This window comes from Lathamus discolor, chromosome Z (assembly GCF_037157495.1).
Source record: "Lathamus discolor isolate bLatDis1 chromosome Z, bLatDis1.hap1, whole genome shotgun sequence".
Lineage (NCBI taxonomy): Eukaryota > Metazoa > Chordata > Aves > Psittaciformes > Psittacidae > Lathamus > Lathamus discolor.
In genome coordinates this window covers 88,385,252-88,615,438 of record NC_088909.1, presented here as the reverse complement: position 1 = coordinate 88,615,438, position 230,187 = coordinate 88,385,252, and the positions used below count along the sequence as shown (strand labels likewise).

General features: G+C 39.1%; 7 protein-coding genes across 14 annotated transcripts; 4 read left to right on the top strand and 3 right to left on the bottom strand.

Annotated features, from left to right (window-relative positions):
- Positions 1–25,044: 25,044 nt before the first annotated feature.
- Positions 25,045–51,007, bottom strand: CENPK (centromere protein K). Of its 4 annotated transcripts, none has more exons than XM_065662155.1 (10): positions 50,605–51,007; positions 43,968–44,069; positions 41,876–41,932; positions 39,895–39,967; positions 35,236–35,282; positions 33,709–33,791; positions 33,490–33,588; positions 33,080–33,224; positions 29,777–29,830; positions 25,045–25,408 (listed from the first exon to the last, which is right to left on the bottom strand). In XM_065662155.1, the coding sequence occupies exons 1-10, from the start codon at positions 50,629–50,631 to the stop codon at positions 25,250–25,252; spliced, it is 846 nt and encodes a 281-aa protein (XP_065518227.1). In that variant the 5' UTR covers positions 50,632–51,007; the 3' UTR covers positions 25,045–25,249. The 4 variants fall into 4 exon arrangements, with proteins under 4 accessions (XP_065518227.1, XP_065518228.1, XP_065518229.1 ...); XM_065662156.1 differs by lacking the exon at positions 50,605–51,007 and adding an exon at positions 47,273–50,579; XM_065662157.1 differs by lacking the exon at positions 50,605–51,007 and adding an exon at positions 46,978–47,043.
- Positions 51,008–54,373: 3,366 nt separating this feature from the next.
- PPWD1 (peptidylprolyl isomerase domain and WD repeat containing 1) lies at positions 54,374–64,331 on the top strand. Its single transcript, XM_065662631.1, has 11 exons — positions 54,374–54,575; positions 55,635–55,737; positions 56,234–56,334; positions 57,172–57,292; positions 58,370–58,817; positions 59,371–59,561; positions 60,028–60,217; positions 60,550–60,731; positions 61,891–61,972; positions 62,547–62,729; positions 63,819–64,331. The coding sequence occupies exons 1-11, from the start codon at positions 54,413–54,415 to the stop codon at positions 63,960–63,962; spliced, it is 1,908 nt and encodes a 635-aa protein (XP_065518703.1). The 5' UTR covers positions 54,374–54,412; the 3' UTR covers positions 63,963–64,331.
- Positions 64,332–66,287: 1,956 nt separating this feature from the next.
- On the bottom strand, positions 66,288–95,588 carry TRIM23 (tripartite motif containing 23). The gene is made up of 11 exons (XM_065663129.1): positions 95,361–95,588; positions 94,139–94,301; positions 85,352–85,473; positions 84,184–84,462; positions 79,944–80,126; positions 78,724–78,939; positions 77,506–77,640; positions 70,344–70,473; positions 70,116–70,226; positions 68,594–68,718; positions 66,288–68,250 (listed from the first exon to the last, which is right to left on the bottom strand). The coding sequence occupies exons 1-11, from the start codon at positions 95,460–95,462 to the stop codon at positions 68,071–68,073; spliced, it is 1,746 nt and encodes a 581-aa protein (XP_065519201.1). The 5' UTR covers positions 95,463–95,588; the 3' UTR covers positions 66,288–68,070.
- A 110-nt stretch (positions 95,589–95,698) lies between these two features.
- Positions 95,699–131,494, top strand: TRAPPC13 (trafficking protein particle complex subunit 13). Of its 4 annotated transcripts, none has more exons than XM_065663131.1 (13): positions 95,699–95,788; positions 102,103–102,171; positions 103,712–103,811; positions 104,353–104,437; positions 111,542–111,669; positions 111,805–111,877; positions 116,914–116,958; positions 120,426–120,443; positions 122,663–122,796; positions 123,959–124,157; positions 127,155–127,255; positions 128,152–128,299; positions 128,397–131,494. In XM_065663131.1, exons 1-13 carry the CDS (start codon positions 95,743–95,745, stop codon positions 128,499–128,501), a joined length of 1,251 nt encoding a protein of 416 aa, XP_065519203.1. In that variant the 5' UTR covers positions 95,699–95,742; the 3' UTR covers positions 128,502–131,494. The 4 variants fall into 4 exon arrangements, with proteins under 4 accessions (XP_065519203.1, XP_065519202.1, XP_065519205.1 ...); XM_065663130.1 differs by having other exon boundaries at positions 128,149–128,299; XM_065663133.1 differs by lacking the exon at positions 120,426–120,443.
- SHLD3 (shieldin complex subunit 3) lies at positions 95,713–99,712 on the top strand. Its single transcript, XM_065663137.1, has 2 exons — positions 95,713–95,788; positions 98,657–99,712. The coding sequence occupies exon 2, from the start codon at positions 98,792–98,794 to the stop codon at positions 99,539–99,541; it is 750 nt and encodes a 249-aa protein (XP_065519209.1). The 5' UTR covers positions 95,713–95,788; positions 98,657–98,791; the 3' UTR covers positions 99,542–99,712.
- SGTB (small glutamine rich tetratricopeptide repeat co-chaperone beta) lies at positions 129,826–157,212 on the bottom strand. The gene is made up of 11 exons (XM_065663134.1): positions 156,770–157,212; positions 155,502–155,628; positions 149,921–150,024; positions 149,099–149,168; positions 142,066–142,165; positions 139,764–139,868; positions 136,971–137,109; positions 136,821–136,883; positions 134,804–134,841; positions 134,495–134,578; positions 129,826–133,242 (listed from the first exon to the last, which is right to left on the bottom strand). The coding sequence occupies exons 2-11, from the start codon at positions 155,599–155,601 to the stop codon at positions 133,131–133,133; spliced, it is 915 nt and encodes a 304-aa protein (XP_065519206.1). The 5' UTR covers positions 155,602–155,628; positions 156,770–157,212; the 3' UTR covers positions 129,826–133,130.
- NLN (neurolysin) lies at positions 156,920–192,841 on the top strand. 2 transcript variants are annotated; one of them, XM_065663127.1, is made up of 13 exons: positions 156,920–157,084; positions 168,124–168,380; positions 170,352–170,500; positions 175,685–175,792; positions 177,252–177,354; positions 178,092–178,252; positions 179,654–179,789; positions 181,980–182,346; positions 183,504–183,705; positions 186,315–186,501; positions 187,818–187,946; positions 188,803–188,939; positions 192,320–192,841. In XM_065663127.1, the coding sequence occupies exons 1-13, from the start codon at positions 157,053–157,055 to the stop codon at positions 192,452–192,454; spliced, it is 2,103 nt and encodes a 700-aa protein (XP_065519199.1). In that variant the 5' UTR covers positions 156,920–157,052; the 3' UTR covers positions 192,455–192,841. The 2 variants fall into 2 exon arrangements, with proteins under 2 accessions (XP_065519199.1, XP_065519200.1); XM_065663128.1 differs by lacking the exon at positions 156,920–157,084 and adding an exon at positions 158,371–158,464.
- Positions 192,842–230,187: the final 37,346 nt, after the last annotated feature.

The window sequence follows — 230,187 nt, the reverse complement described above, 5'->3', positions numbered from 1 at the left end:
TACCGAGGGCGCCATCCTGCGTCGAACCTTCCTTTTCCTCGCCCTGTACCTGCCTGCTTAGGCAGCTGTTGCTGTGATGGGTACGGCTGGGTTATTAAAACAGGTGTCTCTGACGTTGAAATGGGTATTTTTGCTAATATTCCAAAGTTCATGTTTCTGCAGCAAATTAATACATAAGATGATCACTTGGATAAATCACGCTCACCTCGGAAGCCCTGCAGCAGGATGCAGCTAGGTGTACCTTAACCACATCACCTGTCTCCACTGACAGGCATAGTGACAGGTTCTGCTTTGCCTTCTCTGCAAATGGAGCCGTACACATGGAGAACAGGGAGAGTCTGTTCTTTTGAAAGGACGGATTGTGAAGAAAGAGTTTTTTACCCATTCTTCATTAGAACCAAAAATAACCTTTTGAACAGACAGACATGTATCATGGCCAATTGCCTCATGCTTATGGTATCCTCATGGGATTTGGGAGACCTGCTTTCAAATCAGACCCTTCCCGGCTCAGACTCGGGAATGCTCACGTCGCTGTCTGACGGCTAGGCTGAGGACTATTCTGGTGTGGAAGACTGGCCTCTCCATGGCTGGAGCTGCTCCACTGTGTATAACTGATTAAATACTCATCAAGCTAAAAAGAAAGACAGCTTATCACTGTCTGGTTAGGGCCCTCACATGGGTTCAACACCCCTGCTCTAAATCAAGAAAAGCAAAGCAAAGATACATGGACCCTGCAAAACCCAGCTGCTTGCTCAGACCAACAAGTTATTTATTCCCTGTCCCAGACAACCACATTTTCTTGCCTACAGCCACTAGTGTATATATACCAGTCAAAACTGGTATATACCAGGAAAAGCTTTGGCTGCAGTAAAAAAATTCCAACCATCTGTGATTAGAATTTCTGACAGAATTCACAGTACAGTCTGACTTACCTGTTTTGCTTTATTGCATAAAATAATTTTTCAGAGTGAAACCTTATTCAGACAAAACTAGTGCTCTTATTTGATTATTTTATTTTTGTTTCATCAGCCCAAATAGTATCTATATACTTTTTTTATGATCTTTTTTTTTTTTAGAAAAGAAACATGCATAGGAACTAGTATACAGATTGTTAGCACAAATTTTTCTTCACTGCGAGTAGAAGGCTTTGTAGCAAGAACAGGAATTCTACTGTGAATTCTGGTAATATGTATAAACCATTTGGGCAAATGTGTCTCAGAAGCTCTGGACAGGATTACACGTTTGTTGAGCACAGAATATATTACCCTATGTCTTAAACAGTTTGTTAGATTTTGCTGGCCGTGGAAGTAGTTAGCTACAGTGCTCTTGACTTTAGGCCTTTAAACCCTTTAGTATGTCAGTCAACAACTGATAAGATTGGCAAGCATAATTTTTTTATTTAAATAAATATTTATATTAAATTTCAATTTAACATTGCTAGGTATATCAGAGGTATTTGGAGTGGTCCAAGGAATCTTGCTTTTGGGTGAAACAAATATAGAAGAGAAAGCTACAAGTCTTTGGTGAGCAGTGCATTTATGTAAGATGAGGGCGTTGTTACTTGTACATTTGGATGGACATGCTTGAAAGTGTGGGGCTTTTTATCCAAGGTGTTACTGAAGACCTGAGGATAATAACCTATCATCTTCAGAAATATACTAGCAGTGTTTGGGGAGATAATAACTATTAAGTATATATATATCTAAAGTTTTAAATTACATAAATATACTTGCTAGAATACTTCAGTTGACCATGTAGTTGAAAAAAAAAAACCAAACAAACCAATAGAACCTTGCATTTATACGTGCTATAGGTTCAGTGCTTTATCTGTGCATGTAGGGAGAAAAATTCCTGATGTGCATATGGGCTTCATTTTTAGTCCTCCAAACTAAAAGGTTCTAGTGGTGCTTGAATGTAATAGTGTTGTTGAGATGCAGTATCTGGATCACTGACTTTTCCTTACAGATATCCTGAATTCAGATGGCTTCTAAATCTCATCTTCCCTACAGGGAGAGATTTAAAAACATCTCTAGAAATTACCCTGAGCCATGTACTCAGCCTAATACCAACTACTTGCTGTCACGAGTAGAATCTATTGTGCCAGGCACATTGTATTTCAGAGAAAGAATGCATATGAAGGTGTACTTTCAATTGGAAAAGGCACCCCTTTTGAGTTGTCATTGATGGCCCTCTACAACAAAGCCCACATCCATGCATTTAGCTTCAAGTATGGCTTTGAGGCTACTTCTGCCCAGCAATGTGGGTATTGCCAAGAATGCCTTCATTTAAATATGAAGAACCTTAGCCAAGTCAGGATGGTAGATCATCCTTTCCTAGGATGCTCCCTGTAACCAGCTGTGTTATGCTGATGCAGGGGTTATTGTCACCCAAGCCTCATTGTTTCTGCAATACCCTGTGAACTTGCCCAACCCAATTATTTTAGTATAAGATTTGGAAATAAAACTGGAAAACTTCATGTAAGCTTGGCCCAACATATCCTGGCCAGATTCCTTTCTGGTGGAACACAGATGAGGCAGGGCAGAGAGAAGACCAGAGAATGTGAATGTGGTGAGAATAACACTGAAAACATGTTAGGGGTGAAATTAAGTATCTCTCTAGTACACCTGAAATGAGGAATCTTAGACTACTCAAGATGATTAGGAGATCCCTATGGCAGAACAGATGTTGGTCTCAAATTTTGCAGGCAAATAAGATGGAACTGATCCTATACTCATTAAGATTAAAATAGAAAGTATAGTAAAAACAATACAGTTCCATACAAGAATAGGAATACTAGTAAGCAGAAAAAAAGAGATAACTCAGATAAGGGAGTTGTTTTGTTTCGAAGGCAGAATATTTTTTCTGCTTTTTCTGTTTCCAGCTTTCCAAGTCAAGAGGTAGATACCAAGAAAGAAGATTAGGTCAGTAAGCATAACAGCTTGTTTAAAGGGAGCATTTTCCATTGTATGTATTATAGTTTTTCTGTGTGTTCTTGTTTTGTTGTTTTCCTATTTGAGGAGATAGTTATTCATAAGACCTGAACAATCTGTAAGACTTACGGAGAACAAAGCTGAGACAAATTGTACTGTATGTGGAAAATGTGTACGGAAAATCTCTATGGAAAAAATTGGCAAATGGTATTCCTCAAAAGATTAGTGTACACAGAAACATATGAAAGCTATGCAGAAAATCTTAGCAAATACAGAAGAATTCAGTTATTTTGATTTTAGAATGAAAAATCTGGAATTAAGTCACAAGAAGACTTGGCTATTGCCATGCAGAGCACTGCAGTGTTTTGCAGTCTGGCACTTAGCTCTAGGAATGGAACTGCTAGGGCAGAATTAGGCAGCTCGGTCTCAGGTGCCTGGGTGACTTGTTTAGTTTCTGAATTGAAGGAGAATTGCAGTTGTACTGACAAGCATTAGAGACTGTTCATTTGCATCTGCTCAGCTATGTGGTGATTCCCCTTTTCTTGGTATGCTTTATATAAAAGCATGAACACATACACTAATGTCAGAGATTATAAAATTGGATCGTGAAATGAGCACAGATTTATTTTGAATGGAAAGAATTGGACTTTCCATATTCCTGGACTGTATATCTGGAAAAGATTTATTAAAGACTCTAGAGCATACAGTGCATACTGCTTTGGACACAGATTACAACTTTGTGTAATTTAGATGGTTTTCTGGCATTCTTACTACCACACTGTGTTGCAACAGCTTATAAATAGAACTATAATAAAAGCTGTTAAGCCACTGGTTTGAAGAAGAGTTGGGGGAAAGAAAAGATACAAAACCAACAAAAAACCCCAAACAGATCACAATGCTCACCTCTGCCCTGTGAAGTTTTGCCTATCCTTCCAAAGTGTAAATGTTTATTATGAATTGCAGTAAGGTGTTATGTGAATGTGGTTAGTACATACATTCCTTCCCTCTTATCTCACAAGTTGCCTAATTGTTAATTTTCTTACAGGATTATCACAGCACTAACAGCTCCTGGTTTAGGGAAGACAATGTTCTGCTTTGAAGGGGTTTATTAAGGCCGCTTTAAAAAGTCCAACGTTTCCCTTTTCCACTTACAGTCCTAAGACTGTCTGGTTTTGCGTGAAGATGTTTGTTAAGCAGTAAGGGCTCTGACCATCATACATGTCTGTCACCTGGAACTTGTTATACATCAGAGAGATGAAAGGGGAGCTGCTGTGTCTGCTTGGCCTATTCTTCACCCAGTTAACCCTAGTTACTCTCTTGTGGCATCCCTTGGAGAAAAAAATACAGGGCCAGATGAATCTTTTGGTATGACCCAGCATGTGTTTTTATGTTAAGAGCAGTCTTCAACTTCTGTTCAAGTTGTAAGGGGCTTAACTTACAAGCACTTCACACTTCACACTGATTTCCACTGTAATCCACTGGCAATCACAGGCATCTAGGGAAGTCAACAACACTGCTGGATTTCACACTGAGGCAGCTTAGGAGCATCCATATATTGCATTTAGGTGTTCTGCTGTGAGACCAGTGGTCCCCCATGAAAGAACAGAAATAAAAAATCCCAAAAAAGAAGTACTGTTCCCCTAGTAATGACTGCACCTATTTCTCAAGTGAGCCTTTTAAAGCCCTCTGCCACTTACACAAAGCCGGAACAGGAGCAAGTACCATGACAGTTGAAATTTATATAACCTTTCTCAGGACTTAATCCTATGAATCTTCTATTATTCCACTAAATATTCTTGAAGCACATTCAGTCTTGCATATATTTCTGTTTGTTACATTAAAAGGATACCTTTAAAGTCTAAAGATAAAACTAAAATAAAAGACTTTCAATCAAAGACCAAAGGTCACAACACAGCAGCCTTATAGCAGCCTGCCCGTACCTAAAGGGGGCCTACAAGAAATCTGGAGAAGGGCTTTGTACAATGACACATAGTGATAGGAAAAGGGGAAATGGCTTTGAAGTGAAAGAAGGTAGATTCAGACTAGCTACTAGGAAGAAGTTCCTAACAGCTAATTCCTAATAACTAATAGCAGAGGGCTTGCAACACAATGATCTTTAAGGTCCCTTCCAACCTAAACTGTTCTATGAGTCTATAAGTTTTCCAACATCAAAAATGTCTTTTTCACATTTTGCTGAAACTCGGCTGTGCATTAAAATCACAAACAACTTTTTGTTTCTAAGGAGTCAGAACATTACATTTCTTAGTTATGGACTTATATTCTGGCCACAATCTGTGAACTGAAATATGAACTGGGTTTAGCATACTTCTGTTCCTGCTATAGCCATTAAGTAATTATTTGCATCAACATGCAAGTTATACTGGAAAAGGATAAGACTCAGTTTTTCTCAAAAACTTGCAGGATGCTTAATACTATGGTTCAACAGACTTGTGCAGTATATGCTAGCAGTTTTTCATTCTGACATGAAATAAGCGTAAAACCATCCAGGGATATGAAGGTGATGGTGTGTTGCTATTCGCAGATGTTTGAGGGCAACTTGTTCCTGTGTTTGTACTTACATGATGAGCCAAGATCAAAAGAGGCCTTATCCTTTGTATGGTCATTGCTGGAAACTCTGCTATGATTCAAGCTGATTCTAGCAGCAATCTTCTGAACTTCTGAAAGTCTAGCTTCAAATAAATAACCTTAGTTTTCTGGTGGATTGTTTCGTTGGTTTGCTTGGTTGGTTGGCTTTTTAACCCACCCACTCTCTGTATTCCCACCATGCCTGAAACTCAGTTAGTGGTAATAACTTTTCTATATAGTTTTTGTAAACTGTGTAATTAGTAACATACCAAGAGATTTGTCAGCCAAAATAAAAGTATTCAAAGCAAGTGGAGTAACAGCTAAGGAAATCTACATGCTTGCAGCAAGTGCTGGACATTTTTTTTGCTCATTGCATCCACAGTTCCAGCCATCTAGAAATCTACACAATTTCATCCACAGATGAGGTTATCTGGCAATAAATAAAGTCCTATATAAATTATTGCATGAACAGAGCTGTCCCAGTACTGCCAGTCTGTATAGTTTGGCTAACAGTAAGTACCTACAGCCATCTTAATTTAACAGTATATTTACAAGGGCAATCAGGTACACAAAAAGTACAAACACAGATGGACCGTATCCCACCTGCAAATATGTACCTACAGTGATTTTTTTCTGCTGTCTTTAAAAGAAGGACTTAAAGGTTTGCTTGCCAGTTAATGCTCATCCTGAGGACTGCAGAAGTTGAAAGCTTAGTTTTGCATTTTACCAGATATGGTTGGTATTTGCTAAGAGATCAAATGGGACTACAAAGGACCTAGTGATATTAAACATTAATTATTTAATAATGTAAGGATTTGCGTTACTCATATAATTTAAATTTGTGTCACATCACACCTTCAGTTCATCTGGTAAAAATTTTAAATAAGGCTGATGATGTACGTTTTAATAATTATAAAAATCAGGTATTCTAAAGCTACTTCCTCCACTGCAAGACCGCTTATTCCCCTAGCATAGGCTTATAGCTCTTCTAAAGTATAATTAGTATTGTGCACCACCTGTGGGCATAGCCTGTCATTTCTGTTCAAAGTCTAAACATGGAACACTTTTATTTCTCATTTTCTAATAGCTGTCCCCAGGCCATTCTCTTTCTCTGTCCCCATATACAATGTCTGACTTTCAGAGGTGAGAAACAAACTGAGATTCTCTCTTGAATAGGCCTGGGGAGAGTGCAGGGGTAACCTTTGCTCTTGTTCTGCCCCAGATTCTCGGCTTTGCACATGAATGGATACTCTTCTATTGGGGTCTTTCTTTTGAGGGATGAAACAAAATAACCGCAAAAGAATACCAGGGAGTTCACTTCGTTCACTGTCTCTGCAAAATTTCTTTCTGAGACTCCATGGAAAAAAGATATTCAGAAGTTTGAAATGCCGGATACAAAACTTTCAGAATAGACAGGGCAACCCAGCATTCCTTGGGCTCTGGTCTGCAGTAAAACTACACACAAATCTCCGAACAGCAGCCAAAGATGGACAAAGAAGGACAGAGACCAGGTGGGTTTGTTTTTTTTGTTGTTTTGGTTGGTTGTTTCTTGTGGGTTTTTTAAATTTTATTTCTAGTTCAGAAATCTGGAGAATTTGATGAAATACGATGTGCAGAAAAATTTTTTAATCCTGAGAACTGAACTCTGAGTGACAAAATACCCTATTTTCTATAAAGTATGATTAGATATTATGATGGCATTTCTCAAAAAACCCAAAAAACCCTCATTGTGCTTGTCCTATTAAACCTGACATATGTTGTAGTAAATGTGCCTGGGTGAACACATTGCTGCCGAAGTGTTTTCTGCTCCTTACTAACATCTAGGCCTTTAAGCATCTCAGAAGTTTTTCTAGTTGTTTCACATATGTCTTTTACATGGAATACAAGAATGAATCTTGCATATCTCAATATGAAATAGCTGTTGGAAAAGATGATCATCACTACTTTTCCTGTTTTTTCAGTTATGAAGCACTGAAGTATGCAGTATTCACTTACTGAACTTTACAGTGTTATCATGTGAGACAATGGCACCATGATCAACAATAATGAATGCTGTGGTTTCTCCATCAACAACAAACTACCATCAGCATTGGGATCAGCTATGTGTCAGGGCTCTTCTAATTCTATCTCTGTCTCTGATCCTGTTGAGAGAGAACATGAATTCTCCCCCTGACCGCTCAGGTGCACAATGAATATTAACAGTAAGTATGTGCAATCTTAATGGTGTGTGCAATCCAGTGGTCATTACCTCTTAGCTTATTAAAAAGCTTCTCACAAATGAGAAACAGTTTGCTGTAGATTAGTTGGCACAGTCAAATTTGGGGCGTAGTGCCTTCAGTGTACAATAAAAAATTTAAACAATTTTTTTCAGGCCTGTTTATCTAGATCTGTATATATAATTGTTTCATAAGACAGCATGTATGTATAAAAATATACATATAAGCATATACTGGTATTGAGAGGGTGGACAGGGCTACTATTTAATACTTTATAATTTCTGTAAAATAATGCTTTGCTATTAAAAAAACAAAATTGATCCTATCTTAATGGTTAGAGTATTGTGTTTAAAGCCAGATCCTTAGCTTTTTCTCATCTTTCGTTTTCAATAGGCATTTTCTGAAACATTCAGATGATTTGATAGTAGTAAAAGTATAAGCACTGTAGATTCACAGTTAAGAAGTTCTTATAGATGAGAATGAGGAAAAGGCTCTACTATTGCTGGTTATCTGGTTGAGATTCAGCTTTTCAGACAGGTGTACAGGCCCTCACAGCAAGTAGTTCTGCTTTTGAGGCTGAATTAAAATGGTCTAGGTCATAGAATCATAGAATGGTTTGGGTTGGAAAGAAACTTAAAGATCATCTATTTCCACCTCCCCTGCCATGGGCACGGACACCTTGTACTAGACCAGGTTGCTCAGAACAACATCCAACCTGGCCTTGAACTCTGACAGACACAACTTCTGTAAGCAACCTGTTCCAATGTCTCACCACCCACGTGGTAAAGAACTTCTTCCTAGTATCTAATCTAAATCTCCCCTCTTTCATCTTAAATTTATTCCCCCTTGTCCCATCTGTACATGCCCTTGTAAAAAGTTCCTTTCCAGATTTCTTGTAGGCACTCTTTAGATACTGGAAGCTGCTCTAATATCTCCCTTTAGCCTTTTCTTCTCCGTGCTGAACAGGATCACCCAAATGATTTCTTTTAACTCAAAATCAACTTGGACTAATTAACTGTATAAGTTAGAAGGTAATTTGCATGATTAACAAACACTGCTTTTTACCCCTTTAGTAAAAATAAAAGGAAATAAATGGAAACTCCTTTTAAAATACGGATTATGTTGGATATACTTCTTATCCATCTTTCTTCCTATTATTTTACTAAAATAAACGTACTTAACTATTTTTTTATAATACTGGTAACAAGATCAGAATCTCCCTACAAATATTACAGCTACATTGGAGTAGGTAGTTCGTATTTCCCAACTTCACACTTGGTCATCAGGAAATCATCCCGCATCAGGCAGCATAATACTTTAAACCCCTGAGCTATAGAGTCATAGTCTGGCCAGCTGGAATCAAAATAGGTTTCCCCTTACCCATTGCCAATGTGCTGGACTCAACCAATTCCCTGAAGAAAAATGACTATATACTTGGCACACAGCAGCTACTAAATTTAAATTCCTCCTGCCCCTATATACTAAGCTTTCTATCTGGTTCAGCACTGAACTCCTATGATTTGGCCAGCTTGGATTCAGAAAGGGATCTTAGCCATCAATACATTTACTGAAAATGATGCTTTGCTTTCCTTTCCTTTATAATACTAAAAGGAAGTTCAAGTGAGATGGAAAAAGTGACAGATACAGCCAACCTAACATGTCATCAACAATCATTTTGGCTCCGTTACCTGTGCCACTCCACATCTGATTGCGCTGCTTCCTTTCTCTCATGAATTACTCTCATCTGTAGCAATGTGCATGTTTAACCAGCAAAGCTGAACTGAACACAGGTATTTTAGGAATGAAATAGAAAAATAGTCTGAACAGTCACTTTCACTTAATGAAAACAGATTTTAATTAGGGCTCTCAACTGTTCCTGCGACTACATAATATTCATCCAGCATTGTATGGAAAAATCATTGTGCCCTTCTCTTGTGATTGTTTTAAGTGCCACTGAAATGAACAGACATTGGCTGTGTGACTTGGCAGACTTTCATTTAACCCACGTTTATGAGTTCTCTACTGTCCATTTATTGTACTATTGTATTAACTGCAGAATTAGTATCTTTATCTCAAATTAGATTATGTTGCAAACTAGCCTTATGTGTTGTAAACCTGATACTTACAGGAGATTAATACTGGATAGGAGATAAATAAGTATCTATAGCTTTGGCTTAAGAGATCAGTACTAAAATGCAACTATTACAGAAGCAGAAGCATGATTCTCTGGTTCTGTAAACAATTAACTCAAGGTAATTTTTGTTTGAGATAGGATTGGCTTCTTTACTTTTACTGATCTAATTTTGATACATAGAGCCCTGTAACTGTCTCCAGTTGCGTTATTCCTACTAATTCTTTTTATGTTCAAGCAAGGTGGAATGACCCACTAAAACATCTTATAGACAGCCTCAGTATGTATACTAACATTGAGACGAATGTATGCATATGTACGAGTGTATGACTTAACAGCATAAGAAAATTGTTGTCCAATGTTCATAATCTTTATGCATATAACTGAAATTAAATAGATGATCAAGAAGGGGGTTTTTATGCTGTTTTTAGACCAAGAACTTGGGATTTTTTCTGTGTGACATTCATATTCTAATGTCTTATACATATTAAATCAGAGTCAATACACATCACAAATTTTCTTGAATATTCTTTAATTTCTTCTTGCTAATGGTTGAGCAGAAAAGAACTTTACCTAAACCAAACGTTTTTCAATTTGCACTGCCTTCACCGCTCTTTCATTCATCTCCCATTTGTGTTTGAGGCCCTAAAGACTCCTCAGATTTGTGCTTATCCACCTGTGATTAGTCTCTCTCTCACAATGGTCACAGTTTTCATCCCCTTTCTTTGGGTTCAAGAGTTTAGGAATAGTGACACTGAAGTTGAGAAGGAAGTGGTTTACCCTCTTGAACAAATTCATGCATGTTCCCATTTAACAATGAGACAAAATATAATCTTCTGTTAAACTGTACATCCAGAGCACTTAGCTGACATGTGAGAGACCCAGTTTCATGACCCTGCTTCAAACAAGTCAATATTATTTAGAGTAACTGGAATTGATTTAACATGAAACTGAGGAGAGGTCTACTGCTTGACTGGCAAATTGATTTGTTGTCCTGGCATTTAATAACATAAATCAAGGTTCTCACCTTTGGTATCCCCTAAGGTTTTACACATCCTACCTAGGAACCCTTATTGATAGACAGGGGGAATCATTCTCTCTCTGTAGTCTATGACCTGGATTTTAACTTCCATAAAAATTAAAAAAAAAAAAAAAGAAGAAAAAAAGAAAAAAATCCTTATTGGTTCCACCTACAGTTGCTTATAACTATTACAAGGAGAGAAAAGAGTCAGTTAAATGGCACACCTGACTCTGAAAGATTTCCAGCTATTCCATCTCTACATTTACAGAAACTTGTTCTTAATTCAACTTTTTGAAAAGTTGCTCTTTTCCACTTTCTTACTTTTCACAAAGTTGAAGAGAGGGAGTACAATTTGGACTATGCTCCTATAAATTGATCTGCCAGGACTGAAGAATGCCAGCAAGCAGCAAGCAAAGTACAAAAACTTTGTAAAGTAAAGATGTTCCCTTTCAAACTCTTACTGGTAACAGTTATTTTAAAAATAAGTAAGGATCGATAACAGTAAGAAGTAAACAGCAAACAGAAATATAGTATCTAGCATGTGCTTGATTTTGATCCATAATTTCCGCGTATACAAAGTGCAATGGAAGCTGTAGACATTCAACATGCTTAAAAGTCTGGTCACTTTGGCTAGAGACTACATACAGAACTAAGTGCGCAGCACTAACTTATAAATACTGTTTGTTAACCTCCTTCAACAAAATGTTACTTGGTTTTGCAACTGCAATTCTTTTTTCCACCTTCCCAGTTTTGTGTGTGGTAGTTTGCCTCATACCAAAATCTGTCGCTGAGGAAATTATGTCCTTTTCTGGCAGAAATAAATACTTACACTCTGGGAACGAAGAACTTGAAGGCCCAATAAACATTGTGACCTGGATCCCTGTGGCCTGTTTGCATGATCTTTTATTGAAATACTTCTGTTATCAGTGGCCTGGCATCAAGCAGTAGACTAGTAGGAAGGAAAGCATAACAGTGTCTGAAGCCACCTAGAAGAGAGGCCCACAGCTTTCCTCTGCGGGAATAATTTTTGTAGTATTTTAGCATTTTCCAGCCAGACCTGGCATGCAGGTTTACTCTCATTTTCAGACTTCCCCCATAGCGTCAAGATTCCTGACACTGTGATTACCAGGGTCAGTTGTCCCTCACATTTTATCATGTTGATACAGGAACCCAAGGCAGACTTTTGTGTAATACTAAACATCTTTTCTTCAGAGAAGGCTGTGCCACAAAGAAAGCAACTGGATAGAGCCTCGGAGCCAAAGATAGGTCTGTTTTGCTTTACAACAGGGTTAAGGAACACTCCTTTGTGAATACAGCTAGACCTAGAAGGTACTGATTTTGGAAGGAGAAATGGGAGGAAAAATGAAATAGAAAACATAAAAGAGAAAGTCAGTAACAAAATAAGAAGACAGAAAACTTAAAATGTATATGAAGGAGGATGGAAAAATACATAGACACAGAACAACTCAATAAAATCTATTGTACTATCTTTTTTAATAGTATGAAGTGGTATGAACATGATAGAAGTACTTTTCCAAAATAAAATGCGAATTCTTACTCGAGAATTACTCTATGTGCATCACATCAGCTGAGATTTTAATATCATAGCATGCAACTTAACAACTTTTGTTTATTTTACTTTAGGCTACTAAAGGATACATAAGTGCTTAGTATATTGAGTAGTGCATAAAAATAGTAGCATGCTATTTGTACTTCATTATGTACTACTATGCCAAAATGGGAAAACAGCTTTCTAGAACTGATAACATCTTGTCTTCTCCTTTAATTATAAAATATTTTGAAAGAAATACTGATTAGAAACAAACAAAAAAAAATTATCTTAATATCTAGCTGCCATATAGGGTATTAAAGCATTACTTACTGCTTAAATTTAGTTGAAATATACTGTCAACAAACAGTGAAATTTTGAACAGTATTACTGTTGTCAGTAATTTTATGCAAACCATTTCCTTAACCATCCAAAAAGTAGGCATAGATCCTTGAAATAAAACATTTTCATGGGAAAATATCACACTAATTAACACACTGAAAATACTCCATTTGGTCTGATTCAGACTGATTTGTTGGCTGTGGACAATTGTGTACTTTGCTACTAATTTGCTGAATATCGATATCTGATAATGTTTTTTCACATAAGCCTGATCCCTCCCATACATATGCATGTTTATTGGAAAACCCTATACTAATGTTACTGCAATACTATTTTCTTCTTAAATTGAGTTCTGAACTGCATCAGATTAGATTTTTGAAAATGAAACACATCAACTTCAGTTTGATTATTTCAGTCTCTAATTTTCTCTAGGTACTCCTGCTTTTTAAAATCAGCACTGGGTTCATGTCCTCGCAGAATTATGTGCACATTCACTACCTTCTAGATTGCATTTTTGAATAATAGCAGCTTGAAAACAGCCTTGCTAAAATGTTGTAAAGATAACTTTGCTCAAAAGTCGTGATAACGCTTCTTTGTGAACACCAGTGCTGTGGCAATCTAGTGGGACAGTTTCATCCCTGGTGCAGCTCCATGGACAATCTTAACTCTAGAGGAAAAGAACTGCAGGAATTAATTTGACTAAAATAACTCTTTTTGATATAAGGTGAAAGTTTACGTCCAACTCCTGGTGGTTATATAGAGAGTTAGCCGATTTGTTTCTGGATGTTTCTGGCATGATATAGGAGATCTCTCATTTTAAGTACTATTCCTATCATACATCCTACTGGGCCTCTCTCTATCCTCTCCCAATTTCATTCGGTTTACATGACTCTTGGCTCTCTAAAAAGTGTTGCTTCTCTTACAGTAATTCACAGTTGATGTAGAGATGTAGTATTTCACAAAATTTGTATCTGTGTTACATTATAAAATTTGAATGCTTTTGCAGCTACAGTTTTCTTGATGTAGAACAGTCACTGTTTGACTAACTCAGTCAAGACACAGTTGTTATTTGCAACTTCAGTGTTCCTGGACTGTAACCCATATGTGAGAGCTTGCTTTCTGAGTTAATCATCTCATAGTTAGCAGCCCGGAGACTCACAAATGTTACTGAAATTCAGCTTTGCTGTTACTGCCCACATCAGCCCTAGCTGTAGGAGGAAATTTACTTTTGAATTTGTGTGTTTTTCTTAGCAGAATTCTGCTGAGATCCTCACATATGCAGTTACGGTACTATTTTTATACCTTTGCCAGTTCTCCAATATTTCATCTTCCTAAATAATAGACTATGTTCAATGTTGCCAGGTTTCCATCATGTACAAGGGACTTTCATCAGATTACACTATTTTTGTCAAGCTTGTATACAGTTAAAGAATGTATTGACAACGCAGCCTTAGCCTTCATATACAAAGAGCATAAAAACTAAATTCCTGTTTGCAGCCAGGGGTTGTCCTGCAAATTTAGAACTATCTGGGAACTACTTGATAAACTCTGGTTGAATTTCTAATTTGCAGAACAGGCAGGAGCATTATTCTGAACAGACTGACTAACTTTAAATTCAGTTCAGTTGAACAGTTTCACCTTTCCATGATGAAACACAGATCTGCTCCCTTTATATTAAGAAACTTGGTTCACATTGACCTCAGCTCTTGGATTCTTCTCATAAATACAACAAATTAATTACCTAACTTTCCAGGGTTGCAGTTCAGTGTTGCAGGACTATAACCAATACATTCCTGGATCTAATTAAGATACAACTTTCAGTGCAGTGACTTTCACAAAGCAAAACCCTCGAACAGTGAAAGAGACGCAAGTCCAAAAAGGAATGATACTGAAATACCAACATGCTGCAAATTCAAACAAAAACCTGCATCAGGTTGTGCATACACAGTACTGTTGTAAGCTAACACTTGTTCTTTGGCAGCATTTATTAATATAAATCAATAATTTAACCATTTAAAGCTTTAAAGTCAGTCAAGTAGACATAAAATTAAGCAGTTCTGTTAAATAAAATAAAAAAAAGTACTAAAGATGAACTATTATTAGAGATACTGATTTTAAGTGCTGTAATTTGTTCTGTGGGTACTTTAATGTTCTGGCAAAGATGTCTCTAGATCATGACACCAAGAATAATGACTTGCCTTGTCACCAATCAAAATCCACCAATTTTCTATTAAATGGGGAAGAAAAAAAAAAAAGGCACTTTATAATCTTAAGGAAATTTGAGCAACTGATTTTCACAGAAATGATTTATTATAAATAGTAAAGGACTGGTTATTTACCAAGTAAATGGCAACATTAATCTAGTTTAATTCTATGAATTCTTATGATTCTATGATTCTAATTTGTATTTTAAGTCTTTCTGCCTTAAGCAGTGTCCAGCAACTCATTAAATGCAACCTAAATTACAATTAGAATAGGAATACCACCAAAATTACATTTGTCTTGGCTAACTATAATTTATAAGCTCATTTGGAAGCACCTGCAAGCAGCATTTGTTGCCAAATAGAGAAGGCAAGATTATGTTTCGTTTGACACGATAAATTTCCTAAAGTACAGAATTCAAAACGTTTGCAGAACAAAGAACTGCTTGTAACCACGGCTGATTATAATTACGAGTAGTTCGGCACTGCTGAGGTACCTTGGAGTACTCATTGTTTAACCTGGAAACAATCTGAACTAAAGCATACTGTTAGTATTGCCTGAGAATATGCATGAAATAGAGAGTCTCCCTTGGTTTAATCACTAGAATTTCACTTTTGGGAATAAGTGAAAGTATTGTGATCAGAAAGTTGTTATGCTAAAACAATTTGAAGCAAAATAAATAAATAAGCAAATAAAATAAAACCCAACAACATCAACAAAAAAAAAAACCCACCCCTAAATCAAAACACCTTATGGTAGACTAAATCCAGCAAACCAAACCAAAACACTGAAAAAAAAAGCAGTTTCTCTCAAAACTCATGAAAGATGAATTTCAGATTTTAAGTTAACAGACGCAACATGGTGATACCTTCCCACACTGTTTTATACACTGGTTATTGAACTTTTTTTTTCTAATAGCTTCAAGTACATTGTAAAATACAGCAAATCTAGTGTCATTTTAATGCAAAATACTAAAGCATATTCAAGGTTTCAAGACAGACTTTTTCCCAAGGTTATATGCCTGTAACTAACCATAGCAGCCTTCATTATCATCACCCAATCTCTCTCAAAACCACAAAGAAATAGCGCATGTGTTTTTCTGCCAAAACTTTACATCCATAAACTCTCATTACACCAGCCATTCAAAACCACAGCTCTTTGATCTGCAGCAAAATCCAGGTAAACACAACAGTTAATTTTAATGCCATCTTCAAAACTTGTAGAACTATTTGCAGAAGTGTTCAGTTAATTTGCTAGGAAAAGGCAGTAATTTTTTACCAGTCTCAGTCTTTTGCAGAGTTGAGTTTGTGACAGCAGCTGTGGTCTGCTCTTCCTTGTAACCTTCTAATACTGCCTGTGACAAGGTGTTCATGTTGCTAGGTCAATTTGCTCACACTACGACGTTTGCTGTACCTATGTATTCTGAAAACTGAGAAGTCTCAGGGCTCTGTACTGTATGCACAGCCCAGAAGTATCACTACTGCCATTTTCCCTCTTCACATATGTGCTAGTTTGGATCCTGTTGTATCTGAATGGCAAGTATCTCTCCATCAGATTGAGATTTTCTACTGAGTCAGTCACAGCTGAAAGCACCATTCTCCCAGGTTTGACCTGATTCCGCAGGTTATAGTTTATCCATGAATTATGCCATGTATGGTGACAGGCTTGCAACTGACACCTTTTTCTTGACTGTATTAAAGCCACCAGCTCAGTACTGGGGGAATATGATGGAAAAGCCTCCTGCTTATCTGATGTGCAGTAGAGTCAGAACTGTGAGGGGCTTTAAGCTGCACCAGTACTCCACAGATATGGGCCTAATCAAATAAACCCAGCCAAGTACAGTATTACTTTATTTAGTAACAGTCGAAGTCAAAGAAATCTGTCTTTACTGATAGTTGCTGTCATGGCATTTATTTTAATCACCCCTGGTTATTATAGAAAGGCCAAAGACTAATTGAGGTTTACCAAGAAGCCTGATTGACATTGCTCAAGATTGTCATGTTATGATTAGCCAATTGTCTATATAGGAATTGACAGACAAGGTTTTAATAAGATCTTGGAGTCCAAGGGCAGTTTTGCTTTTTAGTAAGATTGGCTCAGCTATGAATCTTAGGTAAGCTCCTCAAAGCTCATATAGACAGCAATATGACGTAAACAATCTCTAAAACATGACTCTGAAGTGATAGAATGGAGTAATGACATTCAGAAGCCATAGTACCATAGGGAATGTTCAGTTTCTTCTGATCTAGCATATTATGAAGTTTCCTCTTCTTCAGAAAAAGGAAGTCAGAATGTGAGCTTACGCTTCTGCCTGATCTCTTCTACAACTCCAAAGCACATCAAAGCAACCACTTCTTTTCAGAAAGATTACTGAAGAGTGAGGTGCAAAAATTGCCATGCAAGCATAAAAGGATGTATTTGCCATTGCTGACAATGTCTGCAGTTCAAGTGTCAGCTGTAGACTCTGATCATGTCCAGTGGAACTTGAGTTCCCAGAACTCAAATCCAGGATGGTTATGTGATTCATGCTCAGGTCATGAAACTGAAGACTAGGCTGTCAGTTCTTTGAAGAACAGACAGATGAGATTCTGCCATCAGCTAGAACCACAGACACCTTTAAATAGGTGTCTGAATTGTGACTCCTGCAGCCACGGGTGAAGCATGCTAAAAGCACTTTCATTACACAAACAATCCACGTGAAAACTAAAGAGGTGATGATTATGATATGAATAACCTGGGTACATTCTTTTGGATCACTGTTGCATTAATTTTAAGCTCTAAATTATTTGTAACAGCTGCTTTTAAAGGATCTGGAGGTTACCAGCGGCCTGACAAACTGTATTTCCTAAAATGACGGGAAGGAATTAATTTTCTCCTGCATTTCTCTCCCACAAGAAATTCCTCTAAAACCAACAAAAACTCTCTGAATAATTATCACCTGTAGGTGGTGGGAAACACGTTTTGTTTGTTTGGGTGGTTGGATTTTTGTGCGAGGGTTGGTTTGAAGTGTCGTCCCCCCCCCGCCCCAGGTTGTGTGTCAGAGCTTCAGTTCAGGACTTTTTAAAAGCAAAACCTCAAGGATGTCAACAGTTACAGCAATCCACAGTTTGCCATCACTCATGTCCTGGGCCTCATTATAGGATGCTTTCTGGATTTTAGCTTTTTGATTACTACTGCTATATCTGATTTGTCAAGATGGACAAATTTTCAAAGGCATACTCAGTACCAGGAAGAACTTTCTTGTCTAGGCTGACATGGTTTCAGCAGTGACCATTTTTGCTATTATCCCAGCCTTTTGTTATTGTTCCACAATGTTTTTATGAATTGGCTTTGCTTGACTCTTCATTAGAAGTTGGATGCATTTGTACTGGTTTATAAATACAGCACTGAGCATTTGAAACTGAGTATGTCATCACTTGGTTACAGAGCTGATGCTGATGAAATAAATGTCAGTCATAGACTCCAAAGCGCAGCTAATTATAAACGTGCTGGTATCAACAGTCACAATACTTTTTATAATTCTTCCATTTGGAATTACAGATGTCTTATTTTGAAGTAAGGGTAACTATTAAAGCTGAAGGCTTTGGCTGAAGGACTGTAACAGATAAGAATAACTCAAGTTACGTATCTGAGTATTCAGGTGTGGGACGAAAGACAGCCTGAGCAGTGGCTGTAGCATTTTTCAGGAATGTGTACTCTTTTGGGGCAGAAGATTTACTTGTTGATTAATAATGTGAAACCATTATGACAGACTAATTATTTCCATCATTATCAACAGCCAAAGGCAGGAGTGAGGGGAATATCTGTGTCTCTGCCTGGGTGGTCTCTCACTTATTTAGAATCATAGAATCATAGAATAGTTTGGGTTGGAAAGGACCTTAAGATCATCTAGTTCCAACCCCCCTGCCATGGACAGGGACACCTCACACTAAACCATCCCACACAAGGCTCTGTCCAGCTTGGCCTTGAACACCTCCAGGGACAGAGCACTCACAGCCTCCCTGGGCAACCCATTCCAGTGCCTCACCACCCTAACAGGAAAGAACTTCCTCCTTATATCCAGTCTAAACTTCCCCTGTTTAAGTTTTAACCCATTACCCCTTGTCCTGTCACTACAGTCCCTGATGAAGAGTCCCTCCCCAGCATCCCTATAGGCCCCCTTCAGGTACTGGAAGGCTGCTATGAGGTCTCCATGCAGCCTTCTCTTCTCCAGGCTGAACAGCCCCAACTTCCTCAGCCTATCTTCATATGGGAGGTGCTCCAGTCCCCTGATCATCCTCATGGCCCTCCTCTGGACTTGTTCCAGCAGTTCCATGTCCTTTTTATGTTCAGGACACCAGAACTGCACACAATACTCCAGGTGAGGTCTCACAAGAGCAGAGTAGAGGGGCAGGATCACCTCCTTCGACCTGCTGGTCACGCTCCTTTTGATGCAGCCCAGAATACGGTTGGCTTTCTGGGCTGCGAGCGCACACTGCAGCCGGCTCATGTTAAGTTTCTCATCTACCAACACCCCCAAGTCCTTCCCTGCAGGGCTGCTCTGAATCTCTTCTCTGCCCAACCTACAGGTTAGGAGAGCAAGGCTATATCATACCCAGAAATGTTTTTGAAAGAAACATTACTTTTTTCATTCAAAGACAGGATTTGAGCTTACACTGATCCAGACTGCTACTTCCTGCCATGAGCAATGAGTGTGAAAGTTTCAATGCCTCCTGACCTTTCCCTTGCACTAATGTACAAGGTATGCACACATAGCCCTAAGAAAAAGCTATTGAAGAGTTCATGAACTTGTGTACTTGAAGTACAAGCTATGTACAATGGAATCTACACCAAACCACATCCAAAATAGAATTTTTTTTCCACGAAACATACTCAAGTGACAGATTTAATACTCAGTATTAGATTTAAAACCCCTGTACATGTCTTCTCCTTTCTACTGATGTTTCTCATCATCAAGACAATTTATCCTAAATAGCAAGAAATGAGAAAAGAAGCCTGGATAACACTGAGTAGGGAGAAGCACGGTACACAGTGTTTGCTATCAGTGGTATAAGGCAGGAACAAATGAACAAAACATGCCCTAAAGCAGATTTAAGTAGATCTCTATAGTGCAAGGTGTCCAATGTAATTCATCTATGTGAAAATATGTCCTAACAGAGAATGTCTGCTGATATCATCCAGAACAAGCCCATATCATGTCTGGTAAAAGCTGGGTATTCTAATTTGCCCTGTTACAGGACATTTTGGATATTAAAAGAAGTACTTGGAATCAAAAAGTGAATATACAGGAATTTCACTTAACGACTTCACACTGGTGGGTATGAAATGACTCTGCTCTCTTCCTGGTCCATGCAGCTGAAATGGTACACAGGCTCATTTTGAAAATAACACACTGGATGCTAAGCACCTGCTAAGTTGTTCTAGTGCCGTAGTTTTATCATGAGCAGAAAGCTCACCTCTTCTTCTGATCCTTTGTGGCTTTTTCACGATTAAGTGTTTCACAACTATGTCTTAATGTACCTTGTGTAATGTAGCAAATGTGCTTTATGTACTTATCTAAAGAAAGTAAATGCAGGTTGTTCATTTTTGGCCCTTGCCTTGGGACCTGTGAGGTGACAGAAGGGGCCACTCAGTTGAAAGTAGTCCTGTCGGTATCTCTTCTCCAAGAAAGGTTGTAACTATCCATGCCTACACTATCCACTACAGAGTGACTGTGGGACAGATCAGATTTTCATCTTACTCAGACTGGTAGCTCTGAGTGTTATTTCCCATATGTTTTTAGTGTTATCTTTGTAGAGCTAAAATTTGATATTAAGCTAAACAAATCCTTATTTCATAGGATGCACTAGGTAGAGTGCCGATATTAGCTTTTATGGATGTGTTAATTCCGATTAAACAACTCTCATTTAGACGTGTACGGAGAAAAACATGACTCTGTCTTTAGACGTACTGCCCAACCTCCCTAATTGTTGAGAACTTACTCCCTTTACTTGCCAGGATTTTTCTAGGAGCTACAGCTTCCAGTTAGCTCTATTTCAGTCTGAACCAGTTTCCCTTAAAAACTGATAAGGCACTTTAGGCCCTGAGAGAAAATTTATTTCCTCTTCCTACAGCTTTCTTTTGCTGTGGTGTGTGGCTTAACTGAGCAGAAGGAAAAAGCTCTACATTCAAGTTTGGGCTCCTGAGCATGTCCCAGGCCTAAGCCAAAAGGCTTCAGGGAATGCAATAGGATACTGTGGAGCTGCAGGAAGGTATCAAGGACATCTATGTGTATCTCCTCAGGGTCCAGTGATTAGCAGGATAGGGTTTTCTGACTGTCAGTTTTCTCTAATAACAACTTGTGAATCTAAATTCTGCAAACCTGCACTGTTTTTAAATTTCTGCTTAACCTTTACAACACATTTTATGGTGGTGAATCTGATAATTTAGTATAAAGCTTTATATGAAGTGTTTTCTTTTAAATCTATTCTGATAATTTACTTGGATGAGATTTGATTATGTGTTACGAAAATTAATATTGCATCTTCTGTAGAGCACCCATTTATAGACTATCCTAACTTTTTCTCAGTGATTTGGGTTTTTTTGGGGGGGATGGTGGTGTAGGTTGTTGGAGGTTTTTTTCATTATAGAACTAGAAAAACTACTTAATGTTAACATTTTTTCTTCAACTTAACAATGTCACCACAGAAGGAGGCATCCAGTGTCAGTGAAGTATTTGAGCTTCATAATATTAATAGTAAGGTGAAAGGATTGCAGTATACAAAGTATTTATGAACAAATGAAGGAAAAATCTAACGGGACAATGGTAGAGAGGAAAGCCAAGAAACTTAACTTATTTGAATAGTTAAAAATACTGTAAGGTAAATGTGCATAGATTAGTCAAACCTTAGAGCTAGACTTTGAATAACAGGGCACTTGAGCAAGCAATATGAAATGAAAGGTCAATGTTCATGCACAACAGCACACACTGGGACCTGTACTTACACCTAATAACCAATTATGTGGGTAAAATGAACATCATTCACTCAAACCCACACAAAACTTAATGATTTTATTTTTCTTGGCTAAAAAGACAATTATGTTAGAACTTATATTAGTTTGGTTCTGTCTTCTTCCCCCATGCAACCTTGTATCATCTCATAAAATCATCATGTGAAACACTTTGTTGAGTCCAGTTCAGGACTTCCATCGTAATTTTTAGTAGCTGTAAGACTTAACTGCAAAAAATAGCCCAATTTCAGTCATCACACTTAGTTTCTTCATCTAAGAAGCTGAGGACAACTTCCTAGTACAGGAGATGGAGGGCCTAACCAGAGGAGAGGCACTGCTGGACCTGTTGCTCACTAATGAAGAACTTACTGGAGAAGTCAAGATTGGAGGTAGCCTGGGCTGCAGTGATCGTGTCTGGTGAATTTCTCTGTCTTGATGGGTACAGCATGAGCAAAAACTAGAGTAAGGAGCTCAGAAAAACAACCCTTTGGCTGTTTAGAGCACTAGAGCACTAGGTTTGAGACCATCTAAGGAACCTGAATGTGCTTAAGTTCATGGCACCTGTTGAGATACGTATTTGATTTGCTTCGTGAGGTTTTGGTAGCTGCCAGAAGCTTCCCCTCTATCTGACAGAGCCAAAGCTAGCCAGCTCCAGGATGAACTCACTGCTCACCAAGGCTGAGCCCGTCAGCAGTGGTGGTAGGTGCCTCTGAGATAACACAGTTAAGGAGGGAGCAAGGAGCTGCTGCAGAGCAGCAGGCAAAATCAGGAGTGAGAATATGTGATAGAAACAGCTCTGCAGACACCAAGGCCAGTGCAGAAGGAGAGGAGGTGCCCCAGTGCTGGAGCAGAGATTTCACCTGCAGCCCATGGTGAGGCAGGCTGTACCCCTGCAGCCCATGGAGGAGCAGATCTCCACCTGCAGCCCATGCAGGACCCCATGCCTGAGCAGGGGGATGCCTGAAGGAGGCTGTGAACCTGTGGGAAGCCTGTGCTGGAGCAGGCTCCTGGCAGGAGCTGTGGCCCCTTGGAGAGAGGAGCCCACACTGGAGCAGTCTGCTCCTGAAGGACTGCAACCATGGAAGAGACCCCACACTGGAGCAGGGGAAGTGTCAGAAGTCCTCCTCTGAGGAGGAAGGGGCAGCAGAGACAACGTGTGATGAACTGACCACAACCCCCATTCCCTTTTCCCCTGCTTGGTGGGAGGAGGTTGAGAAATTGGGAGTGAAGTTGAACCCAGGAAGAAGGGAGGTGTGGGGAGAAGGTATTTTAAGATTTGATTTTATTTCTCATTTCCTATTCTGATTTCATTAGCAATAAACTACTTTCTTTAGACCAAGTTTGCCCATAATGGTAATTAACAAATGATCTCTCCCTGCCCTTACCTACATCCACAATCCTTTTGTATTTTCTCTCCCTTGTTCAGCTGAGGAGGGGGAGTGACAGAGCAGCATTGGTGGGCACCTGGAATCCAGCCAGGGTCAGCCCACCACAGATGCATCTGTAGGTCCTGAGGAAACTGGCAGGTGAAGTGGCTCAGCCACTGTCCATTGTATTTCTGAAGTTGTGGCAGTCCAGTGAAGATCCCCATGACTGGAAAGGGGAAACATAATCCCCATTTCTAAAAGGAAAAATAGGAAAACCCAGGAACTACAGACCAGTCAGTCTCACCTGAGTGCCTGGCAGCATCATGGAGTAGATCCTTCTGGAAACTATGCTAAGGCACATGGAAAACAAGGTGACTGCTGACAGGCAACATGGCTTCATAGAGGGCAAATCCTGCCTGACCAATTTGGTGGACTTCTATGATGGGGACACAGCACTGGCCTATACGGGAAGAGCAACCAACATATTCTACCTGGACTTGTGCGAAGTGTTCAACACTGTCCTGCATGACATCCTTGTCTCTAAATTGGAGAGACATCAATTTGATGGATGGACCACTCAAAGAACTGGGTGGATGGCTGCACGCAAAGAGCTCTGGTCAACGGCTCAATGTCCAACAGGCGACCAGTGACAAGTGGTGTCCCGCAGGGGTTGGTGTTGGGATGGATCCTGTTCAACATCTTTGTCAGTGACATGGACAGTGGGATTGACTGCACCCTCAGCAAGTTTGCCAATGACACTAAGCTGTGTAGTGCAGTTGATACACTGGAGGGAAGGGATGCCATCCAGAGGGACCTTGACACACTTGAGAGGTGGCCAATGCCAGCCTCATGAAGTTCAACCAAGCCAAGTGCAAGGTCCTACACCTGGGTCAGGGCAATCCCAGACACAATACAGGCTGGGCAGAAAGTAACTCAAGAGCAGCCCCGCAAAGGACTTCAGGGTGTTGACAAGAAGCTCAGCATGAGCCCGCAGTTTGTGCCTGCAGCCCAGAAAGCAAACCGTGTGCTGGGCTGCACCAAAAGGACCGTGATCAGCAGGTCAAGGGAGGTTATTCTTCCCCTCTACTCTGCTCTCGTGAGGCCCCAGCCTGCAGTAATGGGTCCAGCTCTGGGGCCCCAACACAAGAAGGACATGGATCTGCTTGAGGAGGTCCACAAAAACAATCAGGGATGCAGCACCACCTGTATGAGGAAAGGCTGAGATAGTTGGGATTGTTCAGCCTGGAGAAGGCTCCAGACTTCTCTAATATATAAAGAATCTATAGCAGCTTGCCAGTACTGTAAAGGGGACCTACAGGAAATACGGGGAGGAACTCTTTATCAGATAGTGCACTGATAGGACAATGGTGACAGTTTTAAACTGGAGGAGAGTAGATTTAAATTAGGTATTAGGAAGAAAGTCCTTACTGCGATGGTGGAGAGGCATTGGAACAGGTTGCCCAGAGAAGCTGTGGCTGCCCCATCCTTGGCAGTGTTCAGGGTCAGGATGGATGGGGCTTGGAGCAATCTGGTCTAGCGGAAGGTGTCCCTGACTGTGGCGGGGTGGGGTGGTGGGGTGGGTGGGGTGTGTGAAATTGGATGGTCTTTAATAGCCCTTCCACTGGAAACCAGTCTATGATTTTATTAAACCCTTTCTTTTTCCATTAACTGAAAAATCACTGAAGTTACTACATCAATAAACAAATCTGATTAATAAAAAGCATATTTTATTCTCCAAGGTTATAATTATTAATTCAAATCAGTAAAATTTTGTCCAATGAGAGCTATAGAAAAGCAGGTTAGGATTGATTCATAAGGTAACTGTTACTGATATGAAAAAAATTCATCATAGAACATGAGTATGTCAGCCTCCAAGTAAAAGCAGTTTCATTTAGAAATAAAGACTTAGGTCACACTAGCCATGAAAGGTTTCTAAACGCATTCTGTCTGGATTTACTGGATGTCTCTGAGCAATTCCATGTCGCAGCAGCAGCTCAAGATAAGGTGGCCAAAATGAGTCATCGATTTGTACATAGGGATCATGTGGTGTGCTCACTGATTTGTCTACAAGAATCTGGAAGAGCAAAATAATAAGACTTAAGAAATGAACAGAAGAGCTATATTTTTATCTCCTTTAACTGAATTTATACAAGTTATTGTAATAAGATACTTACATAGGCAACTTAAGAAATACAAGACTGCAGTATTCTCCTTTACACAGACCAAATTTTCCACTGTCAACAATTATCAGAGGGTAATTTACGGAGGTATAAGTGTAAATGCCTAAAAATTCTGAACATGAAGGTGGTAAATCCTCACATAATTAATCCTTATATCAGTGTCCATTAATTTAAGATTAAAAGCATTAAATAAGAGGGAAAACTAGATTTCACCACTTGCCTCAAAACCATAATGACTTCCTGTCAATAAATGGTATTTTCTCCATGATCCTTTCATATGTTAGCAGAGAAAAATGTTGTACAATTTTTCTAAATTTCACTACAAAGATAAAAGTCATTTTAGACTGGGAAAAATTCTTTTTCCTGTATTTTGTGCCCTTCTGTGTGTAGTGTTAGAAAGAAATATGTCTGCAGTTGTGAAAAGTTAAACATCATAGTACTATCTTAACTTCTTCATATTTGCACATTAAATCTTCCTCATCATTTCATAATGGATTATCCAAATTCATAATATCCTACTTGTTAGGGCAGGACAAGCACTTTACAATTCACCTCCTCCTGACCCCTCTTTACTCCATTGTTCCTATCTAAATATAGCATGAGTTAATGAAGTTAAAAACAAAGAAGAGTTTTGACATTTTTTTTGGTTCCTAGAGACCACGTTTATGCCCTCATAATATTGCTCATGGGGAATATTGCACACATTAGATTGAATAACCTTACCCATCCCAGTGCTCTCTCTATTCATCCCATTAATTTAATCTTTCTACTCAGAGCTTCTAAATGTTATAGCTTTCCCAATTTCAGTATGTACAAAATATTCAGTCTGCCTCTATGGCTAAAGAAAAGCTCACTATCGGACTTAACTTTTTTTTCACCCATTACTATTAAACAAGAAAAATACTGTTCTTCTTTCTCAGAAGATTCTAAAGAATTGTACAGTTCATATCTTTCCTATTTATCTGTCCTGATTCTGAGTATTTACTCCGAAGGCATTATTTTAGATTAATTATCAGAAAAGACATCTGGTATTCCAAAACAGCCTTTATGGCCATAACTTGACATATGTTTGTATTGCGAACTGTTTTTCAAATCTTAAAACTAGTTCACTGAATTCTCAACCAGAAAGGAATACTCCTCAAACTGTTTAAAAGAACAGCTCATTACTGGAATAAAAAGTAGTGTAATAGAAATTCTGACGTTTGCATAGGAAAAGAGGTTACTGCTTGCTTACTACGTACACTAACTTAATGAAGTAGGTACTTATATACCTAAATAATATAAACGCATATACCTAGCTTGTCAAAACAAATTTATTAAAAATATGCACTTTTATTATTTAACACATGGAGATTGAGGAGACATGGTTAGGAACACATGCACTGATTAGAACGCTGTAAATGAATTATGGTTGTACAACAGCAAATCCTAAATCTGTAATTATAATACAAGGTGAATTTGTATTTGTCTCTTTAAGAAAACATTATCTATTTCTAACATGACACTTTTGAAATTTAACAGGGACTTGAAGCTAAAACCAAGTTGCTCAACAGAAAAAAAGAACAACCTCCCATAAAACAAAGATAAGGGACATTGATAGATTACACCAAGACAGTTAAAATTAAAATATGTCAGAAGTTTTGGAACTATGTTTTTCCAAATGTAAATCCGACATTACTTGGGTGTGCTCACATTTTGAGGAGATTAACAATATCAGAAAAATATGAAGGGCAATTTTAAAGCATTAGAAGAGCTTTAAATTTTCAATTCCATAGGGAATGTGGCTATTTTAAATTCTGTTTTCAAACTCTACCTAATTTGGAATTAACAGACATGCTGAGATACTTGAAACATGTAAAACTATTTTGATGATGTAAGTCCAAAGTCAGGGCTTTAAAGTAAAACAATGTCATAGTGACCAGATCATAGCATCTTAATACCAGAACACTGTTATTAATCAAGTTTTCCATTGGGCTGGCGGAAGGGAGAAACCAAAACAATTTCCCCCAGGGAGGTCTTACATATAGGTGCTTACAACTGCCTGAAGAATTAGGATGGGGGAGGAATAGGAAAATTCACTTCAAATGACACACTTAAACCAAGAAGGAACAAGGTTAGTGAAATGATTATTAATGCTCCTTCAAACTTACGCTTTGGAGTTCAAATTAATTTTAACGAATTTGCAATGTGATTAAAATGTGCGATGTGATTAAAAATACTAAGCAATTCTGGCATACATGTATGCCAGCATATATGGCATATATGTAAGGCATATATATAAAATCTATTAGAAATGGATGAATCTGATTGATTTCCTCATTTAAGAAGATAATTCAGTTAATACACACAATCACACATTAAACAGTCCTTTTATAACTATTATCCGATGACTAGAAAAAGGGAAATATAATCCCCATTTTTAAAAACAGGAAAGTGGAAGACCCAGGGAAACTACAGAGCAGTCAAGTCTTGCCTTATTGCTTCACAAGATCATGGAGCAGATTCTCCTAGAAACCATGCTAGGACACATGAAAAACAACAAAATGACTGGCGACAGCCAACTTGGCTTCATGAAGGGCAAATCATGCCTGACCGATTTGGTGGACCTCTATGATGGGAACACAGCATTGGTCTATATGGGAAAAGCAACTGATACAGACTTGCGCAAGGCACTTAACACTGTCCCGCACGACATCCTTGTCTCTAAACGAGGATGTCTCTACGTCTATGGTGAGACATAAATTTGATGGATGGATCATTTGGGGGATAAAGAATTGGCTTGACGCCCACATGCAGAGAGTTGTGGTCAATGGCTAAATGTCCAGCTGGAGACCAGTAATGAGTGGTGTCCCTCAGGGGTCGGTGTTGGGATGAATCCGTCTTTGTCAGTGACATGGACAGTAGGATTGAGTGCACCCTCAGCAAGTTTTCCCATGACACCAAGCTGTGTGGTTCAGCTGATACGCTGGAGGAAAGGGATTACATCCAGAGGGACCTTGCACACCATGACATGCTTGAGAGGTGGCCAATGCCAACCTCATATAGTCCAACAAAGCAAAGTGCAAGGTCCTGCAACTGGGTCAGGGCAATCCCAGGCACAGCTACAGGCTGGCAGAGAAGAGATTCAGAGCAGCCCTGTGGAGAAAGACTTCGGGATATTGGTTGATGAGAAAATGAACATGAGCCGGCTGCAGTGTGTGCTTGCAGCCCAGAAAGCCAACCGTATCCTGGGCTGCATCAAAAGGAGCGTGACCAACAGGTCGAAGGAGGTGATCCTGCCCCTCTGCTCTGCTCTTGTGAGACCTCACTTGGAGTATTGTGTGCAGTTCTGGTGTCCTCAACATAAAAAGGACATGGAACTGTTGGAACAAGTCCAGAGGAGGGCCACGAGGATGATCAGGGGACTGGAGCACCTCCCATACGAAGACAGAGTGAGAAAGTTGGGGCTGTTCAGCCTGGAGGAGAGAAGGCTGCATGGAGACCTCATAGCAGCCTTCCAGTGTCTGAATGGGGCCCACAAGGATGCTGGAGAGGGATTCTTCACTAGGGACTGTAGTGGGTAATGGGCAAATGGGCTAAACGTAAATGTAAAGGGTAATGGGCTTATACTAAAACAGGGTAAGTTCAGGTTAGATATAAGGCAGTTCTTTACTGTGAGGGTGGTCAGGCACTGGAACAGGTTGCCCAGAGAAGTTGTGGATACCCCATCTTTGGCAATGTTCAAGGCCAAGTGGACAGGGCCTTGTGTAATCTGGTCTAATGGGAGATGTCCCTGCCCATGGCATGGTAGGTTGAAACTACATGATCTTTAAGGTCCTTCAAAACCCTAAACATTTTGTGATTTTTTTTTCTGAAAAATGATTTTTTCCATACACCTTTTACAGAAACAGCACAAAATATATAATGAAACCCAACAAGTCAGTTTAGTTGTTAAGCATAGCACTTTCCCCCTAATATGAGCCAGTAGGGCTCATAAAACTCCTTGAAATAATTACTATAAAATTAAGAAATGAGAGATAATCATACTCTGTATTAAACTGAAGATTTAGTTACTTAAACTATTACTGCACATTTTTTTTAAATGGGAGTTTAATTTGATAGGAATTAAAACAGAAATCTGATATAACATTCTTAAACATTCTACTTTTCAATTAAATATCTTAACTGTATGTCATATGATGTTATTTATTTTATGAATGTATTATGGTTAGCTCTGAGTACTGGAAAATCCCCCGAATCTCTATATAACAAAGCCATCTCACCTCTAATATATCTTGCAGTGATTTCAGTTCTACAACTGGCTCTTCTTGAGAATTCTGCAACGATAACCACCCCCCAGATGAATTAACAAAACCCAAACCTAAAGTCAGGAAAAATGTTAACTGGCAAATAACAATAATCACACAAGTATTTGATTGCATAGTACACAACAGATGAAGAATTTTACTTAGGTTTAGTCGTGACAGAAATAACAAGGTAGTATTTAAATCTACCAGTTCAATGTAATACACTTTAAATATAATAAATTTTGAATTAATTATAAAAGAGATTAACCTTAAATGATCAGTGTATATCCATCTGGGTTTATATTTAAATAAAACCATATTCATAATGTAGTACTGTGCAAAACACATTCATATGACCTGTTAGGAAAAAATGGCTTTTTGTGAACTTTAGGAAAATGTTTGTAATACACATTTTGATACAGCTCAAGACTTCACTTTATAGTGCCTAAATATATTTCATGATTTGCTTATGAATGTCTGTTTAGTCTGATTTCAATTTTTGGGGAAAAAAAAGTCTGTAATAAAATATCATTAGAAAATTACTTGTTTTAATAGCAAGCAAATCAATCCATTTCCCTATGAACTGATACGGATTCCTTAGGCAGCAGCACCAACAAAACTGCTCGTGCTGCTGCACGGTGAACCTGATTCTTTTATTTTACTATTGTGTCCTTCCCCACCCCCATCCACGTCACATTCAACAAAATAAATGAGATAATACAGCACTGGCAGGGCAGGGCTGCTCACTCAGCTGTGACAGACTGATCTGAAATCAGACTCCACTGTCCATTGTCTCAAAGATTGCTACTGAGAAGCTGAGATGGGATTCCTCGGCCCATTGTCTGAGAAACTGGTGTGAGGAGCTGAAATGCGACTTCACTGATCATTGTCTCAGAGATGGGTGGGAGGAGCTGAGATAAGACTCCAGTGTCCATTGCCTGAGAGAAGGGTGTGAGGAACTGAAATGGGACTCCATCATCCATTGCCTCAGAGATGGGTGGGAAGAGCAAAGAGTCTTCTGTCCATTACCTTGAGGTCTGGTGTGTGAGGAATTGCTGCCCATTATCCCAAGAATTGCTGCAGACACCAGTGTGTGTGCAGACATGTGCAGTTGAAAAGCTGGCTGCAAGGCCAACAAAACTGGTCCACCAGGAACATGTAATATGTGACATTAAGAACAGAGGTACTGCCTCCAACCCATAAAAGGCGGAAAAGGTAATCACAAAAAAAAAAAAAAAATCCTAAAAAACATCACCATAAGGGCAAATCCACCTTCACCTTCAAATCACACCTTCAGAAGGACTCCTCCAGAAGGACACTCCACGAGGACACCCACTCAACAGCTACCTCCAACAACTATTACAGACTCTTGGGGACACTCTGCTCAGATATTGACTACGAACCCTGGAACACTCGCACCACCTCCGATACCGACTACGGACCCTGGAGGACTCCCACCAGTTCCTATACTGACTACAGACCCTGGAGGACTCCCACCACGTCTAACAATGCAAAGGATGTCCAGGACACAGCTGGATCCACAGTGGTGACTTCCTCTCTCTCTCTGCACCCCAAATTCTTCCTTCAATTCTATCTTTTTTCCAAATATTTTAAGCAGGAAGCTCAGCATTTATTTAACTTAAAAGGCACCTTTTCCATTCCAAGGAGATTCTTGACATATTCTTCTTGACATAAAGAATATTTGTTAATATATGACTTTTCATACATCTTAACTAAAAAAATAAAAACAAAAGTCTTTTTATCTGAGATTTAAAATGCAAGATAATTCTTACTGCAACCACTACCTACAGTAAAAGCGCTGGGCCACAACAACAGAAGCTAACCTGGGGTGCTGTGATTCAATCTTCCTTCCCACTCCCAAACCTAGATGCAGGGTGCCTGGTGAAAGGAAGGTGGAACCAGAACAGCAGTATAAGCAAAATATAATACTCTGTTTCAAAGTGATTTTAAACGACTGAAAATGGACATCATGCCTTGAAGGCTCCATGTGGTATTTTTTATGCAATATATATACTTCAGTGCAAATCTAAAATTTAATTTAACAGTGACAGCAAAAAAAAAGCTCAGGGTTCATCAGCTGAGATTAACAGGAAGAAAAAAAACCACAGGAGTGTAATTAGCTGCTTTTGTGATGACTGTAAGCTAGCAGGGTTTTTTTTAATATAATATTGGTTTTCACCAGGTTCCAAAAAAGATGACTCCAAGTGGAAGCAAATACAGAAAATTGGTCTTACTAAGATAACCCAAGGGAAAAAATAAAAAAATTAACTTACAGAAGAAGAATAAAAGAGCTTTTCTAGTTCAATTCACAAAACAAAGAAGCAGGGTGTACAAGACTGCTGTCTGTAAATATACAGCAGGAGTAAACACAAGAAAGAGCTATTCTAAGCACAATACTGCATCAGAATATATGGATCTGTGTTAGACATTAATAAATTTAGACTGGAAGTTAGGAGACAGTTTCTAAGGTACTAGAATAAACCCCCTGTGGAAGCAGCAGCAATAAAAATAATTAATTTTAAAATAGATCACAATTATATTAAAGAAATTATATTATGTGGTTGTCTGAAATAGTTGGAAAGTGGACTGAAGAAAAGCTTTCTATTTCTGTATTACACATGTCTGAAAATCAAAAATCAACCCCTGCTTTTTTCCTAGCTTTTTTTGTAGCTAATCTTTCAAATAGTAATGGTAAAGGTCTATTTTTACTGCAGACTTTAAATTTATTATGCAAAATACTCCCTATTTTCCCTAAAGTTCTAAGGTAATTTTTGGTCCAGTTTGCCTGAACAGAAACTGGCAGTTAACATTCCAAATTGCACTGTAATTATAAACACTTGTCCTTATTATTGTTCCAAAAACATTGTTAGACAATTAAAATCTACTTTGCCAATGAAAACATAAATCCACTTGCCTAGTCTAGTAAAATAAAATGGAACAATTTGGAGTGAACCCCTCACCAATTCCAATTTTGGCATAGCTTGCAGTTCAGTAAGAAATATAATATATTGCTACGCATCAAACTGGGTAAAGGATATATGCATTAAAAGGAAAATACTCAGCTGGGAACAGCCTTAAATAATATAAACCAACCTGAAGAATATCAAACCTAGAAAACATAAAATATCAAACCTAAAGGATCAGCTGTAAGAACTATACTTACTTCAAAATATAACTGCAGATTCTATGCTAGTGACTTAAAAAAGATCTTGCATCTAATTGAACATTCAAAATTTAATAGTTTTAAGAAAATCTTACCGTCTTTTCAGCACTTCCACCTTTCTCTGGAGGAGGAAAATGTTCTTCCAGGAATTCCTCCAGAGCAGTCAGTAATTTTTTCTTATATGCCTTTAGCTGCAAGATTTTCTTTTTCTGTTCATGAAATGCTCTCGTATCCATACGACTAATAGAAACATAGCAGTAGAATATGAAATTTAATAAATAAGAAGTTTTTAACTAAAAAAATCCCTTGCTTTCTATTGTTATAAGTTCAATACTTTGAATCACAGGATATAAGCAGATAATAGCAACATTTTCTGTGTTTCAAATATGGATTACTGAGTTATTTTTGATCTATTTAACAAAAGAAGGAGAATATTTAAGTGCATTTGCTCATTTGCTCTTGTTGATATTTAAATTTTTCAATATAAAAAAAAATGTTGAAATACCTTTTATTGGAAACTTGTTCAACTTGGTTTTTTGTCTCTTCTTGAGTTCTACTAAGAGTATCTATTAACTGCTTCTGTTCTTCGTACCACTGCTGTTCTCTTTGAAACATGAAAAGTAGGAAATGTTACAGCAAATAAAACAGTTTCCCTGGACAGTCAAAAAAGGTAATGCGTCATAACAAAGCTTACAGCATTCATAAGTTCAAATTACTGTATTACCTTTTCAGGTCTTCTTCCAGGTTTTTATTCTTTATCTGAACTGCTGACAGCACATTTTCAAGATCATCCTTTACTTTCTGCAACTATAAAAAAGGACAAGTAAACCTACGGTTTGCAGGTAGCCCAGTCTGTAAGATTTTTTCCTAGGTAAACTTACTTCCGTAAACCTTCTAGAGAGCCAAAATTATCTGTAATTTCTGAAATACAGCTATAGAGTGACACACTACTTTTAAATCCAGTTGAGCTATTTAAAATTATACTGCCACCAGCTGCTCATTTGTGTCTTGAAGCTCTGACCTGAAGCAGATTATGGAGCACACACATGAACTGTTCAGCTGATGAAAGACTGAGGAGAAAACATCTGCAGTACCAGGGCTGCATTGTCTCAATCAGCGAAGCTGTTTACAAGTATAAATCCATGCTAATTGCACCAACATAAATAGCACTCAAAAAACAAAGATACTGCAAAGACTAACTGCATCCATGAATTAAATGGTCCTCAGTGATACGGACATTCCTGGGAGATGCAAAAGGGAGAAATAGAACTACTTCAGCCTGAAGCTATATGCACTGCTAAAGATAGGGAAGAGCAGACTCACAGTGGACTGAGTTTTTCATTAGTGCGTTACATTCTACAAAGCAGTATTTCTAATAGTTTATGTGTTTTGTTTCAGTTTGTTTAATATATGATTTGGGTATACTCTGCCTCCTTCCACAGGAGGAACTTTTATATTTATCTCAAAGAAATAAAAATTTTGAGAATATTCTACAGAAGCAAATATGCTCCATCTATGCAACATCTGAAAAAAAAAAAAATCAGAATCCTAAATATAGCATAAAATGTGATATTAAATCCAATATTCCATAGCAATACAATCAAATGAAAGTGTGTAACCAAAGAACTAGTTAATAATGACTCTGAACTGTGGTTGAGTTTCCTTTTATGACTGACACCAGAGAAATGAAAGCAGCTAGGAAGAAGAAAACCAAAAAGTATCAGTGTGGGGTTTGGTTTTTTTCCTTGTGGGGGAGGGGATTTTTTTTGTTGTTGTTTTTTGTGGGGTTTTTTTGTTTGTTTGGGTTTTTTCTAAGCCATAACCACATCAATATTGTCAGGTCATGCTGCATACCGATGTGCAGTCAATACACGGTAATGATACCCCTAAGACACTCTTGATTTGCTCTTTCTTCCAAGGCTGGAAGAACTCAATAAGTTATTCGCAAATTAATGCCACAGAAATCTAAATCTAAGAATACTGACTTCTGTGTAATACATAATGTTACATTATTTTATATCAAGTATGAAATGCAATACATAAAAACCTTTCGTTAAAAATATTCACTACAACTAGGGAATTTTTGTAGTCATAATACAGGGGAGAAAAACATTGTCACAACGCCTAAAGAAACATACACTGTATCTTAGCAGTAGTGCACCACAGGAATACTTACGGGAAAATGCAGCAACTGTACATAACTTTTTCCAAAGAAAAAAGTCACTATGTTTTGACAAACAAAAAGGCTTACCTCTTTTTTTCCTAATGACAACAGTATATCTGGATTGGTAGAAAACACTGAAAAAGAAAATGATTATTTTTTTTATTTTTTGCATTAGATGATACAGACTTGAAAAGCAGTCTGGCTGCAGAAAACCTTGTGTAGCTCCTAAAGAACTAGTTTGGCTGTAAACATCAGTTTAACAACATTTTGTGCTGTTCTGCTGGGCTAACCTACTGTCACTTTTCAGCAAGTTAAATTAGACTGAAAAAAGTGTACTGTTAATGCTTCCACATTATTTTTTATACCTGAACTAGCTCAGGTATATAGGTACATAATATTGAATGTGAACTACAGTCATACTTCAAGGTAAGTATGCCTTTTTCAGTGGAAGGGATTCTATCAACATTACCAATGTGGGCAATTAAATCCTTCCAGTCTTACAATTACTTGTTAAACAGCTTCCCGAAGGCTTTACAGTCCTGATCAAGCACATCAGATTTAAAGAACTTAACACGAATTTCACCATTGATACTGGTAAAACAAACAGCTATATGTAGAAAAATGAAAGCCTCAGAAAGGCCAATATCCCAACTCTAACCCTGAGCAACAGCAGTATTTAATGGAAAGTACTGCACTATTGAAGGATGTGGCACTGTTTCCTCAGAATACTTCTGAAAAACAGTGATTTATGGCTCTTGAATTTTCTGAATACTGAATTGACAGCCTTCAATGGACTTCAATCAATTCTCAGTTCCATGCCAACTTGCAGCATCTGCATAATCATAGGACTTTTAAAAAAGTAAAGCATTTGAATCTCTTAACAGTAGAAACAAAAGCTACTGTAACAGATTTAAATCTTAATATGCCAGTAATAATTTTTGTCCAGCCTTGGGCTCCAAATCTCTCATCTTAAAAATAATTACTCCAATCAAAGCTTTTCCTTTAACAAAAAGGAAAACCTTTAATCCTCCCATATAATCATAGAATAGTTAGGGTTGGAAAGGACCTTAAGGTCATCAATTTCCAACCCTCTGCCATGGGGGACACCTCACACTAAACCATGTCACCCAAGGCTCTGTCCAGCCTGGCCTTGAACACCTCCAGGGATGGAGCACTCACGATTCCCTTGGGCAACCCATTCCAGTGCCTCAACACCCTTACAGTAAAGAACTTCTGCCTTATAGCCAACCTAAACTTCCCCTGTTTAAGTTTTAACTCATTACCCCTTGTCCTATCACTACAGTACCTAATGAAGAGTCCCTCCCCAGCATCCCTATAGGCCCCTTTCAGGTACTGGAAGCATGGCTTCATGTAATTAAGCTTCATTAAGCTCCATGCAGCCTTTTCTTCTCCAGGCTGAACAGCCCCAACTTTCTCAGCCTGTCTTCATACGGGAGGTGCTCCAGTCCCCTGATCATCCTCGTGGCCTCCTCTGGACTTGTTCCAACAGTTCCATGTCCTTTTTATGTTGAGGACACCAGAACTGCACACAATACTCCAGGTGAGGTCTCACAAGAGCAGAGTAGAGGGGCAGGATCACCTCCTTCAACCTGCTGGTCACGCTCCTTTTGAAGCATTAAACATCTACCAAATACAATACAGTTGATTTCGTAAGTGTATAGAAGCACATTTTCGGGCAATTTTATAGCTTTTATCTCCACAAACTTTGAGAAGACTTAGGTCAGTAGTTTTAAAAGCAGTGTTTGTTCCTACATGAAAATCAGAACTACTGAATGTCACAATAAAACCCCTTTTACCTGGAGAATTACTGTCACTATATCTTGACACAAAAATTTGAGCACAGTGGTCCCAAATTAAGCTTGTTTAAGAGCTGTTGGAGGTAATGTTTTGTGCTATTATTAGGGCAAGATTTCTTTAATGAAATGAATACCCTACATACCTACACACACATGATAAAATTCACTGGCATATTTGAAGGAAGCCATATAACTCCCCCTGGCTCCAGTTATAGTGAGCCCTCACTACATGGAATTATCAATTTCTACTATTGGTTTCTAACCCTTCTTTTAAAACTTTAAAAAAACCCCACTATTTTTAGATACCTAATCCCAAGTATATGCTTCCCATTCAATATTCATATTGTTTAAGTATCACAACAGAAGGCCATATCTTCCTAGGAAAGAAATTGGTAACCCTAACTTAGTGAAGGAACAGTACAGATCTAAGACACTGGGACAATGTATTTATGGCAGAAAGAACACTGGTTGCTTTATCTATTATCAGCTAAAGCTTTTTCAGTTATGAATCACTATATTTGCAAAAATTAAATGTCAAAAAGAATTGCCTAATGATACACAGTACAATTATTAAGCAAAACACTACCAGATGCTACGAACGTAAAAGCAACTACTATGCACATTTATACAAAAACTCCCATTAAAATAAAAGGAATTTGGCATAACACTAACATTTTGCAGAGACAAAGAGAGATTATGCAGACACAACTGTTTTATATAGTTTAAAATATGGTTGATTCCACTTCCTTATTTTGCAGAGGTACAACTTAAAGTCTATTTTTATAAGCCAAATGCTTGTTAAAAAGTTTTAATTCAGCTGATTTTGCAGCTCTAGAACTACATAAATAGTACCAGAAATTTAGAAAGAGACTAAAGTAAAAGCTTTGAGCAAAAAATTTGCATTGTGGATTCAAGTCTGTGTGCCAATACTGTGCCCAAAGAAATGTAGAACTGCCAAATTATAACCTCTGAAAATAAGATTTAGAATTGGAATGCTGTCAAGCCTTCATTTACAAGAAATGACCTGGCCATTACTAAAAGCAGAAACCAAATCAGACAACCTGCCATTCATGCTTTATTAGTAAATTATATGAAATTAGTATTTCTGCTATTCCTAGTTGAAAACACTGAATTTATCTAAATAAGTAATTCTTCCTTCAAAACAAAGAGTAGAAAGAAGCCAAGGTGGACAGAGAAGATGTAAATATAGAGTCTCCTCATTTACACACAAGCATTGAAACTCTATTTGAATTCGTAGCAGCAACTTCTTTTTTCTCCCATCAGAAAGTTAGCCAAAAAGGCAAAGCTTTGGCTGCAAAATATTATTTGCATTATAATGTGCATACATCATTTCTCTAGGACAAAATTAAGATTTCTAATAATAAATCTTATCACCTGGGAACAAGTAATGATTGAGCAAAGCAAGTCAGCAAACCAATAAAAACAGGTCAAACCCCAATAATATTTTTAAGCAAATAGCTTAAAATTTAAATTTATTACATATTTAAATAAGAAAAACTAACATCTCCAGGTATTCTACCCAGATAAAAAACTGTGCTTCCAATTAGTTTGCTTTAAACCAGCAGCTTATTCAAGAGCAGCAGCCAAGAACCAGTATTTCCCAAATTCAATGTCATACGTTTGGTCTACTGACCTTCAAAAGAAGCTGGAGACATTACTTTAATGGTCATCTGAAAATGCATTCTAATTTGGACAAATAACAAAGATACTGGAAATCATTATCTGCTGTCTAAAACACATTCCTGTCATTTTCTAAACACTAAAAAAACCAATCATCTTCTGTCATAAAAAATAGTCAAATGAGTCAATGTGTTCACTTAAAAATTAACTAGTACGTTATACTAATAAGATGAGTTGAAAGATGCTAACAAGTCCTTGACAGGAGACATAAGACTGAGTGCTACTAGAATACCAATGATAGTCTAGTGTGAACTGTTTCTGAAGTCTCCAAATGGGACATCTCAAAAAACAGACTACTTCACTCACACTCAGATGTTGAATGGTTTTGTTTTCAGCGTCTGGCCACATTAGCCTTGCAACAGAATGAAATCAGTCAGCACTGATGCTTATGCACAAAAAATATTTTGAAGAACTGAGGAATTTTTATCTTTTGACTGATAATGCCTAACAAACTTAAGAGCTACTACTTGTCTCAGTGATTTTTCCTTGTCAGGATCAATAAGTGATCTAGATTCTTATGTTAAAATAAACTGAAATGTCTTTTACCATCTTTTCTTGAGTCGAAATCTCTGACCTTTGTTAAATCCAAGATAACACATTTTGTTACTATGTCATGGCCTTACCACTAAAGGCTTACTTCAAAGTTTCAGCTAGTACATCATAATAAGACACACTTTTTTTAAGTATTAAAACAAAAATAAAAAATGCGTTATGGTTAAAAATATGTACGGGCAAATTATTGTTAGTTTATTAGCAATACTTGCAAAGATAAAAAATTTGTCCACTTCTTAAAAGACAGAATGAACAATTATTTGCCAAAGTAGTTCTCGCCTAAAACAAAAATACAAATGAAAGAAAGAGAATCAAAGAAAGGAGAAACCTGCTGGAGGGTAACAGCATAACGGACTTCTATGATTTTGTTAGGAGGTCTAGCAGTTATTTTTTCCATTTAACTGACTGATGAATGATGATATGAATCATGTATTTATTTGTCCAGAAACATGAGATTAAGTTATAGTAGAATTCAAAGTGAATTCTAAGTTCACTTAGAACTGAAGCGCAAATCAAGTATAAAAATAAAACATATATGCTCCTGTGGGAAGAATTTAAGTAGTTATAGTATGAAAATACAATCAACAGATATTCAATACACAGTTTAAGATGCCTAAATGAAAGAGACTTCTCAGATGTTTATACGAGTATACCTTACGTGGAAGCTCTTACTTACTTTCAGGACTTCTTTTTTGCCACTGATTATATTCTGCTGTCAAAGCTTTCATGTGCATGATAGACAAGGAAAACTGTATAAGAAGAAAAGAAGCACCTCTTGAAGTATGCTGAGTTACATTGGAGTAAAATGAGATAAAACAGTGTAGAAATTCCATTATTAAGTTTATACAACAGCTGATGTCAAACAAGCACCCCCAGATCCCTGGAGCTGCTCTCCAGCTACTACTCTCTGAGTTTATACTTGTGCCTGGCGTTACTCTGTCCCATGTGCAGATCTGACATTTATTCATTAAATGCCATGCCACTGATGATTGCCCAATGATGCAATCTATCTAGATCTCTCTGCAAAGCCTCTTGCCCTTGAAAGAGTCAACAGCATTTCCCTGTTTGGTCTTGTCAGCAAACTTTCTAATGGTGCATTAAACTCTGGCATCCAGACTGCTGATAAACATATTGAACAGAAGAACTGAACCCTGAGGAGCACCGGTGGTGTCTGGTTGCCAACCAGACATATCCCCATTCAATACAATCATTTGAACCCTGCCCTTCAGTTGGTTCTTTGTCCAGTGCACATTGTACCTGTTCATCCCACAGCTGGGACAATTGTTCAGAAAGATGTTGTGATGGATATTATCAAAGGCCTTACTAAAATCCAGAAAAACTACAATTACCACCTTCCCTTTGCCCACCAGACGGATGAGCTTGTCCTGGAAAGATATCAAATTAGTTAAACAGGACTTTTCCCTCTGTGAACCCATGTTGACTGTGCCTGATGATTGCATTCTTCTTTAATTGCCTTTCAATAGCACCCAGTGTGATCTTCTCCATAATTTCTCCAGGTACTGAATTCAGACTAACAGATCTGTAGGTTTCTGGGTTCAATACAAGTACTTATGTTGGCAAGTACTGCAGTAAGATTCAATAAAAGTTGCTGACAAAGAATATAACATGACCTTTTCCTCTCCTCCCTATTTTCTATCATGACACATAATTTTAATTTCATCTTTATTTTTGCAACTCCATTTAATCATCATCTTACGAAAAAGCCTATGAAGAAAAACTGCTCAAGAAAAGCCTCTCAGAAGTTTAAGTGTTAATTACAAGGGTATGATATCGGTATATTTTACCTGAAATAATAAAGAAAATAATTGTATTTTATGTATTTAAATATGAAGCTTCATTTATTTATTCTGATTAAATAGTTTAGAACATAGTTTATTACAAACAAGAGATTAATATTAGTAATTACATAATAATTACAGATCTGAACATATTCAACGGATAGCGGAACAGTTCTTTTTGTTAATTATTCAGTCAAGTGTATAGAATTTGATTCTGAATTCTCTTATTGAAATCATTAAGATGGGATTTATAAGACCTGCATATTTCATACTTTCCAAATTTGGAGTCCTCATATAAATTCTGGTTTAAAGGTTCCTATTTAGAATTTAAAAATAACTAAACTGTGAGCCAGCATTGCCTTTTTGCACACTCACCAAAATCTGTGAGCTACTGGACCTCATGTTCATGCTTTTAGCATCACACAGTTTGTTTCCAGTTCAAGTACATCAGTTTCCTAATGATATCCACAAGCGGAGAACAACTACAATTTGCAAATACGGAGTTCCAAAGTAAAACTAAAGGGATGCATATAGAGTTTAACAAATTAGATATGCAATGATTAGGAAATAGTAGTCCAAATGGGTATTGAAGTTACACAGCCCTCCATTTTGCTGCCTGTGTTAGTAATTTATCAGTTGTGTGTCAGGACTGCACACAACCTTTTTGCTATGCATAAATGCAACTTTTCAATATTTGCTAGACACATACTTCAGAATACAGTTTCAAAGTTAGTAACAATAAAGTTGTCATCTTTAGAGAGTAAGTGAAAACACTTTAATTTCCTTCTTTAGGATATTCATCACATCTTTACAGAAAACTAAGTATTTTGTGAAGCATATAAAAAAATACTGTCTTACCTTGGCATTTGATTTTGGCAGTGTTTCTGCTTCTAGAAGCTTTAGCTTGCTCTGACACTTGGCAGAAAAAAAGAACAAAAAACAATGTTTACTTACTCTTCCCTTTTGTAAGAAAGGGACATGATGCTTACATATTACAAAGTTTGTCTAATAATGGAATAAAAGTTTTGAGATGGCTCCCACATCCCCCAGAGCCTGACCCAGAACAGCAAAGGAAGAAATATTTTGAAATCAAACCACAGCAAAAGAGTAGAATTTCAATTAATTTAAAATTAATATTTTAGCAGCTAACAGAAGATGTATTATTTGAGGAAAAAGGCAAGTTGCATGGGAAAAGATGATATGGGGAAAGACACTGAACAGAAGAACTAGGAAAACAGGGTAAAGAACAAGGCTGAATAGAGAAGCTGCCAAGAAATTGACACGTTTCCTGCTACTATCCTGACTCTCCAAGCAAAGAAATTATATTAGGGTACACATTTTTAGTTTTAACTCATTTAGGACAACATACTATACATTTCAAATATGATTTTCAGAAGTTTACTAGATCAGTTCTCATGACTGCATTGGGATGTGTACCAAGTCTGGAAATTCAGACCACCTCAGATATCCAAGGCTTTGGCAGGAGACACCTGCTAACCTCCTTGTTTTATAGCTGTCAGCAAACAAACCTGCCCCATGAAAGGGCAGGATGTATTCCACCCAGCAGTAAAACTGCTGAGCAGTACTGTAGAAACCTTGCTGTTAAGAAAGAAAACACAATATATAGGATTTCTCCAATAAAAACTGCTAATGTTGACAAAATCATTGGGACATTACATTGTAAACCATATAACCTATGAGCTAATTCAATTGCTATTAATTTTTTTAAACTTTTTGGTAAAAATGCATGCATCCAGGAAGCAGCTAACACAAAGCAATAAAAAACCTGGTTTCCTCAGCTTGCTAAAATAGCATTTATTAGCACTTCCTGTATTATTTTGGGGATGCCGAGAATGAGAAACAAGATAGCAAAGAATTTCAACTGAATGCAGAAGTACTCAAATATTCTAACTTCCCTTCTAATCTGAAAATTTTGACTAAAGTTCACATCCTCTGAAGTGGTGTCAAACAGAACTTCTGTTGATACTTTCTTACAGTACTTCATAAACCTAGACACTGGATTCCCTGCCACTTTTTCAAAATTAAGACAAGTTTACATGTAAAAACAAATTTAAAAAATGGTATTAGTCTTTAGATCTATTTCTGTAAAATCATATTTTTACAAAATCTGTAAAAAGAAACCCCTGCACTGTGGGTTGTCTATAGTTTGTTCTATTGTAAATTTGGAAGTATTTTTATTTCAGTTTTAGATAATTTTATTGCTTTGAGTCTACAATTCAGAACTTGCACAAAAATCATATAAAAAACACATAAAATTGTGTGAAACAATTAAGACTCTCAAAATACAAATTTATAACTTGAGTCTTCATCAGACTCAGCAGAATCTTACAGGATGCACAGCATTCCCTCAGACCTGTTTAAAGTTTATCTTTCCTGGGATTCCTGTAAATAAAAATAACTAGCCTTACAGCATTTTATTAACATAGTGAACCATATATCGAGTGAGATAAATTTTATTCTTGAGGATGTGAGCTTGCATGAGCATATGCTAACAACACAATCCTTCAAAGCCTTTTTATCATCCCTTTCTCTCTCTCCCTTAAGATCCAAATAACTTGTGAACAGCTGTTCAATCCCATCTTGCATGAGGAGAAAGAGAGAAGGATCACAAGTCTCAGTGTGCTGGTAGTACCAGAAATAGTACGTTGTTTAATTTTTCCTAGTTTTAACATATACTCCCACTCTAACTAAATCAAAGTATCAGCACACTCAGCATTCTTCATCCCTGCCAGTACTTCTGCCTTTGGCCTGTCTGAAAATCTTTTCTTCTCCCTGCACGCCCACCCACCTCCTCCTCACCCCCTTCTTCTTTATTAGTTTTGTTTCTTTGCAGGGGTGAGGTAAAGACACAGTGAAGGATAGGGAGATGAACATAAAATGCTGAGAAAGGTTTACAAACAATCTAGTCTATCAGTTGTGATTTGCATACCTCTTCCATCTGCTCCCAAACACTCTCACATTCATCCAAGATTTCTTCCTTGGCATTTGTATAACAAACTGAGTCACCAGGGATTTCTTGTAAACCTTCGGCCTAATTGACAAGCAAACAGAACAATTATCATGTGGCTCTACAATAATTATTAACAGGTTACTGAACCATATGTATTTGACCTGAAATAACAGGTAACAGAGCAATCCCTCTGGATACAAAACTTTCAGTTAACTCCTATGTATTTCTAGATAGCACCCAATCATTCAGTAAACCTAGCTAACTATATTACTACAGTAAAATCTGAAGGTCCTAACCATGATTTTAAAACTGAATCACAAAGACCTAAATATTCAAAATTGCTTTCATTATCTGTAATGGTAGTTTTTATTTTCTGATGACTTTAATAAAGAAACAATAAGAGAATCTCACATCTATAAAGCCATGGTTTTCTTTCATAAATCTGCAAAGTTCTTAAACATAGTTATTTCTGCTCTGTCTTCCAGTAAATGCCCTAATCTAGTTCTCCTTATGACAACTTGAATTCAGAGTGCTTTTGACAAACAAAAGTGAAGTGTCCTGCAGGTTACTCAAAAAAACCCAAACAAAAGAACCTGAAAAATATGCAGGCAATCAATGAAAGAGGGCACAAGGATAACCAAGAGAAAAAAATCAACCTAAGTTAAATTAGAAAGTTTGCGAAACTGTTGGGTCAGATAGAAACATATACAAATTCAGGAATTTAATCCTAGTTCAATCTATAAAGAGATACAAGAATGAAAACAGCAATTAAGAGGGAAAACCAAGAAAGGTGAAAATGAACAGCAATCTCCTAAATGTACAAGATGCAGGAAGCCTTTAAAGATACTTAAATGGTTTGCTAAAACCACCCAATACTTTGAGATTAGAAAGAGACATCATAAAAGATCAATATCTACAGAAGAAATAAACATCTCCGCCTTCTTAATGATGCACAAATTCCTGACTCAACCTTCGGTAATTTTCAGGAAAAAAAGCAGCAAATTATGTTGAAAATCCAAATAATTTAAAATTTGTGAAATATTCAACTAGTACCTCCAAAGTTCCAATATGCCACAGCAGAATGGCTAAGAAAAAAATCAGAATGTCTCACTGAACACTGGAAGCATTCTAGAGAAATGAAAAGGAGCAATACCTAGCCTTCCTGGCAAGTTTGCTGCATCAATAATTAAAAACAGAGCACTAGAAAATCTGGATTGCCATGATCTGATAAGGTCTAACAAGCAGAGATTTTGCAAAGAAAAGTCATTATCATCTTAAGTCTTGGAATGTCTCCATACCATCACAAAGAACTAGTTCACATTATTTATTAAGACTTCTGAAATGCCTCCAGTAAAGTTCCCCACAGGGGGCTAATAAAGAAACTAAGCTGTCATGAGATGCAAGATACTTTTCTTCTCAGACCAAATACTACCAAGGAGACAAACAAATAAATAATAATCCCTGAAAAGTTGATTTTCAGCACAGCAAAAAGGCTCAGCAGCAGAGCCAAGAAGGCGTGAATTAAAAAAAAAAAAAAAAAAAAGGAGAGAAAAAAAAAAGGAGAGGAAAAAAATGGTGGGGGGAAAGGGGAGGGAAAGAGGGTGGTAAAGGGGGGGAATGAGAAGAGGGGAGAGGAAAGAGAAGAACGAGAGGAATGAGAGGAAAGAGGGGAGAGGAACGAGAGCTAAAATGGGAGGTGAAAAAAAGGAGAGGGGGAAAAAAGGACAGGGGAAATAAAGCAGAGGGGAAAAAAGGAGAGGGGGAAAAAAAAGGAGAGGGGGGAAAAAGGAGAGGAGAAAAAAGGAGAGGGAAAAAAAAGCAGAGGGAAAAAAACGGAGAGGGAAAAAAGGTGAGGGGAAAAAAAGAGGAAAAATAATACAGGAAGAAAAGGCAGTAAAAGTGAGAAAAAAGAGGAAAAAAGGGGCAAAAAAAGAAAAAAAGTGGCAGGGGGAAGGTAAAACCCTTGGAAATTTGAAAGGTGCCTTGGGGTGGAGTATAAGAGTCCTAATGCCATGTTTCCCTGCAAAAATGTAATCCAGCAATATGAAAGCCTTGTATGAAATAAGTCTGTGAGTACACAGACAAAACCCCACCCCCAAATGTTTAAATAATCAGAATGATTTTATTATTGCATATATATTAGCAGGAGACACAACCTGCCTGTATGGCACAAGCCAGTCTGACTCGTGGTCACCAAAACTGTGCCGTTAATTACCCTAATAAAGTACATACAACCAAGTGTCACATTCAGATATTTTTCTTTGTAGCTTGCAGTTTTCCCTACTTCTGTATGGTAAAATTAAGTTTTGACTTGTACACTACAACAGAAAACTGACGTGCTTTTTCTTTTGCATGTCATTACTATTTGCGCCATCCAGTTCCAAGATGTTATTCCCTCTTACTTACTTTAGAGCTATGCAATTAGGCAAAAAAGTTCACGCCGGGCCAAGTGTGTATTGTAGGCTCTCTACCAGCCAAGTGAATAGACAAGCCTTATAAAAAACGTTATGATAATAAACACAAAACTACATGAAGAAATTCAGAGATGGGAAAGTAACAGAAGCCCTAAGAAAACCGATAGGAAGAACAGTTACAAACAATAAGCCCACAAACAAACCGACACAGAACTCCACAAAGCCGGAAGCTCACTTCAGGAAGAAGGGTAAAAACAATACAACCACCACCACAAGAAGAGGTCAGGCCGGGAGCTCCCATTCTCCCCGGCACAAACCACAGAGCTACACCGGCGTCAGAAAGACCCGAAAAGGGCGGTCACCGCCCGCAGGCCTAGGCTGAGCGCAGGCCTTTCCCCACCGCCCCACGGCCGGAACGGCTGAGACAGGTCGCCTCCCTCCCGCGGCGATGCGGCCGCTCTGCCTCCACGGAGCTGCTCCGCCCGGCCCCCGAAGCCAGGGGAGCCGAGCCGCGAGGCAGCCGGCATCCCGCGGGGGAGAGACGCAAACCGCAGCCGTCCACCTCCGCCCGTTACCATAACGGCTGGGCTCCGCTCGACCCTCCTCGCGCACTTCTCTGCGCGCGCTGCGAGCTCATTGGCTACGCCCCGTGCCGTCACTCTTAAGGCGCCCGTCACGGGCTGCGATGGGGACTGCGAGTGTCGAGGGGAGGTGACGTTCAGTAACATGGTGTTTCGGAGTTCGGGGATTCCGGGTTGAGAGAAACGCAGCACAATAAAGAATCATAGCTAGTTTATTAATACAGGCAAAATATAGAGGTAACAAAAGATACAGTAAAGGATCTCTCTGATGTCTGGTTATCTCACCAACCCCAAAGAGCATGTGATGACGGTCAGGAAACCAGCTCCAAGCAACATCACCGCAGTGCGAGGTGGCAGGCTCAACCTCAGCCGACGTCCCCGCGGAGGCAGCATTGACCTGGGTGGTATGAGGTTCTGCCTATCCGCACAGCATGAGGCTTTTACACTGATTCAGAGAAAACTCCAGGAACAAACTCGCCAACAGTTCCAAGCTGACAAGCAGTATTCTTTATTGCGGCGCTGGGAAACACGGGGGATCGCTCCTCCTAACGTGTGTCCCCATACTGCTACACAGGCGATCCTTATATGGTCACTGAGCATACATACATAGTTTCCCACATGCATATAAAAATGTGATGGTGGTCTTTGAGGGTCGTTTACTTCTCCCAGCAATCTTCATAACTTCTGGTGGTCTTCGAAGCACTAGCTTAATTAACATTACAGACATAGCAATCGTTCTGTCCTACTTACCAGACAGTTTAACTGCTCCCACCCTGGCCATCTGCTAGTCCAGGATACTCCCCAGGAGACATTTACACCAGCTTAACGGGTTCGTTAAAACCAAAAACATAGCAATTATCCTGTCCTTCTACTTATCAGTTAGTTTAACTGTGCCCATCCCGGACACCTGCTAGTCCCAGATACTCCCCATCCCCAGGTCCGGTTTTCCTATTCTGCTTTTCTTATACTTTCTGTACTAACGTCCTAAGGACCTACAGCTATGTCAACTACCTTCAAGCACTGCAGTTATTTTCCATTACAAAGCCACCAACCTTACATTACTTAGGACTGATTATATTTTGTACTTTTGTGCCTCCTGGTCTCACTACTAACAAAAATACACACCCATTCTGGTGTAGGGGGCCAGCCTACATCAGAAGAAGTGGCCAGCAATATCTAGAAAAGTCTCCAAGGGTCGGGACTTTTCCGGGGAGTTCTAAAGTGGAACTTTTCCCAGTAGGAACCAATACTGGACTTTCAGGGGAGCAGCCAAAGCGGGACCTTCCGGGGAGGAGCTACCACGGACAAACAGTACTTCTCTATTTTTGTGAGTTCCGCCACAAATTATTACCTAGTGTCACTGACACATGTCACCCCGTGGTCCGTAGTTGGAACACACAAGTATTTTACCATCCATACTACAGTTTTATATAATATACTGTCTATAAGGGAATGAATTAGTGCTAAAAGACAAGGAACACAACATACGTAAAAACTCAATACCTATTACCACTTAATAATACAACAGTTTTTCTCAGCTAGTCCCACACTCCATGTCCATCCCCGAAAGGGTTTCCACTTGATGTTTTCTACCAGCTGGCTAGCAAGGATCTTAAACTTCTCTATTTATGCATGTATTGAACTGGACTGGTCACTTAAATTCAGGCACCATAACCTGCCAAAAGTCTTCACACCCATGCTTATGTAGTAAAAGCAAAACCATCAATCGCTATCCTATTTTGTTTTGCACAATCAAGGTGGCAAGCACTTTGGCTTTGGTTCTTTGCAAATTGGTAACAAGTCTCTAGATGACATGGAGGAAAAGCAAAGCAAAGTGGTGATGTCCAGGCTCCAAAAACAAGGTTTTATCAATGCATTGGCCAGATATACTGGGAGTCTTGGGAACCTGGAGATAGATGCTGTTACTTCCAAAGACACAGTCCTTGGCTTTCTTTATCCCCTTATCTGCTTAAGGAATCTTAAATCACACAAGAGCAGCTTCTTGACATCAGCCTTTGAAAACAGAAGATTCAAATACAATAGTTACTTATTATATTGTTATTACTTATAATAGTTACTTATGCTAATGATGAAACCTGCTTTAGATGACCCTACTTGACCCAGGGATTTGGACTAGATCATCTCATCAGGCAACTTGGCCTGCCCTTCCCTCCTGGATGGCCCTCTTATAACAGAGGCCATCCCTCACATCAAGGTCTGGCATGGCACGTGTCCCCACCACTCAGCACCTGCTGGGTTGCAGCCAGCAGTGGAGCTAAATGTTCTTGGTGGCAAACGCAGAGGCTAACCCAGTCTTGCCCTTGACTACGGTAGGAGGCATTCGGCCAGCCTCAGTCCTTGCACCTCATTGTCAGTGCAGAGTATCACCTGCATCACCCAGTAACAAGTCACTAGTATGTCAAACCACACACACACATTTACATTAGCAGTACAACTACTACAGGGTGCAGCAGCACTTTGAAGATGCTGCTGGCAGTGGGGGACCAGCCAAAGAAAATTTCCCACCAGTGGGGTTCTCCCACCCTCTTAACTGGTTCCATTCCCTGCTTTATAACACTACCATCATTATTAGAATCTTTCTAGCTTCTGCCTTAGCATTTTCTAGCAGCTGCTGTGAATTTGCATGTTCTAAACATCTCTTTTACAAGTGACAAATCCATACAAGGTGTAGTTTCTTATTAGCAACTGGCTAGGAAATACAGGTGGTTTATACACAAAATCACAGCCTCTAATAATAGCTACACTGCAAGCACATATATTCAAGTTAATACTTTTCAGCTGCCCCCAAGTGATGTTTTACAAATCATTCCTTTTTCTCTTCTTCTGACACATTCTGCTCAGCATCTTCTAGGTCAGCTCCTGCAGCTGAGGCATTGGGATCTTTAACTTGTCTATCCAGCTCACGGTATGGCTTGACAAACTTTGTAGGCAGCCACTGCAGACCTGTAGGTAGGAGGACACAAACATACCCCCTCCCCCAGGTTATCTGTTCCACTGGCCCTACCGATTTCTGCAAGCCCAAAGGATCACAATACCACATTCACCTTTAAGCCACATGGATTTACACACTTGGCAAATGAGGACTGAGCTGTTGACTGACAGTCAGGGCAAGACCTGAAAAAATCTGCTTTGCTTGAGAAGAAGACAGGTTAAACTGCCTCCTTAAAGCAGCAGCATTCTGACGAAAAAAAGGAATGTGAAGCAGCTGCAGAGTTAAAGGGCCAGACAGGTTGGAATGCAACCCAATATGACCAATAAAAACAGAATAATTAGTGCAGCAGCCAACACAGAAGGCCTACGAGCCTCTGCTCTGACATCTTGACAGTAGATGAAGAGGAACTTTGGTGCTGCTGGAGGGTGGAGGTGGCTGGCACTTTATGTTCACTGATGTACATGCAGAATTAAAAGCAGTACTTACTAACCCCTATGGCTCAGACCACATTGTCACATTATAAGGGGGGTTTCCTTGAACCCTTTATATTTGACCGGCCTGTCACTGTCCCAGGAAGAATGAGACCCTTGTGTCCAACCAGCCTGTCTGCATCCTATTGTGGGAGCCCTACTGGACAGCCCACTGTATCAGAGGGTGATTTAACTAACCTGTTCAGGGATCCATGCTGACAGCATCAGTGAATCAAATCCCTTATGTGCTGATAGCACACTGGCTGCAAAACAAGCTTGAAGCAATACACAAGAAAATGAAAGGGTTAATATCAATAAAACAACAGGATGAAACACTCTTTAGACTTCCTGTAGCTGTGGGTGACCATCTGAAGAAAGTGTCCCACTATTGATGTTCTCTGTCTTTCTTCACTCTTTCCAGAATTTGGTGTATCTTTTCCGCTTCATGATGGATAGTAATCAGTCTTTCATCCATTTTCTTGAGCTTGCTTCAACAGTCATTTCAGATATTCATGTTGTAGCAAGTTTCTTGTCAAGTTGAGATTCATTCCAATGGGGTAGGCAGCAAATCTTGAATCAGCATGTAATTAGACTGTAACAATTGGTCAGTCATAATAGGAGCTGAATAATTAGAATTACATCCCATGTGCCCCAACCAACTTGTCAATGTCTGTAAATTTTCCTCTGACTGGGGCTAACACAGCCCTGCAATCCCCACACCTGCACCCTCATATGCTAGCTGAAATAAAAGTGCACGAGCAGCACCGTGACCATCAATCTGCGTTTGTATAGCATTGTCCAGTAGGTCTATAAAAGACACAGGGTTCCTGAGAGCTCCCTGCCCCGGCGAACATCCGTGAAAGCAGTCTCCCCACCCATCCAGGCACTTGCCTCCAGGCCTGAACAGTCACACGGGCAGTCCACTGAATACCAAGGGTTTAGATCTGAGCTATGGAGCCAGACAGAAACCACATCAACCATAGTGACTGTCTTCAGTCACTATAAATTCCATTCTATAAACAACCATTCCTCAGGCTGTTTCCCAGCCCAAACTTGCACCCCTGCACACAAATGGTCCCTGGCCTGCTCCAGACCCAGGTGCACTATCAGCTATTACTCTTCTTCTGTAGTTATCCACATTGCAAGTACAGGACAGCTTGCAGTTCCCACATCTCCCCCTTTCCCACTCTCCTCTGATTCTGAGCTGCTTTGTCCAAACCCCGTACAGGTAAATCTCTTGACTCGCTTAGCTTTTCAATTACTTGTTCAATAGGGTTTCCTTGTTCTGATAGTAGTATGAGGTTTTCTTTTTTTTTTTTTTCCTTCTTTTTTCTTCTTCCCATCCACCCGATCTAGCAATACAGTATCTGCTCCTTCCTCCGTGAGGCAAACTGGCCAGTTCAGGGGTTTCTCCCTTGGCCTCTGCTTGTATTTATCCAATAAGTTACTAATCTACTCAGGACCATAGCCTGGCAATTCATCTGTTCTTACTTGTCTGTTTGCCCTGGTAATCATCTTACATTTAAAGATAGGAGCTGCACAGGCTCCTTCCTTTTTCTCATCTGTCTCCTCTTTGGTATTTAATTCTGACTCACTGGTATCCCAAATATCTCCATTCCATGTCTCTGGCTCCCAGTCTGGTTGGGTTATTGCTGCCCGCTCCTGCGGTCCCGCATCAACGCTGCACAGGCCGCACGGCATACGATGCTGCTAATTTCTCTAGTGTTTTTTTCCTGCCACCCTGATGCTGCTTGGGTGGCGGCTAATAAGGCTTGTGGTTGCACTACCCGTCTCGCTTTTTCAGTTAGCACTTCTTGTTTCAACTGATCTATCTGTTCCTCCTAGTCCTGGATTCACCCCCAGGTTAATTTAAACACATCAAGCAGGGCTCCTCCCATTTTGCAGGTGCTCTTTAGGCTTTGCGCTTTCTCTACAAACTGCCCCCAGTACTTCAATAGATCGAAAGGGCATTTTTCACTCCATGGCTCCAGCCACACCTGAATACAGGTTTCCCACCCATCCCACGAAGTACTCCACAGCTCTGGTGTCCATCCTGGCCATTCCCCACCGGTGGAGAACTGGGACCAAAGCAGAGGGCATCTTTCCCTTGAACATGATTACCTAACCCTATCAAATAACTACAGGGGCCTCACTGCCTTCTCTTCCTTTTTTTTAGTCACTCACCCTGCTCTGCGGCAGCTACAAACACCTGCCTGCCCGGCAGCAGCTACAAGTGCCTGCCTGCAACTGCACTCCTGCTTTAATCCTTTCTTGCCCAGAATGTTAATCTGCTACCTACTAAAAACTTCAACACAAGACCAACAACAAAAATATACAGAATACCGTCTCTTGGTGCAGCTACACACTCCACTGACCAAGCCCTGCCCTCAACACACACACAAACGATCTCACAAGCACACTCCGCACAACTACAATACTTGAAACACACAAAATCCAGACAATCATTACCCGTTACACGGCCACATGTACAGAACGTGGCACAATCAGGTAGATTTGCCCCCTGCCCCACGTACAGAACGTGAAGCAATCCTATACCTGTGCACTCCCACTACACGTACAGAACGTGAAGCAATGCTATACCTGTGCATCCCCACTACACGGCCCCACGTACAAAACGTGAAGCAATCCTACACCTGTGCACCCTCACTACATGGCCCCATGTACAGAACGTGAAGCAATCCTACACCTGTGCACTCCCACTACACAGCCCCACGTACAGAGTGTGAAGCAATCCTACACCTGTGCACCCCCACTACACAGCTCCATGTACAGAGTGCGAAGCAATCCTACACCTGTGCACCCCCACTACACAACCCCACGTACAAAACGTGAAGCAATCCCATACCTGTGCATCCCCACTACATGGCCCCATGTAAAGAATGTGAAGCAATACTATACCTGTGCACCCCCACTATACAGCCCCACGTACAAAACATGAAGCAATCCTATACCTGTGCATCCCCACTACATGGCCCCATGTAAAGAATGTGAAGCAATACTATACCTGTGCACCCCCACTATACAGCCCCACGTACAGAATGTAAAGCAATCCTACACCTGTGCACCCCCACTACACGGCTCCATGTACAGAGCATGAAGCAATCCTACACCTGTGCACCCCCACTACACGGCCCCACGTACAGAACACGAAGCAATCCGGTAGCTGTGCCCCCGGCGCCACGTACAGAACGGGGCGCAATTCGGTATCTGTGCTCTCCCACTACACCGCCCCACGTACCAAACGTGCCGCAATCCGATACTTCTGCAACCCCACTACACGGCCCCACGTACAGAACCCGGCGTAATCCGGTAGTTGTGCACCCCCACTTCGTAGTTATACGTGGCATAACCTAGTAGCAGTGCACTCCACTACTCGGCCCCACTAATCCTTGTTATGCCCAACTATTCCTCTCACGCTCTCTCAGACCCGGAATCCCAGCCTCGTCGCCGTTTATGTTCCGGAGTTCGGGGATTCCAGATTGAGAGAAACGCAACACAATAAAGAATCATAGCTAGTTTATTAATACATGCAAAATATAAAGGTAACAAAAGATACAGTAAAGGATCTCTCTGATGTCTGGTTATCTCACCAACCCCAAAGAGCATGTGATGATGGTCAGGAAACCAGCTCCAAGCAACATCACCGCAGTGCGAGGTGGCAGGCTCAACCTCAGCCGACGTCTCGGCAGAGGCACCACTGACCCGACTAGTACAACCCTCTACCTCTCCGCATCGCCTGAGGCTCGGACTTTTATACTAACAAAAATACGCACTCACTCTGATATAGGAAGACAGCCTACATCGAAAGAACCACCCACCTACCCCTGCACCGGTCTCCAAGAGTAGGGGCTCTTCCGGGGAGGAGCCAAAGCATTAACTTCCGGGGAGGAGCCAAAGCATTAACTTCCGGGGAGGGGCGACCACGGGGGAGTCGGAGGTTTTTGTGTGTTCCGCCACGGATCGCTGTCTTCTGTCGCTGACACTCATGGCTTCGTCCGACTTGGAGCGCAAACGAAAGGAGCCTGAGCTCGACGCAAAGGTCGGTAGCGAGGAAGCGGCGGCGGCGGCGGCGGCAGACGAGGAGGATGAGGAGGAAGGCTGGGTTGGGCCGCACCCGGGGGAAGCCGCGCAGACGAAAAGGAGGAAAGGTAACAAGAGGAGGGGAGGCTTCACCCGCCTGCCTCTTCCTTGGAGGGCGGCCGGGGAGGCGGCCGTGGCACTGCCTGGGCCCGGTCCGCAGCACGCAGATCGGTCGTCTTCAGGCCCCAGCGGGAGCGGTCCCAGCCTCTGGCGACTGGTGGTTGGGTTTCTGTCGGGGGATGCGCTGGGTGGACGGGGTAATCCCGTGGCCTGAAACCGTGTCTCGTACATAAAACGATCAGGCCGTGGGGGACTCTTCGGGTGCAGAATTACTGGCTGGGGACGCTGTGTTTCTGTGTTCTTTGGAGCACACACCCTCAGGCTAAGAGTTCCTGCTTGCAACGCCAGTACTGCTGAAGCTATGCTGCTGTCAGCTGAGCGGTTAACTCTTTTCTGGGTCATTGCCCTAAGCTGAGGGAGTAGGAAAAGCCTAGGTACTGGTTTGCCAGCAATTCACAGCTCTCTGCGTATCACTGTAAAGGAAATTTGAGTTTAACGATGCTCAGCAGATGCAAACATACTGGTTCAGCAACAAATGCCGTTGTGCAGGTATTAATGGTTAGAATGTAAAAATCAGAGTCAGAAGCAGAAAACGAGGTCGTTTTAGGTGGGCCAGTTAAACGGTTAAGTAAGTAGGTGCTGCGACTTAGAATTTAGGCTACGATACCTTTGTGGAATCTTGAATCTCTTAAAAAATCACAGGGGTACATTTGGGTTTGGAAAAATGAGGTGTGGATGGCCATCTGTGAGTAACTTAAAAATTGATGTTATATTCAGTGATTTTCCGTGACACCAAAATTTTTTCTTTTCTTTTGTATATGTTCAGACAAGGTAATAGTTGCTTTAAATGAGGGTGTCTGTTTGGATTGAAGTAGAGTTTGAGTACTTTTAGTCTGCCAAGTATCAACAAGTTCAAGTACAAAGCCACAGTGTAAACCCCTTTTATTATGGCATATTCTTGATTAAGATGGGAGTAAGCAACGCAAGGTGAAAAGCGGGGGAAAAGACAAGCTACATATAACTTTATAAATAAAATAAATATTAATTTTTCTTTTTATTCTGTTTAGTTCTTGAGTTTGAACACGTTTATCTTGCAAATCTGCCGTGTGCTTCAATGTATGAACGCAGCTACATGCACAGAGATGTCATCACACACGTTGCATGTACTAAGTAAGTAGTCCTTTTTTTTTTCCCAGTGTATCTCATTGTCATAGATGTATTTTTGTATATGCTAGGAGATTTTCATTATAGAATTTTAATAATGGAAATTTTCTGTGTCCAGAGGGGCTATTTTAAGGTGTTTGTTGTTGGTTTTTTTGAAACTTAAGTTCAAAAGAAAGGGCTTACTGAAAAGCAAGATAAAAATTGTTTAAACAGACTAAAAGAGGCTCTTAAAATCCTTATTGCAATATGCAGTATATAAAGGAATAAGAGTAACCTGCATCTGAGCAAAACATGATTCAGCAGAACTGCACAGATTGAGGAGATAGCTTTCGTCCCTTTTATACACACACACACACATTAGTTAATAGTAATTACTGTGAAACGAGGCGTAAAATAGGAGTAAAATTTACGTAGTTAAAAAGGATAATATTCTATATTTCTTAAGGCTGTTGACTTTTCAGAGATCAGTAATTTTGGTTGTTACTTTCTTTTGTAATTGTAGGACAGATTTTATTATAACAGCCAGTCATGATGGACATGTGAAATTCTGGAAAAAAATAGAAGAAGGAATTGAGTTTGTTAAACACTTTCGGAGTCACCTGGGTAAGCTGCTTTTTGTTCTTTAAAGGACCTTACTTTCCCTGCACCCTTGCTCTTAGTATGAAGAAGGAGTGTAAATAAAGAGGTGAGGAGTTCTGGGATTCATTTACTGCAGTCAGTGCTAAACATTAGATAGGCTAGGCAGGAAATGAGGTTATCATTGCTATTAGATATGATAGCCTGATGGGGAAAAAAACCCAGTTACAGTAAGAAAAATATCCACTAATAGGTAATGAAAGTACCATTTCTTTTTAGAGTTATAAAAAAAATGGTAGGTTCTTGATCTTAAGTATTAGCTTCTCACTGCATACAGAAACAAAATGTGAGAACAAAGTCTACCAAGCAGAAATAAGTATTGTGTAAAACTTGTGGAAAGTTCAATTGCAGAGTGAATTTGAATATTAGGTGTGTAATAGTCTATAGAATTCTGCTGCTTTTTATCTTTTGAGAGATGCAAGCTGAAGAACACATAATTTTTTAACATACTTTGTTTTCAGGTTTTTTTTTTAAAGTTAACATCTTAGATGAAAATGGTTGCCTTTATAAGCTTTCATTTTTGTATATGATAAGTAGTTCATTATCATGTATCTGATTCTAAACAGTGATAGGATACAATGTGTTGTAATTTTGAGGTTTGGCTTTTTTTTGGTTTTTTGTCTACTGCTTTTTATTATTAAAGTCAGGTAGCTATTTAATAAAAAAAGGTGGAGAAACAGCCACCAAACAGGCTTAAACCTCTAGTTTTTTGTGTGTGTGGTTTGTTTTTCTTTTTGCTGTGGAATATTGAAATGAAGAATGTTCCTTTCCTGTGTGTTAATAGTATGTTAACTTTTTAAATAGGTGTTATTGAGAGTATTGCTGTTAGTTCAGAGGGGGCATTATTCTGTTCAGTTGGAGATGACAAAGCAATGAAGGTGTTTGATGTGGTCAACTTTGATATGATCAACATGCTGAAACTTAGGTAAGTGACTACTTAGTTCTTGAAAATGTTTTATTGATATTATAAATGGGAGTTATTATAAATGGGAGTAGGTCAGTAATTTGGCCAATTGTTGCCCATATCTTGGCCATTTCCTTATCTCTGTAGTTGCTAACAGGTCTAACTTCCTTGAAGTTAACTCATTTACAACCCTATTCTTCAATCAACCCCATTGTTCAACAGCGTCCTGCAGCTCAGCTCCTGCTGCAGGAGGACCTCCACCAGGGTGCACAGAGTGCATCCCTGCTCATTGTGCACCCTCCCCTCACCAGACCAGTGCAGGCACCCTCTACACTCCGAGCTCTGCACTGCAGCCTCCCCTCTCATCGGCTCTGGCTGGGTGCCTACGCTGGCCACTGCCGGAGCAGCCAGAGCAGAGCTCCCAGACAGGGCACTGGTCGTAAGGCCAGCGCTCACCATCCCGCCCGCACTGCCTCGACGCAATCTCTTCGCCGCCTTCCCTGGGGCAGGTTTTTAACTACTCGGGGCTGGTGCCGCTGCTCCTGGCTCCGCCCCCTGTGAGTTCCTGCTCGCATCAGCGGAGCTGCCGGCTCCTGGGCAGGTCCTGTCGAAGACTTGAGGCTCCTTCGGTGGCTCTTGATGCTCTGAGTTGAGGCCCCTGGATGCTGAGCTTTCCCCTGCTCAGGTGTTGAAGGCGTCCTCTCTCGAGCTACTCACCTCAGCAACTGAAGTCATAAAAGTTACTGAGTCATACAAGTTGGGTACTAGTCATTAATGCCACTTGTGCTATCTAGCTGGATTTCCATCCTTATTCTTGTTTTATACCCACCTTCTCCCTTCACATTCTGTCATATCCTCTTTATAAAATGAAATGTGCACAACAGTAATGGGCTGAGCCATCCACTGAATTGTGTTTTTTGGAAAAGCTGCATTGTAACACTTGAGTTTTGGGAAGACAAATATTAGCAAGACTAGTAAATACAGTTCAAAATTTTCTTCTGATTATTTGATTTCAAGTTTATAGCGTATATGGATTTTTATCTAAATAACACCATTCCTTATTAGTTTTGTGTTTTCTCCTTCCACTCTTCATTGCAGCTACCACCCTGGTCAATGTGAATGGGTATATTGCCCTGGAGATGCCATATCTTCTGTTGCAACATCTGAGAAGACCACAGGAAAAATATTCATATATGATGGACGAGGAAATAACCAGCCACTTCATGTTTTTGATAAACTCCATACATCTCCTCTTACTCAGATACGGTTGAACCCCGTTTACAAAGTAGTAGTGTCTTCTGACAAGTCTGGAATGATTGAATACTGGACTGGTACTCCTCATGACTACAGGTTTCCCAAGAATGTGAACTGGGAGTATAAAACAGATACTGATCTATATGAATTTGCCAAATGCAAGGCTTACCCATCCAGTATAAGTTTTTCACCTGATGGCAAGAAAATGGCCACTCTTGGGTCTGACAGAAAAGTGAGAATTTTCCGGTTTCTGACAGGGAAGCTCATGAGAGTCTTCGATGAATCTCTGAGTGTGAGTTTGGTTTTGCTTCTTTTCTTTCGAGGTGTTTTCTCTACTTGAATTTATTTACTAGCACATTCACTTAAGTTGTCTGTTTCTGAAGCTGAGCTTCCTTGCTATATTTTTCTTGCAGAAAAGGTTTTCCATGTTCTCTTCCTTGCCTCTTTTATTGCTTTGCCCCAAAATTAATTCTTACTGATTTATGTTAGTTATATAATGAAACAGGTGTTGATTTTCTCTGTGCTTTCATACTGCTAGATTACTTTTACTAGAAAGCAATTGTGGAAAATTCCGATTTCAGATAACATCATAATAATGAATTTTTCATTTTCTAAGAAATTTGTTAGCTACACAATTTTCTTTCTTTGCTTAAGCCTAGTACTACAACATGCCTATTGGGTCATTAAAATAGAGTATTACTTGTATTTATGTTAATTCCTCAGTTAACTTGAGTGGAATCAGTTGAATTCCATGTTTTCTTAGGGTGTGATCAGTGTTTTGCTGGATCAAAGGTTTAAAATACATTTAAAAAGTAGTGGGTATTTTTTCCCCTTTTTTTCCATAGATGTTTACGGAACTTCAGCAGATGAGACAGCAACTTCCAGACATGGAGTTTGGCCGACGAATGGCAGTTGAGCGTGAGCTAGAGAAAGTGGATGCAGTAAGATTAGTTAATATAATTTTTGATGAAACTGGACACTTCGTTCTCTATGGAACAATGTTGGGCATTAAGGTCATAAATGTAGAGACTAACAGGTAAGCTCCAGTGAGACATTGAGATAAATATGTTTGTATGTTTCAATATTCAGTCAAACTTGGTATGCTGTGTGGGTCTCCGGTGGTTGTCTCTGTTTTATTTAGGCTCTTTACATTAGACTGTAGATAATACACTGCCATGCTTCATAATGAATTGTCACAGTTTAAAGCTTAGTAAAATGAAGAGAAAATATGGCAAGCGTATTTATATTAAAAACATAATCAATTAATCTCTGGCTAAATGGATGTGGTAATATAAAGTAAATATGGATCATGCCATTGGGATTTTATCACGTAAGGAAGCTGACTAGTAAATTAGGTAGCAAGTTGGAATAGAGAAGCATCAGAAAAACAGTAAAATATTTTGAGAGGGGTTTGGAATTTTGAGTCTTGCAGCCAAAAAGGAGAATTTCTCTGACTGTGAGCAGCTAACAGTAGTGACACCTGTTACCGTCTTGTACTTCAGGTGTATTCGTATCTTGGGAAAGCAAGAGAACATCAGAATGATGCAACTAGCATTGTTCCAAGGAGTGGCAAGGAAACATCACGCTGCAATCACTATAGAGATGAAGGCATCTGAAAATCCTGTGCTCCAGAATAACCAGACAGATCCGACAGTAATCTGCACAGCTTTTAAAAAAAATAGGTTTTACATGGTATGTGTGGTTTCTATTTAAATAACTTAAATAGATGCTTAAATATGGCGGGCTTTCTGTTGAAAAGGGGAGGAAGTTTAAAGATAAGAGATTAGAAAGAGTTACTTGGATTTGCATGTAGTTATACTGAAATTTGTGACTGTGGAAATGCTGGAAACGCACAACACTGAAATGCAAGGATAGACTGTCTAAGAATTTTCTTCCTACATTTCAAATATGCCTGCGTGTTTAACAGGTTGAATAATTGCATTAATGTCTTGGGTGCAGAGTGCTGCTTAAGATAAGGGGGAAAAGGAGAAAACCAAACAATTAACCTTCTGTTCATTTTTCAGTTTACTAAACGTGAACCAGAAGATACAAAGAGTGCAGAGTCTGACAGAGATGTGTTTAATGAGAAACCTTCTAAAGAAGAGGTTATGGCAGCCACTCAGGCAGAAGGTCCCAAAAGAGTTTCAGACAGTGCCATTATACACACAAGCATGGGGGATATTCATGTCAAGCTTTTTCCTGTTGAGTACGTATTTGGTTTTATGTATGTATTTGGTAATTTTTCTGTTACTTCATATTTTTCTTCCTTCTGTGTTTTTTGGTGGCAGTATTCAAAACTTATATTTCAAGCTAGGAGTAATTACTTTCTTCCCCTTTTTCTACTGTCCTTATTTCCTCCCAGCTGATCTTTGAATTTAGTATCTCTTTTAAGATTAATGTGATTAAAAATGAGAAGAAGAGCATGTTGCTTTTATGCCCTTTAAATCTTTGGCCATGTGCTTGTGGAATGAAGTTGTGAATAACTGTACTGCTCAGGAGAAACTGGGGCCATAATCTTGTCTGTTCCATCAGTTATGTCACTGGGGCTTTGTTCACAAGATAGTTTAGAGTATCACTAAGCATAAGCTAATGTGCCTGTTACAGCTAGAGTAACTCCATAGCTATGGACCCAACTTGGCTATTTTCTCATTTGCTGGGAAGCATGTGTGACTGTGTAAAACTGACAGTGTAGATTTACCCTGGCTGCTAACATTTTATAAAACCACTGGAATTGCTATTGCAAAGAATTTTTATTCTGGTAGCCAATCTCTTGAAAGGAAAAAAAATCGAGTCAAAGGTGAAGGGGTTGGTTGGTTGAGGGTTTGGATTTTTTTTTTCCCTCCTGAGTCCATCAGTAGTACTCCACCTCTTCATCCTGCTTCCAAACAATGTTTGGAAGTATCCTCTTCTGAAGCAGAAGAGAACTGACTCAACTGACTAAAAGTTCTATAATACTAGAAAATTTATTTTTCGATTTAAGTTTTTGTATGCAACACTGGACACCTTACATGTATAGCTGAATAGAATTATAAAGGTAAAAGTGAACAATTTTATGCTTACAGAGCATTCATTGCTTAATTGATTTTTGTAATTTAACTATGTAAGTAGAAAGCTGGGAAGGAACATCTCATCAGTGGTGTCTTGAATTTTGTACTTGCAATTTTGTACTGAGGTGTTTTTTGCTTCCAGCTCTGGGTTTTAGGAGGTGGGAATTTGTTTCCTTATCTGATGAAAGTTGTTCTTTCTGCAGACTGCTAAAACACTGCTCAGTGTAAAAGAATCTTAAGCTCAGCTGAAATCTTGATGACCTTGCCACAGTAGTTTTATATTTACCATAGCCTGTATTTTCTGTTACATGATTTTAGATGCCCCAAAACAGTGGAAAACTTCTGTGTGCACAGCAGAAATGGTTATTACAACGGGCACATATTTCACCGTATCATCAAGGTAATGTGTAAAAAAAAAAAAAAAAAAAAAAAAACCCAAATAGTTGTTGTTGTTGTTGTTGTAGATAATGTACCTTTGTGGTCAGTCCCCTCTGGTAACCCCTTCATTTCCCTTTTGCAGAAAGGTAACTCTGAAGACATTCCAGAAATCCTTTAGTCTTTATCACTCACTAAAGTTGCTTAATAGTTGTTCTGTAACTGGCAAGGTGGAAGAAAAATGACAATTGAAAGACAATTCAGAAATCCTGCTTAAGACTTTGTTTCATGTCAGAGGCATTTCTTGTAAGGCTTATTACTTCTGTTGCACCAGAATCAAGCTGATACAGCCTAAATGTTTGCAGAAGGCGCAGGTAGTCAGATTTCTGTTCCTTCAAAGGAACAGCGAGTAAGCTTGTTTTTTCACAGGTACTCAACTGTCATGTCAGAACCCCTGAATGCTTTGTCCCTTATCCACAGCAACTTAACACTTAGGTTGTTTTGAAAAGATTGAAGTTTAAAAACCAGTGTCACCTGGTGTAAACCACTTTTTTTATTTATTTTATGTGATGAGGTATTAATATGTCATTTCTTTGCAGGGGTTCATGATTCAGACTGGTGACCCGACTGGTACAGGAATGGGAGGTGAAAGTATTTGGGGAGGAGAATTTGAAGATGAATTTCATTCAACTTTACGACATGACAGGCCATACACACTCAGCATGGCTAATGCAGGACCAAATACCAATGGATCCCAGTTTTTTATAACAGTAGTGCCAACGGTAAGTAGTATTAAAAGCTCAGTTGAAGGCCTGAGAAGCTAACTAGATAGCTAGCTTCTATCTACATACATTCTATCTACATACATTCAGTTGTAGAATGTATTTTTTTCTGATGGAAATAGGCACACACTATTACTATCAAAATAATACTTCATTATTTTGCAGATAAATCCTGCACACAACAATGTATACTATGTAGGCTTCACCGAAATAGTCCTTTAAGATAGTTTTTGACAGTTGTTATCAAAATGCCTTTTGCCTTTAAGTAAGGGTGATACCAAATTCTTAGTAAATCAGGCCTGTTTGCAATTCAATACTACTAGAGTATTTAATATAAAATGATGTAAATCTAGCTATTACTTAAGATTGTTTGATTTTATTAATTTTTTTATATGGTGCCAGGATGACTGTAATATTGCCTTATTGTAGCCATAAAAGAAGCTAATATTCAGATTTGAAGATTTCCTTTGTGTGTACAGTTTCAGTGCCAAAATCCAGAAATTTTGGTATGTGAATCATACAGATACAAAACAAATCCTTAAACATGACACTTAAAGAAACTGCAGTCTTAGAATACTTATTTCAAAATCATGGGTCTCTTTTTAAAGAGCACCCTTCTACCAGAGTTTTGAGGCTTATTAAGTTATATCAGTGCCTATATTCACATTGCTAATTGGGCAAACTCTGTGAACATGATTTCGAATTAAGTAGTATTCTGGACTGGCAGTTACAATTCATCTGTGAAAATACCATGAAATAGACTATAGAGAACCGGCATTTCTCTGAACTGAGGATACACTTTAAACTAAATTATGAAATCCTTCTGCATTGCTAGAACTCCACCTCTGTAGTACTTTAAGAAAACCATTGAAAAGGTGAGCTTAAATGCATATAAATATGTATTAGATGAACTCTGGTATTTACTTACATGGTAATATTTACATAGTGTTAAGTTTCATAATCTAAACATATAAAATGTATCTATGTACACTTATTGTAGGTCAGTCTCTTTCTGGTTTGGTGGCTAACCTACGTGCTGCATTGTATTTTAACATGTTTTTTCTTTTTCCTCCTTGTGCCTTCAAACAGCCATGGCTAGACAACAAGCACAGTGTGTTTGGACGGGTGACTAAAGGAATGGAAGTTGTTCAGAGAATCTCAAATGTAAAAGTCAATCCTAAAACGGACAAACCGTATGAAGATATCAGCATCATTAATATCACAGTGAAGTGAGACCCAAAACAGGAACTAGAAAGAAGAAAAACATTTTTGTTAATTTCTAGATGTAAATGCCATGACAGAACAATCATAGAATCATAGAATGGTTAGGGTTGGAAGGGACCTCAAGATCATCTAGTTCCAACCCCCCTGCCATGGACAGGGACAGCTCTCACTAAACTATCCAACACAAGGCTTCATCCAACCTGGCCTTGAACGCTGCCAGAAATGGAGCACCCACGACCTCCCTGGGCAATCGATTCCGTCCTTTCCAACCCTAAGGTCATCTCATTGGTTTTACTATTTTTAATGTACCTAAAGTGCCCTAAATCTGTATTTCTGGTAATTTTGTATTTTAAAGTAAAAACAGCTGCATGTTTCTTATGAAGTCTGCTGTTTTCCTTTTATCTCTTCTATGCAAAACTGAAGAATAACACACCATGCCTCATATAAAATAGGATCAGGGTATAGTTTGTGATTTTTTTTTTTTTTTTTAATGTTTATTTGCATTTTTCAAATCTAAATAATCCTTTTCACGGCATTGAAATCTTTGACAAAGGAAAAGGTCATAAATCCCAAGCTCTTCAGTCAATGTACATGCACCTCAGATTAAGTTATGATACAGCTTGTTATAACAAGGTATATAATCTACCTTTGTCCTTTAAGAATGGATGTGTATGTCTTCTGTGGACAAGAGCAAGGATCAGCCTCAGAATGCCGTGCAATGTGTTCGGCATTGCCAGTATTACTTTCTTTCAGTGTGTGCTTTTTCATTATTTTAGTCTAGGGTGTCTGTTTCTGGCTTCATTTTTACCCAGTCCTGCAAATATTATTACTTCTACTAAAATGCTTAATTTAAAATGGTGATAATTTCAAACTTCCGTCAGGTGTTTCTGATACAGTCCTCAATGAAAGCTCAGACACTTTCTCAAGCTGTTGTGAATCTGTGGCTATATTCTGTCCTGTTACTGTATTGGATAGCTAAATCTACTCTAAATACAGTAACTTCAGCTTTAGTTGTTGAGGTTCGCATAACACCACTGCACTCAGGATTTTACAGTTCTGGTAACTGTTGATGAAGTGATGGATATTGATCAAATTCAGTCCCTCAGAAGCTGCTTCGACTAGGAAGTTTATCTTCACTGAGATCATGAGGGATCAGTAAGAAAATGCTACATTTAAGTTAAATAGAGCACACCTTTATTATGAAATGACCTTAACAAAAAAAAAAAAAAAACAAACAAAACCCAAAGCAAGCTTATTGAAATTTGTTCTCAAAATTGTAGACACTTTTATTGAATAGAATTGGTTTTCTGGGCAACTCAAATTGCAGCAGCTCATGAATTGTTTCTGATGGAAGATGCCTTTCTCTTAAGAACTTTTTACATAACACCTACACTACCAGTTCAGAGTAAGAACTCAGAATAAAACCCACATGTACCACATAGTTCACAATAAATAGCATAGAGTTAAGACCATGTCAAAAGAGAAAACATTATTTTTCATTTAGCCTAGACATACTGGGTTTGAGCTGAGATTCTTTAAAGAAAGCCACAACACAGTCACTGGATGTTGTATTTATTCAGTTTCACAATTAAGTCAAAATCCTATGAAAAAGTTACTCAGTCTTTTCAAATAACCCTCATAGTTAGTAATGCTTCAAGTGAGTTCTAGTTGAGGAAATACTCCAGTTACATACCACGTAAGTCAGTACACTAAACCTAAAGTTCAGTAAAACTAGTGAAACAAGCTTAAATTTATAACTGAAGCAGTTTATATGTAGTATTAATGTATAATACAAATAAACCTCCTAGTGTACCTTACACTGAAGAGTTCACAGACAGATGCAACAATTTCACAGTTACTTCAAGTCATCTTAAATAAATTCCATTTAAGAACACTTTTATGGTAGCATTCCATGTGTCACAAGCAATCCTTTGAACTCAAAAGTACTAGTGAGAGTTTCTCCTCTGCCCTCAAATGTAATGTTGCAAAAAATCCAAACTAGTCACTCTGAACCTTTTGAAGTAGAACTATACTGAGAGGCATGTGTAACTGCAGCATAAGCCAGCTCAAATAAAATTACAGAATCAGGATTTTTCTAAAGAATGCATGTCTTCTCTGTTGAAAATATTCCAGGAAAAGGTATCTACCATGCTTAGCAGAACTTGCCCGTATTTTAAACAAAAGCTGTGAGGGGACAGTCAGCACCACGTAGGTCAGGGTCTGCTTGCAGTACAGCCTAAGCAGACACTCAGGTCAGAGCAGCCAACTGTCTGTTGTGCAAGAAGTTACAGGCTTGGAAGCATCAACAATTTTTAGTTCATTTGGTGCAAAAAAAAAAAACCACCTTTCACTCCTCTGTAAACCTTTTCCAAACTGATAAGGTTGTCTGAAGAAAGAGTGAATACCCCTTCTCAGTACCTACATACATATGTAGGCATTGAAGCTCATTTCTCAGACATTTACTTGTAAAGCTTAGTGTTCTTCCAACTACTATTCAAGTCTTTAGACTTGCTGAACCATTACATTTAAGAAACAAGATAAAACTGCAAATAAGTGTCATTTTGAGGAAGTAGGTAACTGTTTCACCTTGAAGAGAAGCGCAAATGTACTAAATTATTTGTTCATGCAGGTAACGGGATACGTTTTTGCCTGGTGAGGTTCAGAGCACTCACAGGTAAACACATGCTTTCCACTGTGGTAAAATGCCTCCCCCTATCTAGGAAATAACACTGCTCACTTCCACTGTGTGGTTCTCATGATTCACCCCTACTCCAGTAACAGGTGATGATACACCATTTTGATCTATTGGCCATATTCACTGTAGCTTCTCCTGCAACATGAAGAGGTCCATGGCCTGGCATCTTCAATTGGCGATGGCTGTGTACTTAAAGAGGAGGGCAGAAGATACTGGCGCACATACCAGACAGGTAAAAGTGGTAGCAGAGTTGCATGTGCAGCAGGAAAAAAAAGTCATCACTAAGTCATTGCAACCTTCTCCAAACAGTGCTACACCCATATTTTATGGGTTTGTGAATGAGTAATCCTTGAAAATAGAGGCATTGGTGACAGTTCCATGTAGAAGACACAGTAAGAACTGAAAATCTGATTATGAAAGGTTTATATCACATTTTACCATCTGCTCTTCTAAGTGAGAGTTACAAGTACTCTATACTGCTTTCACATTATTTCACATTTTAAGGCCACTGCCTTAATCTGGAAGCATGACTTCTACATAACAGTACATAGCTGGATTGACATTACACCACACTACTTCTTTGAGAAGTTTGTCTGGCTTTTTTTAACTAGACTTCTTGAGGAGCAAGCTTAATCTCTAAAAGCAGATTATGTCCTCAAGCATGCACAAAACACTTTCACCTCAATGTCACTATAATCTGTTCATAAATAATTCAGTATGTGTACAATTAACCAAAAACCCCGCACAACCCCTACCCCCGGCAACTAGAAAACTCGTTGCTAAACAAAGCCACAGCCCCTTCACCCTGCAATACTGTTCTCCATTTGCAAGTTACTTTGCTCTGTTATGCTGTCTTCCAGTAACAAATGGTGAAGGTATGAAATAAGGGGAAGACATCCGCTTTTTGTGGTGCATTTGCCTATAATTTTCAATGCCACTTTTAGACAAATGCATTCTTTATATATTAAAGAGTAGCACCATTTATTTCTGACTAACAGACAGAGCTGGCTATTCTAATAACTTAAGATGGATTTTGGAATAGCTTCCTGGTAAGTGTTTCTACCTCTTAAAATTTTTCTGACATCAATTAAGCACTGTAACATTGTTATAATTATTAGATGAACTCCAATGATATTTTATCAGGGAATAATTTTAAGTTAAACAACCTAGTTTCACAAAGGCAGAATTTGAAGGCACCATTGTAACCAGCCCATTCCATTATTTATAAATATATCAAGTTTCAAAAATACTGTAATGGCACACGTTTAATGAACCAATTATTCAATCTTGGATAAAGGTTTATATTTTTTCTATAACCACCAAGTTAAATAAGGTCCCCTCTTCAGGCAGCAGACCTGGCTATAACATCCTAAATCGTGCAAACAAAACAAACCACAACTTTAAATTGCAGCTGCTGTAAAATTAAGCCACATCAAGGACACCAGCGGCCACTAACTGCCTTGAAAGCCAGTCCAGTCCCTCATAAAGTCCTGTACCACTTCGGGCATCACAACCCTGAATATACCAGCTACGGCCACAGCAGAGTTTGTGGAGACTGAGCAGCTCTGTGATTTCTTCCACTGAAAGTGCACCTGCTACATCCTGCAACAGAATCAGATACAAATAATTCTTCTGTGTTGCGTTTGAAGCATTTTGTTCAAAGAAATTATGGCTTAGCCAGAAGCTACAGATCATATAAAAACTTTCGAAACGCAAAAGCCAAATCAAAGAGTTATGCATTTACTACCTCTTACCAAAAACCAAAAAAACTTACTGAATCTACTAAGCACCCTAGCATAATTTATTTTACCAGTGTTAAGGAAAACATGTGTTTTATGCTTTCCACAATACCATTCCCTAACCATAGCATAGGGTTCAGAAAGTGGAATTTGATACAGAAACTGAGGAAAAGAATAACAGAGAAAAGAAAAAAAATTGCTCGTACCTGTTTATTAGCAAAGATCAAGAGCAAAGCATCCCGCAATTCCTTCTCTGTTAACAATTTTGCAAGTTCACTGTGTGCTTCACTGACTCTGTCTCTGTGACTGCTATCAACAACAAACACCACCGCTATGGAAGAAAGAGAGAAAACTTTTACATACATTCAAATATAAACTCTGTAAAATTACTTTCAACTTACACAATTATTTTTTCTATTTCTCTGAAATTCCTTGGCAGAACACAACCGCAATTTCAAATCCAGGAGGACCAACAAATGTCTCACATACCTCTATACCTTTGACAAAACCCTAGAATTCATCCTAAAACTTGGAAAAAAAGTCTCAAGTTTTTTGCTTAGTCTAGCATAAAGGCTGTGATATTTTAACTACTTAGGTCTAAAACCAGATTTACTATGTCTGGATTGAGCATCTCAGTTTAAACCATTTCTTGATGCATTTATACTCAACTCCCACATGACTGTTCCAGTTTCCATCAACCAGCTGTAAAATTTACAGATTCAGCTAAATAGCACAGCTTCCTTCAGTTACTGACTGCACAATCCAGACAAGACTGCCATGGACCCAACACAGCAGCAGCAGATTTTACTATCCACTACAGACAGTGACCAAGACGCCAGAAAGACTGGAGTCAGGGAGGCAAAAGCTAGAGCATAGAATTTAAAGTCACATCTTTTTGCAACAAAAAAATCATCAACACCAAAACAAAACAAAGCTTATTGCAGGTATGCATCAGGTTAACTGCCTGGATTTCTCTCCAACATACTATTCTTCCAAACAGACATGATTCCATGCTATTGCCATTCACACAGTCGTTTTAAGAGGACACAGGAATCCCGAAATGCAATTTTTACAAGTTTGAAAAGGTGAACAATTTAAAATGTTAAAGTTTGCAATGAAGGCTGAAATAATGCATGAAATGGAGCACATAAATTGATATTTGTCATTCCCAGGTACTTCAGATAATTCTGAATGAATTGATGAAGAGGAATCCTCTTCTAAATCAGAACACAACTATGCAGGATTTACAGGACAGCACAAATTTCTAAGTTGGCACTATTCAGATCAGTGTTTTCAAAATCTGTAATTTAGGCTATGATGAGATATTACACTGCAATACCAAGTCAGAAGTTATAACTTTGTAGATTTTTTTTTTTTTTAAGTTGCTTACTAGAGGCTCCTAAAGGCCAAGCATTTTCATTTCAAGTGCAATATAAACTTCACACCTGGCAAGTACTACTTCTCACTATGCAAACTTGGGAACACTGCACCTTGCCTGTTGTCAGCTAGAATCAGTTTAATAGAGATTCTAATTTTGTTTGGCTCCATGAACTGTCTGATGGATTTATGGAGCATGCACCTTTATCATGCAGCAAACTCTCTAAAGAGAGTACTTTGCATTAGGTGAACAATTTTCTACAGTTATAAATTATTTCTATTAATAATCTTTGTGGCTCTGAAATACAAGCTAGAAGACAAAATACATTTTAAAAGTTGCATTAGTCTTACCTTGCGTATTAAGATAATAATGTTTCCACAATGGTCTCAATTTGTGTTTCCCTCCTACATCCCAAATAGTAAACTTCAAATTCTTGTATTCTACTGTTTCAACATTAAAACCTACAATAAAAATATTGAAGTTTTACAGTCTTGTTTTGCATGAATATAAAATGCGCAAATTCTACAGGTAAGTCAAACATTCAGAAAAATAATTACATTTAAATTGTTGCTACTAACCTATTGTTGGAATTGGCTGCATGAATTCATCTTGCTTCAACTTAAACAAGATAGTTGTTTTGCCAGCTCCATCTAATCCCAGAGTTACAACCCGAATTTCCATTTTTGGTCCAATATGTACCCTGTTGTCCTGGAGGAAACAGCATACACAAAACAAGAGCAAGTTTAGCAAACTTGACTTAGACAACACTTATGCTTAAGTGTTATCTTAATATATAAAATAAATATATATATAAAATACTGACTTGTTTTGTCACTACTTTTGAACCCATTTGATTCTATGATTCTATTTGTAAAGTGATTAAGTGGATGGATTTCAAAAATCCATGAGGAGCTGTTTGTAGCAATTAGAATTCTCTGACTGGAGAACTATGTTGGTTTTGTAGCTTTTCCACTACATTTCATTATGCCTCTTCACCTCAAGCCACTTCCATTTCATTACTACATTACAACAGCAGCATTAAACAGTAATCTGAAATACTGAAGAAAAACAAACAAACAAAACAAAACCCCAAGTCTGGCTTGGAGGCAAGGAAAGAGCATCAATTTCCTTCCTGTAGTTTAGACCAAGCTATTGTGGATATTGAATGAGCCAATGCTAACAATATAGTCAAGCTGTATTACTAATACAAAGCAGAAAGCTGTAAATTATAAAATAAACAACATAGGCTAAGATTACTATTCATCCCTAAAGTACTTAGAAATGCTACCTTGATGACATACCAGAGTTTCCATCATAAGTACATGAGGAATTAGAGATGTGTGCACCTCTACGAGGATATCATACAACAGGTATCACAGAAACATGGTGGGATGGCTACTATGACTGGAGTGTTGGAATGGAAGGCTACCTGCTCTTTAGAAAAGACAGGCCCGGCAGACGGGGAGGGGGAGTTGCTATTTATGTTAAGGATAGCCTGAAGTCTATGGAACTCTGGGGACAGCTGAGCAGTTAACAGAGAATTTGTGGGTCAGGGTTAAAGGGAGAACAGTGATGGGAGACATAACTGTGGGAATCTGTTACAGACTGCCTGATCAAGGAGAACCTGTGGATGAAGCACTCTACAGACAGATAGGAACCGCCTCACATTAGCAGGCCCTTGTTCTCATGAGGGACTTCAACCACCCTGACATATGTTGGAGGGATGGTACGGCCTGGCACAAGCAATCCAGGAGGTTCCTCGATTGTGTGGAAAACAACTTCCTCCTGCAAGTAAAAGAGGAGCCGACAAGGAGAGGTGCCATGTTTGGCCTTGTGCTCACCAACAGGGAAGGGCTTGTTGAGAATGTGGTGCTCCAGGGCAACCTTGGTTGCAGCGATCACGAGATGGTCAAATTTGAGATCCCCAGGACAGTGAGAAGAGCGTGCAGCAAGCTCACTGCCCTGGACTTCAAAAGAGCAGACTTCGGCCTCTTCAGGAGCCTGCTTAGTAAGGTTCCATGGGATATAGCCCTGGAGGGCAGAGGGGCCCAAGACTCTTGGTTGATATTCAAGGATCACCCACTACAAGCTCAGGAGTGTTGCATCCAACCTAGAAGGAAGTGCAGCAGGAGGGCCAGGAGACTTCCTTGCATGGATAAGGAGCTACTGAGGAAAGAGTGAGGAAAAAAAGAGGCTTATAGAAGGTGGAAGCAAGGACAGGTGGCCTGGGAAGAATACAGGAATGTTGTCCGGGAAGCTAGGGACCAGTTAGAATTAAACTTGGCTAGGGATGTGAAAGATAACAGGAAGGGATTCTATAGGTACACTGCGAATAAAAGATTAAGGACAATGTCGGCACTCTTCAGAAGCTATCAGGAGAAGTGGCTACCCTGGATTTGGAGAAGGCTGAGGTTCTGAATGACTTCTTTGTCTCAGCCCTCACTGGCAAATGCTCTGATCCCACCACTCAAGTCTTGGAAGGCAGACGCAGGGAATGTGAGAACGAACATCTGTAAATCGATGGGTCCGGATGGAATGCACCCACGGGTGCTGAGGGAGCTGGCGGAGGTCATTGCTAGGCCACTTTCCATCATCTTTGGTAAGTCGTGGGAAACGGGCGAGGTGCCTGAGGATTGGCGGATGGCAAAGGTCACACCAATCTATAAGAAGGGCAAGAAGGAGGACCCGGGTAATTATAGACCGGTCAGCCTTACCTCCATCCCTGGAAAGGTGATGGAACAACTTATTCTTGACTCCATCACTAGGCGTATCAAGGATGAGGGGGTCATTAAGAACAGCCAACATGGTTTTATGAGGGGGAAGTAAGTCATGTATGACCAACCTTATAGCCTTCTATGAGGAAGTGACTAGGTGGAGGGATGATGGTAGAGCGGTAGATGTAGTTTTTCTTGATTTCAGTAAGGCATTTGATACTGTCTCCCACAGCATCCTCATAGATAAGCTAAAGAAGTGTGGGCTTGACGATCAAGTAGTGAGGTGGATCGAGAACTGGTTGAAAGGAAGAAGGCAGAGAGTTGTGGTCAATGGCGCAGAATCTAGCTGGAGGTCTGTGACTAGTGGAGTTCCTCAGGGGTCGGTGCTGGGACCGGTGCTGTTTAATATTTTCATCAATGACCTGGATGAGGGAACTGAGTGCACCCTCAGCAAGTTTGCTGATGACACAAAACTGGGAGGAGTGGCTGACACACCAGAGGACTGTGCTGCCATTCAGCGAGACCTGGACAGGCTGGAGAGTTGGGCGGGGAGAAACTTGATGAAATTTAACAAGGGCAAGTGTAGAGTCTTGCATCTGGGGAAGAACAACCCCATGTACCAGTACAGGTTGGGGGTTGACCTGCTGGAAAGTAGTGAAGGGGAAAGGGACCTGGGGGTCCTGGTGGATAGGAGGATGACCATGAGCCAGCAATGTGCTCTTGTGGCCAAGAAGGCAAATGGCATCTTAGGGTGCATTAGAAAGGGAGTGGTTAGTAGGTCAAGAGAGGTTCTCCTCCCCCTCTACTCAGCCTTGGTGAGGCCGCATCTGGAATATTGCGTCCAGTTCTGGGCCCCTCTGTTCAAGAAGGACAGGGAATTGCTTGAAGGAGTCCAGCGCAGAGCCACAAAGATGATTAAGGGAGTGGAACATCTCCCTTATGAGGAGAGGCTGAGGGAGCTGGGTCTCTTTAGCTTGCAAAAGAGGAGACTGAGGGGTGACCTCATCAATGTTTACAAATATGTAAAGGGTAGGTGTCAGGATGATGGAGCTAGGCTTTTTTCAGTGATATCCAGTGATAGGACAAGGGGCAATGGGTGTAAACTGGAACATAGGAAGTTCCACGTTAACATCAGGAAGAACTTCTTTACTGTAAGAGTGACAGAGCACTGGAACAGGTTGCCCAGGGGGGTTGTGGAGTCTCCTACACTGGAGATATTCAAGGCCCGCCTGGACAAGTTCCTGTGTGATGTACTGTAGGTTACCCTGCTCTTGCAGGGGGGTTGCACTAGATGATCTTTTTAGGTCCCTTCCAACCCTTGGGATTCTGTGATTCTGTGAAGACCTTAGGCCCACTGTAGGTTCGAGAGCATCTTAAGAACATGAACGTGCACAGGTCCATGGGACCTGATGAAATCCATCTGCGGGTCCTGAAGGAGCTGGCAAATGAAGTTGCTAAACCACTGGCCATCGTATTTGAAAAGTCATGGCAGTCAGACGAAGTTCCCAACAACTGGAAAAAGGGAAATATAACCCCCATTTTCAAGAAGGGGAAAATAGACGACCTGGGGAACTACAGACCGGTCAGTCTCACCTCTGTGCCTGGCAAAATCTTGGAGCACATTCTCCTGCAAGGCATGCTAGGGGACATGAAAAACAACAAGGTGCTTGGTGACAGCCAGCATGGCTTCACTAAGGGGAAATCCTGCCTGACCAATTTGGCGGCCTTCTATGATGGGGCTACAGAACTGATGGACAGGGGTAGAGCAGCTGATGTCATCTACCTGGACTTGTGCAAAGCATTTGACACTGTCCCACAAAACATCCTTCTCTCTAAATTGGAGAGATATCAATTTGATGGATAGACCACTCAGTGGACTAAGAACTGGCTGGATGGCCGCACACAAAGAGTTGTGGTCAATGGCTCAATGTCCAGCTGGAGACCAGTAACGAGTGGTGTCCCTCAGGAATCGGTGTTGGGACCGGTCTTGTTTAACATCTTCATCGCTGACATGGACAGTGGGATTGAGTGCGCCCTCAGCAAGTTTGCCGATGACACCAAGCTGTGTGGTTTGGTTGATATGCTGGAGGGAAGGGATGCCATCCAGAGGAACCTTGACACACTTGTAAGGTGGGCTGATACCAACCTTATGAAGTTCGACCATGCCAAGTGCAAGGTCCTACACCTGGGTTGGAGCAATCCCAGGCACAGCTACAGATTGGGCAAAGAAGAGATTCAGAGCAGCCCTGAGGAGAAGGACTTGGGGGTGTTGGTAGATGAGAAAATAAACATGAGCCGGCTTCAGTGTGCGCTTGCATCCCAGAAAGCCAACTGTATCCTGGGCTGCATCAAAAGGAGCGTGACCAGCAGGTCGAAGGAGGTGATCCTGCCCCTCTACTCTGCTCTTGTGAGACCTCACTTGGAGTATTGTGTGCAGTTCTGGTGTCCTCAACATAAAAAGGACATGGAACTGTTGGAACAAGTCCAGAGGAGGCCACGAGAATGATCAGGGGACTGGAGCACCTCCCGTATGAAGACAGGCTGAGAAAGTTGGGGGTCTTCAGCCTGGAGAAGAGAAGGCTGCGTGGAGACCTCATAGCAGCCTTCCAGTATCTGAAGGGGGCCTATAGGGATGCTGGGGAGGGACTCTTCATTAGGGACTGTAACGATAGGATAAGGGGTAACGGGTTAAAACTTAAACAGGGGAAGTTTAGATTGGATATACAGAAGAAGTTTTTTACTGTAAGGATGGTGAGGCACTGGAATGGGTTGCCCAGGGAGGTTGTGAGTGCTTCATCCATGGCAGTGTTCAAGCCCAGGTTGGACAGAGCCTTGGGTGACATGGTTTAGTGTGAGGTGTCCCTGCCCATGGCAGGGGGGCTGGAACTTCATGATCTTAAGGTCCTTTCCAACCCTAACTACTCTAGGATTTTAACTATGTGGCAATAGATTATTCTTGCAAAATCCAGACATTAAAAACATCTGGGATAAAAATGATTACATACTAACAGATTTCTTAAAAAATACTTGGCATCTTGTCCTGGAATTCTCCAAATCCTTCATTCAGAGCCTTATATGTGGCATTTCCCTTCATGGCTTAAGAGGAGGAAACAGCACTATCCATGTTATTCATGTCAGCAGTGAAACAAAAAATATGAATAAAACCTACTCACTTTCAACGGTGAAAAGTCCCTCCCTTCCTTAAATCTCCACAACCTTTGCTGGATATGGAAAGTCCCTCTAATCTGGTTCTGTTTGAAATGCTTTTTTAATTTTAGACTGGATGCAGCCTTCAGCTCATGAGCCATCCCAAGACTGACCTTTACAGTGATGCAGTAACAGTTTACAGTGCTTGATCTTAAGATTTTATTTATGTCTGAAATCTGTTGCCAGACACAGGCCTTTCAGGTGTAAGGCTCACAAGTCACAACAGCAGCCATCCGCACAGCAGTATTCAAAAAAACCCAAAATCATTGTGTAGAAAGAGTTTAAAATTATCAGAAGTGAGAAAACATAAAAACTAAGATACTGAAGTAATTATTTTCACTTTATTTTTTAATGGGTGCTGCTGTTCTTGTGAAAAATGACATTTGCTTTGACACCTTTGAAATTCAAAATCTAGGCTTCAGAAGATTTCAGAAAAATACCAATTTGTCACAGGATAAAATCAATGGAAGCCTCATTTCTTTCTAAAGAAAGGTGATGTGTAGTGACATACTAAAGACTTCTGGGTTCCCCAAGGCATGACCTATTTCAGATCTCCTATTACAGCTTAGCTGGCTGCAAGAATTCTCTTTCCAAATGATCAAAAATTTTCAATCAGAATTTTCTGAGTCACGTTAACAGTTCCTAAATGCCAAACCTGACATTCAAAACGCCTCTCTAACTCAGCCTTCTGAGATGAAGGCATCAATCAGCTCTGAATACACAGAATGTGATTTACCATCTGTGAAATGTGAATGCTGCTTCATTCGTGGAACAATGGGTGCTTGCAGGAGAAGTCTTCCTGACCCTACTAACTCTGGTCTCTGCTGAGTAGGGAAGGGAGGGGCAGTAGTGAGAATGTTGCATTTATTAATCTGACAGAACAGTTATTATGCGGAAATTCAAATATACAAGAATTATTTGGAAGAAATTGCATTTCTGACATCAAGAATGACTGGGACAGAATCCCCATGGAAGCACTTATTTCCTTATACTAAAAGCTTCAAAAGCAACAGTTAAATCCTCAGTTTCACTCAGGAATAATAGATCCTATTCCTCTTTCACCCATTCAGAACCCAAAACCCCTACATAAATTATAGTATTTCTTGTTCTTTAGAGTTTCAAACTTATTTACTCTCCCACATGAAAGGTATCACCATTATCAAACTCCAAAAAATTTCATCCCTTTCAAAGAATGGGTAGCATTCAAACGACATTAAAGGAACAACAAAAACCCCCAGAACTTAGATGTACTGTGTCTAAGCTACCAGTGAATAGCAACTATAAGCCAAATGAAAAGTTAACAAATTGAAAGAAATACATCAATTTTTAGTACTATAAACCAAAAGTTATAATAGCATTATTGCATTTAAAAATGGGTGTGTAATTTTCAGGAACTAAAATAATAAACATTGTAGAAGTTATGTTGTCCTCAAGAACAAGCCAAAAATGCACAGAAAAACAAGGGTAGATTCCTGCTCTAAGTTAGATGCATGGCAAATCACAAATGTTTTCAAAGAAAAGTGTTTCCAGAATGCACTATCTTACATATTTAAAAGAAAGCAGCTAATGTTCAAAGCTACTGATGTAATCAAACAAATGTTTCTCACACTAATTGTAATGGCACAATGGTTTTGTTGCTCAAATACCAGATCGCATTCATCATGTGATAAGATGCTGTGGGTCAAACTGATACCTAACTGCTTAAATTAGCTACAACAAATATAGCATCATAATGAACATGTATTATTCCTGTTTTCTTTTTAATTACATTTGGGACTTCATTAAGTGGATAGCTGTCTTTTCACAAGACTAAGAATACCTTTGTAAAAGTGACAGGTATGCTAGCGTCCAGCTGTATGTGATCCGCAAGTTCCGTAAACTGCTGCTGCTGTTTCTGTAAGGTCTCTAGCAATCTTGTAATTTCTTGTTTGGCCAATACTACTCTGCAGTCATCCTAAACAGACAAAGAAAGCAAAAGCGTATCTTTCCTGTAGTAACTTACTTAGAATAACCAAACACAATGTAAATATGACAACTAGAAATAAAGCATTTTAAGTATAAATACTCTAGTTAAAAACCCACATTTACAAAACAGTTATTTAAAACTTCAATAAAAACATGAAGGCCTTGTTGTTCTTCCTTAATAGTAATAAACACTAAATAGCTCTGCAGTCTTAAACTTTCTTTGACCCTTCTTATTCCTGTAGGAATAAGAATATAAATTATAAGAGGCACTAAGATATATATATGGAATATTTATCATTCATATATCACTCCAACAGCTGGAATAGAGCAGCTGTTTTGCAACATACAGCAACACACTTAGCTCAGAAAGATTAATATCCATCCACTAATGATGAGAACATTGCATAGTTAAAAGTACATCTGACTAAGCAACCAGACAATAGCTCTAAACAAAATTTAAAAAAGTATCAATAACACATTAATTATTTCTTACACTCAGTTTACTGTTTGCTACATATACTATTTACTTCTTGCTATTTACTTCTGTCCACTAACAGAAGTGAACAATGGACCAACCAGATGTTCTTATACAGCCAGCTTCTTACACACATTTAAGATTTTGAATTACTGGTGTTAAAACTGCTATGGAAAATTATTTAGTCCTAAAACATTTTTTCTTACCAGCCAAGTATGACAGCTACCTTCAAACACCTATGTTGGTATTTGCAACTATAAAATGCTTCTCATAAGTCTTGTAGGGTTTTTTTATTCAAGTTTTATCTCTCCTTCCCACTAACCTCACAAAGAACCAGAGATTACTCCAGAGAAGAGAATCATGCCACAGCATGACTTCCAGCAACTGGAGAATTTAATGTTTTGTACCTATTATAATTGTCTAACACTCCCTTGAAAGGAATACTTCAACCTCATGTTATATGGTTATTGTTTTAACATCGTAAAGGAAATAAAAATGCAGCATACCATCTAACCCTTCCATCTGTAACCTAGACTTAATTTTAAGTTTCACATATCTTGCCATATGTTACAGCTCACTTGTTAACAGCCAACCCACCTGTTGTAAAGTCTTTTCACAATGGAGGCAAGCTGTTGAAACCTGTGACAAGAGGATGGTCATGTCTTCTTGCTGTTGCCTAAGCCAAATCAACTTCTCTCTCACGTGAGCATCAACAACACTAAGAGCCATCTCTTCCTGACGACAAAGGGTTTCATGAAGATCAGAAAAATAGGCTCGGACACATGAGCGTGCGTTCTCTGCAGTCCCTGGAACCTACAGTGGTGCAGTCAGGACATCCAGAGGATTAAGAACACCGGTTGATTCCAGAATTACATTTTTCGTTCTATTTCAGTTTCTAACTTATATTCACATCTGCTTGGCTACATCATAGTTCAAGTCTCAGTTATACAGAAAGTCTTATACACCCTAAGGCAAAGATTGTCCAAAAAGTTACTACAATAATCAAGCAGCTTATTTATATGTATACACATGCAAATGTGTGTGTAGGATACACATTTACGAATGAAGATACTTATGAAGGTACGTATGAAGACAGGCTGAAAAAGTTGGGGCTGTTCAGCCTGGAGAAGAGAAGGCTGCATGGAGACCTCATAGCAGCCTTCCAGTATCTGAAGGGGGCTATAGGGATGCTGGAGTTGGACTATTCATTAGGGACTGTAGTGATAGGTCAAGGGGTAATGGGTTCAAACTTCAACAGGGGAAGTTTAGATTGGATATAAGGAAGAAATTCTTTACTGTAAGGGTGGTGAGGCACTGGAATGGGTTGCCCAGTGAAGTGAATGCTCCATCCCTGGTGGTGTTAAAGGCCAGGTTGGACAGAGCAGTGGGTGGCATGGTTTAGTGTGAGGTAACCCTGCCCATGGCATGGGGGTTGGAACTAGATGATCTTAAGGTCCTTTCCAATCCTAACTATTCTATGATTCTATGATACACACCTTACTAAAATTGATCAGGGAAGAAAGCCTCACAGCACCTGAGAATAGATGCAATCTGTCACAGTACTTCAATAATGTACTAGCAGTTATAGAGCTTTCCCTATTGCCTCCCTATTTTCATGTAGCGTAAATACATTTTAATGGACTACAACTTCCCCTCCATCTGCTGGCTTAAGCCTCAATACCAACCTCGTACAGATAAGAACTTAATGTTTTGTCTTATAAAAAACTATGTTTAATTTTCAACGAAATTCCTTATCTTGATTATTACAAAAAGCAAGTATTCTGCGAATGCAGGGAGGGAAAAAAAAGAAAGCATACGTGTTCAGTATGGGCCATTCCAACTCCATCTTCAACTATTTGTTCTCCTCCTTCTATATGCTGAACAATTCCAACTAATTTTCTGGAATAATCAGAGATTTCTTCTGTGAACGTTCTTATACAGTGAGCCATGTCTAAAATGGATGCACGAATCTGGTTTGCTTCTGGTTCCAAAACAGAATGCTATTGATTAAAAAGCAATATATCAAAGTTCAGTCATAAATACCTTCCTTAATGATATTTGCTATTTTATTACACCTATGTGTGTGGGAGTATGAATAGGAGTGTGTGTGTGTGTATACATATATATATGTGTGTGTGTACACTTATATATATATATATGTATATATGTATATAGGAAAGGCAAGTAAGAAGTTAAAACCATCTTGCAATTTAAAATGCAATCAGGAGTTACAAATTATGCTGCAGCTAAGGCATCTACCAATCACACTGGTATTGATTTTGCCTGTTTACCATAATCATCATAAAAAAAAGAAGGGTGGTTACAATGCACCATGCTGGGTAAACCTAGCTTTTGCATGATGAAAACAACTTTGGGAACTAGTGACTCAATGCTGTGAGTTCAGAATAGCAGCAGGTAAAGTGACTCTCCATCTTAATATATAAATAACTTCTTCTAGTCTTAGAAATAACGTTTTTTTTATCTTGCAATTTTACCATGGCAGTTATATGAAATGAAGGGAAAAGAACAGTATGAAGTTACTTCTATAAAAATACATCAAGAATCTACCCTTCTTTCTTGTTATTCTTTTGTACTTTAATTGAATAAATAATTTTTTTAAATAATTTTTTTGAATAAATAAGTTTTTCAGGTTGGCAGTGACGAAATTATTACGAGGAACGTAAAGGCAATGAAGAGAGACTACAGGGCCCTGGGACGGCTGGTTAAAGGGTCTGGAGCGCAAGTGGTGTTTGCCTCCATACCTGTTGCAAGCGAGGGTGAAGGGATATATAAGAAGACTCTGCAGGTTAATGTATGGCTACGTGACTGGTGCCAAAGGCAGGGGTTTGGGTTTTTCAGTCACGGGCTGCTGTATGGGACACCTGGTTTGCTGGTGACAGGCGGGATACACCAGTCCCAGAGAAAAAAAAGGGTTTTGGGGCAGGAGTTAGCAGGGCTTATTGACAGGGCTTTAAACTAGTTATGAAGGGGGGAGGGGATTTAACTGGGCCTGTTGGGGACAAGCCCAAGAGGAACATGCTAGGGATTGAAGGATGGCGGGCTAAGGAGGACTATCAGTCTCTTGTTTCACTTGTGGGAAAGGATAGCTCTTTAGACCCTGTCCCGCAGGGGAAAAAGGGTACTAGGACTGGCTCCCTGAAATGCCTGTACACCAATGCACGCAGCATGGGGAATAAACAGGAGGAGTTAGAAGTCTGTGTGCGGGCTAAAGGTTATGATCTGGTGGCGATTACAGAGACATGGTGGGACAGTTCACATGACTGGAATGTGGTCATGGATGGCTATGTCCTTTTTAGGAAAGATAGGTCAGCAAAGCGAGGTGGTGGAGTTGCTCTTTACGTGAGAGAGCAACTAGAATGTATTGAGTTCTGTCCGGGGTCGGATGAGGAGCAAGTGGAATGTCTGTGGGTACGAATCAAGGGGCTGACTGGCACGGGTGATACAGTTGTGGGGGTCTATTACAGACCTCCTGATCAGGACGAAGGAGTTGATGAGGCTTTCTACAGGCAACTGGAAGTAGCCTCGCGACTACATGCCTTAGTCGTCGTGGGGGACTTTAATTACCCCGATATTTCCTGGAAGACTCACACAGCCAGTCATTCACAGTCTAGGAGGTTCCTCGAGTGCATTGATGATAATTTCTTAATGCAAATGGTGGACGTACCAACTAGGGGAGCAGCGCTGCTAGATTTAGTACTCGCCAACAAGGAGGGTTTGGTCGAAGTGGTGACGGTCAATGGCAGCCTTGGCTGCAGTGACCATGAGATGGTGGAGTTTAGGATCCTGTGTGGGAGGAATAGAATACCTAGCAAAGCCACAGTTCTGGATTTCCGAAGGGCCAACTTTGGCCTCTTCAGTCAACTGCTAAGGGAAGTCTCATGGGAAAGTGTACTAGGCGGTAAAGGGGCTCAAGATAGTTGGTTAGCATTCAAGGACCGCTTCTTCCAAGCTCAGGATCGGAGCGTCCCAATGAGTAGGAAGTCAAGTAAGGGATCTAGGAGACCGGCGTGGTTAAACAAGGAGCTGGTGGGCAAACTCAAGTGGAAAAGGAGAATCTATGGATTATGGAAGGAGGGGCTGGCCGCTTGGGAGGAATATAGGACAGTTGTTAGAGGATGTAGGGAGGCAATTAGGACAGCTAAGGCCTCCTTGGAACTCAATCTTGCTAGTCGGGTTAAAGACAATAGAAAGGGCTTCTTCAAATACATAGCAAATAAAACTAACACAAGAGGCAATATAGGCCCACTGCTGAACGAAGTGGGTACCCTGGAGACAGAGGATATAAAGAAGGCAGAGGTGCTGAATGCCTTCTTTGCCTCTGTCTTTACTCCTGCAGACTCTCCCCGAGGGCCCCGGATTTCTATAGCCCCAGAAGGAGTCAGGACAAAGGAGGAGTTTGCTTTGGTAGATGAGGATTGGGTTAGGGATCAGCTATGCAAACTGGACATCTGTAAATCGATGGGTCCGGATGGAATGCACCCACGGGTGCTGAGGGAGCTGGCGGAGGTCATTGCTAGGCCACTTTCCATCATCTTTGGTAAGTCGTGGGAAATGGGCGAGGTGCCTGAGGATTGGCGGATGGCAAAGGTCACACCAGTCTATAAGAAGGGCAAGAAGGAGGACCCGGGTAATTATAGACCGGTCAGCCTTACCTCCATCCCTGGAAAGATGATGGAACAACTTATTCTTGACTCCATCACTAGGCATATCAAGGATGAGGGGGTCATTAAGAACAGCCAACATGGTTTTATGAGGGGGAAGTCATGTATGACCAACCTTATAGCCTTCTATGAGGAAGTGACTAGGTGGAGGGATGATGGTAGAGCGGTAGATGTAGTTTTTCTTGATTTCAGTAAGGCATTTGATACTGTCTCCCACAGCATCCTCATAGATAAGCTAAGGAAGTGTGGGCTTGACGATCAAGTAGTGAGGTGGATCGAGAACTGGTTGAAAGGAAGAAGGCAGAGAGTTGTGGTCAATGGCGCAGAATCTAGCTGGAGGTCTGTGACTAGTGGAGTTCCTCAGGGGTCGGTGCTGGGACCGGTGCTGTTTAATATTTTCATCAATGACCTGGATGAGGGAACTGAGTGCACCCTCAGCAAGTTTGCTGATGACACAAAACTGGGAGGAGTGGCTGACACACCAGAGGACTGTGCTGCCATTCAGCGAGACCTGGACAGGCTGGAGAGTTGGGCGGGGAGAAACTTGATGAAATTTAACAAGGGCAAGTGTAGAGTCTTGCATCTGGGGAAGAACAACCCCATGTACCAGTACAGGTTGGGGGTTGACCTGCTGGAAAGTAGTGAAGGGGAAAGGGACCTGGGGGTCCTGGTGGATAGGAGGATGACCATGAGCCAGCAATGTGCTCTTGTGGCCAAGAAGGCAAATGGCATCTTAGGGTGCATTAGAAAGGGAGTGGTTAGTAGGTCAAGAGAGGTTCTCCTCCCCCTCTACTCAGCCTTGGTGAGGCCGCATCTGGAATATTGCGTCCAGTTCTGGGCCCCTCTGTTCAAGAAGGACAGGGAATTGCTTGAAGGAGTCCAGCGCAGAGCCACAAAGATGATTAAGGGAGTGGAACATCTCCCTTATGAGGAGAGGCTGAGGGAGCTGGGTCTCTTTAGCTTGCAAAAGAGGAGACTGAGGGGTGACCTCATCAATGTTTACAAATATGTAAAGGGTAGGTGTCAGGATGATGGAGCTAGGCTTTTTTCAGTGATATCCAGTGATAGGACAAGGGGCAATGGGTGTAAACTGGAACATAGGAAGTTCCACGTTAACATCAGGAAGAACTTCTTTACTGTAAGAGTGACAGAGCACTGGAACAGGTTGCCCAGGGGGGTTGTGGAGTCTCCTACACTGGAGATATTCAAGGCCCGCCTGGACAAGTTCCTGTGTGATGTACTGTAGGTTACCCTGCTCTTGCAGGGGGGTTGCACTAGATGATCTTTTTAGGTCCCTTCCAACCCTTGGGATTCTGTGATTCTGTGATTCTGTGTAATTATGCAAGCACAACCAGAAACAGGTTATTAGCAGTACCTTATGACCTTGATGCTTCCCATATTCTTTGCAGACACAACACATAAGAGGACTCGCCTGGCAGCCCTCTTCTAAGCAAACGAACTCAATAGCATGCACTTGGTGTTGGGAGCACATGGTCTTCTCATGAGGCTTATCAGCAAGAGGAACACGCCTGTGTTTTGCTAGTGTCTTTGTAGAATGAGTGAGCTGGGAGCAGTCTGCGCACAGGTGAGTGGCACAAACTGTGCAATACACAGATGCAACATGGGCTTCATCTTCATCACAACGAATGATACTCTAACAAAAACAGATAAAAAGGAAAAAGACAAAACTGAAGTTGTTACCATTTAATCCCAACAACTGAGGAAAATTAGACGACTAGCCAGCAATACTAACCTGAAAACAGACTTTAAAAGTTACACACTAATAAATATTTGGACTACTTTGAAAACTTGACTTTAAGTTCTTAATATATTAAAAAAAAAAAAAAAGAAGTCAGTTTTCTTTACAGTCAACTCTGATAAATTATTATAGAATTATATAGTGATTTTATAAATCCAAACTTCAGTGAAAGAGCTGTAAAGGTTTGGAGTATGAAATAATTCAGGCTCTAGTCATTTCCTCCAAAGAAATCATTACAGAACAAGGCATTAAAATTACAGGCAGAAAAAACCACCAGTGAACAAATAGGCACTTAGGACAAGACAGTTACCTCTTCCTAAAATGGCACTGCATGATACATTTTGCATAACAGTTGTTAACACCGAAATAGTTAAAGCAGCTAGTTTTGATAATGAAGTACTATCACATGATATAGTGATATCAAATGACTATAAAAGCCACCTACTCTAGAAGTGGAAGTCTTTAAGAAGAGTTTCTAATAAGTTTCAGAAAACTGTCCTTAAATCACTGTAACTAAAATATCCAAATGAACAACCTTTTCTAGAAATCTTAAAAGCCTAAAAAAGGGGGAAAAGAGTACGCATGTTTGGCAATACCTTTTTCTTTTCTGCTTTAGTCATTACAAAGTGGCATTTAATTATGAAGCAATTAACTGAAGCCTTAATACTAGATACTGAAAGAAAACAGCATTATTAGTGAAATTATATTTGGCAAAAAACAGATTTTCATTTTTTTCTATCTAGAACGCAAATATAACAAACTTTTGCTTTTTAAAGTTCAGTACCTCTCCTGACAGACCAACAGCTTCTTCTGTTGTCCCACACTGTCCAGCAGGTCCGTTCTGCAACCGTTCCAAGAGTTCCAACAAAGCAAAATTTTTTTTCAAGCCCCAGACACCAGAATCTCCTGTTTTTGAGGAAGAATGAAGGGGAAGAGAGGAACAAAACCATCAAGCAAATACCATCATGAGAAATTCCACAAACCACAGTTGAGATTCTGACAAACATTAAGAGGATATTAACTACAGAGATAGACAACCACTAATTTTTCTGTGTAAGCTCACATTACCTTTCCATCCTCTTCCTTCCATCATGGAACTATTTAATACATCTGCAGATTTTCCCTATTTAAAAGATGCCAAGACTACTAAAAATTTACAGAAACTTAGTAAAAACACTTGTAAAATAATTTGCAATAGCTAACAACTAAAGACTACAAGAAGCACAAAAACTCTCATGTGTATCATAGAAATTAATATTTTGCATAACTACAAACAGCCAAGATTTCTACTGTACAAATGGACACTTTGAAGACTTCATATGGACAAACTCCATATTCCCTGAATCACAAGATGCAATGCCTATTGCAGATCTCAGCAAAAACCTGAATGAGAGTTAAAAATAATATTCAGAAAGACCCACATAAAATACTGTGAGTGTCCTGGTTTCAGTTGTTATTTTTTATTTCCTAGCAGCTGGCGCAGTGCTGTGTTTTGGCTTTAGTCTGAGAACCATGTTGCTAACACTGATCTTTTAGCTGTTGATCAGCAGCAGTTACCTTGATCAAGGACTTTTCAGTCTCTGCCAGTAAGGAGGGGCACAAGAAAGCAGAGGGAGCAGAGACAGGACACCTGACCCAAATTATCCAAAGGGGTATTCCATACCACAGCACGTCATGCCCAGTATACAAACTGGGGATAGTCATCCGGAAGAGCAGATCACTGCACAGGTTGGGCTGGGTATCTGTCGGCAGGTGGTGAACAATTGTACTGAGCACTCTTAAGAGACATCTCTTACATAGTGATCTACATCTAACACAGAAAACATGAAGCAACTTCCTCTCAGCAGAATTGTTATATATAAAAGAAAAACTCTGCTGTATTTTAGTAGTATGTTATCAGACATTGCTCAAAAGGGATACTTGCCATTTTCAATGACTGAATACACATACTCTGACATACTCCTCAAAATACAGCATCTAGAAAGTTATATTTGATTGACTGCAATAGGCTGATTACCATTGCTGAATCATAACTACATACTTTTGGAAATCAGAATGACCAATTACAGCTAGATTATTTGAGAATAGAGAGGTGCTTTAATGTAGCTTATTATGAAATTCACTATGAATTTCCAGAATGGGTGTCAGTTCTCTGTGTAGGTTTAAGTTGTTTTTTTTTTCCTCATTTAAAATTGGAGGCAGACCAACTTTTGAAGTTGCCTGCTGCCCAGACTAAAACCTTATTACTGTACAGTTTAGAATCAGTTTAACTCCTAATTGACACTAACAGGGCTGTTCATATATCAATATATGTCGATCCAGGTAGAGGGTGTAATTGCTAACAATTCCTAATTTGGAAGGGACAAGTAAGGAAAAGCAAGTGCTCTTACTCCAGCCTCAATGCTATAATGAGCTCTTCTGCTGTTATCACAGGGATTTTATCCACCAAAACTGGTACAACACCGATATGTAAACCAATCCAAATGTTAAAATCTCCAAATACCCTATTTTCCTAATAAACATCTCAGAGTTAACTGATCAATGCTATGACTGTGTAAGATTATTTTACCAGCTCTTGAAACAACGTATCTAAGAACAAAGACAAACTCAAGAAATTACTTAATTATACCCAACATTACTGCTGAATACTAACAGAGCATTTCTTTGGTGCAGTGAAGAAGGTAAGATGTGGACATTAGTTTCACCCTTTGCCCTTACCTCTTTGACAGATATTCACGTAAATGTACAGAAGCTACTAATTTTAGGAAAAGAAAAGGGGTGGTGGTGGTGTTGCTAGCTTTGAGTATAATGATTAAAGGCACAAACCCAGTAGTGTTTTCACAGTGCAAATGACACCTTGTATTTAAACAGAATCTGTAGCACCTGAAATTGACTCATCATTTAGGACAGAATTTTTGAACTGTGTTTGAAAGACAAAGGTTGCTGCAGTTACTTTTTAGAGCGTGGGACACCAATACTATCTGTATAAAACTCCATGTGCATGCTGCTTTTGTAATTCAGTTTTTGTTTTATACTTCATGCAAACATACCCATCTAAGAAAATGATGTAAACTTATCAAATTCCTTCTATTCACTTTAAAAAATAATACATACTACAGCTCCTCTCTAAATTCAAGTATCTGATTTCCTCAATTTATGCTTTGCTTCAAACATGATCCGGATAACATGATTTCAGAGTAGAATGCCAGATCTGGAAATACGGCATTTTACTCTGTCTCTCATAATCCAGATGGAAAGACCAGCACAAAAGCAACTGCAGCCTGAGGCTGGTTCCAGATGCCTGAAAACTCCTGATATTTTCAGTTTACATATCTGGTGTCTGACAGCAGTCGGCACCTGACATGAATTCAGAGAAACTGTATCCCACACATTTTCCCAAAGAGAAAGCCCAGGTTACTTGAGTTGTCTGGTTCTCCTGTCATTTCATAAATCCTGAACTATGCTGCCCTGTAGTGGTCTAGTAGGTGTATACCCCTGCATCCTTCTGGAGCTCATATGTCATCGTACTGATCCTATACAGACATTAAGTATTCCTTTTTCAATACAGAGACTTACGAAACACTTAACAGATTTTGGTGCATAATGTTCCAAATGAACACACAGACACCAATTATTATGGACAGCAGGCAGTTACAAGAACCACTAGAACAAAGTACTCATCCCAAACGCTCATGTTTCACTGGTCCTCAGCTTGGTACACATAGCCAGAGAATTAGTGTTTTCATGATTCTAAGAATATGGATCTTCAGCTCCTGCAGGAGGCTGGCTTTGTAATACACAAGGAGTATATGCTGCTATAAAGGCTCTTTGTAAAATTACACAAGCACCATTCAAATATAGTCAGAGCATAAAAGGCAATGCTGGTATGAGGCTACGTTTTGGACTTGTGACCAAACATTTAACTGTTGCTGAACAGCACTTACACAGTATCAAGGCCTTGCTCTGTTTCTCATGCTGCCCCACCAGCAAGCAGGTTGGGGGTGCACAAGAGGCTGGGAGGGGACACAGCCAGGAAAGCTGACCCCAGCTGATCACAGGGATATTCCACACCATAGGGCATCATGCCCAGCATATGAAACTGGGAGAAGCAGGAAGAGGGAATGTTCAGTTATAGTGCCTGTCCTCTCAAGTAACCATTACATGTGACGGAGCTTTGCTGTCCTGGAAATGGCTGAACACCTGCCTGCCGATGGGCAGTGATGAATGAATTTGCTTTGCTTGCATACATAGCTTTTGTTTTAACTACTAAATTGTCTTTACTTCAACCCACTTCTGCCCTTCTGATTCTCTTCCCTGTCCCACTGCAGGGGAGTGAGTGGATGTGTGGGGTTGAGCTGTCCACCAAGATTAAAATACAACATTCTCTTTTACTTCAAGAGCTATGAAACAAGAAAAATGAGACAGGCTTTTATCTTAAGACTTCAAAACTTGTTTGAAGTACATGCAAGTGCTTTTATTACCTGACAACATTTCTCCTGCAGTACTTACTCAGAGTAGAGCTGCATTACACAGCTAGGCACAATTACGTGAAAGACCAGAATGCTCACCTGCCAACCATTTTCCATCAAGGGGAGCAGAACGAGCAGTTTCATGAGATGCATGCCACATCAGGCCAAAGTGAAGGCAACAATGCTACAGTACCTCTGAAGAGGGATGTGAACAGGAACCAACATATCCACACTGTATAGTTTACTGGTTTGTGTAGCTTCCATATTTGCTACATTAAACTTTCTTTCCCAGGCATTTTTCCTCATAAGTTTAAACCATCAACCATAATATTTTCAGTGGCTAAACTCAAAATAGAAGCTATGTACCTCACAGGCAGAGTTCAGAGAACAGATAAATGGGTGAATACTGGTTTTCTATAGCTATAAATGGGAGCATATATAAGCTATTCTCCCCTTCAACACCCTCCACTAGTATGAGACAACATTGACTATCTGTTTAAAAAATGCTTACCAGGAAACCTATACATTTCAGCAAATCTGGAAAAGGGCCTATCAGGATGTTGATCAGTAACTTTAAAGTTAGGCATAAAGCAAAGGCATGTGAGTGCACTCTGCAGTCATCAGTTCCACAGTGGAAGCCTTCTCTGGGACAGGTAGTATTACCAACACCCAATCTAAGCTCAGTGCACCCCATAAAACAAATTGTGAACTAAATAAAGTAGTATTTTAACTTTTGTTTGTCAGAGATCTTGAAGGAATTTACAGAAGTTATGTTCTGTTTCTCCACAAGTACAGTTAGCACCAGCACAGTCATCTGCCTTGATATATTCTGACTTCAGAGTTTAGTTATTTTTTTGCTCTGGCACTCTTAGCAGGATCACAGTGTTTTTCATAACACAGACCAAAGAAGAGTTACCTCTTATTACAAGCTGAAGAAATACAGAGTGCAATATCAACTTTTAGAACGTAAATTATGTCAAACCAGTTTGTAACCAAGTCTGGATATGTTGACACTGTATCTAGACAAATTTCTGGACACTAACTCCCAGAAAGCAAAGCACAGAAAAGTGGCTAAACGGTTTGCCCCTACAGTGTTTAGAACAGCACCGTCTATAGCACAACCTTAAGTTACTGCAGTGCATAAAATATTCACATTAACAACTCACCAATATAATAACTGCTGATACTAATGTGGACCTCCTATCTCCAGATTAGCTACTAATCCAGATAGCCATTAATAGCACAGCATATAAGGATGTACATGCACTAAAAGGATAAACCTACTTATGAAACAGATTATAACAAACTAGTATTTAAGTAAACATTGTCTTAGCCTTTAAGCAGTTTGAGAGAGGAAGACTACATTCATTCAGGATACTTTCTTACAAAACTGTTTTCTGTCACAGGTTTTAATATATTTATTGAAAGAAAAAAAAACTAAGAAGTACTCTGCTCAGTTTCTTCAATTTGCATTCTTATATCTGATTATGTTAGTTCTGTTCCATGTCCAACACAAAGAAAAAGCCAAGCCAGAAGTCAAAGCAGAACTAATTTACTGAAATGTTGTGAACAGAAAAGATACCTTTGTAGCTATTCTGTGCTTATTTTTCCAGTTCATAAAGCTGACAGGAGAAACAAAGTTACGCTGCTTTTACATTCTTTAACTGTTTATTATATATGTTGAGATTTGCCAATACATACCATACATTGTCAGTCCCCTGTCAGTCTTGGACACAAACAGAAAGAATAGGCAACACTTACTTATCAGCTATTAATCTACTAGAACAGAACTCATAACCATATAAAACATATATTATCAGAAAGTCATGTCCCATTTTACTGGGATCTACCATAAAGTTTATGTAGTTGAGAAAAAGCAACTTTGTTTCTTTTTACACTAAACCTACTATAAAATTACTATGCACTTGACATATCTGTTTCAGCACATCTCATCAAGTGTTCATTTTATATTTCAAAAACCAAAAACATGAGTTGTGCAAATACATCTACTTTCCTGGACTTTAGCTCAAATTCTGCTTTGGTCACTAGACTCTTTTTAAAAAAAGAGTGCAGTGATCTCATCCTTGTGCCTACAAGGGATGTTTGTGCCCATTACAAAACAACTACACAATCTGGCTGTTTCTCCTCAAAAGAAGAATAAGACATGAATAGCAGGAAGTGTGTCAGCCAGGAATGACATAGTGACAGTGGAAATATTAAGACCCAACTGCAGCCAATGAAAGAAAAGTCATTTTCAAAAGTATAAAGTTTGTCTGCAAAAGGATTATAAATAATACAAGAAATAAAGCAGCAACTTCTGTTTAAATGTCTGAACAAAACTGAGAGAATGTTATAGCCGCATTTTTTGAACAGTATTTTTAAGCTTTATCTTAGCACTCAAACACGAGAAGAATACATAAATGTAAACAAGACCAGTGGGATAGGTTCCACGAAAGATGCTAACATCTGCATACATCAGTTCAATGAGTTCTAATGACAAAATTGTTTCAGACCTGTAACGTGAAGATGGTAGGGAGAGTTCACCTAAGCTGTAAACTGTTAAAGCCTTCAATAGCAGAGCTGTGAGCTAACATCAAAAGCCACAGTCTCCAAAGCTGTTGCACAGCACATCCTTCCCAACATTTCCCTGGCTCACATATTTTAAAAGAAACCAATCCACTAATGCAATGAGGGAAGAAAGGAGAATGCACTTTGCAAGACATAATCCATCTCTTCTCCCAAATCCAGGTATTTTAAGGAAAAGGCTTTAAAAGCAGTCTCTTCTACAAAGACCTACAATCTACAATATATATGGCTTCAAATTCTGGGTTAAGGAATGTTAACACAGCTGATGACAACCACTAGCCAGGTCATGTACCTTCAACATGTACATGCTTATTTCAAATTCTCCACTAGAAGACTAATCACAGGCACCTTCATTAAAGAACTTTCAAAAAAACCCAAATATCTATGTTTAGTCCACTCTGCAAAGTAATATGGCTTTAGTAGGCTTTAGTTCTATGAGTTCATAAGTAAATATTTCCTCTCATAGCAAGATTTTATGAACCATTATTTTGCTAAGCATGACAACATGTTATGGTATCAGTTTTCACTTGAAGATTCCTTAATTCCAGAAACCCTGACTGACAAAGTACTTCTAACCCTGCTTTCCTGTACAGTTATGCATATATAATAAAAGAGACAGGCCAGTAAACTTAAACCAAGCGTTCACTTCAGACGGGAATACAGCCATACTTATATAGTTCCCAGAGTATTACTTTCAAAAAGTTTCCAAGATTCACTGGGAAAACTTGGATGACTATAGGATAAAATGATCTACTAATAAGACCAAAGGAAAACAAGCAAGTCTATCTGCTGAACTGTACAGGTTAAATGGCCAAATAAAAGCATCCTTAAAATCCACAGTTAGTGATTAAGGAACTCTGTTCAATACAGGTAGCTTTATGTCCTAATTACACAACATTTCCTTCAACAGAACTTTCTCTTGGCAGAGATCTCATAATCTAGATTTAGATACTGAACAGCTTCCTGAGACTACTTTATTAAATGGCAGAATGACAATTGCAGAAGTGGGTGAAAATGGAGCTTGCTTTCTCCCCTCAGGTGGAGGGAAGGGAAGCATGAGAAGTTCCCCATGCCCAGACTTATGTCTCCCTCCCAGCTCCACTCCTGAGCTCCCAGAAACCTAAATACAAGTGCAACAGACTTAACTGGGTAATTAGAGTTCTCTAATCACCCAGTAAATACTCAATGTTTTTATAAAGCTTCATTTTTGTTAAACCTGAAACCCACATAAAATTATAACAGGATACTTTCAGATGCCGGGGAAAAAATGCACAACAAAAACTTAGACGTGACAAGTTCCCATTTGTAATAAAATTGCTACTTTAACTTTACAAGATAGAAGTAGTGGTCTTGAACAGAAATGTCTCACAACAGCAGGACTGAGTCTTCTGCTCTAACATTCTTCCCCTTAAAAGCAAATTTCAAAGAAATCTTGTGCAGCTGTACAATCATAGACGTAAAATAAAACAAATTGTGACTCTTTTAACCACATCTTCTAGACTGGCAATCATTCATGACGCATATACTTACGACCTCCCTCCCTGCTGAAAATAAACTCCTCTTTCATACGAGATTGATATTTCTTTTCCCGACTCCTATTTCCATGAAAGCATCCCACACAGGGCTGAATACTTCTCCTAGTTTGGTCTACAATGTACCAGATTATCCTACTGCAAAGTAAATTCCTACTCAAGTGAATTTGTTATTTAAACAATTCTTCATGGATTACTAGATTAGAGATCTTGCTGTCCAACTTCCAACAGCTTCCAACTTCCCCTCCTTCCAACAGCTTTTTTCCCTGTGATACCCAAAACTGCTGGAGCCAGTTCTATTAACAAATTCTTCTTGGTTCAAATTCTTCTGATTACTTGTCTTCTCTGTAACCCCACGTTGAATAGCCAATTCGTATTTTGAAGGAACTGTAAGCACATTATCTTTTGGATAAAATAAACTTCCATCATTGGGAAAAAGCTGTATCTTATTTTTTCAAATACTGTCTGCAGACACTCTTACAATAGGGGAATTCCTGCTGACAGCCTGCCCCTGTCAGTTACTGAATACATAGAATTACTTGACATTTTAAAAAAACATGTTTGTTATCACTTCTTCATGAACCTAGACAAATCTGTTTGTCAAAGAAACTACCTATTTAATTTCATAGTCTATTTAGTGTTTAGAACAACAGGAAACTAACATCCGTTCAGGAACCCTTAGACACTAATGTAAAACAGAGTAGTCCCTTTGTAAATACAGATGTACAAAAAGACTTTGAGGTTTAAAGCTTGCAAGACCAGGTTCAAAAAGATAAAGATAAAATCTTGACTTTCTTTTTTTAAGATATCTATTTTATTACTGCTTAACAGTGCTATGAGCTTCTCTGAATAAAAAGGAACACGGCACATTTATTACTTAGTAATGTTATCACTAAGTGGAGCACTAAGAATCTATATATAGCTTTATCTTCCAGATATCCTTGGCTGATAGGGTTTAAGAACTTTAGACGTACATTTTCTTACCTAGTTCAGTAACTTGTCGATCAAATGGACAACGAACTGCTCTGCCATGAAGGGGAAGCCGGGTAAGACAGTCATGGCAGACAGTATGGCCACACAAAAGCAGCCGGGGAACTTTGTCACCTTGCAAAGAAAATACATCTTCACAGACCCCGCACTCAAGAACCTACAATTTAAAGAGAGACCTTATTTGCTTCTGAGCTGATGAAAAAGCAAAACGTAATACAGTAAAAGCCATATGACACAGCTTATTTTACAGAAGTTCCTGCAACCACATCAAGTAGGCAGAGTCATTAATTTTGCTTTGTACACACAAATAATGATCATAAGAATTATATTTAAAAGATAAACACATATGAACAGAAGATTTTAACTCTTCAGCATCCCACCTGATCACCACTAGTTCTTGCCCACTCCATTTAATGCACTGCCAAAAGAAAAGGCCACGGCTCAAGCAGCACAACTAAGTAAGTAGAAACATTCTCACAGGAAAAGGAAATGGAGGGCAAGACCCTGCCAAAGCAGACTATCAGCCGGTGGAGAAAGTTTCCATTCATAGCTGATGCACATAAAATGTCAGTCATACCAAGTTAGCCACTTATGAAGCTACAATTGCGCAGCATCGAGGTAGCAGGAACAAACAGCAGGGGGCCGGAACATCTTAAACCACTAATAAAAAGCAAAATTAATCGTCATTTAGAAAAAAAAAAAACCAAACCCAAAAAACCCAACAACCAAACAAAACAAAAAATAAAAAAACCCACCAACAAAACACAGCAAAACCAAAACCAAAGAAAAACCACCACCAAAAAAACAACCAAACAAAAACCCAAAAAACCCTAAGCCCCCCGAAAAAACTATAATCCGTGGGACAACAGCTCACCACCTTCGGCAGCCCAGGCATCACATCTCCGAAACTGCTCCCCACTGAGGCAGTCACCCTTCCCTCACACTGAGGCCTCTAGCCTTGCAGCCCGCTCCGAGACACCCGACGGCAGCACGGCTCTGCGCCAGCGGGGCGGGGAAAGGGCCTCCAAAGCGGCCTCTCTGCTCGGCCCGGCCCAAATCGAGCCCTGCCGCTTCAGGGGACGCCTCCTGCCCCGGAGACCCCACACCACCCTTTACCCAGCTGGGCCAGGGACAGCGCAACCCCAGACACTACAGCCTGTCCTGCCGAGCAGGCGGCTAAGCCAAACGACGTAAAGGGCCGAGCCACCCTTCTCACCTTCACTGCGGCACCAACCGCGCCACGACCGCTGCTCCCAGATCCCCGGCTGCCGTCCGGGCCAGTACCAGCCACGATCCTATTTGCACTCAGGGCTGCCATCTTGGAGACGGGCAGAACAGAGCGGCCCCCAGAAGGAAGAGGCCGGCTAACCCAGCGCGGGTTAGCGACCGCCGTCCCTACCCTGCCAGGGCCTTCTGGGGGCTGTAGTTTCGTGCTGCTGCGGCTGCGTCGAGTTGCATTATGGGACAGCTGTGCTCGGCTTCGGCGGTGTTCACAGCGCCGCGGCCCTGAGGGAGGGCTCTCCTCGGCTCTTTCGGCCGAGCGTTTCTGTTTTCCGCCAGCGGCAGCGTTTTAGCCCGTCGGGGTGAAGGCTGGCACCATGGACGTTAACCAGCCCAAGCAGGAGCATTTGCTGGCTCTGAAAGGTACTGCAGCGCGGCCCACCGAAGCCGACCCGCGCTTCCGTGGCCGCAGCCCTGCCCTCGCCCCACTCCCTGCTCTGGGGCAGGCTCTAAGGAGCGAGGCGAGGCGGCCGGGCTCTGCTCGGGGGGCAGCAGGGAGGCGTGGGCTGTGGTCATAAAACACGCCGTCCGCTTTGGGGGGAGGGCCCGGTTCTTTTCCTTGTAGAAGAAGGCCAAGGGGGGATCGGGCCGGCAGGAGGGCGCAGGGGGGGAAGTGGCCCAGGGTAAAAAAGAGGCGGAGGAGGTGCGGTGGAGAGCTATTGTGCGTGTGCACCTTGCGTGTCGGGGTCATCGAGGTCGTGTGGTGTATTTTACACGAAGCTTTCATGGGTTACAGAGGAAAAAAATACAAAAATCATAGAATGGTTTGGGTGGGAAAGGACCTTAAGATCATCCAGTTCCAACCCCCCTGCCATGGGCAGGCCCATCTTCCACTGGACCAGGTCGCTCCAAGCCCCGTCCAGCCTGGCCTTGGACATTACCAGGGATGGGGCAGCCACAGCTCCTCGGGGCAACCTGTGCCAGCACCTCAGCACCCTCACAGTAAAATACTGTTTTAATTTCCAGTTCCCTGCTGTCACTTTTGCTTGTTTGGTGTTGTCCCCTCATCCCCCTAATGGTTTTGCTGCTTTAATCTCATGCTTATTGCACCGCTTCTGGGCTTGCATCCTTCATTCAGGAATCACAGATAGCAGAAATAAAAACATGTCTCTCACATACTTTGCAGAATTAATACAGAAATCAAGAGAGCCCTGTAAACAATTTGTTAATTTTTGCTGGCATTTGGGCACCAGTGAGTCAGCAATAGAAATTCTGAGGAGTCTGAATCTACTTTAACTTCATTTCAATCATCAGACATAGTATTTACTTTCGTTTTTTCTAACTATTCCTACATATAAATAGATGCTGCTTGTTAAGTAGGAGTAATAAATAGTTGGTTAAAATCCCAATTCTGTGAGCATTCTAAATCAGTGTGGCTGCTTGGATGAAGTAGTGCAGCTGTGTACATCATTTCAGAGCTCATCTTACTCCCATTTACGAGTTTTGCAGTACTCCTGGAGAGAGGCTTTTAATGGTGTCTGCATGTCACTGTAAGATAATAACCATAGAATCATAGAATAGTTAGGATTGGAAAGGACCTTATGATCGTCTAGTTCCAACACCCCTGCCATGGGCAGGGACACCTCACACTAAACCATGTCACCCAAGGCTGTGTCCAAACTGGCCTTGAACATCGCCAGGGATGGAGCATTCACAACTTCCTTGGGCAACCCATTTTAGTGACTCACCACCCTTACATTAAAGAACTTCTTCCTTACATCCAATCCAAACTTCCCCTGTGTAAGTTTTAACCCATTACCCCATGTCCTATCATTACAGTCCCTAATGAAGAGTCCCCCCCAGCATCCTTATAGGCCCCCTTCAGATACTGGAAGGCTGCTATGAGGTCTCCATGCAGCCTTCTCTTCTCCAGGCTGAACAGCCCCAACTTTCTCAGCTTGTCTTCGTAGGGGAGGTGCTCCAGTCTTCTGATCATCCTCGTGGCCCTCCTCTGGACTTGTTCCAACAGTTCCATGTCCTTTTTATGTTGAGGACACCAGAACTGCACACAATACTCCAAGTGAGGTCCCACGAGAGCAGAGTAGAGGGGCAGGATCACCTCCTAATTCAAAGATTGACAAAGCCTTTTTTGAATATATGTACACACACACACACTGAAGCCAAAAACCTGAGAATGTCATCAGCTGACATTACAAACACATTTCAGTAGTAATTAATTCAAAGCAAAAAGTTTTATGACAGATAATTTTGCCTTTGTTAGAAACCAGTGTAATCTTTGGCTTAGATGAAAATTGGTGCAGACTTAAGACTGATTTTGCAAAAGCAGTGAGAAAGCTATCAAAATGATTGCAAACTTGTTGGGCGGGACAAAGATGGGAGAGCAAGAGAGTGCATATTAAGTTCTACAGTATCATTTGTAGGTCCATGTCTTGTCCCCCTGTCCCTCCTCCACACACCCCTGGAACTTAATATAATATTTGTATGAAAGAAAGCAAGGATGTATGAAAGTATAAAGTCTTTAAGGGCTTATTATTATTCCAAAAGTCTGATAGATTTAGGAGTATCAGGTCCTTAAGTTAAGGACTAAAAGTGTGGTTGCATGTATTGCTCACAAGCCCTGAGACTAAAATTTAATGTGTAGTTCTGATATGAAATGGAAGCAGGCAACTTTAATTTGCCTAAAGAACTTCCTTTTTAACTGGTTACTGTAAAAATTGATGTATCAATCAGGACTATTTCAGGAAGGGTTTTTGTAGCACATTCTAGTTGCTTTATATGCCGTGGTTTAGATGTTGAAGTGTAGGAGGGGAGGAAAGCACATAGAAAAAAAAAAAAAGGTAAATTTAAGAAAATAGGCACCAGTAATTCTGTGTCTTTTAATATACATCACAGTAATACAGGAAAAGTAATGGCAGATGGATAGCAAGAATGAGATATTGACAGTAAAAGAATACTCTTGGGAAGGTCAGTGTTGAGTAAACTCTGTGCATACAGGTAATGTTCAGCATACTGAAGTTATATGGTAGTGGTGGTGTACAGTTGCTAATGTTCAGCCTGGATAAAGTAGAATATTCTGATGCATATCTTGCTTATTTTTACAACATAACTTTGGTTTTTTGGTGGTGTGGTTTTTTGGTTTGGGTTTTGTTTTTTCTTGTTTGGTTGGTTGGTTTGTTTGGGTTTGGTTTTTTTTTTTTTTTTGTAAAATATCCTAGCAGTATTTTTCTTAATATGGTAGTATCTTATTTTTTTATAACACTTTTGCTTTAGGTCCTGTTTTCCACTGATCTTTACAGCACGGGGCAAGCAAGTGCTTTTAAATAAGATGTTTCAGTCTAGATTTGAGAATCCTAATCAAGAAACCGTTCCCTTTCTTAAGAATAACTGGATTCCTCCTGTACAAGCATGGAAGTGGTCTTGCATTATCGACCATATCAGAGAGATCTAGTAAAACTGCAGAACTTTGCAGAAGCAGCAGTGAAGGAGTTTCCCATTCGTCGGTTACCAAGATTTACACCCTGGTTTCCAAATGATTTATACAGACTTCCCCTCAAACCAAAAAAGCAGCCACCTGTTATTTCTTGTGAGGAAGCAGAAGAATTAAAACAGCTTTCTACACCTTCAGAATACGTTACAGGAGCTCCTGATTGTGACTGCACAAAAATCCTCCTTGAGTTTCAGTCTGACGTGAAACACAGGCAGACTTTAATCCAAGCACAAACTGTTCACAGACTAATTAACTTGGGGAATCAAGGAGACCCACCACCTAACGGAAGACAAAAATTGAAAAGGTCTTGGAGTGTCTCTCTCCCTAGCCCTAAGCTTAAAGAAAAGATCCTTCCTTTATCTCAAGAACTGCAAAATAATTTAGAAAGACTAAAACTGCATGCATTTTACAGAGCTAAGTGGGTAATTGAAGAGTCTATTTGTAATAATCAGAATATGGAGGACATCTGGGTAAAGCTGAATAGGCTTATCAAGCAGAATGAATTGCCATCTTGCAACGCTACTATCCAAAGATCTGTGGGACAGATATGGATTTTCTGTGATATATTATACTGTGAATATATTAGAAATATTCTTAGGGAAAAGCTAAGCCTTACTGATAAGATGAATTTACTTGTACATAAATTTGGAATTATATTTAGTTTGTAATTGTAAGGTGGAGATAAAATTGCTATCTGAAGTGCTGGAGTTTTTAAGCAGCTTAAGTTATACAAGTTTTTGAACAGCTGATGAATTAATGAACAGAAAACTGCTTAATATTACTTTGCTACATTTTTTTTAGCTGTAATAATTATTTATTAAGATGAGTAAGTTTCTGCTTGGCTTTTATAGCTTTTCTCTACATTGGTGATCTAAAGGACAAAAAATAAAATAAAAATTCCAGACTGTTATGGCAAGCTGTGTCAGATAATTTCAGTCAAGCAAAGTACATCCTCACTGTGCTTCTTGGAAGTTAGGAGAGGGAAGAATAATTTTGAGTGAGTTGCTATAATCGCTGTAAGGATCTGTAATTATTTTTGACACTGGGACTTTCAAGATCTGATTATTTCCTGAAAGTAGTGTATGTGGGTTCTTCAATGAAGGCATAGTCTTCACATGAAATCAGACTTGTTTCTATTCATGTATAAGCTGCCTTAGTAACAACTTAGCACTTGCTTCATAACATGAAGTAACACGACTTTGGTCGTGGTAATAAAATTCTGCCCCTCCCTTTCCCTGGATGTTTCTGGTCTTTTGTCTGTAATTATACTGGGGATCAAGAAAGCACTGACTTCCAGCTACAGGTCAGGAAATTAAGAAATGGGACACTTCCATCTGTGAAAACCTGTTTATTGTCCTTGTGGAAGATAAAGGCCTCTGAGGCTTTAAATGCATTTTATGTTAATGAAAGGCAGAATTCAGCATGACTTTTTTCACCTGAAAGAATAAGTTTATTCTTTGAAATATTTTATGAAATAAATTTATTTCAAGGCAACACTGTCCCTGCCCAGTTGCAGGGTCAGTAAAGCAGTTAAACTGCGATCAGTGTAACTGCAAGAGTATGTATTTCCATTAGGCACCCCTACTAATTCCAGATAATTTTGCTGTAGCTGGAGGTCAAGGTCTGTGGCATCTGGAAGAGGAGGAAAATAAATGAATGGTATTTGTAAACTGTTATCATTAACACTGGTGGAATAAAAGTGTATGTAAGCATAACATCCATGTGTGTAAAAACTAAATAAAATCCCCCTCGACTTTTACTTACCTTTTTCTTTTAATGACATTGTTATGTTGGAATAATTATTATAGGCATTACATATCTTCGGGTAGTTTAAAATTAAGGATGTTGCTCAGTGTGGATCATTGACATGTATTTGTAAACTGCGACTGAACAGTAAGGCGGTCTTATATTGACATTTGGGTGTTTGTGACATTTGGTATTACCACTTAGCAAAATTGATGTAAAGTGCTGTCTAGAGTAACTTCAGGTCATTATTACTTTTGAAGCTTGTATAGCCAAGTCATTTCACTGAAATTATTCTTCTGATCTTAACACTTCCACTAATAGTAGAAGAACAGACATGAGAGGTTGTCCTACAAAGAATATTTTCTAATATTAATTTAGTAGTTCTGTATGATCATATACATATCTTAATTTGTGCTTCGACTTCATTCTATGATATATTTATGTATCATCTTATATGTGACTAAACTTGATCTCTTACTGTTCCTTTAGAAACAGGCAGCAAATACTAGTTTATATGGGCTACTGTAAATTTGAATAAAATTAGGTAACTAATTATACTGACAGAAGACCTAAATATCTTACTAAACAGAAGTACAGGTTGGTGTGACTGTTAACTGGTAGCTGTCAGGTTTCTGCTGCTTTGGGTTGGCTTGTATGTGAATAAAAATTATAGAATCATAGAATCAGCTAGGTTGGAAAAGACCTTTAAGATCATCAAGTCTGACCATTACCTCCAGACTGCCAAGACCACCACTAGACTGTATCACTGAGGGCCTCATCTACACAGTGTTTGAACACCAGTGACAGTGACTCCCCCGCTGCCCTGGGCAGCCTGTTCCAATGCCTGACCACCCTCTCTGTGAGGAAACATTTTCTAATACCCAGTCTAAACCTTCCCAGGCACGCCTTGAGGCCCTTACCTCTTGTCCTGTCACTTGTTACTTATGAAAAGAGACTGATCCTCACGTTGCAACAGTCTCCTGTCAGGTAGTTGGAAGGAGAGCAGTAAGGTCCCCCCTGAACTTTCTGTTCTCCAGGCTATAGAACTCTAGTTCCCTCAGCTGCTCTTCATCAGACTTACGCTCCAGACACTTCACCAGCTTCCTTGCCCTTTTCTGGATGTGCGTCAGCACCTCAATGTCTCTCTTGTAGTGAAGGGCCCAGAACTGAACACGGGATTCAAGGTGCACATTCTTGTGAACCAGTACAGCCCACTACATCCAAATGCATATCAAAATAATTAAATCAGAGGAATAAAGCAAGAGGGAGCAATGGCGTCACCAGAGCTCTTGGCTGTCAGAGTGGCATGGAATGTGTTATATTGAAAAAGACCAGGTGATCCCAAAAGGTGTTACCCTTTATCAGACTAAGATTTGGTGGTTGTGGGTTTTTTTGGTGGAGAGAAAGACAAAATTGTACTTTGAAAATAAAATTTAAAAATACTTTTTTTATTGACTTGTGGTTTATTTCTTTATTTTTGCAGTGATGAGGCTAACCAAACCTACTTTATTCACTAATATTCCAGTGACTTGTGAAGAGAGAGATTTGCCAGGTATGTCTTTTGTACTGACTGATTATTATGTGCGTATTAGCAAGTTTATGCAAGGTGAGCATCTGAGACTTAGATATCAGAGGAGTCTTATAACTCCCATAGACAGTAATCCAAAACAGCAATATGTTTGGTAATGGCTATAGGAAGATACCAAAGTGCACTCACTCTACAACACTTCACTTGCAGCTTTGAAAGCTTGGTGATGTTGCAAACATTATCTCAAAGTCTGAGTAATTTAACACATAAGATAGAAGGTGCTTGTGAATGAAAAATGTGTAATTGTAGGGAAGTTTGGTGTGACTGTCATCTTTCTCTGGAGAAAATGCCTCGGTAATTAGAATCAACACAGGAATGTTCAATTGAAAATTACTTTTCAAGAATCACTGCTTTTGAATTGTGTTATGCTTGGCGTACAGTCATAAATTGGAAATCCCTGGGTTGTCCCCCAGTTGCTATCTAGAAGTCATGTATAAGAAAGAGGCAAATAAAAGAGTCAAGAAAAGGAGATTGTTTGGAAATGCAAAGCAAGTAGGGGAAGAAAGTAAGTGGGGTTGTTCAGTCTGTTATATAATGTGCTTTGCTCAGCAGAATTTAGAATCATAGAATAGTTAGGGTTGGAAAGGATCTTAAGATCAGCAAGTTCCACCACCCCTGCCATGGGCAGGGACACCTCACACTAAACCATGTCACCCAAGGCTGTGTCCAACCTGGTCTTGAACACCGCCAGGGATGGAGCATTCATAACTTCCTTGGGCAACCCATTCCAGTGCCTCACCACCCTTACAGTAAAAAACTTCTTCTGTATATCCAATCTAAACTTCCCCTGTTTAAGTTTTAACCCATTACCACTTTGTCCTATCACTACAGTCCCTAATGAAGAGTCCCGCCCCAGCATTGTTACAGGCCCCCTTCAGATACTGGAAGGCTGCTATGAGGTCTCCACGCAGCCTTCTCTTCTCCAGGCTGAACAGCCCCAACTTCCTCAGCCTGTCTTCATATGGGAGGTGCTCCAGCCCCCTGATCATCCTCGTGGCCCTCCTCTGGACTTGTTCCAACAGTTCCATGTCCTTTTTATGCTGAGGACACCAGAACTGTACTCAGTACTCCCATGTGAGGTTTCACAAGAGCAGAGTAGAGGGGCAGGATCACCTCCTTCGACCTGCTGGTCACGCTTCTTTTGATGCAGCCCAGGATACGGTTGGCTTTCTGGGCTGCGAGCACGCACTGCCAGCTCGTATTCATTTTCTCATTGAACAACACCCTTAAAGTCTTCCCTTAAAGTTTAATGTTAATTTGAGATTAGCCTTTGGGATTGTGCCATTCAGTAGATAAACTGAATGATTTGTTGGACAGAAGTGCCTGAAAGTAAGTTATAATTTCTAGGTTGGCCTGTAGATACGTATTTCTTCCCTAAACAAGTTGGTTGTAAAAGGAGTATGTCTGAAATAAATGGCAATGTGATTAAATGTCATAACTTAAATGTAAACAAAGGTTTAGATTTAGCAAATGTTTAGATAGTAGCGATTTCGTATTTCTACAGGTAACCTCTTTAACCAGCTCATGAAAGATGATCCTTCTACTGTAAAGGGAGCAGAAACTTTGATGCTAGGAGAAATGCTGACTTTGCCTCAAAATTTTGGGTAAGAATGAATTATTGTAACTATAACATGTAAGATTTAGGATTAATTTAATGATAATATTTTTATTACTTTTCTTTCTCTTTGAACATCGTTGTTATGCAATGAGATGTTCAATCATTTAAAAAAAAATCTATGGCTTGATTTACAATGTAATGTAATACATAAGGGTGTGCTGCCTGATGTTTCTTGTCCATAGCCTGACTCTGAATGTAATAAGGATTGAAAATTTAAAGAAATTTGCAGCTGTAGGTGAATTATTAATGTAATACACTAGTATAAACCACATCCGACACTGAGAGTTTTCTACAGTGAATTTTGTGGGTACTGTAAGCTATCTTATTGTTCTAAGATTTTTATCTAGAAAAAAAATCTCTATTTGTTCTTTTCTGAAGCTGCTTGTCTTAGAAGGATGACTTTTAGAAGTATGGCAAATATATGTGCGTATGTGTGTGTGTGTATTTTCATTAGAACTTACAGAGGTTTGAAATATTCTGTATTTTTTAAAATAACTGTTACTGCACTTTTTTTTTTTGTAACACAGAAATATATTTCTGGGAGAGACATTTTCCAGTTACATTAGTGTACACAATGATAGCAGTCAAGTTGTCAAGGACATACTGGTAAAGGTATGTGAAGATAAATCTACTTACTAGATACATAAAAAAAATGAAGTATGTTGAGTATGTTTCCTAACAATATCTTGTGTCGTTAATGTAGATATATGGACTTCAGGAAATATCTTTTTCCAATCCAGAAAACATACGTGGAAATTGGAAAAAATAAAACAAAAATAGAAATTATAGTAGAAATCTTTAAAGATTAAAATTAGAATTCAAAACTAGGATTAGAATCATAGAAGAGAATCATAGAATAGAAACATAGAATAGTTAGGGTTGGAAAGGACCTCAAGATCATCAAGTTCCAACCCCCCTGCTATGGGCAGGGACACCTCACACTAAACCATGTCACCTAAGGCTGTGTCCAACCTGGTCTTGAACACCGCCAGGGATGGAGCATTCATAACTTCCTTGGGCAACCCATTCCAGTGCCTTACCACCCTTACAGTAAAAAACTTCTGTATATCCAATCTAAACTTCCCCCGTTTAAGTTTTAACCCATTACCCCTTTGTCCTATCACTACAGTCCCTAATGAAGAGTCCCGCCCCAGCATTGTTACAGGCCCCCTTCAGATACTGGAAGGCTGCTATGAGGTCTCCACGCAGCCTTCTCTTCTCCAGGCTGAACAGCCCCAACTTCCTCAGCCTGTCTTCATATGGGAGGTGCTCCAGCCCCCTGATCATCCTCGTGGCCCTCCTCTGGACTTGTTCCAGCAGTTCCATGTCCTTTTTATGTTGAGGACACCAGAACTGCACACAATACTCCAGGTGAGGTCTCACAAGAGCAGAGTAGAGGGGCAGGATCACCTCCTTCGACCTGCTGGTCACGCTCCTTTTGATGCAGCCCAGGATACGGTTGGCTTTCTGGGCTGTGAGCACACACTGCCGGCTTGTGTTCATTTTCTCATCAACCAGCACCCCCAAGTCCTTCTCCGCAGGGCTGCTGTGAATCTCTTCTCTGCCCAACCTGTAGCTGTGCCTGGGATTGCTCCGACCCAGGTGTAGGACCTTGCACTTGGCATGGTCGAACTTCATAAGGTTGGCATCAGCCCACCTCACAAGCGTGTCAAGGTCCCTCTGGATGGCATTCATTCCCTCCAGCCTATCAACCGGACCACACAGCTTGGTGTCATCGGCAAACTTGCTGAGGGCGCACTCAATCCCACTGTCCATGTCAGCGATGAAGATGTTAAACAAGACCGGTCCCAACATCGATCCCTGAGGGACACCACTCGTTACTGGTCTCCAGCCACACATTGAGCCATTGACTCTTTGCTTGCGGCCATCCAGCCAGTTCTTTATCCACCAAGTGGTCCATCCATCAAATTAATATCTCTCCAATTTAGAGACAAGGATGTTGTGCGGGACAGTGTCAAATGCTTTGCACAAGTCCAGGTAGATGACATCAACTGCTCTACCCCTGTCCGTCAGTTCTGTAGCCCCATCATAGGAGTCCACCAAATTGGTCAGGCAGGATTTCCCCTTAGTGAAGCCATGCTGGCTGTCACCAAGCACCTTGTTGTTTTTCATGTGCCTTAGCATGCCTTCCATGAGAATCTGCTCCAAGATTTTACCAGGCACAGAGGTGAGACTGACTGGTCTGTAATTCCCCGGGTCTTCCATTTTCCCCTTCTTGAAAATGGGGGTTATATTTCCCTTTTTCCAGTCGTCGGGAATCTCACCTGACTGCCACGATTGTATTAAAAAAAAAATTGATATATTATTGTAATTGTTTAAGCCCAGCTGGTAGCTCAGAGCCATGCAGTTGCTCGCTCACTCCCCTCCCCCATCCTCCCCCCACTTCCGGAGGGATGGGGAGGAGAATTGAAAGAATGTAACTCCCACGGGATGAGAACAGTCCAGTAACTAAGGTATAGCACCAATCACTGCTGCTGCCACCAATAATAATGATAAGGTAAATAACAAGGGAAGAGAATACAACTGCTCACCACCCGCTGACTGATACCCAGCCTGACCCAAGCAGTGATCTAGCCCTTCTGGGTAACCGCCCCTGTTTATATGCTGGGCACAACATGCTGTGGTATGGAATACCTCTTTGGTCAGTTTGGGTCAGGTGTCCTGTCTCTGCTTCCTCCTGGCTTCCCCTCCTCCCTGCCAGCGCATGAGACGCAGAAAGTCCTTGGTCAGAGTAAACATTACTGAGCAGCAACTAAAAACATCCCTGTTATCAGCACTGTTCCCAGGCTGAAAGTCAAAACCACAGCACTGCACCAGCTACTAAGAAGGAGAAAAATGACTGCTACTGCTGAACCCAGGACAGTATCCACCCCTTGTTCCATACCATTCATGTCATGCTCAGATCCCACATTTTTCAATATACCATCATTCTTGTCTCATATATATATGTATATATGTATATATATATGCATCCACACACACAGAGAGATATCATTTCTTAGTGCATGGACCAATCCCTATAAAACTGCTGAGTTCATCCGGTCCATGTTGTTGGGCTCCATCTCTTGTAACAGTCATTCAGAGCAGGAGAGACGGTGTGCAGTGTTGGATTGTTGCCTGCTGATGAACCACGGAACTTGTCCGGTCACTGCTGAGCTCGTCTGGTTTCGTCAAAGTTCATTCTTTGTTGGCATGATGGTCAGAGGAAAGTCACGGCCAGTCGCTGGTGACCTGAGGACATCTGGCTGGTGGGCTATAAAAGTGCTACATAGCAGGCAACAGCATATAACTGAGTTCATTGGCTGTTTTCCCCTAAAATCACATCCACTTGAGGTACACATCGGAATTCCTTATCTTCCCGTATTACCCACCAAGTATATCTGGGTCTCTGAGCAAAAGCAATCCCACAAGTGGGTTTGCCTTTACCTGAAGCAGAAGTAACCCAGACTGTCTTCCCCAGCAAATTCTTTATGTGCACCACAGGAATTTTCTCCCCCTCTACAGTATGTGAAAGTTCAGACTGGGCTGGGCCAGCTCTGTGGGCAGATCCTCTGGTGTTGACCAGCCAGGTGGCCTTTGGTAAATGTGTATCCCAATGTTGGAAAGTCCCACCACCCATTGCTCTCAGTGTAGTTTTTAACAGCCCATTGTACCATTCGATTTTCCCAGAGGCTGGTGCATGGTAGGGGATGTGATATACCCACTCAGTGCCATGCTGTTTGGCGTAAGTGTCTATAAGGCTGTTCCGGAAATGAGTCCCATTGTCTGACTCAGTTCTCTGAGTTGTTCTGGTGTTCCTCAGTGGCCTGACTCTTGGGTACATGTGCATCTACATGGCGTACCTTCACCACCAGGTTCTGCACCCGGGCAGCAATATCTTGCCACAGTGCAGCAGCCCAGATGGGTTTACCTCTGCATTGCCAGTTGCTCTGCTTCCATTGCTGCAACCACCCCCACAGGGCATTTGCCACCATCCACGAGTCAGTATAGAGAGAAAGTACTGGCCACTTTTCTCGTTCAGCAATGTCCAGGGCCAGCTGGATGGCTTTCACCTTTGCAAGCTGACTGGATTCACCCTCTCCTTCAGCAGTTTCTGCAACTTGTCGTCAAGGACTCCATACGGCTGCCTTCCGTCTCTGATGCTTTCCCACAATACGGCAGGACCCATCAGTAAACAAGGCATATTGCTTTTCACTTTCTGACAGTTTATTATATGGTGGGGCCTCTTCAGCATGCATCACCTCCTCCTCTGGTGACATTCCAAAATCTTTGTCTTCTGCCCAGTCCATGATGACTTCTAGAATGCCTGAACAACTGGGATTTCCTATTCCAGCTCATGTAATTAGTGCAGCCACTTACTCCATGTAGCATCAGTTGCATAACGTGTAGAGGAGACCCTGCCTTTGAACATACAGCCCAGCACGGACAACTGGGGTGCCAGGAGGAGCTGTGCTTCAGTGCCAATCACTCCTGAAGCAGCTCGAACCCCTTCACAGGCTGTCAGTATCTCTTGTCATGGTTGGTGAAGCCACTGTGCTTGGGGTTTGAGTAGCACCAGCAGCTGCGCTATCTGTTGCTGTTGGGGTTTGGGTAGCTGCTGTACTTGTTGCTGGGGTTGGTGTAGTTGCTGTGCTTGAAATTGGATTAACTGCGTTGTCTGTTGTAGTCAGCATTTGAGCAGCTGCTGTACTTGTCACTGCAGTTGGTGTGGTTGCTGTACTTTTCACTGGGGATGGTGTAGTTGCTGTACGTGTCACTGCGGTTGGTGTAGCTGCTGTACTTGTCACTGGGGTTGGTGTAGTTGCTGTGCTTGGAGTAGCTGCATTGTCTGTTGCTTTGCCATCAGCCGCAGAGATTTTTTTTTCGCTTTTAAGCTGCTGGTTAGTGTTGAAAAGGGCTCTGTAAGCATAGGCCGAGCCCCAGCATGTTGCCGTGATTTGCCCCTCTCTGCTATGACCAGGATGACAACACACCTCTTTTCTTTAGGGAAAACAGCTGTGGGAGACATTACCGTGGGGATCTGTTACAGGCCGCCTGATCAAGGAGAAGCTGTGGATGAAGCACTCTACAGACAGATAGGAAAAGCCTCGTGCTCGCAGGCCCTTGTTCTCATGGGGGACTTCAACCACCCTGACATAGGTTGGAACGATGGCACTGCACGTCACAGGCAGTCCAGGAGGTTCCTCGATTGTGTGGAAGACAACTTCCTTCTGCAAGTAAAAGAGGAGCTGACAAGGAGAGGTGCCATGCTTGGCCTTGTGCTCACCAACAGGGAAGGGGTTGTTGAGAATGTGGTACTGCAGGGCAGCGTTGGATGCAGCGATCACGAGATGGTCGAATTTGAGATCCCCAGGAGAGTGAGAAGAGCGTGCAGCAAGCTCACTGCCCTGGACTTCAAAAGAGCAGACTTTGGCCTCTCCAGGAGCCTGCTTAGTAAGGTTCCATGGGATATAGCCCTGGAGGGCAGAGGGGCCCAAGACTCTTGGTTAATATTCAAGGATCACCTGCTACAAGCTCAGGAGTGTTGCATCCCAACTAGAAGGAAGTGCGGCAGGAGGGCCAGGAGACCTCCTTGGATGGATAAGGAGCTGCTGGGGAAAATTCAAAGGAAAAAAGAGGCTTATAAAAAATGGAAGCAAGGACAGGCGGCCTGGGTAGAGTACAGGGATGTTGTCCGGGAAGCTAGGGACCAGGTTAGGAAGGCTAAGGCCCAGTTAGAATTAAACCTAGCCAGGGATGTTAAGGATAACAGGAAGGGATTCTACAGGTACGTAGCAAACAAAACCAGACTAGGGACAACATAGGCCCCCTGAGGAAGCTTTTGGGAGAACTGGCTACACAGGATTTGGAGAAGGCTGTTGTTCTGAATGACTTCTTTGCCTCGGTCTTCACTGGCAAAGGCTCTGACTGCACCACCCAGGTCTTGGAAGGCAGATGCAGGGACTGTGAGAATGAAGAGCTTGGGCCCACTGTAGGAGAGGATCTGATTTGAGACTATCTTAAAAATCTGAATGCGCACAAGTCCGTGGGACCTGATGAAATCCATCCATGGGTCCTGAAGGAGCTGGCGAATGAGGTTGCTAAGCCACTGGCCATCGTATTTGAAAAATCATGGCAGTCAGGTGAAGTTCCCAATGACTGGAAAAAGGGAAATATAACCCCCATTTTCAAGAAGGGGAAAATGGAAGACCCGGGGAATTACAGACCAGCCAGTCTCACCTCTGTGCCTGGTAAAATCTTGGAGCACATTCTCCTGGACGGCATGCTAAGGCACATGAAAAACAACAAGGTGCTTGGTGACAGCCAGCATGGCTTCACTAAGGGGAAATCCTGCCTGACCAATTTGGTGGCCTTCTATGATGGGGCTACAAAACTGATGGACACGTGTAAAGCAGTTGATGTCATCTACCTGGACTTGTGCAAAGCGTTTGACACTGTTCCACACAACATCCTTCTCTCTAAATTGGAGAGATATCAATTTGATGGATGGACCACTCGGTGGATAAAGAACTGGCAGGATGGCAGAACACAAAGAGTTGTGGTCAATGGCTCGATGTCCGGCTGGAGACCAGTAACGAGTGGTGTCCCTCAGGGATTGGTGTTGGGACCGGTCTTGTTTAACATCTTCGTCGCTGACATGGACAGTGGGATTGAGTGTGCCCTCAGCAAGTTTGCCGATGACACCAAGCTGTGTGGTCCGGTTGATATGCTGGAGGGAAGGAATGCCATCCAGAGGGACCTTGACACGCTTGTAAGGTGGGCTGATACCAACCTTATGAAGTTCAACCACGACAAGTGCAAGGTCCTACACTTGGGTTGGAGCAATCCCAGGCACAGCTACAGATTGGGCAAAGAAGAGATTCACAGCGGCCCTGCGGAGAAGGACTTGGGGGTGCTGGTAGATGAAAAAATGAACATGAGCCGGCAGTGTGCGCTCGCAGCCCAGAAAGCCAACCGCATCCTGGGCTGCATCAAAAGGAGCGTGACCAGTGTGAGACCTCACCTGGAGTATTGTCTGCAGTTCTGGTGTCCTCAACATAAGAAGGACATGGAATTGCTGGAACAAGTCCAGAGGAGGGCCACAGGGATGATCAGGAGACTGGAGCACCTCCCGTGCCCCACGTTGGGTGCCACAAAGAACTGTCGTGGTTTAAGCCCAGCCAGTAACTCAGAACCACATCGCTACTTGCTTGCTCCCCTGATGCTACTGCTACTACTGCTACGATGACTTCTACTGCTGAACCCAGGACAATTACAAAGCTTCTCTGGAGAATTGGTGTAATAAAACTTCCACAACCAAAAAAAAAGTTGTATTTGCTTACTTGGACTTACAATGAGGTCATCAAAGCAGGTTGTCTGTAAAGCATGCTTTGACTTATATTTTACTTTGTGCTGAACAAATAATACTTTGAGAATATAAATTCGAGAAGTCATTTTGGAACTCAATGTAAAAGTAAATAGAGATTTTATAAGATGCATGTTAAAGGATTGGACTGTTTATGTATATGTATTTTAGAACTTGTCTTTAGCTTTGACAAATAAATAACATCATCATAACTTATCTATATTATGTATATAAAGCATGTAGGGTATAAAATGCTCAGTGAAACTTAGTACTTGATCACGTAAGTTATTCTTCTTTAAATTGCTTAATGAGATGCAGTTCTAACCAGTGCTTTGGTTTTCTGTCCCCAGGCTGATCTTCAGACAAGTTCTCAGCGCTTGAACCTTTCAGCTTCTAGTGCTGCAGTGGCAGAACTTAAACCTGACTGTTGCATTGATGATGTGATCCATCATGAAGTAAAGGAAATAGGAACACACATGTAAGGTTTTAAATTTTTCTACGATTAAATGAACTTAAATGAAACTGCAGCACATGCATGCTATTCTGTTGCTGCTTTGATACAGGCACAAAATTTAAGTAATTCAAATTACTTCTTAAAAATTGTTTCTTTCAGCCTAGTTTGTGCAGTAAGTTACACTACGCAGACAGGAGAGAAGATGTACTTCAGAAAGTTCTTCAAATTTCAGGTATTGCACAAAGTATTCTACTCTACTTTTTAGTAAGTGAGTGAATCTGGAAAACCCTTTTTAAAATATTTGATACTTCAAAGCACTTTTACTTACTAAAAATCTGTTTTGACTTTTAAAAGTAAACCTGTAACTGTTGCTGTAAATTTCACATGAACTGGTAGTTTCTAATTGCTGTATAGTTAAACATATGAGAAATATAAAAAGTATTACATATTATGATTTTTATTGATTTAATGAGAAAGAAAACTCTACTCTGAAAAAAAACCAAACACAACTTTTTATAGCAGCCAGCATCCTGATTATTTTTAAATGGAACAAGAGAACAAGTATTGTTTGCTCCTTGACACATTTTAACCTTTGAGGTTAGATGGTGAAATTCTGGATTTTCTTCTAGTGTGTGTAGCATTTCATACATTGGAATTTAGTGGCTGGGTGTTTAAGGGAAACTAAGAAAAGACATCTAATGTGTTACATCTGACTAATAAGTAATTGGTAGAGTTGAAACATTTTGTTCCACTTCACAAACTTCAAGACTTGAAATTAGAGTAACTGAAAAAGGCAGGAAATTGTTGTTGTCTGTAGACTAGTTCTGGCAGGAAAGTCCATTTGATTTGTGTATTTAATGGGTGTTTATTTTTTAGAGAAATATGCTGAGATTTGGATAGTTGTGGGCTCTTTCCCCTAGAATGAAGGATTCAGTGACATGCTTTACTGAATACATTTTTAGATACTGTCATGTCTGGCAATGCAGGAGCATTATGTAACTGGGACCTGTATCTTTTGCATGTTGCAGGTGATTTACTTTTGCTCTTTTATGGTATTCTACAGTACTCTATATACTTCAGACTTCAGTCTTTAGAAGGCCAAATTGCCATGCCCTGCAAAAGACACCTGACTGCTGTTATTACTTGTGGGCCTTGAAATGGCAGGTATTGATTAGTCAAAGGTGTTTGCAAACAATTCTAGGGAAAATAATTTCATATCAATTTTTGCGTTGCACTCTTCTCTGAACTCAGAAACTCTTCAGTGTTTCTTCATCTTTAAGGAAGCTGAGTTTCATCTTTGTGTGTTTTGTCTTGCCCTTTGTGTAAAATGGTTTCCCTTTCCATTTTTCCATTTTTTTGTCCCCAGGATCTCAGTATTCTGCACCTCTGTCCCCTCTAGGCTTCCTCTAATCACTAATGTACCCACACACATTTCCAGTTCACATCTCCTTTCCCATCCCTAACTTCGTTATTGCCAGAGCCTTGTTCAACATGTCAGTTTGTCTCCTTTAGATTTGATATGGAAGCTTATTTGTGCACATTTTTCAGGGGTCTACATGCATATTGTAATTCCTGGGTTTTAGCTTAATCCAGCACAGGCAACTTTTATGTCAAAATAGATAAGGCCAGTTATCTGTCACATTTGAAGCTCTTCCTTCAAAGAAGGAAGCATGAAAGCTTCTCAAAAAGTACACATACATTTTAACACATTTTATAAATACTTTCTGATTCATTATGAGAAAAACACTACACTGAGCAATTTTAGTTGTGGTTTGGTTGGTTGGTTAGTTGGTTTGGTTTTTTGTTTGCTTTTTTTCTATATGACATGGGGACAAGAAAATTGGAGAACAAACCGCAAGAAATGTTACAGAAAACTGAACAAGGTTTTTACAATGTGAAATTGTGTGCCTGGCAAAATCTTGGAGCAGATTCTCATGGAAGGCATGCTAAGGCACATGAAAAACAACAAGGTGCTTGGTGACAGCCAGCAGGGCTTCACTAAGGGGAAATCCTGCCTGACCAATTTGGTGGCCTTCTATGATGGGGCTACAGAACAGATGGACAGGGGTAGAGCAGCTGATGTCACCTACCTGGACTTGTGCAAAGCGTTCAATACTGTCCTGCATGACATCCTTGTCTCTAGACTGGAGAGACATCAATTTGATGGATGGACCACTCGGTGGATAAAGAACTGGCTGGATGGCCGCACACAAAGAGTCAATGGCTCAATGTCTGGCTGGAGACCAGTAATAAGTGGTGTCCCTCAGGGATCGGTGTTGGGACCGGTCTTGTTTAACATCCTCGTTGCTGACATGGACAGTGGGGTTGAGTGCGCCCTCAGCAAGTTTGCCAATGATACCAAGCTGTGTGGTCCGGTTGATATGCTGGAGGGAAGGAATGCCATCCAGAGGGACCTTGACACTCTTGTGAGGTGGGCTGATGCCAACCTTATGAAGTTCAACCATGCCAAGTACAAGGTCCTACACCTGGGTCAGAGCAATCCCAGGCACAGCTACAGGTTGGGCAGAGAAGAGATTCAGAGCAGCCCTGCGGAGAAGGACCTTGGTATGCTGTTCAATGAGAAAATGAACATGAGCCAGCTGCAGTGTGCAACCAATATCCTGGGCTGCATCAAAAGGAGCGTGACCAGCAGCTTGAAGGATGTGATCCTGCCCCTGTTCTCTGCTCTTGTGAGACCTCACCTGGAGCATTGTGTGCAGTTCTGGTGTCCATATAAAGGACATGGAACTGTTGGAACAAGTCCAGAGGGGGGCTGTGAAGATGATCAGGGGACTGGACCACCTCCCCTATGAAGACAGGCTGAGGAAGTTGGGGCTGTTCAGCCTGGAGAAGAGAAGGCTGCATGGAGACCTCATAGCAGCCTTCCAGTATCTGAAGGGGGCCTATAGGGATGCTGGGGAGGGACTCTTCGTCAGGGACTGTAGTGACAGGACAAGGGGTAACGGGTTAAAACTTAAACAGGGGAAGTTTAGATTGGATATTAGGAGGAAGTTCTTTACTGTAAGGATGGTGAGGCACTGGAATGGATTGCCCAAGGAAGCTGTGAATCCTCCATCCCTGGCAGTGTTCAAGGCCAGGTTGGACGAAGCCTCGGCTAGGATGGTTTAGTGTGAGGTGTCCCTGCCCATGGCAGGGGGGTCTGAACTAGATGGTCTTGAGGTCCTTTCCACCCCTAACTGTTCTTGATTCTATGAATTGCTGTCTGCTAGTGTCTGAGGTGCCACCATCTGCTTTATAACCAAAAAAAAACCCCACCATCTTATCTTTGATAGATTCTTAACTTTTTCACTCATATTTTCTGGGATATTTTAAGTTGAACTGGTGTTACAGTTAAACAGCTTCTTTTGCAACCATTATATGTAGTTTCGTGCTGATGTAGACTGTCTTTTTGTTCCAAACCTTCTTGAGTAATTAACATCCTTATGCTTATATGAAAAGAAATTATTCTTTCTAGAGTTTGGTTATTGTTTGGATTTGAGGAGAGGATGTGTGTGAACCTCACAATAATTATTTGATTTTCACTGGAATGCCTCTTGAAATTTACTGGAATGAATGGAAAGGTTTTCTTTATCAAAGAGAAAAAAAATCAGCCCTTAGGGAAATTAATAAAAAGCTCACTGAAGCAAAATATTTGGTGGGTGTCCTGGGTTGAGCAGCAGCAGTCATTTTTCTCCTTAGGAGCTAGTACAGTGCTGTGTTTTGATCTTTTGGCCTTGGAACAGTGGTGATAACGCCGATGTTTTCAGTTGCTGCTCGAATGTTTGGTGTGGCCAAGGACTTTCTGAGCCTCATGCTCTGCCAGGGAGGAGGGGAGGCCGGGAGGAAGCAGAGACAGGATATCTGACCCAAACTAGCGAAAGAGGTATTCCATACCACAGCACGTCATGCCCAGGAGGTAACTTAGAGTGACCCGGAAGGGGTAGAGGGACTGCAGGGTTGGAGGAGGTATCGGTCGGTGCTTGGCTGGGGGGAGTGGGGTGAGTTATTGGTCGGCTGGTGTTGAGGTGTTGTATTCTTTCCTCTTGTTATTTCCTTTAGCACTATTATTATTGGTGGTAGCAGTAGTGATTTGTGTTATACCTTAGTTACTAAACTGTTCTTATCTCAACCTGTGGGAGTTGCATTCTTTTTGATTCTCCTCTCCGTCCCTCCAGAAGCAGGGGGAGGGCAAGAAGGGGGGGGAGTGAGTAAAAGAGGTTTGTGGTTGGGTTTAAACCACGACAGTGGGAAAGAACACTTCACCAACAAAAACCTAAATTAAAATTTTGACTTCTTCTCTTTACAGAGAGAGATGGTTATGATTACTTGGAAGAGTTGAACGTTACACCTGTTATAATGCAAAAATCTCTATGAAGAGTACTTTTTAATCTTGAATTCTTCAGGGCTAAAAAAATTGTTCACAACTTGAAACTTTTTAGGGGTGTCTCAGGATGCACTGCACTTACGTGCAAACAAAAGAAAAATTTCCCTGAATAAAGGGAAATAAATGTCTTCAGCAAGATACTTGAAATTTGCTTTGTTATAAGTATTATTGAAGATTATTTCTTTCTGTTACATCAACATATGTTTGTTTCATATTTGAATATGTTAACTGTAATGGCTTTATGTACAAAATTCAAGCACTCAAGAGCCAATGCTTTATTATCACCTTCCATATCATCAAATTGTTTTCTTTTGCTGATTTATTCTCATGTGATTGAAGTGGTTTATTGGCTTTTTTATTGCTTGTAACAGTTGTGTTTTCTAGAAGAAAGTGAAGCCTAATAATGGTTTGTTGCTTAAGCTGATCATATGAATAGTTATCTGTTTTTAGAGGAGTTCTCAGCAACTTTTGCGGCAAAACACTGAAGGACTTGCAAATTGTTCCTGCTCACTCTTGAACACAAGTGCAGACCACTTCAGGATACAAGACGGATGTAGTGTTGCCTTAAAGACATAGATCTATTTAGTGCGCTGAATCTGTCTAGTTTTGAATGAGGCCAGTGCTTAGGTGGAGGAGTGTTTGTTTTCAATCTGAGAAAACTGCTTAGCAGCAAAGCAATCAAGTGTGCAAATAAGAAGCAGCAAGTCTATATGCTGAACTGTGAGGTTTTAGCTGATTGTATCACATATTTCTTTATACACCTGTTTTATGTAAGGTCAAAAAGAAAAATAACACTTTAGTAAAGATCTTGGCAGTTATAAACAGTTACGCTGAAGTTGTCTGAAAAACCAATTGTCAATCTGTCTTTTTTCCGTTTCATACAGGTTCTTAAACCACTAGATGTGAAAACCAAATTCTACAATGCTGAGGTGAGAGCTGTGTGTATCTGGGTTTGTTTTGGTGTGCTGGGTTTATTACTTCACATTAGGTGGTTAGATTAAATTCAGAGAGCTTCTGAAGTACACCTGAGAAAGATAATCAGTTTTAAAGGGAAAAAAAATTAGGTGGTGGGTTTATAGCATTTAGTTTAGAACAAATTCACTTTTGATGAAGGGGGGAAAGAGATGGTAACTACAGCAGACATGTCACACCTTCATGTAATTACCAATTTTGCATATTTTCCGCTTTCCCATAAACTCAAATACTTTCAGTTATTGCTCATATATTTAGGCTGATAGAGTACTTACTGTAAGGGTGGTTAATTTTTTGTAAAGGAGATAATAATCTACCAGGTTAGGGAAGCAGAAAGTATCGAACAGAAGGGTCTTACTTACATTGGGAAAATGTTACTTTTTAGGCTTGTGGCAGTTACATACAGTGCTTCAAAACTAAATGATATTATATGTGCCTTGTGTATTTATTTGTGCATACTTAGATGTTTGGCTGTTTATGAAAAGAATTTCAACTGAAGGTGGCACAGATAGTAGAAAGTCTTAGAAATTACATGCAGCATTCATTTTATTTGTAGACATACATTCCTTGTCAGTGCAAGTGTTTTATATAGGTTTGTTGTATAAACTTCCACAATATCTCATGACACAAGAAGTTAGGACATTGGTTTCCATCATTATCTCATAACATAAGAAGTTATGACATTTGTTTCTATTATTATTACTTACCTTCTTTGTGATGGTGAGCGAGTAGCTTAATTTTGTAAGCACAGTAGTCTGTATTATTTGCACAAAGTTCAGACTGGTATTTGCAGAGTACATTGAGAGCTTCCATTATGAGTATTAAACTTCTTCCATAATCCCTGAAACGTAGTCAGCTATTACAGTAGTCATTTGGTTGAAAACCTTCATTAGTATTTTTAAACAGTTTGGAATACCTTAAAAGGTAAAGTGAAGCTGTAGGTGTTTTATGTTGCAGTAGACAGGATCAAAAACAATAAAGTGTCAGTGAGAGGAGAAGGAAAATGCATGGTATTTTGGCAATTTGAAAAAGAACTTTGTTAAGCTAAGTAGAAAATATCTTGCTTTCCTGTTTGTTCTTAACTCAGCAGATAGATGTGCTATGAATTTGCATGTAGAAAAGAGAGAGTTGCCAAATTATTCTAGTTATCTCCATCACAGCCACACTTGGGGTTCGTCATACAAGAGTATGGCTTTAGAGATGTGTCAGGTATATTTCTTTCCTTCCCTGACATCAATATTGATAAAGAAAACAGTGGGGAAAAAATAACCAATAAGAATTTCTGCTGTCGAAATAAGGATTCCATATACAAAGATTTATCTTGTTCAGAATTGTGCAGGAAATTTTCCATAAAATTTTTCTGTGTGCTGTGAATGAATAGCATGTGAATTATGAGACATTTAATATATAGCCTGTAATTTATTTAGAGGGAGGCTAAATCAAGGCATAGGTCATAAGTGATGTAAATATCATAGTTCTGAGGAAAAGAGAAAAACATTTTCCTAAAAATGTCTTGGTACATGTGTCTAGGCCACAGGCTTCAATTCTGAAGTTGACCAGGCGTGAGGTATCCAAGTAGGGTTGGAACATAAGCACATACCTCTGGTCAAGTGCTTTCTAGAACTAGTATTATCCATAAATGGGAATGTCTGGAAATGTCTCCTACTGTGATTTAAGAACAAAAATAATTCTAAGAAACTAAGTAATTCCTCTGGGAACAAACAAAATTATTTCAGATAGAAAATATGTGGTAGGGGAAAGAGGAACAGATAAATTAAATGTTGCTGTCTTTCCATACTTCATGTATAAATTTTGTTTTGTGCTGAAACACTTTGTAATGAATGGGAATAATGGAAATAAAGCCTTTTTAAGGTAAATCATGGTCAGAAGGTCTGATATAGTTAAAAATATCCTTGCCTTACAAAATTATTTTACTGACTGGCCTTGATAAGGGACTTAATAAAATTAATTTTCAATTAGCCACTGATTCCTCATAATAAAGATCTATGAGAAGCTTTGGTGTCTGTATTTGTGGGGTTTTTTTGTTTGTTTTATATGATCCCCTCACCCTCTGTGTAAATGTTTTTAAAGGCTGCCTTGATGCCTTTGTTCTTCCTGTTCAGGAATTTATGCAACTCCCATTATCATAGCATCTATACAACTGATTCTTTTTTTTTTTTTTTTTTTTTAAGATTTTGGATTATATTACCTGATCAACTTTCATTTGCCTAGCACACTGATGTAGTACTATTCATATTTGATTTCTTAAAATATATAAAGTTCTTCTATGTGTTGTGGCCACAGAAGTCAAATACAATTAGAAAAAAACAGAAATAAGTGTTTAGATGCTGTATGTGATATTATATTGCTGTCAAAGCACCAAGAACTTCATCCTGAATAGTAACAAAGATTGTTATCCTTGGGAGAAGGGAAAAAAAATGAAATTAGTAGGTGTCAGTTATTAGTTAACTAAAGCTCTTCAAAGCTTGACTAACCAGTTAAACTGTTACCACTAATATTAGAGATGTGATGCTACCTGTTCATAAAGTCTGTAACTAAAATTATTTTCTGCTGGAAATTATAATCCATAATTTCACTTTTTCTAAGACAAGGAATGACACTGAACCTTGATTTTCTTGCTTGTTGCTTGTATTGCAGTAGCATCCAAATCAAGTTGATCACTGAAATCTGTGCACAGAACACATGCCCTGTTGTCTCAACCTGCTGCAATCCTGAGAATGAATTACCTGCCCTGGTCTATATAAAATCTCTCACTGATTTTTGGTGTGCCTTGGAAAAGATTCTGTTCCTGCAAACATACATAGAGAGACAAATACACAGACACTTAGGAAAACAAATGGTGCAATTAAACTCGGGGTTTTTTTAATGACTGATTCAAAAAATAGTTTTTCCTGATGATGTTATGCCAGATTTTATTACAAGATGCAGTATTGTAGCTTTGCTAGAAAACATTACCACATTATTTTTATTTTGAGACCTTATACATGTGGATACTTCAAATTATCTGTAAAATCATAAGGACTGTTTTTCTATTTCATGTGCAACCATTGCATGGATTTAAGTTCAGGACAAACTTTAAACTTGCTTAAAAACTAACTCTTGTTTTGGGGTCAGTTTGTTCTACCATATCTTATCTGTGACTTGTGTGCCTTAGGCTCTACTTTGGATTGGTTCTGAAGCAAAGCTAGTAAACCATGTAACCATACTAGCTATAACTTATTAGAGACGTAGTTGTCATCCTTGTTTGCATCCATTTTTATTTACGTTTCTGTCTTACTAATGCTATCTTATTTAGATGGTGCAAAAAAATGCAGAAATGCATTTTGTTTGAAAGTTAGCCTCCTTTTTCTTTAACATTTAACCCTAATTTCTCTAATGTGTTCTTTTTTTATTTTCCCATTAGAGTGACCTCAGTTCTGTGGTAATTTTTATTTTTTTTTTATAAATATGTATGCTTTTTTAATTGCCTATCTGTCTCTGTGCTTGTTGACATTCTTTTAAAAACATAATGGAAAAGCAATGTCTGTTCTGCATATCATGAACTCATGTTTTCTCATCTTTATGTGTGCAGCTAATCATTTAAATGGTTAGCTCTTTCTTTAATACCCATTGTTGAAACCTAAAGTTGATTATTACAGACTCTTGTTTATGGGGGTCCTCCTGTAAAACATCTTACCAAAATTCGTCTAGAAGCATTGTTTGAAAATGGGAGTTAATCCCTTCTAAAATTTTCCTGCATTCGACCCAGAGAAATGTAGGGTTTACTACAGCATGGCTTATGTAAGTTGTGACAGAACTTGTCACATGTAGTTGCTGGAGAACAGTGGGTTTGAGGAGAGAGCAGCAGTTGGATGTTTTTCCTTCCTTTTGCTAGCTGGAAACTGCACTTTCCAACTTTTAACTGCATGTGACAGCTGATGAGTTAGTATGGTACTTCTGCAATCTGATTTCACTTGAAGGTGTGCCTTGTATGTAAATCAGCTGCATTCATCTGAAGTACTTATTTGGTTTTAAAATATAATACTAAACCAATTTAGAAATAACAAAATAGTAACTTGCTTTTTCATTATGCTGCTTGATTTTTCTTATTCCCTTTCAAATTAGCTTTTTCTAAATTTCTGCCTATGGTTGCTGCATTGAAAACTAAATTTGGGTAAATGGACACTTTGAGCAATGGATTTATGGGATATAAATCATATCAATTTATGTGACAGTCAGGTGCTAGTAGCAATGATTACTGAGAGCCATATATTAGTTGGAGTTATTTTCAGCTCCTTCTTCAGGCTTGAGGTTTGTCTGTAACCCATGGAGCTGGCACAGTTTGCATTACTATATATAAACATATATATAGCTATATATATATATGTTATCATCTGGTTTGTGTTTAACATGTTTATAAGGCACAACAAATACTTCCAGTACCCTTCTGTATTTCTCATAAAGCAATGCCTTTTGAGCCTAAAAATATTTTTACTATTTTGACCCACTTTTACTTTGTAATTCACAAGCAGGACTCCATTTGTATAGTGAAATAATTTATTCATAATGATTAAAAAGAAACTGTAAACTTCCTTCTACCTTCCCCATAAAAATACTTTTTTTTCTATCATAATAAAATACTTCTTCATACTGAATTTATAGAATAGAATATTTCAGTTGGAAGGTTTCTACAACAATCATCTAGCCAAACTGCCTGAATCGGTAACTCTTGTAAATCAGATTTGGTACACGTACACCCTTTTTTTTAAATTGGCACTTTTTTCGGTTTTATTTTTCACTTTCATGGTCTCATATCTGTAACAGACTGAGCTTTCCATAATTACTCTGTCCTGAGATTTTAGAGCTGCAAAGTGACATCACTCATCTGCAATTCCACAGAAGCAGTGGTGCAAAACCACTTTAGTTCTGTGTTTTTTCAGCTTCTGGAGTTTAACAGTCTGTGGCTTTTATTCATGTACTAGAATTGGTCCTCATACATGCCATCTTCAGGCATTAGTTTCATTTAACAGACATGTCCATAACAGACACAGGCCGTTTTAAAGGTAAATCACCGGTTAAATTGTTGAATATATACAATATTGGTAACCATTGGCATGATGCAGCTGAGTGAGAGATGAGGCTGGTTTTTGCTTTTTATCCAGTACATCAATGTTTTGCAATAATCATAAAATCTCAAAGCATGCACCTGAACTATTTTACTTCAGTTAAAGAAAAACAGTCTTAATTTAATTTTTTTTCATACAGCTTAACGCACTAGTAATCTGGCTTGGCATGTTGTTGTGCACTATAATTCCTTACCACTCTTATTTTTCTCTTTTTTATAATTTGGATTAAAATTTGGGTTGCTATTGAGTTTTGGTGAAAGTCTTGGGAAATGGTGATCTGATGCATTACAAATAAGCAATAGCTAGAACATAGTGAAATTATCCCACATCCATTGTTTGGCGAGATACCTGTTGACTAACACTTTTGCTCCTGTTGTTACTGGGATTAAGGTGTTTTCTTGCGTTAATTAATTTGATTTGCAGGCATGAACTAAACACATGTGACTTTATTATTATTTTTTTAACAAAAGGACTGTCTACTCTTTTAATAACACTAATCAGATTTTCATGAACTTGCACTTTTGTTTTTTTCCAGACAGATGAAGTGTTTCTGGAAGCTCAGATTCAGAATATCACTACCTCTCCAATGTTTATGGAGAAGGTTTCTTTAGAACCATCTATGATGTACAATGTTGCAGAACTGAACACAGTTAACACAGCAGGGGAAAGGTATGTTCAGATTCAGGATATTTTGATTTTGAAACTCTTTGTATTATGGTTTCCTGAAATGCAAGCATTAGAGTTGGTGAGTTGTCTGAAATGAAAGGACTGTACCACTTTGCTTGATTAAAAAATCTTGATTCCTGTTATGTACCAACTAGAAAAGCCGTTACAGTTTTCTTTTATAGAAACTATTCTTAAAACTTTGTAATTCTATCTAGTAGAGAAATCCTCAGCTTAATCCTCTAATGCAAATTACCCTCAAATAATTTGTAACATGGATGACATGGTAACATGAAAACATACTACTTCAGTATCTCCTATATAAAATTTAGCCCACATCTGGTTCTGATTTGATCTGTGTGTACATATTTAGGTTTATAGGACCATCTGACTTGTCACTGGTTCCTTCTAGTAGGCTGATAACTGTTTTCAACTGTTCTAATCAAGATCTAGCAAGGCAGCAGTCAAGATGAATCAGTGAATGCCTTCATAGGATCTTAAGATATAAAACAATTGTCATTTAGTATCAGTAAAATACCAGATACCAGAAGAATTGTCTACTGTGTTCAATAAACCGTTGTGGATACAAAAGCTTGTGATGTCTGGGTAGAAGTTAACTGTTGCAGTTGCTTTTGGAGTGTTTGGAGCAGGTGGTATTCGGATGCTTCTGCAGTGGGGGCTGAAGTGAAAATTCTCTCTTCTCTTTGTCTGTTGAAGGGTTCCCCTGCAGCGTACTAGAGCATTGTCCTTACAAGTGTACACAGCTGCTGTCATGGTTCTTGTCCTGAATGGGAATCTTAGACTCAGGACCCTGAGATTTACTGGGAGGGAACCAAAGAGCAGAAGGAAAATTACCAGAGTTGTGCTTAAATGCTAAGATACCCAAGACACCAGATAATTTAACAAAATGGATTTCCATTTCCTTTCTCTCTGGCTCAAATGAATAGTTTTGGTTTTTTTTTTTTCCACCTTGATCCTTGATGCTATGTAAGTTACAGAATTGTTTTCTGTTGTGGAAAAAAAATATTCTGTGTTTTGACATGAATAAAATATAGACACACACACAAAGTAAGACTGGTGAGGGATGGAGTAAAAAGGTTGGTTTCCTAAGTCTTCTTCAAAATAACTTTTAATTAAGAACTTGTTTTGCGTTTTTTTCCCCTTTTAGTGAGTCTACTTTTGGCTCAAGAACTTATTTACAACCTATGGATACACGTCAATACTTATACTGCCTAAAACCAAAGCAAGAATTTGCAGAGAAGGCTGGAGTAATAAAAGGTGTAACAGTGATTGGTAAACTAGACATTGTGTGGAAAACTAATCTGGGTGAACGAGGAAGGCTGCAAACTAGCCAGCTCCAAAGAATGGTATGTTTAACTTCAGCACCAGTTTAACTTAGCACGGCAACTTACTTTCTGGACCTCATACTGAATTCACATGTTTCTATATGTATTTGAGAATGTTATTTAATATATTTGGCCAGTGAAGTGTGGAAAAAACAGTATTCTGAGGGACTGTAGCAGAACAAAAGTATTCTTGGTCATGTGAATGGCAACATAATACTGCCTTTTTCACAGCACTGAACAACATAACTTAATGGATTTAATTGCCGGAATCAAGTAACTTAAGTAGCAAAATACATTGGGTAGAGTAAAATTAACTTCTTGGCAACAAACTGACAAAAGAACTCCTTTAAGAATGCCACCTGTTGACACAGAAATCTGCTTGCTAATTCATACAGACATTTTCATTTTGATTAACAGTTTTTGTCTACAGGATAATACTACGTACCTTTCATGTCCACAGTTTTGATTGAATCTGTTCTATTCTGATTTAGATTTTTTTAATGAATTTTAAGTCATAATTACTAAGTCATAATTACTAGCTTGCTTAAGTCAGCTGCCCAGTCTGCCTACTCTAATACGTAAACCTGAATTGCATCTTTTGAATTGAGGATGGTGTAATACAGGAGAGAAGTAAAAAAACTTTGACAACCGAATCTTAGTCTAAGTTTATAAAGCTTGTGACTGGGTTTCTGCCTCTGCTCTGTCTTTCTCCCTGCCCTATAGTCTAGTAAATTAAGCAATTCTATATGGAAATCACTATGGCTTGGAACTAGGCAAGCAAATTTGGATCGTAGAAATTCATGGCTAAGTTGCTAAAAGTTCTCTTTGTTTTTAATTGAGGTGTTAAGTATTTGTATAAGTTCATCAAATTAGAAACTGCCCTTTTTCCTAAGCTTAGTTACTCCTGTTAATTTGAAACTTGTTACTTGTTTTTAAACTAACAAACTATCTTATTTTCAACTGATCTTTCTTATCGCTTCTCTTCAAAGACAGATTTGTCCCTACCTCCTCTCTCTAAATCAGTATTCTCTCATTTGGCATCCCTTCTTGTTGAACCTTTGAGAATCAGACTTGAAACATTGGTGATTTCACACACTTTCACATTCCAGGATTAGTTTTAGTCATCCATCATTGTTTTGTGCTAGTGATTAGTAGAGAAACATGAGCTATTTTGTGAATTTTGAGCAACATTTGTTTTTGGAAAAGCAGCAAACAGGTTTGGGTTTTTCTTCCCCTTTGAGCTGCAGTGCAATGCCCTTTCATCTTCTTAAGTGCTGTCAGATTATTTCATTTCCAGGCTCCTTTCACCTTCCATCATTTTCCTTCTAATCAATTTACTAGTCTTATAACCATTGTTTCCCCCATAGGTCTAGAATTTTACCTGTACTGTGCCCCTCTGTCATTGTTTGGTTCAGATCAGTAATGCACTTTTGAAACAAGTAACCTGGATAATTTCCTACCATAATCTGGGGGGTTTTGTGGAGTGGTCTTGGAATTCACAACTGCCATTCTTTTGGGGGGCAATGTTACATGGGGTAGATGCAAGTCCACAGCGTGCCAAGGGTGGTTCACCTGCCCATAGGCATTCAGTCCAGGACTAGACTACTACTAGTCCAAGTAATGTTAACATTATTCTTGAGTAGCACAAGCAAGGAATTGTCTAGCTGATTCCATACTGTGAGCAATCTTCTTTTTTGATGAAAACTATGTTCCTCCTTTTGGGGTTACTGTATGGCTTTTACCTCTAGCCATCAGTTCTTGCAGCTATCTCGTTAAGGCCAACAGAGACGTACTGGTTTTAGGCCTTCTCATCTGCTCTGATCCTTGTCTTGATTTGGTGAATTGCTGCTAATCTTACTCTATAAAATATTGCTTTTATTGCTGGTTGGTTTTGTTGGGGGTTTTTGTTTGTTTTGTTTGGGGTTTTTTTCTTACTATGTCTCTTAAAAGAAGACCCTAACCTCCTCATGGAAAACTACGCATTGTTTAGGGAACTAAGTATATGTTTTCAAATAGATTTCTTCCTGTCACCTAACACAGCTGAAAATGTGTGCCTTTTTCCAGTGCTGGCTAATTACTTTTCCTTCTTGAAAGGTTCCAAACTTACGCCGATTGACTGGTCTGAAGTCTCCATCAGTTAAACATGCCTTTGATCACACTAACGTGCAATTTAATACGCTTTCTAAAATGTCATCTGTATTCAGTCTGTAATGAACTGTGTATGACTATAGCCTGTACCCAGCCTGTCAGTCACTGGCTTTATGGATTTCTTTGGGTATATCTTTTAATCAAGCTGTAAATGTAACTTTTAGTACAGCACCCCTGTCACATATGTCACAACTATGACTTGTCAGGCAGGGCAAATTTTTCCCTTTTTTTCTTACCACCTGTCATTGTGGGGATTGAAAATCTAGGTTTTTAGCTGCATGTTACAATCTTGAATCAGCCATGGTTAGTAGTAACTAGGATATCACATACATGTTAGTTGAACAAATGAAATGTGTTTGGCTGTTCACAGAATTGGGTAGTTGACCACTGTTCATATCATGCATTTCTAATTGCTGGCAGTTAATTTTTTTGCCAGAGGTTTGCTGGACTGAAATGACAAGGGGAATGAACAATCTTTTCTTTCTTAGGATGCGGAACAGTGGTGGGTTTATGCAGGAAAACTATACTTACGTTGTCCTTAGTATATTTGTTACCTGCCTACAGGACTTAGAATGAAGCTGATCTGAAACTGTATATGGGTATTCAAATTTTAAGGATGTGAACTATCTGAAAAACTTACTTAGTAATAAAGATCATCCTTGTCTAATTAATAGTTAAATCTATCAGGAACGCAATCATTGGTAGTGAAGCAGTGCTGTGTTCTGGGTAAAAATCAAAAGCACAAGGAGCCAGTCTTCTTTCTTCACATTCCTCTATTCCAATCTTGTTGCAGTAAATGAAAACTTAAGTAATAAAACCTTCAACTTAACTATACAGCATCTGAGAATATACACTCTTGTATCTTCTCAGGCTCCTGGCTATGGCGATGTAAGGCTTTCTCTGGAGACAATACCAGACACTGTAAATTTGGAAGAACCTTTTGACATTACATGTAAAGTAACAAATTGCAGGTAATGATGTTGTGTGATTCTTGTGCTTTTTCCTGAGTGGGTAAGTTGTCACTGTCTTCGTTTCATCTTTCCGTATTTTCTCCTGCAACAACTCAGACCTGGACTTTACTATGAGTTACAGCAAAGGAAACTACTCGAAAGACATTTTTTGTATTACAATGATTTTCAAAAATCCAAAGAAACAAACAAAGTAACACCCTTCCCATTATGATCCATTAATACTATTTGAACTAGATTGCCAAAGATTTCTAGTAGGGTAACATGGAACTGGCTGCAGTATTATTTAAGATTGTACCTCATACTTAAATAACAAATCATCTTGGTTCTTATTAGGTAACCTAAGAATAAAATGAGTGCTTACATAGGATTTTTTTTAGTTACAAGTAATTTTATCAGAATAAATAATGCCATTTCTATCCAGTCTGATTTTATGGCTAGTTTTGCATCACTGCTCGAACGCTTGTTGGACATTGTCATTGTAGTCTTTTGTATGCCTCTATTCATAATTTGACTTGATCTGTGTTTACACTAGGCTCTACAGTAGCCCTTTATAGAAGGGATACAAGAGTGACATATACATAAAATAATTCTAAATAGAAGTTGAAGCCAGGGACTAAAGCATGTATCTATTCTGCAGATACTTCTCATGAAAACCTTGTCCTCCATCCAAAATGTGAGCAGTATTATGCTATCCAGTATTGCTAAATCTATAGCCGGACACTTGTGTTAGACAAAGCTACATGTAACTGCACTACTGCACATCAGAATAAATTCTTGCTTGATGCCTTATGATTATTTACAAATTCTTGATTAATAGTAACCTGAATAATAATCAACTTTTTTTAGAAACAGGCCCACAGGTTTATTTTATTTTATTTTATGATTTCCTCTAGCAGTGAAAGGACTATGGATCTGGTTTTAGAAATGTGCAATACAAATTCCATCCACTGGTGTGGAGTTTCAGGAAGGCAACTTGGAAAGCTGCACCCAAGCTCATCCCTCCATCTTGCACTTACATTGTTGTCTTCAGTGCAGGGATTGCAAGTAAGTCTTTATAGCATAGTTTTGTTATAAAATAGCTGGTTTATAAGCTTCGTAATTCTTTCTAATAACAACTCTTTTAAATATTTTCCTTTTCTAGAGTGTCTCGGGCTTAAGACTTACAGACACATTTTTGAAGAGAACATACGAGTACGATGATATTGCACAAGTCTGTGTAGTTTCTTCAGAAGTCAAACAAAGCTGAAGAAAAAAATTCTTACAGCTGAAGGGCTTTCTTTTTATCTTGATGTTTTAGCATCTGAATCAAATTAAAATATGTAAAAGCAAAACCAAATCCCTATATATATCTAAATTTTACTATTGCTTATTTTATTTCTCTGAGCTTTTTCTGAACATTCTTACATCTTTCAAAAACATGCATATGCATTCTGTCTACAGAAAATAAAGCCTTTGAATCAATTGTAGCTCTAGCAGATTATATTGCATTAACATCATCTCTGGTCAGGGGGTGAGATTGATATGAAACAGTATCACTTTGTACTTATTTTTGTTGTTTTAATTATTTTTAAACTATTTAAACAGGTTATAAATTGTGATTCTGACAAAACTGCTTCAGTTTTAAGGAACTGGCCTTTTACAGAGAAATTTCTGGAATCCACCCCCCTAAAAAGAAACACTTTTGTGTACTTGGCAGAGCAGTGTATTTGCATGGTACATGCATAACCATAAGAACTAGAGATCAATAAAGGCATGAGATGAGGGAGTGCAGCTGGTACTGCTGAAGCACTAGCAGCTAGAAAGTAGAGTATCAGCCAAAGGATGTGCTGGTTGTGGCTTGGTCTTTGGAAAGGAGCAACAACACAGCAAACCTTGTGCAGAGTTGTGTGTCATACAGGGCATGGCATGAACAAGCATGCTGCTTCACAATTAATAGAGAACTGAAATCAAGCAGAACTTGGGGCATTTTATATTGTTTAACTGAGGTGGTGCAAATTATTCTGCCCACCCCACAGGCATTTAAGTGGATTTTAAAGAAAATTAGGATAAAAAACCCTGCATGGCTGCCCTGGATGAAGTTCTCCAAAGCGTATGCAGGAAGGAACTCAGGACCTGGTTAAGCACTGAATTGTATTTTTCCTTGTCTTTGTTTTGACAAATGATGGAAGCATTTTTGGCTGAAATATATAAGGTCACCTAAAGGCAGCCATTTACAGAAAATGGTGACTGGCTTTACCAGTTAACTAGTGTTAAAAGATTCTACCCAGTGGCTTGTCATGTTTCTTGGCAACCACATTGGCACATAGCAACCTTACTTTTGACTTATTTCACTTAATTTTATACACAGGAAAGCCTTAAGTATAGAATTAAATTTTAAAACATTGGATAAATTTAGGATCAGCTTACTAAATCGAGAGAATGAGTCAATACTGGAAAGAAAATAAATTAAAACTAGATCCTGCACATCCAAAATATGTGTTTATGTTTGCTGCCCCCCAGTTTATTAAAGAATGCAATTTACCTGTTACTCTTCAGTACATCAACAAATTAGAACAGTAAAACCACAACTATCCAGACAAAAAAAAGTAACTTTATTTGTAATCTATTTTCAAGTTAAACTGACACAAGTTAAAGGAGATGTAACCATATGGTAACAAGAGGTAGGAGGAGAGATACAGAAATGGTAGCAAAAGGCAATTTGTCCAGTATGACTTTCTGTAGCTCTGAAACAGTGTGTGAGTCCAAAGCTGCAGACTTGCTACAAAATCAAACGTGCAACTGAAACAATTTCTAAGCTGAATTTTTCAGTAAGCATCTTTATGATCAGGCATAGTTTAAAGAATATACCTCCATGCAAGCGGGTTACAGGAGTTTACAATTCGAGTGCAAGACATTTTCTTCTCTAACAATTATCACACCTATATGCTGATGGAACAGTAATGATATAAAACCAATTCAGTATTAAATGCATATTTGCTTAGTTGAATGATAAACTGCAGTTGACCTTAAAGCAGTATTTCTAGGGAGTGTGGTTTACCACCCAATCTAGCAGGATGAAAAATTTTAGTGCAAAATAAAGTGCAGTTATTACACAGGAAAAGATTCCTTCCTCACCCTGTGATTAAGACATATTGCATGACTGTGAAACAATCTAGCCTATTCAAGGAAAAATAGACTTTAGTATAAATGATCCCCTTGTTTCTGGTTTCAGTGGAAATGCATGTAATGGCAGCTCCTGTTATTGTTTTCACTGCTTTTCATTTAGGCTATAAAGCCCTTTCTGTTAATACACAAGAAACAGAATGTTTGCAAGTAGTGTGCCAGTCGTAGCACATTCCTAAAGGGTTAGCTAACGCCATCAATATTATAATAAATACTCTGGTTACATATTGTCTAAACTGGAGTTAAACCTAAACATTGACAATACTGCAGTACGTGAAAAGAAAGTTACCACTCTATAAAGATGATTTCAAGAGTAGTTTTCAGGTAACTAACCAATGCTTCATCCAATTTAACCCTGGGGATAGTTCTCCCATAAATCCAGTAAGCTATATTTTACTTGACAGTACAACTTCTGCAGCCAGTCTTTGAGTACTATTGTATTTTGCTGTTCTCTAAGAACTCTCAAGAGGTTCTTGATACGTTTTTCTGTCTTAAAGTAGAAAGGTAACTGATAGCATGAAGATTGCTGTCACAAAGTAAGGATAAACTGAGCATGAGAGAGACCGCGGTGCTGTCCAGCCCACTCTGGATTTATTGGTTCCCCTTATCAAAGCTAGCAAAACTCACTTTGAGCAGCTGAAAATATAAAAGACAGCAATAAGAGGAACAGTGAAGTTTACCAGGAGACATGCTAGGAGCAGTGCTTCTCTCCTGACACAACGTGCCACTCCAAGCAATGTTTGTACAGTAGTTGTAGCCCACTTACAGCTTCCATGGCTCGCTCTTGTAAATGGTATCCTGTCCTATTAACGTAACAGAACTTAGGTAGCAGTTTTCTTGAACGGATTAGATTCAGGATCTGAACAACCTCTGAAAAAAAGATGCTGTTAGAGATTCTCTTTGTCATCAGATGTTAATTCAGAAGCTGTAACTTGGAAATGTATTTTTAATATAAAGCTTAAGTATCTCTACAGCCTCAAAAAGGCAAGTATGGAAACTTAGAATTTAAAGAAGCTGCATTTTAATGCTGTGTATAGGCAAGTTCTATTGAATAAAGTATGCAATATTTTAAAGTTGTTTTAGTTGTTGTATTAAGCTTTACCTCTTAATTCAACAGATGGCAATATAGATTTCCTAGTTTTTTGTTTTCTCCAATTCTTTGAATTTCTCCTTGGATCCAGCTGCATTTCCACCCCTCTCCCTGGTTTAACGGGAAGACTCATGAAGTAGATGCACAACTATCATTTCCTCACATCAAGCATGACTCCAAATTTTCAATTTGTTCCTACTTGAGGTGCTCTTTTTTGACCACAGGATGAATCTGATACAAAGCCTGAGGTCCAGAAGTTCCTGTGTATTTCTGTATTTGAGAGTCTAATGTTACTACTCCACATACATTCTCAGTCTATCTGGCCAGCAGATATCACCCTGTCTTAGAAATCAAAGCAGGCTCCTCAAATTAGTTTTGATATACAAAGAGGAAAATGTGAGCATTGAGAACCTCCCTGGAGTAAAAACAAACCTACGCTGTACCAGAAAGCTGTGTAAACAGTAAGCAGCATAAAACAGTTAACGTAATAAAAATACAGAAAAGCAGTGGTCTCTGAAAGAGTAAGAAAGAGCATGAAAAGCCAGGGTAGGAACAGAAATGCTACAGAGTGGAAAAATCTCTACCGTGGCCATATAACCATCACTTTAACATAGATACATGTAATGAAACTTAAAAAAAAAAAAAAAATTAAAAAAATTAATTGTTTAGGCCAGCAACTTACCACACAAGAATAGAAAGAGAATCCTTTCTAAGGCAAATTATTTTTTATAAATTTTCAGTATTAGTTATTTGTACAGTCGTCACAGGATCAGTTTTAGCTTATTACAGTTATGAATTTTAAGCTTATGTTAAATACTGCATACATATAGAATGTAATACAGTTTGCCATGCGTAAGAAAATAGTGCCATAATGCTGACCTCCAGGGCTGCCATCATGATCTGAAGGTATACATGGCAGTAGAAAAGCCTAGAATTTCTTAATACTATTTCCTTTCCCAAACCAAGTTCCATCTTGGTTTCTGTGTATTATCTTGCTCAGGACTAGGGTCTCCTCAACAATTTGTGGTACTCATTTGAATGCAACCATCTTCCTCCCTCCCGCCCAGTGAAGTTGAAAAATATTTCATGTTACTAGTGACAGCCCCTCCACAGGCTTAAAGAAACAGACTTTTCAAGCATTAGTTTTAAGTATACTCTATACTCCAACACTGATTTATGCTCCTTATAAAAGGGCGTATCAGATGGGTGTACTGTTTCCATATTTGACAAGAGTACAGCCATAATGACTTTTGCATAAGAATAACATGCCTTTTACAGTAGGATTTTAGAATTAAGCTGTTACGCAAGATCAGCACATTACAAAACTCCTCACTCAGTAGCCCTGGAGATCAATCTAATGCACATACTGAAAATTACTTGTACTTAGGGATTTTAATAAACCACCTATTAGTGTATTAATTTGCAGGAGTTAACTATACATAAATGATATGTTCCAAGTTATGTGCAACAGATCTGTTTAACAGATTTATTCTTGTTTGCAAACACGCACAAAGAATTTTCTGTCTTCTATTCAAGCAGAAGAGTTACAATGGTGCTTTTTCTACTAACTATGGTACGCGTTTTGGGGTTATATACCATTCCAATTCACATGCCTCCTTTAAGTCAGGAATGCTCTTCAGTGCTGCCACTGAAAGATCTGCTCCGGACGTGATTTCTCAGTTGCTCTATGAGCTCTGGATTCTGCTGCTGTATCTGTTGTGCAAACTGCTGCCCCCTGTGTTGAACAGTTTTAAGTAAAATCAAGTGAAAAAAAAAAATGACAAGCAGCATTTTTAAGAAAACTGGACATCCCAATATAACTGAAAGGTATATTATATAACAGTTAAGACTGAAGGTAACTTGCTGTATAGTCTTAATCAAGGTATTATGACTTTTTATCTTACTAAAAGTCTCTGCAAACAGGATTATCATCAGATCTCCATTCTTTCAGACTATTGCTGCTACTTGATGTAATGGAGGAGAAAGTAAAAACTAAAATTTAGCAATCAATCTGCTCCAGTGATTTGCTCCCTTGTTTTTATGAGGTTGTTTAAGATAACTGCTCTTGTAGGTGAAGCACAACCTTGTATTAGTTTTTCCAAAAATGCAGCATGTGGCTGCCAATGCGTACTTGCGAGCAGGACTTCGTTAGTTGAAAGCAAGCTTACAGTTACACCTTTAATGTCCTGTATGACTGAAGAAATAACAGATCCATCCCTGTAACAGCTATAGCTTAAGAGTTAAATTAATAGGTGACAGTAATTTTATGTAAAATATAAGCATAACACAGGTTTACTAGAAAAGGCAAGTACAATATACTACTTCATGAAGAGCTTGTCATGGCTTCTAACTTTTGCATTTTTGTCCTGAAGGGGCAAAACTTAAAAATACTTTGAAATACAACAGAATAAAGTAAAACTGCATGCACTTTACGAGGTCTTTCCTATAAGCAAATAGAATTTTCGTGCAGACTCTTCCAGATGGATTATTGTTATAATGTAAAAGCCTTAGGCCCTGATTTTTGTCAAAGCTACTCATACCGAGTTTTCTGAAGCCTTCCTCGTCTAAACAGAGGGATGCAAGTGCAGCACTTGTTGCAACCTATACAAAGTAAATCTGTAGCTTTTCAAACTAGTGTTTGGGATATCAGGTAGCAGATTTATCAACACAATTTAAAAGCATGTGTAGAAATACTTCAAGATTAACGGAGCACTTTTAGTAAGTGGCATCTAGAAACTAAACAGTGTAGGAGAACCAGAAAGTGAAACTGAACACAGTTCAGTCGTTCCAACTAATGGAAACATACAAAGCAAACGAAAAAGGTAGTGGAAATTAAGTCTTTTTAAGTTCTCAGTTTTAATAATAATCAGACATACAATGGTGACAGGCCACAGTATAATTGGCTTGACACTATCCCTTTTAAAAAGATATTACACAATAATGTTTCCACAAATGTAACAGCTAAAAACTATGCAATTCTTACTTACGCATGGATCAGGCTGGACAAGTCCGACAGGCCACCAACACCTGCAGCAGGGCCACCAATGGCATTGGACATCATCCCTGACATCCTGGAACAGTTAGCACAGTGTTGGCATTAGGGTATGCAGGGACCTTTACAGTAAACAATAAATCACAGTTCTTGTTTTAATTGCTCAGAGGAAATAAGCTGCAAGAGGAGGAAACTGCAGTAATTTATTTACAGTAAGCAAAAATAAATTTTTATCCACCTTTTCTCTTATTAATTCAAACCCCTAAAAACCTTTGTTTTAATGGTACTCTGTTTTAGTACTTACAGTTGTTGAACTTGAGGATTCTGCATTAAGCTTGCTGCCTAGAACAGACAACATATAGCTGAAATTATGACACATTTACTACTTAGGTATCACTGAGGAAAATAAGGGAATAAAAAAACGACCAGGAAACATGCTGTATTCTGTGTTCTATTAAAGTGTATATAAACAGAGATACACAGTCCCCAGCAAAAAATCATCACAGGAATGTATTTCAAGGACAGAAAGCTGAGACAATTTGTTAAATTATGAAAAAAAAAATGGTTGTTAGAGATTGAGACATAAAAATACACCAAGATGACATTAAAGATAAAAAGCCTGTACCAGAAAATAGAAAAAAAAAAAAAAAAAGAATTTCAAGGACAAAAGTTTGCTGTTGTTTTTTTGGAGAAAGGCCTATATTGTATTTCTGTATTTTGTTAATTCTCAGCCTGGATAAATCAGTTTTGCAATGACTGTTGCTACTGGGTATAAGCTGTTAAGATACAGGCACAAAATACCGTAGAATAAACCAGAGTGTGAAGGTTTTTCATAGCATGATTTTGTGGTAACATATCTTCTACAATAACTGTAGTAAGCATGAGGTTATTTAAATTTCTCATTCATAAGATACCTCAAAAAATTATATTGTGTTTACCACAGTGTAAGGGTGTATATGGACAGATACTATGGAATAAACCAGGTGATGTTTCAAAGTTAATAACCTAGTTCGTCCAGAAATCAGTGTTTATATAGATACAAGACCAACGGGCACAATGCAGTGTCTGCTTATTCACTCTCTTATTAAACATACTACAAACCCCAAATATATGCAATATTCATTTTATCGATCAGTATCTCTATGCATGCAATCTATATCAAAATTAAATCAACTGTTATTCTTGAGTTTAGAGTTACATATAAAATGCCAAATACAGGTCAATTCTATGGGTAATATAAGATTTTTTTTTTTTTTCCTTTCTTCCATCAGTAACAGTCTGATCTAGATTAGGGGACCCAAGAATGTAAGGCAGAAGTAACTTCGTCACAGTCAGACACTGATTTAATTTTTTTCCTTAAAAATGAAAAACTACATCATACAAAAATCATTCATTCATTCCTTGGAGAATGCCCCGTGTTCTCTTCACTTGACCAGGCATCCTCTGGAAATGATGTAAAAAAATCTTTTCCCCATAGTTTCCCCAAGTTTCTCCATATTGAAGAGTACATCTTTGACTCTATAAACAGATGCAGACTGTCTTAGTAGCTCAAGTAGTTGTTGAAGTGGTACACAGAATTCCAGTGCTATTTAACCACTAAAGTCATCGGAGAACTCACTTCTTCCTTGCCTACTATCAATATTAGTTGGACCATTATATCAGACTAGATGTATCTCCCTCTTGCATACAGTGCACTTCCATACAGAAGCACTGGTTGACATGTCCTGTCCTAATAAAACGACCAGAGGGGCAGTAACTATTTGGGGACAAAACCACAATTTGCCAATGTACTACGTACACTGTAGTGGAAGTAAAGGAATGCACTACAGGTTGTTTATATTTCTTGTCTGCACGTCACATGAAGTTTTGCACACTTACTTTTCAGAGATAAACTGAAAGAATTTATCCCAGAAAGAAAGGTCTCTGGGGTAGTTCTCCCCAGGGCAGAATTACTTCAGTCTTGAATCTGAATCAACTGCTATTCACTTAAGAGGAGATATCTCTGTACCTGTTGTTAACTCCTATATGGAGAATAGCAAAGAAATCTTCACCGTGCTGTCATGCCATCTATAAAAACAGCATAGCTAATCTATGTGCATTGTTGTTCATAAGCATGATAGAATCAATTGGAAATAGGACAGGTGTTATAGGAGATTCATGTTTCACTTCTTGTTTTGAGCATAGAATTACTTGGAAAGTTTAAATGCAGTATAATGAAACCACTGCCATTATAATAAGCATTAAAACTGCTTGTGTTATTAGAAAGAGTTGTTCTTAAAACTTCAGTTTTAAAAACAATATAAAGCTTGAAATATACTCACCATACTAATGAATGCAGGATTGTTTATCAAGCTTGCCATGTCAAAACTCAGTCCAGTTCCAGTCTAAAAAACAAATTGCAACTGAAGGTAAGCTTACCTACAAAATCCCCCTTAAACTATTGTAAATAAATAGATACAGAGCTAACTTACAGGACTGGACATGTCTCTTAGTTTCTGTTCTGCTATTTTCAAGTTTGATTTGTAAGAGTCATTCTCTGGATCAAGATCCAATGCTTTTTGATAACTGGTAACTGCTTCTTCATATTTATTCACCGAGGTCAGAGCCAACCTAATATGAAATAAAGAAATCCTGGGTAGAACATGAATGACCATCAAAAGATAATGATACATTTTCTGTTCTGTGTCAAACAGTATCTCACAACTAATTTTTAGCTTGAGCTCTAAGTAAAGCAAGTTTTGCTATTGTGCTACTACTGCTTAGTGTAACAAGCACTTGTTTTTGCAGTAGGGATTATCCCTTAGGAACTCATATTCTCTGTTCCATATATGTGCAAGTTTAAAAACTCCTTGGCATCATCAAGTGTTTCAGTGATGAATGAGTAAGTAAGGCAAAGATATTCTTAACATGAGTTTTGCACCTTCAAGAAACCAAACAATAGAACCACAAGTTTCAGCATAATAGATTTTTGTCTTGTGATGAGTTCAAGGTTCTCCTTTCAGATCTTCTACTTCAACAGCTTGAAAAGGGGCTACACAGAATAGTAATAATATTTGTAAGATGCTGTAAGAAACCCTTTTGTTGGAGAAGTTAATGTTTTGCAAAGTTAATGTTTTGCAAAAGAATCATCTCTGGCAGCTCAGGAGAGCACAGGACAGATCTACCACTTTTGAAACAGTGTTTTCAAATTCAATTAGGTGCTACATTTAAAACATCATCTTTCTTTGAGCTATTCTAGAAGTCCATCTGGTTGCAGTTTCTATTATGACTTCTGTATTTTCAGTTTATGCTTGTAACAAAACTAGACTGATCTTTTCCACGTTTTGTGGAAGATCTGTGTAACCCACCTTCAGCTATTCAGCACTCCAATCCCTCTGATATGTGCTGAGCTGCACAGACTGTGTTGTTTAATAAGCCTTTGCTAATGCCTTCTAATGGACCTTTGTTTTTTATCTCAGGCCAGAGAGGTTGGTGTGTTAGACAGAGTCACAGCCATCACACTCAGTGATGATGAACTCATTAACAGCATGAATCTCCAGGAGCTTTCAGTAATGCTCGTGGATGAACTCATGCAATATTAAATGTTTTCTCTAGATACTCCCTTAACAAAATTACTCCCATAAAAAACATTCTCCCTTTTGGCCCATTTACTTGCCAAAAGTATCTGACCAGACAAGAAATGCAATCTGGTATTTCTGTGATGCAACTGTGGGGTTTTTTTTACAGGGAAAGTATGCAAAAATCTACTTCTTGGAACACAGTTCAAGCCAGAACCAGCAGGCAACAGTTTTTTAGCTCACAGTTCCTACCCAGACATATGCTCCTTTAGGGTCATGCTGGCCATACCACTTTAACTGTCTACGTGGCTCCTGTGTCTGCATATTTCTGTGGCAGTCCTGCATCTTTCTGTAACATACAGAGTTGCAGCCAAATCCTGAGAAAAACTAACATGCTTGCATAATGCAGTCAGAAAACACAGCTTTCTCATAAAGAGTTTCTGCACTTGTTTTTTTTAGTTACTACTAAACAAGCACTGTTTCCTTATTAAGCTTATGCCAGATGTATTATTTTATCCATCTACTGGCGGATACAAGGAATGGCTTATAGCTCAAAATATACCCTCTATCAAAACAACCAGACAATAAAAGAAAAAAGAACAACAACAAAAAAAAAAAGTAGCTTAATTGCCTAAGAATGATCCCACTTAACGCTGTTTATCAAAAGGCACAGTGGTCTTATACCCCTAACTCTAAAATATCCTCCAATTCCCAATTAAATCAACTGTAGCTTCCCTCCATCTCACTGAAATTGGGGGATCTCAGGCTGTCCTAAAGAGTTTAATAGGACAAAACCAATTCAACAGTCCCTAAAATTTCAAAATTAATTAATCATCTCAAAAGCCAGACAGGCTACCTTTGTATTAGTAAAATAAACTGTATTGTGGAAAGGTTTCAAATGATAGGACTCCATCATCTTTGACCTTAAATAAATGTGCCCTGGCATGGTTTGTCCCAGGCCAGTAAGCATTATCCCAGACAATTTGGGGGCATGGTTCAGAATTTAACACAGGCCAACGCAATTTAGCAATAGGCAGTTTGGATGAGGCCACTGCATACTGCAACCTAGACAGAGGCCATTTTGTGCCAGCTGACACAATGAACAATCTCAAGCACTTTTTAATTTACTAGCATAGATATAACCTCAAAAGCCTCACGCAGCATTCTGCCTACACCCACAACATGGTTGATTATTGAAAATGCAAAGCTACACATCTTGAAAGAATGGCCCTTCACTCAAATAGATATCCCATTCAGAAGATTCCTGAAATTTTTTCAGGTAGCACTTAATCAGACCTGCCACCTAAAGAGGCTATACTGTTAATCTCTCAGGCATGACTGAGAAAAACTACCAGAGGGACATAGCTTAACCTTGCTAAAATAGTGGCTTTCAAAGAGCTACTGAACAGGAAAATTAAGCCTCTATTCAGCCAGTTTCAGGATTCTGTTCTCTCAACAGCATCATTAATAGATTCACAATTCCAACTGCAGAATTTTGATTACTCATAACTAGGTAGGAGGTGCAAAAACACATTATGACTTTCTAAACTAAATTAGCAAAGCTGGCAGCCTGATAGGGTCATCTCCAGAAAATTGCTGCAATTTCAGAACAAGTATGTCAGCTAAGCAAAACAACCCAGCTCCACTATTTCAGAACATCATTTACACCTGGGTCTTCAGTGTTTTCTCAGATTTGTATTAGCTTACCCCATTCTGCCATATGCTTTGCTGTACTTCGGATCTATTGCTATGGCACTCTCGCAATCTTTTATTGCTTCATTGTAGTTGTTGAGCTTACTTTGAGCAGCAGCCCTAAGAGAAAGATGAGAGGGAAAGGAGAGAGCTTTGTCCAAAAAGCAATAAAGTTAACAACACCCAAGCTTAAATATTGACATGTCTAGAGCCAACTTTCAACTTCTTTAATCTTACTGACTTTTCAGTCACTGTTCAGATAATGCCTCAACTTTCCTCAACTAAGTGGAACAAGCAAATGTTCCAAATTAAGTATGTGCTTAAGTTCATTACCAGACTAGGGCTTTAGAGAACACACACTCAACTCTAAGGACACAAAGGGTAAATAATTCTAAAGAGCTGGTTTAGATCCAGCATATGACTATGCACATAATCATCATAAAACGTATTACAAGAAGTGAAACTCTCAAGTAGTATTTTACATAAAATTATTGGTCAAGCAGAAGTATTTTATACAATTGGAGTTTTCCAGCAAGAAAGCTGTCATTCTGAAGAATGTTATGATTTTTCCCTGCTCAATTATTTAGCGAAAAGAAAAAAAAAAAAGGACACTGGAACAGATTAGTAAGCAAAACTTCCCCAGTTTGAAAGGTCTCAAACCATTATTTGTTCTTCCTTGATAGCATATATATATACATATATACACACTACTAGAGTATAAATGACAGTTATTTCCATTTCATAAAGCATTCGTCTTGTTTATTAGGAATGCCAGATGCTACAATCATCACTATACTCGATCCTTTCTCCTGTGATAACATCCAAATTTCATTTTTTACTTTGATTAAAATCTCTTCTGAATGACACTGCTTTTATATTTTAAATATTTAGGCTACTTAACAGTTGTCCAACTCCACAGATGCCAGTGGATAAAAGCTGGGGACAATGCTTAGTTTCTCATGTTTGAGCAGAAAATGTTTTTTCCATGTTTACAAAAAATTTATACATCTAGTTTAAACTTGGAGGGCATCTCAGCTCTTTTTCTTACTGCTGTGCATAAAAAGCAATACTATTGAAGGCATTATGTCTCCATTGCTCCCAAACTAGCTTAAGAAAGGTAAGAAAAAGGCCTATATTTATTCAAATAACTGTATCACCCACAGAACCCCAAGCAATTGCCTGTCTTCTTTTAAGTAACTTCATACATTACTGTAGTTACTGACATCAAGATTTATTTTTGTCCTCACAGATGTGCTGTGTGACGATGTAACACACTGAAGTATTTTTTCCTCTTGCCAATTGCAGATTTGGTGCTTAAGCCCATTTTGAGGAAACTTACAGTGATTTTGGAAGGCTTTTGAATCTGGTCTTCTATTTCCATTTTATACCTAAAATCACATATGTGATCAGTTTTCTCCAGCAAAATACATGACACACACTTTGAACTGCATCTTAAAGATGTAAAATACTAGTAAACTGCTAATTTCCTTTCTGCTTGCCATGAAACACTGAATCTTTCACTTGCATTTATCAGACACTAAACACTGGAGCAATGGAAGCACAACTCCAAAACCAGAAAAATCCTCTGGGTGCAGTGCCACAAGGCCAGACTGACAGGACTCAAGTTAACATATACTTCTCATAACAGAGGCACTGAAGGCTGTACAGCAGAGTGGCTCTAGAGACAGGCTAGTTCCAGTAGGGCTCATAGGCTATGCTGCCTTTGCTCTTATGCTGATCTTCTGGGCAGAATACTGAAAGACCGTACTTCTGCTACTGCACTTCCAGAATTCATCTGCTCCCATGTCACTATGTCTTTACTATGGTGAAGAACAGATTATACAATGGAACTACAACCTTGATATTTTTTCAGCAGGTCATGCATAAAACTGGTGAGTATTTATACAGTGCTTGAAATCTTCAAAATAGTATCCACATTGATAAATTTTTTTCTAAGGGGAAATCAAAACCAGCTGAGATAGCGATGGCATCCGAGTCAACACAACACCAGCAAACACCATTTTTATTACTCTCAACAGACTGCATATCACAGCCTATGTTACGATTTAATATAGGCAACCTAACTCACAAAAACCTAGTATCAAGTGTTACAAGTAATTTTAAAGCCCATATTACACCTCCAACTGACATGCTGAATGAGCTCACTTTTGCTTTAGATCTCTCATAGAATTAAAATTAACTTTCTGACTAGTGGGCTATTCTAGCTTCACGTTGTTTTGATCTGCTTCACAATTTATCTTTAAAATAATGTTAATGAGATTAAGGAATGAAAAGAGCGTATTTATTTTTTTTTTACCTGTTGCAATAATAGACTGCATTTTTTGGATCCAGTTCTATAGCCCTAGTATAACAATCCACTGCAGCACCATAATTTTCTTCTTTCATATGATTATTACCTGAAATGAATTATAAAAAGCCTTAAGTAGTTAAAAGATACCATGCTATGTACGAAAGAGAGCAGCCACGTTATAGCACCTACATAAGGAAGTTATGACTCCAGTTTTTTGAAATACATTCTTTTAAGTAGAATTAGCATGGAATAATGCAAACAAAAATAGCTACTATGTCTGAAAAGTTTATTATGTGCACTGTAGTCCACCACATAAACCTTTCCCTTCTTATTTTGCTATTTTATACTTTGCAGTTAGTTTCTGCTTTAAGCAAAGATCACTGATGAGAAGTGTAATTGTAATTGCAGTTCCACTCTAATACAGATTCATCAGTCTTATCTTTGCAAAGCCTCATAATCCGATAGGCTACATGTTAACTCCTTTCTGGTCTCATTTTCTCACATTCCAACAACTTGCTTGTAACTACCCATCTAACATGGGCAATGAAACAAAAGCCAAACTAAACACTGTTTGTGGCACTAAACATTCCGATGCCACATAGTTTACTCACTAAGATGAAAAGCAGGCATAGCACATGAAATCTAAATGATTCAGAGGTAACATTTATCACTACCAAAGCTCAGAATTTATACTCTATAATGAAGTTCATATTTCATATTTTTTAAGGCCAGTGGAAAAAAAAAATTACTTTTCTATATAAAAAAAAAATCTGGAGTAAGGTCTTTCAAAACAAAAGATAGATATTTTACACATTCTTTCCTCCCCAGCACAGTCCAGACCTGGTAGTTTCTTTCTTTCCTGATGAGAGGATAGTAGATAAAAAAGTCCTAGTTCAGAGTGCCCAAGTTTAAGGTTGTCCCTGGTCCTGCAGCTATGGATCTTTGGCCTGCTAGGTCCTACAGAAGCCTTGGTTTCCCAGAAATGTTAAGAATTTGTCAGGAAAATGATGGACTTCCGCAGACTTTCTTGTATTTTGGCAAAATATTCCATATCTCTCCCAAAATAAGCAAGAGAAGAAATAGGTCCACAGGTTACTACAGACATAGATAACTGCGTAAGCAAAGGCTAGAAAAGTTCAGTCATTGCAAGAGCTTGACTGATAGAAAGCAAAAGACCGTGCAGCAAGCAGTCTGGTGCCTGTACTAACTGAAAACAACAATACTCGCATTTATTCGTGAATATGGAGAGCTTAATAAACAAAATCAGATTTACGTAACTAAGTATTATCAAGATAGTACAAAATCACCTCTTCCTAATAATGCTATTCTAGACTGTAATTATAGTGAGCAATCCCTGCCAGTGAGAAGGCAAACTAAAAATATAATTACATTTATGCTGTCAAAATATACAAGTATACTTTGAATATACACAGATACCTAACCGTATCTGCCTCAGTTCTAGAGGCCCACCATCTGCACATCTTTCCTTTGATCTAAGGTAAAAGTCTGTACATCAGATTCTGTTGTCAAATGAAAGACTTGCAAGTTAGCTGCACTCAATGAGATTGCAGCAATTAACATTACTCTGAAACAAAACTGCCATCAATGACTATTAAAGTGGGAATTTCTGACACTGCTCTGAACTAAAGATAACCTGGGGTGCAGGGTAAGTTGGAGCTAATATCAGTGGGTACCTTTCTTGCTCACTCTCCAGCTTAAAATTAACTAAGAAAACAGATAAATAGCTAGACCTACTATTTCTGCTGAGATTAAGCAATTCAGAACAAAAGGAAAAGCAATTCTAATACTTTATTTCAATGCCAGACAAAAAATCTTAAGACAAAAAACCCCATAAATGGTTGTACTTTTCACTGTGTATCTTCTGTAACAAAAATACTACCTATTGTTATAATTTATCCTGTGGTAATACCCAGATCTTTTAAGGATCAAGCCACTGTTACTGTACCCAAACCTGCACATAATCCATGCTCTTACATAGCTTATATTAAGGCAAAGTGTCAAGTGATATACAAGGGTAGACAAGTAAATTAAAGTATTTACTAGCCTAGAGGGTAGAGTACTTCCTAGTTTTGTAATAACCAAAGAAGAAAACTCAGGTATCTGATTCTGATTTGCCATTTATTAGCCAGTTTCTACTGAGAGCAGAGGATAATCAGTCTGGTGGACACAAAGTGAGGAAAGTTATTCCATTTGTAAGGACATACAAACAGAAATAAGTAACAGTTACAGAATTAAAGTATTATAGAAGATATGGGTCAAATAGATGATCTTAAGGTCCTTTCCAACCCTAACTATTCTATGATTCTACGATTCTATGAAACGGACTTTCTCGAGTTATGTAATTTATCTCCCTAACTCAGGGCAGAGAACACTCATAACTGAAAAGCATGATAGTGGTGATCGATGACACATGTGTGAAAATCATAGAATCATAGAATAGTTAGGGTTGGAAAGGACCTCAAGATCATCTAGTTCCAAACCCTCTGCCATGGGTAGGGACAAGTCACACTAAACCATATCACCCAAGGCTCTGTCCAACCTGGCCTTGAACACTGCCAGGGATGGAGTGTTCGCAGCTTCCTTGTGTAAACCATTCCAATGCCTTACCAACCTTACAGTAAAGAACTTCCTCCTTTTATCCAATCTAAACTTCTCCTGTTCAGGTTTTAACCCGTTACCCCTTGTCCTATCACTACAGTCCCTGATGAAGAGTCCCTCCCCACCATCCTTATAGGCCCCCTTCATACTCCTATGGTCTCCACGCAGCCTTCCCTTCTCCAGGCTGAACAGCCCCAACCTTCTCAGCCTGTCTTCATACGGGAGGTGCTCCAGTCCCCTGATCTTCCTCGTGGCCCTCCTCTGGACTTGTTCCAACAGTTCCATGTCCTTTTTATGGACACCAGAACTGCACACAATACTCCAGGTGAGGTCTCACAAGAGCAGAGGGGCAGGATCACCTCCTTCGACCTGCTGGTCATGCTCCTTTTGATGCGGCCCAGGATACAATTGGCTTTCTGGGCTGCGAGCACACACTGCAGCTGACTCATGTTCATTTTCTTATTGACCAGCACCCCCAAGTCCTTCTCTGCAGGGCTGCTCTGAATCTCTTCTCTGCCCAACCTGTAGCTGGGCCTGGGATTGCTCCGACCCAGGTGAAGGACCTTGCACTTGTCATGGTTGAACTTCATGAGGCTGGCACGTGCCCTCCTCACAAGCGTGTCGAGCTCCCTCTGGATGGCATTCCTTCCCTCCAGCATATCAACCAAATCATACAGCTTGGTGTCATTAGCAAACTTGCTAAGGGCACACTCAATCCCACTGTCCATGTCACTGACAAAGATGTTGAACAAGACTGGTCCCAACACCAACCCCTGAGGGACAGTACTCACTACTGGTCTCCAACTGGACATTGAGCCATTGACCACAACGCTTTGCTGGGGGCCATCCAGCCAGTTCTTTATCCAACAAGTGGTCAATCTATCAAATTGATGTCCCTCCAGTTAGAGACAAGGACATCATGCAGGACAGTGTTGAACGCTTTGCACAAGTCCAGGTAGATGACATCAGCTGCTCTACCCCTGTCCATCAGTTCTGTAGCCCCATCACAGAAGGCCACCAAATTGGTCAGGCAGGATTTCCCCTTAGTGAAGCCATGCTGGCTGTCACCAAGCACCTTGTTGTTTTTCATGTGCCTTAGCATGCCGTCCAGGAGAATCTGCTCCAAGATTTTGCCAGGTACAGAGGTGAGACTGACTGGTCTGTGGTTCCCTGGGTCATCCATTTTCCCCTTCTTGAAAATGGGGGTTATATTTCCCTTTTTCCAGGCATCAGGAACTTCACCTGATTGCCATGATTTTTCAAATATGATGGACAGTGGCTTAGCAACTTCATTCGCCAGCTCCTTCAGGACCTGCAGATGGATTTCATCAGGTCCCATGGACTTGTGTACGTTCAGGTACTTAAGATGGTCTCGAACCCAATCCTCTCCTACAGTGGGCCTAAAGTCTTCGTTCTCACAGTCCCTGCGTCTGCCTTCCAAGACGTGGGTGGTGTGGTCAGAGCATTTGCCAGTGAGGGCTGAGACAAAGAAGTCATTCAGAACCTCAGCCTTCTCCAAATCCAGGGTAGCCAGTTCTCCTGACAGCTTCTGGAGAGTGCCCAGTTGTCCCTAGTCTTCTATTCGCAATGTACCTGTAGAATCCCTTCCTGTTATCTTTCACATCGCTAGCCAAGTTTAATTCTAACTGGGCCTTAGCTTTCCTAACCTGGTCCTTAGCTTCCCAGACAACATTCCTGTATTCTTCCCAGGCCGCCTGTCCTTGCTTTCACCTTTTTTTCCCCTCTTAAGTTTCCTCAGCAGCTCCTTATCCATCCAAGGAGGTCTCCTGGCCCTCCTGCTGCACTTCCTTCTAGTCAGGATGCAACACTCCTGAGCTTGTAGTGGGTGATCCTTGAATATCAACCAACAGTCTTGGGCCCCCCTGCCCTCCAGGGCTATATCCCGTGGAACCTTACTAAGCACGTCCCTGAACAGGCCTTACTAAGCACATCCCTGAAGAGGCCAAAGTCTGCTCTTTTGAAGTCCGTGGCAGTGAGCTTGCTGCAGGCTCTTGTCACTGTCCTGAGGATCACAAACTCGACCATCTTGTGATTGCTGCAACCAAGGCTGCCCTGGAGCATCATATTTCCAATGACCCCTTCCCTGTTCGCGAGCATGAGGTCAAGCATGGCACCTCTCCTTGTCAGCTCCTCTTTTACTTGCAGGAGGAAGTTGTCTTCCACACAATCGAGGAACCTCCTGGATTGCTTGTGCCGAGCCGTACCATCCCTCCAACAGATACCAGGGTGGTTGAAGTCCCCCGTGAGAACAAGCACCTGTGAGCATGAGGCTGTTCCTACCTGTCTATAGAGTGCTTCATCCACAGATTCCTCTTGATCAGGCGGTCTGTAACAGATCCTCACAGTAATGTCCCCCATTGCTGTTCTCCCTTTAACCCTGACCCATAAACTCTGTTGACTGCTCACCTGTCCCCAGACAGAGTTCCATACTCTCCAGCCTATCCCTAACATAAAGGGCAACTCCCCCTCCCCATCTGTCAGGCCTGTCTTTTCTAAAGAGCATGTAGCCTTCCATTCCAACACTCCAGTCATAGGAGCCATCCCACCATGTTTCTGTGATGCCTATTATATCATACCCCCGTAGACGTGCACACATCTCTAATTCCTCTTGTTTGTTCCCCATGCTACGGGCGTTTGTATAGAGGCATCTGAGCCAAACTCCAAATGAAGCTGGCTCATTGGCAGGAGTGGCTGGAATACATCTACATTGCTACAAGCATTTATTATAGGTGCTGCAACTGACTGGGTGTGTTGGGATGGAATGATGCCCCCCTCCCCCAACACATCTGGTTTAAAGCTTTCTTGATGAGCCTGGCAAGCCTCCTATGAAAACAGCTGTCAGACCAGCTCCATCAGCAGACAGTAGACCTGGCCTCCTAAGCTGAGTCCTGTGTTCTAGATACCGAAACCCCTGCCTATGGCACCACCGTTCTAACCATTTATTAACCTGATAAAATTAGGAGGATTAACATGACAGAACAGCAGGACAGGAAGTTTTAATTTTATTATGGGAAATTAACCAAAGGCATTTCATGCAGTTCCAAACTGCTTAGTAATGCCTCTGAGAGCTGACTCTTTCAATGGCCCTTTGTTGAAGCAGAGACCCTTTCAGTTTTGTCAGTAGAGACATGAAATTGCTTTAGTAACACCATACAAAGACTAATACATAGCATGCATTAATTTAATTTCCTCAGACTTCCATAAACCCATGTGGGCTGACAGATAAGTCAGAAGTCACAGATTTAAACCCAGTATTGCTATAATACCCACACCTGGAATGTGCTGACTATCAGTACAGTCCAATAACCATATTGAGTGCTACAGATACTCTTCAATTCCATGAGCTGGCAGTAACACACAGCAAAATGAAAAGCCAGCATGTACAGCAGGTATGTTACAACTTACTAATTAAGCTTCACTTCTGACATAACCTTGTTCAAGCACTCATCCTTAGAATTCAAGAGCTAATGAATAACTTCACCAATTAGGAAAACATATTTTCAAAGCCAGTAATGAACTGCATTCATGACTACAGATGGCCAGTTTTAAGACAAGACAAACATGGAACTTATTCTCAAAAACACCAGAACTTTTCCACATCACTATCCTGAAATTTTTAAGAGGATTAATTCTGTCTTGCAATTAGAAACTTAGTTATTTTTCCTAGAAAACTCAAATATCTGAAAACCCAACAGGTCAAAAAAAAGTGATTTATAAAGCATTAATCCACCTGATAACAATTCACATCTGTTATTAGTGCTACATGCCTCCTCCACTTCTTTTTTTTGGGACAAACAAAATGTATTCCCTTCTTGGGTAGCATTAGTGAAGACTTCCGTGCTACAGCTGCTTTCCCTTATGTAACAGCAATAACATTTATCAAAAGTGAAAATAACTGGTTTTTCTGCAGTTTTTACAGAGCACACAGATTATTTCACATATGTGAAATACTAACCCTAGTAAAAATTTTTCCACTGGCTTCAGCTGGGTCAGCTTTCTACCTATGCTTTCAAATTCAGCTAGCACATAACATTTGATATCACATAGCCTTTTCAATACAAAATAGAAACCTGTGTAGCAATTTCATGGACAGAGAAATCCGTAACACACCAAAAAATAACTGCACATTCTTTAGAGCGTCTACTATTCAGGAATATTGCCCAGGACTTTATATTCTGTCCCTTAGCTTTTACGTAACCTCACGAGCAAGGGAGAGAACAGACTGTATTTTCTTAAACCCCAGGGGGAGCAATTCACTTACCCTTCTTATAACATAACAATCACCAGAGAATATAAGCTTAAGGCTTTGTACAGCCCAGCTGCTATACTGTAACTAACCATGATGACCCCAAAGTCTTATTAAAAGAATAAAATGTATATTCTTGTGTTTATTACAAACCTTCATCCTTCAACTGATCAGCCTTTTCAACATCCTCTGGTAAAGAATCCGAGAGAGACAGCGTGTCATTCTGTATGCAAACAGACCAAGATTTTTTTAATTAAAATATTTGCCTTGATTTTGTATTAAAAACTGCCTTCATCCTGGGCAGCATTGTATAAACAAACAACCAGATTTTCTGTAGTGAACAGGAAGTAAAAACATCCTTACAAGAGAAAGACAGCTTGCTTTCTGCTCCTGAAATCCCTTTACAGCTCTCCACACACTTTAAGGACATCAAGGGAAAGAAAGCTGGTGTGTCTCTACAGTGTTGGTTTTTTTACTTCTGACTCTCCTACTTGCTAACCTAGTGGGCTCCTGTGTTTCCTGTACTGGGGTTCCTAGATCACCCGTAGTATTAGTAAACATTTTTGAAGTTCCCATTTCAAGTTTAGTGTTCACGGGGATGTTTTTAAAACTGAGCAACTAAACTATTTTCAGAAGGGAGCAGAAGCATCAGCAAACTGCAAATGACCTCAAGCACCTTGCAGACATTTATCTCTGGGAACTGCAAAATGCTTAACTGAAGGGTACAATCCTTCAACTGAAAATGAGACATCCACTGTTTAGAATTTTCTGCATGGAATTCTCCAGCTGAAATCAGCTCCTCTCACTGCCCTGAAAGATTCTCATTCTCGTAACTTTTATGGAAATCTCACTTTTTCATGTATTCCTTAAGTTTACACATCATTTTGACCTAAACAGCACATCAAGATCGTGTATACAATATGAAATCTTAGCATCTATTGGGAGAGTAACTCTAGAATCTAATCGAGTTCTTACCTTATGAAAAGAATTTGTGAAAATTTCTATCAAATGCTGTGGAGGTGCAAGATGAGTATCTTCCAGGTTAATCTTAAACACAGTCTCCAGACACTGAATTGCAACTTACAAGAGAAAAAAAAGAAAAAAAAAGAAAAAAATCAGTTTCTCAAGAGAAGTATAATTTCACTAATTCATTTATAAATCATAAAATGGTTTGGGTTGGGAGGAACCATAAAGATCATCTGTTTCCAACCCCCCTGACCTGAGCACATTCTACTAGACCAGGTTGTCCCTGGCCCCATCCAACCTGACCTTGAAAAGTGACAGAGATGGGGCAGCCGCAACCTCTGTGGGCAACCTGTGCCTCACCACCTTCACAGTGAGAATCTTTTCCTGACATCTAATGTAAATCTACCCTCTTCATACTCATTACCCCTTGTCATATCACTACACATCCTTGTAAAATGTCCCTCTCCAGATTTCTTGATGTGGTTCACTTTCTTATTCAGCTAGTAAAGGCAGCTCTTTGAAACTTCTCATAAAACAAAGAGAAGCTACCTGATCCCCCTAACATTGGCTTGCAGAAAAATAATATATGTGATAAAGAATCCATACATAGTTTGGCCGTTATTCTTTAACCAGAATTCTTTCATTTCATTTGTATTGAAATTTTAATTTATTTCAATTTATTTTTATTTAAATTCTTCTATTTAAATTCTTTCAATCACTTAATGACTATTAAAAAAAAAAAAAAACAAACATAAACCATAAGGATTTAACGAAAACACCACAATTCATAATATAATTATGCATGTGTCACATACTCCACCTCAAAACACCACAATTGGCATGTTTTTGTATGGCATAATAGTTGGGAAAAAAAGGCTCATATTTACTGTAAAGAATAAATGCGAAATATTTATTAGTCTTAGCTGTTTTAGAACAAAATATGTTTATTTGAAGACACTGTTTAACAAAATGCTTCATTAATCACAAGCTATTATCCTGTTTAAAAATATATCTGCAGCATCCTTTCACATATTCTGCTGTTTAAGGATTAAATGGCCTTCCCAAACCTGCAATAAAGCAAATACACTTACAATAATCAACTTTAAAAAAAGCAGAGCCGAATACCTAACTGAAGTTTTAAATGTGCTCACATATTTTTAGGTAAAAGATCAATGCCAACTACTATATAAAATTCTGTGTGTGTGTATTCTGCCATTATAGTATCTTGAATTATATCATTATTTTCCCTATCATCTTGAGACTCTAGTACAATGCTTTTATTAAGGCATAACATCTAAATGTTTTAGATTGAAAAGTGAGGAGCGAAAAAGAAGACTCTTTGCAAATCCTAGCTTGAACAGAAAAATTAGTTTTTAAACTCAAACTATATATAAGCAGGAGTAGCTGAATTCAAACGAAGTATCAGTAAAGAGTGAATCTCAGAACTTAAACTGAATTTTAGTCTGATGTTAATATAATAAATATAGTTTGAGATGTATTTGTACTATAATGAATCTGAACAGTAACCCAAAATTAGAAAAATAAAATTACTGAATGTTAACTACACTTAGGCCAGTTTGAGGAGCCTATTTTCTGTCACAGCTGGAAGAAAGGGGAAAAATTTTACAGGTAGACCTGTAAAATAAAAAGTAAAATCTGGAAGATGTATTTTTTAAAAAGATCTGATAACCTACAACATAAATTATTCAGAAGTAGTAAAGTATGATACAAAATTAATGTTGATAACATGTAACAATTGAATACTTTGCTAAATATGCATATGACTTACTCCTACAAATAAATGTTACATGCTAAAAATTTATCCGTTTTCTGGGTTCTAAATTACCCAGCAAGAGTGCTGAAGGACTTGTATTAATCTCCTTTGTCTCCTGCTATGTAGAAAAACTTAACTGCCAAAAAGTAAGCACTGGTTATTCTGAATTCAGGATTATATACTAATACTACTTACTACCAGGCCTATCATAAAATCAGTGGAATTACTATCTTCTTTTTTTTTTTTTTTAATATGGCTTAAGAAGAATCCACTTGCCATAGTATATTTACCAATTTTCCCCTCAAATTTGTTTTACTTTAAGGCGTTACCTTCCCTGAATGCCTCACCTCTCCTAGTTTTTCATAAATTTAAAATAAAACCCCCTCCTTTATCTTTCTCAAGGCATTAAGTCTGTGACAGTAACTCTCTATCACACAGGAGATTTCTGCAAAGTGCAGCAGTGGAAATCACGCTTAAACAACTTAATCCTTAGTATTATTAGTACTAAGCATTTTCATTAAATAATCAGTTGTTACAGTGAACTCCCACATTTCTCCTTTAACTGAAAAATGGAATTTATAATCCCTAAAGTCTATCTATCACAGGCATAACAAAATTAGAAGCTCTTAGAAGACAAACCCGTAAGTTAAAATAACCACTGGTTAACATGTAAGCCAACATTAGAAACCTGTGTAAAAATAAACATAGCCAAACCAGAAACTTCCAAATCATAAGATATATTAAGCTGTGACAGATCAGTAACTACCCTGTTTTACTGTGATACAAAAACCTGACCCCAGTAAAGTCAAAAAAGCAAAGACTTGGCTTTGTCAGGAAAGTATCTTAAGAGACTGGACTGCTAGCCTTCCATTACCCCATTATCAAAGTGAGGCACCGTCAACTGCTGCAAGCTCAGTATCATCAGTAAGTTGGAAAAGACTCGCTGCAGCATGTGAGCTATTAATCTAAGATTTTTCCAGTGTCTTATGTCAAAAGCCTGCTTTCAGAGGCCTAGGCAGTTGCTGAAGGTTATACTGACCACCTTGCAGGCCTGTACAGACACCAGCTCCTTGCTAAACAGCTGGGGCTCACACTAATACCCACTGCCTGACAGCAGAAGCACCCGGGCTACACCAGAATCCAGCTTAGCATCACCAGTGCCACACACCTCCAAGGATGTTTTGCTGTCAAAGCACAAGTTGCAAGCAGCAGCAAGGCATCACAGCAGACATGAAGGCTATTTTTCACTGAACACTGGATATTAATTGGGCTGCTGAGGCCCCTTCAGTACTCAGTATCATCTTGCTTCATCTTACACATAATCTTCCCCATCTCAAGAATTATATCCATTCCTCTCCTTAAGGGGTGCATTAAACTATTCTGGAAACACACTCACTGCAATACATGGCTCTTAGAAGTAAATAAAAAAAAAAAAAAAATCACATCCATGTGCACATTGTAGAGAATCTTTTACTCTCACAGACATAGTTGCTATAGACAAGTAAAAAAACCCCAAAACCACCACAACAAAACAACCTGTAAACAGGAAAGAGAAATTAACTGCCATTTAAACACAGTGTATAAAATACAACTCGGAAGAAGTGAAGGTTCTACTTCATACAACAGAGTCAAGCGCTAACCAGCAGAGATCTGCATCACTGCTCTAGATCCTAGGTTGTACAGGAGTATATTTCTCTGGTCTAATCACTTTTCTCAAGATAAGGCATTTGTATTCTTCATGCAAGTATAAAATTCCTAGAGGAAGTTTACACTGTCACTGACACTGTTATGTAATTCAAGCACGCAGAACGTAGGCTGTCAATATAAATGGAGCTTGAATACATGCTAGGCTGTTATTTTGATAGTCTCAATTTTATTTGTGATGCTACTAGCTCTTTCGGTTGTTTTGTGGGGAATGGGAGCTGTTTAAATTAACTTCCCGCACAGACACTTAAATAATACGGTATTTCATCTTTTCACAGATACCTAGTAGGTACATAGGTAACAATGTAAAACATAATTTTTTTTTTACATCTTCACCTAACATTAAACACTTCAATGAGTGGGACTTGGGCTACTGCTACTCCACAGGCACTAGAGATATTTTGCACAACTGAGTCAATTATTCAGAATGCCCGCCTCCTATCCTCTAACACATAGCATATGGTACCATGCTTTTGGCAGGGTACAGCTCTAAAATTAGGATTTGATATCTGTATTAAAATGGTAAGTTTTATATCAGCATTTGAGCACAACTGAGGTTTGACAACATTTTTTTTCTCAGAAAACAGGATCTTAAAACTGATTTCTTCATATAGACTTTGGCTAAGGCTGCTCTAGGATGTTATCAGGTAAGTTTTCAGTCATAACCCAATGTTTACCACTTCTATTATAAAAACAAAATGAATTCTCTGCATCTCTCATTATATGATTTCCAAAAACACTGCCTTCTTTCATCAGCTGAACATAACCTGATACAGGTTAAATTCATGGATGATTTTCAAGTCTACAAATGCTCCAAATTCTGATGCAAAACCAAATCTTCTGGCTTTTATTCTTTTGACAGTATCCTTTGAATACCGCAACATAAACGTTTTACTTGCTTATGCTAGTGAACAACTACCGTAAAATGAATAGACACTGGAAGGAAGCACAATCCAGGTTTATCTTTTTAAGCTTATGCCTCTGAGAGGCAGGACTCGCTTTGTACCTCAGGGAAATCTACTCTCCACACCTCATATTTCATGTAACTCAGTGATCAGCTGCTTGTATGGTATTTACTGCACTGCTGTTCCTAGACTTCCCCCTCTTATATCCAAATTCCTCCTCTGGTGGAGTTACACAACTGAAGACTGAAATAGTGCCGAGGTCTTTTAAATAGATGCTATGAAATGCTCATTGGAGAATGAAGACTTTCTGTTCTTCTTTTGCTTAATTCCATGTTGTAACACCATCTGCCATGAAGTCTACAAGAATTACAGAAAAGGAATAAGAGCAGTATGAATGCATTGGGTGGCATGGTTTAATGTGAGGTGTCCCTGTCCATGGCAGGAGGGCTGGAACTAGATGATCTTAAGGTCCTTTCCAACCCTAACTATTCTATGATTCTATGAAGGATAAAGACAAATACTACGAAGTTACAAAGACTTAATGAGTATCTGTCACTACAGAAATATGCACTTAAGTCCATCTTTTTGTAGCTATGTCTACTTGGATGTATAACAAAAGCTATACTATACTGAAAATACCCACTACTGTGTTCTCAAGTGAAAAGGAAACGCAAAGCATTTATGCGATTTTCCATATTCTTAGGATCTACTAACCTTCCCTCATAAATTACACGGAATTCTTTTAAGTATGAAACACAAATCTTCCTATATACCAAGCCCAATATATGGAAATTATTTTACTTCCTCTGTGGCCAGCACAGCTACTATCAGACATAAAATGCAGAAAGAAACCAAACATTAAAGTAAAAAGAATAAGCAGGCAAAAATGTGTGGGACATATACACAAACCATTACCACAGTTTGCATTACAGCACTGCTTAACTTGATGTGATTCAAAGTATCTGTTGCTCAAAATTAAGGTAGCATGCATTTTGTAACTTCAGAACATTTTTACAGTGAGAGATACATTAAAATAATAATCTCAGAAACATTAAGATCATGATCTTATTCACAGAGAATATTTGGTAGCAGTTTCAGTTAGGTCCCTTCAGTTACTTTCCATAATAACACACACTGAGCAATTTAACACGTGGATTGATATTATATATATATACATATATATAATGTTAGCACCTTTGTCACTTACCTTCCAAGCTTTCTTGCTCATCTGGAGTGAAAGTATCCATCTGACTCTGCTCTCTCAGGAAATGGATGACTGCATAGACAAGGCGTTTGACTGATGACATTTTGAAATTGGTGAGTTCCTCCTATGTCTTAAAAAAAACAGGATCTCTTATTTCAGAAAAATGAATTTCTGGAGCATTCCAACATGCCACTGACCTCAGTAAGAAGTACACATAATACACCAAAACTTATCCTCCACCAGAAAGCCCAATAAACTGATGCCTTGAAACAAGTGGTTAAACTGTACAGATCAGGGAGAACTCCTACAGTCATCAAGCCTAACTATCAGCAAAAGAGCACAGATTTAAACAGATCCATTCCTGCGTGAGAGTTCACTGAGGCTAAAATAATTTAGCACCTTCATTTTTTATATTTTTTTTCATTTGGGTTTTACTTCTGAGACATACCTACTTTGAAACTGGAGCACATGCTGAGATCAAAATCACATTCATAAATATGTCGAGATGCGGAAACACACTTTAATAAAAGGTGTTCTATTCTCTGACATGGTGCTGTTGAACGGTTTACACTCACTTTGGACAAAAACTGGAACACTGTAACCTCGGTGCACACTTGTGATCAGAGACAGGGCTGGCTCAGCCTCATTTACATTCAGCATCAGCTGGGACTTACGTAACTCTGAAGACAAATTTAGTTCCAACTTTCCAAGTTATTTTTCCTTAAACCGTTTCCAATCACAAGTCCTATCTTTACCCTGTCGCCGGGGAAGCCGGTTAAAACAGACCGCTAAATGAACAGCAAGACTGAGGCCAACCCTCGCTACATTATTTGCTCTCTACAGCCCCCGCTGTACCAACAGACCCATGCCGCGCAGCCGCCGCCGGGCACCAGGGGAAGGCGGCTCCCGCCGGAGTGGCGGCGCCACTGTATTCGGGGTCCCCGCACGCCGCCACGCCCCACCGGAGGTCGGCACAGGGTCCCGCTGCGCGGCCGCGACCCTCGTCCCCTCCACACGCCTCCTCGTCCTGCCGCAGGCCCAAGGCCGCTCGCTCGGGCCCGGAGGACTGGTCTATTCCACAGTAGAAGCCACCCCACCTACGCCCACCCCGGCACCGCCGGCACACTGGTCCAGCACCTCTCGCCGCCCCGGGCCAGATCCGCCCCGCCACCCCCGGGCTCCGGCGATGAGGAGCCCCGGGGGGAAGCGGCGCGCAGCCTCCCCAACCCCACTGAGCTGTGCCCACCGCATAGACGGGGCATTGCCCTTACCGAGGAAACGGGAAAAGCGCCGTCCCCGTCCCGGTCCGCACCGCCGCCGGGTGGCAGAGACAAGGGCCACGAGGGCTAGAGGAAGGCAGCGGAGAGGGGAGGTGCCCGCGGTCCCTCGGTAGCGGCGGGAAGGGCGTGAGGAGGTGGCGGAAGCGGATACGCAGGTCGGCGGCGCAGGGAGGAGGCCTGTGCTCGCGGCCGGCCAGAGGGCGGCGCGGCTAAGGGAGGGAACGGGCTTTTCCTCCTCCTTCTTCTCCTCCTTCTCTCCCGGCGCCCCCTCCCCATGCTGGCCCTGTGCGTGTGCGCGGCTCGCAGGTAGGCGCGGCGGGGTTGGTAGCGCGGCGGGCCACAGGCGCGGGCGTGGGGCGCCTGACAGGCAGCCGCGGCTGGCGGTCTCCGGTGTAGGGCCACCGGCCTGGGACTCGTGAGAGAGCCGAGCGGCCCGCGGCTGATCGGGAGTCCTCGTCCTTCGGGGAGCCGGGCCTGGGCGTGGTGCCAGCTGTCCCCCGGGCGGCCGGCCTGAGGCGGGAGGTGCCGGGCGGCTCTGAGGAGAGGAGCGCCCGCTGGCCGGCGGGGCGGGGCGGGCTCCGATGGGCCAGACAGACAATGAGCGGGAAACTTCACACCCTGCTGGGGGTGGTACCGCCTCGGAGCCTGGCGAGTTTCTTGCAGACTGCCCTCCCTGAAACGGCCTCCGGTGTGAGCCTCAAGGTGGGCAGGGCGGGTGGGGCCACGTCTCCGACTTGTGCACCGAGGATCAGCCGTTCCGCAGGAGAAACGGGCAGGAAAACAATAGAGCGAGGACTAAGGCAATAGCAGTGAGCTCTGCAGCAAGGTGTATGTGAAGGGAGACCCAGCAACGTGGGTTTAATGGCTTTGTAAAAAGGCGTGTCGCTACTTCACATTGTATGTGGGGTGAGAGTAGTACAAATCTATTGTCAAAGACTTATAAAGGATTAATTCCTTTCTCTGTAACGAATGCTAGCTCTAAATGGACCCAGAAAGGGTGTGGGAGAAGGCCTGTAGGCAGTTCTAGATGGACAAGACAAATGAGCAGCATTGCCGAAATAAAGAGGGCAGAAGAATATAAGCAAAGGAGCATGTTTAACAGGGAACATGGAAATAGGAGGAGGGTCACAGTGTAAATACATAGCGGTAATGAGGACTGAGCTGAATTTGACTGTAAAATTACAAAGATGGTTATTTCTTGTGGGCTTTTGAGGAATGGCACTTGTGTGCTTACTGCATGAAACATACCATTTTTTGTGCTATTTCATAGCCTTTGTTCAGGTTGAATTAGGATTGAGGGGTACCAGCACTTAAAAAGTAAGAGCCAGATTTTTTTCTTTTCATAAGGCTTTTGCTGTTGTCAAGTAATTGACCAGTGTACTGTTGTTGAATAAAACAAAAATTATTTCCCTATTATATATTTATGTTCTTTTTGTATAGTCATTTTCACTGTTCTCCATATTTTGTGTTCAGGGTCCTTGTCTGAACTACAGATTTTTTTCTCACAAAAGGAACAAAAGGAAAGGAAGGAAAATAAGAACGGAAGGTTTTTTTTCTTCAGAAAAAAAAAAACCCACAAAAAATCTGCCTTTGCAATTTGCCTTTGAAAACTGAAGATACCTCCTTCTTAAGCAATAATAAAGTATTCAGTATTGATTTGAGTTTTGGAGGCTTTTTTCATCACTTGTAAGTATAGCGGGGAATGGGCACTGCACTTCATCAATTGTGATTTTTTTTTTTCAAGTCATGTTTTGAGAGTGCCCAAATAATTGTCTCACAAAAGAGAGTAATCTTGAATACCTAATCATGACCTCTAATTTTCATAAGTTAAGCAGTTGGTCACAGAAATGTTGAGTAACAAAGATTCCTAGCTTCTGTTTTTCCCCACAGCATCTTAACATGAGGTAAAAAAGATAGATCTTAGTACATTTCAAGTATCATGCTTTACATTGAATGAAACTACATTAAGCATCCAACTCTTGTCGTTAAACTAGGCAGCTTTGGGAAAGGAGAATATTTACAGTTAAATACTTTTACTACTGGAATCCAGAAGATTCAAAGATTAATATTTAGTTATTATATAAATACATACAAAATGTATGGGAAAAGGCTCACTAAAACGTACATTAATTAAGTGCAGTTGTCTGTGTACTTTTTGATGGTACTCTGAGTAATGGGAAAAAATATCTAAATAAAAGTGGTTACACTGATTTATATAATTTCATTGTCTTAAAATAATTCTCTAGGATTCTTGAATTTTGGAGTCTTCCTTTGAAAGTCTTAAAACTGGGTTTTGAATAGGAATATAGATGTATATGGACTCTGGAAAAAAAAATTATATTTAAGATCTGATTTTAGATTTCTGTCCCTGGAAAGAAACTCTTAACACTGGCTTTTGTCTTGTTGAGATGCAAACCAGCAAGAAACTAGGGCTAGGGTAAAGAAGCGGGAGGAGGAATGACATTGGAGGCCAAAGAAATGGGAAGAACTTTTATAGTAATTTTCTTATTTCACACTTATTTTCATAGTGTATGCATATGCTTTCATTAAGCTATCAGGTTCAGCACCTCAGCAATGTGAAGAGCTAGCTGAGAAACTTGGAACATTTTTCCTTTACCCTGTGCTCTGCAAACGGCACAACCTCCTCATGTACTGCAGCAATTTTTTTCATGTGGTACAAAGCAACAGCTCCCACCTTTGTAACCAGATCTGGCTCCAAAAAACAATTTTTCTATAGACAGAGTTTACAAAATAAAATTATTTCCTGAACTGGCTGAGAGAAGGATACTGAGCTCAGAAGCATTTTGTGGACTGAATTTGACCCATGGAGTACCAGTTGGACCACACTGTTAATGTATATTGAGGATGTCTGTTCTGTCATTCTCTCCATATAAGAAAAAATGCCTGGCTTGGAAAGATTTCTTTTCATAGAATCATAGAATAGTTAGGGTTTGAAAGGACCTTAAGATCATCTGGTTCCAACCCCCCTGCTACGGGCAGGGATACCTCCCACTAAACCATGTCACCCAAGGCTCTGTCCAGCCTGACCTTGAACACTGCCAGGGATGGAGCATTTACCACTTCTTTGGGCAACCTGTTAAAGTGCTTCACCACCCTCGCAGTAAGGAACTTCTTCCTTGTATCTAGCCTGAACTTCCCCTGTTTGAGTTTGTACCTGTTACCCTTTGTCCTATCACTCCAGTCCCTAGAGAAGAGTCCCTCCCCAGCATCCTTACAGGCCCCCTTCAGATACTGGAAGGCTGCTATGGGGTCTCCACGCAGCCTTCTCTTCTCAGCTTATGTTCATAGAGGAGGTGCTCCAGCCCCTGATCATCTCTGTGGCCCTCCTCTGGACTTTCACTTAAATGGACTTGCTCTCGACTGCTTTTAAATGGTTTAAGTTATTTCAAAAGTCTAGCCTTTCTTCTACAGGAGCCAGGTACCCTAGGAAGCATGTTAAGATAGAATGAACGTCCAGCACTATCTTTTCTGAAAACTGGGAACTTACCAACACAAAGCCAGTTGTCTCATATGATCTTATAGAAAAAAATTGTAATAGCTTTTTTTATTGATGATGCTTCCTAGAACTGTGTTTGATCTCTTCCTAAATTATGTCAGAGGCAATGGGGGTAAAAAATTATACCTGTTCACTCTCTCCGCCCTCTTTGTGGTTGTAGAAATCTCTAAAATACTCTTCCTTTTTTTTTTTTTCCCCTCTCTTGTCCAGTCTGAAAAGTCCTTGTATAGTTAGTTGTTCTTTGAATGGAGTCTATTGGAGTGCATTGCTCAGTGCAGCTGATTGTTTGTTGCTAACTCATTGTGATTTTATAGCACAGAAAAGGCAGGTGAGAAAACAGAAGATGAGAGTTTATAACTGCTGAGAAGATCAGAACTGTGTATAGTATGTGTGTGCTACATGTTATTACAGGGTGGTGTAATGAATCTTTGTGTTTTGTCCTCATAGCAGCCTTCCAATATCTGAAGGGAGCCTACAAGGTTGCCATAGAAGGGACTCTTCATCAGGGACTGTAATAATAGGCTAAGGGGTAATGGGTTCAAACTTAAACAGAGGAGATTTAGGTTAGATATAAGGAAGAAATTCTTCACTGTGAGGGTGATGAGGCACTCGAGCAGGTTGCCCAGAAAAGTGGTAAATCCTCCATCCCAGACAGTGTTCCAGGCCTGGTTGGACAGGGCTTAGAGGAATGTGGTCTAGACAATCTTAAGGTCCTTTCAAACCCTAACCATTCTATGATTCTTTGTTCTCTGTTCTACCTCTGCTAAATTCTGTAATTTTCTTCTTTTCAGCTGCTTCTTGGCTCGTGTTTTCGGTAAACTGTTATGTCTCCAGAATGATTCATCAGCTAATATATCATCACGGTTTATGTCAAGTCAGATGTGTGTCTCATTTCACGTTTATTAAGACTGAAATTAACTTTGTTAGTGGTTTTGAACTTTACTCTTAGGACATTCTTTTGTATCTTTTTGTGGTTCCTTTAGTACACTGCATTATCATCAATAAAGTATCAGTAAATTTTGTCAACTTCATTAATCCCACCTTTTAGTAGATGAAGAATAAATATGTGGAAGAATAGACCCAGCACAGAGCCCTGCAGGGCTCCACTTGTCACCTAGTTTCATTCAGAGAAATCAGCAGCCATTTCTTAATCTTTTTTAACAAAATTGCCATATGGATAAATGGTTAAATGGAACAAACTTTGCTTGTTCTGTCTCAGACTGTTTTTTCCCCCTTTTTTGTTTTTACCTTGGGTTACTCAGTGCCCTGCTTACTTTGCTTGATTTTGTCATTCCTTTACTATAAAATAAGCAATTACTTCTTGTCTAAAACTGTGAGACAAAAGTGAAACAATAGAGATATACTTAAATATTTAAAATTCAAGCAAGAATTAATGATCTCTAAATAACACAGAGATTTTAGCCCATTAAATTTCTACCTTAAAATCTGTCCTGACAGCATAGACCAACAGCAATGTCTCTTACATTATATTAGGTGCTGCTTGATACTCATTGCAATTTGTTTCTGAAATGCTTTTTAACTTCCTTATAGAAAAAAAAATTATATATATGCATATATATACACATACATATATGTATTACATGTGAGGCTTGACTATTATAAAGCTTGGCTTAAACTGTGCCCATCTGCTATCATTTATATATGTTTGGTAGCACTTGGGTCTTACTTTCAGGGAAATGCCAACATATGGTATATCAAGTATTAAATAATTTGTCCTGAGGCAAACTGTCAGTTTTTATGTTGCCTTAATGGGACATGTCTATTTATATTATTATTCTCTTAAAACAAGGCCGCTAGGTGGAGGCAAAACATTGAGAGCCTGTGAATATTGATGTCAGGAGTCTGATGAATGTGGTCTTCACGCAGTGCTGTCTTCCACCATGTGGCGCTGGTTTTGCAGCCTGTGAGACTAGGAAGTGTTTCGCTAAGATCTGATGTTTCAAAAGCTAGAAATACCTGAATGCTGTTACTGTTGTTCTTAACTGTAAACTGGCAGCTTTTACAAAGAAAAAAATCGGTACAGTAAATTACAGATTGAAAAAGTTGTTCGTTGTGTTTGTTGTGATTTGCAAATCTTGTTATACCCATAGGAATGTCCTCTGTATACATAAGGTATAGCAAGAAACAGTTGTATTTATTTGCCATCAGAGTATTTAAAAACTAGAAGAGGACTAAAGTATCTGAATTTGAGACCCTTCTCTTTTTTCTTTTAAAAATCTTGTCTCACACTTCACCCATGAAGCTGTTATCCCAGCCCTTTTGTCAGAAGCGAACAGTTTTTCCATCCTACGTGAAGCTAATATACCGATTTTTGTATATCAAAATAGATCTCTCAGATCTATTAGCAAGTACAATAAGCTGGTCTGTATACATATTTCCCAGAAAAACATTTGTTAACATACTGTGTTTTGTAAAATTATACTTGTCATTGTAACTAATGCTGTTTAGGTGAAAATTAGTTTGAAAACTGCAAGTACCATAAAAGAGTCTTGAATGGAGTTAGAGCTATCCCAGTGCAAGCAGAGTTAAATGGGACAGAAGGCTTAAATCTTGACATATTATAAAGTGATGATCAGTAATAGGAGCATATTGTGCACAAGTTTGCATGATTTGGGGTTTGTATTTTCTAAAGCTGGTCCTGCCCTTTGCTGCTTCTGCTTCACAGACTGTGGCTTTCTTGATTTATTTTACTAGAGTTAACAGAGTATGCCAACAAAGGGCCACTAAATGATCAGAGGGATAGAGCACCTCTTCTATGAGGAAAGGCTGAAAGAGTTGGGGTTGATCAGCCTGGAGAAGAGAAGACTTGGGAGAGACCTTATCATGACCTTTCAGTTCTTACAAGGGGCCTGTAAGAAAGATGGGAAGAGACTTTTTAGCAGGGCCTGTTGCAGTAGGACAAGGGGTAATGGTTTTGAACTAAAAGAGGAGATCCAGGCTGGATGTGAGAAAGAAATTTTTTACAATGAGGGTGGTTAAACACTGGCACAGGTTGCCCAGAGGTGGTGGATGCACCATCCCTGGAGGCATTCAAGACCAGACTGGGTGTAGTCTGGGCAACCTGATCTAGTTGGAGATGGTCCTGCTCATTCCAGGAGGATTGGACTAGATGAGCTTTGAAGGTCCCTTCCAATCCAAACCATTCTATGATTTTATGTTCCAGTCATGGAAAACATTTCTAAACAAAACCAGGCTTACTGAATGTTTTACACTTTAAAAATCAGTCTGTAAATTCACTTGCTTTTTTGTTTTTGCAGCAGCTATGTTAGCCACTGTATTGCTATAATAGAATATTATGAAGATCCTTCTCCTTTCTAAAAGGAAATCAAAGTTATATTTTCCAGAAGCAGTAAGCAATCAAATTGTAGATTTGTTGATAAAACAAATCACCTCACATTCTAGGAAAAATAGCAATTAATGTAGTCTGTAATTTAAAAGCTTTCTTTTTTCTTCTTTTAAAGCCTCTTTTAAATGTAGCTACTAAGCTTTCAAGTTGTTATTCAATTTACACTGCTTCTGGTAAAAATTATCATTCTTACTGCTTTTGGGAATGGCAGATTAATACCATAATTTGTGAATACAGCTGCGTCTGTAATAGTCTTCGTTGTAGCTGGAAGTCCAAAACAAACCTTGTGTGCCTGTCCTCCTGACCTTCTCATTGATGGATGGAACAGTGCACAAACGAATAATACACTCCAGCCTGCCCTGTATGTCATTCCACTGACATTATTACACGCCGTAGGACTCACCCATGAAAAAGGCTGGTGCAGGTTGTCAACAGAGGCCAGTTAGATATTCATAGTAAAAATGCAATGTAAATAAAGGTGCTTGAATTTTGAAGGACCTTACAGAACCATAGCATCTGAAAGGGATAATTGCTGTGATCAAGTCTACTCTTGCGCCACCTTAGGTAACCATTTTATAAGCTGATCAAGCAGCACATTATAAATAGAGGTGTTTCCGCTTCCTGGTGCTTATTGAGCACCTGTTTCAGAATCCCACTGCCCTAATAGTTACAAACATCTCTTAAAAATCTAGCTCGCACTTATTTCTGACCCGTTTAGTTGAATTTGTTCTTATGTCAGTATTGCCTCTTAAGCCTCAATAGCTCTTTCCACTCTGGGGCATTTCAGTGGTATGCCTAATGAGAGTAATAATCTTGAGACTTTTACTGCTAATCCATGCATTTCATATGTGTTTCTAGCAGTAGTGCAGGCTTAAGTGTCTATTGACACTTTTGATCCTTCATTTATGCCATCGCAACTGTTTTGAAGTTACACATAAAATAGATGATGGAACAGATTAGCTGAAAAAAAAAGATGTACCCCCTGCATTTTTTTGGTCTGCTTTATTTTCATCTGTGTGCTGCCCTGACTTTTTTGCTGCCATCATTGATGGTGTGGTGTACAGGGGCAGAAACCAGCAGCAGAGGGCAGAAGGGAAAGAAGAACGTCTTAAGGTGATACTGGTGCTGGACATGAATCTTATCCTTAACCCAGGCTTGTTTAGATATGCCTGCTGTTCTACACTGCACTGAAGGAAATCGAGTGTAATATCTGATATAGTTTGTACTAGTAATTTCAGGCATTAGCAACAGCTTGCCCATGGTCACATATTATAGTTAGGGCATACATGTAACTTTATTTACACACCTACATTTGCTAATCCTTCTGTCTGATTTAAACTGAAGCAACTTCTGATTGTCTCAGAACCAAGCAGTGGTTGCTGCCATTTACCAAAAGCAAAATAATTGTCTCTTGCTGATCCAGTTGCTGTCTGAAGAAAGCTGTTTGCTGTTGCATCTGGTTCCTACCATTATTAATAGAATTTATTTTCCAGTTAATATCTGGGAAGTTAAAGTCTCTGTGAGTGATACAATTTACTGTAATATTTTCTCTCTAATAACATGGCAAGTGTAGTTGCAGAGCATTTTTGAAATAGTCACAATATTTTAGCTATACTCTTGTTTCTTTGTAGTCTATTCAATCTTTAATTTTGGCATAGTTTCTTTGTGTTCTTTGTTTCTTTCTTGAACAAATAAGATGAAGTTAGTAAATTACTGATTTTATTGCAGTATGATACATGGAATTGGGGAATTTATTTATTTATAGTTTTATGTAGACAAAGAGTATGAAATGCTAAGCCATGAAAGAAATGCCCAGAATTTTCCCTGTGTATGTATTTTTACTTGCACACTGTTTTTTATTAATCTGTTGTCAGCTACATTGGCCCTAAGCACAATGTTGTTGACTCGTAGGAAGGTAACAGCGCATGTCTGTATATGGTTATTTGAAGAGATGCATATAGTGATTGTTTTTGTGTGCGATGTTGTGTTACAGTTTTTGAAGGCCCACCTTTATTGGTCAGTTAGAAAGACTTACAGGTCTTTCTGAGTTTGTACTGCCTTTGTTAATCTACATAAATGAGTGCTTCCTTCTGTCAGCAGGAGGAAACAAGGCATCAGAATTTCAAAACCAGGCAGTTCTGTGTTTTCCTGTCTCTAACAGCTAGACAACCACTTGCTGGATTTATGGCAATCATTTATATAGCTGTCAAATCTGTTTGTGTATCCCTCAATGCAACTGGCCAACCTACTAAGAAAATCAGGTGGCATCTTTTCTTTTGTGTTTAAAATTAGTGCTCTGCAGTAATCAGGGGCCCTGCATTCAAGTTCATTAAATCAGTCCAATTTTAATTATTAATTAAACTTGTTACACAGGCTGAAATTAGTATCATCTGTTGGTGTTGCGACTGTTTTAATCTTTGTTTCTGATAAAGTTGGTCAGTGACAGAGCTATGTTTTCTACATGTCTGTGTGAAGGTTATGAATGACAGAAAGCTGTAACTTCTTTAAGAGAGAGTATTTGTTATGTATTGTGCACTTTCGCATAGTTGTCAGCTCTTGTTCAGGCTGTTGTTTTCCTTTGATTCTATTTTACTTTTATTTTTACCATAATTTGGCACATTTCATATTCTTTCTAATGTTCTTGAGAAGCAGTGAGTGGGCTGGTGTTAAGAGTTTAGAGACTTGAACCTAGTTTTGAGGAGGTTGCCCTTCAGCTCCCACAAGGTTGTACCAGACCTGCACTAGCAGTGTTTGAAAAAACTAGACATAGGGGAGTCCAGAGGGAAACTGTGACTTAATGGAGTGTTCTTTGGTGAATTTGTAGATTCAGGGTAGAAGTGAGTGATTTAGGGGGATGGCAAACCGCTGCATTCTCAGAATGGTAATACTTAACCTTTTGCTCTCATGAAAGCAGCTTCATTTATCATGAACTTCTAACTGCCATTCAGAGTTTCAAAAGTGGAGAAGCTACTGAGGCATTAACGTAGTAACTGAGTTTGTATCAGAGAGGTAGAACAGAGGTGGAAAGAATATTCTTCATTCAGGCTTGTTTTCAAAGTTAAATCATCAGCATGCTGGACATTGATGTTTCTACGCTCACAGAAAGGAAAAATAAACATCTTGCCTACACTGGTGTGGGAGGATTTGAAGAAACTGGTAAGAAGGAAAAAAAAACCTCAACACAAAGATTAAATAGAAATGTTGTCTTTCATTTTTGTCTTGCATAAAAATAAATTTGTCTAGGCTATTTCTAGAGGATGCCTCTTATAGATGAGTGGACTTTTAACAAAAAGTCTTGGCTTCAAACAGAAGAGCAATTGGCTCTTTTTGATTGTTGGCATTTCATTCTTCTGCTATGTTTTTCCCTCAGGCTGAAATTGCCTATCCTTTTATACATGCTCTCTTCATTGTATGCCAAAGCCAATCTGAGCACTTATGCACATACCAGACTGGTTTTGCAATAAAATTAATACAGGTACAGTGACTAGTGTTAAGAGAAAAAGACATTTAAGAGAAAAAGGTATTTAGTTTAAAAATAGTGTTAAGCAATCATCCCTTTCAGTAGCAAGCTCTCTCTGTGTGGGTTTCTATTAGCCTGCTTCATTCAGTTGCCTGAGTCTTGATCCCTCTCCTTTATACAACCAAGTTGAATGTTGGTTTGTTGGGGTGGAAGTAGATGCCTGTATTTCTGTAGCCAGTGTCTTCATAACCTGTATTTGGATTTGTTGCCCCAAATTTGGGGTTTTTTTGAAAATATTGTTAAAAAGATTAGTGAAAAACAGCCATTCATTGCTCAGCACAGTAAGATCAGCTACATATATAAACTTTTCTTCTAGCTAAAGCTGAAATACACTTGATTTCTATAATCAGTATTAATAGTACGTAAATTGCACTAAATTTATGTAGCTCTTCTGGCAATAGAATGAAACTATGTTTAAAATCCACAGCAATTAAAGGAATGAATTTTCAACTGAGTAACAACTAGAAGTTTTCCTCCCATGGCTGGTTATATGGCAGACATCCTGTATAAATGTAAAATTATTCGTTGTTATGAATCTACAAAGACTATGTGGGTTTTATTCCGTATTTCAGAAATGCAAATACTGTCTGTTTCTGTAGAGTTTCAGTAACTATTACTATGTTTTTCTTAAAAGATTGAATGGTAATTTAATCTGTCTGGTTTTTCCAATACCAAGGTTTTTATCCCTGTCTGCACTTAGTCATCCTATAGATGGAAAAGGTAGAAGACAGACCTCTGATTTATTTAAAATTACACATAATTGTTAAGGGTAACAGCTGTGTATGATTCTGCTGGACAAATTACGGCTCTAGAAAGGACTATTTTTGCTTCTAAAAATATTCTGTAATTATTAAAGGTCTGTTGTCTTTTTTTTAATGTTTGCTATAAGCCTCCTCTTTAACTAGAATCCTGCTCTGCAAAGATAATTTTTATACTTTCAGGTCCATTGGGCCACAGCTTGTGTTGAGAATGACATTAGGAGCAGAAATTACTAGCCAGCTCAAGGCTTCTTCATACATAGCATCAGGCCGAAACCTTCTGAGATGGGACCTGTCACCAGACCAAATTAGAACAAGAACAGAAGACCTAATCAGGAAGGCAAAACATGTATATGACAGTGTCGGGATGCTTGATGTTGAAGAAGTAACACATGAAAATACTGTACGGGCCTTGGCAGATATAGAAGTGGAATATGCAGGTTAGTGTATATTTTCTGTAATTCTTTCCATCGCATAAAGAAACATTGAGAAAAGACAGTTGTTGCTTACCATTTTGATCTGTACTGTTCTAGTGTAGAATGCGTAGAGGCCTCTCAAGGGTCCTCTGGTCACAATAACCTTTCAGAATCTCTGAATATGTAAACGTGATCAGCTAAAAACATCCTGCTGCCTTATTCTAGAGACAAAAATAAGCATTAGCAAAACTGTGCTGTTGTTCTCTTTGACACAACCAGGGAACTGTTCAACAGTGAACTGGTGTTGGTCACCTCTTTTCTTTTTGCACGTGAAGCTCCATACAGGTACATTTGCTTTTCCAGCTGTGTACATCTGCTTGGGGACAGTGTGTAGCACTGTGGATTACACAGTCACCTTAGCTTGGAGCAAAATCTTCACCTAGTGAAAAAGAGCAGCCTCCAGCTCAAATGATTGTACTGTAATATTAGGCTAGCTTTCACATTACTTAAAATTACAGTTTAGCCACATCCAGTGAATTGAGTGGGATTGATGCTGGCAGAAAGACTGAGTAGTCTTCCTCTGAACAGCTTCCTCTCAGATTCAGTTTTAATTGTACCAACATATTTGGTATAATTATTGTAAGCCTTTTCACCAAGGTATAAAGCTCTCTACTTTAAATTAAATTAGAAAATCTATGTTTGATTCAGAAATAGTGGCCATCAGCTTCTCAGCATAGTGACCAAGACTTGCATCTTCCAAGATTTATTTCTTTTTTCTTTACATGCTGTCACTGTAGTGGACCATATTTAAGCTTTTACTGCTAACCTTCAAAGCTGTATGTGAAATTAGCATGGTTTACCTGTGAAATACCATGGCATGCTGTAAGGGTGTATTAGCATAGCGATACTTCCATTAGAACCTTGGATTTTTAGGGCCTGTTTGTCCCTTTCATATGTGCATGAAAGACCTACCCCAGTAACTGGAATTAACCATCTGAAAAGACACAGATGACAATAGGACATACATTTCACTTGGAAGCTGCCAAAACTCATTTTGGAACATCTTGGCATGATGACAGGAGTGGGGGAGGGGTTTTCCTATGGACTTCAAGAAGAACCATATGCCCATGTTTGCATTCCAAAGGTTTCTGAAGAGTTAAAGAGTATCTCGGGGTTTGATAAAACAACTTAACATAAAATTACAAAGCTTTATATCATCCTAAAATGTTGTTACTTTAAAATATGCTTTTGGGGAGGTGAAATTATAATTGGTTTTGAATTAAGTTAATTCAGCTGGTCATAACAATTCATTTCTATTTGAGGAGTTTCTATTTAATGTCTTTATAAGATGCTGTATTTTTTAATAAGCAAGGATTTATTTATAAGTGTATTTTACACAATGTAATACACAAAAGTGTATTCTGAAAAGCTAGTATTGTTGTAGGAGTGCCAAATACATACACAACATCTTTTGTGTTTGCCTTATTGTTTCTCATTAGACACAGAAGATGGGAAATTGAGGCTGTTCTTGTAACACTGTAAAAATAACTTCAAGGTAGATGAGCCTGTTTGAAACATTCAGAGCTTTTCACTTTAAATGCTAACATGAATGCATCTGTGCCAGCTATGAAACAACATCAGTCTTCACTTACAAATAGTTCATCTTTCAAAAGTCACATATCATATTTTTACACCTTCCAGTTCACTTTGTAGAAGAAAGAAGATGAGGTAATTAGGTTTGGGTAATAGATAGTTTCTGTAAAATGTTTATTTGTTATAATGGTGTGCAGTTTTGTCGTTTCACCTATTCATTTTTACATCATCTGTAATCACTTTATTTATTTCAAGCCTGACCTGAGATGTCAGGTTGCTTTGGGTTCCTGTTTTCTTAGATCTTTTATAAATATCAGAAGGGGGGAATTTCCTTATTCGTAACTCATCCTTGAAGTGTTTCTAGCCTTCTGTGTAAGTGTTCATTGCCTTTTATTTAAACAGTGGAAAGAAGCATGTTGGATTTTCCCCAGCATGTCTCACCTGACAAAGAGGTACGCTTAGCAAGTACAGAAGCTGACAAAAAGCTTTCCAATTTTGATGTGGAGATGAGCATGAGAGAAGATGTGTTTCAGAAGATTGTTTATTTGCAGGTAAATCGCAATGATATCTGCATAAAATGTGAAAATGTAGATAAAATTCTAGCAGTGAAAAACTTTTCTCTACAGAAGTTAATAATCACAGTGCTTTTCAAGCACTTTCAAACCCACTACTGTGTGTTTCCCCTGTGTCCTTACCAGCTAAATCTTTCCAGTGGGATACAACTATACAAAAAGGCCATGGTTCCACAAAAACTTAAGCCAGAGTAACCTGGTGCTCCCACACTTTGCCTCTTATAGTCTAGGTGCGTGTATCTCTGTCTCTCTCTTCATTGCGATAGCTTTGTCTTTTGTCTAATATTCTAATGAGCCTGGTACAAGAAACCCATCAGGAAAAATGAAATAGATTGTTTTCTGCTGGCGGAGGTCCCTGAGCCATTTGCCTAGACCATCACTAAGGAAGGGGAGGAAAGAAAACAGGCAATGTAGCAATATATTTAGTGCTTATTTAGTATTTAGCAATGTATTTAGTGTTTTTAATGCTTTATACTGCTTTTGAATTTGTGTCCAAAATTGTGCTTTATTGAAATTGTTGAGAATTTTGACATTGAGTTTTAAGTTATGGAAGTTAATGAGAACGTATAACTAGAAGTGACCTCTGAAATTGCTTCTTTTGATCTGCTAATTAAAGGCAGCTACATTGCATACTCCTCCTCTCTGTTGCTTAAGGCTCAAAACTAAGTCAAAAGTTACATTTACTGTTGGGCTATTTTCTATATCTCTTTTGTATTTCTTTTCAGTTTCCCTTCCAATTAGTCTGTAGCTCGAACAGGAAGAACATTCGTTGTTTTTTTAAATGCATCTTGTGACAGTAATAATTTTCTAAAGGTCTAATTTAAACATAATGCAAGGAAGCTGTCTAATTGAAAAAATTTGTCCTTGCTTCAGATGTGAATCTTCCTTTCAACCCCACTGATTTTTAACCTTCTTGTGATGGAGCCATATTTCTTGCAATTGTTGTTCGTTCTTTTGTGCAGTGTTGACTGGGAACCAGAATAATATTTGCAGCACCTAATAAAGTGTCTTGCAATACCATCCTTTACTGTTGGTGTGTTTTCTAGGCACATTTTCAAGTGTTATCCTCTAGCTGGGTATTGTTGTTTGTGTGATGTAGAGGTATTTAATAGCTCCATTTTAAGGACCTTCTGTTCTGTGTTGGCAGATAGTGCCTTATGCTGATTTTTTATTTTTTCCTTGCTCTTGCTATTAATTAAATGGTTTGCTATGTATTTATTATTTGCTGTGATTTTCCACACCCTCCATTTAGATACATTTAGGATTAATCTGCCATATCTATGCATCTGTGTATTTCTAATTTACAGAAATTTCTGATAATAGCTGCTGAAAACTGATTTGTGTAATTCACTCCTATTACTTTCTTATAATTTTTTTTTTAATCATTTTCATTTGGTGCTTTCCTACTTCATTTTCCTTTGCAGCAATACTTGGCTTTTATAACAGTTACAATTCTTGCTTAAATCTCCATTTAATTTTTTTAGAGATTTTTCTTGGCTTAACTGCAGCATGCAAGCATGAATTAGTATTGGTTTTCCAGAGGTGCAGCCTCTGTGCATATATCAACTTCATAACAACTCTGAAAGTAGTAGCAGTTTTTGTTATAGAACATATGTGAAATTGCCAATAGGGTCAGATTGGGCAAGTGTTGCTGTTTCCAAATCACAAATTTCTTATTATTTATTGCTAAAATTTCTAATGCATTCTTCTGTTAAAAACACTTAGTTGAAAAGTCAGGTTCCAGGACTACATTTATAAAAGGACTTCCACAAACAGAAATGGTTTCCTTAAATCATTTTATCAGTCTAAATGAGCCAGTAAATCATTTTGATTTAATCAGTTTTTTCATGGCCTTACTGAGGATTTAATAGTTCAGGTATATGAACTCAGTTTCATCATCCTGCACAGGGGCTGCATTAAGATGCATCGAGAACAAGAACCCTCACACTCCCATATTATTCATAATACAGTCATTCTGCTATAAGATTAGTGAATCTGCTTGATTTCAGTGACATCCTGCATGTTTTTCCTCCCTTTAAAAACGACTAAACTTTCCTAAGTTAACAACTGTTTGATATTCTTTCTAAATTCTGCTTTATTTAAGAACTGTTGATGATGGAAGATATGTGAGGGTTTTGTATTTAATTTAAAAATATACAAACAACAAAACCAAACACCTTAAAATAATCCAGTTTCTTTTCCTCACACATTAGGGAAAATAATTCCTGCATAAATGTATATTGTTGAATATGCTTTTTAGAAAACTTTTATTTTGGGGTCTAAAACTTGGAATAAAGGTGAATTTAGTACTGAAACTGTGATTTTACATTTCAATGCTCCTAACATCTGTACATGTTGGCTAGCAGAGGCATGCTTAAGAATGTTGCCAGTCTTCTGCAGCTACACACCCTCAGGAAACTCAGCCTGATGTAAACAGCTGCTGCAGTTTTTGGTCATGATAATCTAAGTATGTTTTGTTTCTTACTCTGCCTGAAGATTTTGTGGAATAAGGTGGCATTGTTGAAAGCAAGTATTAAATGGTATATAAAATCATCAGTGATGACCACCCTAAAACTTCTGGAAAGTTCCAAAATTTGATGTGTGTGGTATATTTGAAATGATCACTTCTGTTGTGGAAATTGTTCGTCAAAGAAACACAGGATGACATAGACCATCCTGACCAGACTGAAGTTCAGAGATGACCACAGAGCACCCTTCATTCTTGTGTCTGGGAGGGTGTATACGCTTACTTATCCTTAAAGACCTGAAAGGTCTTTTTGAGTGTGTATCATCCTTATCATAAGCATGTCTGTGATGCAGATAAGCTTCATAAAGGCTAATATTAAGACTAGAAGCCATTTAACTTATATTTCTTCTGAAGTGTATGGAGAGATGTATAGTCGTCAAGGATGAACACTAACTTAGTTTTCTCCTCCTTTTTCCTCAAAGGAATCTTTCTATTTCTTAGCTTTAGAAGGAGCCATTATTCATTGGCTTTAAGGGCTTAAATTTAGTGTTTGTGAATTCCCTTCTTCTGCTTAAAATCTTGGCAGTTTGGGACCAGGAGATTTTCAGGAACATGACAATTCCATATGCCCAGTGGAGGGTCTGGGAGATCCCTCATAATGCCTAAGTAACTGAGCAAGACTGAGTTATTCACAGTCCTCTGTCCTTGACTGTTACTGGAATAAAAGTAGTGTCTTTTTGTAGAGACCGGAATAATCAATTTTTTTCTCAGCCTTTCTATTTCTGAACCTGCAGCACAGTTAGCACAATATAAATGTTAATGTAGTGACAGTATTGGCATTTTTCATCTCTGTCATTTTGAAGTTGTGCTTTTTCTGTCATACAGTCTTAGGTCTGAAAAAAGAACTCTGGATTTTAGGGTTGTCCAGTAAAAAAACACTACAGGAAAATTCTGATTGTTACAAATATTTTTATGCTCAATATCACAACATTGACACTCCTAGATGTAGTGCTTGATAGCATAAATGTCTTCATAAAACTGCAGAATTTCAGGGAGTATTCTTTGCCAGAAGCAGAGCAAGAAGTCCGAGTGTTGTAGGGAGTAGGGTAATGGCATTTTTCTTATCATTGTGTTGGCACTCGTGAGTTGCTTGCCTTGTGCATTTATCACAAATGAAGATGGAGATGTGATGTTTGACTTGGAAAGGACAGAGGGCATGATTTTCTTCACTTACTTTCCTCACAAAAGAGAATTCCACAATTTACATCCTGTTATTTAAAAGCAAACAAACACACAAAATATAAATGGCTGAATGCTGGAAAAAAATCATAGCCATAGTGAAGGGTATACAATACAATCACCTGTTAATTATCATTGACTTCAGATGTGTGGTGACTTAGAGTAGTTAGATCATCCTGTCATGAATCTATGGATTATTTTTTAAATTACTGGTAAGTAATAATAAAAAGAAACAATATTCATCATTCATCATATGACAGTATCAGTAAACTAAGTTCAATTTACGTATTGCTTTAGAAAAGCGAGTTTATCACCAAGTGAAGTGATTGTTACAGTTGTTTTTCACTGGACTTAGAAATCCTTGCAGATAGACAATTGGTATATATGTAAGACTTTTAGGCCCAATTGTACTAATGCTTGGCAGTCCTGCTGTAGCGTAATGCTACTGGGACTTGATACTCTTTTCAAGTGCAAATAAAGCTAAACCATTCTGAGGTCCTTCATGGTTCTAAAAACAAATTTCCTAATTGTTTGACATGCAGGGCACTGGTGTTTATGTGTTGTGTGGGCTATTTTTAAATGACAGTTGGGAAAGTATCTGTTTCAGAGTTTTTGTTCTTATTTGTTTTCTCTTGGAATGCAAATAGGTTCCTGTCTTACATTTTTTCTGTAATTTAGAGGTAATTTACTTTGGCCAGTCATTAGTTAACAGCTGTACACAGTTGTGTAACTTTCATAAAATCTGCATGTTTCAACATCCTTACTTTTTGGAAATGCTAGTCAGGAATTAATTGTACATAGTTAAGCTGATGAGAGGGCTGTTAAGACAAGTCAGAGCTAATTCCAACAGCTTCATATTTGAAGGTGAGCTTAAGTAGAATATGTCTCTTTTAACAAGGGCTATAAGTCAATACCTTTTTTAAAATGTTCACTTTTAGATAAGACAAGATAAACTTAAAATGTGTACGGCATTGTTTTCAGTTTTGGACAAAAATTCAAGGTTCTGGATTAAATAGTCATGTTGCAGTCAGTTTGAAGGAAGACCCTCACAGGACCAATCCATCTTCTGTAATCTTTTGGGGATTTTTTAAATCTCCCTAGGTTTTAAGGTACAGTGTTACCTTACAGCACTGATTTTCTTCAAGTATGTATGAGAAAGCTGTCTCTACAGAAAAAGCTTAAGTGCACTGTCATGTAAACTAAAAGGGCTTGCCATTATGACAACATGTAAATATGTTGAGATAGTAAAAGAAAAATATTTTTAAAACATGCTACATTAATATAAGAATACTATTGTATAAGGTAACTGGTTTTGGAAAGTCCTTTGCATTAAAATCTGGGATATTCCTTTTTTACTATGGTGGTGTTCTAAAGACCAGCTCTGTTCAGACTCTTGTAATGCTTGGTATGTTTCTTACACGTGTTATAAATTCAATTATTCTATACTGTCATTTCAGCAAACCTGCGATCTTCAAAATGTAAAGCCTGAAACAAAGCGGTATCTAGAGAAATCAGTTCAAGTGGGAAAAAGAAATGGACTCCATCTTCCTAAAGAAGTGCAAAATGTAAATATGGACTATTAGTTTATAAAGTGAAGGTGACAAATTGTTGAAGAGACGAAATTAAGGTTTCATAGCTGTACTAAGTGTATGTTTGAACTTTGTGATCTTGGACCTGCTTAATTACTGCTCTAATCTTAACTGTTCTTAGTTCCAGATCCATCCTTTAAACATTAATCACCTTAAGATTTTAAAATTAATCTGCAGGCACCAACGGCATTCAGTGTATAGAGGTGATATGCATCACCTCTCTTAGTCTTCCAGAGTAAAAGAAGCCTATCTGGAAGAGGTTTGTTCTATATTCTGATTACAGAAAATGCCTCACTTAGATAGCCAAGAGAACTTTCACAAATTTTATTTTTGAGTCCAAACTTCAGAAGTATGACCAGTTGTTACCAAGACACAACTATTTAATTTCAGTGTTGTAAAATGTGTCCAAGATTTTAGCATTTTGACTAAAATAACTTAAGGTAGCTTAAAGGGACCATAAGCCACACTGATAATTTTCGCCCCATTAAGGGAGCATTTACTCAACCATATAAAAGCACTTATCATTTCTGATAATCTTGAAGTAAAACTATCTGCATCTGAGATGCTGACATAATGATTCGTAAATTCTGAGTGATGTTGTGTAACAATCTAAGTTTGCAACTCTTGAATAAACTTTACACTTTGTAGAAAATAATCATTCTTCATCCACGTCCTTCAGTTACAGAGATCAGTTTCATGTGTATTTGCATTGTTACAGGGCAACTGATGCCTCTAAAGGGATGTTGAAATACTTTATAAGGAAACAATTATTCAATTACATTTAAGTAAAAACCTGACTAATGGCAGTCTGCATATTTTTGTGTTTGGTGTGTATTCTTCTGTGGGTACCTACTGAGTTCACATGAACTTGACATTAAGAGGCAGAGACATGCTGGGAGATCTATTAGAAAGTGTTTCTGCTGGGTAAATATTAGGATTTTTAAAAAGGTTTTGGAATGGTCTTGCTGTGTGTGGGTATTCTCTTCTTTTTGTACGTTTCCAAGAGAGTGTTTTTCAATAAGTTGCATGCATTTTTACTTCCTTGATTCTCATTTATTTTAGTAGACATTTTTACACTTATAATTGTAACTTAAGGATTTAAAATAAAAGAATGTTAGCATATAATACTGTTCAGAGAATGTGCTTATGTGATCAGTCCCTGCTGATTTGAGATTCCGTTTGAAACTTTATCTGAGCCATAGCCCTAACCCAGAGTTCACTAGCAACTATATTGCTCAGGACCAAAAGAAAGATAAAATGGAGGACTGAGAAAGAGTGTAATGGCTTGCTACACACTTGCAGTGTGTTACTGGCTCAATTCCATCAGCTGGTAAGGAGCATAGCTGGAAAAAGCTAAATACTATTCATGTGGAGGATAGTAATTGCCAAGTTTTATTTTTGTGTTTCCACTAAGTTCAGTTTATACCCGATACAGGAAATAAAGACAATGAAGAAAAAAATGAGTGAGCTGTGTATAGACTTTAACAAAAACTTGAATGAGGAAAACGCATTTCTTGTCTTTTCTAAGGAAGAACTTGGTGAGTAATATGCTTGCTTTTTCCATTTCTTCAACCTTCCAGTTTTACTGATGTAATGGGATCTGGCCCAGTGAATGGTGGTTAGATCAAGTGACATTCTGACTGGTTTCCAGTCTTCTCTGTTTCCTTTTCAATCCTTTCCCAAAGTCAGTTTAGAATCACCCTTTGCAAGTGTTTATGGTCTTTTCATAGATTTGTGTTTCTTGAAGTGTTTGCCTCCTGTCAAGTTAGCATATCTGTCCTACTCTTTTTCTTCATAACTTCACTTTTTTCTGCTTCTTTTCTCAGTTCTTTGCCATCAAGTAATCCCCTGTGAATTGTATTCATTGCAGTTACTGGAAAAAGTTTCCTGTCCTGCAGTATAGTTTATCTACATCAGTCATTTGAACTGGTCTAGATATTTCATGTGACAGAGAATTTGGGAATTAATCATCTGAAGGGCATGGCATAAAATGCACTTCAGTAACACCAGACATTTTTTCTGGGTCGTATTCAGTATTTATCTGGTAGCCTCAACATGTACTTCTCCTTTGATCACAACTGTTTCCAATTTCTGTTTTGCTTTGTTGGAATTTGAAAAAGTTTTAGCAAGTTTAGTTACAAAAAATGAAGTTATATTTCTATGGAGATTTCTGATGTCATTGTAGACTGCAGCAAAACAAAATGCAATAATCTCACAAAAAGAGAGGGGAGTAGATAATTCTGGTAAACGTTGCTTATTAAATTGTGTTATACAGAAGGCCTTCCTGATGACTTTATTAAGAGTTTAGAGAAGACTGAGGAAGACAAATACAAAATTACTTTAAAGTATCCCCACTATTTTCCTGTCATGAAGAAGTGCTGCATTTCAGAAACCAGGAGAAAAATGGAATCTGCCTTTAACTCAAGATGCAAAGAGGTATGTCATATACTTACTGTTCTACAAGGTAATGACAGTTGAAAAATGGAGCTAGGCATTCAGATGTTAGATTTTTCTATATATTGTCTAGAACTAAGAAATCAAAACTTATCAGTGTAGTCTTTAACAGTTCCTTGTTCCAGTTTGTTCTGATATCCAAAGACCTTAGAAAGTTGATGATCTGTTTGTGTGTGTGTACATTTCTGAAACTTTCAGTGCTGCTATAAATAGAAGTAGGGTTTTGGTCTTTTGCCAAACTTCCCTACGGTGTTCCACGGCTGCTTAATGGCCCTTTCCTTCCAGAGAAGGACATCAGACTCTAGCTTCTGTAGTGCATCAGGATTCTTCTGAATGAGAGGGATTATTTAAACACACATATTAATTATGAAATACAGGTGATTAAATATGAAATTAATGCATTACATTTTGATGAGAATTTTAATTAGGTGTGGAAAAAATCTCAGATTTCATATAAAATATTCATTTAAGTGTCTGAAAAAATAGCTGAAAGCCTGCTGTCTAGAAAGAAGAAATATTTTCACAAGTAATTTGCTTGATACTAATGAGACTGGGCACCTAGACAGGTACAAAAATAATGAAAATGATAGGAAGGATAAAAGTGTCAGTCAGACATTTGTACCAACCATTCATTAGAGAACAATGGCAGACTTGAGCTTTTGTACTTGAAGTGCTGGGAAATTTGAAGAGTACACGATAAGATAAAATGGCACCGGAACTGACCAGCGTACAAGTCAGTATACTTAAAGGGATTTACTGTTAAAACTGGGACAATCACTGAAACTAGTTCTTGAAGAGAAAAGGGTTTCCCCTGGGAATTCTCAGTTTTCCAGAGCTGAAGGTTATCATGGTTACATTTCCATCTTCTCCACCACATTTAGGTCAGGGCCTGGGGTTTTTGTGTTTCAGATCTCTTTCTCTGAGTGCTCTTGTCAGTGGCAAAAGAGGGAAATTTGCAAACAAGCTTTGAATGTTGGCACAATAGCTTTGCGGTCTGTCTTCCTCACTAACAAGCAATTAAGGCAGCTGTCAGCCATTTCCCTGTCATCTTTCACATTGAAATGATTGATAAAGGAAATAAACTCTTTGCAACAGTCAAAGATTTGTTATTAGCCTTTAACAAAATGGTACATCTTTTGATTGATTAAAACAGATAAAATATAGAGTAATGACTCAGATTGAGTAGAAAACTAGCTACTTGCAATCAAATGCTGTGGCAGAAGATTCCAAGAATCTAACTACACTTACACTATTCCATATTTATATCTTAAAGTGTTTCATTTAAAATGTTTGCTGTTTCTTATAATTACAGATATTCAAATAATTGTTTCAAACATACATTTTCTGGTTTCACTTTACAAATTTTTCCCCTTTCTTTTTTAGGAGAACACAAAAATTCTTCAGCAATTGCTTCCACTAAGGGCAAAAGTGGCAGAACTTCTTGGTTACAATACGCATGCCAACTTTGTTCTGGAGGTAAACACTGCAAAGAGCACAGATAACGTAACAGCCTTCTTAGGTTTGTTCTTATTTATAAACAATACTTTTATATTTGGTATGGCAACTTGACTCCTCAGCCAAGATAAATTTAAATACATACTGGGTCACAGTGTCCTTCATGTTTAGATAGAAAATGAATTGTTGCCTCTGTTCTGGCATATATTTTTTTTAGACCATAGCTGTACAAATACAGTTGCTCCAAAACAGGAAAGCACAAGACAAAAATCTGAAAATAGCTGCTTTGTGACAGCCAACAGAAGCAAGCAGTTATGCCTTTCTCTGCCCCAAAATGCAGCTATCCTAATTTAGAACCAGAATAACATATGCAGCCTAAGCAATTTTATCAGTTCAAGAGGCTGCATCACAATTGCAGCTTTTCATTCACTTAGGTTAGCTGCAGTTCTTTGTGTATCTGTAGCCTCAATGCCTTTTTCTGATACAGCTGCATTAACTTTAATGAAAGATTACAGTATATGAGGGTGCAGCTTTCATGAGCTAAGGAATTAAATCTTGAATGATAGATTAAATCTAGAATTCAAAATCCTTCTAATGGAATTTGATCTGAAAACAGAGCTCTCTAGAAAATTTTTAAGCTGAGCAGTTTGCGAATTCATAGTCATCCTGTTGACCTCACAGTGCCCCCTCTTGTGCATGGAGTTAACCTACACTTTCTGAGATTACATAGTTCCACAGAATAGTATGTGTTCCTTTATTAATGTGTCCTAACACCACTTAGGATTGTATATTGATAAAATGTATAAATAAGCCACCCAAAACAATTTAGTACAGCAGTAAAGTCGGTTTGATGGTAGTGAGTTTTGTGGGCTTACACATCAGTAAAGAGGTTCAAATGTGCCTCTTTTTTCACCTGTAATTCTGTCACGTTTCTCCTGTGATGGCGTGAGCTCAGGTCCATATTTGTCAATACCAGTTATCCATATATTTGCAAGAAACTTGTACTTAATTTTGATTTATAATAAAATGTTATAATTACCTGATTTTAAAGTGTATTTAAAGTAGTTTGCACTCTTTTGTACCCATTTTATTTTTGTAATTCTAAATGCATTTATGTGATATTACAGTTTTTCATTTGTTTTGAAGCTGACACACCTCATAATTTGGCAGTCTTTCGTGTAACTAACTTTTTACAGTATGAGATGATATTTGTGAATAGAAAAGTTTATCATGTTTCAGGGTAATTTTCGTAAAGGGAGAATGTTATTCAATTAATTGTCAGCTTTCATTTAGTCTGATATATCCTTGACTACAAGCATGATAGTATGATTTGCTCTGCTTTGATCATACATATTCATATTTTAAATCAATGTTCATAAGCTGATCTTACAGCATTCTGAATGTGACATTCTGAATTTAGTATAATACGAGCTGTGAATAGTATTTCAGTCATGTAAACAGTGCCTTACAGCCCACCTAGAAGGAAGAGTGTCAGTTCCTAAATTTTACACTCTAGATACCGATAGTGAACACTAACTTGAATTCTTAAGGAAAAAGAAAGTGTCTGGTACTCCTGAAATGCTTACAAGAGAATAGGTACAGTATGTGCTTTAGTTACAAGTTCAAGTATTTTATATTGTGTATTGCATTAGTCATGCTATGACCCTTTCTTGTCCAAGAAAAGCTATATTGGAAAAAAAATGGCATAATAGAGATTAATATCCGGTAGCATTGATAGTCTAGAAGCTAACTTGTATAGGCAAGAACTCTTACATCTCTTGTCCTTTTACAGGACTTTATCTGGAAGTAGCTCATAATTGTTTTGAAAAATCTTGGAGAAAAAGTAGTGTTTTAATTTTGTTTCTCATTTCCAGTGACTAGTAGTAGTTGTAGTCTTCAGCTGTTTCTTCAGAAATACATCAAGAGAACTGAGATTACATGAGGTAAAATCAAAGACTTCAAGCAAAAGCATCTAGTGTTGCATTCCATTTCTAATGTCTTCAAAAAGCTAAATTTACCAAAACCCCTCACAGTACCATATATATATATATGTATTATTTACAGTACTATGCTGTATTACTTACACCATGCCTGTGATTAAAACTCATTAAGACAAGAAAGCAGACAGTTTGCTTGCTGTTGGTCAACAAATGGAAAACTTGGGGCATGTGCTTAAAGTTATGAATGTATTTTATAGGAATACACATTATAGTAAGGAATACAGAAGTTGATTCCAAGGCAATCTTTGTTTCAGATGATTTGAGTAAGAAGCTAAAGCCGTTGGCTGAGGAAGAAAGAGAATTCATTCTAGATTTGAAGAAAAAGGAGTGTAAAGAAAGGAACTTCTGTTGTGATGGAAGAATCAATGCATGGGATCTTCATTATTATATGAACAAAACAGAAGAGCTGAAGTACTCCATAGATCAAGAAAAGCTGAAGGAATACTTCCCAATTGAGGCTGTTACAGAAGGGTTACTGAGTATTTACCAGAAGCTGCTGGGACTTGTATTTGAGCAAGTAGAAAGTGCTCATGTTTGGCACGACAGTGTTAGTCTTTATACAGTAAAGGATAATTCAACAGGAGAAATGTTAGGACAGTTCTATTTGGACCTTTACCCCAGGTAATTATGACCTAGTGTTTTACTTATGTGTTTTAAATGAAATTGGTCTTAGTGGATTGCTGGTGTCATTGAAATTCAATGCATTTGGAAGTAAATATTTGTCCCACTGGCAAGACTATTACTAGGTTCGTTAAGCTATCCTCTGGACTGTATTCACATTGTTTACACTTTTTTGCATTTCTACCATGTTTCTTGCTTATATTCAGCTTACGAAGCATTACTACTTTGTTCATTTTTTGTAGTATTGCTGTCTAGTCAGTTCATATTTTTTTGCCTCTGTGAACTTTTCTCCTTCCTAACTGTAACAGTGTGTTTTACTTTTCACTTAAGTTGAACTGTTACTCCAGTTCAATTGTATTCCTATCTGCAAATGTTCCTAGTTTCTCCCACTTTCCCTTTACTCTTTATGTGTGTATTTTGTACACTATTGTCCACACTGCTAAAGAAAATATCAAATAGGTCAGGACAAAGAGCAGATTCCTGTTGTGCACACCATGAAATATACTTCCAAGTTGATCTCTATAGCTCTCCATCTCTGTAGCTCTTTACAGCATCAACTGTATTCTGTCAGAGATTAGGAGATGAGACTGAATTTATTCTTAGCTAGTCCTTTTTGACTGTCACTGGGGTTTTTTTGTATTTAATTTTTTTAATTATTCTTTAGCTATTTATAAATTGTCTGATACCCTTCTAAAATTTACATTGATTTAAGACTACTCAGCTTTAGGGAAAAAAATAACTTTTTTTTTTTTACTTTTGGATCACACTGAAAAATGCAATGAACTATATTCTTTTCCCTCCTGCAATGAAATTAAAAAGTACTGCTTCAGATGACGGAACCTAGTCTTGCCTATTACAGTAGCAGTTTAACTGCTGAAGTATATATACTTCCAGTATTTGAGTAGAAATCAGATTCTTGTAAAAGCTGCTGTGAATCTTAATCTGGTGTGATTTAAGTACCTTTCCCTCCCCACCTCCTTGTGCTCTTAACAGGATATTAAAATTAATGTGTCTTAGAAGTTATGAAAAGATGTAATTTCCTTGTGTAAGGCTTTAAAGAGACACTGACTGATTGTCCCTGTTCTTGAATGGTCTTCACTGTTCTTGTGAGCTGGCTTGTGGTTTGAAGATAGTGTCTGGTATGTTTTCTTATACAGAGAGGGAAAGTATGGGCACGCAGCATGCTTTGGTCTCCAGCCCGGCTGTCTTCTCTCTGATGGCAGCAGAATGATGTCTGTAGCTGCTCTGGTAACCAACTTCACAAAACCAGCATCAGATCGCCCATCATTGCTGCGACACGATGAAGTAAAGACTTACTTCCATGAATTTGGTCATGTAATGCATCAGATATGTGCTCAGGTTAGTGATGCTTCTATGCCAGTATAAGACTTCTCCACTGTCTCAAAGGAAGACCTAAGTGGTTTGGTAGTTTCTAATTTTAGTGAAGTACATACACAGTTTTTTGTTATTTTTCAAAGTAGCAGGTTGAGAGGTTTTTTGGTTGGTTTTAAGTTTTAACTAGAACTACAGCAATGTTACACCTTCTTATGAAAAACATTTTTATAGGAACATACACTTTTGCATTTGCACCACACAGGTGCCTGTGACAAGTGAACAGATCTATGTGTAACATAAAGAAGGTGCCCAGTGGTTGCTTCTGTTACAACTGTCAGAGGGCTTTTTATCACTTCTAGTAGCATGCTAGATACTAGAAGCAAAAAAAGGTTGCTGTATCTAGGAATGCAAACAATTTGGCAATCCAGATCACCTCCAGCATTTTGGCATTTAGTACTCTTGAGAGCTATCACTCTTAACATTAAAAGCATAAACCAGATCTTGCCTGAGCTATTGTGTATTCTGCTTTTCTAACTGACAGTCAGGGTTCTTCTCAGAGTGACTAGGAAGAACTGAAGCTAGTCTGCAGATTTTGCATCAAGATGTCAATAAAGATGTAAAATTCCTGACTTAATTTTTTTTACATGTGAAATTGATTCTACCAGTTGATAAATTTCTTATTACCTTCATGAAATTTTATGTTTCAGAGAGGTACAAGCCTCAGTATTCCTTCACAAAATACAATTTCATGGTTATCTACAAATCCAGATTTGTGTAGCACTGCTTTCATCTTCTTTTAAACAGTACCAAATGATCAAGTCAGAGAAATACGACAAACTTTAGATTTGTATTCTTTACCTGGATCCTAGAGACTAGGATGGCAGAATAAAGAAACAAAGTCATAGAGACCCATATATTACATTCATAATTAAACAAATAGTGTTCAAGGAAACTTCAAAACAGGTGGTTAGAGTTGCTTAGATATTTTAGAATAGAAGTATAACGTTTAGTTGATAATCTTCACCTGGAGACCGATGTTCTGAGCTCAAAAATTGAGAAATAAAACCTGTTCTTTTCTTTTAAGCTACCTAGAAGATGTTTATAAATGTGACATATTCAGCATTTTTGGTACAAAATTCACCACGAAACAACATTCTGATAACCAGTGAGGATGTGCCTAGGTGTTGCAGAACCCCTTCTGGGCAGCCCAAGCCAGCAATTCCAATGCTTATGTACTTCATTTGCTGTGGGATTGCACGCAGGTCAGGGAGGCCTACTTTTCAGTTGTTTTTTCCCACTGCTGATGTGGTTTCTGTGTGCAAAGCCACTGTGTTTACTGCTGTTGTATTTTATGTATGTTGCTGTTTGCACACCCCTGCAAATAACTCAGTAGTTCTACATAAGAAGATCCTGTCTTCTGGGATTTGTGTGTGCAAAGCACTATCTTGTTTCATATGATGATTTGTTTAAGCATATTAAAATTTGACATTTAAAGGGTATGTGTGGATTGGACTGGGTGGGGATATGTGAGCTGCTGGTAAAGGTCAGCTTTTGGATACTGATGCTCCTTTTAATCTACTGGTGGTCTGCTGTAAAGTGAGGTATCAAAGCAGGGAAGGGATCTGTTTATGCAGGTGGGAGGGAGAGTTATTGAGATACCTTGAACCAAATGTCTAATTTTTTTTTTTGTTAGCATCATGTGTTTCTGTATGGGTAAACAAGGATATCTGGAGGCCAACAAACTCTTGCACTCTCCTTGCCTTATGGTTTAGTCACTTATATCACCATTTCTTCCCAGCCAAGGCTTCCTAGCTTTGCTTTATAGTTTTTCTTGGGCAAGTACAATAAGAAGGGCAACCTGTTACAGCTATGGATTTGAGTAACTCAGGAGTGCAAATGAAGGCAAATGTTCTCCTTTACTGCTGTTCTTCTGAAGACATAAAAGGAAGACACAGGCGTGTGCTACAGCTGTCAGTTCAATGTTATGTTCTATGTTACACCTTTTTTTTTTTATTCCTGCAAAAAATTAAGTTCAAAGGCCAGTACTCCTGTGGGGCACGTTCCTCTACAGAGGATGGAATGTAATAATATCTACAGCTCTTAGAAAGGGCATTTGGGAAACTAAGAATTCTCTTTTTTAGCACTTGAAATGTTTTGTTAGAACGTTGCTGAGAAGGGAAGAACAATAAAATCGGATTGGCAAGAGGAGGTAGACTTACTACAGCACAAGTGTGGAGTCAGACCAAATAATTCCTATTGACATTTGAACATCGGTCTTTTAAAAGTGACCATTTCTTTTTAGAAATATTTTGGGTTTGAAAGATATTTTAATGAAGATTTTTAACTGTACAGAACTTTTCTTCAAAATTAGTAATGGGGGGGGGAGGTATTTAAACATGAAGTAGTTGATACTAAAGTAAAAAATTAAAAGCTCCAATGTGCTTGACTTTCAGAAGGAGGATTTTTCTATCAGTGATAGAGTGTCAGATTTGGAGACCTTTCATGGATAAACTCACTAGGATTCATTTATTTCAGGACATCTAGTAACACTGAAATTTTGACATCTGAAAATTTATATTCTGCTAGAAATAGTGACTTCTCTTTTCATTTAATATAATGGCTCTTCCTTTCAGACTGATTTTGCTAGGTTTAGTGGAACTAATGTGGAAACAGATTTTGTAGAGGTACCTTCACAAATGTTTGAGAACTGGGTGTGGGAAAAAGAACCGCTACAGCAGATGTCAAGACATTATAAAGATGAGAGCCACATTGAAGACATTCTCCTTGCAAAACTTGCTGCTTCTAGACTGGCTAATACAGGTATCTCTCTGCCGTTTTCCCCCACAAAATATGCGTAAAAATATACCATTTAAAACACTGGTGGGAAATTAAAGACAAACATAGCAGGCCCATTACATTTCTTCTATGTGTTGTACACATCACTGTCTGTCTGGGTTTATTTGTATGGGTACTCCATTAATAAAGGCTATGATGACAGATACCACAGTCTGCAGGAACAGAGCAGCTCTGTTTTTTGAGGGTACCCACAGGACTAAAATAGCTTTGCATTCCTCTCCACATGACTTTTTTACCTACAAACTTTTGCTCATTTAAAATTGGGAGGAGGGGAGGGAAAGTCCTGGGGTTTCTGGTATTTGGGGTTTTTTTGTGGAACCCCAGGGCGGGCACTGTGAATAAAGTATCGGATTTTCTACATCGGTCATCCACATTTGTTTTGCATATGACACTTGACAGGAACCAAAGTTGTTTGCAAATTTACTGAATATACATGGCAGATCCAGGATAGAAGTGTTGTAGCACTGCATTGTTCAAGCAGCCTCTTAAGTTCTCAGTGCAGAACCTTGAATCTCTGTTCTCTGCTTTCCCAGTAGACACATGCTTTCCCAAAATAAGGTCCTGATTCTTTTCTCCTTCCACATTTTGTACCAGTTTATATGTATCTCCAAATCAAGATGGTAATGTCATGTCATTAGCTATCATCTCATTGTTATTCTGTCACTGTCACCTCTCTGCCCCCATAATCAGGACTCCCCATTGTCATAGCCTTACCCTTTCATGGTGTATCATTGAGCCACTACAGCTTGTTTCATGCTGCCTCCCTATGCTGACCAAGAAGTCCTTATCTTGTGGCTTGTACAGGAAATGTAGCTACATAAGCAGTTTGCCTGAGTAAAGGTTCCTATCTCGTAGCTTCTTCCAAAAGGCCTGCAGCAGCTGCAGGAGCAGTTCTTGCTGTTCTTCTGCCTTAGGGTAGATATACTTAACTACCATCTGTGCAAGCCTGAATGAAATGGTATATTGGAAGTGAAGACATCCAAAAACATAATTTTAAATACTGAACTTTTCTATTTAAATATCTTCTTTATTTTGGTTTTGATCAGTATGGAAAGTATCATTTGAAAAAATGAAGCTTATAATGACAATTCTTCCATGAAAAATATGCCTCTCAGCTTTTTGTAACTGAACTAATTCAAATGGAAATCACACAACTCCGAAGTTTTTCCATGGTTAAAATTCTAACAATTTAGGATGCATGTTGAGATCTTTGACTAAGAGGTGCTAAAGGAACTCCAGCTACTTTGATGCTAGTTAATTAAATGTTCTTACCCAATTAGGCCTTTTAACCCTCCGTCAGATTGTTTTGAGCAAAGTTGACCAGGCTCTGCACACCAAGCCATCTGTTGATCCAGCAGGTGAATATGCTAAATACTGTATGGAGATTCTAGGAATTCCTGCCACCCCAGGTATGTCAGTGTGAAGATTTTATACCGCATGTCCAAATGGTTTGATTAAACATGCCTTTATTTCCCAATGCTTGACATACAAAAAGAACAGAGTTGTTGTATATAAAAGAATCTACTTTATGAAGCCAAAATAATTGTTTTGAAACTTGGGGTGATCTTAATGATCTGAAGCTTAAGGTAAATATAAAACTTTACCATTTGCCGGTAACATGCTGTCACATGCTGTCACATCAGCGCAGGTGCTGTCACATCTGTGTTGGATGTGCCACTAGCCTAAAATGGGAAATCGAGTTTGCTTTATAGTCAACAAAATATGGCTAATACTTTGAGGCATACTCAGACCCTTATATGTTAGAAATTTCAAAATAGTTGGTATAAATTCACAGAATCACAGAATCCCAAGGGTTGGAAGGGACCTAAAAAGATCATCTAGTCCAACCCCCCTGCAAGAGCAGGGTAACCTACAGTACATCACACAGGAACTTGTCCAGGCGGGCCTTGAATATCTCCAGTGTAGGAGACTCCACAACCCCCCTGGGCAACCTGTTCCAGTGCTCTGTCACTCTTACAGTAAAGAAGTTCTTCCTGATGTTAACGTGGAACTTCCTATGCTCCAGTTTACACCCATTGCCCCTTGTCCTATCACTGGATATCACTGAAAAAAGCCTAGCTCCATCATCCTGACACCTACCCTTCACATATTTGTAAACATTGATGAGGTCACCCCTCAGTCTCCTCTTTTGCAAGCTAAAGAGACCCAGCTCCCTCAGCCTCTCCTCATGAATTCTTGAAGTACTTACATCAAAGAAAGAAATGCATTCAATTTGAATAAATTATTGTTAATCTACTTTTCAAGGAACAAACATGCCAGCTACTTTTGGACATCTGGCAGGTGGTTATGATGGTCAGTACTATGGATACCTGTGGAGTGAAGTGTTTTCCATGGACATTTTTTACAGCTGCTTTAAACAAGAAGGAATAATGAATCCAAAGGTAAGTGATGAATATTTTCCGGTAAAAACTTTTTTTGCTGTTTGTCTCTGAAATCGTGCTTGTTGCAATCATGATCTATAGGTATAACATCTCAAATACTTCTTCTGTAGCTGTCAAGTTCAGATCAACAAAAAGAAAGTGTATAAATAACTTAATCACTTTAGCAAATAACCATACAATTTCCAAGAGCACTTGGATTTAAAAATAATTCTTGCATTGTCATATATTTAATATTATGGCACTTTTAAGACATTGTGACACACTGACTAATACCTTCTTCTTCAATTGTAGACTGAAAAATCCCCATATTCCTGCACTGCAGGTGTAGATGCATATTCTTCTGCTGTGAAAATTGTATAATAGCTCTATTTCCATTAATAGTACCTCAGGTGTGGGACTTTTATGTAGTTACTATTTAGAATATATTTTGAATAATAAAATAGAATTGATTTTGACCTTTCCCTTTCACAGCATAGCATAACTTTTTTTTTTTTCTTCTTTAGTTCTTCTCGTAAGTGGCTTTTTAAGTTCAAATGATTCACAGGTTGTCGATTTACTGGGCTTTTTTTTCCCTTATGTAATTGTCTAACCTCTTCTGCCTCCAGCAGAAATAATGGTTAGTTAGTGATGTGGTTAATAGTCCTGCCAATTCTGGCAACCTTAGCTATTTTTTGGAGATCATAGTATTAGACTTGGCTGCAATTCTGTCATGTGAAAAAACTTGCAATTTTCCTGGTCCTGTTATCTGCCTTCTGGACTCAGCAGCCAGCACTTCCCTTCACTAAATGTGTACAAGACAAGTGAAAGAGAAAATAGGAAGTGCTCAACTTTCCTGTTTCTCTCATGGAATTTGCCCTTATTCCTCCGTTTCCTTGTCACAGCAACCAGAACTTCTAGAACTGTCTCTCCCTCTAGAGAGTGGAGAAAGTAAAGAAGATAAGACTTTACAAAGAGAGGAGTCCGAAGTGGAAGTGGGGTTGGGGTTAGAAAACTGAGGCATTGGTTAGGCCAATAAAACCAACAAAGGTTTTTAATAAGAAAAGCAGCAAACTGAATAGTTTGAGAGGAGAGTTGGTGAAAAGTTTGGAGGTCAAGACTGGTTTTGGAGTGCCAGGGATTCATAACAGGTACATGTGAGAATAAGCATACCTCTTATTCAGTGGGACTGTTGTTACTCGTAAATAAGAGCAGGAGAGGAGAAATGGCAGGCTAAGTGAGAGAATAAATTAACTTTTCAATAAAATCCTGTTCGTCTTAAAAATGGCATCTGGGAGGGACTTGCTGGGCTTTGCTAACTGCTGTTAGCAGTTGGAAGAGATGGGTAAGGATGCTGGTGCCAGCCTTGTGGGACTTTGTGTCAGTTCTCAGTTCTGACACACAAACACCTCCCCACTGTCATCACAGATGGTTTTTTTCTGTTAGCTTTACTCCCTACTCTCAAAACTCTTTTATGTGTAACTGTATAGTCAGAACCCTAAGCTAAAATTGGCAGAGTTGCTCTGCGACTTTCACTTCTGAGGGGTGAAAGTGCCTTTTATTCTGATTTTTGGTGGGGATTTTTGTTTTGTTTCTCTGTGTATGGGAGACTTTGATATAAATTAATTATGCTAGGAATTAATATGTGCTATGGTTCACTAAAAGGTAACTAGTGCCTCTTTTAATGTGAAGCCTGCTAACCAGGCTAAGTAATAAGTAGAAAAATGATTGTGAGTGCGTGTGTCACTCACTCTCCAGCATATGTGTTGTTATGCATATATATTATATAAAACACTTTGCTTGAATGCTGATACAACTTCAGAGCTAACACGGTGGAGATTTTCCCTCTCCCTTCTGAGCAATGCTGTCTTCTGAAATTGGTTCTCTTTCAACTTGTTTTCCTTATTTGCATTCCACTTAAGTGTAATAAAGTTCCACGGGATGGGGCAAACAATCTTTTATAAACAAATACTAGGTACCAATATGATTTTTGTAGTTACTCATATTTCATTATATCTGTAATTAGACTACTATTCAGAACAGCAGGAAAGGAAAATGGTTATGGTATTATAACTGGGGCTTTTAGAAATTTGGCTTACCTCTTCCTGTTAGACTAAAGCCTCTCTTCCTGTTTTGAGCAGCAGTTACAGAAACTAGTTTCAGGGACTGTGTCTGTAAAAATTCTTCAGCAAACACTTAATTGCTTGTCTCATATCTTAATTCTTGCACATTATTTGAAATTACTTCTGGTCTCCCTAGAACTGAGCAATGGTCTAGCTCTGGAGAGACCACAGCAAAGACTCAAGTATACTAAAATAACACTTTTAAAGAAACCATATCTTCATTTGCTCTTGATGTTCAGGAAACTAACACAAATAGTGAAGTATGAGCAATGCATCAGTGAAATTTTGGGGGGGGTTCTGTTTTGATTTGGGTTGGGTTTGGTTTTTTTTTTTTTTTGCATTTTAGTGTTTTTCCATCTGTAATTCAGAAATTGCAATTGGTAATGCAATTATGTCGTGGAAGTCTATCAGTTAAAAAGACCTATGCTTGTTTTTGCAGTGCAGCTATCAGGAAGTGGTCTGCTCCTGTAACCTCATAGCATTGACATGTGGGGAAGTATATACATGTGTATACACTGACTAAAAGGAAAAACATTTTCTTTATTATCAGAAGCATCTGGGACATCTGCATGCAAAATAATATTTTCTCACATGTCTTAGAAGCTCAAAATTCTCTAGATATCTTCCTTAAATTATGACCTTTTTTCCAGAAAGTCCTCACTATTTACTGTTGTCTCAGATGCTTGGTTGATTCTTTGTAAAGAAATCCATTCATTCTGAAGTAGTATTTCTTCCTGCAAATAAAACCTAAGTTTCTGTTACTTTACAATACTTTAATAGGAGAGTTAGATGTGTGTGTATATATTATGTGTACCACTGTGCATATGTGCCATGTCATTCTTCAGTGCTTTATCTGTCTATGAACTATCGTTCTATTGCCAAACAGAGACTAAAGAAAGAAAAATCTTCAGTTAAGAGAGGATGGATGTTAGGTTCCTTTTTCTTGCCAGTAAGTTACGGAGATAATCCGTTACTGAAGACTGTGAAGACTGTGCGTGCATTATGATTTGTAGCATGTCTTCTAGACAGGTTGTGATTGTAGCTTCCAAAACAGTGTAAAACCACAAGAAAAATTATTTCTTCATGAATAAGTGCAATTTCTGCTCTCTTGAGTTCTTCTAGAAGATCTAAATTATACTTCTGTGTATCCTGATGATATTATGAAAATCTTAATGAGGGAAAGTGCTTGATCATGAGTAGATTTTTAAATACACAACAAATACAGAAAAGAGGCAGTTGGCAAGGTGAGAAATACTAATGTTCTGCTTTACCTGCTGTCAGGCTGGGATGAAATACAGAAACTTCATTTTGAAGCCTGGAGGATCTTTGGATGGGATGGATATACTACAAAATTTCTTGGAGCGTAAACCAAACCAGAGAGCTTTCCTACTGAGTAAGGGATTATGTGTTCAGTAAAATTATGGTTCCTTTGTAATGGCATGTAAGTATGAAATGAACTGGAAATATCAGTGTATTTCACATCTTAACTGTGTATCACTTTAGGGGAATTGGGTCACTTTCTGATGATTTTTTTTTTAATTGCATAAATAAAAATGTGTGGTTTTATTAAATTGCAAAGGACTACAAAATTCAACCTATCAGGGAATAAATTCTGAGATGTGCAGAAGCTGAAGAATGTGGATGGTAATTTTTTTGAATTGTTATGGAATAATCAGTATGTGGAGTTGATGCAATGTTTCTCTTTTAATAGATGCACTTAAACTGTCTTGTGAATTAGTTTTCAAACTGGAGGGGATAAAAAAAAGCACACTACTAGCAATAAAAGAAACAGATTCATTCTTACTCTGTGTTCTTCAATTGTATTTATGGCTCATTAGTGCGTTTGATGGAGAGGAAGTATGTTTGATTTCATCATGGTTTGGCTTCAGTCTAGCTTCCTGACAAATTGCAAGACTGAGAATTTGCCCCAGACAGCGTTATAGCAGAAATATTTGTGTGATATTTTTAAGCTTCGTTCTGACGCACATTCAGGTCTATAATTTATAAACTTACACAGTATAACTAAAAAGGAAAAAAAAATAATCGACCATTTGAACTACCATTTTCTTCCTTTCATTATGTAAAAAAAGGCAAATTCTATGACATTGGCAGTTGATGGTCACAAATCAGGTCTTTGTTTTCCAAGTTATATCAGCACTAGCACTGAAAAGTTATACCTGAGAAATATACTTGAGCAGTTAGTTTGTGAGATACATGTAAGGAAGGAAGGGAATATGATGTCCCTGGTGGGAACACAGAAAGTCAGTCAAAGTTTTTCCTATTCCTTTCCAGTGTGGCGTGCAGAGGTGCTATAAAAAAGCTTCATAGATCTAATGATTTCAGCTATGGAAGTGTCAGAGTTATCAAGGAATTATTTTGCAGGGTTTTTTTTCAAGATCAGAAAAAATGAGTCTTAAAAGCCAACTCCACATCACACAAATAAAACTGCTAATCCATGTGCACTTGTCATGTCTTTAAACTTCATACCTTACTTCAGATTTGGTATTGCAATACATATATTAACAAACTTTAATTTTGGTTATCAGTTAAAATATTTTAGACATTTGAACCATAGCTGTAAACATGTCTGGTATTTTCATGTGTTCAGTGGCAGAGTAAGAAAATGTGACTGGTCAACTCAAAAGACTTTTTCTAGCAAAAGGAAACTGAAAGTATTCGCTTTAGGTTAAATCTATGTGTTTCAGGGAGAAAAAATCCACAATTGTGAATGTTCAGTTGAAACTTTTATTTCTTTGTGTTTTTCTTTTAAAGCATTAAACTGGGTGAAAAAAGGAGCTGAATTAAGTCCTAATAAATTTTCCACTTCAGAAACTGTTTTTGAACCATACTAGTTATGGATGTGAGGAAACATAAATATTTTTAGCCAAAACATATTAACTATGTAGTCTTACCAAACCTCACAGTTTAGTCAATTTTATCACTTGTTGTCAGTTACAGTTTTAGATCCCACTTCTGTTGGATTATAAAAAATCAATACATGAAGATCAGACGTATGAGAACATTTTGAACAATATTCAGAACAGTTATGAAGAAAAGCTGAAGAAACTGATGGAGGAAAGATTAAACCTAAAACCTGTGAATTTTGCTTAGATTAATTTCCCTTGCATTCTGACTAAATATGGAAATATTTCACTTTTGTTCTTGTGATTCTATCTTACAGACTTCGTTTTTTCCTTTCACATTGTAATGATAGCTCAGATGAATTAAGATGTAGAAAATATACTGATACTTCTACAAAAATGAATCTGCAAATCTAAGCAATAGAACCTGTATTAAGAAGCAAAATGCAGTTTATATTTTATTGCTGATCGGCAGATTTCCACATGAGGGAGACCTTTCTCTGCATAAACCAGCAGTCTCAGATCAAGGTAGATAATTACAAATGTAGTAATTGTAAAGAAAAATAAAATAATAATAAAAATTGTGTTATGATTTAAAAGTTAGATTTAGGATAGTACTGATACTAATGATGATAATTTGACTTGTTTCTTTTCCTGTTCTTTAGAGTGTTGTTTTCTATAGCATATAGTAACAAAGATACTGAAGCGGAGGAGAATGTCTGCTATTACATGCATGTGGAAATGCCTATATGACTGTACACTTAATGTACGTCAGGTGGATATCCATGTGTATAGGGAGGAGAAAGACCTAAACTACATTGTGATTAGAAATGAAAGTGTTACGTCCTGAAGAATATGATTTTTTGTAATTTGTGTAGAAGCCATTTCTCTCTGTCTTCATCAGGCAATAATTAAAGCAGATCATCTTATGGCTAAAACTGCACTCGACACAGAAGACTAATGGATATGTTCTGAAGTGCTTCTGAAACATCTTAATGTGGTAACATTTTATATTGGCTTCATGGACCTTTCTGAATCAAATAGGGGTTGGACTAAATAATCTTAGAATCATAGAATAGTTAGGGTTGGAAAGGACCTCAAGATCATCTACTTCCAACCCCCATGCCATCGGCAGGGACACCTCATACTAAACCATCCCACCCAAGGCTTCATCCAACCTGGCCTTGAACACAGCCAGGATGGAGCACTCACAGCCTCCCTGGGCAGCCCATTCCAGTGCCTCACCACCCTAACAGGAAAGAATTTCCTCCTTATATCCAATCAGAACTTCCCCTGTTTAAGTTTTAACCCGTTACCCCTTGTCCTATCACTACAGTCCCTGACGAAGAGTCCCTCCCCAGCATCCCTATAGGCCCCCTTCAGATACTGGAAGGCTGCTATGAGGTCTCCATGCAGCCTTCTCTTCTCCAGGCTCAACAGCCCCAACTTCCTCAGCCTGTCTTCATACGGGAGGTGCTCCAGTCCCCTGATCATCCTCGTGGCCCTCCTCTGGACTTGTTCCAGCAGTTCCATGTCCTTTTTATGTTGAGGACACCAGAACTGCACACTATACTCCAAATGAGGTCTCGCAAGAGCAGAGTAGAGGGGCAGGATCACCTTTGACCTGCTGGTCATGCTCCTTTTATTGCAGCCCAGGATACGGTTGGCTTTCTGGGCTGCAGGCGCACACTGCCAGCTCATGTTCATTTTCTCATCGACCAGCACCCCCAAGTCCTTCTCCGCAGGGCTGCTCTGAATCTCTTCTTTGCCCAGTCTGTAGCTGTGCCTGGGATTGCTCCGACCCAGGTGTAGGACCTTGCACTTGTCGTGGTTGAACTTCATAAGGTTGGCATCAGCCCACCTCACAAGCGTGTCAAGGTCCCTCTGGATGGCATCCCTTCCCTCCAGCATATCAACCGGACCACACAGCTTGGTGTCATCGGCAAACTTGCTGAGGGCGCACTCAATCCCATTGTCCATGTCAGCGACGAAGGTGTTAAACAAGACCGGTCCCAACACCGATCCCTGAGGGACACCACTCGTTACCGGTCTCCAGCTGGACATCGAGCCACTGACCACAACTCTTTGTGTGCGGCCGCTTTAAAACTCCCTTCCAACCCAGCCCATTCTAGGATTTCATGAAATTTGTATTCTTATTGTAAAGACCTGATCTTGGAGTGGAAAATATAATCTGGAGAAAGACATCTTTTCTTTTTTTGGAGCTCTCCATCATAAGCATGAAACTTTGTCTGAATAGCAAACAACTTACTCTGACACTATTCCAAAGCTGTGACATGAAGACCCCCAAAAAGACAGGGAACACTTCTTTTGCTTTGGAAATTTAATTGCTTTGACACTACACAGAAACTGTCACATATATTCAAATGTGCCAAGAGGTGGGCATTTGGCAAAACCCAGCCTAATCTAGAGTCGGTAGACCCATGCTTTCACTAAGTTAAATTTCAAAACAGTTGAATGTCTGTGTTTATTCCAAACCAACTTTAAGTATTCACAGTAATAAAGTAATTTGTAAAGTTAGTCTATAACAACCAACTACCTTTTCAAGTTAGTATTGTATCTTTATAGAATTTCCTTATATTTAGGATTAACTTTTTTCCTCTGTCAAAAATTGAAACTGGACTTTGGTTGGCTTCACAACAGAAGCTTCAACTGAAAGGGAAAGGGTAAAATGGGAGACAAGAGAAAGTGATGGCAACCATTCAGGAAGTGGATAATAAGGTTTCTCATTCTGCTTCACTACAACAAGTAGACTGGGTTGGTCATGCAGCTGGGTCACAAGATGGCAAGGTGATGTCCGCAGCAGCCTCTGCTGCTAGTTGTCTGACATAGGTCCAGCATATAGGCTGTTTCTGGGTTGCTTGCAAGTCATGTGGTCAAACCTAAATAGTAAATGCAGTCTAAAGAGAAAGTTAAAGCTTTATATATTGAATAAAGTTGTTAACGCTGACATAACATAATAAAGATAGCTTTAAGACGTCAGGAGATAATGTCTGTACAGATAGGTGGAGTATTGACTGTCACTTGAGCTTCTAAGGCTACTACAATTGGTGTTCCTATTGTTCTCTAAGTTATTAATACAATAACATTGCAGAAAAAAAACTTCCTCATTTTAATCAGTAAGCAGGGTCAGTCCACTGCTGACTTTGTTTGACAAAGAACTTTGTTAAACCCTGTTTTAACAGATGATGAGGCAGCAACAAATTCTAATGGCTGTAGTCATTTGGCATGGGAGAAGTAAAATTACTGCAACAAGAAGTGAATCACAAGATCAAGATCTCAGCTTCCTCTGTGAAACATGAAACAGTTTCTAAATGCCTTCAGAGGTAGTGCGGATGCTTGGGTTAAATGGTGAGTCCTGGAGGGGTTTTCCAGAACTGTAGAGCTGGTTGCATAGTGAGTGGTTACTGACTGGGATTAGAGAGGCTAGACATCAGGAGGTTATGTGCTAGCGCAAGTCAAAGGAAGAGGAAGGAAAACAGTAGGTGGAAGCATGAAGTTGGAGAAGGGTTGACAATAGCTGTAGAAGGGTTGGAGTGGATATCAGGGGCAGATAGCAGGAAAATGCAGTAACTTAATGCATACTGATTTATAAAGGGCTACTGAAGGTTTTTCATTGTTTTATGAGTTAGAAATAAGACGAGCTTGTCTATGAGTAGATTTCTTATCCTGCCAAATAATGTGAGATGATACACCAGCTTGTTGCTTGAATACTTGTGCTTTTTTGTGACCTCTGGAGATTGATTTTTGTTTCATTACTATTTTCTTCATGATTTTATTTTAAGCAATAGTTTCTCATGGTGGAAGAAAAAAAGTGCAATGTTATGGGGGAAGTTCAGTTTGTGGGGCCTATGCTGGAAATCCTGTGTAGCTAATCATCTTTAGCCATTGTAAAAAGTATAGTTGATACAAAAGACATGGTACCAAACAACAATCAATCTATTTTAGACCTATTTAGGATAGATAAAGGCAAATTAAGTAAATGAACTGGAAGTTAGTGGTTGCCTAGAAACCAATAATCATGACCTGATTTTGTTCAGTATTGATTAACAGAGGATAGGCTCAACCCATACTTGCTCACACTATACTCCTAATGAATTAAAAAGGCTAGCTATATCAGCACTAAGAGAACCAATGAGTAAAATTGTTGGAAGAAAATTGTGAATGTGAAGTGATATGTCTTTAAAATTCAATTGGCCCAAATCCCACGATTTCGCAACTTAAAATTTCTGAGAACAATGCTGACTAAGAACCAATCTGTTCACCAGTAAACTGAGCAATTAAAAATAAACAAAACAGATGTGAAGGGTCAGGGGTAGGAAATAGTTATAAGTTGAGGAATTCTAAAGTTAAGAATCATAAAGAAGGCCACAACTGTCACACAAAAAAAAAAAAAAGCATGGATGAGAGGACTGTAGCAAAGAGGAAGTATAACTTAATGTACGAAGAACCAATAAATCTCATTTGTGTTACACAACCTTGAGTAGATGGAAATGCTAATACTGCAAGTTGCAGAAAAGACAATTTTTAATTACTGTTTCTCTTCTGCATTTAAAAAGAAGCAACATGATGTAATCAAATCATATGAGAACAGTGAGGTACTTTCCAGTCCATTATTAAGTGAGGCAGATTTTAAGCAACACCTACTAGAAATAAATGGTTTTACATGAGTAGGGTTGAATAACTTACACTCTAGAAACCTGCAAAAACTGGTAGTGGGGATTTTTTCCCAGTGCTGTTAATCTTGGGACAACAGGTATATGCCATGGAACAGTGCTAGAAAGATCCAGTGTTTGAAAAGAGAAAATAGGTGACTATTGGTTACACAGATTGGAATCCAGCTTCAGCAAAACAGTGGGAAAGAATAAATGTAGTTCTGTTGCTATAGAATTAAACAGTGAGTGTAATTCATATAGTGCAAGTGTTTTTGTGAAAAACAAGATTTGTCAGACAAGCCTGATACCATCATCTATGGCCATTTCAAGCCCAATGAAGGTAATTGTAGAGAGATTTACATAAGGTCTGTTTGACTTAGTGCCGTGTATTTTTACTGGAAATAACAGTATATGGTCTCAACAGAGAATATGTAAAATGGATTAAGAACAGATAACTGCTCTTGGAGAGTACTTGTTCATGTAGAATTACCATTGAACACGGTGCAGTGATCTGAGTGCTTGGGGATCAGTAAAGGTCAGTAATATAAAATCACTGGTGATAGAATTTCCAAGCAGGTGACCAAAAAAAGCAGTCACACAGGATTCTTTGGGTTGTTTGAAAGCTTTGGGCATTAAGTCTAAAAATTTCTCTAGCACTGGCTACGTAACGTGTAACATGACTATGGTAACTAAAAATGTAGATAAAAACTACAGCTTGGTGTACTGTATTCTAGAAGGTACTAACTTCTTAAATTATCTAGAGGCTGGTTACAGTAGTCAGTTCAATCTGAATTGTTATGAGACCATAGCAAAAATGGTTAAGCGATCTCATGGTGGATGAGTACAAGAATATTGCATAAGAGCAGGTTACTGATGCTATTTCTGTAGCAGTAAAATAGGTACAGCAGTTGCATGTGATTTTGGTGTCTTGATTTTTAATTCGGGCTAGTAGAACTTGTTATTTCAAACAAACACAGGTGGTTTTATATGTAGAACAGTTAAACTGTGGAACTCCTTACCAGGCATATTGTACAGACAATAGGTTTAGAAGGGTTCAAAATAAGACTCAGCTAGTGCCAGTCTTAGAAGAGAAGCCAGTGGAGGGTATTTAAACGCATAAAATCCTTTTTGTCCTCAGGAATTACCTGAAACATAGAGAGTGGAGATCAGGATAACGTTGAAGGAAATACCATATATGATGGCCTGATTTGTATTTCTTTTATGCATCTGCTTTTAGCCACTCCTAGAGATAGGATACTGTATGAGATCAACCTGCTGTTTGATCCAGTGTAGAAACCTGAGAAAGAGCGGAAGATTGCTGCCACAGAGCTTACCTGAGAGCTGGAGAACTTTCAAAAAATGACTTTTTAAAGCTTTATCTTTTCAGCTTAGCAAAAAAAAGAAAAAAATTCTGTCATGACTTAATCATAGTCTCTAAGAATTGCCGTCGCATATTAAAGTCTCTTTAGTCTTTAGCATGAGAATGTCAGGAGGAAGCTGAGGCCAGTCATTTCAAAGAGAAAGTTACAACATTTTTAAGTGAGAGAAGCTAACTATTGGGCCAAACTGCTCAGAAAATGGGTAGAATTGTCAGTTCTTAGTGTCTTCAAATCAAGACAAGTGAAAACTCTCCTAAGATATATGTTTTCAACAAAAACAATGCATTAGACTTCATTCAGAGCAACTGAAGTGAAATGGAATGGCTGGTGATACACAAATCAGATTGATTTCATGGGTCTTTCCCCCTTTAAAACTGTACAATTCCATAAACATTATCTTAGAAAAAAAGTTTGTTGCATGTTTGGGCAGAGGTGTAAAACTACTTGGCAGTGGAATTCACTGCCAAGGACTTCTTGCCTTATAGATCACTAACAGAAAGCAAAAGCAAATGGAGAAAGTACTTCTAAATTAAGCAAACATTTCAACCTGAAATAGCTTTCTTTCACTGCAGAATTGTGAGGTTTACAAGCTTTTATAAGAAAAGTGAGCAGACATGTTTTTCCATGTGGCAGAGAATAGACTTATCCTTTCATTTCTGGTTAAAGAAGGCAGTATTCTTCTCTGTGGAAAAAAAAACCAACCCTGAGTACTATTCCCCAGTTATTGTTACAAATAGGATTTTTAACTAGACAAAGTTAGTTACTTTTTCTTCATTGAGTTGTCCCCTTTGAATTTCCAGATTTCAGTTAGGCTTTAACAGATGACATCTTTTCGCAGAGCTAATACGTTCTGAGACGACTCATTATCATGCCAGAAACTTACCCTCTCCTCCTTCCTCTCCTCCTTCCTCTCCTTCTCCTCTCCATTAAAGTATTGCTTTCCTTAAGAATTTAGTCAACCTGTTAGCTGAGATGTATGCTTCAAATCTCAGAGAAGCACTTGGCAAAGAACTCAGCAATTTATATTTCTCGTTATTCATTTATTAAACTCTTTATTTGCTAAGAACCAGTCATGGCTCAACAGCCATGAAAAGTTTCAACCAAAAACAGTAAAAAAAAAAAAAAAATGTCCTTTGGGAGAATACACTGAGAACGCATTTTAGTCACCTTGATAGTTTTTTAGAAGTGTATTTTTATATTTCAAGCCTAGTCAAGAATTAAGAAAATTTTATCCTATTGAAACTTCAGAATTAAGACCCATGGAGATTACAGGTTTTAAATCAGCTATCTGTAAAATATTCATGAACACAGTGCAGTTAAACTTAACAGCATTAATAGCATTTGCCCCTTAGAGTGAAATTTTATTTTTATACAAATAAGCTTGCGTTTCCTACAGCAAAGGAAAATCATCAGAAGTTTCATTTTTAGCACTCTTTTTGTACCATCTGCTACCCTGTGTGATGAGTTCTCAGTAGAGCTGAACCTGTGTGCCATGAAGACAAAAAAGGGAAGAGGTCTTCTTAAATGGTCTGTTCAGCCTGACTAGAAAGATAACATGATGTCTGGGCTGGAATGCAGTGGGTCAGGTTTTTCAGGAGAAAAATTAAGGGGGGGTTGATACTCTTGCTTAGGTAAAACATAAATTTGGTGTACAGGGTAAGGTTTCTGTGGTGAAGGAATGACATGTTACTAAAGTGGTTGTTCCACCAGAGGTGTGTAATAACAAAATTCAGAACCCCTTGTGAGATAGGATTTGCAAAGGAAGAAAAAAAGAAAAACCAAACCAAACAACCAAAACCCATCATCAGTCTTTACAGAAAACAAGTAGTTATGACAGAGAGAACTAGGTAACGTATTCCAAGACATGATCTCAGAAAGAGGGCTTCCTTACTGGGCAAGTTTTATCTGCACACCAGACAAAAAAATCTAGTCCGTTTAGTCACATAACTGTGCCTCATGGACTTTCTCCTGGACAGAAGCAGATGCACAATCTGCAAAAAAAAAAAAAAAAAAAGAAAAAGTCACTCTTAATTGGATATAAGGAGGAAATTCTTTCCTGTTAGGGTGGTGAGGCACTGGAATGGGTTGCCCAGGGAGGTTGTGAGTGCTCCATCCCTGGCGGTGTTCAAGGCCAGGCTGGATGAAGCCTTGTGTGGGATGGTTTAGTGTGAGGTGTCCTTGTCCATGGCAGGGGGGCTGGAAGTAGATGATCTTGAGGTCCTTTCCAACCCCCTAACTATTCTATGATTCTAAGTGGAAAATCCTACCCAGGTTCTGCAAAAACATGTCAAAGCATGGGACAGGGTCTGCCATTGTAAATTTGGCCACTGTAAATTCTCAGATGGTACCAATTGCTGAGGCTGGAAAGTTGAGAGCTACGTTTGCTGTATCACATATTATCTTAGGCACCTTGAAATCAGAAGATATCTAACAAGGATCCAAGAGACAGATTGGTTCTGCAGCAAAGGGGTGCCATTTCTTGTTGATGTCCAGAGGTGGCAGGGTTCCCTGATCTCGAAAATGTGACAGAGTAGCTTTTGTTTTCAAATATTTATGATTTGGACATTCCACACCCAGGGCAGAGGCTGAGACAGAGTATCTCAAATAAAAAGAGAAAACAGACCGTTCAAGCCTCTTTAAGTGCTTATGGGGCTGGAGAAGTGTGGGAAAGTGGAAATCGTACTTGCCAGATGCACATACTTGATTAATATGTGCTCAGCTCCGTAACGTAGTACAATGTCTGGGAAACTGCACAGGTGCAACTTTTATGCCACAGTAGAATGATTTGCCAAATAAATCCCTAACAGGTATATTAGAGTAGCATTTGTTTAGTTACAAACAAAGTTCCTAAAATACTAAAAATGGCTATTGAAATGTTTTTATTATTATTGCTGACTAACATCTGTACCAAAAACATGCCTCTTGATTACTTCCTCATGATAACAAAGATGTTTCAGTGGCTGATAATATTTTCCTGTTATTTAATTATGTACAGCATTAGTTAAATGGGAAAGTTGCATCAAAGGGGTAAATATATTGCTGACTTCATTAAAAAGAAGGCAGTTCTGTGACAAAGCATTGTGGTAAGAAGACAGAATTTAACATAAATATCAAGGATAATAAATTCAGGCAGTAGCAGAATTGTAATTTTCAGAAGCAAGATTTTAGATGTAAGAATAGATCTCTAAGTCATTTTGAGCATTGTCTTAGTATTTTATCCCAGAGCTTGGAATCTAATTGGTATGATGGTACCTGATTTTGAGGCATTATGCATTTTATATTGGCTTTTTCTCTTCTGATTTATGCTAGTTACCCTCAGAAGGAGAAATTTTGGCTGAAGAAGGTTGTTCATATAAAACAAATACTGACTTTATTTGTAAAACATCGCAATACGTCATACAAATAAAAATCAGCAAGATGTCTAAGAAAATAACAGGGACAAAATTTTCTTTTATAGACTTAATGGAAAATAATTGCCTTAGTTTAAAAGAAAGTACAACAGAGTGTCATTTTGTTCTTGATGTTTAATTAGATTTGGCTATTGCACAGGTTTGCCAATAATAGGATAATATTATGAGTTCAGGCTGGTGAATTCTGAAATGGTTCTGCCAGTGTTTGAAAACTTCCTGTACGTGACTTGCAAATTGATACCTCAGTTTAAGCAACAGCACACCTTTGAATAATATATGATTCTTTTGATATGTCTTTAATACATCTGAAAGAGCCTTCAGAATAGAGAGTAGTTTAAAGGAACATTTCTGTATCCACTTTTAATCAGATTGTCATTAGAGAACCTTTATCTTCTTTATCGCAAATACAGGTTGACCGTGAAACATACAAGTCCCACATATCTTTTCAGAAGTACTGGCTAAGCCTTATCTTCCAGTACAGTTAAGTCTGTGTTGTGGCTACTCTGTTGCCTGTGTTGTGTCTACTTCTACTCTGAAATGTTTGAAGTACTTTGTTCATTCTGCTTGCAAAGAGGGAGTGAATCTAAATAACCACTTTTTTTTCCCCACGTCCAAAGCATAGCTGTTGTATGTGTAACCAGTATTTATTAACAGCATTTTATGGCAGTAATTTTACACGTTAAAACACAGAGCCCAAGGTTAGTTATTTGAGTGGAGCTGATTTTCAGACAATGAGGAACTAGTGAGCTCAATGAGAGCCATTGTTAAGAGTGCTGAAAAGTCAAACTGTAGTAACTTGCCTAACATCTAAAAAGTTTTATTATTCTCTTACTGACCATTTTTTGTCTAAAGCATTTCACAGAATGGTTAGCCAGGTTAAGAATATCCCTCTACAAGACCTAGAGAAGGAAAGTATTTTGGCAACTGTTAAACAATGAGTCTCTCAAATTTGAAAATGTAAGCCAGGATGCCTGTCTCCTTATGCCATACTTACTGGGGATGATGGCTTCTCTGTTTTCTTTAGAGAACCTGTATTCAAGTGCTGTAATCAATTTAATTAAACGGGGGGGGGGGGGGGGGGGAGAGGGGGGAAGAGGAATAAGATTCAGCCTGAAAACTAGATGATAACCTGGTATGACAACAGGAGACGTGTATATGAACAGGGAGATAGCAACGTGGTGATAAAATTTCTCATCACTGAAAGTATTGTATAGCAGTAACTTTTCACCAGAAAACGCAAATGTGAATGCATGATTATGTACGGAAAAATACAAAATTGTCAATATTTAGTATCTATTATAAAAAGAGGCATAAAAAGTACTGAGAAATTTCATATGTGAGAAGTGGCAATATTTCAGATTCTTTCATGCTGACTAGTACAGTTTCAGTAACCAAAATGCCCAAACTGCCTGATTCAACACGCACACCAACATGTGTTTGAGTCTAGCCCTACTTTGAGAGCACTTGAGCGAATGTACTGCTGGTTAAAAAGCCTTAAATGCTAAGCCTGGTAATTTATTGGTTTTGACACTGAATTTTCCTGTAACAAAGAAGCTGATGAGCCTGGGGGAAGAGTACTGGGGCCTTCAAGCTGAGCATTACAGGCACTACTGCTATTAGTTTCACACATCTTAGGTGCTTGTGCTGCTGTTGCTGGTGGAGGACTAGATCATCAGGTTTTTGAAAAAAAAGGGAAGTCTCAGACATGGAAAGAAATAATACCTGTTCGAAATATATTTCACAAGGTCACAATGGTTAAGTTACACAAGGAAGCACATGGCACAAAGTACATTTTGGTTTTAATTATATATGCACAGTCCACTGAACATAGAGGAAATAATGAGGTACTATCTAGATAAGTTTTTCTACAGCACTGATTTATGTGCAGAATTTACTGTAGCTCCAATCTACAATTTGTGTCTTAGATTTAAGATCTAGAAAAATTGTCCAGCTGATTCCCTTGCAGATTGTTCCTTCTGCATTAGCATCAGCAAGCTCCCTCCCACCTCCTTATCTCCTGCGCGGAAATCAGTCACTATGTGTATTGAGGGACAAGCTGCACTTCCACAGTTCTGCTGGTTTGTCTTGCTGTAGCCTGGGAGGGTTAGCAGCTGTTAGTATGTTCTGCCCAACTTCAGCCCTGTGGCTGTGGCCTGGAGGGAACTCTTGCACGGAATAAAATGGCTTGTTTGCAGTTCAGCCTGCTCTAAACTGTGGGAGATTGAAGCATTTCAAGGGATTTCAGAGATTTTTAGGTATATAACCGCAGCAGTCTACTCTACTGAACAAGTTTCTAGGGAGCTGCATATTCTCAGAGTATGGGGGTATTCTTAAAGTACCTGGGTAAATAAATGTAAGTGTATCTTCATGACAACAGCAAACAGGACATTTCGAAACAAGGTTTTTTCTCTGGCAAGTTTCAAATCTTACACTTAATCATAGATATCAAATGGTTTTAATTATTGAGATAATGTGTAATACCTTGCTTTGATATCAGAATCAGCCAAAGTAATTCAGATGAAATTTTCCTCACCAAAAGCAGCTTGGGAAGTTTATTCAGCATGTAAAGTTCCAGCTCAAACAGTTACAGTTTGGCAAATTTAAAAGCAATTGAAAACAGGTTATTATAATAGGAAGTGTTGAGCAACCTAAATTGCAGGCAGGTCTACAAGCCTAAACTATAATTTACCACATGTAGAAAGTAAATTGTTGGGCTGTCAATTTATAAAATTAGGTGGAGAGTTTCCTGGTATGGTTTGTCAGAGTTGGTGCTGGTTAAAGTGTTTTACTATTATTAATGTTGCTATATATATATTTGGAACTCTGGATTTCAATAACATATTTTTTTTTCCCCAACATTTACTTCACTGGATATTTTTGTATCATTTAGATTTTCGTCAGTGTAGGGCTTGTTGAAAAATTCCCTACAACTTTTCACTGAAATATTAGTGGAGAAAGTTACTAATTTTTTTAATTAAGATGCTTACAAAAGTACTCCTTTCTACAAAATTCATCATTTTTATACAATGGTCAGGTTTAGCGTTAAGTTTCACTCTAACGTGTAAGATGTGTTTTCAGGTGGCTGATGTATGGAAGTGAATCTTCGGCAGGGATTCACTGATACAGGTCTGTTAAATGTGGGTGGAGTTAAGTGAGCTGTCTAAGTCATCTTGCATTAACAGATTAAATGAACTGTGAGAATCATCAAATATTTACATGTCTGCTAAGGTAGCCTTCTTGTTAACTTTAAAATGAGGAAATACTGTGTTTTGTGTAAGGGATACATTTACTTCAGCAGTCATATTATTCAACTGATACTAGACCTGAAATCTCATACTGTGGGAAAGCTGTAAAGCAAATGCTTGAAGGACACAGAGATGCTCTGCCTCAGCTAAGGAAACTGTCAAGGCAGTTACTTCAAGCAACGGTATGCTCAGTGATTGGATGGAGAAGTTAGAACTATCTCCTAGAAGTGAACCCACAACATAAGACATCAAAGCCAACATTGGCAGTTACTGGTGAGAACAACTATTTGACGAGGGTACTGCTGCTGCAAGTAAAATGGGCTAGATACCCATGTGGCTTCTCCTCTTTGTCTAATGCTTGGAGATGTGTATAAAAGGATGGCAGGCTGACAGATACAAATGTAGATGTCACAGACTAAGAAAGGAGCCAAGGACAGGAAAGCAACTTGCCAAATGACAACAGTGTGTGCTTCATTGGAAGATGTGTTGAAACTGAAAGCGGGATGACACTTGAATGGTTAGTAATTACAGGAGTGAACAGGCAGGTGACTGTAATCTTCAATTAATCCTTCCTTGATAGTGAAATCTGGTATCATGATGTTTTAACTTTTAAAAGTGGAAGCACACTATCACCAGGAGTATGAACCTCCTGTATGAGTATGAATCTCAAGTAAATGAGATATTCATAAGAAAACTGTATAAGTAAAAAAAGGGTAGAAATATAGAGATTGAGGTTAAAAAATATTTATTGCTGTGAGAGGATGAAGGAAGGGAATTCAGTCTTATTAAAACACATGTTTTGTTTCTAGGTACATAGTAAGATCTTTAATCTTATTTACCCAGGTGTAATGTAATATATCAGAACACTTTCACCAGTTGTTCCAGGGACACTGAACCATAACAGCTCTGGATTGTCCATTGTGATTAAAGGAAGGTAGAAATTGTTCTGTTCCTGCTGCCAAAAATCTTGCTGACATTTTATTGATGGACCCTGTGGTGCTGAACAAGATTGCCATGCCAAGTGGTCTGCTGCATGAAGGCATGTACCCTCGCTGAATTGCTTCACAGAATGGTTTCCCAAGTTGGTCACAGCAAATTAAAAATAAATTAATTCTGAAATCTGTGGTTTCTTCTTGTTTGGATTCCCTTAGTAAATTTGTGCCTCTTTTGCATTTGATAGATGCACATTTCAAATTTCTTTTTCAGTTCTTCCTGTTTCAAAGGTAGATAATTATATTGCTAATTAAACCAAAATAAGGCCTTCATATGCTTCACCTGGTGCATGTAATCTTGGATTTTCAAGTACACTTGTATTGTAAACCAAGCTCCATGGTTTGGTTAGCTAGTTTTACATTATAAGGAGATACATGGTTTAATGGTATCTTTTTAAAAATCAGATTTAGGTTAGCCTGTCATTTGGGACTGTGTTTTAGTAACATCAGTGTAATTGCTATATAAATCATTTACACTCATTTCAGACAGCCTAAGATTATGAATAGTTAAATTTCTGTATTGTCATTGCACTTGTTATTTCAGAAGTATCACTGAAACTATGATTCTACCATACTTCAAAAGCATGGAGATGTTAATAAGCAGCAATTATGAAAGATTGCTGTTAGCTTCTCACAATGTAAATATTTCTTCATGATGCTGACATGTGAGTGCCTGTAAAAGACGAGTGCGCTATACTGCTTTCCAGCATGCACACAAAGATCTGCCAGGTATATCTGACAAAAAACAACTCACTTTTCCCTTCAAGCAATAGGAACAGCCTTTCAGTCTGTCATGCTGTGTGTACGCATTTGTGCTATGAATTGAGAAATGGCTCTTGTGGAGTTCTTCCTGTGCATTTGGCTGAACTGAACAATGCTTTGGCAGGGGCGGGGTGGGTCAGCATGTACCAGAGGCATGTTCCTGCTTCCATTTTAGTCAATAGTAATTTTACCATAGAAATAGAGGCTGGATAAGGCCTTTTATGTGAAAAAATTTGGTAAGTAATTGCTTCTGCTATAGTTAAGAAAGCTGCTCACAAAGATGCTGCACATCAGCAGAGATTTATAAATCCAAGCTTTAATAATATGCAAAGCAGACATGCAAATCTGTAAATTTTGCAAATCTGCATGAGAACATTTTAAGCTTTGAGCTCAGACTTCTTACCCTTCAGGCATCTCTATCGCAAGCATAACTTGACACAAAGGCTGACTGTAGACAGCACAATGCAATTGCTACTGCACTCCCCAGTGTCCTCAGTGGTATGTTTGATGGCAATTTGGGCAATCCTACAGCACTGTGCCGTGGAGTCTGTCTTGACACAGGCTAAAATCCTGTAGGGAAAAGAAGAAAGGAGGTGGTCATGTAATTGAAGACTATATCATAAAGCACAGTCACCAGTGGGTGTAATTATGGTTGAACGTAATTATGCACATCTTAACCTTATGTACCTTAATTATAGCACCTCCTAACTCTTTGAGTGCTTGCCTTGGAACTGTGTCTGGTGTAGCTCTGCTGGCCTGCAAAACACACCATGGTTGTATTAGCCGTGACCTGATTGCTGAAGACAGTTACTTGGTTAATGCAAGTGTGAGTGGGTTTTCTGTGTGTTTAACTTGTTTAAGCCAGTTAGAAATTTGGCAGTAGTCTTTGCAGAAAGTAGAGCTGTTACTGAGGGCTTTGGCTGCCTGGTTTTTCTGGGGAATTAGAGCTGTTCGGGAGGTCTACGGGTAGCAGTGAGGGAGCCGGGGAATCTTGGAAGCTTCTCAGAGCATCTGGAGCAGGCAGCGTCACTTTGGAAGTTGTCCAGACTGAGCGTCGGATCAAAACGCAGCTCCCAGCAGGCACTGTACCTCCTGCTGGAGCCACAGCACAGCAGTTCCTTCCAGCACCCTCCAGCCTGGATCATCTTCACCACTCTTACCCCTGCCTACCTTCCTGTGCAGGATCCCCCCCCACCCCCCAGTTTTCTCTGCAATGAGCCATGACAACATGTGTGTCTTTCACGTGCACAGATGTCTCATGGGCGCTCTGTTGGAAGGAAGCTGTCCAGCCAGTTAGGTCTGTGTCGTCATGGTGAAAGCAGAGAAGTGTTCCACCCACAGCGATGTTTTGCCCTTAGTGGAAGAACTTAGCCTAACCCTCACACTCATTTAAAAACACTTAAGAGTGGTAGGCAGGGAGACAGACTATGACAAATGCATCTGGATGATATAATCTTTCGTCTCAACTGCATTTTGGTGAAGAATAACAGCAATTTTGGATTTCACTGTCTTTAAGAAAAAATCCTGTACTGAATAAGTAAGGGAAAATTACTTGCCATCTTAAAAGGTCCTGAAAATCTGGGTGCATGAGAAACAGCTGTACAACACCACATAACTTACAGCAAAATTCCCCAGTATTAAGCTAAGAAGTTTCACCTAGTGCTGTTGAATCTTGCTGCCTTTCGATGGGGGTGGGAGGCACAAACAAGCTTTCTTTCCTCTGCTGTGCAATGTGTAGCCTGTGTGACAGCACTCAAGTAACAAGACTCTCCAAAGGGAACAGGTTGTGTACAAATGCATGTGCTAGTGAGTAGGACTTGCAAAAGACATCTCCAGGGACACAGCTTCATTTCAGAAGGCTCTGCCTGGAACCTGGCTCTGCAGCCCAGCCCTGCCCATAGGCAGCCTGACAGAATAATATGAGATGAACAGAGGTAATTAGCATTAATTTTTTTTTAATTACAATATGTGTTTAGATTGTTAAAACCCACCAGTGAACCAGGAAATCTGCAGAATTCTACCTATTGTCTTGCCCTAATTTTATTCCTAGTATCCATCAGTTTCTTCTGAAAGCACATCTCTTTCTGCAAAATAACCATAGCCAAAATCTTTCAGACTGCGTCCAGACAGATGTTAATGTTGTTGGAAGCAGTAATAATTATGCAAGCAGTCACTTCACTGGTCACTGAAGGTGAGTTCTGTACTCAACTGAATACAAGCAGGCTGTTGTGCTTTCAGCAAAGAACTCTGAAATTACATATCAGAAGCCAAAACTCCCTTCTGACTCCCCTGTAGGTAAAGGAGATGTTCCTAGGAACAGGATGGCTTTTGCAATGTGTGGAAGCCAATGTACATCACAGTGTACTAACTGATGCACTTGCTGCCTGGATGACAGGTTCCTGGTGTGCGTACTGGTTAGGTTGTGCTGCTCAGATGAGAATTTCATTGTCTGATGCCTTTTGCTCAGACAGCTGCAGTGTAACAAGAAAGACACCAGTATTTATATTGCCCAGCATGACTGCTGTACAGCATGTCTGTTGAGGCTGCTTCTTCTCTATTATCTTGAGATTTGTTACTATAATGACTTATTTCACCTCCCCCTCTTCTGCAAACTTTATTGAGCCATCACCGGGAGCTTCTCTTCGTGTTAGTGCCCTTTCTCTTGACTCTGAATTAATTAGGGGTGAAACTGGAACACTGACTCATAGCAAAGGAGGAGAGCTTCTATTAGTAATAAGCAAAGAAGGCCGCAGGAACCTATTGCTTCCCTGCTCCAACAATGCCTTCCTTTCGTGACACTGACCATGTTAACTGGTGCTTCTTCAGACACTAACTGCAGTACTGAGACACTCGATGTGTCTGAATTGGATGGCTTCACTATTTGAGGAGGTCTGGGGGAGCCAATCTCCAAAAAGATGAAAGTGCTAATTATGTTGGTAATTACTTTAAAGCTCTTATCCTACTTTTGCCAGTGTCCATTTCCATGGTAACAGGAGCAGGTACAGCAGCATTCAGCCAGCAGCTCAGAGCTCTTGGCTATGTCAGAGGTGTCTGAGGTTGGGAAGATATTGCACAAACCATGCATACAGATTTTCCAAGGCTCCAGAGATTTCCTTGCCACAGAACTCACTTAAAATACGAAAAAGCTGTCCTAAAAATGAGAGCTGTTCTCTGTAAGCTGTACAGGCTGTGTTAAAGCTTTGATTTCACCCTTAGGTGAGCTGGCTGGTCTTCTTAAAGGCTGGGCTGCAGCCAGAGTCCTGGGGGGAAGCTCTGTCTGACTCAGCAACTATTTTTTCCCTGCAGCCTCCTGGGCTGAGAACAACATCTTTGCCGCTTCCTGACTCTCGGGCCTTGTCTGCTAGGCAAATCTCAAACACAAAATTCCCACCAGCTCTTCGGGTGTGTCTGAAGTTGTAAACAGACTGCATTTGGAGTGGTTTATGTCACTAACTTGCAGTAAGCATTACACTTGCTTAGACTGCCATTAGCTACTGCAACTTCCTAGATATTCAGGCTTCCAGCACGTAACTGGTGTTTACCCACAAGTTGTAAATGCGAACTGTTCACATTTCCTTACGAAGCAGCAGCGATTCCAGACTGATGTGGCTGGTTATTCACAAACTCAGCAAAGCCAAACGTGGTATTAATGTACTCTGGGGTGCAAGTTCTGAAGTGATCTGAGTGGAGTGGTGAGCCAGAGAAAATCATCAGGTATACTGCTTTCTGCCTGGGTGAGCTTGAGAGCTCAAAACAAGTTCCAACGACCACTTCAAGAGGGAGAGCAAAATGTTTGGCTTTGCAGACAGGTGCCTCCATCGGGCATTGTAAAAAATTACATCATAATGCAATAAGGACCATAAGGATTCTGTAGTGTCAATTTCCTTTCTCTTGCTTCTGGAAATCTTAACATCTAGAAACACTGTTTTTTTTTTTTTCCTGTGATTAGCGCTGATGTATTTTAAAAGAAAATTCTTTGATAGATAATGCATTTTGTTTTTATTGAATCTAAATAAAGTTTATTAAATTCTGTAATTGATGCTAAATTTCACTGTTGAACACGTCTGCCTTCTGCATATCTGAATGTGATATTATGCTTATCCTGTTTATTTAAAAAAATAGTTAAGAACAATAGATAAATCATAGATAAACAATCTACGGTGTCTTAGAATTTAAAGAGGAACGGGACAATCACCAGCTTTGAAGACTGGGCATTTTGATTACTCATGTCAGAGTGTAGGACCTTAAATATTTGCATTTTTTTTATTTCCTTTTATTCTTGGTGTTGCTTTTATGATACAGGATCAGTTTTCTAATTCTACATATCTAAAATAAGTGACAGTTAACATTTGGGCACATTTTTTCTTCCCTAATTTCAAGTAAAGAAAGATTGATTTAATTTCAGAGGGCTTTTCCATGCTAAGAGATATCTCACATCTTTGTAAGCTGTGCTGCCCTCTTCTCAAGAAAACACATAATGTACTGGTAAGGGATAAACCTCAGAGTACCGGGTCTACCTTTTCTAGGAAAGGAAATAAAAAGTGGTTTTGATGACTACCAGTCTTGGGGGTAGGGGAAGGAGAAAGAGTTTTTGGTAATAAAGTTCATACAATCCTGCTGTTATTTCACTAACAAGTGACATGGTAAGTAACTACAATTAGTCCCTGTCTTTGAAAGAGGAAAGACATACTCTCTTCTCAGGATGTTTATGCTATAAAGCCTACATGTTTTCCTTGGATCCTTACACTTACTGAAATAAACCATATTTTTGAGTATCAAAGTTTGATTCTGTGTTTGCACAGAGGCAAGAGTGTGAGGCTAAGACATCTTATGCCATCCTCTTGTCCTCATTTGGCTTTTCTTTATATTTTACTGATGTCCTCACACTCAGGGTTAGAGGGTGTCAGTCCTGTGTTTTCCGTGTGGTTGCACATGAGCTACAGATTGCTTTGTTATGTGGGACATGTCTGTCTGACAAACGCTCCAGCCCTGCAGGAGCTGGACTAAAGCGGAGGAGGTACCTCACTTTGGTTGCTGGCCTCTGTCATAATGCTTTGAAGAAATCTTCTGGGAAGAGAAATGTGAGAAAACTGATTTGTCATAAATCTTCACAGCTGCAAAGACAAAGAAGCTCCTCTGCATCTGAGGAGACCAGCTATGGAGCCGATGTCCCGAGAACATAGAGAGTTCTCTGCAGTTGGAAAACAAGCAGGCTAAATGAGAGCGTATGATGCTGTTTTGCACCCTGGCAGAGAGACAGCTGTCATCCAAATCTCCCTCACGGAGAAATTTTGCAGAACCTTTGGACTAGTGTCTAGGGTAAACTGGGATAGCATAACTTACAGATGTCTGCATAAAGAAATAGAGTTAAGGACATTTACCCTAACTGGGTTACACAACGGGAAACAACGATGATCAGAAATGAAAGAAAAGCTGTCTTGTATGTACAACAACATACCCTGCTCATCTTCCCTTGAATTCTGCAGAGTGGACAATTGGCATCTGGAGATGGGATAACTAACAGAGCAAGCCTGCAGGCTGGTGGGTCAGATAAATGGATGGTTGATCTGGTTTGCCCAACAATTAAAATTTATGTGCAGAGTATTTAATAGTTTTATATAATTCCAAGTCTCTGTATTTGGAAGCAGAACTCTCATGAAGCAGAAGTAGAGGAGACTGAAGGAAAAAGTGGTAAAACAGGAGGGAGAGGGGGGAGAATCATGTGAAAACAAACAGAGATGCGCTTTAGTGAAGAGGGAAAGCATGTGGGACAGGGAGTGGGAGAAGGTAGGACTTGTTCCTAGCACGTGAGGCAATTGCCTCAGATTGGCACTTTACTGAACCATTTCCACACACTGGCTCTCATGTTGAAGTCCATTTTGCAGAAACAAGCTGATAAAGCTATTATGACTGATCACAGGTAGGAGAGATCTTGCTCTGCCCGTGCTGCAGCTTGTATCCCACTGAAACATCTTTCCCATGTTTGGATTTGCCTTCATTTGTTCCTCCAATAATGAGTCCCTGGAGCTGTGTTGTGCTGACAACAAAACCATTCACTTGGGCTGCTCCTGCCCTTGAGTTTGTCCCCATGTAATTTTATTTATTCCCTTTGTGCTTCCTTGGCTGTGTGGCTTTTTGCACCTTTTAGAGCAAGCTGTGCAACCACCTGTTCTTATTGGCAGGCTAAATTGGTGAAATATTTGTTTCTTCTAGGCCTGAGACTGGCTTAAGGGAAGAAAACAGCGAAACAGAAACATATTGTGCCCTTCATCACCCCTGAGAAACCAAGCACAGCATCCCAGGCTCTTGTAAGGCAGGTGGCATGTCAAAGTCCACACGAGGGCTCTGCCAGCCCCGAGGGTTTTGGGTGACTGAAGGAAACATGTATGATTGTTCTTTTGCTGTTCTGCCAGTACGCTATTACCATCATGTTTAAATGTCACGAGCCTGCAAGTGTGGAAACTCATCCGGTTTATCAAGCTGAACTGCCTGTTGGTCTGATTTATCTCTTCTTGTCTCCTTGCTAGGTGTGAGCAGTTTGTGGTTTGCCTGGGGCCCTCAGCGGCAAGGAGGGGGCAGCTCGGCGGCTCTGCGGTCGGTCAGCAGTCCTGCAGGACTTACTCATCAGGTCCTGAGCTGAAGGTACAGCTATTTCTGTCGCGGTCACAGCGCTGCGACCACCACACAGCCGTGTTGACAGAGGCGGTGCTGGACCTGGCGCGCCGCTGCAGCCTCATCCGTGCTGGGTAACCGTGCTGCCTCCGTCAGCCACATTTCCTGCAGCGGTTCTGCAGATACTGACATGACCAACAGGAGTTCAGCGACTTCAACAGGTTCCTCTCACACTGCAGCACCTATTATTTGTATTACAATGGCGTACCAAGTGCTGCAAATAGTAAATAAGGGAGGTACCCTCTCCCGGGCTGTGTACCAGGCATAGCTGGAGGGATTACAGCGCTCCTGCTATGTGTGGTCTGTGGCAAACCGGGATACAGAGTTCAGAGCTTCTAAATCCTAGATCAGCGAATTAACAAGATTATCCTTTCACTCTGAAAACAAGATTAAGAGAGCTTTCAGTAACAGCACACCACCAAAAACTAAGTTACGTTGAACAGCCTGGAGCTTTAAAACATTTAGATTTTTATGCTGCATGGATACGTAAGAAAAAAAACCCGACAGCTCTGATGGTAAGCTGTAAAAGTGCCGCCTTTATCATATAGATACAGTCACATGTCAGTTGTGAGGCTGTTTGAAAGTTATACTGCTGACATGTCTTTTATTTTTAATAGCTCCCATGACATTATGAGTACTTCCATAATTAAAATAACTTGTTCCGTGAAAGAGCAGATGTCCTGGTACTTAAATACACAGTGCTGCCACGCTGAAGTCTTTTGCTTAATGGTATTAGAAGCAGTAGTTTGTCCTGATCAACAGCTCTGCTGACGTCCTAGATGCCACTGAAAGCCAGAACAGGTGGGTCATCCGTAAATAAGAGTTTTAATGGGCCAAGTTTCTTATGAAGGGCTGGGTGCATGCAGTGCAGCTCCTGGCAGTGAAGGGCACTTAGACTGGTCTCTGAATTCCTATTATAAACATTTTCCTGACGTTTATGACCTGTCTGTATGAAGGATTGCTTTACGCGCAAGCCATACTAGATGAAGCCAGGCCAAAATACTGACTTGTCCCAGGGAAAGAAAAAGTCACAGACAAACGTTATGTTTAAAATACATCTTTGGCAAAGAATTCCATAAGCCAAAGGAGACTTCAACTGGTCTCTCACAAAAATCCAGCCACACATTCTCCCTAGCCTCTCTTGCAGCTGAGGTGGTCCTGCCCTATTCCTTCCTTTGCATTCTTTAGGGTCTGCTGAGGATTGAACAAGAGTGGCCCCTCTGAGGGCTGGGGTGATGAAGTTGCAGCACCTGCATGTCTCAGTGGTGTGGGGATGCCCACAGGGTCTGCCTCCTGCTGGCTCCTCCCCACACACCTTGCTCAAAGCACAGCAGCACTTCAGTGCCATGACAGAGCTCTCAGGGCAAGCACATGACCAGCTCACTTCTCTCCTTGCCCCAGAACATGGTGGATGGGGTTCTGTTAGATCATACAAATCATGCAGCAGCGTACCCTCCTGGTTGCCTGGGACACACAATGTATCCTGCCATGCGACTGCTTATGTACCCTTTGTGGGGTCAAAAGCAACTGTCTGCTATTGTAGGGCTGGATGTGCACTCAGCATGTGGTGGAGATCGTGAGTGGTTTGGTCATGTCATTTAAATTCTGTATATTGCATGGAAGGAGCTTTGTTCATGTGTCCCTCCAGTGTTTCCTTAAGAGGCTCTGTTGGCCTCACCTGGTCTCAGAGTGCCTCATCTCAGCTCTAGGCACCAGTTTCTGAGTACAGTGCTGGCTGTGCCCAGGAGCTGCCAGCACTGCATAGCACAGCCTTCAGGAGGGAGGGAAGAAAAGATGACCTAATTGTAGATGTGTTTGCTTGAAACTTGTGTGTTAAGAATATGAGCAATGGAAAAACTGTCTTTAACATGTTTGCAGGACTGGATCTGCGCTCCCATTATTATATGTCACTTTGAGAAAGAACATCCATGCTCTCCAGTAAAATTAAATCACAGTAACAATCTATCCTAGACCAGTTCTGTGGTACTGCATTGCTGGATCATTTAGCTTATTAGCATGACTTGCATTTATAGCAAAACTCAGGCAGACAATGAGAATGAGAGAAAGCAGAGCTGTACTGATGGTTAATGGCCATCTCCCAAGTGTCACCATATTCCCACAGAAAGGAATTCCCATTTTCCCACTGAAATCCATTTTTAGCTGTTTAATGTTAATATTGTATTATTCCATTATTTTTTCCTGATGTTTGCAATTTGCCTGTATGAAACCCACTGTAGGTTAAAATCAGAAACATATAATATCTAGACTGCCTTAGGAATGTCCTTACTCCGGGAAGGGGTTTTATAGATCTGCAGATCAACCTCCTGCCCTCAGCACATCGCTGCACAGGTTGCAGGAGTGAGCTCCAGCAGAGCAGCTGTCAAACACCAGCCCTCCCCTTGGGCTGCTTCATGCCTCTGTCACTGCCTGTTGGCCAACAACAACAACAAGTGTCACTCATGTGCTGTGCTCCAGCCCACGCCTTAGCCAGGGCCAAAGTGCAAACCTCACAGCCTGGGCCGGGAGTGGGGAGAAAGCGCCTGTTGCTTTCTTTACACAGTGACACCAGAGGATCCGACAGTGCAGCGGCACTGAGTCAGTCCCTCTCCCGGCAGCCAGGACCCTGCTGCCTGCTTCATCCCAGGAACACGATTGCCCCGGGTATAAATCACAGTGACAGCTGTCTTCATCAAGAGGTTCCTCTTGCTGTTGCAGTGCTCTGTGCATGAGCCTGCCTGCTCTGGAGGATTGGGAATGTTTCCTTTTGGTTTTGGTTTGGGTTTTTTTTTTCTTTTCACAGTGTATTAACTTTGAAAACTGTGAATCTACAGAGAAAAAAGTATGCAGATTCGGCTACTATAGCCAAGTCTTTGCACCAGATTGTGTGATATAGCATATATACCTTTAAAGTCTTGCCTCATTATGCTCATTATGGAACTGTTTGCATGGAGAGACTTTGATTCTGCATGACTGGATAAACTGTAGGCTTGAAATTTCTTTTCTTCTTTTCCAAACCATTGTTACACATGGTATTAACAGTGAATCTTAAATTACCCTACATATTTGTCTGACAATTCTGTATTGTGTTTTGGTCTAAACTTGTCTTAATGTCAGTCTTTCTGCTTTCAGTTCACTTGTTAAATTCTCTCTGCCTGGAAAATGGCACGTGAACACTGGGGAGAAAATCCTTAATTATTTTAAAGATGAAAGTGATTTAAAATGGAAGATTTTCAGAGCTGAACACACATGCAAGGAACAAAGTTCAGTGGGAATTTTGTTAGATATTACTCTTAGCTATCAAATTAAAATGTTAAAACACGTTTCTGAAATTATCCAGCACATGGATGTACAGTCAAGATTTACAAGAAATTCCTGCAGCAAGTATGTCTAATAGCTGAGGTTAAGAAGCAAGGGGATAGGAGTACTGCAAGTAAATAGGCAAAGAACTAGGAGTATGTATTTACCAGTTTGACTTTGGAAAATTCACATTCTCCTGAATATCCTAGAAAAACAAAACATCAACAAGGATAAGAATTCCATGAACTCAATGAAATCTTACAGCTGCTTCAGTTCAGCCCGTTTTAATTATATATTCAGACTGTTCTGCTTATCTGACAAGCTATTTGCTTATTGAATGTGCACTTTTAGTCTACCCCTTCCGCAAGTTCTTTTTCTCCTCCAAAGCAACAAAGCACTAGTGTTTTATGTGTAATATGGCTAGAACATGGCCAATAATCCTGTGTATTTATCACTGCTTTCTGCTTAATTTCTATGGTTTCTGCAAATGTGTGCTATTTTTCCTTGGAGGCTAAGTGCTGCATCATTGTTGGAAGTAATGGTGGAAATGATACAATCCCACTTAGCAGTTAATCAAGCAAGAAAATTGTTTAGAAAAAAGCAATTCTCAGTGCACAAAGACAGAAGAGTAATGAAAGTAATAGTGACCTGTCTCCCTTAGTGCTGCAGTCCTTCCTGAACTGAAGGCTAAGAGAATTAGTAAACCATTGATACATGTTTTTCATGCCAATAAATATTAGAATTTAATTGTGAGCTTTCAGTATTTTAACGGAGCTGAGTGACTGAGAAAAAAATTCTTGAATCTCTTTTAAATCTGTGATAATGCCACAGCATAATAATTTCATTCCTTAAAGAATTTTCCACAAGTGATACATGGAATTACTACTGGACAGGCTTCAGGTTTGGAACAGAGCTGTATCTGTTCATTGTATTCTTAAAACCTGCTTTCCTCTGTCCTAAACAGTTCTTTCTAAATAACCTGTGAAATCAGATTACTTATAATCGGGGGGGGGGGGAGGAAACCAAACAAAAAAACCCCAAGAAACCAGACCTTGTTCTCTTTTTCTGCTTTCTTTCTGCTGATCAAAAAAAGGAATTCCTGCTCTTACCATATTACCTAATTTGCATTAGCATACATGCCATGAACCTGTACTTTAGCCAAAGTGAAAGAATTATCTTAATTTTCTTTGAATTTCTTCAGATAAAACATTGTTCAAATGGTGCATGCATCCAGAAAAATATGTTACTGGAGAAAACAGTACTGGATCTTGGGTAACAAAATCAACAAATGGAATGGAATTAACCAATAGTCTCTGCTTCTTTTAGCATATCATTTAGCACCCCTAACTTCTAAATTATTAGCCTGTATTTTAGAATCAAAATGCATCACACACAAGAACTCTAAACAAAGGTAATTATACTCTTACTGTATCACACTTATCTTTATTACACTAAAAAAGCACATTCCATCTCCATCCTGGACTAAAGAAAATTAGTTCTTTGCAGTCTAAGCATCCATTTTCAGTAAGAGATCCAAATGAGTCTTTTTTCAACTAGTAATAGAGTTTAGAGATTCTTATTATTCCATAGATTCTTATTATTTTAGTTCTTAATTTGAGGTTTAAGTCAGCAGGAAATTCCCAGCATGAACAGGTGCTGCTCAGAATCTCAGTATCATGGTTTGAATGAGAAAACCTGGCATACCTTTTTCAAACCAGAATCTTAACTGCTGGAAAACATAAGATTATCTATCGCATATTTGATATAAAAAGCTAAGCTAATGGTATTTTAAGGCATATTGGCTTTGTCTTTTCTGTCTGAAGACTGATGTATAATATTCACAACAGTGAATTTATTTGGAACTCAAAACATTTTTAACTAGGATTTTAGAAAATACAAGAATCTTGTGATGATTTTGTTAGTGGCCTGTTCTCTGACCAGCATCCCACTGGGGGCTGTTTCTTAATGAGATCTGGCTGTCATTTTTTTAATGTTTTTTTAGACTATTTTTACCAGAAAGAAATGCAGACCTACAGTAAAATTCTATCTTTGACCTTTGTTCTGGTGTGTTTAGCAGAACTGGTAGCTTTTAAAACTCCGCTTTCACCTCTCTTCCCCTGTGCTGTTGAAGCTGCTGCAGAGCAGTAACAGTTTTCTATCCTCACTTGACACATGCAAAGCTTTCTCTTTCACTTTTTGTAAAATAGCAGTCTGTTCCGTAGGTAAATAGAAGATCAACCTCCCACCACAAAATCTTTGGAAATGCTATCTCTTTACTCAAGCTATACATTCTATAAACATACAGACTGGAGATTTGCCTCGGAACAGCCAACCTGAAAAATAATGGTTGTGTATTGTAGTGAAAAAAAACCCCCGAAAAGAAAAACCAAGGGGACAGGCTATATTTAAGCATGATTAAATCAAGCTCATTTTTTCACTGCTGCCTTTACATTGTCCCTTTGTAACTGAAATCTGAAATCTAAGCAGAAATATCTGAGTGTGGGAGTGGGAAAGGGAAATAGGAAAGATTTTCTGTATGATATCTCTTGCAAAGCAGAACAAGAAATTAATTTTCACTTAGGTTTGTGTTAACGTAAATTGCCTTCAATGGCAGTGGGAAACTTACAAGACAAGTAGTGTTCCAGGTACTTTTTTAACTGCAGTGTAACTTGTCCACTCTTAATAATTTTATCTACAAAGTTTAACAAATAGTGGTAGTATGTCAAAGTGCAGTATGCATAAAAGATGGCTTTTACAATGGTATGAGCTACATAGCATTAGCAGCCTTCTTCAAAAAAATACTGTTCTTTAAAAGTCAGCTTCAATATATATGAAAATATTCCTTAAAAACCAAATCAGACAGAAAACCAAACAAAAAGGAATACTTACACAATTTTCTCTTTAAAAACAACCACTGAATACATAAAAAAAAATATTGCTGTTTAAAATTTAAGTAATCAGACAGCAAAGGTCACATGAACTGAAACTACATTTCTTATTATTCAGTAGTTAAGGAAGGAGAAATAAAAAAGTATGCAAAACAAAAAATAGCAACTCTAAGAATTTATATATACTTGCAAAATGTTTAGTACTCCAGACACCTAAAAGTCCACAAGTAACATAAAACAATGGTTGTGTGCAAAATGATTCATTTGGAAGCCTCAGCTTTATACTTCCAGCATTTAACACCTAATTAACTTCAAGCATTACAGAAGAAGTAAAATATACCCCAGTTTAATTCTTTAAACTTGGCACTGGATTAACAAAGTATATTCTGTGTATATTTTACTAAGTACAAGCAAAACATCATTAATTCAGGTGGGCTGTGTTTGATGAAATGTGGCACAGTTGATTTTTCTTGCATCTGTGATGAGAATTATCAAGTGGGATAAATCAGCAGAGCCCTAGGACCTCCAGTGTAACTGTCCTTTTTTTGAGCAAGAAATCCACCCACATCAGAGGAAGTATTTACGAATCTTACTTCCCCTGAAACAAATTGAATTACATGCCAAAATATGTTATTGGATCTAAGATCTAGCCTTTTATTCAAAAGTCTGTAATACATATTCAGTCTTCAACCCTCAAGTGGCTGTAAACAACCACAAGGCTCTAGCAGGGCAGTGTAAGGCTGAAAATCAGTAAGTGCTGAAATCCCATTTAAATATTTTGTCAGAAGTTCCAGAGACTTTAATTTTACATATTCATTAAGTGAAGCATTATATTTGAATAAGTCTGGGGTTTTTTTATTTTGGACGTGCTGGGCCAGGAGTATTTCATTACCTCTTCATCTCTTCTGTCCTCTCTTCACCCTTCCTTCTTCTCTACCCCTTCATTTACTGATCTCCCCCTCCTTTGTAGTCTTCTCCACCCACAGACTCAATGACTTCTCCCTTCTCCCAGACTTCTGTCTTTACCTCATTTTCCATCAGACCATCATTTCTGCTCTTCAGTAAAGTTGTAAGAGAATAAAGCAAACTACCTGGAAGAGGGACAGAAGAAATGAAAGGGTGGTATGACTGTTGCCACAGTGGTAAGAAACTGGACATGGCAGCTTTCTGCCTAGCATTATGTTCACTTCAATTGCATTTCCCTGCTTCTTCTGCTGAATGATTTGCAGAGTTTTTGTATTTTCCCAGCCACATGTGACTATGCTAACTTTGAAAAGTTCACCTCCTTTCATTTCCTTTTTCAACTGCTTTTCCCAAGGCATTGAGAGGACCACGGGATATCCTTCTGCTCTATTTGATAATATTTATTTTAACTTCTCTCTTTCATCTCTTCACAGTTGTACATAAATTTGAGAGCACATAGTAACTGCTCACATGTATTTCCTCTGTAGTCACCAACAGGTACTGCTTCCAAAGTATTATTCGTCATGTTTCTCAGTGTCAGCAACTCCTTCTTAATCAAATCTTTACTTGCATTTCTTTCCTAAAGAATAGCTTCCACGGTTTTCAGTGTGCTGATCCTTCCTTTAAAAGAGCACTAACATCTGTTTTTTTCTTCTTCATATCCAGAAGCCTGTATACACAGGCAGCATGACTGGAATTTGCCAGAGTTTCACACATAAGAAAGTAAAGCAGCTCTTGGGGCACCTACATGATGTCTGAATGCGGTAAAATTGACCTCTTCTCCAACTCACTCCACCATGGTCTGCCTGGACTTACTTTCCTTTTTCCAAGGCAGCACTCTTCTTTACCTGGGACCAAAATACCTCTGTTTATCACTCTGATTTTCACCTTTCAGAGGCTGGCCCTTCTCTGAAGGTCAGCTGAATGATTTCATTCAGCTCCAGGAAAAGAGTAAGGTCTTCAACATTTAGTATTGGCTAAACACTCCCCTTTTTTATTGCAGGCCCTTAAATAGGAGACAGAATGCAGCAATTGAACACCTATCCTGTTACCTCTGAATGTATCCAGCAAACACTGAGGCTCTCAGTTCAGAAGCTCAGGCAAAGTGGTCCTGGCTTTTATGTGAGCCTTCTCCACAGCAGCGTGTGTCAGCCTCAAAGTTCTCACAGTGTACACTAGTGCCAACACTGCCTACAGCAAACTGACTTGGATATGTCTTTCCACACCAAAATTCAGCCAGGCTTTTTCTAGGATACGCATATGAAAGGATTGTTGATTACCTACCTTTTGTTCTCCTGCAGTGGATTATGGTACTTTTTTTTGGCATGGCAACAGGGACAAATATGATGAGTTGTCTATGGCAGCCAGAGATAGATGTGGTCCTCCTTTCAACAAGGTCTGAGCTCCTTCTACACTGCAGTATACAAGGGGAGCAGTTGTCACAGGGGTCCGTAAGTGGTCTCTGGGTCTCTGTATATGATTTCAGCAGAGCAAGGAGAAGAAAAGAGCTTGCAGTGCTGTGTCATGAGTCCTCAACACTGTAACTCAGGGGCAAAAGGGGGCTTTCTGACCTTCCTAACCCGTCCAGCATATACTCAACTTGGGAAGGGCAGGAAGGCAGTAGCTCAGTAAAACATTATGCATGTCTCATTTTATAAGCTTCAAATGGGTGTAAAGGCTTTATGTTATCTCAACAGCTAGTACATACTAAAAATGTATCACATGAAATTAAGATACATGAATTTCAATGTACGTAGAGTACTTTTCTAATTCAGTGTAAACAAGCCCTTAGGTCACAGATCTGGAGTCAGGTGTACAATTCTGTGTCTATTAGCAATGTCAGTGATGGTAATGAGCTTACTCATACAAAAAATATCTCTGCATTTGAAAAAAGATTTTATATTTTAAATCTCTGTGTCAGCAGCATGCCTGTTAAATTACCTAACTTTCTGGGACATTACTAATTTTTTTTTCAAACTCATGTGCAATTCAAAAGCTTTCATGTCCATATATTTTTATTGATGTTTATTTGCCTTAAACAGTAATTAAACTTATGCCTGAAGTGATTTACACTATAAGGGTGAATGCTTACCACTTACATATTTCTGTATATATATGCTACATATGACTTATTTACATATATGTCATATGATATTTCAGATTTAGGCTTTACCAGATTTATGTGTGTGTATATATATACATGTATGTCCAGTATTCTATGTATTAATGGTTGTATTGAAACACAAATACATGGCTGAACTGCAGGCATAACAGCTCATACAAAAAAAATAGATATGTGATGAAAAAGAGTGCAGCCATACCCTGGTTTCTTCCTGTTTCTTCAGAGCTGGCATAAGAAAATGTCTGTGCAGTGCTACCTGGAGCCCTTTTCTACCTCTTTTCAAACAACAGTTCCAACATTAAACTCACAATACAAAGCAGATTTTGCCTATACAAACACTCATTATAACCAAACCTTGCTGGCACAGCAAATGCAAAATTCATGAATACTGATGTATTTAACATAATTGATGTCAGAGCCCAAAAGAATTATTAATTTCCATGGGTCTTCTTCACAGACTTTTGAAAGTGTGATATATTACACTAAACACATCACATACCCTCATGAGAATTATGTGCATGAAACTAATCAACCATTACTCACTACAATGAATTTACACAGTAACTGATCAAGGACAAAACACAGCAAAGGATAGAGGAATAATTGTTTTTGCATAAAGAAAATGCTCCATCTCTTGCTCAGTCCAGGTGCTCACAGGAGGCCTATAAATCATGTTTAAAAAATAATCCTGGGAATTGAATTCTCAACAGTGGATAAAAAAATTGTGGGGTGAGTAGCAACATTGTTTTTTAAAGCTCACAGTTTTCTTGCTTATTCACCCCTGCACATTCATGTTAGCAACTGCTTTCTCTCCAGTGGTTTACCTGATTAAAATAATTTTATTATACTATGAACAATGAAATCCCACTTTGTATTTAGTTTGGGTCTTGGTACCTGTCAGATCTCATTAATGGATGTCAGTCAAATACAAAATTTGTTTGTTTTCTCCAGTTCTGTCAGTTCATCTAATTAAAGATATCACCTATTCTACAAACCTTGTTTGATTTGTATCGGTTTAATAGCCATGGCATCATAACTGTGCCCTTGAAATGTACAGAAGTAAGATAAGCTTTTAATTGAAACACTTCTCTATTACTTTTGCAGTAAATGTAAAGGGTATAGGAGGGACAGGAAATTACGTAATAAATTTCAACTTCAGCTAAAGATCACTATATGAAGGTAGGCCTTATAACAGCAACTGTATTTTACACTAGATGTTTTTTTGTGCATTAATAGTTTTTTTTTGCCACCTGCATTTAGGTTTAAGTGGATTTGTTTCACCAACAGTAAACAACAGGGCTATGTTTTTTTTCTTTATGAAGTCTTTTCTGTGCAAATTTGAAGGCAGGGCATTATCATCAGGGTTATGTGTCTGTTTAATCTAAATATATGCTGTCTAATCACAACACTTTGAAGTATGTTCATGAAAATGTGTTGCATTTATGCTGTCATGATGCTCAGTTGTAAACTCTGCTATGTTGCTAATAGCACGGTTAATCAGAATCTATGCATTTAAGCAACCTTAGTTTAACAAATCAAAATATTTAAATTATTTTATTTATAGAAACCATAGTAAGGAGTAATTACAGCTCTAGACTAAAGTGCACTTCTCAGAGCATCTGGTAAGGCCACTTTCTCTGTTACTAGCTTTTGCTGGTTTGCAGGCATGGAAATGAGTTAATAAACAACTTTTTCACCTTTGTGGCCTGAAAAGTAACTATTCCCTTACTGATGTAGCATAATACTTATACCTGCCATGTAACACTTGCAGTAAAATATCATTTTGATGGAGAAAACAAATAGATTAACCTTGTGAACTAAGACATTAGAAACACTACTTTAATTTTACTGTTTTCAACAACCATGCCTTAGAACTTAGGGCAGACACAACTGAAAACACATTTATTTTAGACTTTTAAAAGCCACTCTGAAACCACTCTTGCCAAAAGAAAACTAAAAATGTCAATAATGGTTTTCAGATTTGCTAGTCATACAAGTGCAATCTTTCATATTTTATTTCTTCATAGGAGAAGGGATAGAATATGTAAAATTTGAGAATGTTTCTTAGCAATTAAAACTGTCATTTGTATTTGTTAGGTGGGAAGAAGAAATGGGAAAAAAAATAGAGAAGTGAAGACTTCATAAAGAAGAGAAATGGGGAAGACAAACTGATTCTTGTTTAATTGCACTTAAAATTCAATTTCTTACATGATGAAAAAAATCTACAACTATTTTAACAGGTTCTGAAAAAATAATACTTTTCCCCAAACATCTTTTCTCATGAATCTTATTTTGCAGATGGAGGACAACTGAAAGAATTGGTTTTTGGACTCTCATAAAAATGTTCTATGGCAGCTTTTCTATGAATCAAACCCTCTTTACTTAAGGTACAATCTATGAGTGTAACAGACCTAAAGAACTCATCTCACTGGACTGTTGAGATATCCTTGCTTCAAAAGGGTTTAACCTGTGGCTTCAAAGGTAGTACTTTATAAGAAGTTCAACCCTAGATATCATTGAGCCAACTGCAAAGCCAGAAATTCATATTGTCTTTATTTTTACATGACTGACAATATTCACAGAAAATAAGATGACAAGGAAAAAGTAATGGATTTGTTAAGTGTGCACATAGACAACAGTGTTGCTAAGAGATTTGTGTTGTGAATGTTAGCCATTTCTAAGAAAAATAAATGGTCAGAAGAGAGATGAGAAATGTAATTCATACTACAGATAGAGAAATCCAGGTTTATTTAGCTGTTAGCATGATAGGTATAATCATAAAAGTTCTTATAGAGAAAAATACTGGAATGATACTTGTGGTAATAATTAAAGTGTCTATTTATACATCACCTATTCACCAAGTTGTTACTCCAGAATACTTTCTGATGGGTTTTCATCAGGGGAAAAGAAAAAAATAGGGGGGAGTGGGGGGTGGGGGGTTGGAAATTAAGCAAACTTGCCACATAAATTCTTCTTTCCCACCAGTGGAAAGATAGGGGAGTGAGATAGTTTTCCTACAAGATGCAGCACTAATTACTGACCTTGGAAGAACAGTGTAACCAGTATAAAGCTATCATAGAGCTATTACAGAGCTAGCATAATGGATTTCCTACAGAAAAAATATTCCAGATCCCCAATCTGATGAGAAGTTGCTACAGTGTTCTTTTAGGATTCCTATTTGGGCACGAATATCCTCAGCAGCATTCATTGTTACCCTTTTTAGACCCAAGAACCTACCAAGGACAGTCCAAACCCATCATCTGTGCAGAGACGTAATAGTGAGCATGACTTATTCTTGGCAACTGCATAGCTGGCTCTTTCTGCCAACTTCATGTTTAACTCTTCATCTGCAGCGTGGCCAGTAGGAGCCCTGAAGGACCTTGTGAGCAAAGGACTGATGGTTAGAATCCTTAGATGTCCATGTCCTCACATGGCATGGCTGCATTTTCATTCCTTTCTATTTGTTTTGACCAGCAAAAGATTTATGTGAGGGGATCAGCTGTCAAAACAGACTCTTAGGCTAAACGGCTGCAGCATAGCTTAAAGTCAGTGTTAAGGAGACTGTCCGGGAGCAAAGCAGTCCAAATCAGGCAAAAGCAGAGTTGCCTTAACAGCACCTTTTTGTCTTTTCTCCTCCCTGTGAAACACTGTGCCAAGTGTTCCTCAGTCAAGATTCAGGAGCTCACCCATGGTAACCAAGGAAGAGAAATACAAACAAAAAGTCACAATAAAATGTTTAAAAATAACTCTAAAACATTCCTAACCATTTCTAGAACATAGCATATACAAAACAGGTTGTAGTGTTACAAAGGTTTTCTACTGGTACTTGCATAATACTCCAAAACTTAGTCACACAATACACTTAAAATTATCACAGTTTGATTTTACTGTTTGAAAATAATGCAACCAAATTACAGAGAATATTTTGTATGGCATAGCACAATATTTAATGCAGTGTAAATCTGGGATTATTTCAAAGTTAGACTGAACAGAGGTTGTTTACTTAGCTTCTCTTTAATTATAGTAGATAGGCAATATGCATATAGCGACTCATAGCAAAGAACTTCTAAGACTTAATAGCCTCTGAATTACACCAGTTTGGGGTGGATTTCACCAGCATAAATGTGTGTAATTCAGCTGTGAATCAAATCAAATCAGAAAATGTTACAGAAAGACATTTTTATGGACGATGGGCAAATTTAAATTAGAGTATCTAAAATAAACTTATATACATATTTGTTAAAGAAAAGATTAATTATTGTCTCCTTAGGTCTCTCAGGCAATTATTAATTCCAGTAATTATTGTTTATTATTTATATTACAATGATGTCCAGAAGCCCCAATTCAAATCAAGTTAAAATCCACCATTCAAGTCACTACCTGATCATTTAATACGCAGAAGCGCTTACTCTGCAGGCCTTTCAACCTAGCTCTTGGACAAGTGAAAATGAGTGAGCACAACCAACACTAGTATGAAAAGATATAATTAAACCCTGTTACTCTGAAAAACTGTATATATATTGTTCAGACCATTGAACTCTTGAAAGGGACAAACACAGAGATGGTTGTTTCACCAACTGTACTTTCAGTTCAGCTACATGTTGTTGCAGCATTTACTAGTGTAACCGTTCAAATATAAAAATAGAAGTTTGAATGAGAGGAGTTTGGGCTTGGTGTCTGCTGTTAAATTGTGCATGGAGAATTTGTTTAAACTTTGAGTGGGATAGGTTGCATAGTCTCACTTGAACAACTCATTATGTAACTCTATATTTTGTACATTGTGCACTTAATCTGTAATTATTTGGTAACTGGGATACCAACTCTGGGAATTAATGTTGCTGGGGACTCTGTTGAAGCTGTAATCTAAAAACTCTCTTGATATTTATAGCACTTTTAAATCCCTGGGATAACTCCTGGTATTTTCTCAATTTGTATAGATAGTTGTATCTTGTCTGTGTAAAATGTCTTCAAGAGTTGTGGTCTAGCTAGCTATAGTTTCAGCAGACTTTGGCTAGGCTTTTATTTTGATGGCTAAACCCCTAGGTGAAATAGTATCATACATTGAAACTAAAGTTACTACTGAAAATTCAACATGGGAGCAACAGTTGCTATCAATTTCCCACACCAATCAGTTGTCCTGCTGCATTAACGAAAGCATTGGGCAATTTCTAGCAACATAGAATTATTTGGGTTGGAAGGGACCTTAAAAATTGTCTAGTTCTGACCCACCTACTACAGGCTGGGACGCCTTCCACTACACCAGGTTGCTTGAAGCCCCATCCAACCTGGCCTTGAACACTGCTAGGGATGGGACAGCCACAGCTACTCTGGGCAACTTGTTCCAGTATCACACCCTCACAGTGAAAAACTGCTTCCTAATATCTGATCTAAATTTCCTCTCTGTCAGCTTAAAGCTGTTCCCCCTGGTCTTGTCCCTTCATGTTCTTCTAAAATATCCCTCTCCAGATTTCTTGTGGGACCTCTTTAAGGACTGGAAGCTGCCCCAAGGTCTCCCCTGAGCCTTCTCTTCTCCACGCTGAACAACCCCACCTCTCTCAGACTGTCTTCATAGCAGAGGTGATCCAGCCCTCTGAGCATCTTTGCAGCCTCCTCTAGACTTGCTTAAGCAGGTCCACGTCCTTCTTGTTTTGGGGGTCCCAGAGCTGGATGTAGTATTTCAGGTGGGGTCTCACAAGAGCAGAGTAGAGGGGGACAATCACCTCCCTTGACCTGCTGGTCATGCTTCTTTTGATGCAGCCCAGCACACAGCTGGCTTTCTGGGTTGCTAGTCCACAGTGGCGACTCATGTTGAGCTTCTCGACAACCAACACCCCCAAGTTCTTCTCCACAGGGCTGCTCCCAATTTGCAGCAAACATTGCCAAAG

Bases quoted from the DNA above. Each gene is read 5' to 3' on its own strand.
- TRIM23 (XM_065663129.1), bottom strand. From the start codon at position 95,462: ATGGCAGCCCTGAGTGCAAATAGGATCGTGGCTGGTACTGGCCCGGAC. The intron at 94,302-95,360 runs GTGAGAAGGGTG...TTTAAATTGTAG, and splicing joins CGGTTGGTGCCGCAGTGAAG to GTTCTTGAGTGCGGGGTCTG. The intron at 80,127-84,183 runs GTACTGCTAATA...TTTAATCAATAG, and splicing joins GGAAGCATCAAGGTCATAAG to CATTCTGTTTTGGAACCAGA.
- SHLD3 (XM_065663137.1), top strand. From the start codon at position 98,792: ATGGAAGTGGTCTTGCATTATCGACCATATCAGAGAGATCTAGTAAAA.
- CENPK (XM_065662154.1), bottom strand. From the start codon at position 46,703: ATGGGAGCTCCCGGCCTGACCTCTTCTTGTGGTGGTGGTTGTATTGTT. The intron at 44,070-46,637 runs GTGAGCTTCCGG...CTTGTCAATTAG, and splicing joins TTTTTACCCTTCTTCCTGAA to GCCGAAGGTTTACAAGAAAT. The intron at 41,933-43,967 runs GTATGCAAATCA...TTTTCTGCCAAG, and splicing joins TTTGGGAGCAGATGGAAGAG to TGTCAGAGCAAGCTAAAGCT.
- SGTB (XM_065663134.1), bottom strand. From the start codon at position 155,601: ATGTCATCAGTCAAACGCCTTGTCTATGCAGTCATCCATTTCCTGAGA. The intron at 134,842-136,820 runs GTGAGTATATTT...TGTCTGTTCTAG, and splicing joins ATCCTGCATTCATTAGTATG to GCAGCAAGCTTAATGCAGAA. The intron at 134,579-134,803 runs GTAAGTACTAAA...TAACTGTTCCAG, and splicing joins AATCCTCAAGTTCAACAACT to GATGTCAGGGATGATGTCCA.
- TRAPPC13 (XM_065663130.1), top strand. From the start codon at position 95,743: ATGGACGTTAACCAGCCCAAGCAGGAGCATTTGCTGGCTCTGAAAG. The intron at 104,438-111,541 runs GTATGTGAAGAT...TTCTGTCCCCAG, and splicing joins TCAAGGACATACTGGTAAAG to GCTGATCTTCAGACAAGTTC. The intron at 127,256-128,148 runs GTAATGATGTTG...GATTTCCTCTAG, and splicing joins TGTAAAGTAACAAATTGCAG to CAGTGAAAGGACTATGGATC.
- PPWD1 (XM_065662631.1), top strand. From the start codon at position 54,413: ATGGCTTCGTCCGACTTGGAGCGCAAACGAAAGGAGCCTGAGCTCGAC. The intron at 54,576-55,634 runs GTAACAAGAGGA...TATTCTGTTTAG, and splicing joins GCAGACGAAAAGGAGGAAAG to TTCTTGAGTTTGAACACGTT. The intron at 60,218-60,549 runs GTATGTGTGGTT...TTCATTTTTCAG, and splicing joins AAAAAAATAGGTTTTACATG to TTTACTAAACGTGAACCAGA.
- NLN (XM_065663127.1), top strand. From the start codon at position 157,053: ATGCTGGCCCTGTGCGTGTGCGCGGCTCGCAG. The intron at 177,355-178,091 runs GTGAGTAATATG...TGTGTTATACAG, and splicing joins CTTTTCTAAGGAAGAACTTG to AAGGCCTTCCTGATGACTTT. The intron at 178,253-179,653 runs GTATGTCATATA...TTTCTTTTTTAG, and splicing joins TTAACTCAAGATGCAAAGAG to GAGAACACAAAAATTCTTCA.